Below are 263,786 nucleotides of genomic sequence, written 5' to 3' on the forward strand. Positions count from 1 at the left end.
GCCACAAACAAACAAAACCACTCACCCATCCAACTGTTGTGTTTCCATTAAAGTCCGGTGCGGTTTATTTGTGAAAAATAGACCATTTTATGACAGTGCGCCTTATAATCCAGAGCGCCCTATAGTATGGAAAATACGGTAATAAGCACACTGTCCAAAACCAAAATCAAAAATGAAAGAAATTTGACTTGACTCGGTATCGATAATGATACCACAGTGACGATATTTTTTATTTAGTTAGTTTTTACTTTTTTTTTTTTTTTTTACAAAATAATAGTACTTTCTTTACAGTATCATGAGATCTTATATACACATTCAAAATTACACTTTGTTAATGTGATTAATGTGATTAGTAGTTAGAGAGTTAGTGTCGAAGATTCAAGACAGTGAGCATAAATTTCCAGATTTCAGATAGTTAGTTGTAAAGAAGATGGCTATGTCAGATTCCAGATAGTTAGTAGGAGTAGAAGTAAAAGATAATTGAAGCCACGCGCGGCGATGGTGGCCCTCGCCCCGGGCGCGCACCGCCCCCCCACGCGACCTCCAGGGACTCGCGACCGCCCCGGCACGCCACCCTCTCTTCCCGACAGCTCCCGAGGCCGACAGCTCGTCCACCAGAAAAATTACACAGTGTACCTTTAAATGTTTCAGAGGAGTCATTGCGCCCCTACTGGCCAACCGTGAAAAATGCCCAATATCCATAATAGACTTTTTTGTTCACAATCATGCATAGAATTTAATCCCCGAGTTTGGTACAAATCCAACATTGTTGACATTTCATGTGTATGCTAGGGGGCGCTATAGTGTTCACATTTCATATGTTTTATAGTGTATTATACTCCGGTCGAAATCAGGCATGACTGATTCAAATTTCAGGACGATCGGACTAAGCCTAATTATTTTTTAACTATTTTTGGGGGGAGTCTTTGCGCCCCTGGTGGCCAACTGTGAAAAATACCCCAGGTCCGTAATGCACTTTTTTGCTTGTAATCATGCATAGAATTTAATTCCCGAATTTGGTCCAAATCCAATAATGTTGACATTTCATGTCTATGCTAGGGGGCGCTATAGAGTTCACTTTTCATATGTTTTGTAGTGTATTATATTCAGGCTCAGATCAGGCATTAGTGATTAAAATTTCAGCACGATCGGACAAAACCTGTTTGTGTAATACATTTTTAACTATTTTTTTGGGGATTCTTTGCGCCCCTACTGGCCAAGCGTGAAAAATGCACCATGTCCGTAATAGACTTTTTTGCTTGTCATCATGCATAGAATTTAATTTCCGAATTTGGTAAAAATCCGATAATGTTGACGTTTCATGTCTATGCTAGGGGGCGCTATAGAGTTCAGTTTTATTAAATTTCATATTTCATCACATTCAGGCCTGGATCACACAATTGTGATTTGAATTTGAGTTCTCTAGGACAATGCCTGTGGCCGTGACAGGCCTCCGAAAAAACAGGAAATGAAGGCGTTTATCGCCGGCGTGCTACGGGCGAACCGTAAGGAGTATCAAAAAAAAATTTGAAAATTTCTGTGAGTTTATGTCTCTAGATGTGACATGTCAAACTGAGCTCATTTGGACAAAACCCCGGAGACTTGAATCTTTTTGTAGACACCCAAGTCCAAACGGCGCCGAATTTTAGATCCAATATGGCCGACTTCCTGTTCGCCATAGGGGTGCACAATGATTGGCTTTTATGCTTGTCTCCATGAGTTCTATCACTGCTCCAAATTTTGTGACCCTACGCCAAAATATGCGTCTGAGCCTCCAATTCATTTCAGAATTTTGAAATTTCAAGGGGGCGCTGTTGAGTGGGGGGGCTTTGGACATTGTCGCGATGCCCATTTTATCAACTTTTTCACCAGACCGATCGATCTGATACCCGGTTTGGGGACTTTTCGTCCATGTTCAGGGGGTCAAAAATGAGATTCATGTGGGGAAATAGAATAATAAAAAAAAAGAAACCGAGCGAAAACAATACCCCTCGCCCCTAACTTTGTTAGTGGCGAGGGCCAATAATAATAATAATAAGAAGAAGAAACCGGTGAAGAACAATAGCAATTATGTCACAGATAGTAATCTCAAGACCCAAGTGTTTATCTTACTTTTGTGTGTATGTGATGGGGCTGAAGGAAATGTGTAATTGTTTTTAATCACATTTTTGTATGAAAAGCGCTCTATAAATAAAGTTTGATTTGATTTGATGTACAGTATCAATACCAGCTCAAATGAGTATCTAGTATCGATATTAGTTTTAGTATCGATTAGTATCTGATTTTCTATTCTTTTGACAATCTTACCCAGTTTACTAGCACAAGTGGACAGATGCGTGAGCTTGGGCACTATGGGCTTAATGTTTTGTTTAGGAAATGCTTCAATTAGAGTTTTGTTATCTTTAAACCATCAACTTTTCCTGTCGTTTGAATCAGGTTGTTTGCATCTGTTTAAAAATGGATGAAATGCAAATAAATCTAAAATACACAGCGTCAACTGCGATAATCAGCTTTTAGTCGACTGGAGGTGTCAGGATGAAGTACGGACACGTTTTGCTCGTCTTAGGTAAGTTACAAGACAGTTCAGTACTACCAGTCAAAAACTCTGGACGGACCTTCAAATTCAATGTTTTGGTTTGTTTTTTAATGTTTTTTTAATGCACTGATCTCAAAAAACAACAGGGATATTAAACAAGAAGTCTGGAATTACATAGCAAAGAGAGAAAATGCTGAATAACTCGGGATGTTGAGGGAGAAGTTTCAAAATTGTATCTCTAAATGTATTTTCTTTTCCTATTCACCTGTAGTACATCGCCTTAAATGGTCCCAGTTTTATATAGTGCTTTTCCACCTCATAGAGCTTTACAGCAACAAAAATACTCATCTGTTGGAGCTGGAATCTTGTCGTTAAACTGTGGGCTGGTGGATCTGATCTCTCAAGAGTATGTCGAGAGCGGGATTCGAATCACCAACCTTCAAATCAGGGGTTGAGCTACTCCTCAGATTTCGATTTTCTAGATCAAAACATTGTGTATTTTTAATTTATTCTTTACTTCAGACAAAGACATCTTTCGGTTCATAGTTAAAAGCAAAAACTAGATACAAAAAAAATATACAAGGCACCCAAATTTGTCTATAAATTCGAAATGAAAATAAAAATGTGGAGTTTCTGAACCCAGCGCTTTGTCAGAGAAGAGGTGTAACAGCATGAGCTCATTTGAGGATTGGTCAAAATCTTATGATGGTATTTTCAGACACCTCCAGACACCGCGTAAAACATTATAAACCATTGTTTCCCAAAGACCAAGTGGGTCACAAGAGATTTTTTTTGGTTTGCCTTGTCACAATGCATATAGGTCTGTGATATACAGTTCTGACACATGAGAGATCGAGTGACTCTTTTGTTCCAATATTGCTGATTCAGTTGAATGTCGAAAAGAAAAAGAAATGGGCTACATTTAATGCCCAAATAGGTGGGTCAGGTCTTTGAAATTTGGGAAATAATTTTTGTTCCATGTTTCATACATGGTCTGTTTAAAACGTATGGAACTTTAGAACCAAAAATGGTACAGAAAAAAGGTAAACAGTTTCATAAACTAGAGTACATATGTATCTGTTGAATACATTTTTATATCAGCTGCATTAACTTGAATTTTTGGCCTTGCTGTTTACTTCTGCTTGACTGGGCCCTCAAGTAAATGTAACTGAGTACTACCCACCTCTGCTTTCACTACGTAGAAGTTATAAACATATATAAAGACATTTTTGACTACTGTTGAAAATATAGTTTAAATACAAGTCTAGTCAAACTGTTTTTTTGTTTTTTTTTCCTTTTCTTTAGGTATACTAGTTGCTGTAGTTGGTGCTTTTCCTCCAGGTAAGAATACATGTGCTCCACTGTGTTTTTAAACTCCATACACCTTCACTAGAATCATTCAGACAGTCAGAATGCCTGTTTTTTTATATATAGATTTTTAAAATATATATTATAGGTATTTTTGAGCTATAAAACCACCTGTAATTGAATAAATGTAAGTTAGAACAGAGAAACAAGCTTGTGATGGACCCCTCAGTAAAAAAATTACACAGAATACATTTAAGTAACAAAATTTAATACTTCTTCCTCCACTGCGTATAACTTAAATTTTGTGTTTTTTTCTTTCTCTGGTTTTACAGGTTCTTGCGATGGATACACCAACATCAGTCAAGCTTGGAGAAACGCCAATTTCTTTATTTCACCGTATTTCGAGGCCAATCCCTATGACGACTCCTTCATGGTTTCCAATTGGTGGCGCTTTGTGGGGCCCGGTGGAGACATACTTTTGACTCTATGTAAGACGGGCGGTACGGGGAACGTGTACAGCATTGCAATTGACGCCCCCTTCATGCCCACGACCGAAAAGGACACCGCGACCCCAGTGACGGCGAACGCATTCGGGCCGTCGTGTTTTCCCAATACGTTTTACATAGATGTGGTCCTGTGCCCTGGAAACTTCTACATCTACAACCCACGGTCTCACCCTGCATCTTCAGGATACTCAACATGTAAGTCGAGATGCATTCAGTTGACTTTTTGGAGCTTTCTGCCATGTTATTTGTACAGCACAGTTCGTACACAAAGTAATTCAAAGTGCTTTACAGAATAAGAAATACATTAAAATCACAATATAAACAAATCAAAACATAAATAATCATCATAAAATAAAAAAGAGAGACACATTAATCACATAAATTAGAGAGAAGAGTGCGGAATGAAAACCTTTTCAGTCATATGCGCAGCTAAACAGAACCGTTTTGAGCCTGGATTTAAACAGCGTCAAAGTAGAGGTCCATCTCACATGTTCAAGAAGATTGTTCCAGGTTTTAGCTGCGTGAACCTGAAACGCTGAGTCCCCATGTTTAGTCCTGACTCTGGGCACCAGCAGGAGGCCGGTCCCTGAAGTCCTCAGAGTGTGAGATGGTTCATGTGGCACTAACATGTCACAGATGTACTTGGAGAGACTTTAAAGAGCCGTTTTAAAGTAAATTCTCTGAGGCACAGGAAGCCAGTGCAGAGACCTCAGCGTAGGACTTACGTACATGTACTTTCTCGTTCGAGTCAGGACCCGAGCTGCAGCGTTCTGGAAGTACTGCAGCGTCTCACAGCTCGTTTGGAGAGACCAGTGAGCAGAACATTACAGTAGTCTAACCTAAGGGACACAAACTCATGGATAAGTTTCTCCAAGTTTGCTTTAGACAGTAAACCTTTGATTTTTGCTGTGTTTTTTAGATGGTAAAAACTGCAGATGTTACTGATTTGATGTGGCTGTTAAAGTTCAAGTCTGAGTCCATAATTACCCTCAGATTTCTTGCCTGATTTGAAGGTTTTAGAGAGAGAGACTGGAGGTGACTGCTGACACTGTCTCTTCTTTTCTATGGGCCAAACACTGTGACTTCAGTCTTGTCTGAGTTTAGCTGGAGAAAGTTGTTTTGCATCCCTTGTTTCCCTCCTCAAAAACATGCCTGAAGTGGTTTTAGACGACATCCATGCATGTTTGAGTAATCTAGCGATCTCTCTCGAATCCTCCGTACCGTTAGCTGTAAGCATGCTTCTCGTCGTTGCTCCCAAACGACAATTCTCCATAAATATACAAAAGCATGATGTAAAACAATACACTACAGCTTCACAAACCTGATGTGACATACTCTGTGTAGTATATATATTTTTTGGGGGAGTACTTTTTACTTGTGCTTAAAGGTGCATTGTGTAACTTTTCTGTTAGAGGGTTCGTCAAATGCTTGGAGATGTTATTGTTTTGTCTGGAATTTTTCACAGTGTAGTATTAAACCTTTCTATCTTCATGGAGACCAAACCAGACCAAGTTACAGGTCAGGTCTGCGGAGAGGTACTTTTGAGCTTAAAACCACCTGTAATTGAATAAATCTAAGTTAGAGCGGTTTAATGTCATACTGTGGAACATTCCAGGCAGAGCAATGACATCTCCATAGAAGCCAAAATGCCAAAAAGTTAAATAGTGCACCTTTAAACAAGACTCTCTCAAATAATATTACAGTCACAAGCTAGACAACAGGATTTTTCCAGTCAGCTTTTTTTTTTTGTTGTTGTTGAAAATGAAATCAATTATTTTGTCTTGAGTTTTCAGAGAGAAGGAATACAAAATTGACATATCTGTAGAAAGAAGGTGTCAGACCCTCCACCAGAAAAGTTACACAGCGCACCTTTAATTACAGTTTTGGAAGTAGTACTTGTAATTTTGTACATTTCTATTTCTATTTCTGTCTCACAATACGATACTTATTGTGATATCGTGGGAAAGCTCACTTGGGGAGGCTCATGATTAGGTATGATATTAACAAGAGTCAGGAATAAACTAACTCTTGTTAATATCTAATTTTCATCCTATTTAACACGTCTTTTCCAACTCACCTATGTGCTTTTTACAGTACTGTTATCTAAGACAAAGCTGTCATCACTTATATTTGCATTTTCAGCACATCAGCTACTGGCCTTGAGCTTAAAGCGTACGTCTGTATTACTTCAAAGTGGTTATTTGGATAATACGTTTTTGGGCTTTTTTCTGTTTAAAAGAAAAACTTACGCTTTATTTGAACACTACACAAAATGTGACTCGTAGTAAAACTGGATGTTTTACTAATTGATAATATTATTGTCGCGGGGGCAACAGTCTGAGGAGGGCCTCCCAGACTTCCCTCTCCACACACACTTCCTCCAGCTCTTCCAGGGGGATCCCGAGACGTTCCCAGGCCAGCCGAGAGACATAGTCCCTCCAGCGTGTCCTGGGTCTTCCCCGGGGCCTCCTCCCAGTGGGACATGCCCAGAACACCTCCCGAGGGAGGCGCCCAGGAGGCATCCGAAACAGATGCCCGAGCCACCTCAACTGGCTCCTCTCAACGTGACGCGACCCGACCTTGGATAAGCGGAAGAAAATGGATGGATGGATGGATAATATTATTGTTATTATTATGAAGAGCAGTGCACAGTATTGAGAGTAGAGTAGAGTTTTAGTCATTTCGAATCATATATTTTGTGAAAAACGATCCAAATTAATAAATGGATAAAAATATCAGAAGATCTTATCACCATCGACTGCTCTGGATTCTTGAATATCGGTATCGACTAGGATACTATATCGTCACGGTATGAACCTTACAGTACGATATTTCTTGCGATATCATGGGAAAGCTCATGATATGGTGGGGAGGCTCATGATTAGGGATGTAACAATATCCAAATCTCTCAGTACGATATTTTCATGATATAAATCTCACGGTGTCATATTTATTGCGATATTTCGTGGAGGCGAACAAAATTGAATATGGTACTTTTTCCTCTTAAATGCCTTGACAAGACTCAATCCAAAGAACTAAGACTTAAAAGTGCTTAGAACTGTTTTTTCTTCTTGTAGTCTGCACTGAAATGGAGCAAAGGATCATGGTCTATGTAGTTCCCTCTGTCTTTTTTAGCTATTGCTGCACCATAACTCTTAATTAGACAAAGAGACTTAATAATAAGGTGATATATTGTGATGGTCCATGATATTATTGTGAGAATTTTGATACGATATTTTGGTTGTTACATCCCGAGTAACTGCACTTTTACTTGAGAACAAATTTGCAGTTTTCATTCAAATGGCTGAACTCTTTGTAAAGCTGTGGCTCAGTAGTTTTGGCCTCTGTCTGATCTCTCATTATGAGTCTGATTTACTCTCATTATAAGTGGGGACAAGCTGTGCACAGAGGAAACTCTCATTTGAAATCCTGCCTGGAGTTTTATTTTGTATTTTTTGGTACATATAAATAGGAGTAAAGCTGCTGTTGGGAGGTATGGATTTACAGACAGTAGATGAAGTATAATCCATGTATGATTTGTTCATTTGTTTTTCAAAATAAAACTATTTGCTTCATTATTTGTCTCCAAAACCAAAATGAAAAAACGGATAACAATTAGTTTTTTCAGTTTTCGATTTTGTGTTTAAATGATTAATGAAAAAAACAGATAATGGACGTTTCCTGTTGCTGTGTTTCTGATCCTGGTCTGGGCCCGGTCTCAGTCCCTGTTTGGGCCCGATCTGGTCCTGGTCTGGTCCTGATCTCAATCCCAGTCTAAGTCCCGGTTTCATTCCTGGCCTGGTCCTGGTTTGGTCCCGGTCTCAGTCCTGGTTTCAGTCCAGGTCTCAGTCCCAATCTGGTCTTGGTCTCAGTCCTGATCACCCAACAGTCTACGCGGGCGCACCTCTGGGCCTGTCCCGACACGCAGTCCTGGTTTAGTTCTGGTTTCATTCTGTTTTAATCCTGGTTTAGTCCTATTTAAGTCCTGGTTCAGTCCGTATGCGGCGCAAAAGTCCAGCATCGCAGTTTAAGTCACAGAAACGAGAAACGGCCGTCATCCGTTTTTTCCATTATTCATTTAAACACAAAATCTAAAATTGAAAAAACAAATCATCATCCATTTTTGTTTTGGAGACAAATAATGAAGAAAATAGTTGTTTTCTGTATTGGTTTTCTTATTTTTGGTTTTATTTTGAAAAACGCATGAACCAATGATACATGGATTAACTATCTGTTGGGTCTTGACAATTCCTTTTTCACAGCTGAAGCCAAAATCACTCAAAGTAAACTGAAGGACTTGAAATAAAGTTAAAAAGTCCAGGCCGAATGCATGTACAGAATTCATATAAAGTCTGAAAAAAGAGGGATGCAGGTTTCTTTTCATATTTCACATTCTTAGTGACAGTTTAATTTTGTCAGGTGGTTGACAAAATATGATAAAAAACGATTCCAAAAAGCCTAATATACAGTTTACCCAGTTCTAACTTGGCGAAAGATAAACAAGGGTCACTGTAAGAGGCCATGTTCACTGTTCACATCACTTCTAACCAATGATTGTCGTCTTCAGGGCACAGAGTGTGTCAGCCAGACTCCTGCGGACCAAATGCAGAGTGCTTTTATTTTTCGGGGTATGGCATGTGCAGGTGTCTGTCTGGATATAATATGGAACAAAACGTCTACCCTCCAGAGGATGTACTGTGCATAGGTAATCCACCACATACTAGTTCACTTCATGGGAACGTTGGGGGCAGCTCTGACTGTGTTTTTGTTCCAGATGTTGACGAATGCCTTTACGCAGACGTGTGTGGGCCTCTGGCTAACTGTACAAATGGGGACGGAACATACAACTGCACCTGTTTCCCTGGATACGCACCACCATATCCAACTCAGATTGCATCTCCCAATAATCCTTGCTCTGGTAATCTTACAAGCTTCTTCCCATACAGTTTAATATATTTCTATTAAATTATTAAGTGTTTATTGTTACCTCACTGGATCAAAAATGAACTGGAGATGACGAGAACACTTGTGGGTAAAAATGACAAAATATTTTATCGGAAGTGCCTTTCGTTTAGACCAGACATGTCAAACTCAGGCCCGGGGGCCAAATTTGGCCCACGATATAATTATATTTGGCCCACAAGATCATATCAAATATGTTTGAGAGCTGGCCTGGCAGCTAGATAGGCTCTAGAGACATTATTTATTTAAAATTTAGGTATTATTTTATATTATGCTTCTTCTGGATTCTATGTTTAAGCAAAAACTATTATTAAATATTTATTTAAAAAACAGTTAATATTACATATCTCGAAAGAAGAGAAACATGCAGATGCTGAAATTTTTCAGTAAATATTTATTTTGGCTATGACTTAGTCCCAGGTTTTAATTTTGGCCCTCTGGGAATTTGAGTTTGACACCTCTGGTTTAGATGGTGACGATGTTTTTGGGGCTTAAAAATGCAAAAATCTGAAACCACCCTCCAGAGTGCTCCGCCGTAGCGTTTCCGTCTACACTGCCCAAGATGCAAAATTCTGGTCAGATCTGCTCAGGTCGTGTATGCGTTTACACATACATACAGTACACAGAAACAGACATTGGATCATTTCCATGGTGAGACCTTCAAGCTCCTCTGGCAGCTCTAATAAACTTACAGGAGGCTCCCAAGAAATGTACAGAATATGCAGAGATACTATTAGTGAACAGAGAAAGATCTGCAATCACCTCTGTCAAATTTTGAATGCATTAGTTCGTCGCAGGCGAGCCAGACGGCATGCACACCCAGTCGAATTCCACACACTTTTGCAGCACCGTATGCATGCAAATTTCCTCCTGAAAACGCTTAGCTAAACGCGGAATAAAAAGCGAAGACGCGACGCCACTTTTGTGTCTTCTGTTCAGACCGTCATCATATAAATGTAGCCTAGATATGCAGGGTTTTTGTGTTAAAACGTGTGAATGAAACAAAACACAACTCCAGATCTGTTTGTGATGAGGAAACATTATAACATAAATCACAAAACAGTATAATATGAAACTCTAATTTGAAGATATTTTCAAATGATCCTCTAAATATTTCTTAAACTATTAAAGGCAATTAAGATATATCCCTCAAATAAATGCCAGTCCTTCCAACACCATTCCACAACCTCCAACACACTGACCGTCCACCATTCTCGACTCCAGGACCATGCCACAAAGAAGCACATAGTTGGACATGTTTCTGGCCACACCATGTCTGAAAAATTTTAAAGTGCATATTCTCGTTGCCAGACCCCTGTGTTGAAATGTCAACAGGTCTGAAAAGAGAAGTCAAATTCCAAATCCTTGTCCGCTTCTCTATTCATCCCAAGTCTACTCCACTTGTCCAAGAGCTTTTTAAACTTTTAATTCACAAAAGTGCCTTGGCCTCTTTTTTCATCTTCAGTTTTGATTATCTACTTCTTGGACTACAACTTCAAGAACATTTTGTCCTTTTCCTTTTTGAATAAAGCATGTTATTTCCAATTTGGCCAAGACGCTATTAAAAATTAAGGCAGCAGGACCACTCTAAAACTAGTACCTCTCTAAAGCAGTGTGGCAGGGCAAGTGGTACGACTAATATAGAATAATGAATAAAAGAAAAGAAAATACAAAGTTCAACTACGCCACCTGGGGATCCTTCAGGTTTCATCAACTCTTTTTTCAATTGACTTTACGTTTACGTTCCTATAATGCACGAAATTGAGCTTTAAGTCATGTTATAAAGTTGTTACCTCATCAAAAATATACCTGGAATGCTCTGTTCCACCATGAAGCAGTAGTTTTCAATTTGACGGCTACTTTTTACCTTTCGTTCAGTAGAGACTTGAAACTTCAGGGCTGAAACTGTCCAAATTATTCTAGTGAAGGTCTATGGAGTTTAAAAACACAGTGGAGCACTTCATGTAATACCACATGGCATCACAAGGTCGAACAGAGTGTTTTCTGTTTGAGAGAAGAACTCTGAACTCTAAATATGCAGGGCTTGTGTGTTAAACATGTCTGAATGAAACAAAACATAACTCCAAGTCTGTTTGTGATGAGGAAACATTACAACATAGATCAAAAACAGCACAATATGGCTCCTTTATATACTTCTTAGACTAAAATTTCATGAGGCAAAACAGGATGCATGAAGCCCCATAACATGAGAATTAAAATGTGTAAATATTTAGTCTGAGAAACCCTGTCTAACATACATCATGTAAGTATTAAAGGAAAACTACATTAGGGCCAGTTCAAATAAATTTAGTCAATAGTAAATTGTCAGGGTCAAGAAAAATAGATCTGAGGGCCACATTTAGTTCCCAGGCCAGGACTTTATATCCAGGTCTAATCTAACTTGGAACATACCAATTTTAAACCAAGACAGATTGAAACTAGGGATTATAGATTATATAACAAATAGTACTTCAAAATGTTGTGTGCAGATTTTGACGATGCTCTTTTCGAATGTTTTTTTTTTTTCTTTTCACAGACATCGATGAGTGTACGAACACATCAATTTGTACGGCCTATTCAGACTGTATCAACACCGATGGGAATTACACATGCGAGTGCTATACAGGCTTTTACTCTGACCCTCCAGTTTGCAAAGGTCAGCTCCTAGTTTCTGTTTCTTTAGTTTTTTTCTTTAATTGTCAATACTATTCCGTCACTTGTAACCCTTTCCTCTCCTCAGATATTGATGAGTGTTCCGATACGACGATATGTGGTTACAATGCTACTTGCAACAACACCCTTGGTTCGTACACCTGTGAATGTGACGTGGGCTACAGAGTCACTAACTCCCTCTATGAGCCCAGCCCAACAAATCTCTGTCTCGGTAAAGTATTACACATTAACTGAGTACCATATGATTTGAGAACTGTATTTTTTGGAATAGACTTTAAGTTGCACTTTTTGGAGGAAATTTATTTTATAAAATCAGAGACTAGGAAGCAACATCATCCCGAAAGGCAAGTTATAGTAATAAAAATAGAACAGAGAACAACAGACTGTTAACATACCATATACAAACACATACAAACAACAGAACAAGTTTACCAAACTCTCCATCTCACTCCAAATCACTAAATCCATTCAATTCTTCATCCTCTGTGTCACAAAACTTACCGTTTTTGGCTGAATATTTCACTACTTGCAGCAGAACAGAGGCTATTTTTGCAGGAGACATGCACAGTAGAGGAAGAAGTGACAGAGGTACAGAAATAATAGGAGTTGCGGATACTGACACACAAGCCTAGATAGCTCCCTTGAGGCTGTCAGTGTGAAAATTTGTATATATAAGTCATAGGAAACACCCAAACCATGAAAAAAAGTGTGACTTATAGTCCAAAAAAGACAGATACATAATAGTTTTGAGTGCATTTGCCATGCTCCTTTGTAGTCAACTAATCAATCAGCCGGACATATCTTAAGTTGACCGAAAAGTGCTTTAATTAACTACAGCCCTTGAATTCTTTTCACTTTTACATTTAAATTAATATATTATGCAATCATTACTTTGTTTTCTTATTGTATACACTCCCAGTCCACATTTTGAATGCTCTTTCTCAGTCAAAGTTTATTTTTTTCTTCATGTTTATTACTTTGTACATTTTATATACATACAGAAGACATGAAATATACGATGCAAGATATATGGACTTATGCAGTAAAGAACAAAGTGAAATCATATTTAATATTCAAATCCTCAAAGTATCCACCTTTTATTTTGTTGACAGCTCCAAACCCTTGGACTTCTCTCATTGAGCTTCTTAATGAAGTCTCCTGAAATGTTTTTTACCTCACAAGTGTACTGCATCAGGCACAAAAAATACTATTATACTATTACTAATACTATTTATTTATTTATTTATTTTATGTATTTTATTTATTTTATTTTTTTACTTACTTACATACTTACTTACTTGCTTACTTACTTTTTTAAAATGTTCTTACTTGCTTACATTCCATATGTGTAAATTCATAGTTTTGGTGCCTTCTGTGATTTGATCAATATAAGTAATCATGAAAATAAAGAAGCAAAATAGATGAAAAGGTGTGTCCAAACATTTAACTGGTAGTGTAATTCAGACTCTACCTGTATAGTTTACTAGAGTTGCTCTCCCTCTTTTGCTATTACGAAGGGGTGCAGACAGGGTTGTCCCTTAAGTCCTTTGCTGTTTGTCACACCAAACATTTTTTTATGCTGGATGGTAAAATAAAAGGAAATGCATTTTACAACATGTTCTTTCCTTATAGACATTGATGAGTGTTGGGAGACCCCTGCAATCTGTGGAAGAAACGGCAAGTGCACCAATACAGACGGCTCTTTCATGTGCACATGTTACCCGGGCTATCGGCTGGACCCTGCACTGATGGGTGTCTCTGATCCATGCGTTGGTCAGTATTATCTTATTTGACAAATCATTTCGTACATATTCTAAAAGTGGATAAATTGTAATATATATGTTATGTTCTTTTCAGACATTGATGAGTGCAGTGAAACACCCGACATATGTGGCCCTTTGTCTTTTTGTGTCAATAAACCAGGGACTTTTTTGTGTGCCTGTTCTGATAGACATTATTCTTCCACTGGAATCATATGGACGGATGATACTACCTGTGAAAGTGAGACATTTTGTTACATCTGAGAGCTATAATTTAGTTTACGTATGGAAGATAATTAGTTTCAACAGTTTTGATTTATGCATAGATTTTCAATATAGGTGCTATGTGTAGTTTTACACTCAAAAAAGACGTTATTTTTATTGATGAGTTGATTAACACTTTTACTCTCCAGTACTTTTACTACCCTTTTAACTCATTTAAATTTTGAGTAATTGGTTTTGAATTTCTGACGTAATGTGCGTTCAACACCTTCCCACCCCCCTTCCCCGCCATTTCCACTGCAAATCTTTGTACACACTTTCATAAAGGACTTCTAGAAAGTCTGAAATATTCAAAAGGTATACAGTACATCAGCGAACGTGTTTCAGAGTTAAAAAATCAGTGTGTGAAATTCAACGGCATTTAGAATAGTAAATCTGATGAATTTATCTTCCATATTTAGGTCTATGTGAGTGTTTTAACTTCTATTCTCTTACATTCGACAGGCATTCCAGACATTTTGAAGACATATGAAAATTCTAAGGTAATCAATGACAAAGTTGCGCTTATAGCTGTGTAGAGATTTCAGAGCTTGAATAATTGCTGCTACTGTTTATGCACATTAAAAATAAATAATAGTATTTTGATCAGGTTAAAGTTAAAAAAGCTGAGTACTGACGGCTTCAACTGTCAGGAGGACTGCCAATGACAATTTCGGTACATTTACACTCTCCCAGTGCAATCTAAACAAATAATCAAATTAAACTAGCAGTAGAAATGAGTGGCACAGTTATTAATAGTAAATCAATCATGTGCAATGTACACTCCCACAAATAGCTCGTGTAGTAGTTTTTTTGGTTTGCAGTCTATGGCTACATTTACATGATGACGGCCTGAACAGAAGACGCAAAAGTGGCTTGGCGTCTTCACTTTTTATTCCGCATTTAGACTAGTGTTTTTGAGAAAAAGTCTGCATGCATATGGTGACGTAAAAGTGTGTGGAATTCGATTGGGTATGCATGCCAGGCAGCTGACGCAGGGTGGTGGTGACTCGAGGTGGTGATGTATGTGACGGCAGTGTAGACGGAAACAGATTCAGATGTTTTTAAGCCCCAAAAATGCCGTCACCAATAATAAATATAATAGTAAATAATAAATATTAGCCGGGCTGGCACCACCTAGTGCCTCCACTCAATTTCATTTCTCTCCAGCGACTAGGTCAGGAATCGGAATACACTAGACGGTTCGCAAAAATCCTGTAAGTGTGAGTTCGGGCACCAGCCAATCAGCGAAGAGCCATATATACTGTGTTGGCAACGATTCCCAAGATCGAGGATTTAAAATCGGAACAAAGAGAATGTTTGGTTAAAGATGTTATTGCCCTTCTTCCTACGGGATTTGGGAAAAGCTTAATATATCAGTTATCCCCGTTAGCGGCGCATTACATATGTCATGACCAAATAGCAGCGATTGGTTAAATGATAAAAAGTACCCGCCTACCTTCGAGCAAATGAACTCTAACGCTGCGAGGATGAATATACCCCTAGGTGTACAATCCCACTCTGTACTGAGTCCTAGGTACTAAAAATAAATAATGCATCAACAACTGCTATAACACAGATACTATATTTACAGGGTATGACTAAAGAGAAGGCTTTTTTTGCCAACATGGACAAACAGTTGAAGATGACAAAGGGAAGTTCCTTAAATGATGCGGTCAGTGTAAATACCTCAACTACAGAAATTAACAGCTGAAACAGTAAATATTAACTCTTTATTGTTGATCTGATTTATCCTGCAGATTGTTACAAACTGTTTCTCAGCATCTATGGTAGGGGATAGTGTTTAACTATTTCTAAATCTAACATCTACAATACTTTTACAGACCAAATCTTTACTTTCACAGGAAGTTGCAGGTGTAGGCCCATTTGTAAACCCGCCTAAAGTGAGCAGTGCTGGAGATGGAGAGACTGGAAGTATCATCCTGGACATTGGTGAACGTTTAATTGATGGATTCATGGAAAATGGGAACACGGAATCGCCAGTGATGATAACAACTTCTACCCTTCGTAAGTCTGCAGCTCAACAGAATGCAGTGATTTATTCCTAAAATACATACACTGCCGGTCAAAAGTTTTAGAACACCACACTTTTTCCAGTTTTTTACTATTTACTGTCGACCAAAACGTATTTAAAACTTTTGATTCATGAAAGTGTCGTCCTTTGTCAGATATAACAGCTGAACACACTTATGGTTTGTTCTTTTTACAAGAGAAATCAAATATTCTTCAGAAAGTTCTTCCCAAGTCTGTTGCAGAATTTTCCATAAACGTGTGGCACTTGTAGGTTGCTTTACTCTTCTGTCCAGTTCATCCCAAACCAGCTCGAAGGGGTTTAAGTCTGGACAGTGTGCTGGACACTTCATGTTTTCAAGTTTTACCATCTTGTTCTTTTTTCCTGAGGTAGTTTTGGCAGAGCTTGGACTTGTGTTTTGTATCTTTTATCTTTTTTTTAACCTCTGGCTCTTCAGTTCTTACCTTTCTACCATTTCGAGCTCTTCATTGGACTTGCACGACTTAAATGGCAATAAATAACTGGAAAAATTAGGGTGTTCTAAAACTAGTGTAGGTATAGATAAATGAAGCTGAGTACAGACAAACCAACTGAGGGCTCCTACAGAAGAAACACTGGAGATCCTAATATGAGCCAAAAGCAGAACTAGATGATAAAATAGCATTAAGAACATAATATAAAAAAAATATATACATATAAAAGTTAAGCTAAAAAGGTGGGTCATGAGCCTGCTTTTAAAACCAAGACAATATCCCAAGGTGGCACAGAGTGTTTTCCGTTTGAGAGAGAGACAAAATATGCAGGGTTTGTGTGTTAAAGGGACAGTCTAGAATTTTGAACATAGGACCTCATTTCCTAGTGAGCCAGAGACACTTTTTAACATATCATCCATCCAGTCCTTGTATTTGCAGAGGTCGCTGGTGCTAGACTGGTGCATGTCAATGGCCATAGTTATCCTGCCACTAAAAACTTACCCACTCCACAAAACACCCGAAGCAAATCTATTATTACACCAAACTGTTGATGTGAATGTCTGTGTCGATAGAATCATTTTAAAAGTAAAACCAGCCTTGCATTTGAAGGATTTATGTCTGAGCAGCAGCAGTGAATTGTACTTCCTGGTAGAAAGCTCGGCAGTGGTGGACTGATATCATCTAGCACTTATCTTACCGGCAAAGTAAAATTCTGCCGCTGCTGAGAAAATAGTCCCTCAACATGCAACGATTCATTCATTATTTCAGACATTATTCTGTCAACACAGACATTTACATCGAGAGTCTGGTGTAATAATACATTTTCTTCGGGTGTTTTGTGGAGTGGGTAAGACTGTTTTTAGTGGCAGGATAACTATGGCCATTGACATGCACTAGCCTAGCACCAGCGACCTCTGCAAATACAAGGACTGGATGGAATATATAAAAAAGTGTCTCTACACGTCTCCAACACTCTGGCTCACTAGGAAATGAGGTCCTATGTCCAAAAAATCTAGACTGTCTCTATAAAAATGTGTGAATGAAACAAACTGTGTTTGTGACGAGAACACAACATTATAACATGTATCAGAAAATAGTGTAATATTGGCCCTTTAACCCATACATGAAATACATAATTAAGTAATTATTCTAATCATGTCATTAATTATATTTGAGTAGAAGTACAGCAGTAAAGTAAAAATACTCACCACTGTTAAAATCTTGTTTTTTTAACTGCCAGAGTTAAATGGGATGATGTTCAACCCTGGAGACTATAAACCAAAGAGCTTTACTCTGGGAGCCGGTCAAATCACCATGGCGATCAACATAGAGGACCTGGCCAAAAACAACAATGGTACGTACCATTTACACATTTACAGTCATGAGCTTTTCACATCTGAGAGAAAAAGTGAAACCTGTTATCTTTCATTCGTCCAGGCGCGATTGAGTGTAGAGAAGGTTTCAGTGGTGGTCATCTGGCCTCTGTTTTTGTGATCAAGACGTATCAGCTAGAGATTTACCGATATGTGTCTTTTTTTAGAATCCAGAGCAACCCATGTTTCATTGACTTATTTTTGAGCTCATACGTAGGGACTATTTTAATCATTTTACCCCAAAATATATTATTTGAAAGTAATACTAGCATAAATATTATCTATGCTTTGTATTGGTTTTCATATAGTTTAATTTTGGTCTAAAAATTATTTCTACAATCTCAGTATAAATAGTTTTTAGACATCCACAATCCTTTTTCTACTACCAACCTATAATGGAGCAATGTAATCTCATCTTGTGAATGCCGTCATCGAACTTAAGTGTTAAAATAAAGCTTTATGCAACAAATACTGAGCCCAAACAAAACACCAACCAAGGCAGGCGATTTAAGGCCAAGAGCCAATAAACAAAAAGTCCAAACATCAGCCTCGTATATTGGTAAATCAATATATCAGACTATCTCTAGGTTCCCATCCAGAAGGCATCTTCAATTAAATGAACCGGCTTAAAGCACTGGGAATTGATTCTACTCTAAGTACCAAAGACTGACCCAGAGGAAAGAGTTTTAGGGTGAAACTGCCCTGCTTTTGTCACAGTAAACAATTCCCAGTAGTTCCAGCCAGTTCAATCAGTTGAAAATGGATTTCTGGCTGGGAGCTGAAACATTTCGATCACAATAACAGAGTCCAGATGACCACTGATGAAACCTTCTCAACACTGGAGCAAAATATCATGAACATTAATATTTCTCTCTTGGTGTGGTACACGTAAAACTCTTTAACTCTTCTAACTGTTCAGAAGATTACTCATACTGATTACCTTGATTATTTTTATTTTTTTACGCAGATTACGGGGCAGTTGCTATAATGAAGCTCAACGGCTTGGACAGTCTCCTCAGTCATCAGTACTTTGAAACGGAAAACACCACTGAATTTGCTGCGGATGTTTTCTCTGCATATCTCCCCTACATGAATAATACCAACATAACAGACCCGATCAACTTCACCATTCCACATTCAAAGGTTCTGCACAACTCTTATGCTTTTCAAGACTTTTTAGGGTTTTTATCCATGTTATGACGGTATCTTCCATCTTATAATGAGTTGCAATTCGAGAGATTCACTTAAGTCGTGTCCTGTATTCAAATTATAAAGCGACGTTATTCTGAGCATCATCACAATAAGGCTCCAAGGCAATACCATCGGCCCATACCTCTCATAGAGCCGTGTCATAAGCCTTGTTTTCATTGGTTCACTTTGGAGCAGATCAGTACAGACTAAATATTTCCACTGTTTTAAGTGAACTGTACTGGCCCATTTGAGGGAGCTGTAGCTGTGAGGTGTGAGCTTTCACAGGAGTCCAGCCCTTTTCAGATCTGCTGAAGGCAGGGGTCTCCAACCTGAAGCTGTCCCCCCAAGAAGCTCACCAAAGGATTTCTGAATTATATGCATTGCGCTTAATAACTAAAATCTGATTTATTTCCACTGTAAATGTGCCATTTTGATGCCTGACTTGTGCACTAACAAATGGCTAATGGTTTATGTTTAATAAGCATCTAACTGTACCCCATTGAAAACTTGCCCTAGTTCTTTTTTTTTTCAGTTTTCAATAGCTTCTTTTTCAATTTCTTGCAACTGATAAAATGAGTAGCTCTTTTGCATTTTCGTGTCATAAAGGTAGCTCACCTTGGAGACCTCCGGTTTAATGGGAGCAGATACCAGTCAAAATGTAGCTATAGTGGCAACCAGCAATTATGTTTTTTTTAATATATGAAAAGTGCAATTGTTATGTGCCTTTTCAGAAGAAATAACAGATCCATAGATCGGCAGTAGGCTATTAAGCCAGAAGTCAGGATAGGTGACAACACAAAGTTCCATTAGCTTAGATCAGGGGTCTCCAACCTGTAGCTCATGAACGGCCAGTAGCTTGCCAAGGGATTCCAGAATTATACCACTGTGCTGAACAACAAAAAATGTGTTAATTACAAGCCTATTACCATTGTGCATGTATCATTTTGAAGCCCAACTTTGTGCACGAATAAATGGAAAATGGTTTATGTTTTATAGACATCTAAATGCACCCAAAGGTTTGCCCTCTTTCTTATAATCGTCTCTGCGGCTGCTAAAGTGAGCAGCTCTCTGGCATTTTTGTTTTGTAAAGGAGCTCACTGGAGGAAAAAGGTTGGAGACCCCTGGATTAGACAGTACTAGTCAGATCATAAATCTGAAATTTGTTCCACAATGAAATATGAATTGTGTCAAATAGACATCACACATTCATCAAAGCTCATCGTGGCAACTATGATTTTATGGATTAAGCTCCTCATTTCGCTTCAGGACAGACTGATGTATGAGGGACTATCTGAGTCTGACCCTGTTAGAGCGAGGCACACAGTACTAGCAGCACATACTCTGAGTTTAGAGTTCAGAACATGGATGGGGTCAAAGATGAAGTTCTAGGCCAGGTTCATGATGCTATTGTGGTGTGTGGCCTTAAACAGTCCACCCAGGGGTTGACCCACAACAGTTTTAATCAAATGTTTGAGTCCAGATTTTGCCATGACTGAGAGGCAGTTGCACCATACAGCACTAGAGCACTTTTTTAGTTTTAATAATAGGATAGAAGTATAGACTATCTGAAAAACTAATACAAAAATCACATTTCAGAACATGTTTGTACAGATCTAAACTACAAGGTTAGCTATTTTTTATCCAGAATAAGAGGATATTTTGTTGTGTATGGAGGAAATTATATTACTAAAAAATTGCAGCCTTTGTGAGTTGTTAATTGCGTCAAATTACACTTCGATTGTGACTGACCTTGCAGCTCATTTCTAAATACAACTCGTGAGCTAAAGATGAGAGAAAACCATTATACCATCGTCAAGTATATTTCCATTTTCGAGCTGGTGACAAGAAAACCTGCTTTATTTATTCTCAGATGTTTCCCAACGATTCTCTGCCGACATGTACGTATTGGGTGATAGAAAAAGCAGCTGAAGAAGAGAGTGAAGCAGCAGGAGGAGACACTGAGGACGGTGAAGAGCTCTCGGGTTTCACGGGTTACTGGTCGACGGAGGGCTGCTGGGTTTCCTACACCCACGAAAACTTCACTATATGCAGCTGCTTGCATCTCTCCACATTCGCCCTGATTATGCAAATGGGAGAGGTAGGAAAAATATCAATACAGAAGTTTGCTAAAATGGCTGTGCTAACTCCATTTCCCTTAATGTTTATTTTAGCCTCCACCAGAAAGTGACTTCCTGAACTGGCTCAACCGGATCTGCGTCGGTATCGGACTCTTCTTCTTCGCTCTTGCCATTCTCACCTTCCTCTTGTGCAGCTGGAACCCAAAAATCAACAACACCGCTCGCCTCCACCTGTGTCTCAATCTAGGCCTGTCCCATCTGCTTCTGTTGTTTAATGAGAATTTTTATGCTGATGAGGTAATGTACTTTTTTTTATATCTATAACGTTGTTGTCAATGTAATCCCTGATTCATCTAGGACGGGTTCATGGTGTCAGAGGTAGCCTGTCTCAGCCACCATTTGGATGCCATTCTTAAAACATTTCTATTAGAGGGTCTGCCACCTGTTTTGTCTCCTTGGAAATGTTTTTTCCACTGTATAGATTAAACCTATTTATTACGAGGGAGCAGAGTCCTGCACTGGGCCGGGTATCCACAAGTATAGTTGCTGAAACGGGCGGATTTTAACGTTCTGTAATTTTACGGATGGGTAGATGCATGGGCGGTCTAGGACTAAACCAGGACTAAACCAGGACTAAACCAGGACTAAACCAGGACTAAACCAGGACTAATCTTAAACTTGAGAGAGAGAACCCCGAGCCTGCGGAACAGGGTGCCCGCAAAGCTTGATCGGGCAATGGCTGCACTTAGGTCCGTGTGGTGTAGAACTCTGAACCGGTACTTTCGCCCGCGGTGACCCGACAGTCTATGCAGGCGCACCTCACCAATGTTAACGAGTCCGGGCGGGTGCGGGTTTGATATATTCACGGGTTAATGGACGAGTGTGGTGCTATACTGCGTGGATGCGGGCAGGTGCGGGTCTCCAAAAATGAACCCGTGCAGGACTCTGCAAGGGAGACAAGCAGGTGACAGCACTATGCTACATTACAATTCAGATCTGTGGAGAGTCACCTCTATTCACAGAAGAAATTATATTTCTGAGCAATAAAAACATGCCTAATCAATAAATGCTAGATGGAAATGTTTAATGTCATAACTTGGAACACTCCAGGCAAAGCAATAACACCTCCATGGCGACAAGTTCGTAGCAGAGAACCACTAGAAAAGTAACGCAGTGCAACTTTAACAGCAGAGAGAGAGGGGCAGTGGGAGAAAATAGAGCGGAGTGACCCAAAACTGTAAGAAAAGGAAAGAAAAGTTGGTGTCCATGTATTACAGTTAGTCACCTTTACAATGTCAAGACGTTTCAACAACCATCACGAAGCAGAATGGTTCAAAATTGAAAAAGAAAAGAAACATTATGGTCAGTGTAATTCTTCAATTATCAAGGAGTAGGGCATGATATCGAAGGTCGTCATCCAGACAGTGTTTTTAAACTCAAGACGTTTCAACAACCACTTGAAAGCCATTTTTAACAGCAGTGAGAAAGAGGATGGCAATGAACAATACAGCAGACTAAAGTAAAATAAAGAAAAGTGGTTGCCAATATAATCCCTCATTCATCTAAGAGTGGTTTATGGCGTCATCAGGACAATGTTTTGGAGCTCAAGATGTTTCAGCAACCATCAGAAAGTACTTCTTAACATCAGTGATAGGGCATCTGGCAGAGAATAACAATAGAGTTGTTGTCCATGTAATCGCTCGTTCATTTGGGAGTGGTTCATGGTGTCAAAGGTAATCATCTAGACAATGTTTTTAAATAAATCAAGACGTTTCAGCTATCACCCAGAAGCCTTTCTTAACAGCAGAGAGAGAAAGGGGATGGGGGAGAATAGAATAGAATGACCCAAAACTGTCAAAATAATAATAAAAAAAATAATGATGATGATAAAAATGTTGTCCATGTTTTACCTTTAGTCATCTGGACAATATTTTTTAGGTCAAAAAGTTTCAGCAACCAGCAGAAAGCAATTCTTAACATCGGTAAGAGGGCATCTGGCAGAGAATAATTCAGCAGAACGAAAAACTGAATAAAAAAAAAAGTTGTTGTTGATGTAATCCCTCATTCATTTAGCAGTGGTCTATGGAATTAAAGGTAGGACAAGGTTTTTAAGATCAAGATGTTTCAGCTATCACTCAAAAGCCATTCTTAACAGCAGAGAGAGACAGGGGATGGGTGAGGATAGAGCAGAATGGTCCGAAACTGTCAAAATAATAATAAAAAACAATAATGATGATGATAAAAATGTTGTCCATGTATTACATTTAGTCATCTGGACAATGTTTTATTGGTCAAGATGTTTCAGCAACCCTCAGAAACCAATTCTTAACAGCAGTGAGAGGACATCTGAGCAGAACGACTCAAAACTGAATAAAAGAAAAGTTGTTGTTGATGTAATCCCTCGTTCATTTAGCAGTGGTCCAAGGAATCAAGGGTAGGACAAGGTTTTTAAGATCAAGATGTTTCAGTAACCTGCAGGAAGCCATTCTTAAAAGGAAGGAATGAGCGAGGGGATGGGAAAGAAGAGATCAGAATGACCCAAAACTATCAAAAAGTTGTTCGTAGAGCAGTCAGATCTAGTCACCCACAGGTTATCGGTTTGCTTCGGCCGTAACGTCTGTGTCCACTGGTGTATGAATGTGTGAAACTGAACAACTGAATTATGTGTAGGTTAAAAACAAAAAAACAAAAAAAATCATCATGTTTTTCACACAGCTGGCTTGTAAGGCGATAGCAGGGATTCTCCACTTCTTGGTCGTGGCCAGTTTTGTGTGGATGCTGCTGGAGGCCGTGCAGCTCTACATGCTGGTCCACAGGCTCAACAAGGTCCAGGTGATCGAGAGAGACGGCCTCCCCAAGCTCGTCCTCTTCCTCATCGGCTACGGGGTCCCTCTGCTCATCGTGGGCGTCTCTGCTCTGGTCTATCACCCGGGATATGGAGCCACTGCTGGAAATGTGTAAGTACAAGTAAAACGTTTGTTCTAAATACAATGTTCAATCAATACAATCATTTTTTTTTAAAAGAAATTAAGAACTAAGAAAAAGTTATTATATTTCTCTTAGAGGGGTAAGTATATGGAACAACTTGAATGATGATTTTAAAGAAGTCCAATCCTGTAGAAGCTTTTGAAGAGGGGTTTAAAGCATTATGTTTTTCAGTTTTTTTTTGTTTTTTTACGTTTTCTCTTATTTATACAGTATGTCCTAAGTCAGACATGTCCAAACTATGGCCCGTGGGTCCAATGCGGCCCTCTGACAATTTTTTCTTGGTCCTCAGGCTTCCAGGAGAATTGGCCCAAATGACCTTTATTTATTGTTTTAATCTACCTTGATAAAGCCAATATTTAATATTTAGTGTGTGGTTTTGAGGATCTTAGCATGAATAAAGACAGATGGCTCATTCTAGTGTGTTAAACCTGCACATATTTAAATTATTTACTGTACTGAGCACCAGTTTACTGCCCTCGATCAGCCCTCAGCTTCATCTGTGTTTAAATATGTGGCCCTTGATGAAAAAAGTTTAGGCACTCCTGCCCTAAGTGAAACTGTAAATGCAAACTTGCTGTTCATACGCTGCTTTTCTTTCTTGGAAGTGCGTTGTTGTTTAACATGGTTAGGCTTTAGAAGTACTGCAAAATGACTGAATAAACTACAATACTACTACTAAATATTTGTATTATTATTTCAGCTGCTGGTTGTCCACAACCCGCAACTTCAACTGGGCTTTAACAGGACCCGTGGTCACTATTCTCATTGTAAGTTTAAAAATTATAATATATATATATGTATTTATAATTGCAACTGTATGTATATTTTACTGTCACATGAGTAAGCTGAATAACTTTGAGGTAGTACACAATAGTCATGAATGTTATTTATTTATTCATAGTGTAATTATAAAGCAAACAACAACAAAAATAAGTTCTATTTCTAAGAGGCAAAAGTGGCATCGCGTCTTCACTTTTCCACATTTAGACGAGCGTTTTCGGGAGGAAATCTAAGTGCATATGGTGACGCAAAAGTGTGTGGAATTTGATTGGGTATGCATGCCAGACAGGTAGGTGGTGCTGTGATACACTATCACATGTCCGCGTGCATGCGTAGAAGGTGGTAGAGGTGATTACAGATCCTTCTCTGTTCACTAATAGCATCTCTGCAGATTCTGTACATTTGTTGGGAGCCTCCTGTAAGTTTATTAGAGCTGCCAGAGCAGCTTGAAGGTCTGACATGTGTCTGTGTACTGTATGTATGTGACGTAAACGCATACGCGACGTGAGCAGATCTGACCAGAGTTTTGCGTCTTGGGCAGTGTAGACGGAAACACTATGGCAGAGCGTATTCAACTTTTCCACTCTGGAGCATAGTTTCAGATTTTTTGCATTTTTAAGACCAAAAAACACCATCACTGTCTAATCAAAAAGCACTTCTGATAAAATATTTTGTCATTTTTACCCGCATGCATTAAGTCTGGTTTGGTCTCCATGAAGATAGAAAGGTTTAATACCAAAACTGTGAAACATTCCAGACAAAGCAATAACATATCCATGGAGAAAAGCATTTGACAGACCCAAAAAAGTTACACAATTTTTTTTTTCAGCTTAACTTGATGCTGTTCTGTGCTACACTATGGAGCCTCAGAACCACCTTGGCCAGCATGAGGAGTGGAGCGTCTAACTCCAAAGATACCAGGTCAGCGCTTCTGTTGCATTTCTCTAAACACTGACCATTACAGTAGAGTGGACAATGGATGATAATTTCTCCGAATGATTTCCCAGGCTTGTGTTGTTCAAGATCGTGGCCCAGTTCGTGATTCTGGGCTGCACCTGGATCCTGGGCCTGTACCAGTCCAACCTTTTCTTCCAAATCCTCTTCATAGTTCTCAACTCACAGCAGGGGACCTTCCTCTACATAGTCCACTGTGTGCTCAACAAAGAGGTAACAGCACTCAGAACGATCAACAGACTCAGACTATTTATGGAGACCAACCGATTTTTCGTTTTTCTTCTGCACAGATTCGAGAAGAGTGCCTCAAATGCCTCACATGTTCTCACAGTAAAGAGAAGGACAAGGATAAAACGGTAAGTTGAAAAATATAATATTCAACCTACCACAGAAAATAATGTTGATTTTTTTTTTTTTTTTTTTAAGGTATCGACCACATATGACATAGATAAATAATAAGTCTTCGAAGATTACTGTAGCAGACATTACAATTACAAAATGGCAATTCATGTTTTTTTTTAATTATTATTACTTTAAAGGGCCTGTACCTGATTTCGGACATATTTTAGTTTCAACTTTAAGCCCTGTCCACTTAGTCCTTTCAGTTGTTTCCTTAAAATTCTCAAATCTCTGCAGACTATTTGCAATTTTGTCAGTCTTTAAAATGTCCGGGATAGTGTCGGAGAATTGGTTTCCTCTGATTCTTAGTAACAATGTGCCTGACTGGATGAAAAATGTTTGTATTAGTTATTATCCAAGAAAATACTTTGTAAAATAAACATGTATTACTTATTTACTCGTTTTTACTATAGGATGCATAATGTAAAGAGTTTATTTTGAAGAATAAATTCAAATCAGGTACTGGCCCTCTAAATGGAACTGTCAACAAAGTCTTATCATGTTTATTTCACAAAACCGGAAGACGTTTGGAAACATGTGGATGACGACTTCCTCTCCCTTTTGGTGATAGTAACTCTGACAAAATGACCTGGTTTTATTCATCTAGATCAGACATGTCAAACTCAGGCCTGGGGGCCAAATTTGGCCCGCGATATAATTATATTTGGCCCGCGAGATCATATCAAATATGTATTAGAGCTGCCCGCCGACTACAGATACGTAGACTATAGAGACATTATTTAAAATGTTATTCTTTTATATTCTGCTTGTTCTGGATTCAATCTTTAAACAAAACTATTATTAAACATTTATTTTAATCAGAAAAGGTTTAACATTACACATCTCGAAAGAAGAGAAAACATGCAGATATTGTTGAAATTTTTCAATAAATATTTACTTTAGCACGTGACTTAGTCCCAGTTTTTAATTTTGGCCCTCTGTGAATTTGAGTTTGACACCCCTGATATAGATGTCATTGCGTTTTCTTTTTTCATTTATAAATTGCCTATTAATTTGTGTATTATAATTTGTCTAACTTAAAAAATATACACACATAAAAAGATGTCATTGTAGCATTCCGTTACATTCGGCAGATCAACAGTTACGACCAGCTGTTCGTAAGTGACACTGAAACCGCTATTAGAGTCCCGTCCTCCATGGAAATCTTTGGCAGGTTGTGAAAACTGCCGCTGCTGAATCCATGGTTTTATCACATGCCCAGTGTCGGGAACTACACCAGAAGTTATCATTCGTATGTTTCCAAACGTTTTCCGGTAAGCGTGAATAGAGCCTATTAGTCTCTTTGTAAAAACTTTGTACAAAAAAGAAGTTGTGGTGCCATTCTACAGTTAATCAAAACTACCCTCTGCTCGGTGGTGGAAGTCTGTCTATGTCCTTTTTACCAACTGTGCTAGCATCATGATATCAATGTTATTCTAAGTTAAAAGTTACGGACTTGTCATTATTGTAATTTTTCCTAGCTTTTATTGTAGATTATTGGATGTGATTTATGTCATAGAGCCAAACTGATTGTATAGTACTTTCCCTTGAAATGTTTAAAAATCTACATGTAATCTGTATTATATGTCCTTCCCCTATCAAATCACATATATTTTAAATAAAGTCTGTTGTAAGATCTGGGACAAGCATCTGTGTTTTCATATTCTGTAGTTTCCTGTAAAGTAGGATGTTTTGAAAGATATAGAGCTCTGGAATGAATGAATTATACATAAAATTTTGTTAGTTTTAATTTATATTTTGTCTCTGTGTAAAGTAACTCGTAAGTGAAATTGTAACTGCAAACTTGCTGGTCTTATGATGATTTTCCTTCTTGAAATTCTGTCATCGTTTTATAGTGTGGTGTTATAAATACTTTTTACTTCAGCCTAAACCCTTTTGGTCATGATCTTGTTTTGTAGTGCTGCAAAATGACTGAATAAACTCCTACTAAAAAAAGGAAAGTACAATTTTACATTTGATAAACCACGTGTACTAATGGAATGGGTTTGTTTTATGTTGGAGTGCATAAAGGGTACTAAAAACGATTAGGTTTTATTATCAGAGCAGCTCAACTGGCTGATGTGATTGTCCAAAACTCCACTGAGAGTCCCTCCTCTTCTTCGCAAATGATTTCAATGGATGCTATACCACAGATATGTCAAACTCAGGCCCAGGGGCCAAATTTGGCCCACGATATAATTATATTTGGCCTGCGAGATCATATCAAATATGTATTAGAGCTGCCCGCCGGCTATAGAGACATTATTTAAAATGTTATTATTTTATGTTATGTTTGTTCTGGATTCAATGTTTAAACAAAACTATTAAACATTTATTTGAATAAGAAAAGGTTTAACATTATCTCGAAAGAAGAGAAAACATATTTTGTTTGACCCACGACTTAATCCCAGTTTTTCATTTTGGCCCTCTGTGAATTTGAGTTTGACACTCCTGCTATATCAGATCTAAATTACACAGCTTGTTTTTATTACTGATATATTTTACCGGGTTAGTTAAGATGCTAAAACTTCACCAGATATTTGTTACTTCATAAAAGGTTATGCAAGTGATAAACTCAGTAATTATTATAAGCTTTTTTCCATTAAAGGGCCTGTAGTAAATTTTTTTCATGTAATTAAGTTTTGCACCAGTACTGATATATTGTAAAAGAAACTCTTGGGGTGAAAATGAGACAAGTGTCTGAGGTCTGCATCTAATCTAATCATCTAATAATAAAGAGTTTTAATCTCTGCAAAACAGGAAGTACACTGTTAGCAAACTAATGTCATAGCAGAGTTTATCGGTTTCATGGTAAAGCTGTTTGAATGGCGCTGATAAACTCTGCTCTGGCCTCTGAGAGTTGTGAAAAAAGCTTATAAACTCATTGTGAAAAAAATAGGATGCTCAGAATGCATAAGGTAAATGAGGAATAACTCTGGACCACTGCAAAGGTTTTGGGTTAGACTCCAGGAAACAATGTGTTATTTTATTAGAAAACTTTAACAAATTCAAACTGATTCTTAATACTAGGGTAATGGTAGAACTAAAATGTCCACTTTATGTTTTATCTTCAGTCTTTGCTTCTGTGCTTCAGTCCATGGTTATTCTGTGAGATAAAAATGCATCTTGTCGTTGACGTTTTTGCGCTCGGGGTTGAGCCTCTTGAGGATCTGAGCTAACACGTTCACCGTCTGCTCGTTGCTCAGACCCGTGCGTTTGGTCTGGAACTTCTTGAGCAGGTCTTTGGTGGTCATGGGCTTCCGGATCAGGTACCTCCTCACGGCCTCCTCTGTCAGCTGGACGTCACTGTGGAGGAGACGGGACACAGGAAATCAGCGGTTTTAAAATGTCTCTGGGATTCTGTTGCAAAAAGGTCTTTGCATACTTATTTCAACACTGTACTACTGAACCTTACTTTTCAAGGTGACAAGAGCTTTAAGATGAATCGCAATAGAAGAGAAATTGCAACTTGAATTTTCGAAGTGACATAATTTCCTCCACAAAGAAGAAAAGATAAGACATAACATAATATTCTGTGTTACAGCTGCTAAGCCTATTACCAGTATTTTCCGGATGATTAGACGCGCTCTTTAGCCTCTAACCGCATCAAAAAATGGCCCCCGCAATCCAGAGCGCCCATACACGAATCCACTCGGGTGTCCCAGCACGACTTCAGTAAACTATAAAGCTGCACCATCCGCATCGCACGCAAACACACAAGGAGCAGACAGTGACCGCACAGCGAAACACACCCGCAGCCACACTCATCACTCCACACGGACGAGGAATGGAACGAAGGAACGAACCGAAAAAGCGAGTCCAATGTGCCACTCTGAGCCACAACTGAACAACTGAGTCACTGTGAACACGCCGACAATCCAGCGGTCCCAGACAGCACCCTCCCTACACGCCACAACTGAACAAAGCCCAGAGTCACCGTGAACACAACAAACAAAGTCCCACTGACCCATCCAACTGTTGTGTTTCGTTTAAAGTCCGGTGTGGTTTATTTGTGAAAAAAGTTTGAAAATAGACCATTTAATGACAGTGTGTCTCATAGTCCAGAGCGCCTAATAGCCCGTAAAATACGGTATTTAAGAAAAAAAAAAAATCACAAATCTAAGCTCCATGGCAATGCTTGTCACAATCACACTCTGATAGTGAGTGCCTTGTACCTTGAGCTCGGTGTAGATTTTCCAGAAGCAGGCTGAGGCGTGCTCTTCCCAGAGGGGGCGGGGCTCTGACTGTTGGGCTCCATCTTGAGCCTCTTGGCAGCAGGAGTGTCTGTGGCTGAGCCGCTCTGTCTTTTTCCTGTGGATGGGACAGTACACTTCAGTCAAGAACACTGTCATAGTGTAATGCACAATGAAATAAATAAAACAGCACATGCACACCTTGCTCGAGCTTGCTGGCAGCCGCCCGCAGAGTGCTGGAGGTGGAGCCAGAGTCGATGGAGGGAGTCCCAGGACGACTCCCGGTCCTGGAGCTGCCGGCGGAGCCACGTCCCCCTGCACGCTTTGGGGGAGTGCGCTTTTTCTAACAACATACACAACAAGTATAAGAACTCTTCACGAGAGGTGCTCAAATGAAAAGCTTTTTTACAACTAACTGATAGATGTCAAAATACACATTTTGGGTTGAGCAGAAATGGTACCAGTAGTCATGAAACAAGCAGAACTCTATTTCATTCCTACTTCAGTGCTTTCACATTCAGTGCTTTTAACATCACCCTCTGGCAGTCGTCCGGGATTCAGAGAACTGTAGTCACATCTGCAACTTTTATTTGGTGACAACCGTAACACCAAATTGAACCCATCCCAATGACAATATTTACTTTGAATGTCCCTTTACGTGGTTTATATGATGTAATACTGCTTCATAAAATCCCACTGTACATTTTGCTATTGACACACTTTTAGAACCAAGACCATTCTCACCATGAACAAAGCTGATGCCGTCTCTCCTTCGATGTCGCTGTCGTCTGAGCTTTCAGACTCACCACTGCTGTCTGCTGATGGAGAAAACACACATAATAAACACATTATTTCATCATGAAATACTCCACTCCAGGGCACAGTGGGTTGTTGTCGGATCTGCACCTTTCTTCTTCTTTTTCTCTGGTTGGACGGGGGTCTTCTTCCCATCGTCCTCTTCCTCCTCCTCTTTTGTTTCCTCCTCGTTCTGTTTCTCTTCTTCGCTCTCTTCTTCGCTCTCAGACATTTCATCAATCCCTTTTAATGATAACAACAACAAAAAAACATGATACAAGAGGTCAGGTAATTAAAATATCTTGCCAAAATGAGATCTTATTCTGTGTAAAAGCTGCTAAATCTAGAGCTTAGACTTCTACAAACATGTCCTGAAAAACATGGGATTCTTGGATTATCTTAGCAGTTCATATTTCAGTCTTCTCTTAAAATAATAATAAAAATAATACTAAATAATACTAAAAACCAGACCAACCTTTGGGGTGTTCCTCTGCTTTGACTGGCTTCCCCTTCTCTGGTTCCTCTTCTGAACTGGAATGAAAAAAAAAACACACACACATTAAATTTTAAGAAAAGTACTAAAAAAATTTGATAGAGGCTCTTTAAAATATTAAAATGCAATGTTCATAATTTCATAAGAAAAGAAATTGGAAGAAACTATGATTTTAAATTTCTATTGTAGAGGATAGTCAGTTTGCTTCTCCATTACACTATATTTCTCTTTTATGCTATTTTCAACCAAGACATGCAGGCAAATTTTAGAACATTCCTGGTGCATTGCTCAAATATCGTCTTGACATCATTCCTGAGATCTCATTATAATAAATGTTTGTCATTGTTGCTCACATCTATCTAAAATACACTGGTTGAGCGAAATAAATAACATTATGCCCCAGTTTCTTCCATTGCAAAGTTTTGAATGGATTTGTTTTTCAATTTTTAAAGCGTCTCTTGTATGAAATGTCCCGTACCTGCTTTCGTCAGACATGTAGTCCACCTCCAGTCCTTCGTAGTCTCCGTCGTCACTGTCCTCCAGAGCCTCGTGCTCATTGCCCTTTCTCTTCTTCTTCTTCCCTTTGCCCTTACCGGCGTCTTTTTTAGGCTTCGATTTGCTCTCACCGTCTAAAGGCGTCACAAAGAAAAACAGAATAATTTAGTTTTTTTTAATATATATACTGTAGCTGTTCATCTATTTTGTGTCAATTTTAGGTCAATAATTAAAGGTCTGTCTTGTTTATGTTAAGAAAATAATAAGTTGAATTGTTTATAAGAGACCAAATCAAATCCAACACAAAATTATTGTATGGTAATATTGAGACTAGACTAAAAGACTGGAATTTGTACACATAACTCAATACAAGTCCATGAAGAACTGAGACCGGGACAGAGACCAGGATTAAACTGGTCTGTTCCCGGTCTCTGTTCCCGGTCTCTGTTCCCGGTCTCTGTTCCCGGTCTCTGTTCCCGGTCTCTGTTCCCGGTCTCTGTTCCCGGTCTCTGTTCCCGGTCTCTGTTCCCGGTCTCTGTTCCCGGTCTCTGTTCCCGGTCTCTGTTCCCGGTCTCTGTTCCCGGTCTCTGTTCCCGGTCTCTGTTCCCGGTCTCTGTTCCCGGTCTCAGGCGCTGTCTTAGATGTCTTTAGATTTCAAAACTGGTGAATATTAGAGTAATGCTAACGATTCCTCTCACAATAATATGAACACAATTTGTATTCATTATCTCATGTATATACGCTGTGTCCTTACCCTCTCCTCCGCTGCTGTGGCTGTCGTCACTGCTCATCTCCAGGTCGTCCTCCAGGTCGTGTATGCGCAGGTCTCCTCCTCGCCCTCCGCCCTTCTTCTTCTTCTTTCCCCCTTTCTCTGCCTCGTCCTCTTCGTCCTCCCCGCGCTCCTGCTCCCTCAGACGCCTCTGGAGCATGATGCTGAAGTGGTTCACGACTTTGTTCCTCCTATAAAAACATGGAAGAATAACCCAATAACCCAGTCAGTTTTAATATATCAATATTTAAATTCATATTTTAATTAGCCTCTCTTAAACACAGGAGTTTTCTGTGTTATTCTGTGAATTGCCAATTGTCATTTTAATGTTCAAAACAAGTGGAAAGTCAGAAATCAGGGCAAAACGATTTGGAAAAAATATGCAGTTGTGATATTTCAAAATTTAATTCCACTTGAGATTTAGAGAGAGATTTAGTTTCATCTTTTAAAACACGTTCATAAGACCAAGGACAAAACAAGTGAAATGTGAACTGAAACTAACATGAGAATCTCATCCATTCAAATTGCAATTTCGATTAGATTTTAATTACTCTTGCCAGGAATCTCACATTTATTCAGAATTTGGTATGACACTGAGGCTAATAGATTATATTATAAAAGATTATAAAATAGAATAATAATCAACATACATCAATTTAAAGGTATAATATTATAAATGGACTGAAATAACCCTGTGCTAGGTCCAAGTCTCCCACCTGCCCCACTCCTCCTCGGCCTCCTCCGCTGTCAGTGTCCGGTGCTTGGCCACAGGCATGAAATTGTACCAGCCGTGCACTGGAAAGGCCTCGAACGCACCGTCAACACACTGTGTGAAGATGTAGTATGACGCGTTCTCTGTAACACCGCCCTTCTTTATTCCCTTAAACCTGGAAAGCACAAAATAAGTCATGCAAATTAATACAAATAACTACAGTAGCTAGGTTTTACTTGCAATAAAGTCATAAATAATATGTTTATTACATATAATTCTAACTTGCCAGTCCAAAAATATAACAGATAAGATATTATAAATGCTAAATGTCCAGATAATGTTTGCTTAATTGTACAATATGGCGAGGAGAAAAATCAGTTTGTTGACTAGACAAAAGTTAGTTTGGTTGAAGACGTTTCGCAGCTCATCCAAGCTGCTACTTCAGTTCTGGTCAGATGCTGGTGGACACTTCCTTATATCTGTCTACAGGAAGGAGCTAACTAACTACTCTGAAACTAACACACCTACTTGTTTACCGTTTCTGTTAGTTAGTTAAGCCTATTGACCTGTGCAGGGTGTGGGGTCTACTTAGCATAAAAATTCAGGGCCATAATGGGTGCTTCCTCACCTCTGACCTGACCTGGCTACACCTGTTGTTCTCTTGTTTGTTTTGATTTAGGTTTGAGGATGGAGTTGTAAATAGGAGATAGATGGTGTCTGTTTAGAGAAGGATATTCTTTCTTAACAAAAATAGCTTCTTTCACTTCCCTCTCAAACCAATTATTTTCTCTGGCTAAAATCTGTACCTCGCTGTCCTCAAATGAGTGGCCCGTGGCTTTTAAGTGGAGATGTACAGCAGACTGACGTCCTGTGTTGCTATCTCGTCTGTGTTGGTGCATCCTCTTGTGAAGTAGCTGTTTAGTTTCTCCAATGTAGCGCTCACTGCAGTCTTCACTACACTGAATGGAGTAGACCACATTGCTTTGTTTGTGGCTCGGTGTTTTGTCCTTTGGGTTGGACCAGTTTCTGTCTTAGAGTGTCTATTTCGTAGGTTTTGAAATAGACCGGGATCATGTTGTCTGAAAATCCTCTGTAGTTTTTCCGAAACACCAGCCATGTAAGGAATAGTTACTCCCTTTCTCCTGGGCTCTGATTCTCTGTTGTCCTGTTTTTTAGCTCTCTTGATTTTGTTGAAGGCCCATTTTAATTGTACAGTATGCAACTTTCCAGAGGTGCCATGTCACCTGAATGATTCCATAGAAATAGAAAGTTAAAACCACGCTTCAGAACATTCTCCATGCAGCTAGATATGCTTAAAGCAATAGTGTGGAAGATTATAGGCAATAAGAGTCAGGTTTGTGGAGATGCAAGCCCACCAACAATATCGAAACATGTTTTTCAGTGCGATACACACAACCAAAATGAAAAAACACAGGCTTTTATTTATTTAGCAATGTTTTTGGCTAATAATCACATACCGTGGCTTTGATTTATTGCTTAATGTAGCAAGTTTTGCCCTCTGCATTTAACTTTCCTGCTTATTAAACTTAGAGCTTGTAGGCAAATCTGTCAGCATGTTATTCAAGAATATGTAGCTGGAAGATTACAGAGCTTTTAGTAGTCTACTGTTTTAGGTTGGTGTGGTAAAAAACAACAACAAACAAACATGTAAACATCACCCCGCTCCAGAACTCTACCTTGGTTCAAAATGTATAAAGACTGTAAATGTTTACTTTCACTCACCTCTTGCCCGCTTTCCCGTTGACTTTGAGAATCCAGGGTTGGTCTTCTACTTTAAACTCTTTGGTGACGATCCCAAACTTCTTCCTCCTCGCCTCCTCCCTTTGCTTTTTCCCAAACTCACTCCCGGCTGCTCCCTCGGCCGCCTCCTCCTCGCCGTAAATGCGCCGCGCACTCATGTCACGTTCCATACGAGCCTGGAAAGAAGATTGGAAAAATATGTAATCGCATTTTTTTCTGACAAATATTGAAAATGTATATATATTTTTTTTTATCTGAATTTTTTCAGAGTGCACAATTTAATGATAGCCAAGGAGCATTTGAGAGTAGAGTGAAATATGAACTGCTAAACTAATACAAGAATTACATGGATTTCAGAAAATTTGAGATCTAAAGGTATTTTTTTCACTGCAGAATACTATCAGAATGAATTGTGCCTTTGCCATGTTCAAATAACTATTTCGATTTGCTGTCAGATAATCTCCCAGCCCCACTGGTTTAAATTCAGGAATTAATATTTCAAGATATTTGTCAATGGGGTGCACCGAAATGAAAATTTGTGGCCGAAACTGAAACAAAATTCAACGCTTGGCCGAATACCGAAACCAATTATCAAATGTGGTTATGTTTTTAACAATTTTTTTTTAATATTGCATAAAAAGCCTAGAATACATTTTTATACATATTTTTAAAAGAAAGTAAATGTTTATTTAATATTCTTTAAATATTCCAGTAGCCTTTCAAGTAAGTATATCTTAAGTTTTTCATTCATATTAGGCCTTCAAAAAAAAACAACAATACCAAAAAAACTTAAGTGCATTAAAGTGGATAAACCCACAATAAATGAATTATTGTTTTGGAACAAGTCTGCTTAGCCACTGTAAATAGGTTAATAATGTAAACAGAAGGCTCAAGTCAATGTCAATAAGTGTTTGTTTGTAACATCATACACTAAAATATTTCCACACTGCTGATATTTTAAAGAAGGTGCCAGATCACCGAGTCACTGCATGTTGTTTGATTGCATCATTGTGTCACACGCCACTATTCTCTTACACCACTATTTGGCCGTACTTTTAACTCACTCATATATTCAGTTGCAGAATATTCGATGCATCCCTGTTTGTCAGTATAAAAACACCTGTAACTGAAAATATGAACACCTCCATGGAAACGAGCAGGTGGCAAAAACATTATACAATACAGGACTGCATTTATACCATACTCCCTACAACTGTACAACAAATCAACTTTATGGAACAGATAATACTCCCTACAACTGTACAACAAATCAACTTTATGTAACAGATAATACTCCCTACAACTGTACAACAAATCAACTTTATGGTAACAGATAATACTCCCTACAACTGTACAACAAATCAACTTTATGTAACAGATAATACTCCCTACAACTGTACAACAACTCACCCTTATGTAACAGATAATACTCCCTACAACTGTACAACAAATCAACTTTATGGAACAGATAATACTCCCTACAACTGTACAACAAATCAACTTTATGGAACAGATAATACTCCCTACAACTTTACAACAAATCAACTTTATGGAACAGATAATACTCCCTACAACTTTACAACAAATCAACTTTATGGAACAGATAATACTCCCTACAACTGTACAACAACTCACCCTTATGCGACAGATAAGCCTGTGTTTATGTCAATCATCATATCATCTTTGCACTGTTTTCCTTACAACCTCTTGTGCATAATTGTGATAAACTGTATTTATTTTACTATATTTCTGTTTTTTATTTACTTGTACAAACGCATTTATATAATTATGCTGACTGACACCAGTCGCTTGCTTTTTACTGCCACTGATTTAGAAGTTTTATTACATTTTTAAAATATATTTTTACACTTTGTTATTGTAATATATTGTGATATATGAGCTACTGTCTCCAAGTAATTTCCCTTGTGGATCAATAAAGTCTAAGTCTATAACTAAATAAATTACAAAAACCAACCTGTGTCCATGTCGAACAAGCCACTTTGTCTCCAGCATTGAACGCCATAATATTGTACTTTTTCGTGGTATTTCTGAAAATAAAAATCACATATTAAAAAATAATTAGGCAAAAATGACATTACACACTTCAGGGATAAAAATGTTTAAAAAATAAAGCAAGCTACTCACTTGGGCACTCGCACTATGTACTCTGTCCCGGAAGAGCTGCTGCTTGACTGTGAGAAACATTCAAATATTAAACCTTTGATTTATTTAGTCTGTATTCTTTCTTGTTAAGTAATTCTACACTTTGTTGTACAGTCTATTTCACATATATATTATTATATTGTCTAATATCTGGATCAGCCAAAGAATATTGAGGTACCGAGTTTTGCAAATCACTTTAATCTGTAGGTCGCTGTACTTACTAGAGATGTCATGGTTGGTTTTTGTAGGCTTAACTTCTCTTTGCCAGAATCTCATCCAAAAACAAATGACTGGAGAAGAAAAAAACACAAATTAGAAAGTACTAATTTATGTAGAATGTATGTAAACCAGGAATAATAACAGGACTAAACAATCCACGAGTTAATCATCAATCAATCAAACATTATTTCTACAGTACCTTCCAACAACCAAAGCCAACCAAAGTGCTGTACAACATTAAAACAAGATAAAATCAATAAACATCATACAAATAGGTCAACAAAGCAAAATAAATAAAGTGTCACAGGGCCACTAAATGTTAAAAGCCATTCTAAATAAGTAGGTTTTAAGTTTGGCTTTGAACAAAGGCAGGTCAGGGATGGACCGTAACTCAATGGGCAAAGAGTTCCAGAGTTTTGGACCGGCCACTGCAAAAGAACGATCACCCCACTGTTTGCACCGGGACAGGGGGAACCTCCAGCAGATCGTAGAGCTCTGCTGGGTTGGTGAGGGGTAATCGTGTAACCATCAGAACTGAACCTAGACTCAAATCAGAACTAAAACAAGACTAAAAAGTACGGAAACAAGTCAGAACTAGTATTAAACCAGGTCCAAACTGGTAGCTTCATGAACAGGACTGGATCAGGACCAAAACAGAATTAGAACTAAACCAAGACTAAACAGAATTGAACCAAGACTAATCCAGCACTAAACAAAGACTGAATCAGTACTAAACCAGAACTGTGCCTAAACTAAACCAGGTCTAGACTAGGACCTCACCAGGACCAACCAATAGACCCAGGATAAACCAGGATTCTACCAGGCACACTGCACAAATCCAACTAGAACCAAGAACCAGGTCTAAACAGGGACTAAACTAATACTAAACCAGGTCTAAAATAGGTCTAATCCGGGACTATTTTACACATCAGCATGACAGACATCGGTATTCTTTAAAACATTCTGGTAATGACTTGAATACAACGTTAAATCTTACGTAAAAATAAAATAAAACGCGTTTATTATACACATGCATTGTGCGCACCATGCATCTCCACAACATTAGCTTCAATACATAGCCGACTATTTAGCAATTAGCTTCTCAAACGTTTTCGGGGCATTTTGGGAGTATTCTACAACTTTTACCATTCCTCTGCACAAATATAGATAGTGCAAATTTAACACAATAAGCAGAAAATTGCGTTCTGTACTTTAAATGGTGCATTACCCGGAAAAATTTGTGAAATGTTTGCACCGGAAGCGTCTCTGTTCGAACTCTTCTTCAGCGCTGCGTAATGTTCCTCTCGGTGCTGCCCTCTGTGGCGCGATGGTGTCATAATATGCGGAGGTTTATTGCAACAAGCCAGTATTTTTGTTTCTTCACAGTAATCAGAGGTGGGTAGTTCTCTCTTACATTTACTTGAGTAAGTTTTTAAATAAATGGTGCTTTTCAGAGTTCTAGTGGTATACTTTTACACCTACGTGTGTAAAAGTACTCTTACTTGAGTAAAAGTTTTGATTACTCTTCCCACTGTAAGTCTACAAAAGACAAAAGCTTTATGTTGACAATATAAAATGACTTGAACATTTGTGTTTCTTGCATCACTCCTTCAGACTTGATTTAGTTCTCAAATTCCTTTGCAGTATTTTGCACTATTTTTAGGACTTGAGACTTGACTTGATACAACTGATTAAGACTTGGGACTCGACATAGACTTGAAGGTCAGTGACTTGGAACTTGTCCCGGACTTGAGGACTGTGACTTGAGAAGCACTTTTTAAATCTGAATTCTTTCTATTCTGACTGTAATGATTCACACTAAGATCTTGTCAAGACATTTAAAAAGGAAAAATGAACAGTTCTACAACTCTTATATACTCATATATAAATATACTATGACTTTTTAAAGTACAATTTATTTTAAAATTCATACATTTAAAAATATAACTTTGGTTTAAAGACTTGAAATGACTTGAAGCTCAAAGCAGATGACTTGGACTTGAATTATGAGCCAGTGACTTGAGACTCGATTTGGACTTGCCGGTATATGACTTGGGACTTGACTTGGACTTGAGGTCAAAGACTTGAGACTAACTTGAGACTTGCAAAACAACAACTTGGTCCCACCTCTGCTCAAAACAAATAAACTTCAAATCCTAAATCAGATGTTACTCTTTAAATTACTTTTATCTGCATAGTTGTTTTCCCAAATACTTTTAACTCTGTAATTTCTTGGACCACTACTTTGTACTTCTACTTGAGTTATATTATTTTGAAATAAGCTTATCCTTACTTGAGTCTACTCTACCTACTTGATAGTAATTAATTTTAGACATGTATTTGGCAAACATAAAATTGGGTAGCATGTCATTGTACATATATATATATTTTTAATATATTTTTTATATAATATGTTATAATATTTGTACTATTATTTATGGACATTCTGTTATAAGTTATACATGTAAAAGACAGAATGGCATTAGGTAAATATGATAATTTACCAAATGTTTTTACTTTTGATTGTGATTAAAATATGCCAATTTATAATTCAATTTTCAACTCTATAATGTTACGGGGGAAGCTTACAAAACCATTAATAATGAAAATAGTGCATTAGCTTGACTAATGTGCATTGTAACAGCCTTTATTACAATTAAATACAATACAATAAATACATTTGAATGGAAAGTTTTAGCTCAATAACTGGTTAAATATAAGTAAATCTAGTCAGTAGCCCTGAGATGACAGTACATATTTCCTTTGCATTTGAATAACTGCAAAACTCAAGGTACTATACATATGCCCGGATGTAAAGCTTCAGCAATATAAACAAATATAAACAAATGTACACAGAGGACTATGGTCACACTACAAAAACACTACAGGAGTTACAGCGTTCAGTGACACTACAGAGATGTATGCATTTATATCTAATCATATTGGGGTTCACAGGTTTGATTTCATTGAGTTTATATTTCTTCTGCTTCTTATTTGGTCTTGTCCATGTCTTCGGACACAGACGGCACATCTTTCTATAAGACAAAATAGGACAAAAATGTTTAGGTCGGGTACATACAACACAGTTAAGAGTCAAACATCAGAATCAACATTTCGTTCACTCACCACCTCATCGTCCACCTCTTTGTTCTTGAATGAGCAGGTCAGCCATTTGATGTACTCTTCCCGGATCTAAAATACAATTCACAATTATGAAAAATTAAATAAAGACAAGATTGCAAATATTTTTTTTTTTTGAGCTTTAGGACTGTTTTTACAATATTTCAACTTTTATATGGAGATAAAGTAAAGGCAGAATCTTAGGAAGGATAACGTGGGATTGTTTTTAATCACTGTAAATCACTTTGTGTTACATTTTTTTGTATGAAAAGTGAAAAATGATAAATAAATTTTGACTGGAACTGTTGAAAGTTGAATAAACTTCCTTATATATAAAATACATGGCTGATTATTAGTCAGTTCTGTTACTTATTTGTTACAGCTCAGGTCTTTTAATCATACGGTAGATTTAAAAATAGGTTTACCAGGATCATTCTGATTTTGTCAGTGGCATAAAATAGTTTCATTATGAGTTGATCTCAATATTTCTCTGTAACGATATATCGTATTTCAACGTTTGTTATTGTAACAGGCCTAGCAACATTTCAGGCAAAGCGATGACATCCATGAAGACAAACAGGAAGCTCTATACATTTTGCATACAAGCAACTCATCAATGATAAATTCAAACATTTTTTCCCCAGAGCGGGGCATTTTATCAGTATTATTTTATTGGTCTATTTGAGGTTAAAGTCTAAATAAGATGGACAAATCATTCTAATTGTTCTAGCTGTTCTAATTTTCAGAATTTTGAATTGGTTATTAGACATGTATGAATTCATAATGCACCTGAATGACTTAAATGAGCGAAAAGAAACAACAACAAATGAATCAGAAGAAGTATTAACTTCATAGAAATAAAAAGGTCAGATTCACCTGTAGTGTTCTTCAGATCAGATCAACACAGAGACCTACCTCTTTATTGAGCACACAATGGACTATGTAGAGGAAAGTCCCCTGCTGAGAGTTCAGGATGATGAACATAACTTGGAAGAAAAGGTTGGACTGGTACAGACCCAGGATCCAGGTGCAGCCCAGGATCACAAACTGAGCCACGATCTTGAACAACACTAATCTGCAAAGTCAAAGACATGTCAAGTTTTTTTTTTAAAGGACAACATTGTAAGTTTCTTTTGGTATCAATAATTTGAGTTGAGGATGTGAGTGAGTTACATTATTGTATTGTAGATTTTTTTCAAAGACATAATGTTGTTTCCTCCTCAAAAACATACCAGGAGTTGTGTTTTGTTTCCTTCACACATGTCTGAGTAACACTGCATTATTAGTCGTTCTACTACTCCAAAGTTCAAAATGCTCTGTTCCACCTTGTGATGTCGTGACATCCCACACACCATGGTTAAATCCTGATTAAATCCTGGTGCTGACCTGGTTTAGACATGGTTTTAGTCCTGATTTTAGTTTTGGTTTAGTCCTGGTTTAGGCCTAGTTTAGTCCTGATTTAGTCCTAGTTTAGTCCTGGTTTACTCCTGGTTTAGACCTGGTTTTAAACCTGGTTTTAGTCCTGATTTTAGTGCTGGTTTAGACCTGGTTTAGTCCTGGTTTTAGTTCTGGTCTAGTTCTGGATTAGAGGCGAGCCTGCATTGCGCACAGGAGGAGGTGCGGAGCAGAGAGAAATAAAGTGTAATATGGGCCCTTTATTATGGCAAGATTGTGACAATGATAACACACCACGTTTGTAGATTTTCAGTTTTGGATATTTCCTTCACAAACAACGGAATGCCCATAGTTATATTTGCCCCTGCCCTCTACCATCTGAAATTATTACACTATTGCTTTACCTTGCATCTTTGGAATCCGAGGCTCCACTCTTCATGTTGGCCAAGGTGGTTCTCAGGCTCCACAGTGTAGCACAGAACAATGTACAGTTAAGCTGAAAAAAGATATAATTATGAATAGCTGACCTGCAGAACCAGTGAAGGCATCTTCCTTTAAAGACAAGACCAAGGACGGTGCATTGGATATTATAATAACACTGTATGAGGACCAGTGTTAAAGGGCCTATTGGTGGATTTTAGATTCTAGTTTTTTAGTTTTTTTAGTTTAATGCATTTATTTTGGGCAAGTAAAGATCCACATCCATGTACAATGGAACACATGACACAAGTGAAATCACAACAGAAATGAAAATAACAACAACTACTAATAACTGTTATTATTACTATTTTGCCCAAAAAGGAGTGGGAGTAGAGATAATGTCATACTCCCAAATGGGGGGCAAGAGCAAGTTTTTCCTATTCACATGCGCTTGAGAGTTATGATCGGTTATGATTGGGTTTTTTGAGTATCCTGGTTATGTGAGTGTCCAAGTAGATGCAGTATTCTGATTTCAGTATCGTGAATATGCCAGTATCCTGCTTATGAGAAACCAATAAACTCTCACTGAGGTTTTCGGAGAGTATTCAGGATTCTGTGACATGTAGATGCAGTATCCTGATTTCTCAAAACTGGTGCTGTGCTGTAGTCAGGCTGGTGCCACCTAGTGCCTCCGCTCAATTTCATATCTCTCCAGCGACTAGGTCAGGAATCGGAATACACTAGACGGTTTGCCAGTCAGTGAAGAGCTGTGAAGCCATGACGTCAAACTCAAGTGTCTGTCTGGGTCCCTTTTGTGGTACAGCACAAGACGAAGACAGACATTCTGTGTTGGCAACGATTCCCGAGATCGAGGAGGAGATCGGAACAAAGAATGTTTGGTGAATTTTATCAAGGGGAAAGATGTTGTTGCCCTTTTTCCTACGCGATTTGACGCATTACGTATGTCACAACCAAATAGCAGCGATTGATTAAATTAAAAAAGTACCCACCTACTGTCGAGCGAATGGATCCTAATTTCCACGAAGTGAAACTGGCTGATGAATGAGTCTAGTGATGTTGTATCATTATCAAAAATCAGCGTAGGAGACTCGGCAAACTTTCTTCATTTAATTATTTCACTTATGAGCAGATACAAGTGAAAGGGCTGCCGATCCTGACAGCAAGTACAAAGTCGTTTCAAAGCCTCCCAGAGATGATCTACTTTGTATCATATTTTAGTGGCAAAATATTTGGAGAAGTGAGCGTGGCAGAATAAAGTCAATAGTACTAAAGGAAACTCCAAGGTTATCAAGTACTTTGTTTAGTTTAAGTTATAGGTGTAACTTTTCTGGCATCAGTAAATGTTCGAAGTCCTCAGTGCTCCACAGTATGGCATTAATCTTACTTATGTACATAGAGACAAACTAATGATATCACCAGGAGGACTCACAGGTCAGTTCTGTGGAAAGGCGACCCCACTCAGACTAAAAAAGCATGTTTTTCAGAGTACATGTGAGCAATAATGCCTATTATTGAACACGTTTAATGCCATACATGGAATATTTCAAATAAAAATATATTGACACAAGCAGACAAATTACGTACTGCATCTTTAACTGAACCTTTACATTTTATCTTGGCACAACTTGAAAATACTGAATCAAATTTGGAATTATTTTTGCCCCCGTACAATGTCATTTTGTAGATTTTCAATCACTTACCGCAAGTATAGCAATCACAGGTCCTGTCAGAGCCCAGTTGAAGTTCCTAGTCCTTGACAACCAGCACCTACAACCAAGTAAAACACAGCAACAATAAATTATAGTGCAAAATACAAATACAATAAATAAAAGCATATACAACCTAACCAGTCACTGCAGTGGTGGATGAAATACTACATTTATCTTAAGTATAAGTACAGAAACTAAAGCAAAAAATAAATGAATACAGAATAAAAGCATTACATGAAAAAAATGTACTTAAGTAAAATGATTAAAGTACATGTCCAAGTACCTAAAATGTACTTAAAGAGTAGTATTTCATGTAGAATTTGAGATCTAATAAAGCTTCAAATGTTTTGCTGAATTTCGTTCAACAGAAATGATTTTTTTGTTCTTAAATTTTTGTTCAAATTATGAAAAATAAACCCTCAACCTTTTCAGCAGGTCTCAAACAATCATCAAAAATATGTTTATTTTTTTTAGTCCCGTTCAAAAAAACTAGTGGAGTAGAAAGAGGGTGACCAGATGTCCCTATTTACCCGGGACAGTCCCAGTTTTGAGCTCTGTCCCAGCAGATTTATCCAAAACCCTTCATTTTTCCTAGTTTTTGACAAAATTTGATGCTTGCCAACAGTAAAAAGAGGCATAAATTGTCATTTTTTAAAGTAAAATACAGGAAAAGTATACTTAAAAATGACCAAAACACAAATGTGACTATACTGACACATGTTAGTCATAAATGGGCCGAATGCAAAACAGTTCTCCTTAATTATGCACTGATTTCACAATTTAATTATTACCAACCACCTCAAACCAGGGATGTCCTAGTTTTTGATTTGGAAATCTATAGTCACCCTAAGTAGAAAATACAGATACATGTTCTTAGATCTAATGAGGTAGTGAAGTGAAGGTACCAGATATGTAAAAAAAACTTCATTATATTCCACAACGGCAATACGGTTATACTTACGCGCCTTCAGTCGCCCCATATCCGTCGGAATACACCAGCGCAGAAACCCCCACCACGACCAGAGGCACCCCGTAACCCACGATGTACAGCACGGGTTTGGGGAGGCCGTCTCTCTTGATGACCTGAACTTTGGTTAGTTTCCGCACTAACATGAAGAGCTGCGTCGCCTCCAGCAGCATCCACACGAAACTGGCCACTACGAGGAAGTGGAGGAGGCCGGCCATAACCGTGCAGGCCAACTGTGGAGGAATAAATTAAAAAAAACATAAAAACAGTGGCTTAGGGTTGATGAGGTGTAAAGTGAACGCAATCTGAGCATTAAAGGTCCTATATTACACAAAACTGACTCCTTTTTGAGCTTTTAGCCAAGTTAGAATGCTGTTTCCTCATCACAAACAGACCTGGAGTTGTGTTTTGTTTCTTTCTCAAAGCTTTTGTTTCACTATCCAAATCTCAAAATGCCCTGTTCAACCTTGTGATGTCATATAGCTGTAGTTTTCATGTTAACAACTACATTTTACATTTTGTTTTGTAGATATTGGCAATTACAGAGTTACTGAAATTATCCAAATGATTCTAGTGAAGGTGTATGGAGTTTAAAAACACAGTAGAGCTCTTCCTGTATTAGTTTGAGAGAAGAACTCAGCTTACAGCAGGGGTGGGCAATTATTTTATCCATAGAGCCACACGAGAAACAGAAAATATTGTGGAACTCCAAAATGCTTTACTAAATTTTGCATAATATTAATTGTATTTCTTTATAAAAAAAGCAGTAAATATCATTGTTTTGACGAGCTGGTACGACTGGTAAGAGTTTATGTCATGACTAAGCAATGAAAAAGTGATTTTGTTTGTGGGTTTATGTGGTTTTACTTTGGGCACTTGTGATTTAGTTTTGTTGTGTGTCTCTTAGTTTAATCACTCGTTTTTATACAGACTTGCGTGGCACGTTTTTTGGCGCAAAACTTGTTATATGTTAATCCTGTTATTTCTTGTTGTTTCTCAATTTGGATTATTTTCTGTACATATTTTAGCATGTTTTATTAATTTACCCTTTTATATTCCTGTTAATTAAACATTACTTAATTTATTCCATTCTCCACCTTGGATTTTTTTTATTACATTTCCAACCCTAGCGAGCTGGGTCGTTACAACTTACAAAAAATGTCACCTAAAAAAAACTCCTCTAACATTGTCTAAAAAAACACCTCTAACTTATCTAATTTTAGACAAGTAAGATCTTTTATGACTCTATATGCAGCACGAATGTTTTTACGCTCCATGATTCTGTCTCATATAGAGTATTACAGAACCACATCATCACTCGCTGTTGGCACAAAACTCAAACCCATCGAATCACCATAAAAATATTGGACAAGAAACCATTCTCATTTCACCACTGCACTATTTTATATTAAGTACAATCTGCTTAATTTTTATAATTTTGTTGATTTTAAATTTGGATGTTTTATCTATAAAGTTTTGCATGGACTTGCCCCTCCTCCGTTACAGGATTTTATTAAAGTAAAGACAGTGAGTGGGATGGGAACTACAGTAGGGCCACAGCCCGGGGGAACTGTGAGCTCCCACACAGACGCACCACATTCGGACAATGTGTTCTCTCAGTCAGAGGCACAACATTTTGGAACAGTCTGCTACCAGTAAAAGAAACTCCAACACTTGCCACTTTCATGTCCTACTTGAAACAGTGGCTAAAGGAAAACCAGACTTGTGGACACTTTTAATGTATAACTGTCACTTGTTTTTGTTTTTTTCTGTTAAATTTGTGGTGTTACCTGCCGAGGGACTACAGATGGAAATGAGCATTCTTGCTATAATCTGGCATATTTACACTGCAGTGTTGTAGATGCTCATTAAAATGCACTGTCCCTATTGAATAAATAAATAAATAAATACATAAATAAACAAACATAAAAGCAATTCAGCCAAATTAGCCTGAACGGACCTGTCAGAGTCAACTAAAAGGCCGTATGTTGCCCGGGAGCTGGACAATGCCCAGGTCTGGTCTACTGGGTTTGTGTTTTAAAAATGTATGAATGAAACAAAACACAACCCCAAATGTGTTTGTGATGAGGAAAGAACATTAAAACAGATCAGAAAATAGAGTAATATGGGCGATTCAAAGTGATCGGATTACGTTTTTTGGCCATGGGGAAAAGAAAAACAATGTTATCCGATAATAATTAAAGAACATGCCCTCATACAGTATTAACATAAGCATACAGTATTAATGAATGCGATTTGACATCCGAAATGCTTGGAACAACTCTGGCGGTCTGGTAAAACTGACCCTGGTTTCTACCTATGAGGCAACAATCCTAGGAAATTTCAAATCTAGTTTTTTTTGTGGTGGCTCAGGGCAGAAAGGACATTATACCACCACTTTTTTTTTATCAGAATATCGGTCCTTGAAGTGTTTTGGGTGTGTGAAAATGCTGCAAGCTCATAATGCATATTGTCATTGTGTCCTTGGGCAAGACACTTAACCTTAACTAACACAGTAGCTGAAGTAGAAACAGTGATTATTATAGTTATTTGTTCTCCCTCTCCTGAAAATGCTCCTTCATGGTTTTTAAAGTTCATACACCGTCACCAAATTTAGCTTTGTACCTCATCGTCTAGATAGCGGTCGTTCCAGAGCAGGAGCAGATGGGACAGGCCCAGATTGAGACACAGGTGGAGGCGAGCGGTGTTGTTGATTTTGGGATTCCAGCTGCACAAGAGGAAGGTGAGAACGGCCAGAGCGAAGAAGAAGAGTCCGATGATGACGCAGATCCGGTTGAGCCAGTCCAGGAAGTCGTTCTGAGGAGGAGGCTGGGGAATAATACGGAGAAGACACGTTGGATTTCAGGTTCATGTTTCAAACTCAGAAATAAGAAGAGCTCCGAGCCAACTTGAGTTGTAAGAGCACCAATTGGTATGGCGTTTTATATGTATACAGTTATATCACTAAATGCTAGGAGTGTAACGGTACACAACAATCACAGTTCGGTATGTACCTTGGCTTTGAGGTCACGGTTCAGTTCATTTTCAATACAGTATGGAAACAAAATGCAAAACACTTGTTGTTTATTTGTGTGTTTATTAAACCAAAAATTTGTTTTAACATTATACAAAAGAGAAAATAAAATAAATGCAAAGTGTTGCTTGGTAATACTAATAAGTTAAATAAAATATTCTCAAATAAGCAACAAATGTATGAAATATTATAAAAAATAAATTGCTTGTAAACAGTAAACAAAACTTTTCAAAAAGTAAAGAGCAGTACTAACGGTTCCAGCGTGAAGTTTTACTCAATCTTCATATTTTTGGTCAGAAAAAACAACTCGTCCACATCGTCTACAGTGAGCGCAGGTCTGCAGCCAGTTACTTTGTCCCTTTTGGCTGAAAATAAACTTTTGCTAGGGACAGAGTATGGAGGGGGAAGCGTGGGTGGAGATTCCATACCAGCCGAAAGACGAAAGTGAGGACCGGGACACAATGACCGTAGTTTTGTGAGGATTCATGTGGTTCGGAGGAATGTAGTCAAGGCGGGGGGCAATTGTTGTCAAGGCAGCTGCCCTAACTATAAAGCGCTGCGGGAAACACTGCCTTCCCAATCACGTTAAGAGTTCCCTCGTGAATATTAAAGAGCCGAGCCTTCCGTGTATCTGCACATGTAGTGGCGGAATGTAAACACATGCAATTTGCGTGAACTCACTCGTCCTCAGCCCTGCACCGACCCTAATGTGGCATACTGAAATGGTTGGGCATGAATACGTGTACCGTTACACCCCTACTAAATGCAGTGCTTGACGCTCTAAATATAATTCAGTTGTTTTTCTATGACAATGACAATAAAATCTTGAATCTTGACACAAAAAAAATACTATTTTTTTAACAAACTTAACAAATCAATACCAAAGTGTCGATATTTTGATACTTACATGGTCTTGAATACTTAAAGCTCCTCAAATCATTTTTTTTGTATATTTTAGATATTTGCCGTAGTCAGTGTTGGGGAGTAACGGATTACATGTACCAGAGTTACGTAATCAGAGTACAAATTATTAATAACTGTATTCAGTTACAGTTACTGTTTAAGTGAGTGAATTAGATTACAGTTACTTTGTTGAAATAAATGGATTACAATGTGGTATTTTCCTGTTTTCACATTTTGGGCTATATCCCTTTTTTTAATTTATTTTTTATTTTATTTTAGTAATTCCACTCATTGCCGGACACTAAACCAGGTCCAAACCAGGTCTAAACCAGGTCTAAACCAGGTCTAAACCAGGTCTAAAACCAGGTCTAAACTAGGTCTAAACTAGGTCCAAACCAGGACTAAAACCAGGTCTAAACTGGGTCCAAACCAGGTCTAAACCAGATCTAAACCAGATCTAAACCAGGACTAAACCAGGACTAAACCAGGACTAAACCAGGTCTAAACCATGTCTCAAACACTATTTAACAGGACCGTGTGGACCGTGCCTCCTCCTCCCCTATCAATACTATTTTTTAATTTGGTTAAGTAAAAACTGGGCTTTTTATTGTCTTTTAGCAGACAAAACATCTTATGTTATGATTTCCTAGTCTTTGCTTCTCTACAGCAAACGATGTAATCCAAAGTATTCAGATTACGTTACTCACTTTAAGTAATTTAATGGATTCCATTACAAACTACATTTTGGGGCATGTAATCTGTAATCTGTAGGGGAATACATTTTAAAAGTAACCTTCCCAACACTAGCCGTTGTATTGTATTAAAACAAAGATTTATATTATATTTCCTTATCATATTTTCTTAACTGAGTTCATTTCAGATCATATAATTTGGAGCAAAGAATCAAAAATCTAACCCGGCCCCAAAATATCTGCAAAGCTAATTGAACATTGGCTGTTCTGGATTCTTAATCATCGGTATTGACCATGAAATAAAATTATGTCAGTCCTATTTACTAACAATGCAATAAAGTCCTTACATCTGCAATCTGTAGAATCAAGGCGAACGTGGAGAGATGAGTACAGCTGCACACGGTGTAGTTCTCATTGGTGAAGGTCATGGTGCAGCCCTCTGTAGACCAGCCCATGGAGGTGACCAGGCCCGCATCGTCCTTCTCCACTTTCCAGTACACACAGGTTATCATGCCGGCTTCATTCTCCGACTAGAAAAAAAAGTGAATGAAATAGTCAATACATACATGCCTCCGATCCGCTTATCAGTTTTTGCCACTTGCCCCCATGTTTGTTATATTGTGTAATAGCCTGGGTAGCAACCTTACAGGAACAGAGTCGAGTTGAGACAATTTAAGTGCAAACCCAAAGTGCATTTATTCCATGACCAAGAAGAAAATCGAAAAAAATATTTATGAAGTTAAAAACAGGCATTGCATAAACCTGCGCACAAAGACAGCACCTTCTTCTCCACAAAAGTGAGGCTGGCTCCTTTTATAGACCACCTCTTTTAATTAAAATAAGTTTAGATAATTTCCCTTCAATATTTAAAAAGTTAATCATATCAAAACAGTGTCCTAAATATTCAATTAAATCTAAATACAAAAATATGTCTTTATTCAGGGTAGCTGCAGGGTCTTAAAAGTCTTGAAAAGGTCTTAAATTTCATGTTCCTAAATTAAGGCCTTAAAAAGTCTTAAATTATGTTGTCCAAGTCTTATTTTTTTCACAGATGTCTTAAATTTCATTAGCCTTTTTTTCTTTTCTTTTTTTAATTGGATGGGAGGAAAAAAAACAACAATGTGAAATTTAGAATGTCATAAATGTTTTTTTTTGGCCATTTTACAAGCAATGCATACAACTATAAATGAGTTCTGAATGAGATTTTATAATAAAAGTATTTTTTTGTTATTTAAAGTAGTGAGTAATGGTCATTATTAGAATTGGATCTTGTGTTTTTCGCCCACATAATGGGTGCGATGTTGGTCTTAATTTTCATTTAAGTGGTCTTAAAAAGGTCTTTAAAAAGTCTTAAATTTGGGGTAGTCAAACCTGGGGATACCCTGTTAATAAATTAGCAGTGTTTTATTATTAATTTTAAAATATAAGTAGAAAAGTTAAAATCTCTGTGCTCCCTTCCTCCTAACAAAATGGTTGCCTGCCCAGGAACCTTCTTAAGGTGCTCCGGCTGCCTGGGGACTCTTTTGGCCGGAACACCAAGAAGACAACACAAGAAGGTATGTAGTATTAATTTCAATCACAATTACTTAAATTAAATGCAGTTATTTCATTTACTTAGGTCACTTTATTGCAATGCAGCTTCAATCAATTATCAGTAAACATTTTAAAACTTTGCTTGTTTGTTTCTGTCCTTATCTCACCTGTCAGCCTATCCAGCCTAGGTACATTACACGTTTCTAACATAAACAAATGTAAGACACATAGCCAAATTAACAGTATTATTTTGAGCTCCTAGATAAAAGGCACCTGATAGTACATGAAAAACAGAACTAGTTCATTTAAACAGTTTGCAGCAATCCAAATTAGGGATGGGCATTCGGTGAAATTTTCTTAATCGATCGTCGGAAGAATTAACGATCGATGTTTTTATATTAAAATGATCATTATTATTACTATCTGCACTACTAATCTGCATAAATAAATTCAACTTTACGACATATAAACCGTAACCACTCTAGAGCCACATCAGCCCGTTTGACATTATAATGTGTTTAATTCAGTTTTGCGCAACTCTCACAGAAACGAAACTTAAAACCGCATCGCTAATTTGCATAAACTAAGCGAAGATAAAACTACAGCTCTTTTGTCGCTGATGCGGTTCAACTTCTGTCGGATTAAAAGACATGACTCAGTGGAATACAGGTTAGTGTGACCATATTTGCGTTTGTCAAAACCAGGACACCGTACGGGGGGAGGGAGGTGGGGACTCGTCATCGACATTGCGCGACTCTCACCTGGCAAAACTTTTTCCCACTGGACACCGAAACATATGTGCTGCTTTATACACTGTGCACATGGACTCACACTTGTCCCGAACGGAAAACGTGGACTTTCTTGTACAAGTCGTCGTTGCACATTGTTCGCATTTGCACTTCAGTACGCTGCAGGTGGACCAACTGTTTGTCTCCTTCTGAGTGCAGAGAGCTACATGTACGGACCCCTGTTTGGTCACGCTACGCACAGCAACCTACATTCGGTTTGTCGATTAAAATGAACGTAATCGATGAAATTCTTAATGATCAATTATCGATTAATCGACTAATCATGCCCATCCCTAATCCAAATGTTTTGCTAATTTATCAAATGTATTTCAAGCATTCAAATAATTCACCAAGATAAGTTCATGAGGAGAGCTGGGTACTGTTTTTTTTTTTTTTTACAATACTAGTATTTTAACAATACCTACTTTTCGATACCGTTTCCTGAATGGGTCTTTTTTCGGTGGCTGCATTTTTAACATGTAAATTATTGGTCGGTTTTATTAAGAAAAGGTCTTCATTTTAACGGGTTTGACGATCTACACCGGCAGTGTCATACGTGTATCCGACGGTCGTCATTACGCTAGAGTCCTGCACGGGTCAATTTTCAGAGACCCATTCCCGCCCGCGCACATGCAGTACAGCACCGCACCCGCCCGTTAAGCCGTGATTATATCAAAGTTAAACCTGCACACGCCCGGACCCGTTAACATTCACACGTAAATCGCACACAAATTAAAATCATTCTAGCTGAAGAATCCATCAGAATACGGATTGAAAAGTTACGACTTCAAGAATCACAATCACGAAATGAAACGAAACGGTTACGCTTTCTTCAGTACGAATACGAATTCATAGACGTGACTCGACTGTCATCACTTCACAGGCTTTATTTACTGAGTAGAAGAAACATTGATCGAGACGCTGGACTTTTGCGGGACATGCCACAGACTGCCACGAAATTGAACCAGGACTGAACCAGGACTGAACCAGGACTGAACCAAGACTGAACCAGGACTAAAACAGGACTAAACCAGGACTGAACCAAGACTAAAACAGAACTGAACCAGGACTAAAACAGGACTAAACCAGAACTGAACCAGGACTGAACCAAGACTAAAACAGAACTGAACCAGGACTAAAACAGGACTAAAACCAGAACTGAACCAGGACTAAACAGGACTGAACCAGGACTGAACCAGGACTGAACCAGGACTGAACCAGGACTGAACGAGGACTGAACCAGGACTAAAACAGGACTGAACCAGTACTGAACCCGGACTGAACCCGGACTGAACCCGGACTGAACCAGGACTAAAACAGAATTAAAACAGAACTAAAACAGGACTAGACCAGAACTGAACCAGGACTAAAACAGAACTGAACCAGGACTAAAACAGGACTAAAACAGAATTAAAACAGAACTAAACCAGGACTGAACCAGGCCTGAACCAGGACTCAACCAGGACTAAAACGGGACTAAACCAGACCTGAACCAGGACTAAAACAGGACTAAAACAGGACTGAACCAGGACTAAAATAGGACTAAAAAAGAACTGAACCAGGACTAAAACAGAACTGAACCAGGACTAAAACAGGACTAAAACAGAACTGAACCAGGACTAAAACAGGACTAAAAGAGGACTGAACCAGGATGAGTAAACCAGGACTGAACCAGGACTGAACCAGGACTGAACCAGGACTGAACCAGGACTGAACCAGGGCTGAACCAGGACTGAACCAGGACTAAAACAGGACTAAAACAGGACTAAACCAGAACTGAACCAGCATTGAACCAGGGCTTTGCAAACACCCTGCTCTGTGGGCTCGGGGTTCTCTCTCTCTCTTAAGTCCAAGATTAGTCCTGGTGTAATCCTGGTTTAGTCCTGATTTAGTCCTGACCCTCCTGTGTGTAGTTACTACCCGCCTGCATACTCGCCCATAAAATTCCAGAACGTTTCAGCAACCATTTGCCCGAACCCGTTGCGTCCGGTACGGGAAAATGGACTCTGCATTACACTACACGCTACTGAAAATTACAGTAGAATAGAGTTCTAATTTTTCAGCATCAACAGAGCGTCTCCAGGCTTTTTATCAGTTGGAAAGTTTACAGCCATGGAGGATAAATATAAAACACGAAATCAGACAGCAACTTTACAAGAACAACTTCTGAAGAAAAAGATGTGCGGTGCAGACAACTGGAGTTAAATGATGAGTGGCTTAATTGATGTGAGCGCCGCAGATACGTCTCATTATCGCTGCAAAGCATCATCTCTCTTGTTGTCAGCTTTTATATTGTGATTTAAAACACATAATTCATCCAACCAACAATGAATACTTAAGCGATGTAAAAAGTTTTGTGTTTAAATGTGAGAATATACAGAGGCTGGTGTCACTCTGCTGCCTCTGGTGTAAATTGTAAAAGTACATGCATATGCAGATTTTCCTACACTGCTTGCTGATGTCTTGTGCTGGATGGTGAAGTTGACAGGATCTGTGATGTTGGTGTTGTTCATGGTGGGGAGTACAGCACTGATCACATCTGAGAACATCTGGGTGCGGTTTTCTGTTTTCAGGTACTGGTGACTGAGCAGGCTCTCCATGCCATTCAGAGTGAAGAAAGCAGCCGCAGCGGAACCTGGAAAAGCCATGATAGTAGGTAAGGCCGTCCATCCAAGTGTGTTTGGGTTCAAGTCTAGTCAAAGGCCCTATTGTTATTTCACACACAAACTCTGCATATTTAGGCCCAATTCCTCTCTCAATCAGAAAATACTGTTCTATTACAGAATTTGTCCTTCTTTAACATTATCAGTTTCCTTGGTCAACTTATCAGTAGCAGTATGCTATGCTCTTCTCATTTCATCTCAGCCAGCTTGTCTCCAAGCTGTCATTCTTAGTTGCAGTGTTGAGTATTCAAGTCCTTAGGTCTTGGACTGAGGGCAAATAAACTTCTCCTGTCTCAGACATCCAGAGCCTTTGCATTCTCTAACACAGAAACATGCATTGCATGATCATTACTGACTAAACAGTTGATGGCAGCTGGAGTGGAGATGGCACGGGCTTAGAATCTGCTTAGAGTGGGGCTAGGCTTACAAACGGTAACATTTAGTTGCTTATGCTGTGAAAATAGAGGAGATTCTCTGATCTTTGTGAAAGCTGTAGGTCCCTGTAAGCCGAACACATCCAGTTTTAAGTCACAAAAAATACATTACCCATTCACTGATCTGTCTAATCACTCCTCTGGCAAAACATTGGACTGCAGTCTGCTGAAGTTATGTTTTACTACAGCTTTGCTCACTTAGAAGCAGGTTCTAAAAAGTCCAGACTCAAACTAAGATGTAAGAATGCAGGGTTAATTCTGAGGATGTCTGAGTGACAGTGTCTAATGTCTAATTATATTTATCCATTTTATTTTATGATAAAATGGATATCAAAGTCTTATTTGGCCAGTGGAATTTATCACACAACACATTCCTCTAAAGTCTGACCTCTGCTCAGAAGATTGGCTGTAGACTTTGTGATTAAAAACCCCAAGCCGGACAATGCATAATTTGAAAGGATTGTATCTCAACTTGAATAATATTTTATTAATTGCACAACTTTACTTACCATTATCACGAAACTGAATAAAAACAACTGGACCTACTAAGCTTTTGCAGCTGCTAACCAAGTAGCTTCTTCACAAAGCCCAGAAGAAGCTACTTGGTTAGAAGCGAAAACTTACTTACCGTTGTTATTTTCAGCCAGTTCATCCATGTTGATTTCCATGCTGTTCCCATTGGCTCCGAGGGGTGGCATTTTCATGTTGTTCCCCCGTATCCGTAAGTTTCGAGACTTAAATCTACGAAGGACATTACGATCACTTTAGATATATTTAAAGCTGCACTATGTAACTTTTCAAATGGGAGTCAGTCACCTGCTTTTTTATATGGAGATGTCATTGCTCTGCCTGGAATGTTCCACAGTATGACATTAAACATCTCTACCTTACATTTATTCAACTACAAGTGGTTTTATCTCTCAAAAATACCTAGAAAAACAAAAAAACAGGCATTCTGACTGTGAGCGGGGTTGCCTCTCCACAGATCTAACCTGTAACTTCATCTGGTTTGGTTTAAATGAAGATAGAAAGGTTTAATGCCACACTGTGAAACATTCCAGCAATTTGAAGGACTCTCCACCAGAAAAATTACACAGTGCATCTTTAACAAACAGTGACAAGACGATGTTTCTTACCCACTGCTGAATTCTTGACGTTAAGACTGGTCTGGTTAAAATCTTCCTGCACCAACGTGGCCACCAAGCGATCGGAAAGGTCCAGGATGACGCTGCCCACTTCACCGTTTCCGGAACTACTCACCCGGCTACTCCTGGCACGTGGTCCCACCCCGGCCACTTCCTACACGGGTAAACATTGCAGCACGGACAAGCGTTTTCAGTCATTGTTATATGTTACTAACTATGGGGTATTTGCTATTAACACATAACACATTCACCATGCTACCTTTTATTGTTTTGAAAATGCTATATTTGCTGAAAACGTATTATCATGAACTAACTACATTGAAACCGCAGTGGCTGTTTTGTTGCTTCAACAGAGACTCAGAACCTAGGAGAAAGGGTGTAACTATTCCTTGCATGGTCGGTGTTTCTAAAAAAAAAAAAACTATAGAGGATTTTCAGACAACATGAAATCCCAGTCTATTTCAAACCTACAAACAAAGGTTAAGATAGAAACTGGTCCACCCAAAGGACAAAACACTGAGTCACAAACAAGGAAATGTGGTCTACTCCATTCAGTGCAGTGAAGACTGCAGTGAGCGCTACACTGGAGAAACTAAACAGGTACTTCATAAGATGCACCAACACAGATGAGAGAGCAACACAGGACCTCAGTCTGCTGTACATCTCCACCTAAAAGCCAAGAGCCACTTTTTTGAGGACAGTGAGGGACAGATCTGAGCCAGAGAAAGAACTGGTTTTAGAGGGGAGCTAAAGAAGCTTTTTGTTAGAAGAGACAATCCATCTTTGAACAGAAATGGAGGACTTAGACATCATCTATCTCCTATTTACAACTCCATCCTCAAACCTAAACTAAAACAAAAAAAACAATGTGATAGCCGGGTCAGGTCCAGATGTGTGAACGCACCCATCATTGGCCTGAATGATTATGCCAATATGACTCAGGCACACTCTCCACTTAGTGGGGACTTACTTCAATAGACTTAGCTAACAAACAGTAACTGTAAACAAGTAGGTGTGTTAGTTTCACAGTGGTTTCAATGCAGTTAGCTTAGTTTAGGTAGATATAAGGCAGTGGCCACCAGCGTCTGACCAGAACTGAAGGAGCAGCTTGGATGAGCTGCGAAACATATTCGATCAAAAAAACTTTTGTGGATTTATCATATGCAAAATATAAAATTATGATCCAACTATAGTAATAAATATAGATGTTAATATATTATCTTTTAATCACATCATGGGCAGCTACATTTGAGCTAGAACCAAAAAACTGCAGGCATTTTATGATGATAATTTAATGTATAATTATTACCATACTTGCTGAAAAACTGTTGGCAATGGTCTGTGGGAAGAACAGAAACAAGCAAATATAACCATCAATTCCATTTTGAAAACACTGGATAAATATTAAGTGTGTGCCAAACTTACCGGTGCTGGTATTTCGGTGAGGTTATTCAGTTGTAGCTCAATTTTATCAAAGAAGACACTCTCTTTAGTTTTTCCCTGTAAACAAAGTCATTTGTGATTGACTGGTCATCTGGACACCGCTTTTGTATTCAAGATGTGGGACTGGAACAGTATCCCATGATTGACAGGTGGAATTCACCAATCAGAGACTCAGGGCACACATACTGAATCTGCATTTTCATCATTTTTCATCCCCTGGAAGCCTTGTCTCTACACCTCCCAGATGCTCAATCCACACCCCACCACAGACCACTCAAGGCTGAATTATAGTTCTGCGTCGACGCAGCGCACACTGCCGCCGTCACCGTCGTTTTTGATTTATGGATCTGCTTTGAGATCTATGTGGCGTGAAGTAATTCAGCTCCACACCGCTGGGGGGCTACGATTTTAAAATGGCATCCGTGTATACAAAATGAAGCGGGAAAGCGGATTACTGGAAATGTATGTAGAGCGGATGTAAAGAGGATCAGTCACAGCCCTTATTGTCTGTGTCGCTTTCCCGTGCTGTCTGCCTCCGTTCGTTACAAAATTTCTGAAGCGCACGTCTGCGGAGGGGGTTCAAGTCAAATTGTCTGCGGCACAATTTGACGCGCTGGGCTTCAGACGGTCATTCATTAGTCCATCAATTCTGCTCCCGCACCTACCCCCACGCCCACGGAGAAGCCCAGCCCAGTATCTTTGTCACCTGCCCAGGTAAGAAGGCAGCTGGAGAAAGTTCACCTAAACAAGACCAGGCCAAGTCAACCCCTGTGTGCTGAGGACATGTGCTGTACAACTCACAGAAATCCTGCACTTTCTCTTCAAACTGAGTCTGAAGCTTGAAAGGACACTGAGCTATGGGAGACCTGCTGCATTGTACCAGTGCACTCATTCTCCAACAGGCTCCAACAACTCCGCTCAAACAGTGAAAGATACAGGACTACATTCATAACATACTCCATACAACTGTACAACAACTCACCCTTATGTAACAGATAATACTCCCTACAACTGTAAAAATAACTCACACTTGTAACAGATAACCATATGTCCTGTCAGACATCAAATCATTTTTGCACTGTTTTTCTTATGACCTCTTGCACCTAAACAGGACTTCATGGTTATGTGAAAAATAACAATAATGGAAAAATAGTGTTACCGCTGCTGGTGTTATCTGGGTTAGCATAACTTGAACATCTGTCAGAGAAGAACAATACTGTTAATCCAGCTGTATTGCACGTTGACGGCAGTGGAAAGAGGAAAGAGCAAACTTACTTTCACAGAAGGTGATCCCTACTGTCCAGTACAAGCCCGTGTTAGGATAGAACCCCTCTGGACAGGAACAGTAGAACGTGCCGGGGTAATTTGTGCAAATAGTTTGGACACCACAGATACCAGGTGTTTCCAAGCACTCGTCAATATCTGTAGAGTCAAAAAATGTTGTCAGTAATGAAATACAGAGTTGTTGTACACTAAAACTACGTTCAGCCCTACGCATCAAAGCACCCAGGTTACATGCAAAGTCTATGTGGACGCGCATCTAGGGCATCCTCAGGCGTCAGCGCGGCAAGAATCTGGCACTGAAGCAGCACTTTTTGAGCACTGAGGTGTCTGGCGCCATGTCATCACTGGAGGACAAGTATAATATGCTTCAGCCACTGATTCAATCACTTCTCTTGATGGGTTTTATGTAATACAAACACTCAAGCCACTTTCTCGACTGGGAAAACGAGACACTCGCAGACCACAGAGGATGCCCCAGCCGTGCGTCAAGAATTTTTCTCTCATTCCTCCGTGATGTTCAAGACGTGCAAAGGGGCATCTGAATTCAAAATGCTCCAACAATTCAAAAGGCGTCCAGCTAGTTTTTCGACACCGCGACATGTGGTTATGAATGTATGTGTTTAGTCCCATGAAAGAAAATATATTATAAGAAATCATCAGTAATACAGAAATTACTAAATACATTAAAAACTGCAACAATACTTTAGTCTACTTTAGCGCTTTCCCACACATTCAAAGTTGTGTTTGGTGCATTCATCCATTTTGGTGTTTGTAAAACGTATGGACTGTTAGAGCTGGGATTTAACCAGGAGCTGGCATTGAACCGACAACCTTTGAGTATCTGGGGTAACTCTGTATCATGTAAGAAGTATAACCGATTAAGTGAATAAATATAGGGTAGAGCGAGTATGCATTTACCCAGGCAGGGATTGGTGCGGCTGGCGATCTTGCTTGGGTCGCCGAGGCGATAGCCATTGTAACAGGTGCAGTAATAGGAGCCAATGGTGTTGGTGCAGTTGCAGCTGGGCCCGCAGATGGTCTCCAAACGTTTTTTGATTGGATCCACCACTGTGGAAAATCTCTCGCACTCATCCATATCTGCGACAAACAGGTACAGTTAAATTCATAAAAAATAATGATTTGAAACATGATCTAACTCAAACTCAGCTTTAAAAAATGCAAAGCTTATCATCGTTTTCATCAGAATAAAACATACACAAAATTAAATCAAATAAAAAGCTACCACAAAAATTATTTTTTTTATTTGTTTTCATTCTGAGGAGATTATCGTATTTACACATTAGACTTATTTAAATGTACACTAAGGAACAATACAGGCGAGGGTCTGCCACCGCACTCCAAAAAATGTTTTAATTCAGTGAAAATACAGAAATTGATATGTGGAGCCACTGAACGGATTTCTACACATCAGTCTGGGATGGCTCTCACTGAAAGAGACCGTAACCAATGATCTGAACATTCAACAACTTCACACTGATTGGCTGAAGTGTCACAACAGCAGAACAAGACGAAAAATCAAACTTGAGGTAATTCCATTTGAGAGAAAAACACAGGCGTCCATATTTGTATTAAAATAGGCCGAAGTGCGTTTGTGTTTGCTTTTCTGCCCTGTGATTGGTCAGTTTCTGCACCACATGCAGAGCTGATTTTCAAGAGTTTGTGAACTCACAAAAATAACAAGAATTCATTTGGCTGTTGCTGCTTGGGAAACATTCAATGCAAAACAAAGACATCTCAGTGAAGACAAGCAGGGAGCAGACTTTATTTTTATTTTTGTTATAATTTTTTTTACATTTTACTCAACAGTGACCTTTCTGAACATTCATATTTTAATTGATACAAAGATAGAAGATACAAAAAACTAGACATACCTATGCAGACGTTGGTCTGGTCGGGCGGCAGGGTTTCGTCTGTTGGTATGTAGCCGATTTCACATTTACAGTTGTAGGATCCGACTGTGTTGGTGCAAATGCTGTTCTGACCGCATATTTTTTTGTCCAAACACTCATCGATGTCTGAGAAACACGAAGTAAGTCCTGTTAGCTCATCAACAAACTAAACAACTATATTCAAGGCAAGCCAGTATTAGGCTAATAATAATTCATCTTAGTTAAAATATATGCAGGAAGTAATTGTTAGTACAAGTGGGGATATGTCGAAAAACTGATAATATTGCAATTGATGTTTTAGCGTTTTGCAAATTTGGAATGTTGAGTATTTCATCCAAAATTAAAACAATTAAAAATAACTAGAAAAAGAAATAGTGTTTTTTGGTTTGTTATGTTGTTATGTTTGTTTTGTGCGAGTTTCAATCTCAAGACATGATCTACATGCACATTTTACCACATTTTTAACCCCTTATGAGCCCCCCCCACAGCCTTAGATCCTCAGGCAGGTCCCTGTTTTTTGTTCCAAAGTCGAGGCTCCAGACAAAGGGTGATTAAGCTTTTTCAGTCCGGGCGCCTCGGCTTTGGAATGACCTGCCCGAGGAGGTAAGTTTCTCACCATCAGTACCATCTTTTAAATCACTTCTTAAAACCCACTTTAATCATCAGGCCTTTTTAGAAAATGTCTCTATTTTATGTGTGTATCTTTTCTTTGTATTTCAATATCAACCACTCCTGATTAATAATTAGTATTTTTTATAATCTCAAACCTTGACATGGTGGCTTTCCCCTTGGAATAAGTTGAAATCCGACGTGGCAAACACATGTAAAACTTCCTACAGTGTTGGTACAGTCACCGTACGGTCCGCAAGCTGAATCCAAGCATTCGTCGATATCTGGAAGAAAGAAAATGTCAAATAGTATGTCATAAATCTGACCGACTAAAGCAATTACTGCACTTCTACTTGCATTATTAGGTCTTCTTGAGTTAACTGGAATTACATAAGAAGCTCACAGATAAAGAAACGCCCTCTACAGGCAATAATGGGGAGTAAAATGTTGAAAATGCAAAAAGCAGCACGTCTTACTGTAGCAATATGATGCATATGTATGCTTTTGTATCGCAAACAGTGGTCCAACAGTGGTCCAAAGTTATTCCTCACTAACCTTATGCATGTAGGATGATAACACACCCTTTCTGATTATTGAATGCTTTCTAATTAGAGGCAGTGGACTTATTTTGACCTCAAACCCAAAAAATCTGTGATGATCACAAGATGCCATAAGGTTGTACAGACATTAAGGAACTATAATATGTCTAGATTAAATTAAGGTGAACCTCACCGATACAAGGGTTGGTTGTTTTGGCCGGTGGCATTGACGTATTTGTTGCCTGAAATCCAGTCAGACAGAGACAGTGGAACGTGCCTGGATCGTTCACACACTGTGCATAGGAGCCACATATTGTTGTGTCCTCAGTGCAGTCATCGATGTCTGAACAACAGAAAACCAATGTTTATTATGAGTTTATCATGCAATATCTTGATACAGTTCTATACTCTCAATAGAAGGTCAACAGAGTTTGGTAGGAAAGTCAAAAAACACCTGTTACCATTGAAATCTGCCATGTTTCTTGTAGTAGTGCAAACTTACCGTAGTTGACATAAATTGTTTTAGAGGATTAACAAGAAACACTGGATAAGTACTATTGGTGAGTTTTTGTACTTACCTAAACAACCATAAGAACTGGCAGTGGGTTTAACAGCTGGATCCATTCTGTACCCAGGGACACAAACACAGCCTCCTCCAGTGGAGCACTGAGCGAGAGGCCCACACGAGCTCGCCGTGCACGTGTGATGATCTGAGGGAAAGACAAAGATTCGTCAACTGAGGCATTTCATGTGAAAAAAAAGGTTACCAATAAAACATTTTAAAAAGCCAAAAAAGTGTTTCGGATTTCTATTTTTTTTTTAAACTGTTGAAATTGTTAACTTCTTGTGGACAAGTTAACCTGATTAACCTGAGAAAAGAGGACGTTTCCCAAGCTTTAACCAACCCTTTTGTCATCATCTACTTTTTTTTTTTTTTTTTTTTTTTGTGCATGCTAGTGTTGTTTCGGTGATAAAAATTCTAACAAAATTTTGCTCCTGAAGAATAGACTTGATACTCAATACTGATTCTGACACCACAATGATAATAAAACACTTTACTGAATGTATTATTATTTTTAAATTGTGGTACTTTCTTTATTATATTACCATAGTGATGATACAGCTCAAGATTGTGAGATATCTGACTTTTAGTAGTTTTAAAAACCCTGTACGGCAGCATATATTCTTTTTTTCAGAACTGTGATCGATAAAATGTTATAAACTTACATGTTAAATAGCCCGAATATGTAGTTGGATGTGATGCAGGCTTGTAAATGAAGAATCCAGTAGGGCAATACTTCACTTCCATTGTAATAGGATAATAAGTACATGTTGAATAGTATGCATAAGCCGTCCCTGCTACTGTAGTTAGGTTGACGTTTGGATATGCGAAGGGCACATAGATGGGATAAGTAGTGCCACCATGGTTAACCGTATTTGTACAAGCAGTAATAATTCGGTCGCCTCCAATTCCCATAAAGCGGGTCCATTGACCCACTAAACCAGCGTCGCTGTTTGGGAAATCCTTGTAACCAGTTGAGGCGAAGGCAACGTTGCGCCAAGGATCAGTTAAAATGATGTGACTGTCACACGGGTCTGGTGGAACGGTGGTAGCTGTAAAGGAAACGGAAATGGTGAGTCAACAATGAAACATGAATCATTTAAAATAAACAGAGAATATTGCAAATACCTGAAGGTGCGGGAGCTACCACCAACTGGAACTGGAAGAATAAACCTATAAAAATATGGACAGGCAAAAACAATTTCAGATTTCTAACAGAATTTCCCCAACGTTCCCAACATTTCTGATACATTTGATGGAAACAAAATATCAATGAGGTGAGAAAAGTAATATTATAATAGTGTATTTTCTTTTAACCCAATATAAATTGACAAGAATACATAATAGTCTAGTATTGTGCGAGATAAGATACAAAATCTGAAACCAGTATCAGAAATGTTCATATTCACTGCCATATCTATATTTAAGTTACTAAAGCTACAATTTTTGCACTGTCAAAGAAATAACACATAAAATATTCACAATTTCTCTATATAAATGTAAATACATAAAAATACTATACGTTATCAGAAAAAACAATATGTGATAATAAATTAAGAACAAAATTGTAATAACTTGCCGAGCACTGAAAAGATGAGGCTGCACATTGTGGCCATTGCTGACTGACTGATGGATGACTGTAAGGTATTCTCGGTATATGTCTATTTTTGAAGTTTGCGTACTTTGCTTGTTTTTTCTGTGATTGGCACAGATGCAAAAGTGAATGCAAAGTCCCGGAGCAGGAGTCATGAGCGTGTCTTTGAGGAGGGATCAGTCTGGAGGACCATGAGTTATGCTGGTATAAGCTCACACTGTTTTTTCTATGTTATATTCATGTGTTCATTTTAGTTTTTTCCAGTTTGGTGAGATAATGATTTTGTGAAATATTTGTCATAGTTTTCAGCGACGTGGCAGTTTGTGAAGAAGAGTGGCAAAAAAGTTGAAAATTACAGAAAGTATGTCTGAGTTTTAAAAAGGAATCAGTTTCTTTATGTCGTGTCATTGCAGTTTTTACTCAAAATGCTTTGTTTTTTGACTGTTTAAACCAGGGCTGCTCAATACGTCGATCGTGATCTATCAGTCGATCGCCAAGGTCGTGTGGGTAGATCCCCGTGTCTTGTCTCGAACTCGCGTTTGGACTTGGTCTTGTCTCTCACTCAAGGTCTGACACTCAACAAGTGCGATCATATTTCATTATGGCCGCTGCTGTTGGTAATAAACTTGTAGCGGGGTGCAGGAGCGTGTGGGGCGTCTCAGTGCAGCCTCCGCGCTCATTTGAAACCCGCGGAGACTCTACGGCGCATCACAAACACACACGCTCCCTATGCACGGCTCGTCTGCAACAGCGTGTGCCCTCGTGTACCAGCGTGCATCACAGGGCAGGTTCAACTTCCTAAACATCCTACCTGTCCATCTGCCTCACGTCAGCACGCCGCCCCTCGCCTTTTCACGCTCTCGCTCCTTCCTGCGTACAGCGAACACAAGCCCCTCCCACAGTGCGGCTGATTAGAAGAGCAAGACGAAACGTGAAGCAAAAACGAGTCTAAATTTGTGTTAAAGTGTTTGCACAAAGCAGGTCTACAGCATAGAGCGGATCTACAGAACAGACCTACTGCCACATTTGGCTGAAGTTTGTCTAACAAAAGTGCAAAAATGCATCTGTGTTTGTCACGATGTGCGTTTGTAAACGTGCAGAGGCTGGTAAATATCACTGCAAAACCAGAAAAGAATGCAACTCCAGTTTGGAACTTTAAAAAACAGGTTTAAAAATCTTCCTTCACTTTTTCCACAGTTTTGTGTAAAGTGCCAGAGGAAGTTCACTTAAAGAAGGGGTTCTCAAACTGTGGGGGAGGGTCCAAAAAAAGAGTGTTTCAGTGCAGATTGCTTGGCTTTGCATTAGGTAGATCATTATGACTTGGTAATTTTGTAAGTAGCTCGCATGCTGAAAAAGTGTGAGCACCCCTGGTTTAAACTTTTGCCAGATAGACTACAAGTCAAAAGTTTAGACACAGGCCTTCACATTACTTTCTATGTTATAAATACATACTGAATACATCAAACGTATGAAGGAAGATATATGGAATTATGTAATAAGAAAACAATTATATATTTAATCTATTTTTAATATATTCAGTATTTATTCAGATTCCTCAGAGGAGCCACCCTTTGCTTTGTTGACAGTGCTGCAAACCCTTGACCTAGAATCCTGCAATCCCATGGACCCGACGCAAAACTGTGCGGTGCTGGACACATTTTGAAAGCTCACTGTGGGCGCAGGCGGGATTACACAATGTAGGAGTGAGCAGGCGGGATGATAAATTGCAGTCCCTCAAACTAAATATGAGTGTAAAGTAAAATATACAAATGATGAATGTAAGCATATCATGTATAATTTGCATGATATGCCCCCCCCGAGGCGTTCCCAGGCCAGCCGAGAGACCCTCCAGCGTGTCCTGGGTCTTCCCCGGGGCCTCCTCCCATTGGGACATGCCCAGAACACCTCCCGAGGGAGGCGCCCAGGAGGCATCCAGAACAGATGCCCGAGCCACCTCAACTGGCTCCTCTCGACGTGGAGGAGCAGCGGCTCTACTCCGAGCTCCTCCTGTGTGACTGAGCTCCTCACCCTATCTCTAAGGGAGCGCCCAGCCACCCTGCGGAGGAAACTCATTTCGCGATCTTGTCCTTTCGGTCATTACCCAGAGCTCAAGACCGTAGGTGAGAGTAGGAACGAAGACTGACCGGTAAATCGAGAGCTTTGCCTTTTGGCTCCCTCTTCACCACAATGGTCTGATACAGAGACCGCATCACTGCAGATGCTGCACCGATCCACCTGTCAATCTCACGCTCCGTCCTCCCCTCACTCATGAACAAGACCCCGAGATGCTTGAACTCCTCCACTTGAGGCAGGGACTCTCCACCCACCCGGAGAGGGCAAGCCACCTTTTTTCCGGTCGAGAATCATGGCCTCGGACTTGGAAGAGCTGATTCTCATCCCAGCTGCTTCACACTCGACAAAACTCTGAATATTCCACTTTTTCCTCTTAAAATGCCTTGACAAGACTTAATCCAAAGAACTAAGACTTAAAAGTGCTTAGAACTGTTATTTCTTTTTGTAGTCTACACTGAAATGGAGCAAAGGATCATGGTCTATGTAAGTCCCTGACAAAAGTCTTATCGCTTATCCATTTTGTAGAAACAAAAGCTTATAACCTGGCTTTAAATTAATCGATTGGTTTTAGAAATGTCTCATATGAAAGCTAAAACCCTCCCAAATTATGCTCAATATACTAAAATAAATTTGCTTCACTGAAGAAAGATTGATCACTTAACGAACACAGAAAGGTCAGATTTTGGCAAGACAAAAGTTTTGTCGCCTACAGAAAATTGAACAAATAATTTACTTTACTTTTTACAAAAATATGTTACATAACATCAGTGAATGAAGTAGTGGTGCTGTGAGATCCATATTTAATATCTTGTATCACTTCCATGAGCTTGAAGGACGCATCCATGTGGTTCGACAATGATTCATACAATTTGTTGATGAAGTCATCAGGAATAGCAAAGAAAGCGTCTTACATGCCTCCCAGAGTTCATCAAGATTCTTTGGTTTTGCCTTCCATGCTTCCTCTTTCATTCTACCCCAGACATGCTCAATGATGTTCATGTCTGGTGACTGGGCTGGCCAGTCCTGGAGCACCTTGATCTTCTTCGCCTTGAGAAACTTTGATGTAGAGATAGAAGTATGCGATGGAGCACCATCCTGCTGCAAAATTTGACCCATTTTATGGTTGGGAATGTAAGAGGAGCTAATACTTCTTGATATTTTAGGCTATTGATATTGCCTTCCACCCTGCAAATGTCTCGCCCCATACTGGATGGAACCCCAGACCAGGATTTTTCCTCCACCAAACTTAACTGTTTTCTGGGTGAATCTTGGATCCATGCGGCTCCAGTAGGTCTCCTGCAATATTTGCGGTGGCTGTGATGTAATTCAACCGAGGATTCATCTGAGAAATCCACCTTCTGCCACTTTTCCAGTGTCCATCCTTTTAACAGGCTGTGGGCCTTGGCAAATGCCACACGGTTTTTTAATTGCCTTTTGTTTAGTGCTGGTTTCTGTGCACTGATTTGACCATGGAGGCCATTTCGAGACAGAATTCTACAAACTGTTGTGGTTGACACAGGGACTTGAGGTGACCAGGCCTGGTGGAGTCTGCTGCAGTGGAAAAGGGGCTGGCCTTGGATTTTCGAATTAACAAACGGTCCTCCTGAGCAGTTGTCTTGCGGGATCTGCCGGACCTGGGCTTGTCAAAAACATCTCCAGTCATTTCAGATCTTTTTCTTATTCTTTGTACTTGACGCTGAGACACATTGAAGGTGTCACCACCTCAGCAGTGGATCTGGTCTTCAGCCTCTTGATGATTAACGCTTTGGTCTCAGGGTGGATCTTAGGCATGTTGTCAGAGGTCAAGTTGCAGTTGATGTGAAGGTCTGGTGTGCTGGGGTTCTTTTTATACACACCCACTAATTGACTGATCAGTAACTGATCACAGGTGAGGCTGTAATCTAGGATTGGGTGCATCATATGACAAGACGACAAGACTTTTGTCTTGCCAAAATCTGACCTTTCTGTGTTCATTAAATGATCAATCTTTTTTCAGTGAAGCAAATTTATTTTAGTATATTGAGCATAATTTGGGAGGGTTTTAGCTTTCATATGAGACATTTCTAAAACCAATCGATTAATTTAAAGTCAGGTTATAAGCTTTTGTTTCTACAAAATGGATAAGCGACAAGACTTTTGTCAGGGACTGTAGTTCCCGTTGTCTTTTTTTAATCTATTGCTGCACCATAACTCTTAATTTCATTTGTAATTCGATATATTGTGAGAACTTTGACGACACGATATCATGATATTTCAGTTATTGTTACATCCCTAGTATCGACCTTGGAAAAACACATATCAGTTCTCGTGAAACCCTCTCAGAAGGCCGTACCTTCTTGTTACGCAGAAGCCTGCACGTGCGGCATGTGACGAGAGCGTATTCTCTCCTACTGTATTTATTGAGAGGTTTTTATGGTTCAGTTTACGCAGTGAATGGTGCATCAAAAGCCGCAGATCAATCACAGCCTCATCCCAGACCTGTATCTCTCTTGTATCTGAGCCTCTGTTGCAGTGCGGCGCTGTTATGTCCTTGTCTTTGCCCCGTGTGCCTCATTTTCCGAGATGTGTGAATCCGCATACAACCAACAGCCTGTTATTCCAGCATGTGTACGTCAGCCGTTCCTGTTACTGTGCATGAAAATGTCTGTATTCTCCTGTGCTGCTGCTGAAGGTCGTGGGGGTGAGAGCAGAGTCCTCAGAGGCTGGACGCAGCTTAGCCACATTCTAACAGACCAGTGTCAGCCCTTAACCGTACCAGATGCCCCGTCTGGTCAGTGCTCAGTGCAACAAGCACAACTCTCTCTCTCTAATTCGGAAAGAGATAAAATACTGTCTATTCTTCTCGTTCAGTCATCTGTTAGCTCTGACACAGTTACAAAAGGTTTTAGATGAGTTTCTTTAAAATCATAGCCTGCTTTTTGTGCTTATTTTATTTGTGTTTTGGGCTTTCCACATGTTCCTTCTGCTGATTTTCACTTTGTTTATCTTTGATGAACAATAGACATTTGTTATATTTGTCATTTATTATGTTAAAATGGCATTTTGTTTAGTTTTTATGAGCAAAGTATCACAGTGAGTCAAGTTATGACAAAACAGTAGTTGGCAAACACATTTCCTCAAAACAGGCCCCAACAAAAAAAACAAACAGAAATGATGGGAAAAATGGTTGTTTATTTATGAGAAAGAACAAAAGTACTTCACTACACTCCAAAATATGAAATGTTGACCCTACATTAATATATTACGTGACCCATTTTCTGTATTTTTCTGTATTTATTTATATTAATAATTAATTTTTCATGTTAATACAATTCATTTAAATTGATATGTCACCATAACCATACTTCTTACATTCTTCATGGAGATATGTTTATGCCGAGTGGTCCAAAGTCTTATTCTCAGAAGAAAATACATTTTGCATGTTATTTGGAAAGGATAATCTCCTCCATGCCATGGCAAATTTGATGCAATAATTAATGCAAAAGGAGGTCCAACCAAGTATTGAGAGCCTAGAAATGAACATACTTTTCTTACATACTTTTTTATAATATGTTTTTTTATTGATCTTATGTAATTCTAGTTTTCTTAGACACTGACTAGACATGATCTGTAAGCCTTATTCATCAAAATTTCAAGAAATAAATGTTTGAAATATATATTAAATGTGTCATGAGTCTATAAAATATACAGATTTGACCTTCTTTTCCTTGGGGACTTGATCTAAACTTTGATTGACCCACTGAAGCGTTCATCTTCCTCTTTTTAAACACAACTCCAGCTCTGTTTGTGATGAGCAGTGTTGGGGAGTAACAGATTACATGTACCAGAGTTATGTAATCAGAGTACAAATTATGAGTAACTGTATTCAGTTACTGTTTCAGTGAGTGGTAATTGGATTACAGTTACTTTGTTGAAATAAATGGATTACACTGCAGTATTTTCCTGTTTTCACATTTTGGGCTTTATCCCTTTTTTCTTTTTTTTTTCTTTTTTTCTCAGTAATTCCACGCATTGCCGGACACTAAACCAGGTCTAAACCAAGTCCAAACCAGGTCCAAACCAGGTCCAAACCAGGTCTAAACCAGGTCTAAACCAGGTCTAAACCAGGTCCAAACCATGTCTAAGCCAGGCCTAAACCCAGGTCCAAACCAGGTCTAAACCTGGTCTAAACCAGGTCTAAAGGTCTAAACCAGGTCTAAACCAGGTCTAAACTAGGACTAAACCCAGGTCCAAACCAGGTCTAAACCAGGTCTAAACAGGTCTAAACCAGGTCTAAACCAGGTCTAAACCAGGTCTAAACCAGGTCTAAACCAGGTCTAAAACCAGGTCTAAACCAGGTAGGTCTAAACCAGGTCTAAACCAGGTCTAAACCAGGTCTAAACCAAAAGGTCTAAAACCAGGTCTAAAACCAGGTCTAAACTCTAAAACAGGATTTAACAGGACTAAACCATGCTGTGTGGACATGTCTTCTCCTTTTCTATCAATAATATTTTTAATTTGGTTGAGTAAAGTCTTGGGCTTTTTATTGTCGTTTAGCCGATAAAACTTCTTATGTGAAGATTTCCTCGTCTTTGCTTCTCTACAGCAAATCAAGTAATCCAAAATACTCAGATTACGTTACTAAACTACATTCTGGTGTATGTAATCTGTAATCTGTAGGGGAATACATTTTAAAAGTCACCTTCCCAACACTGGTGATGAGGAAACATTATCACATAGATCAGAAAACAGCATCACGTGGGACCTTTAATAAAAACTAAAAAGCGTCACAGGACTTTCTTAAATGCGTAAAGAAGAAAACTCTAGATGGTCTGTGATTACGAAATGCCCTGCCCTGCTGATTTGTCTGTGCGTCTCTCTCTCCACAAACACCTCGCGCTGTCAAAATAGTTTGTCCCAAAGTCAAATGAGCCTCCTTCAGTCAGGTTGCTCTGTTTATTTTTCATTTACATCTGCCCTCGTACTCTCAGGTGAGCAGCCTTTACAAGAAAAACAAGAAGTCTGAGAGAGCCACCACTTTGAACTTTAAAGGTGCGCTGTCTGGAATGTTCCACAGTGTGACATTAAACAGTTCTAACTTACATTTATTCAACTACATCTGGTTTTATAGCTCAAAAATCCCTCGAAAAACAACATTCTGACTGTGAGCGGGGTCGCCTCTCCACAGATCTGACCTGTAACTTGGTCTGGTTTGGTCTCAGTGGAGATAGAAAGGTTTAATGCCACACTGTGGAACATTCCAGACAAAGCGATAACATCTCCATGAACTAAAACCAGGAAGAAGACAAAACTAAATCAGGACTAAATCAAAACTAAACCAGGACTAAACCGGAACTAAACCAGGACTAAATAAGGATTAAACCAGAACTAAACCAGGACTAAACCAGGAATAAACAGGAACTAAACCAAGACTAAACTAGGTCTAAACAGGACTAAACCAGAACTAAATAAGGATTAAACCAGGACTAAACCAGGACTAAACTGGACTAAACCATGATTAACCAGAACTAAGCAAGACTAAACAAGAACTAAACAAGGACTAAACCAGGACTAAACCAGGATTAAATCAGGACTAAACAAGAACTAAACCAGGTCTAAACCAGGACTAAACAAGAACTAAACCAGGACTAAACCAGGACTAAACCAGGACTAAACCAGGACTAAACCAGGACTAAACCAGGATTAAATCAGGACTAAACAAGAACTAAACCAGGTCTAAACCAGGACTAAACCAGGACTAAACCAGGATTAAACCAGGACTAAACCAAGACTAAACCAGGTCTAAACCAGGTCTAAACCAGGTCTAAACCAGGACTAAACCAGGACTAAAATAGGTCTAAACCAGGACTAAACCAGCACTAACCCAAAACTAAACCAGGTCTAAACCAGGTCTAAACCAGGACTAAACCAGGACTAAACCAGGACTAAACCAGGATTAAACCAGGACTAAACCAGGATTTAACCAGGTCTAAACCGGGACTAAACCAGGACTAAACCAGAAGTAAGCAAGACTAAACTAGAGAACTAAACCGGAACTAAATGAGGATTAAACCAGGTCTAAACAATAACTACACAAAAACTAAACCAGGACTAAACCACTAAACATTATAACACGGCTTAAATCTCACAAGAAACATTTTTTTCAGTATTTCCTTTACTATGCACAAATAAAACTATAAAAAGAAAAGTATTTACATCAGGGAGTGTACAAACAAACTCGAGACAAAGTTAAAGGGAGATAGAATTTCGTAATTCAAATTTCAATATCGCTTTTACTATGTTGTCATTGACTCTCCAATCAGAAAGCAGAACGAGCCTCACGTGACGCTCTCATTTGGGTTGCCAGTTTCGGTGACTAAAACAGCTCAGAATCAGAATCTTGTGACCTCCTCAAAAACAGACCTGGAGTTGTGTTTTGTTTCATTCACATGTTCACAAATCTCATAAAAATGCAGTTCCTAAATATCTGCATCAGTCTGATATTTGGTACAAGTATTTGGAAAAATATACATACATACATTTTTACAAGATACATTAAACATTATATTACAAAAGTCAAAAGGTTGTGAAGCATTTTTACTTTGCTACACCTTCATTTTTTTGGGGGGCAACGCAAGGCAGGTTTTTATTTGTGTAGCACAGTTCGGACACAAAGTCATTTAAAGTGTTTCACAGAAAAAGAAATACAAACAAATACATAAGAAAAATAATTTGCATTAAAAGAAAAGAGTGTGGAATAATGAGGACTAAATCAGCACTAAAATAAAACTAAGACAGGACTGAACAAGAACTAAATCAGGATTAAACCAGGACTAAAGAAGAACTAAACAAGAACTAAACTAGGACTAAACCAGAAAAAGACCAAAACTAAACCAGGACTAAACAAAAACTAAACCAGAACTAAACCAGGACCAAACCAGGACTAAACCAGGATTAAAACAGGACTAAACCAGGACTGAATCTGAACTAAATCAGGGCTAAACCAGGACTAAACAGGAACTAAACAAGAACTAAACCAGAACTAAACTAGGACTAAACCAGAGCTAAACCAGGACCAAATCAGAACTAAACCAGAATTAAACCAGGACTAAACCAAAACTAAACCAGGATTAAACCAGGACTAAACCAGAACTAAACCAGGACTAAACAAGAACTAAACTAAGACTAAATTAGGACTAAACCAGAACTTATCCAGGACTAAACCAAATTAAACCAGGACTAAACCAAAACTAAACCAGGACTAAACAAGAACTAAACTAAGACTAAATTAGGACTAAACCAGAACTTATCCAGGACTAAACCAAATTAAACCAGGACTAAACCAAAACTAAACCAGGACTAAACAAGAACTAAACTAAGACTAAATTAGGACTAAACCAGAACTTATCCAGGACTAAACCAAACTAAACCAGGATAAAAACAGGACTAAACCAGGAATAAATCAGAACTAAATCAGTGCTAAACCAGGACTAAACAGGAACTAAACCAGAACTGAACCAGGACTTTTTGAGTGATTTATACTTTTTTTTTTTTTTTTTTTTTTTTTATATATAAATAGTCCTTCATAAGAAAGACATAATCACAAAAAGAGATTTGTGGAGAGACATGTTTCTGTTGGTTCCACTAAAACGAAGCACTTATAAACATTTCAAAACACATTTTTCTGAGAAGTATCAAGTCGTCTCAGTTCCAGCAGTGACTCAAGTCTGACTCGAGTCCAGGTCACGAATTGCAAGTCCAAACCTGTGTACAAGTCAGTAAAAAAAAACATTACAGTCCAATCTCTTCAAGTCATTATCATAATTAAATTTGGAAATATCCACAGTGTGTTTGCCCCTCAGACATTCCCCACAGACGTAATCACAATCACTGAAGAAGAAGAGGGTCTCACAGCTGTTGTTTCAGAGCAGCCAATGAACTAAAACAAAATGCTACAATAATAAACCAAGATCATTTTGCCTTAATGAAAGTTCAGCATCATAACTCCAGTCTTTTCCCGCTCTCGTTCGCAATAAAAAGTGCCTATTCAAACCTAAGTGAGCATACTGTCTGCTTCTCCAGAGCAGACCTTAAAACACTCTGCTGCACTGGGTCCTTGCGCCCTCTGCTGGTGTGGGTTTTCAGGATTATGGAAACTTTATACACAAAACAAGAACTACACATTGTATACGCATAAGTGTTATACAATATCTAACCTACAGCCTAAAGTAGACTAGTTACAAAAGCCTGGATTATGATGATTATGATTAATATAAGATTCTATTTTTATCTTAATTAATATATTTAATTAGGTCAACATCCAAAATATATTTATACAGGCAACACTGGTGCCCTGTGGTGGGTGGTCTATGGGGTCCGGGGCCTTTGTTCAGCTCTGTGTGGTCTCTGTATGACTGGAGCAGGAGTTGTGTTCATTCCCAGTGTATGTTGGACTCCGCCAGGGCTGCCCTTTGTCACCACTTCAGTTCATTGTTTTTATGAATTTCTAAGCACAGTCAGGGGCTGGAGGGGGACTGGTTTGGGGACCATATGATCTCATCTCTGCTGTTTGTAGATGATGTGGTCCTGATGGTTTCATCAAGCCAGGACCTGTAACTTGCTCTGGGGCAGTTTGGGCTGATTCCCTGAGTGTGAAGAGGCTGGGGTGAAAATCAGCTCCTCTAAGGGCCTGTTTACACGAGAACGCTTACGGGTAAAAATGACAAAATATTGCCTTTCGTTTAGATCAGGAGTGTCAAACATACGGCCCAGGTCCAAGACCTTTAATCTGGCTCTCGGCTGATTTTCTACTAAAATATTTTAATTATATTTTCTATTAAAATATTGGTAATTTTCTGCACTGCTTAGCATAGCAGCATCCCCAGCGCCTCTGTGCGTGGCCCCTCCCACCAGAGCAGCACAAATGAAGACTTGCCTCTTTCCAAACGCTCTTAAAGGACGATCGTTTTGACTGTTGACCGTGACCCTCATCAGAAAAATGTCCAAAATGTTAAAAGTGGAGCCAAGTGCAGGATTTTCCAAGAAAAATTGACTTATTCCTATTTGAATTCAAGTTCATGTTAAAACATTGTGTTGAAATTGCATTTTTTTTTTAAAGTTTGTGGTTATTCATAATATTATAAGATTTTGTAAAAGAAAGAGTTCATCAATTAAAGAGTTTCTCTGCACAAATATTTGAACTTATTGCAATTTTTGGGGTCTATATGACGTGAGTTTTCTGATCCGGCCCCTTTGGGATGAAAGTAGGTTGGATACAGGCCCCGAACCAAAATGAGTTTGACACCCCTGGTTTAGATGGTGATGGTGTTTTGGGGGCTAAAAAATGCAAAAATCTGAAACCACCTTCCAGAGTGGAAAAGTTGAATATTCTCTGTAGTAGCGTTTCCGTCTAGACTGCCCAAGACGCAAAACTCTGGTCAGATCTGCTCAGGTCCCGTACGTGTTTATGTCACATACATACAGTACACAGAAACAAACATGTCGAATGGCATGCATGCCCAGTCAAATTCCACACACTTTGGCCTCACCGTATGCACGCATAAACATGCAAAAAGTGAAGAAGCGACACTTTTGCGTCTTCTGTTCATCATGTAAATGTAGCCTTAATTTGAGACCGTGGTTCTCAGAAAAAGGTGGTGCTCTCTGGAGGTGGGTGGGGGGAAGAGGCTGAGCGTGTGTAGGAGGTTGAGAGGTACTATTAGATACAGCCTGGCTCCAGAACCCAACTCCCTGAGAGAGGATGGACCCTGCATTTCCCTGGCATTGCCCACGGGGAGAGCTCAGTGCCACTGTTAGATCCACAAGAGGATCACGTCAGTGCAGAGTACCCAGCCTTCTTCTTGTCCCTGGCAGGGGCACTGGACAATGACCAACCTCTAACTCTGACTGTGCAGCCGGGGGACTTCAGGATCCACGTGGGCAACACCAGTGACTCTGGAGAGGGCTGATCAGGCACCTACTTTCAACTTGTGCTGTCCTTCTGCTGAAATGATCCTCGTACAGTATGTGCTTACCCTCTCTCCTCTTCTCTTCTGTTCATTTGAATAAATGTAAATAAATACTCATATGTGTTGATTTTAATAACCATCTAAACTTCCTAAAACACATGCCAAAAACCTCCAAAACAGCTGAATTATTTAAACTTGGTGGCCAAAAAAAAATAAAAAATTCTTTCTTTCTTTTTTTAACCAACGTTCCACTCATTTTTAAATATTCTCTATTTAGAACCTTTTGCATTTTTGTTACTTTAATCTTGCCACAATGTACTCTCAATTTCAGTTTACAGCAGCAATAATCTTTTGTCTAGTCAACTACTAAAACTAAAACTCCCCTCATCAACAAACTGTAACACACACCATTGCCTTTAGGGGGCAGTGTTTCACCACAGTTCACACGTGACAGTGCAGGGGAAAACAAATGCTCTTTAATTATACTTGCAGCATGACAATTTTGCGGCACTTCAGTAAATAGTAGGCCTATTGTGCTCGAGTTACATAACTGCCAACTAAAAATAAGATAATAGGCTAAAACTAAAAAGACTGTTGCTTCAGACCTGATGAATTGCCAAAAGTTCAGGGTTTTGCAAGTTTCTCTACAAATGAACAAAAAAGAAATGCTGAATAAAATATAAAAATGCAATTACCATACATTTTTAAAATCACAGTTATTAAAAACTTGAACTGTGCTCATATTACACAATTTTCTGATCTATGTTAAAATGTTCCCTCATCACGAACAGACCTGGAGTTGTGTTTTGTTTCATTCGCACATTTAATTCACAAAGCAAAGAAAAAGTAAAAGGTAGAATCAGTGCTAGTGCAGCCTCTGCAGCTCAGGGAGGGAATTCTGGAGGTTCTGAGCTTTCACATGAAGTTCCATAAAGTCAGGATGAGACAAACTTGGATGTGTCTCTACCTGCAGGTGAAGGCTCTGGCAGTTGTGATTGTGATTCCTTAAAAAACAACAACAACTCTAAGGCTACGTTCAGACTGCAGGGCTTAACGCTCAATTTTTTTGTGAAATCCGATTTTTTTTTGCGATATCGTTCACATTTCCAATTAAATGCCACTTCTTTGTGATCTCCAGTGTGAACATTAATCGGCCCAAAAGTGTCCCGCATGTGCACTGGAGACACGACGACGTCAACTGCAGCGAGCGTGCTCTGTGTTTACGGAAGTTGTCCAAACATGGACGCGAGCATTGAGCACCTGGTGATTTTAAAGTTCCTCTCGTACCGGAGCCAGAACATGAACAACTTACTTGTTTTAAGGAGGAGATTGAGAAGGAGAAGGACGAGGTTTTTGTGGGACAGTGGCAGCAACATCCGTTTGTTGTCGCGTAGGTCGGATGAATGTGTTTTGGTCGTTCAGACTGAAGTCGCATGTCAAAAGATCAGACATGTATCGGTTTCAGGACCACATATCGAAGTGGCCTGGGTCGCATTTGAAAAAATCAGATCTGTGTCGTTCAGACTGTCATTAAAAGATCAGATACAGGTCACATAGGGGCCAAAAAATCTGATTTGGGTCACTTCAGGCTGCAGTCTGAACGCAGCCTTAGAGCACAGGCTGCATACTGTTTCTTTAATAATCTGGTCAAGGCAGTTATACTAAAGAAAGGTTTTAAGTAGATATTATCTTTTGTTGGTGGTGGTGAAGAGGAAGAGATGGAGAGACTGAGGAAGCTAATGGTTCTGCTGCTAAAGTTTCATGTTTTATTACGTGTATATTAGGCATGTAACAATAGATGAAATATCGTGATATCGTATCGTCAAATGTTTCACAATAATACCATCGAGCGTCACAATATATCGAATCACAAGTTCCTTTGCGTTGTTTTACAGCTGCAATTGTTAATAAACATTGGGCACTACATATCCCATGATTCATTTCAGCACAGACAACATGAAGAAATATGTTTTTTACTTGAATTCTTGGGATTATGGTGGTAATAACTCACACCAAATTCTCTTCGACGTATTTTAAAGCAAAAAAGCGTCCTATCTACAATTATATCAGCCTCTCTAAAATATCGCAATAAATATCATGATAAAATTGTGCATATCGTGATAATATTGTACTGAGAGATTTAGATATCATTACATCCCTAGTGTATATGTATTCAACACAATCATGTGGAATATATATACACAGGAAAACTCGATTAGTTGACATAGTACCGTATAACTTATGACATTTTAGAAAGTAATGCTACAATTTGTAACTTTGACATAGAGATGAAATGGCTTTGCCCGGAATCTTACATAGTATATCTAACTTATGGAGATGAGGCAGTGTCACCAAAATGCAAGATCTATGGAGAGGTGACCTAGTGCCTCCGCTCAATTTCATTTCTCTCCAGCGTTTAGGTCAAGAATCAGAATACACTAGAAGGTTTGCAAGAACACCAGAAGTTGTAAACCTCGCATCGACCAATCAGGGAAGAGCTGTGAAGCCACGACGTCAAACTCAAGCGCCTGTCTGCCTTTTGTGGTACAACATGAGAGTAAACAAAGTGGTCGAGATGGACGTAGACGAAGACACACATTCTGTGTTGGCAACGATTCCTGAGATTGAGGATTTAAAGCCGGAACAAAGAGAATGTTTAGTGAATTTTTATCAAAGGGAAAGACGTTATTGTTCTTCTTCCTACGGGATTTGGCACATTACATACGTCACAACCAAACAACAATGATTGGTTAAAAAAGTACTTGCCTCCCGTCAAGTGAACAAATTCTAATGTTGCGAGACTATTTCCACGAACTGAAACTGAGGCGACCACACTTACAGTAAGAATACATATTTTTAAAGTTGTATTTTTTAAGCAGCTGCATTTAAATAAACCCAAGAAAAGATATGTTTAATGCCGCACTGTGAAACATTTCAGGCACGAATAGCCTTTCAGTTGAGACAAGCAGTTGGTGCACTCTGTGTCAAAAAAGTTACACAATGCACATTTAAATCTAGAGGAAATAAGATTAAGGTTAAAGGTGCGCGTGTGTGTAGTTTTTCCACCACTTCGCTTCCACGTTGTTTTATGACTGAAATGTTCTACAGTATGGCATTTAATTCAACTGTCTCCATGGAGACAAGCAGGCCACATCACCAGGCCAAAGTTACAGGTCAGATCTGTGGAGAAGTGGGCCCACTCACAATAATAATCTATGTTTTTGTTGTAGTTTTGAGAAATAAAAACCTGTAATGACAAGATAAATTAGTTTAACGCCACAAAGCAATCACATCACCATGGAAACAAGCAGATGGCAGAAACTCCGCCAGAAAAGTTACACCATGCACCTTTAACTTTTAAATTTAGCCGTACATTTTGTTCGCTCTGGTCTTAAAGGGCCTCATTATATTGGTTTGGTCGGGTTATTAGTCTTCCTGAATCGACGTTCCACAGAAGACAATATTGTTTTACCGTTTTAAGACGCTTACAGCTTAGAGAGTCGCACAAATTGCTTGTATAAATCAATAGCATGCGAACAACTTTGGAAAATTAACGCTGCCTCTGTGGTCCCTTCTGAGGTCGGTAAAGTACGGAAGCCTGCGCGGAGAAGCTTGAACAAAAAAACCCACAAATGCCAAGGGTTAGAGAGAGAGACGATATATCTTTGTGTGTCGTTTGCAGCTTCCCTTTCTTCAATACTACACTCGGTTGCCATGGAAACACTTGCAGAACTTGCCGAGTCGTGAGGCCGGTCAGCTGAGATTCGGGGCTGTCTGGTAAACAGTCCCGGCGGAGAGTCGCAATATGCCGATGACATGTCAAGCTTCATCGGAAAAGGGGTCAATTACGGATCCAGGCGAAAGCGAGGAGGAAGGAAGTAGAGGTTGTTCAAGGGAAGCCGCTTCTGAAACTTAGATGCGACGTGTTAAAAAGTCTTAAAACTATTTCTTTTTAAAGTGTTTGCAGTGGTCCAAAGTTACTTCTCACTTACCTTACGCTTTCAGAGCATCCTAATTATTCACCGTGATGAGTTTTCTACAACTTACAAGCGCTTTCTACAACTTTCAGAGACCAGTGTGGAGTTTTGCAGTTTCGACGGTAAAGCTAACGTGCACTTCCTGATTATTGGTCAGTAAATAATTATGCTTCATAATTAGATGCAGACAGTACACAGCAGACTTATTTTTGACTTGAGGAGCTGCTTATACAATATATCTGTACTGGGGCAAGAGAAATTTTGCTCAAATACGTGGGAAAAGATTGTGGTAGCGCTACAGGGCATTTAAAGGTGCACTATGTAACTTTTTGGTTGGGGGTCCCTCACCTGCTTGTTTGCAATGTTCCATATTGTGACATTAAACAGATCTAACAGATCTACCTTACATTTATTCAATTATAGATGGTTTTATAGCTCAAAAATACCTAGAAACAAGCCCAGACCTGTAACTTGGTCTGGTTTGGTCTTCATGAAGATAGAAAGGTTTAACACCATAATGTATTATAAATATTCCAGACAAAGCAATAACATCTCCAAAGAGAAAAGCATTTGATGGACGCTTCACCAGAAATGTTAAATAATGTACCTTTAGATAAAAAAAAACAAATCAAAAAAACAAAAAAAACAAAAAAAAACATTAGCTTTAGGCAGGAGTGACAGTAGCTCAGTTGGTGTGTGGAGTGTTTGTCCACTGATCTAAAAGTTGGCAGTTCAAATCCCGCTCTTGACACATTCATTACTAGTTGAGGGGTTAGATCCACTGGTGTGTGAGTGTGTGTGTGAATGGGTGAGTGGTTCCTTGATCTAAAATGTTTTGAGTGCCTTGAAGGTGGAAAAGTGCTGTATAAAAATGTGACATTATGTGACATAAAAAACATGAGAATCATATAATACAGACATGTCAAACTAAGACCCGGGGGCCTAATTTGGCCCGCGAGATCAAGTCAGATATGTATTAGAGCTGACCCGCTGGCTATAGAGACATTATTTATTAAAAATGTTGTTATTTTATATTATGCTTGTTCTGGATTCAATGTATTAAAACTATTATTAAACATTTATTTTAAGAAGAAAAGGGTTAACATTACATATCTCAAAAAGAAGAGAAAACATGCAGATGTTGTTGAAATTTTTCAATAAATATTTAGTTTGGCCCATGACTTAGTCCCAGTTTTTAATTTTGGCCTCTGTGAATTTGAGTTTGACACTCCTGGTATAATTGTGCTCAGTGCTGCATGTTAAACATAGACATAGTATAAAAAAGTGGACTATGGGAGTGTGACATCACCCATAGTGTTCGGCTCCAGTCAAATGAAGCTCACCGAGGCTTGCTGTTATAGGAGTGAATTTGGAGCCAGGTCCAGGACAAAATAGCAAAATAAACCACACCAGGATCACGTAGAGCAGGTTAATAAGAACATTTTAAGACCAAAATAACGAGGCTCACTGTAGCTCGCTTTCTATTTGGAACTCAGCGGCTAAGTATTTTAGGCCATGTTAAGGTTAGTAAATAAAAAAAAAAAAAAAACAACAAAAAAACTGGGATCTTTTTTGTTGCTACGTTGACGGTGCCTCACTCTTTACTGTACATGTTTGACGATTGATTGGTTTGGATACATTCACCACGTCTTATATTCCAAAAGAAGAGAAGAAGAAGAAAACTTAAAATCCACTATGTCAGATCATTTTTGAGATTCACTCTTGGAATAAAAACTGTTTTACCGACAAATACTTGCTCAGAGGCCGTGAAATTATCCATCTAAACTGTTAATAAAAGTTAAAAAACAGAGCAGAGCGCAGTAAAGACTGACTTCAGAAGTAAAAAATATGACTGTTTTTGTTTCCATTTCTAGAAATAAAGTTAAAGATTAGTAGTACTTTGAGAGCAGTGGTCAGTCTGAAGTAAGGACATCTGATACCGAGATCGGAGACAGTCCTGGGGATGGCTCTCAGCTCGCAGCCCAAACACGTCAAGGTAAATACATCTCACTCGCGAAGGTGTCTGCTTGAAAAAAACTAAAACAAAATGACTCGATCGACTGTGGACAAAGACGAGGAAGAATATCACGCACTTTCTGACGAGGATACGACATTATAACAGATCGGAAAACAGCGTAATATGGGCCTTGGAAATTTAAACGTATAAAGAGACGCTCGAATCGCCCTAAATACGACGTCGAGGCGCTAAATGAGAAGGGGAAACCACTATAAAATGGTTAAAAGCTGACAGTCATTTTCGTATAATAGGTCCTCTTTAAAATGTCTTAGAGAAAATTCCACCTTGAGAAGTCTATAACGCTATCTTTTCAAAGTTACAGTACAATCGTTTAAAAAAAAATCACCCCTCGAAATTGACACCATTTAAAAAACTCCAGCTAAAAACGAGAAGGAGAAAATCGGCAGGTGCAGTTAAACGTTGCCAGTTAAAACATAAAGGCCTTGATACAGTCCCTCCCACTCCCATTGTCTCGTGTGCGTTGTCAGACACGTGAAAGCAGATAGCTATAATTATCCATATCGTCAAAGAACTGTCGCTGAAGCCCACCAGAGCCCACCGGAGACCCCCAATCTTCATCTCCTTCCTCTATACACGCCGTGATTAAGAGCTGGGATGAAGTAATGGTGTTAGTTAACAAAAGGACACAAAATCAGTCGTTTTATACAGTATATGGCTTATCAAGGAGGCATTTTATTCCGTACTTACATGCAGTTTTAAGTGATCTCTTTTATCATGAGTTGTTAAAGGCGATGTACTTGATTTTTACTGTTTTTAAAATGATCTAGTCTTTAAACGGTTTGAGAGAGAGACACTTGATCCTGAGAGAAATTCAAGTTTTCAGTCTCAGCCAAAGGTCTCGGGGCAGTTTAAGAGTAGGACTGGTCAGGTAAGGTCAGCGGATTTGTGTCAAGGCAGTTTGAGGAGAGGAAGAGCCAAAAGTGTCGCTCCTCTGTGTCCTGCAGCACAGAGTCCTGCACTGGGGCAAATAGTTGCTGAAATGGGCGGGTTTTAACGGGTATGCGGGCGGGTAGTGATTACACACAGGCGCGTCAGGTGAATTAAATGAACGATGAATGGGAAAAAAAATAATTGACACGCGTCCAGGGCGTCCATTGCCCTGTAAACAAGTCTCATTCCTGGTCTTTTCCCAGAACGATGGCAGAGCGGGTTGAGAGAGACATGAGAGAGTGTATTTATTACATAAAACCTTCAGCGGGGATGATTGGCTTGGCGGTTACACTCCTGGTTCAATCCTGGTTTAGTCCTGGTTCCTGGTTTTAGTCCTGGTTTAGTCCTGGTTTGGTCCTGGTTCAGGCCTGGTTAAGTCCTGGTTTAGTCCCGGTTCAGTCCCAGTTTAGTCCTAGTTTAGTCTTAGTTTAGTCCTGGTTCAGTCCTGGTTTAGTCCTGGTTTAGTCCTGGTTCAGTCCTGGTTTAGTCCTGGTTTAGTCCTGGTTTAGTCCTGGTTCAGTCCTGGTTTATACCTGGCTTAGTCCTGGTTTAGTTCTGGTTTAGTTCTGGTTTAGTCTTGGTTTAGTTCTGGTTTAGTCTTGGTTTAGTCTTGGTTTAGTCCTGGTTCAGTCCTAGTTTAGTTCTGGTTCAGTCCTGGTTTAGACCTGGTTTAGTCCTGGTTTAATCCTGGTTTAGTCCTGGTTCAGTCCTGGTTTAGACCTGGTTTAGTCCTAGGTTTGGTCCTGGTTCAGGCCTGGTTAAGTCTTGGTTTAGTCCCGTTTCAGTCCCAGTTTAGTCCTAGTTTAGTCTTAGTTTAGTCCTGGTTCAGTCCTGGCTTAGTCCTGGCTTAGTCCTGGTTTAGTCCTGGTTTAGTCCCGGTTTAGTCCTGGTTTAGGCCTGGTTCAGTCCTGGTTTAGACCTGGTTCAGTCCTGGTTTAGTCCTGGTTTAGTCCTGGTTTAGTTCTGGTTTAGTCCTGGTTTAGTCCTGGTTCAGTCCTGGTTCAGTCCTGATTCAGTCCTGGTTCAGTCCTGGTTTAGTCCTGGTTTAGTCTTGGTTTAGTCCTGGTTCAGTCCTTGGTTCAGTCCTGGTTTAGTCCTGGTTTAGTCCTGGTTTAGTCCTGGTTTAGTCCTGGTTTAGTCCTGGTTCAGTCCTGGTTTAGACCTGGTTTAGTCTTGATTCAGTCCTGGTTTAAACCTGGTTTAGTCCTGATTCAGTCCTGGTGCAGTCCTAGTTTAGACCTGGTTTAGTCCTGGTTCAGTCCTGGTTCAATCCTGGATTATTCCTGGTTTTAGACCTGATCCAGTCCTGGTGTAGTCCTGGCGATCGGCTCGGCGGTTGCGGCGTGTATATACTTATGCTAATGACACTGATTTAGTCCTGATATAGACCTGGTTCAGTCCTGGTTGGTTAACAGGTCCTGGCGGGTGCGGATTTAACTTTGATATAATCATGGGTTAACGGGCGGGTGTGGGTAGGTGGGGGTCTCTGAAATGGACCCGTGCAGGATTCTGCTGCAGCATCACAGTCCAGGTAGAGCCAGGTGAACACAACGGGAAAGGCCCCACTCTCTTGTTGTCTCGGTTGGTGATGAAATGGTTCATTCCCTAAGTGTTTCCTCTGGAAGGTCTTCAGCCACATTTGCTGCCACATATGGTGTAAAAAGTCTGTAGCGTCTCAAATGTCCAGAGCTAGGTCCTTGGTTACCCTTTTGCACGGTCTCCATGGATACAGGAAAAACAAACCGCTCATTTCACACAGTCCAACAGTCCCTTGTGTTTGCAGTGGTCCAAAGTTATTTCTCACTTTTCACAGCTTTCAGAGACCAGAGCTGTAATGCCGGTTTGTCTCATTGGAAAAGTGAATCTATCCGGAGACAATCAGAGGACGCCAACAAACCAAGTCACTGGTCAGATCTGTGGAGAGGCATTTACACCATAGAAGAACAGCACGCATTGTGGGAGCATGTCTGACATAGGCTCAAGGCAGCGGTCATCAAACTTTTTATCTGGAGGCCACATTATCGCTCCTGATTGTGATGGGAGCCGGGGTCGAGTCGGGCGAATAACAGAACTGTATAACTCTGACGACGCAGATTATACTCTTTGAAAACCACCACATTTTCTTTACATATCAGACGAACTGCACGCTCCTCACACTGAACAAAAAAAAAAAAAGTAATTGGTTGTCCTTTGTTCTTTGAAAACTCCGCACTCTGTCAACCTTTCATACTTTAACACTTGCTGTCCTTAACTGCACTACAGAACTCTGTGCGTGCTTTGACTGTCACCGTTTGACAAAAATTCAGTGGTAAATTCGGTGGCAAATGTAAATACGTCATATGATTATGTAAATATAAATATAAATACTTCATATAAATATTATTTTTTAAACTGAAAAAATCGTGGGGGCAGAGGGACTGGGAGGGCCGGAGTCAGTCTGTGGGCCTTAGTTTGATGACCCCTGGCTGAGCTTTGGACAGCATCGCACTGGTATTGAGTCCAATAACGGTATTATTGAACGAGTCGATCTGTTCTCTATTATTTCAGTTCCTTTATTTGCATTGTCATATAAAATAACAACAGACTTATGTTAGAGCATCATACAGACTGCATAGTATTTTAAAAGTGCATAATAGTGTAGAGCACCCGCTGCGTAAACCTTACACCCACTATGTAAACATTAGAATACACTACTAGTAATAATATCAGAGCGGCAGCAAAGAGGCGTATCAACAAATCACAACAAAAGAACCAAAAGAACTGGGACATCAAGGACAGGGGGCAACTAGTGTGTTTAAGGTTAGGTTTACACTGAAACATATCACCGTATTGGAAACAATTTGCGTCCAGACATGTCGTGTCTATGTCCGCAAGCCTTCCCTATCCACACAGCGTTACACATATTTGTTTACATTTTACAGAAACGAAACTTAAAACCACATGGCTAATTTGCATAAACTAAGAGCTGAAAAAACAGCTCACTCCTTGTGCTTTGATGTGGTTCAACTTCTATCGGACTTAAAAAGGACACAACACTGTGAAATGCGTGTGTTCTTTCTGTGACAGAGGGGTGTTCTGCTGATGGCGAGTCTGTTCTGTGCAAGTAGTTCTAGCTCTGCTGTTTACCGTTTGTCTCTGGTTTGTTTAAAACAGGGGTGCGCAACACGTCGATCCCAATCTACCAGTCGATCGCCAAGGTCGTGTGGGTAGATCGCCGTGTCTCGTCTCGGACTCACTTGCGTTTGGACTCGGTCTTGTCTCTCACTCAAGGTCTGACACTCAACAAGTGCGATCATATTTCATTACGGCCGCTGCTGTTGGTAATAAACTTATACCGGGGTGCAGGAGCGTGTGGGGCGTCTCAGTGCAGCCTGTGCGCTCATTTGAAACTTCCTAAACATCCTACGTTCTGCCTCACGTCAGCACGCTGCCCCTCGCCTTTTCACGCTCTCGCTCCTTCCTGCGTACAGCGAACACAAGCCCCTTCCACAGTGCGCGCTGATTAGAAGAGCAAGACGAAACGTGAAACAAAAACTAGTCTAAATTTGTGTTACAGTGTTGGCACAAAGCAGGTCTACAGCATAGAGCAGATCTACAGAACAGACCTACTGCCACATTTGGCTGAAATTTGCCTAACAAAAGTGCAAAAATGCATCTGTGTTTGTCACGATGTGCGTTTAGTTTGGTAAACGTGCAGAGGCTGGTAAATATCACTGCAAAACCAGAAAAGAATGTAACTCCAGTTTGGAAGTAAAAAAAAAAAAAAAAGTCTTTAAAAAATTTACCTACTTCCTTCACTTTTTTCATAGTTTTGTGTAAAGTGCCAGAGGAAGTTCTCTTAAAGAAGGGGTTCTCAAACTGTGGGTGAGGGTCCAAAAAAAGGGGCACAGAGTGTTTCAGTGCAGTTTGCTTGGCTTTGTATTAGGTAGATCATTTTCACTTGGTCATTTTGTAAGTAGCTCGCATGCTGAAAAAGTGTGAGCACCCCTGGTTTAAACTGTTTTCCTCAATAGTGTCACATGACCGATGTCACGAACCCAGCGAATCAGGAAGGCGTAAGTCACAGCGATGTGGTCCAATAAGGACGGCAACTAGAGCTCCTACGTCAGCGTATCAACGTTTTCAAGCGTCCACACAGATCCATGCTCGGATGAATTCGTGGGAGCTGCTGGCACCAGATCGTTCCGTCTCTGGAGCCGTTTTCCATCGGATTAGTGTGGACGAACGCTGCATCCACATCGAAAATGACTTGAATACGTACTAGTGTGGATGGGGGCTAAAATCACAGCTCCAGTTCGTAGTTTTTGCAGTGGGTGGATATAGTTTACTGACCGTAGGAGGGGAGAGAAAGGGGGGTGGAGCACTGTTCAGCGGCATCCCTGGCAAAGCAATCATAATGTACACAAGCAGTTAGAGAACCTTCCATCAAAAGGAACGTGTTACTTCTTGAAAATACTGAAATCCAATCACTACAAATACATTTGCAGAGAATAATCCCTTAAGCAAAATCAAAACAAAATATTCTCCACGTTAACATTTCACCTCATTGCGTTGCTTCCCACGCTTTTGATGACTCCCCGTATTAAAACATGGTCCAGGTCCGTCTTCGCCCCTGTTAAAGTCCCATCCACATTAGCCAGCGTCGTGCGCGGCTCTAGTGGGCCTATAAGACTCCTCATCCCAGCACATAAAGCTGCAGGGCCACATTCACAGCCTGCTTTATGATCTGCACAAAATGCACCGTCACTGCAAAGTACTGAACTCCTGCAAATTACAAAGATTTCATTATACCTTAAGCCATTCAACGCCGACTTTCTGAGCAAATTTCAGCAGTTATGTTAGAAACTAAAAGCTTCCACGTTCTTACATTTGTATCGCCAACAATTAGAAAGGTTCAATATGACACAAAATTGACTATTGTGAGGTTTTAGTTTTAATGTTGTTACCTCATCAAGTACAAACCCGGAGTTGTGTTTTGTTACTGTATTATTGTAAAGCGTTTTCGTTGTCTGATAATCAGGAAGTGCGCCGTAGCATGCTAGTCATTGTTAGCTTTTCTGAGACTGCAAAAAAGTCATGGTGGTCTATAATTAAGATGCTCAGAATGCGTAAGGTTAGTGAGGAATAACTTTGGATGAATGAAAACTGTTTTTAATGTTTTTAGGGTGCAGTCCATTAGATATTATGCATTCTTTTGGCTTTATTTCCCTTTGCAACATGCTTTTGGTTACTTTGGGATTAGTATTTCACATGTTTAAACTTAAAATAATGTCTGCGTTTTGGATATGAACATAAATGATTCAAATGAGGCGTCTAAGGTGTTGGAGCTCCCCCTGCTGTCAGCAACGGGGATTAATAATGAGAAATAAACATGTGAAGCTCTTTTCCCACATGAATGCTTTGCTAAAAGAGCCATTTGTTCATTGTGAGCACCATTTGACCGTAGAATGAGTCTGGGGAAGGTTTATGGGCTTAAAAACTGCACAGAAGAAATCCAGATTTTAACTGTGACATAACAATCCAGGCAAAATACAAACAGAGCATTTTTAAAGCTCAGAAAAGATGAATTTGGATTTATAGATTAATGAAACAAGTGTGAATGAAACTAAACACAACTCAGTGTGTTTTTGATTAAGGGACAACATTAAAACATGGTTAAAAGTGCAAAGAAGTAATTTTTGTTGTTAATTTAGTTGTTAATTCATAATAAACATGTTGCGTTTTTATGTTCTACACGTTTTTTACATATAATCCAATACTCAAACACATATGTTTAGTGTTGTAGTACTCGAGACCTGATCAGGCTGGAGCCACCTAGTGCCTCTGCTCAATTTAATTTTTCTCCAGCAACTAGGTCAGGAATCAAAATACACTAGGCGGTTTGCAAGAACCCCAGAAGTTGTAGACAGCACATCGACTAATCAGCGAAGAGCTGTGAAGCCATGACGTCAAACTCAAGCGTCTGTCTTGGTCCCTTTTGTGGTACAGCACAACAGTAAACAAAGCGGTCGAGATGGATGGAAGACAGACATTCTGTGTTGGCAACAATTCCCAAGATCAAGGCTTTAAAGCCAGAACAAAGAGAATGTTTGTTGAATTTTATCAAAGGAAAAGACGTTATTGCCCTTCTTCCTACGGGATTTGGTTCATTACATACATCACGACCAAATAGCAGAGACTGGTTAAATAAAAAAGTACCCGCCTACTGTCGAGCGAATGAATCCTAATCCTGCGAGGTCAGGCCACTTGAGACCGATTTTGGTCTTGTCTTGGACTCAACCGTGTTTGGACTCGGCCTTGTCTCGTCTCAAGGTCTGACACTCGACGAGTGATAAAATAGAGATTTGTAAAAACATTGATATATATGTGCCAAAATAACTGTAAAATACAAATAAATGTAAAACAATTACAAAGATGGTCTCGATTTGGTTTCAATGGGCCATGGTCTCAGTCTTGTTTTGGTCTTGCCCTTTAAAAGTCTTGGTCTTGGTCTTGTCTTGGTCACGACTCTCAGAAGTCTCAGTCTTGTCCCAGTCTTGGCCTTTAAAAGTTTTGGTCTTGTCTTAGTCTTGACTCTCAGACATCTCGGTCTTGTCTCGATCTCAGCCTTTAAAAGTCTTGGTCTTGTCTTGGTCACGACTCTCACAGGTCTCGGGCTTGCTTTTGGTCTTGACTCTCAGAGGTCTTGGTCTTGTCTTGGTCACGACTCTCAGAGGTCTCGGTCTTGCCTTGGTCACGACTCTCAGAGGTCTCGGTCTTGTCTTGGTCACGACTCTCAGAGGTCTCGGTCTTGTCTTGGTCACGACTCTCAGAGGTCTCGGTCTTGCCTTGGTCACGACTCTCAGAGGTCTCGGTCTTGTCTTGGTCACGACTCTCAGAGGTCTCGGTCTTACCTTGGTCAGGACTCTCAGAGGTCTCGGTCTTGTCTTGGTCACGACTCTCAGAGGTCTCGGTCTTGTCTTGGTCACGACTGTCAGAGGTCTCAGTCTTACCTTGGTCAGGACTCTCAGAGGTCTCGGTCTTGCCTTGGTCACGATTCTCAAAGGTCTCGGTCTTGCCTTGGTCATGACTTTCAGAGGTCTCGGTCTCGTCCCAGTCTTGGCCTTTAAAAGTCTTGATCTTGTCTTAGTCTCGACTCTCAGACATCTCGGTCTTGTCTTGGTCTTGGCCTTTAAAAGTCTTGGTCTTGTCTTGGTCATGGCTCTCAGAGGTCTCGGTCTTGTCTTGGTCACGACTCTCAGAAGTCTCGGTCTTGTCTCGGTCTTGGCCTTTAAAAGTCTTGGTCTTGTCTTGGTCTCAATTCTCAGAGGTCTCGGTCATGTCTCGGTCTTGGCCTTTAAAAGTCTCGGTCTTGTCTCGGTCCTGACCCTCAGAGGTCTCGGTCATGTCTCGGTCTTGGCCTTTAAAAGTCTCGGTCTTGTCTTGGTCTCAATTCTCAGAGGTCTCGGTCATGTCTCGGTCTTGGCCTTTAAAAGTCTCGGTCTTGTCTCGGTCTTGACCCTCAGAGGTCTCGGTCATGTCTCGGTCTTGGCCTTTAAAAGTCTCGGTCTTGTCTCGGTCTTGACCCTCAGAGGTCTCGGTCTTGTCTCGGTCTTGGCCTTTAAAAGTCTCGGTCTTGTCTCGGTCTTGACCCTCAGAGGTCTCGGTCTTGTCTCGATTAGTGCGGTTTTGACTTCAACACTACATTGTCAGTTGTCAGTCGACTAATTTTGAGTCATATTTTGGATTTTCAGTGCTGTTTTATATGAGTGTAAAATCTCTCAGTCGTCCAGCTAGAATCTTTGGCAAAAGGAGAAGTTCAATTTGGCAACTGAACAAAAATGTATTTGGTCGAATACATTTCCCAGCAGATCTGTAACCTGCTTGTCTCCATGGAGATAGGTTTACGTTGCCTAAAAAGTTCCACAGTATGGTGTTCGATGTATCTGTCTTGCGTTTATTCAGTTACAGGTGTTTTTTTTTTTTGCTAAATATACACACAAACTAGCCTGGTATCAAAGTTTAATGCCATAAAGTGGAACATTCTAGGCAAAGCAATAACATCGCCATGGAAACAAGCCGTGTAACCGGTTGTTTTGATCAGTACACTCTGGAGCATCCTCACCGGCAGCAGCAGACAAAAGACTTGTTTAAGTGAGAGAGAGAGAGAGAGAGAGAGAGAAAGAAAGTGAGAGGGAAGACTGGAAAGAAAACAGAGAACGAGAGAAAGAACAAGGAAGGAAGAAGGAAGTAGAAAGATAGACAAGAAAGAAGAGGAAAGAGACAGAGAGAGCAGAGGGAGGAAAGAAGATAGAGTGAAAAGAAGCATGGAGAGAGAGAAGGAGAGAAGAGTAGGTGGAGAGAAAGATAAAGAGGAATGGAGTGAGAGAGTGAAAGAGGGAGACAATGGAGATATAGACAAGGCATGGAGAGAGAGATGGAAGAGAGAGAATAAAAGTGTGAGAGAAAGGGAGAGAGGAAGGAGAGAGACAGAGAGAGAGAGTGAGAGAGAGAGAGTGAGACAATGGATATATATAGTTAAGGCATGAAGAGAGAGGAGAGAGAGCGAGAATAAAAGAGTAAGAGAAGTAAGTAAGAGAAACAGAGAGAGAGAAAGGAGAGAAGGGTAGAGAGAAAGGAAGGAGGGAGTGAGAGAGAAAGAGGGAGACAGTGGAGATATATAGGTAAGGCCTGAAGTGAGAGGGGAGAGAGAGAATAAACGAGTGAGAGAAACGGAGAAAGGAAAGACAGGCAGAGTGGCAGAGAGAGAGAAAGGAGAGAAGGCTAGAGAGAAAGGAAGGAGGGAGTGAGAGAAAGAGGGTGACACTGGAGATATAGGTAAGGCATGGAGATAGAGGAGATAGAGGGAATAAAAGAGTGAGAGAGGAAGGAGAGAGAGAGAGAGAGAGAGACAGGGAGAGAGAGAGAAACGAGAGAAGGGTAGAGAGGAAGGAAGGAAGGAAGGAGGGAGTGTGAGACAGGAGAGAAGAAAGAGGGAGACAGTGGAGATATGGGTAAGGCATGGAGAGAGAGGAGATAGAGGGAATAAAAGAGTGAGAGAGGAAGGAGAGAGAGAGAGAGACAGGAAGAGAGAGAGAAACGAGAGAAGGGTAGAGAGGAAGGAAGGAAGGAAGGAGTGTGAGAGAGGAGAGAAGAAAGAGGGAGACAATGGAGATATGGGTAAGGCATGGAGAGAGAGATGGGAGAGAGAGAGTTAAAGTGTGAGAGAAACAGAGTGGAAGGAGAGAGAGAGGGGTGACAAGGGTGGAGAGAAAGGAAGGAAGGAGGGAGAGAGAGGAGAGAAGACAGAGGGAGACAATGGAGATATAGATAAGGCATGGAGAGAGATATGGGCGAGAGAAAAGGGTATGTGGATAGAGAATAAGAGAGAAACAGAGGAAGGGATGGAGAGGGAGAGACGGGGGTAGAGAGAAAGGAAGAAAGGAGTGAGAGAGGAGAGGAGAGGAAGAATGAGGCATGGGGATATAGTTAAAGGTTGTATGGAGGATTTTTTTTTTGTTTGAAATTGTCATTGAAAGTTTAAAATACAATTACAGAGATGTAGCAGCCTTGTAATTATGATGATCAAAAAAAAAAAAAAAAGAAAATCTATCAACTGTGGACGTAGTGAGGCCAGATAAACATCAGCCAATAGATAACAGGGCTCCCTCATTTTCTATTGGCTGTTAGGTCGTCAGTCAAACTCTCTAGTGTAACTGACTCTCCGGCGCGTGGGGATTACGTGGTTTATGCGGCGGTTCTTAGAGACTTTTTCTAACTGTCGCTTCCTTGCAGTTCGCGCAAAGTTTGTTGCGATGGCGGACGAGAATCCACGACCGGTTCGCCGCAGAAGAAAGTCCGTTTTTGAGGTCGCTGAAAGACGAAGAGACGGGGAAAAGGAGCGAAGACAAACTGAGGTGATTCTTGGAGATTCTTTCCAGCGATGACGCGACCGAAGCAGACGAAGGGTTTAAAAACGGACGCGTCGGTCGCTAAATTACCTCTAGACGGGTCACTTCAACAGTAATTCTGAACGCGCACTGGATGTAAACAAGCGTGATTTCTAGAGTAAAGAGGCAGGAGGAGATGTTTCTACTGAGGGAGATGGTGTCACGCATGCACAACATTTGAAAAAGGACTGTCGGTGTATTTGTCTTCCCTTAAAAAATCCTCTATACAACCTTTAAGGCATGGAAAGACAGGAGCGAGAAAAAGAGAGAGGGAAGGAAAGGGAGAGACAGGGAGAGAGAGAGAAACCTAGAAAGAAAACGAGTTAGAGCGAGGAGAGAAGGTGTGAGAGAGACAGAGAGAGGGGGAAAGGAGGAGAGAGGCGAGGTAAAGAAAAAAAAAAAAAGAGAGCGAGATCCAGAGAGCGGGAGATGACAGGCAGGAGTGTTAATTGAGTAAGATCACGCTCGGAACATATTGTCTGAAATGAACGAGGCGTTAGGAAACGAGCCCCTCACACACACACACACACACACACACACACACACACACACACACACACACACACACACACACACACGGGGCTCTCCTCCAGGCTGCTGCATCACAAATAGATCAGGCATCCCCACTCCATATTTCAGCGTTCTCTCGGCTCGGAACGTCACCCGTGTTTGAATCCGCGTTACTCGCCAGGACTTAGGCCGACTGAACCCGTGTGTCATTCGCTCATTTGTTTTTCAAAATAAAACCAAATTTATAAGAAAATGAAAAAATCAACTATTTGCTTTATTATTTGTCTCCCAAACCAGTTTTTTCGATTTTGTGTTTAATTGAATAATGGAAAAAACAGATAAGGACCGTTTCCCGTTTATGTGACTTAAACTGCAATGCCGGACTGAAACCAGGATTAAAACAGGACTAAACCAGGACTAAACCAGGTCTAAACTAGGACTAAAACAGGACTAAACCAGGACTGAACCCGGAGTGAACCAAGAGTGTCGGGACAAGCCCAGAGTTGCGCCCGCGTAGACTGTCCCGTGATCAGGACTAAGACCAGGACCAGACCGGGACTAGGACCAGGACTGAGACCAGAACCGTACTGGGACAAGATCAGGTTTGAGACTAGGACTGAGACCGTTACTTTGATTGGGACCAAACCAGGACTGAGACAGGGACTATACTGGGACAAGATCAGGACTGAGACTAGGACTGAGACCGAGACCAGACCGGGACTGAGACCGGAACTTTGACTGGGACCAAACCAGGACTGAGACAGGGACTATACTGGGACAAGATCAGGACTGAGACTAGGACTGAGACCGAGACCAGACCGGGACTGAGACCGGAACTTTGACTGGGACCAAACCAGGACTGAGACTGGAACTATACTGGGACAAGATCAGGACTGAGACTGGGACTGAGATTAAGACTGACACCAGGACCAGACCAGGACTGAGACTGGGACTAGACTGGGTCCAGTACCAGTGCGAGACAGGGACTAAGACTGGGACTTAGACCGGGACCAGACCGGGACTGAGACCAGAACCATACTGGGACAAGATCAGGACTGGGACTGGGACTAGGACTGAGACCGGTACTTTGACTGAGACCGGACTGGGACTGAGACTGGAACTATACTGAGACAAGATCAGGACTGAGCCCAAGACTGAGAGTGGTTTAGTCCTGGTTCAGTCCCGATTCAGTCCGACTTCACAGTTTAAGTCACGGAAACAGGAAACGGTCGTTATTCGTTTTTTTCCATTATTCATTTAAACACAAAATCAAAAACTGAAAAAAAACTAATCATTATCTGTTTTTTCATTTTGGTTTTGGAGACAAATAATGAAGACCATATTTGTTTTTTCATTTCTTATTTTTCGTTTTATTTTGAAAAACAAATGAACGAACGAAACACGGACTCAACTGTGACTATTCTTGTACGAGATCCTTGAACCTTAATGGAAATTCATGCACAATATTGATTTTAAAGCTGACTTATTACGTAAACTCACTTTTCAGAGCTCTTTTCCCCTTCTCAGAGTTGTATTTGGAGTGACTGGTGCGTGTTTGAGTCATGTTTAATTGCTTATTTTCAAGACGCCATATTGACGATCATTAAAATGAAACGTAATGATCCACGGGTGTCATAGATTATAACGATGCAGCAGACACAAGGACAATATGTCTTCTTTAAATTCTATAAATATGACCCAACTGTGTGCGCAGATGTGAGGTAGACAGAATGATCTTGAGTTGTATCAGAACAAATATAAAAGCACACAGACTAGTATACGCCCATGGACCACTGAGGGATTACACAGATATAAGGCCACATGTCAACTGAATATTTTTTATATTTCATGCTCAAATCCTCAAAGTATTCGCCCTTTACTTTACTGACAGCGCCACAAACCCTCAGCCTTCTCACAACGAGGTTCACGATCAGTTCACATGAAATGGTTTTCACTTCACAGCTGTCGGACTGGGAACAAAATTCGGCCCTGGCATTTTTCCTCTGGACAGGCCCACCCCGCTCAATTTGAAATTGAGAACCGGGGAGGAGGGATACGGTTGGCGCGCTCAATTTTGGACGGTGGAAATTGAGGACTCAGGGGGGAGCACCGCACCGGTCCAAATGTGGTCTAAGGTGGGCAGTGCAGATTAAACAAGTTTGGAGAATCCATAAAGAAAGTACGTAAACAAATACGCTCAAAGCTGTGTGGATAGGGAAGGCTTGCGGACACAGAAACGACGTGTCTGGGTGCAAATCGTTTCCGATACGGTGACACGTGGATAGTCTATGTTTTGTTTTGTTTTGTTTTGTAGTGCTGCAAAATAACCGAATAAAACTACTACTACAAAGGACAAATTAATCTTGGGACCTCCTCGCACTGATGTGACATGTGAATATTTAATGTTTTATAATATTCAACTTCTCTTTGAACGTTATGAATTTGTTTGTTTTCTGAAAATAAGAAAGGAAGTAGAACTGACACAACCTCTTCCAGCAGAATCCTGGAGAGCGTCCAAATGGAGCAGGTGCCAACATGGTGACATTTGAAACAGGTACAAGATACAGTGCGCAAGATATTAACTGTTCAGCTCTCAGGACACGGGACCATTTTCATTTTGGGATTGCGATTATTGTGTTCATACTTTATCTGTAATGCTACACGGTACAACAACAAATGTATGTATCTCCATGGAGATGAGCAGTGCCACCCAGCCAAGTTACGAGTCAGATTTGTGGAAACTAAGGCTGCGTTCAGACTGCAGCCTGAAGTGACCCAAATCAACTTTTTTGGCCCCTATGTGCCCTGTATCTGATCTTTTAATGACAGTCTGAACGACACAGATCAGATTTTTTCAAATGTGACCCAGGACCACTTGGATATGTGGTCCTGAAACCGATACATATCTGATCTTCTGACATTCGACTTCAGTCTGAAAGGCCAAAGTGCATTCGTCCAACCTACACGTTATCAACAAGCCACAAACGTCACTATTCTGCGCTGAAGTAGGCGAAAATTGTTAATGAACTCTGTGTCACTGAAGTGAAGCACATCACCACTCACCACTCTTGACTACGTCTCCACATCCACATGTTTCTTTCAACAGACGTTGCTGCTGCTGTCCCACAAAACGCCACGGCCAAAAACCTCGGCCTTCTCCTTCTCAATCTCCTTCTTAAACAAGTAAGTTGTTCATGTTCTGGCTCCGGTACGAGAGGAACTTTAAAATCTCCAGGTGCTCAATGCTCGCGTCCATGTTTGGACAACTTCCGTAAACACAGAGCACGCTCGCTGCGGTTGACGTCGTTGTGTCCTCCATTGCGCATGCAGGACACTTTCGGGCCGTTTACTGTTCACACTGTAGATCACATACAAGTCGCATTTAATTGGAAATGTGAACGACCTCGCAAAAACATCGGATTTCACAAAAAAATCGGAATTGAGCGTTAAGCCCTGCAGTCTGAGCGTAGCCTAAGACTACGTTTATACTAAAACTAATCACCGTATCACCGTATCGGAAACAATGTGCGTCCAGACACGTCATTTCTGTCTCCGCAAGTCTTCCCTATCCACACAGCTTTGAGCATATTTGTTTATGTTTTATATAAACAAAACTTAAAACCGCATGGCTAATTTACATAAAGTTAGAGCTCAAAAAAACAGCTCGCTCCTTGTGCGCTGATGCGGTTCAGCTTCTGTCGAACTAAAGGACACGACTCAGTGGAATATGATGTGCTTCTTTCTGTGACAGAGGGGTGTTCTGCTGATGGTGAGTCTGTTCTGTGCTTCTGTCGTGTTGGAGATGGTTCATGTTGAACTTTTCAGAGATTATACGTCTGCAGGTCGTACACACAGACCGTATGTATGAATGGACATGTATTCTAGCCTCTAAGCGTTTTGGCGGTGAATTACTTCGCGGTGCATAGACCTACATTAGAGTATCAGTGTTTTCAGGCGTCCACACAGTGTGAGATCAGATCTGTACTCAGATGAATTCATGGGAGGTGGAGGCACCAGATTGTTCTGTCTCTGGAGTCATTTTCAGTCGGATTAGTGTGGACGAACACTGCATCCACAACCAAAACAACTCGAATACGTACTAGTGTGGACGAGACCTAAGAATATCTTTCAAGTTTTCGCGTCTAATACCATACTGTGCAACATTCTACAATCTTTAATATCACTGACAAAGCAACTGTCAAACTGTCCACCTCCACACTGTATAAAGAGGTGGACCAAGTGAGTGTGGCATTGCCCATAGTGCTCGAATTCAGGCAAATAAAGCTCATTGAGTTTGAAGTAGAGTTCCATATTAGGAATTGGAATTGATTTATGAAATAAAAACCCCAGAATCATATAGAGCGGGTTAATACGAACAATTTAAGACCGAAATGACGATTCACAGCAGCAGTTACAGAAAGAGGGGCGACGTTTTTCAATACAAAGCGAATTAGAGTCAGAGTCGATGGAGCCAGAAGCGTGTCCATGCTCGCTTTCTATTTTTAGTGGGTTAGCTGTGTCCATACAGTTTATGCCTCTACCAGAAAAGTTACATAATGCATCTCTTTCATGTGATTAAATAAGACTTCTTGCTTCTTTTTGCTTTTTGGATAAACCCAGTAACTACAGCAGAGAAATTATCCGTAAACTAGGTCAAAACATCTGCAATTTGAATCAGAAAACTACCAAAAACTTTACTCAAGTAAGAGTAGTGTTACTTCATAATAATATCACTCAAGTTGAAATACAAAGTAGTGGTCCGAGAAATGACTCAAATAGTGTAAAAACAGTGTAAAAGTATTCTGGAAAACTAATACTCAAGTAAGAGTAACTTGACTGTCCGATTTATAATTTAAAGTTAATACTGTTTCAAGAATTAAACCTGGTATCTTCTTGTAGTCTATTTTTACAAAGGACAGACATAAAAATATTTTTAAAACTACATTATTTCTGAAGGAGTGGCACTATAATTTCATTTTGTCAACATAAATAGGAATATTGGAACCTTTTATTCGAGTAAGCGTACAGTTACTTCAGTAAAAATATTACTACGTAGGAGTAAAAGTACTCTGAAAAGTATAACTGAATCAGCAATTCAAAACAAAAGCAAATCATCTGCAATTTGAATCAGCAAACCTAAACATCAGTGGTGAGTAAAGTAGCCACAAACTCTACTCAAGTAAGAGTACTTGAAATAGTATTACTCAAGTTGAAGTACAAAGTAGTGGTCCAAGAAATTCTGTACTCAAATAAAGTAAAAAAGGATTTGGGAAAACTACTATTCAAGTAAGAGTAACTTAACTGTCTGTTTGTTTTTAAATTTAAAGTTAATACAATTTGAAGAACTAAACCTGATATCTTCTGGTAATCTGGGATTTTCTGCGACCTGGTGCTATTATTTCATTTTATTGACATAAATAGGAATAAAGAAACCTTTTATTCAAGTAAACGTACAGTTACTTCAGTAAACATATCACTAACAGGAGTAAAAGTACACAGTGAGCAAGTACTCTGAAAAGTACAATTGATACGGCAAAATATCTTTGGATCAGCAAACTTAAATATCAGAGATGGGTAGAGTAGCCAAAAACTTTACTCAAGTAAAAGTAATGTTACTTCAGATAATAATACTCAAGTTGAAGTACAAAGTAGTGGTCCAAAAGCATTCAGGAAAACTACTACTCAAGTAAGAGCAACTTAACTGTCTGATTTAAAATTTAGTTAAATTAATACAATTTAACAACTAAATCTGGTATCTTCTGATAATCTGGGATTTTCAAGAGTTTTTTTTAAACTACATTATATCTGAAGGAGTGGTGCTATAATTTAATTTTGTCAACGTAAATAGAAATAATGCATACAGATACTTCAGTAAAATATTACGAATACAAGTAGATTTATAAGCCGGTTTCACTTTGTAGAAATCGTCTGACTTTCCAGTGTTAGTGTCGTTACAGTTGACAGTAGGCGAGTACTTTTTATCATTTAAACAATCGCTGCTATTTGGTAGTCACATATGCACCACTAACAGGACTAACTGGTGTATTAAGCCTTTCCAAAACCTCATAGGAAGAAGGACAATAACGTCTTTCCCCTTGATGAAATTCACCAAACATTCTCTTTGTTCCATCTTTAAATCCTCAATCTCGAGAACCATTGACAACACAGAATATATGTCTCTTCGCAGATTGGCTGGTGCCCAAACTCGCACTTTTGGGGTTCTTTCAAACCATCTAGTGTATTTTGATTCCTGATCTAGTCACTGGAGAAAATTTAAATTGAGTGGAGGCACTAGGTGGCGCCAGCCTGACTAGAAGTTCCTGCAAGAAGAGTACTCTGAAAAGTGCAATTGAAACAGCAAAACATCTGCAATTTCGATCAGCAAACCTAAATATCAGAAGTGGGCAGTGTTGGGAAGGTGACTTTTAAAATGTATTCCCCTACAGATTACAGATTACATACCCCAAAATGTAGTTTGTAACGTAATCCATTAAATTACTTAAAGTGAGTAACGTAATCTGAATACTTTGGATTACTTGATTTACTGTAGAGAAGCAAAGACGAGGAAATCTTCACATAAGATGTTTTGTCTGATAAAAGACAATAAAAAGCCCAGACTTTACTTCACCAAATTAAAATTATTATTGATAGAAGAGGAGGAGACATGGTCCACGCAGCATGGTTTAGTCCTGTTAAATCCTGTTTGAGACCTCGTTTAGTCCTGGTTTAGTCCTGGTTTGGACCTGGTTTAGACCTGGTTTTAGTCCTGGTTTAGTCCTGGTTTAGTCCTAGTTTAGACCTGTTTTAGACCTGGTTTGGACCTGGATTAGACCTGGTTTAGACCTAGTTTAGTGTCCGGCAATGAGTGGAATTACTGAAAAATAAAGGGATATAGCCCAAAATGTGAAAACAGGTAAATACCTCTGTGTAATCCATTTATTTCAACAAAGTAACTGTAATCCAATTACCACTCACTGAAACAGTAACTGTAACCGAAAACAGTTACTCATAATTTGTACTCTGATTACGTAACTCTGGTACATGTAATCTGTTACTCCCCAACACTGGAAGTGGGTAAGGTAGGCAGAAATTTACACAAATAAGCGTACTTCAAATAATATTACTCAAGTTGAAGTACAAAGTAGAGGTCCAATAGAGTAAAAAAGTATTTGAGAAAACTACTAGTCAAGTAAGAGCAACTTAACTGTCTGATTTATAATTTAAAGTGAATACAATGTGAAGAACTAAACCTGGTATCTCCTCGTAATCTGGTATTTTCTGGGATCTGGTGCTTCAATTTAATTTTGTTCACATAACAGAACCTTTTATTCAAGTAAGCGTACAGTTACTTCAGTCAAAATATTACTACGCCGCAAGAAAAGTAGTACAATTTCTTTAAAAAGATACTCGGGTAACTGCAACTGAGTAGTACCCACTTGTGCCAACAGTATCCTATAATTCTACGCTCCTCATCCTCAAATGGTCACCCCTTTAGATTATGATGACATCACGTGACCACCACCTATCCATCACTCATTCACGCTTTTCCCTCCGCTGCCGTCCGCGCGCTCTCTTTTGCCGTATTAGAGGCGTTCGCTGCTGCAACTATCCTCGGAGCTTCGCATCGCATTGCCCGCCTCTCCTCTCTTCTTCTCTCTTCTCTCCTCTTCTCTGCTCTCCTCTTCCTCTCCTCCACCCGCCCTCCCTCTCTCCTCTCTCGGCGCGAGTGTGTCAGTGCTCTCCCGCCGCGCTGCTGCTATACTGCCCGTGCGACGAGACCAGTGCACGGTGGGAAAAAAAAAATAAAATACATACCCAACCATCTATTTTTACGCACTACTTCTGGAACGAACGCACGAATTGACCCGCGCTCCAAAAAAAGGTAAGCAGTTTGGATGATTTTTATTTGTGTTTTGATAATTATGCCATGCCAGTGGAGAATCCGCACTCTCCATGCAACACCGTATGTTCTCAGTAGTTCAAACCGTCCCATATCGCGTTGGCATGCGCCGTTTCGGAAGTACGAGGGACGGAAAGAGGGAAAAATACGTTCAAATGTGTATGTTTTTGCGCGCTACGTTAAATTGTTATGTGTTGAATGCGGTATACGCGAGCCGAGACGTAGCCTGATGGCATTACGCGCCACGGAACAGATGTGACAGAGGGGATTTAGTGTCGAGGGAGAGATAAAAAAAAAACAGAAAAACAGAAAAAGAAGAGGAAAAAAAAAAAACGCGCGTTTAGCTCGTATTTGCAGATGCGACGCGTTTCGTGCCACGACACTTCACCTGCTGCAATCGCTAAAGACGCTTCGGTGTCGCGTCGCTTTTTCCGTGTACTTGGAACGGCCTGGGCGCACGCGTGAGGGCTTGAATCAACAGTGTCCAATTTTTTTTTTTTTTTTCTACGACAATTCTGTAACATTGCCTTCGTGTCGCTTTTGGTCGCACGCACGCATACGTCGCCGTGGCGGTGGTCAGGAGAGGGGTTATTGCGCAGTTTACTCGCATGGGTGGCCCGGGTTGGAGTAGGTTGGCTGGCTGCTTGGTTCGTTGGAATACCGTAGGCTGCAGGGAGAGAAAGAAAGAAAGAAAGAAAGAGAGCGAAAGAGAGAGAGAGAGAGGGAGAGAGAGAGGGAGCATAGCGAGAATGAACGGGACGACTGGCTTAAGCACCACGGACAGCGAATCGTGCTGATCAAGCGAAAATGGCTTCCCCAACATGTGAGAATAGCGTTTGGAATAGTGCTCCCACGCGTAATTCTGGTTTAAAACTTGCCAGATTGCTAAAAATGTGTTCATAGAGGCTTATTCATTTCGTTAATTAATAATAATGAATAGCATTATGTCATTTTTTTGTTCCCACGGAGGGCAGGGCACGGAATTACTCAGTTTGCCGAAGTAGACTTGTGTTTTCGTAAAGGAATTTTAAGCGATTTTTTACTGTATTGCATCATGAAACAGCTGTCACGCCGCTGGTATGGTTCTGATTTGCTTAAGGCGTTAAAGGAGCACTGTGTAACTTTTGCGGCGGGGGTCTGCTGCTCGTCTGCCGCCATGGAGATGTTATTGTTTGGCAAAGATTCGCGTACAGTACGTCGTTAAAGAAGGGGTGTCACGCTGACTTTTAGACTTTTTGGAGCTTTCTGCCATGTTATGACGTTGCCGGAAGAGGTTTTAGACGTCAGCCGTGCATGTTTGAGTAATCTAGTGATCTCTCCCGGGCGCTATTCGAGCCCTATAACAACAATTTGCTGTAAATGTACAAAAGCATGATACAAAAGTGTACACAACAACTTGACAAACCTGATGTGATGTGCAGTAGATTCATTCATTGTGTTGTGATAATGCTCTGAAGGGGGAGTGACTTAGTCCGGAGAGCAAAGGGAGCAAAGAACCATAACGTGAAAAATTTAAGTAAAATTTTCCGGTGAATATAGCATTTTTAAAACAATAAAAGGTAAAATTGTGATCTAAATATGTTATGTTTTCAATTGATTTATTACTAAAAACGTGCATTCTTATTGTCAGCGAGGTCGTATTTACATAGACCTAATCCGTAACTTGGCTTGGTATCTCCATAGGGATAGACGCTTTTACGTTTAATGCCACACTGCAGAACATTCAACAGCATTCAAAGCAGTGACATCTCCATGGAGACAAGCAGGCAATAGGTTCTTCAACAGCAAAAAAAAAAAAAAAAAAAGAACAAATTAAAAAGTTACACAGTGCAGTTTTAAACATTTTTTTTCATGTAAATAGACCTGGCAATTAATAATAATTATAATAAATTAAAACCAAAACTAAGAAAATGAACAAAAAAACAAAACAAAACAATTTTCTACATGATTTGTCTTCAAAACTGAACCAGGACTAAAACAGGACTGAACCAGGTCCAGAACCAGACCGTGATTGAGACCAGGACTGAGACCAGGACAGGACTGTGATTAAGACAGGATTGAGACCTGGACTGAGACCGGGACTAGATTGGGACCAGACCGGCACTGAGACTGGGACCAGACCAGGACCGGACTAGGACTGAGACCAAGACTGAGACCTAGTTTAGTCCTTGTTCAATTCTGGTTTAGTCCTGGTTTAGTCAGTCCGGCATTGCAGATTAAGTCACGGAAACGGGAAATGGTTGTTATAAAATTTTTTTCCATCATTGATTTAAACACAAAATCGAAAAATCAAAAAACAAATAGTTAATTTTGGTTTTGGAGACAAATAATGAAGAAAACTGTTGTTTTTTCATTTCTTTATTTTTGGTTTTATTTTGAAAAACAAATGAAAGAGCTTTGCAGGTCGTGACTTGGACTCGAGTCAGACTTGAGTCACTATTTTTAGGACTTGAAACTTGACTTGATAAAATAGACCAAGACTTGGGACTCGACTTGGACTTGAAGCTCAGTGACTTTGAGAAAGGTCTTGGACTTGAGCCGTGTGACTTGAGAAAACTTTCTATTCTGATTAATGATTTGCACTAAGATCTTGACAAGACATTTAAAAAGTCTTGCAAAAAATGAGCATTTCTACAACTCTTATATAAATACTCATATATAAATACAATATACCATAACTTTTTAAGCACAATTTATCTTAAAATTCATATAAATAACAAAAATCTAAGCTATATTTGGTATTTTGGTTTAAAGACTTGAAATAACTTGAAGCTCAAAGCAGATGAATTGGACTTGGCTTGGACTTCTGGACCAGTGACTCGAGACTCGACTTGGACTTACCTGTATTTGACTTGGGACTTGACTCGGACTTGAGTTCAAAGACTTGAGACTTGCAAAACAACGACTTGGTCCCACCTCTGCGCACGCTCGAAACCACGTCTTGCCACTAACGTAAATATACATATTTTTAGCGCGTTGTGTTTCTTGTTATGTAACTGCTGATTTCACACTTTCAAACTATTCCCACACCAGTTTGATTTATTTTATGGGCCAAAGTTGCTCGGAGATTTTAAAGTGGTTTTGCGTTTCATAACTAATGACTTGGTAATTAAAACGAAGGCATATTTTAATAGATAGCCTCCGCCTACACTCTGCAATTCAAACAGCATTGAGTTCTGAGGAAAAAAAAACAAAACAAAATCTTGCTCTATTATTACACAAACACTTTAGGATAGTGGAATCCTTTATCATTTTTATTCACTTCATTTTATTTTATTTGATTTATTTAACGGGCCCATATCACGTTGTTTTCTGATCTATGTTATAATGTCGTTTCTTTATCAAAAACAGACCTGGAGTTGTATTTGTTTTGTTTCTTTCACACATGTTTAACACACAAACCCTGCCCCACCTAAATGGAAAACACGCTGTTCCACCTTGTGATGTCATGTGTTGATACAGGAAGTGCTCCATGGTGTGTTTTTAAACTCCGTACGCCTTCACTAGAATCACAGAAGGGGATTTTAGTCGTGCAGTTGCCAGTCTCTACTGAACTAAAGCCAAAGGGTGTCTGTAAACTTGAAAACCACCACGATGTGACGTCACAAGGTGGAACAGAGCATTTTGAGCTTAGACTAAAAACAAAGGGTCGCTCAAGACATTTGTGAATGAAATAAAACACAACTCCAGGTATGTTTTTGAGGATTATACATGGTTTAAAGCTCACAAGAGTCAATGTTGTAAAATTTTCTGTAGGACTTTTAAGGGTGAACCACTACTCATTATTTTATAGTACATTTTTCAAATCGTACTTCAACCTTTTTTTTCTTCTTTTGAATGGACAAACTTTGGTGCCCGGAATCCATTACACATTGATGATGATGAAGAGGAGAAGATGGATAGGCTGAGGAGGCTATTGCTTCTGCATATGATGGTTTTATAGTGTCACTCTACCGACTCATTTTACATTTGACCCAATTCATTTGTACTGAAACTTGGGTTCAGATCCCACATGATGCAGAAACGTTTGGGTCGGGTACAGTTTATTGTTCATGTAAGAAAACAGGTATCGACATTTCAAACTCAGAGCAGTTAATCAGGGCAGTCTTGTGTTATGTCACATAGTACTTGAAACTGCAGAGGCCACTGAAGACAGTACACACTTTGACCTAGTTTACTTTGACTAGTTTTAGTGCTATCACGCGATAAAAAAAAAAAAAAAAATTGAGATTAATTAATTATGATCTGTAATTAATTAATCTAATTAATCTCTTTTTAAATCTCACCTAAAAATTGCTGAGAAAAGCTTCAACTTGAGGTATTTTCATTTGAATTCATTATTACATTATTTACATACTAACATTAATGTTTTTATATAAGTGTCATCATTATTACTATTACTAATCTGCATAAATAAACTCAACTTTACAACATAAAAACCATCACGACTCTAGAGCCTCATCAGCCCGTTTGACATTATAATGTGTTTAATTCAACTTTGCGCAAGTCTCACAGAAACAAAACTAAAAACTGAATGGCTAATTTGCATAAACTAAGCAGAGAGAAAAAAAAAAAAAAAACACTCTTGTGCACTGATGCGGTTCAGCTTCTACTAAAGGACATGTGTCGCGATGTTTTCAGAGATCAGACGTGTGCAGGTTTATCGCAAATGCAGGCGAGAACGGGAATGAAAATTAGGCTACAATTCTTTGCGGGAGCGAGCGGAGCAGGACTGCACAGTGCGGGACTGTGTCCTAACAACACATAAAAACAGATTTTATAATAAGGCAACTTGCATACAGAAACAGTAAAGTTAGAGATTAAAAATAAGATTAACGCGATTAAAAAACATAGCGCGATAAATATGACTGTAATGAATTAATCACAATTAACGCGATAATTTGACACCCCTAACTAGTTCACCTAGTTTACTCATAGACTGTTCATGAAGTGTTCATGGGCGCACTTCAGCCTCCATCGACTTTGCGTTGAGAAATTGTCGGCCCTCTCTCTGTAGTTGCTGCTGTGAGCCTCGTCATTTTGGTCTTAAAATGTTCGTATTTTCCTGCTGTTTTTATTTTACTGTTTTATCTGTGGATCAATTCCAATTCCTAATATAAAACCTGGCTTCAAATTCGGTCTCATAACTGCTTGAATTGTGAGCTGCATTTCATCGCCTTGCCTAAGCAGTTTCTGTGGGAAACGCTGATTACTGTTTTTCATTGTTTTAAACTTGAATAACGTATTCTTCAGACTATTAGGTGCACTTAAAATCCCTTAATTTTATTTTATTTTTTAAATCGACATTGCACCTTATGATCCAGTGCTCCTTACGTATTAATTCTGGTTGTGCTTACTGACCTCGAACCGATTTTCACACATATTCCACTTAGTCGTGTCATTTAGTCCAACAGAAGGTGAGCCACATCAGCGCACAAGGAGCAAGAGGTTTGGTGTTTTTTTTTATCGCTTATAGTTTATGCAAATGAGCCATGTGGTTTTAAGTTTAGTTTTTGTAAAACATAAACAAATGTGCCCAAAGCTGCATTAAGCACATTTTTACTCATACTATATTTGAGTCCTCCTCATAGGAAATAAAAAAGTCTCAAGTGTCGTCCATTTGTTTTGCGTAATGCGCCTTATAATCTAGTGCACCTTATAGTCCAAAAAATACGGTAATACTAATTGTTCAGAGAGACACGATCATTCAGTCAACAATAAAATATTCTCATTAATGTTCTATAATGGTCAAATCCACCTTTATTTTGTGATTTACGAATAATGTCTATTGACTTGGGTCGCAAAGGTTTGTGACTCTTAAATATGGGTCCCCAGAAAAATTTGGGGAAACACTGATGTATAGGATCCTGATGTTTTTATTTCCCCATTTTGTTCGTCAAGAAATTCCTATTCCTGATATTCCTGATATGGAACTCAGCTCCAATTGCGCTCTTACAACTGCAGCATCGTGAGCGTCATTTGACTGGAGCTGAACGCGTTATAAAAGTAACAAATTACTGTAATGCGTTGCTTTTTGCAGTAATATGGCATTACAGGGAAAGAAAATTGTAATATTTTACTTTGTACAAATGTCAGTAATGAAGTGGTGGGTTTTTTTGTTTTTCCTTCATTTAAATTCGCTAAAACCACCGCGATATCAGCACCGGTGAAACGCCATCGTTAAGGTTCTGAATGTCAGGACGGGCCTGGAGGTGCGCCCGTGTAGACCGTTGGGTGACTGAGGGCAAAAGGACCAGTGCAGAACTCCACGCCGCACGGGACTAATCGCAGCTGACGCTCGATCTCACTTTGTGAACGCCCTGCTCCACGGGCTCGGGGTTCTCTCAGGAGCGGTCCTAGATTCCAGGTTCTAGTCCAAGATTAGTTCTGGTTCAGTCCTGGTTTAGGCCATGTTTAGACCTGGTTTAGACCTGGTATAGACCTGGTTTAGTCCTGGTTTATTCCTTGTTTAGACCTGGTATAGACCTGGTTTAGTCCTGGTTTAGTCCTTCAGCATTAATCTTCGCTCGCTGTTTGTTATTTGACGATCAGCGACAGTTATTTTAGTGAGAGTAACCTAAAGTGCTGCAATAGTCATGTCATTTACATTTTAAACACAGTAATATTGTAATGTAACAAATTACTTTGAAATGACAGAAACGAGTCATAAATAACACATTACAGTTTTGAAGTAACTTGCCCAACAGTTTTGAACGCTATGGGCTCCCTTAGTCCACTTCTTTATATAGTCTGTGATTTTACGTTAAGGCTGCCAAAACATGAATAAGTAGATCATAGAATTAAAACACCATATACAAAGATAAGCAACAAAAAAAAGTTGATTTAGTGTTTATTCCACTTCATTACAATAAATAAAAATGACCCAGATCCCTCTGCGGTGCACGAGCTAACTGCCGTCAATACATACGGGTCTCAAACTAAAGACGGGAACGCCGATACGACATCGCTGTTTACCGCTGATCAATAGTTAATAAGAGGCTCATCAGTGGGAGCTCAGAATGCACAGGGTTTATAAGCTCCCCGCTAAGGAGATGGATTCCTGCTCGGCCACTGTTGTAAATTTCTCATGGCTTCAGTCGATAGGCACAACTCTCCTGGTGCGGCGCCGTACGTCGAGGAATCATAAATCTGCTCGACTACATGCTAATCTTGAGCTGACGCACATGTTGCCGTTCCAGTGTTTGGTGTTCCAAGAATTGCGATGGACAGAAGTTCCTGTGTGGACCATGGAGTGTATATATAATGTGGACTAGGTTTGGTCTCAGCTTTGGTGGGGACGAGGGATGGGCATGTTTAATCGATAATCGATCATTAAGAATTTCATCGATTACGTTAATTTTAATCGACAAACCGAATGTAGGTTGCTGTGCGTAGCGTGACCAAACAAGGGTCTGTACATGTGTCTCTCTGCACTCAGAAGGAGCGAGACACAAACATTTGGTCAGTCTGCAGCGTACCGAAGCACAAATGCGTATTTAACGATGATTTGTACAAGAAATTCCACGCTTTCCGTTGCGTTCGGGACAAGTGTGAGTCCATGTGCGACAGTGTACAAAGCAGCACATATGTTTCGGTGTCCAGTGGGAAAACGTTTTGCCAGGTGAGAGTCGCGCAATGTCGATGACGAGGACCCACCTCCCTCCCCCCGTACGGTGTCCTGGTTTTGACAAACGCAAATATGGTCACACTAACCTGTATTCCACTGAGTCATGTCTTTTAATCCGACAGAAGTTGACCGCATCAGCGACACAAGAGCTGTAGTTTTATCTTCGCTGAGTTTATGCAAATTAGCGATGGGGTTTTAAGTTTCGTTTCTGTGAGAGTTGCGCAAAACTGAATTAAACACATTATAATGTCAAACGGGCTGATGTGGCTCTAGAGTCGTTACGGTTTATATGTCGTAAAGTTGAATTTATTTATGCAGATTAGTAGTGCAGATAGTAATAATAATGATGATCATTTTAATATAAAAACGTTAATGATTAATCGATAATCGATCGTTAATTCTTCCGACGATCGATTAAGAAAATTTCATCGAATGCCCATCCCTAGTGGGGACATTATCAGCTAAACCACCCATGAAACCAACTGATAGTTTACTTGATTAACAGATTAAGTATATAATATTGTTTACTTTTAATATGATGCACACTGCAAAAACCAAACAGCACATCATTATAAGAAAGGGTAAAGTGGGGTAAGAAGTTGAAAATATGTTTTATGAATTCTTTCCAAAAACACACAGAGTCTGGGCAGGTCCAAAATAAGTGAGAGGTGGTTTCATTTTTCAGTTTGTGTCCATTGTCCTTCTAAGATGATTCTTTAGCGGATAACAGCGATGTAGAAGTTTGTAGCAGATTTCTCTTTGCTTGTTGGTGTTGAGATATTTGTGAGGTCATGTCCAGACATTTTTCCATGGAATATTGTCAGTAGAGACCGACTGCTCACAGTGCATGAGTTGGGCTCCGTTTGGGAGGTGCACTTGTGGTGATAGTTGCTCTTTTTCCACGACGACTCATTATAAGACAAGTTTAGTTGAAGATGAAGCCGAGTAAGTTCAAGTTCGGTGCAGCGTCTTCACTCACGCCTGCTCAAGACGACATCTTCAGGTGCTGGCCCTGTCCTGCTGCTTCCCCAGTTTAGGCTCCTGGCTCCACTCGGTTGCAGCCAATGAAACAGCGGCAGGAGTAACCCTGTCATCATATCACCAAATACATCTCATTAATATTTATTGTGATTTTAGCCAAACGTGATGGATGAATTTAACTAATTGTTTATGGAACAAACCATTCGGCATTGGAGCACCGTAACACTTTATTTTGTAATTGTGTTTTTATACGTGTTTTGTGGATGAATGAAATGTGAAATGTGGGGCCCGCCTCTCAAATCTGCAAAGTAAATTTACCTACGGGTACGAATAAAGTGACGTAACCTATCTCAGAACGTCTAATAAACAAAATGTGAACTAAAACGTGTTAAATTAATGCTATTGAGTTTGGAAAAAATATCGGAATAAATTTATATTTTTGTTTATTAAAATAAAATGGCAAATATTGGTCGGGACTATTTTGTCTTTCCCAAATATTGGTTGTGACATGTCCCCACCGTCCCTATGCAAACCTACGCCCTTGGAAGTGAGCGAGTAGCTTCTGGCTCCATCGGCAATTGACTTCACGTTGGAAAACTGTCACTCCTCTCTCTGTAGTTGCTGCTGCGAGCCTCGTCATTTTGGTCTTAAAATGTTTGTATTTTCCTGGTGCGTTTATTTCAATATTTTGTCCATGAACAAACTCCAATTCCTAATATAAAACCTGGCTCCAAATTCGTTCTCAGAGCTGCCAGAATCACGAACTGCATTTGACTGGAGTTGACCAAAGCCCATCGATCTGTTAGAACATTGTTTCCTCCTCACAAACAGACCTGGAGTTGTGTTTTGTTTCATTCACACATGTTTAACACACAAACCCTGCAATTTTAGGCTGAGCTCTTCTCCCAAACAGAAAACACTTTGTTCCACCTTTTGTTTTTACTCCATACACCTTCACTAGAATCATTTTTTATTTCCCAATCTTTTCTAAACAAAAGATAAAAGGTGGCTGTTAACGTGAAAACTACCACTACGTGAGCATTTTGAGCTTTGGAAATGTAGACAAACTAATAATAAAGAGTTACTCAAACATGTGTGAATGAAACAAAACACAACTCCAGGTATTTTTGACGTTGTTGAGGAGGTAAAAACATTCCAACATGTCTAAAAGCTCACAAGGAGTCAGTTTTGATTAACTTTAGAAGGTCAAACAAAACCCAAAACTAAAGTGTCAGCCAAAATCAGTTGCTAGATAACCGAATTTAGAAACTTTTGAGCTATTAAACGCGCTGTACTTGACCTTTATCGTCTTAAAAAATGTGAAAAACCAGATCAAAGTTTTATCCGAAAGTTATTCCTCACTTACCTTATGCATTCGAAGCATCCTAAATATTCACTGCTTTGATTTTGTAAGTGAGGAGCTTTGCCGTTACGTTAAAGCCAACAACTGGCATGCTAACAGTGCACTTCCTGATTACTGAACCCCCAAAAAAAAAAAGCTTTGTAATCAGATGAAAGCAGCACACAGCAGACTTATTTTGAACTCTTGACCTGCGCTACAAAATCAGAACGTCGTAACATCATGTTTGATCAAAAATTTTGTCATTTTGCTGATATTTGAGAGCTTCTTTATTGTGTGAATAAATACTGTGAGTCAATTTGATTGTTTTAATGAGAAAATAAAGGGCTATGACAACCGTAACATCCAAAACCATATGAAAAACCACGGCAGAACTGCTTATTTTTCTCAGTTTCACACTCTGGAGAGTTAAGGTCTTTTTGCTTTTGTAGGGCAGTATATATCTGTACTGGGCAAGACACTTTTATTTTTATTTTTTTTCAAATATATGGAAAAAAAGTCAGGTATCGGCCCTTTAAATTATCCTGATGGAATAATCGAGTTATTGATTTACACTATATCTAAGACCAAGAGAAAAAAAGCAGGACTGAAGCAGGTCTAGGCCAGTAAAACAAGTCTAAACCAGGACTAAACCAGGTCTAACCTACGTGTCAGCAAATATTTTGTGGTACAATTTCACAAACTGTTGCAAAAATTGTACTGAAGCAGAAGTAACACAGTACTTTTCGTGATTACGGTTCACCACGGCTGTTACTGCAGACTAGTCGTTGTGGAGAAAAGTGTATGTCATTTTGTAGATCTCTTGGAGCAGTTTGTGTTGTATTTTTGTCTCGATAAACTCCACTGTTCTGAAGGGTTATGGCTGTACTGAGTCTGTAAGTTCTGGACCAGTTGTGCTCAGTAGCGCCCCCTTTTGTACGACCCCAGTGGCATTTTACACAGGCTGATTTTGGTGCGTGAAGTGAAATACCGACTTATTTTTAAAGGTACATTGTGTAACTTTTCTGGTGAAGGGTCCCTCACTTGTTTGTTTCTAGGGAGATGTCACTGCTCTGCCTGGAATGTTCCACAGTATGGCATTAAACAGCTCTACTTTACATTTATTCAATCTGTGTAAATATGAAAATGGAAAAAACAACTATTTCCTGTTTCCGTGACTTAAACTGAGATGACTTTTGCCAAAACAAGGACTGAACCAAGACTGAAACAGGACTGAACCAGGACTCAAACAGGACTGAACCAGGACTGAACCAGGACTCAAGCAGGACTGAACCAGGACTGAGCCAGGACTGAACCAGGACTAAAACAGGACTCAAACTGGACTCAAACTGGACTCAAACAAGACTGAACCAGGACTAAACCAGGACTAAACCAGGACTTAACCAGGACTGAGCCAGGGCTGAATCAGGACTAAAACAAGTCTAAATCGGGACTGAGACCAGGACCAGGACCAGGACCGGGACTGAGTTCCGTTATCCATTTTTTCCATTATTCATTTAAACACAAAACTGAAAAAAACAAATCATTATCTGTTTTTTTTTTTTTTTTTTTTTTTTTCCATTTTGGTTATGGAGACAAATAATGAAGAAAATAGTTGTTTTTTAAATTTTCTTATTTTTGGTTTTATTTTGAAAAACGAATGAACGAACGATGCACAGATTTTATTCAATCACTGTTGATTTTAGCTCAAAAATACTTAGAAAAACAGACATTCTGACTGTGAGCGGGGTCGCCTCTCCACAGATCTGACCCGTAACTTGGTCTGATTTGGTCTCCATGGAGATAGAAAGGTTAAATGCCATACTGCGAAACATTCCAATGAAAGCAATAACATCTCCACGAGGAAAATGATTTGACGGACCCTCCACCAGAAAAGTTACACAATGCAGATATAAAAGTGCGTTATACCACACCTAGAAAGTTTCACAGTATGGCATTAAACCTTTCTATCTCCATGGAGACCAAACCAGACCAAGTTACAGGTCAGATCTGTGGTTAAGCGACCCCGCTCACAGTCTTTCTTGATTTTTGAACTATAAAACCTCCTGTAATTGACTACATGTAAGTTAGAGCTGCTTAATGTCACACTGCGGAACATTCCAGGCAGAACAATGGCATCTCCATGGTAACAAGCAGGTGACGAACCCCAAATTAAAAGTTACGCAATGCACCTTTTGACGGAGATCTGTTATGCAAAACTGTCTGAGCTTTTAATCGTGTTATAATGTTTTCTCCTCATCTTTTAGACACTTGAAGTTGTATTTAGAGTGATTCATGCGCGTCTGAGTAATCTTTATTCTTCTGCAATCAAGACACCATTTCTCTGTACTTACTTTGTTCTCGTTTTTTTTTTTTTTTTTTTTTTTTTTTTTTTTAATGTTGATACACCAAGAAATCAGCAGTGTTTACAAAAATAGCTACAAAAAAGAAGAAAATTCATTACTAGTGGAAGGGCCATCATCAATATTGTGATTCAAAATTAACACAAGGGAAACTGAAGAGCCCATGTTACACTATTTTTTGATCTGTTGTAATGTTTCCTCGTCACAAACAGACCTGGAGTTGTGTTTTGTTTTATTCACGCATGTTTAACACACCAATCCTGCGTATTTAGACTGTGTTCTTCTCTCAAACACTCTGTTCCACCTTGTGATGTCATGCGGTAACACAGGAAGTGCTCCATTGTACACCTTCAGTAGAATAATTTGGAGGATTTCAGCCCTGGAAATGCAAATCTTCACTGAGCAAAAGGTAAAAAGGAGCTGTTAACTTGAAAACTACCACTTCATGACATCACAAGGTGGAGCAAAGGGTTTTAAGATTTGGAGATGTCGACAGAATAATAATAATGTAGGATTACTCAAACATGTGTGAATGAAACAAAACACAATTCCAGGTATTTTTGCGGTTTTTGAGGAGGCAACAGCAGTATAACCAATGTTGGGAAGGTTACTTTTAAAATGTATTCCCCTACAGATTACAGATTACAGAACCCAAAATGTAGTTTGTAACGTAATCCATTATGTTACTTAAGGTGAGTAATGTAATCTGAATACTTTGGATTACTTGATTTGCTGTAGAGAAGCAAAGACGAGGAAATCTTCACATAAGATGTTTTATCTGCTAAAAGACAATAAAAAGGCCAGACTTTACTTAACCAAATTAAAAATAGTATTGATAGAAGATGAGGAGACATGGTCTGCACAGCATGGTTTAGTCCTGTTAAATCCTGTTTGAGACATAGTTTAGACCTGGTTTAGTCCTTGTTTAGTCCTAGTTTAGACCTGGTTTTAGACCTGGTTTTAACCTGGTTAGACCTGGTTTGGACCTGGTTTAGACCTGGTTTAGACCTGGTTTAGACCTGGTTTGGACCTGTTTTTAGACCTGGTTTAGACCTGGCTTAGACCTGTTTAGACCTGGTTTAGACCTGGCTTAGACCTGGTTTGGACCTGGTTTAGACCTGGTTTAGACCTGGTTTAGACCTGGTTTAGACCTGGCTTAGACCTGGTTAGACCTGGTACCTGGTTTGGACCTGGCTTTTAGACCTGTTTAGACCTGGTTTAGACCTGGTTAGACCTGGTTTAGACTGGGCTTAGACCTGGTTTGACTGGTTTAGACCTGGTTTAGACCTGGCTTAGACCTGGTTTAGACCTGGTTTAGACCTGGTTAGACCTGGTTTGGACCTGACCTGGTTTAGACCTGGTTTTAGACCTGGTTAGACCTGTTTAGACCTGTTAGACCTGGCTTAGACCTGGTTTGGACCTGGTTTAGACCTGGTTTAGACCTGGTACCTGTTAAGACCTGGTTTACCTGGCTTAGACCTGGTTTGGACCTGGTTTAGACCTGGCTTAGACCTGGTTTAGACCTGGTTTAGACCTGGCTTAGACCTGGTTTGGACCTGGTTTAGTGTCCGACAATGCGTGGAATTACCGAAAGAAAAAAAAAGGAAAAAAAAGGGATTAAGCCCAAAATGTGAAATTAGGAAAATACTGCAGTGTAATGCATTTATTTCAACCAAGTAACTGTAATCCAATTACCACTCACTGAAACAGTAACTGTAACCGAATACAGTTACAATTTGTACTCTGATTACATAACTCTGGTACATGTAATCTGATTATAACATGTCTAAAAGCTCACAGGAGTCAGTTTTGATTAACTTTAGAAGGTCAAACAAAACCCAAAACTAAAGTGTCAGCCAAAATCAGTTGCTAGATAACCAAATTTAGAAACTTTCGAACTATTAAACGCGCTGTACTTGACCTTTATCGTCTTAAAAATGTGAAAAACCAGAACAAGTTTGCAAAGTTTTATCCAAAGTTCTTCCTCACTTACCTTATGCATTCGAAGCATCCTAAATATTCACTGCTTTGAGTTTGTAAGTGAGGAGCTTTGCCGTCACGTTAAAGCCAACAACCAGCATGCTAACAGTGCACTTCCTGATTACTGGACCCTCCCCAAAAAAGGTTTGTATTTAGATGAAAACAGTACACAGCAGACTTATTTTGAACTCTTGACCTGCTCTACAAAGACAGAACGTCGTAACATCATGTTTGGGCAAAAATTTTGTTATTTTGGTGATATTTGAGAGCTCCTATATCGTGTGAATAAAGAGTGTTTTGAGGTTTGGAGATGCCGACAGACTAATAATGCAGGGTTACTCAAACGTGTGAATGAAACAAAACACAACTCCAGGTCCGTTCGTGATGAGGAAACAACATTTTAACGTAACTTAAAGCTCATAAGAAGCTATTTTGCGTAATATAGGACTTTAACGTGGCTTTATCAATATAATATAATGTACACAAACAGTAAACATGCACCATAATCCGAAGCAGCTGGCATTTTGTTTTTTACAGTCGTCTCCACCAAAACACACAGCAATCCATTCAACATTTTTCTCAACTTTTGCCTTGAACTGTAGCGATGACCTGCTGTATCCGAATCAATCGCAGCCACACATCTGAATTGACGTGTGCAAAAACAGAAACAAACAAAACAAATTTACCAGACGTTTTACCAGATTGCTTTTCATTACATTCTGTTTTATACATACGCGTTGTTTTATGTTTGCTTTTAAAGGTGCATTATTTAACTTTTTCGTTGGGGGTCCTTCACCTGTTTCTATGGAGATGTCATTGCTCTGCCTGGAATGTTCCGTAGTATGACATTAAACAGCTCTATCTTATATTTATTCAATTACAGGTGGTCTTACAGCTCAAAAATACCTAAAAACACACAGATCTGACCTGTAACTTGGTCTGGTTTGGTCTCAGTGAAGACAGAAAGGTCTAAACTAAAACATCAAAAAAGTTTTTAAGATGATCTGAAAACTTACCCTGATTCATCAGCCGGTTTCACTTTGTAGAAACCGTCTGACCTCGCAGCATTAGGTTTTGTTCGCTTGACGGTAGGTGGGTACTTTTTAAAATTTAACCAATCGCTGCTATTTGGTCGTGACGTATGTAAGGCAATGTAATGTAAAGCTTTTCCCAAATCCCGTAGGAAGAAGGACAATAATGGCTTTCCCCTTGATAAAATTCACCAAACATTCTCTTTGTTCCGGCTTTAAATCCTTGATATTGGGAATCATTGCCAACACAGAATGTATGGCTCTTCGCTGATTGGCTGGTGCCCGAACTCGCTCTTCCGGGGTTTTTGCAAAACGTCTAGTGTATTCCAATTCCTGACCTAGTCGCTGGAGAGAAATTAAATTGAGCGGAGGCACAAGGTGGCTAGGAATGTTCCACAGTATGACATTAAACAGCTCTATCTCACATGTATTTATTCAATTACAGCTGGTTTTATAGCTCAAGATAACCTCAAAACAAAACAAAACCAAAGAAACAGGCATTCTGACTGTGAGCGGGGTCGCCTCTCCACAGATCTGACCCGTAACTTGGTCTGATTTGATCTGGTCTCCATGAAGATAGAAAGGTTTAAAGCCATACTGTGTAACATTCCAGTCTAAACTACAATATCATCACGGAGAAAAGCATTTGATGGACCCTTCACGAGAAAAGTTACACAATGCAGCTTTTCTTGTGATGTTTTGTAGCACTTTGGTAAAACCGTGTTGTTTGGAGATGCTCTTGCTTTGCCTGAAATGTTCCACAGTATGACATTAACCTTGTATAAAATGCATTTATTCAATTATGGTGTTTTTATCGCTGTCTCCGAATCGATTGCAGTCACGGTATTGGCGCGAGAAAAAAAAGAAAAAGAAAAAGATGACAGACCCCCAACCAAAAAGTTAGAAAGGGCACCTTTAAAACCAGAAAACGCGACTAGGTTGAGATGTTGGCTTTTTATTTTTAATTTTTTTTTTTTATGAGATTCTGTTTTGTTTATGTCTTTTTTTTGGTAGTTTTTAAAAGGTGCACTATGTCACTTTTTGTTTGACGTTTTTTCACTGTCACCACGGGATCCGCATGGCATTAAACTTATATTCAATGCTCAAAAATGCTTTTAAAAACCCGCATTCTGCCTTGAACTGCTGGAATGACCCGCTGTCTCCGAATCAATTGCAATCACACATTAGTATTGGCGCGTAAAAAAAAAAAAAACAGCAGTGGAAATCAGTGTGCAAGGGAAGGGGGGCCCAAACCGCACGCTGGCTCCCCGGTCGCCATTTAATCAGCGCATCACGAGCCTATTGGACGGGAGCATGGCGGATGTTACCCATAATTCACTGCAGGCCCCGCGCGGAATGCCCGTTTGGCCGGCTCGCCGCACTTGATGGATGTCGCTGGCGGGAAAATACTAAACATGCAATTTTCAGCTGCGCCGGGGTTTTAACGTGATGCGAGGAGATGTGTGCGGAGTGAAATATTGACATAAGCACGAGCAAAGGACTGGAGATGAGATGATGGGGAATTTTAAATTATTTCGTAAATAAAAATTCTGTGTATTATTATTTTATTTTATTTTATTGAATTATACTGTAACTGGACTATAAAATTTAAAGATCACGTATTGTGCTTGAGCTTGTTGCATAGTTAAAATGTACGACACCAACGAATCATTATGTTTTTATTTACACATTTTAAACCGCGACGGTCATCTAAAGCAGGGGTCTTCAAACTAAGGCCCGGGGGCTGACTACGGCCCTCCACGCCCCTTTGACCAGTCTCCAGCCTCCCTGCCCCCCACCACCTATGAGGCAATCCTCAAAAGTTGTCATGGTCTATATCAGGGGCGTCAAACTCATTTTGGTCCGGGGGCCGTATCCAACCTACTTTGATCCCAAAGGGGCCGGATCAGAAAACTCATGGCATATAAACCCCAAAAATAACAATAAGTTCAAATATTTGTGCAGAGAAACACAAATCTATTACAGAAATCTTTTTTAATTGATGAACTCTTTCTTTTACAAAATATTATAATATTATGAACAACCTGAAACTTTAAGAAAAATACAATTTTAACACAAAGTTTTAACATTAACTTGTTTGCTAACAGGAATAAGTCAATTTTTCTTGGAAAATCCTGCACTCGGCGTCCGCTTTTCTCATTTTGGACATTTTGCTGATGAGGGTGTCACGGTCAACAGTCAAAACGATCGTCCTTTAAGAGCGTTTGGAAAGAGACAAGTCTTCATTTGTGCTGCTCTGGTGGGAGGGGCCACGTACAGAGACGCTGGAGACGCTGCTGTGATAAACACCACAGAAAATTACCAATATTTTAATAGAAAATATAATTCAAATATTTTAGTAGAAAATCAGCCGAGGGCCAGAATAAAGGTCTTGGAGGGCCGGATCTGGCCCCCGGGCCGCATGTTTGACACCTGTGGTCTATATTTTTTAAACTACTTTTTGGCAAATAATAACATGTCTGCATCTTGTATTTTGTGGATTTTTTCCAATTAAAAATGATATTTATATGAATATTTATATTTATATACAAATTATTATCACATATTTACATTTGCCGCCAAATTTGCAGCTGAATTTTCGTCACCTGACAAACTCGAGATCAAACAGTGACAGTCTGTAGTGCAGTTAAGAACAGCAAAATGACGAGTGTTAAAGTACGAAAAGTTGACAGAAAGTGCCGAGTTTTTAAAGAACAGACAGCAACCGATTATTTTTTTGTTCAGTGTGAGGACCGTGCAGTTTGTCTGATATGTAAAGAAAGTGTTGGTTTTCAAAGAATATAATCTGCGTCGTCTGGGTCGTACAATTCTGTTATTCGGCCGACCCGACCCCGGCCCCGTCACAGTCAGGAGCGATAATGTGGCCCCCAGAGAAAAAAGTTTGGTGACCCCTGATCTAAAGTGGTAAAACGAATTTATTAGGGGTGTTACGATATCCAAGTCTCACGATACGATATTGTCACGGTATGAACCTCACGGTAAGATATTTATTACGATATCGTGGGGAGGCTCACGATTAGGGATGTAACAATATCCAAATCTCTCGGTACAATATTTTCACAATATACATCTCACGGTGCGATATTTATTGCGATATTTTGTGGACAAAACTCTTAATATGCTACTTTTTCCTCTTAAAATGCCTTGACAAGACTTAATCTAAAGTACTAAGACTTAAAAGTGCTTAAAACTGTTTTTTCTTCTTGTAGTCTGCACTGAAATGGAGCAAAGGATCATGGTCTATGTAGTTCCCTCTGTCTATTTTTAGCTACTGTTGCACCATAACTCTTAATTTAAGCAAAGACACTTCGAATTCGATATATTGTGATGATCCACGATATTATTGTGAGAACTTTTACGATACGATATCACGATATTTCAGTTATTGTTACATCCCTAGTGTTTATACAAAATGTAGTGGAGTAACTGAAGTGTCCACATTAAGAAGTGTAAGAAAGTGTTGTACAAATAACAGAAGTAAACTAACGCTACTTGTGTATTTACTACTGATACCTGGTTTAGACCTGGTTTAGACCTGGTTTAGTTCTGGTTTAGTCCTAGTTTAGACCTGGTTTTAGACCTGGATTTAGACCAGGTTTAGACCTGGTTTAGACCTGGTTTTAGTCCTGGTTTAGTTCTGGTTTAGTCCTAGTTTAGACCTGGTTTTAGACCTGGTTTTAGACCTAGTTTTAGTCCTGGTTTGGTCCTAGTTTAGACCTGGTTTTAGTCCTGGTTTAGTTCTGATTTAGTCCTAGTTTAGACCTGGTTTTAGACCTGGTTTTAGTCCTGGTTTGGTTCTAGTTTAGACCTGGTTTTAGACCTGGTATGGACCTGGTTTTAGACCTGATTTAGTGTCCGGCAATGAGTGGAATCACAGAAAAAAAAAAAAAAGTAAAAACAGGAAAATACCTCTGTGTAATCCATTTATTTCAGCAGAGTAATTGTAATCCAATTACCACTCACTGAAACAGTAACTGTAACTGAATACAGTTACTCATAATTTGTACTCTGATTACGTAACTCTGGTACATGTAATCTGTTACTCCCCAACACAGATTATATTATATCATTACATCCTTAGTTTACCTCCACGATGTTTCAAATTCATCGTCAGCCCGGATAACCAGCCTATTTGCGTAGCTCCGTAGTGCGTCTCATTTCTCTTTTCCTCGCTTCCTTCTCCTTGATATCCTCCATTTTTCATCTGTCAATCAAATGTGTCATATTAAGCGGCGTCCCAAAGAAAACCCCGGGATGAGTAAACACGGGGGCGGCTTCGGGAGGCGGATATCAGATAAAATAATCAAACGCGATTGTTCTCGGTGAGGAGTTTATTTCCCCTCTTTCCTCGCTGCGTCTCCTCTGTGGGCGGGACTTCCTCACCCGCTTCCCGCCGAATCGAGGAGAGAAGGAAGCGAGCAGGAGAGAGAAATGAGACGCGGCCGTGGTAATTGAGCAGTTAATGATGGCCGCCATTAGAGCCCGTATCTCGTCCTGACCTCGTTCACTAAAGGCCACGACACTCAGGGCGCCGCCAAAGCAATTCATCGTGTCAGGACTTAGGCTAACTACGCTCTGTAACCTGCCGAGCTGCTAATCCGTCACTCTTGTGTATTGGTTTTCCTGGATGGCTTCATTTTGAGCAGAAAGCAAACTGACAAACTGATTTTTAATCACGCTATAACAATTTTCCCTCAACAAAAACATACTGGGAGTTGGATTTTGTTTTTTTACACACCGGTTTGAGTCATTTTCTGTATAAAATATGGAAAGAAAAGGGGGTAGATAACATAAGATGACTCTTCTTTCTGCTCCTTTTCATTCATTTCTTGTATGTTTAATGTTGTGAAACTGTTGATGTCTTTTTGTACTTTATGAATGAAATAAATAAACAAATTAATAAATAAATAATTGTTAATATATTGTTGTTAAATAATAAAAATAATTGTAACTGAAGTATACATTTCTAACATTTTTAAAAATTCAAACTAGGAAATTCAGCTTTTAAATCTTCAGCACCAATATTTTCAAGGCTCATATTCAACAGTCGAATTTCAGAGTCCAACTTTTTTTTCTTAAAACACTTTCATGAACTGAAATTCTGAATAAAAATAATTCTATGTGATGTTTTCAGAGTTAAAGAGAGAACTAAAAGTGAGAAAGTCAACAGCATTTAAAATTCAAAATCTGATCTTTCATACAAAGTCCTTCACCTCTGAGCATATTTGGTTTGAATTTTCCCAGGATTGTCGTGTTATAAGTAGAAACCCTGCAGTTTTTAAGTTCAGAAATCATCACCAGACTTTATGTTATTAGTTTCTTTTTACAGATCCAGAGTTTGTTTTTTATACCTGACAGTTTCGACTCCTCACTAGCGCTCTTCCTCAGAGTGGTCATGTGTTGCTGCTGTGACATGTCGCTTTGCTGATTCATACAGGTTTTGGCATTCCGGCCCAATGATGTTTGCTCCGTCCCAGTCCATAATGTGGTTCTCTCTTTTACAATGGTCAGAGATCACCAATTTGAATTGTTCCTGCACGTGCACGTCTTCGCTGTTTCCTTCTCGCATTCTGTTCTGTGTTCCTTTTTTTAGTGGACTGAATGTCCTCCCTGTTTCCCCGATGTATGTTTTATGGCAGGACATGCAGGGTATTTCATATATGACATTACATTTATGCAAAACCTGTATAAATCAGCTGACCGGACATGTCACAGCAACATCACGTGACCACTCTGAGGAAGACTGCAGGGAGCAGTCGAAACTGTCAGGTATGAAAAACAAACTCTTGGTCTGAAAAAAGAACCTAATAACATAAAATACAGGAAAACCGAATGAATCTCATTGGACCATCACCAGACTTGTTCAAAGTTTTTCTGCTGTCAACTCAAGTTCAATACTAATGCGCGCTCACATAAAAAAAATCTGGGCATGTCGGTTATACTCAACCATTATCAGCTAGTTTAATTGTTTTCAACATGGTCATTCCCTCTGCTGCCAGCAGATGGCGAGCTGCACCGCTTCCCAGTATGAGGAGCACTGAAGCTGTGAAATAATGTGCATTTCATTAATTACCCGTTATTTTAAGATGTAAAACCTGAAATAATAAATTTTCATAAATGTTGCATTTTATTATCATCTTTAGCACAATTTAATTCATAATTTTGCCAAATGTTAAAAATGTATGCAACAATGTAAAAAAAAAAAAAATCTGATTTGTATTTTTATTTTATAATTTTTTTTGTTTAAAATACATTTTGAAAAAAGTGAAGATTATTGCTAAATTTCTTCAGTATTTTTTGAAAACTGTAATAGTGATATTCCACCTCTTTATCCTTAATTTGAAGTGGGGCAAGGTAATGAATTCTACATAGTTTTGTGTGCAGCGAGCCGTTCTTTGATCAGTGAAGGCTTCGGGCTAGAACATATTTTCAAGAAGGGTTTTTACAGCGCTCCCTGTTGGGTTTAATTTCAGTTTCAGTGATGAACCTGTAGGTGGTTATTACATAGCGTCCATTTAATTAGCCTAATGCAGCCTCATAGAGAATTAAAGGGGCAGATAAACAAACTTTTTTCATAGCGCAATTTCTATATCAAAAAGTGTCTGGAGTTTTGTAGCGTTTCGGTTGTTTGTGGTCGAAGAATCTTGCACGTTAAGATCCTATGTTGTGCAAAATTTACTCTTGTGGGATTTAAGTCATGTTAGATGTTGTTACCTTCTCAAAAACAGACCTGGAGTTGTGTTTTGTTTCATTCGCACATGTTTGAGTAACACTTTTGTTATTAATCTGTCTGTCTCCAAAGCTCAAAACACTCTGTTCCACCTTTAACCTTTTGTTCAGTTGTGTAATGAGCAATTCCATGGCTGAAATGATCCAAATGATTCTAGTGAAGGCGTATGGAGTTATGACATCACAAGTTGGAACAGAGATTTTGCGGTTTGAGAGAAGAGCTCAGCCTAAATACGCAGTGTGAATGAAACAAAACACTACTCCAGATATGTTTTTGACAAAGAAACTTTATAATACAGATCAGAAAATGGTGTAGTATGGGTCCTTTAAGTCTGGTCCCAGCATTGTTCCAGTCTGGTCCCGGTCTCAGTCTCGGTTCCGGTAAATTAGTATCTAGTTTCGATACTTTTTAACAACCCTATTCAGTTGTGCACGGTTGATGAATCTTTACTTTCACCTGCTGATGTCATGATGTGGTGTTTTCCCACTCCAGGAAGTGCTCCACTATGTTTACCTCGTTAACATTTAGCAGCTATTGTTTTGAGCCTCATTTAAACTAGTTATATTCAAGTTTATACACTCTCTGGTGTGTTGTCACGATACAAAAATTTCAAACTTGACTTTCGATACTGAAGACTCAATACCCAATACTTTTTCGGATATCACGATAATGGTATCACGATCTTGCTTTAGACAATAGAATGTGATTTTCAACATTAAATCAAAGTACTTTCTTTTCTATTACCATGTGGTCTTACATCTGTGTAATCCCTCAGTGGTCCAGGTAGTGGTCCATGGGCGTATACTAGTCTATGTGCTCTTATACTGTATTTTTCGGACTATAAAGCGCACTTAAAATCCTCAAATTTTCTCAAAAATATACAGTGTGTCTTATGTATTAATTCTGGTTGTGCTTACTGACCTCGAACCAATTTTATGTGGTACACGGCGCTCAAAAATCTGTCAGAATGTTTTAGTATGACTTTGGTAAATTACGAAGCCGCACCGCTTGATGGACTGTCGGAGCATTATGGTTACTGTAGTCAGGAGCCTCATGGAATATAGTTCTGTGTCGACTCAACGCACACTGCCTCTGTTGCCTTGTCGCCTTTGTCACAGAAACATACAAATATTCCACTGAGTCGTGTCCTTTAGTCCGACAGAAGCTAAACCGCATCAGCGCACAAGAGCGAGTTGTTTTTTCAGCGCTTATAGTTTATACAAATGAGAAATGTGGTTTTAAGTTTTGTTTCTGTAAAATGTAAACAAATGCTGCATTAAACACATTATTACTCAGTGTATATTTGAGTCGTCCTCGTAGGAAAAAACAAAACAAAAACAAACTTAAATCACCCACTCACATTCACATTCATAATACACATTCACCAAGAGCAAATTACGCCACGATCTGCCAATGAGTCGTGGTTTCCTGGGCTAAGGGATCAGTCTCACGTGTTGTTTGTTTGTTTCGCTTAATGCATCTTATGTATGAAAAAACAGACGAGAGAATTCAACATTATTAATATTGCGCCTTATAATCCGGTGCGCCTTATAGTCCCAAAAATACGGTACATGTTCTGATACAGCTCGGGATCATTCTAAAACTATTCAGGAAAGCTTCATGTCGTGACTTTTTTTTAGTATCGATACCCGCTCAAATAAGTATCTTTCAGTACTAGTTTTAGTATCAATTATTATCTGATTTTGAACCCTATTCAGTTTTGCATGGTCGATGGTTAAATTTTAAGCCAGGTCCAAAATGCTTAGTTTCACCTGCTGATGTCATGACGTGGTGTCCTCCCACTCCAGGCAGTTCTTCTTATTAACATTTAGCAGCTATTGTTTTGAGCCTCATTTAAACGGCTTATTTTCAATCTATGTGTCCTCAGAAGTTATCTCCTGTAATTATTCACTCTATATGCGTATTACATTAAAGGGGCATTATGTAACTTTTCTTTCTGAACTTTTCTTATCTCCACGGAGCTGTAATTCGCTGCGCTTGGCAGTTCCACAGCGCGGCATTAAACTTATCTTATGATCTTAAAAAAAATTCCTGCCTTCTTACTTTGAGCGGGGTCGCCTCTCCACAGATCTGACCTGTAACTTGGCCCTGTCGTCTCCATGGAGATCAATAAGTAATGCCGTACAATCAATTAAACATCTAGAACGTATAGTATTTAGGAAGACAGTAAAGCTGCAGATCGGCCAGGCGAAATGTCTTACTGTGCGTTAATCAGGAAGTGCGCGTTAACATGCTAGTTGTCGTTCACTTTGGCACACGTGGAAGTTGTGAAAAGCGCTTATAAACTCATCGCGGTGAGAAATTAGGACACTGAGATTGCATAAGATAAGTAAGGAATAATTTTGGACCACTGCAAACCATTTTCAGGTTTTTTTTAAAGAATAAAAATCAGGAGCGGCGCCGTAAATGTTTCGAATTAAAAGTTTATATTATGCAAATGGTTGAATGAAAAGAAAGTAGCGATCTCAGAGGGGGACAGGCTTCGGAGAATTGTCAAGTCGGTCTGCGTTGCGTTCGGCGGTTCACTTTTTAATCCGCAATGAACTAATACAACAGATGGTAGAAAGTAAACATTGCTGCAGTACCGAGGGGCTCTGTATATTTGATGGTGTTTACAAGTCTGGAGAAAAGATCAACTTATTATGTTGTTTTAAAATACAGAAGGGAGATAGACAGAAGTAGGCGAGAGGGGATGAAGATTAAAGTGCGTATGTCGGGTTTTCGTGTTTTGCTATTTATGATTTGGTGGAAAGAATCTGTGGTGAATATTTATCGCAGTTTTACATCAGTTCAGTGGCAGTTTGTGAAGAAAAGTATCGCTGAGTTTTACTGAAAATTCCTAGTGCCTCCGCTCAGTTTAATTTCTCTCCAGCGACTAGGTCAGGAATCGGAATGCACTAGATGTTTGCAAGAACCTCGGAAGTTGAAGACCGCGCACCGGACAATGAGCGAAGAGTTGTGAAGTCCATGACGTCAAACTCAAGCGTCTGTCTGGGTCCATTTTGTGGAACAGCAGAACAGTAAACAAAGCGGTCGAGATGGATGTAGACGAAGACAGACGTTCTGTGTTGACGATTCCCGAGATCGAGGATTTAAAGTTGGGACAAAGAGAATGTTTGTTGAATTTTATCAAGGGGAAAGTCGTTATTCCCCTTCCACCTACAGAATTTGACGCATTATGTACGTCACGACCAAACAGCAGCGACTGGTTAAATAAAAAAAAAAAGTACTCACCTACCGTCGAACGAATCCTAACACTGCGAGGTCAGATGGTTTCTACAAAGTGAAACCGGCTGATGAATCAGGCTAGAAAACTCCACGCAGAATGCAGTGCAAAGTTCTTGTTTTGTCCCAGTTTAGTCCTAATTAATGTGAAGATACACTTTATTGTCCGGTGAAGTCCTGGTTTAGACCTGGTTTAGTCCTGGTTTAGTCCTGGTTTGGTCCTGGTTTAGTCCTGATTTAGTCAGTTTAGTCTTGGTTTAGTTCTGGTTAAGCCTTGGTTTAGTCCTGGTTAAGTTTTGGTTTAGTTCATGTTTAGTTCTGGTTTAGTCCTGGTTTAGTTCTGGTTTAGTCCTGGTTTAGTTCTGGTTAAGCCCAGGTTTAGTCCTGGTTTAGTTCTGGTTTAGTTCTGGTTTAGTCCTGGTTCAGTCCTAGTTTAGTTCTGGATTAGTCTTGATTTAGTCCTGGTTTAGTTCTGGTTTAGTCTTGATTTAGTCCCCATTTAGTCTTGGTTTAGTTCTGGTTTAGTCCTAGTTTAGTCCTGGTTTAGTCCTGGTTAATTTCTGGTTTAGTCGTGGTTAATTTCTTGTTAAGTTCTGGTTAAGTCCTGGTTTAGTTCTGCTTTAGTCTTGATTTAGTCCTGGTTTAGTCTTGATTTAGTCCCAATTTAGTCTTGATTTAGTGCTGGTTAAGTACTGGTTTAGTCCCGGTTTAGTTCTCGTTCAGTCCTGGTTAAATTCTGGTTTAGTTCTGGTTCAGTCCTGGTTAAATCCTGGGTTAGACTTGGTTTAGATCTAGTTTAGTCCTAGTTTAGCCCTGGTTTGGTCCTGGTTTATTCCTGATTTAGTCCCAATTTAGTATTGGTTTAGTTCTGGTTTAGTTTTAGTTTGGTCCTGGTTTAGCCCTGGTTTAGTCCTGGTTTAGCCCTGGTTTGGTCCTGGTTTACTCCTGATTTAGTCCCAGTTCAGTCTTGGTTTAGCTCTGGTTTAATTCTAGAAAGTTGTCAAGTATATTAGATTTTATAAAGTACCAGTCATTCTCACTTTCACTCTCGCTTTAATCCCACTTTAGTCCTGTTTTAATCTGTTTTGAGTCCCACTTTACCCCCCCTCCCTCCCTCCTTCGTCCTCAGTCCTTGGTCCCTGGTCCCCGCGCCTTGTGTTTGGTGTTGTCGTCTCGCCCGGGGCTGTAGTGGAGCTGGGAGCGATGGATGCAGGCGTCGTGTCTCACATCAGCCCTGAGTGGTGCGCTGTCAGGAGGCTGTGGGTGGTCCCCCTCGGGCGCAAAACCAGGCAAATACACCAGGCAATATTATGAAGCTCTGCCATTCATCTGACAGCAGGACTCCACACTCTGCACGCAGCAAAACAACAAGCAGCGCTACGGGGTTTACGGTCTAGACCTGGTTAAGTACTGGTTAAGATCTGGATTAGTTTAGACCTGGTTAAATACTGGTTTAATTCTTGTTAAGTTCTGATTTAGTTTTGATTTAGTCCTAGTTTAGCCCAGGTTTAGTTCTGGTTAAGACCTGGTTTAGTTGTGGTTTAGTTCTAGTTCAGTCCTGGTTTAGTTCTTGTTAAGTTCTGGTTAAGTCCTGGTTTAGTCTTGGTTTTTTAGTTCTTGTTTAGTCCTGGTTAAGTTCTGGTTTAGTCGTGGTTAATTTCTTGTTATGTTCTGGTTTAGTTCTGGTTTACTTCTGGTTTATTCCTGGTTAAGCCCTGGTTTAGTTCTCGTTTAGTTCTAGTTTGGTCCTAGTTTAGTCCTGGTTAAGTTCTGATTAAGCCCTGACTTAGTTCTGGTTTAGTTTTGGTTTAGTTCTGTTTTGGTCCTGGTTAAGTTCTGATTTGGTCCTGGTTTAGTCCTGGTTAAATTCTGGTTAAGCCCTGGTTTAGTCTTGGTTTAGTTCTGGTTTAGTCCTGGTTAAGATCTGGTTAAACCGTGGTTTAGTCTTTGTTTAGTTCTGATTTAGTCCAAATTGAGTTCTGGTTAAATCCTGATTTAGTCCTGGTTTAGTTCTGGTTTAATCCTGGTTAAATTCTGGTTAAGCCCTGGTTTAGTTTTGGTTTAGTCTTGGTTTAGTTCTGATTCAGTCCTGGATAAGATCTGGTTAAGCCCTGGTTTAATTCTTGTTAAGTCATGGTTTATTTATAGTTTAGTCCTTGATTAGTCCTGGTTTAGTCTTAGTTTAGTCCTTGGTTTAGTCCTGGTTTAGTCCTGGTTTGGTCCTGGTTTAGTCCTGGATAAATTCTTGTTAAGTTCTGTTTTAGCTCTGGTTTAGTCCTGGTTAAGTTCTGGTTTAGTCCTGGTTTAGTCCTGATTTAGTCCTGATTTAATTTTGGTTTAGTTCTGGTTTAGTCCTATTTAAATTCTGTTTAAGTCCTGTTTTAGTCCTGGTTAAGTTCTGGTTTAGTCCTGATTTAGTCCTGATTTAATCTTGGTTTAGTTCTGGTTTAGCTCTAGAATGTTGCCAAGTATATTTGATTTGATTCCTAGTTCAATCTTGGTTTAATCCTGGTTCAGCCCTGGTTTAGACCTGATTTAGACCTGGTTTAGTCCTGGTTCCTCCCTGGATAAGTCCTGGTTTAGTTCTAGCAGGTTGTGTAGTTTCTATCGATAAAGAGCAGACATTTACATCACAATATTACAAATACTTTTCCACTCATCTGACATCAAGTCTTCGATACAGCAATGAGGGAAATGCAATTACGCAGAGCTGCAATTTAGACCTCATTTAGTCCTGGTTGAGTCCTGGTTTAGTCCCGGTCGATTTTCTAGAGTACTTCTTTAGGTCTTCGAGTCTGTTGATGGTTCCCCCTGGGCAATTAAACGAACCATAAGACTCTACAACGTGATTAGAGATTTGTAATTTGAATTATTTACGTTGTACAAACATTCTCTGGTGCAGTGCGTAATAGGAAAAGGGATGTTTGGAATGAGTTTTTATCTTTTTAATAATCAGGAGCAGCGTGCACCACATACAAAAATCGCCCAACGACACAACGGCATTAAGGCCTGGTCTGATTTTGGGATCAAACCTCTTACCTTCAGGTTGGCGGGCGAATGCTGCGATCACTGAGCCAACGCCATTTCATATAAAACCACTTTTTGGCTAAGATCTTGTATCGTGAGGACGAATAAGTTCTGGTTTAGTCTTGGTTTAGTCCTTGGTTTAGTCTTTGTGTAGTCCTGGTTCAGTCCTTGTTTAATAATGATTTAGTCCTGGTTTAATCCTGCTTTAGTTCTTGGTTTAGTCCTGGGTTAGTCCTGATTTAGTCCTGGTTTAGTCCTGGTTCAGTCATGGTTTAATAATGGTTTAGTCCTGGTTTACTCCTGGTTTAGTTCTTGGTTTAGTTCTTGGTTTAGTTCTTGGTTTAGTCTTCGTTTAGTCCTGGGTTAGTCCTGATTTAGTCCTGGTTTAGTTTTGCCTTAGTCCTGGTTTACTCCTTGGTTTAGTCCTGGTTTAGTCCTGGTTTAGTCTTGGTTTAGTCCTGGTTTAGTCTTGGTTTAGTCCTGGTTTAGTCTTGGTTTAGTCTTGGTTTAGTCCTTGGTTTAGTCCTGGTTTAGTCCTGGTTTAGTCTTAGTTTAGTCCTTGGTTTAGTCTCCTTGGTTTAGTCTTGGTTTAGTCTTGGTTTAGTTCTTGGTTTTAGTCTTGGTTTAGTTTGTCCTGGTTTAGTCCTGGTTTAGTTCTGGTTTAGTTTAGTCCTGGTTTAGTTTTGCCTTTAGTCCTGGTTTACTCCTTGGTTTAGTCCTGGTTTAGTCTTGGTTTAGTCCTTGGTTTAGTCTTGGTTTAGTCTTGGTTTAGTCCTGGTTTAGTCTGGTTTAGTCTTGGTTTAGTCTTAGTTTAGTCCTTGGTTTAGTCCTTGTTTAGTCCTTGGTTTAGTCTTGGTTTAGTCTGGTTTAGTCCTGGTTTAGTCCTTTTTAAGTCCTTAGGTTTAGTCTTGGTTTAGTCTTAGTTTAGTCCTTGGTTTGTCTTGGTTTAGTCCTGGTTTAGTCCTGGTTTAGTCTTAGTTTAGTCGTGGTTTAGTCCTTGGTTTAGTCTTAGTTTAGTCTTAGTTTAGTCCTTGGTTTAGTCTTAGTTTAGTCTTGGTTTAGTCCTTGTCCTTAGTTAGTCCTGGTTTAGTCTTAGTTTAGTCCTGGTTTAGTCTTAGTTTAGTCCTTGGTTTAGTCCTGGTTTAGTTCTGGTTTAGTCTTGGTTTAGTCCTTGATTTAGTTCTGGTTTAGTCTTGGTTTAGTTCTGGTTTAGTCTTAGTTTAATCCTTGATTTAGTCCAGGTTTAGTCTTGGTTTGGTCCTGGTTCAGTCCTGGTTTAGTCCTGGTTTAGTCTTAGTTTCCATTCCATATAAAACACTTTTTGTCTACGATCTTGAACTGTGAGGGTGAAATTGAAAAGCTGCCGTCATTGTAATAATAAACAGACCCTTTAAAAGTTTCTACTCAACAACAGTTTAAATTCCGGGCTGGAGGCGAAAGTGAAAGGAACATAAAGCAATTTCAATCTAGAAAATTGGGATTAAACAGTGTCGGGGAGTTTCAATGGAGGCAAAGTCCTTTTTACGTTTTTATTGGACAGATGCTCGACTCCACAAGATGAGTTTCGTTTATCTACAGACAAAGAGTGACAGATGCAAAGGAACAGTGTAGACCTGGTTTAGTCCTGGTTTAGGCCTGGTTTAGTCAGTTTAGTCCTGGTTTACACCTGTTTGGTCCTGGTTTAGTCCTGGTTTAGTCTTGGCTTGATTGTGGTTTACTCCTGGTTTAGTTCTAGTTTAGTCCTGCTTTAGTCTTGGTTTAGTCCTGGTTTAGACCTGGTTTAGTCCTTGATTTGGTCCAGGTTTAGTCTTAGTTTAGACCTGGTTTTAGTCCTTGGTTTAGTCCTGGTTTAGTCCTTGATTTAGACCTTGGTTTGGGCCTGGTTTAGTCCTAGATTAGTCCTTGATTTAGTCCTTGGTTTGGGCCTGCTTTTGTCCTGGTTTAGTCCTGGTTTAGACCTGGTTTAGTCCTTGATTTGGTCCAGGTTTAGTCTTAGTTTAGACCTGCTTTTAGTCCTTGGTTTAGTCCTGGTTTAGTTCTTGATTTAGACCTTGGTTTGGGCCTGGTTTAGTCCTAGTTTAGTCCTTGATTTAGTCCTTGGTTTGGGCCTGCTTTTGTCCTGGTTTAGTCCTTGGTTTAGTCCTGGTTTAGTCCTTGATTTGGTCCAGGTTTAGTCTTAGTTTAGACCTGGTTTAGTCCTGGTTTAGTCCTGGTTTAGTCTTTGATTTAGACCTTGGTTTGGGCCTGGTTTAGTCCTAGTTTAGTCCTTGATTTAGTCCTTGGTTTGGGCCTGCTTTAGTCCTGGTTTAGTCCTTGGTTTAGTCCTGGTTTAGTCCTTGATTTGGTCCAGGTTTAGTCTTAGTTTAGACCTGGTTTAGTCTTAGTTTAGACCTGGTTTAGTCCTTGGTTTAGTCCTGGTTTAGTCTTGGTTTAGTCCTTGATTTAGTCCTGCTTTAATAATGGTTTGTTCCTGGTTTTGTCCTTGGTTTGGTCCTGATTTAATCCTGGTTTGTTCCTGGTTTTGTCCTTGCTTTGGTCCTGATTTAATCCTGGTTTAGTCTTGGTTTCGTCCTGGTTTAGACCTAGTGTAGTCCTTGATTTGGTCCAGGTTTAGTCTTAGTGTAGTCCTGGTTTAGTCCTTGGTTTAGTTTTGGTTTAGTTCTGGTTTAGTTCTATTTTAGTTCTGCTTAAGTCCTGGTTTATTCTTGGTTTGTTCCTGGTTTAGTCCTTGTTTTGGACCTGGTTTAATCCTGGTTTAGTTTTGGTTTAGTCCTGGTTTAGTCTTGGCTTTGTCATAGTTTAGTCTTGATTTAGTCCTTGGTTTAGATCTGGTTTAGTTTTGGTTTAGTCCTGGTTCAGCTCTTGTTTAGTCTGGTTTAGTCCTGGTTTAATCCTGGTTTAGTCCTGGGTTTAGACCTGGTTTAGTCCTGGTTTAGTTCCAGTTTAGTCCTGGTTTATCTCTAGTTTTAGTCTTGGATAAGTCGTGGTTTAGTTCTAGCAGGCTGTAAAGTACATTTTTAGTTTTCTGTTCTTTACTTTTTCACTTCACTTTTTTTCATTTTTTTCTGTGTCGTGTAGCTACTTTTTTTTTTTATTCCGTGAAGCTAAAATTCCCGATGTCGTGATGATACATTTTTTAATTTAGTAAAGCGACATTTTTCTTTTTTAGGCGGAGACAATAGGACTTTTCCATCCTGATTATTAGGAAAGAAAAGTGACATTTCTCTCCTGGAAACGGCCGCTCGTTCGGGTTATGAAGACTTAAATCCAGTCGCTGTTGGATCTGATTTCAGTTCGTCATTGAAACTCTATTATAGCCCGCTTCATTTTTCTTCCATTACAGAACTTTGAGCTTCCTGAAGACATTTTAACGAGGCTCTGTAAGCCTGGAATTATATAAAACAGGAAATAATGTCCCAGTGGTCCAGTGTGATGTAGTTTGAACGGTATGTACGTCATTTGTAAGGTTGAGGAGCTGCACAGGACATTGTTGTACTAAATCAGGTCTAAACCAGGTCTAAATCGGGTCTAAACCAGTCTAAACCAGGTTCTAAACCAAGTCTAAAAATGAGGTCTAAACCACATCGGTCTAAATAAACCAGGTCTAAACTAGGCCTAAAACAGGTCTAAACCAAGTCTAAAATGAGGTCTAAACCAGGTCAAAACTAAGGTCTAAACCAAGTCTAAATCAGGTCTAAATGAGGTCTAAACCAGGTCTAAATTAGGTCTAAAACCAGGTCTAAATGAGGTCTAAACCAGGTCTAAATCACGTCTAAACCAAGTCTAAATGAGGTCTAAACAAGTCTAAAAAGTCTAGGTCTCAAAGGTCTAAACCAGGTCTAAACAGGTCTAAACCAGGTCTAAACAAGGTCTAAAACCAGGTCTAAACCAGGTCTAAATCAGGTCTAAAACCAGGTCTAAATCAGGTCTAAACCAGGTCTTAAACCACTCTAAACCAAGTCTAAATGAGGTCTAAACCAAGGTCTAAACTAGGTCTAAACAGGTCTAAACCAGTTGTAAATGAGGTCTAAACCAGTCTAAAATGAGGTCTAAAACTAGGTCTAAAACAGGTCTAAAACCAGGTCTAAATGGTCTAAACCAGGTCTAAACCAGGTCTAATCAGTCTAAACAGGTCTAAACCAGGTCTAAACCAGGTCTAAACCAGGGTCTAACCAGTCTAAATGAAAGGTCTAAACAGGTCTAAATGAGGTCTAAACCAGGTCTAAATCTAATAAACCAGGTCTAAACAAGGTCTAAACCAGGTCTAAACCAGGTCTAAACCCTAAACGGTCTAAACTCTAAACCAGGTCTAAATGAGGTCTAAAAGGTCTAGTCTAAATCAGGTCTCAACCACAAACCAGGTCTAAAAGGGTCTAAATGAGGTCTAAACCAAGTCTAAAACAGGTCTCAAACAGGTCTAAACCAGTTCTAAATGAGGTGTAAACCAGGTCTAAATTAGGTCTAAACTAGGTCTAAACCAGGTCTAAACCAGGACTCATTTTGACCTTGAGAGAGAGAAATATCAACAAAAAAAAAAAAAAAGTGCTTCAGGTAGAATGCTTTTAGTTTATGTGTGGTGCGGTGCTGTACTGTGCGACTGGGTGCGGGTCTCCAAACATGGACCTGTGCAGGACTCTGGTGTGTTCTTCTTCAAGGCACGTCACTCATCTTGTCTTTACGTGTATCAAGTGTGTAAGAAAATGACCGATTGGTTGTGGGTTCAATCCCAACGCATATTGATTTCATTATCTTGTGTTATAGGCGTGAAGTGAACCAGACAACAGAGGCGTGGATAGAGATGTTTAAATTCAATAAAGTCAAACATGTAAAAATTGACTCTTGTGAGCTTTAAGCCGTGTTAGAAAGCTGCTACCTGTCCTGGTTCAGCTCTGGTTTAGTCCTAGTTTAGTCCTGGTTTAGTCCTGGTTCAGTCCTCAGTCCAGTCCTGGTTTAGACCTGGTTTACTCCTGGTTTAGTCCTAGTTTAGTCTTGGTTCAGCTCTGGTTTATTACTGGTTTAGACTTGGTTTAGACCTTTTTTAGATCTGGTTTAGTCCTGGTTTAGACTTGGTTTAGACCTGGTTTAGATCTGGTTTAGTCCTGGTTTAGACCTGGTTTAGACCTGGTTTAGTGCTGGTTTAGACAGACCTGTTTTAGTCCTGGTTTAGCCCTGGTTTAGACCTGGTTTAGTCCTCGGTTCAGTCCCTGGTTTAGTCCTGGTTTAGTCCTGGTTTAGACCTGGTTTAGTCCTCGGTTCAGTCCTGGTTTAGTCCTGGTTTAGACCTGGTTTAAGCCCTGGTTTAGACCCTAGTTTAGTCCTGGTTTAGCCCTGGTTTTATTCCTGTTTTAGCCCTGGTTTAGTCCTGGTTTAGACCTGGAGTTTTAGTCCTAGTTTAGTCCTGGTTCAGTCCTCGGTTCAGTCCTGCTTCAGTCCATATTACAGTTTTGAAGTAACTTGCCCAACAGTGATTGTAATTAATAATTTATTAATATAAAATTAATTAATTAATAAAATTAATGTAATGTAATCTAACTTAATGAAATGTGAAATGTAAATGGAATTAAAAAAAAAAATACTAATGTACTAGATCAATATTTAAGCGTTAAAGAAAATATCTGAGGTTCAGTTTGTGCCATTTTTAAGAACGTCTGATCGTTGAAAAGATATAATTTGTTTTTTTTTTTAGTTCTTTTGTTAATTACTATGACAACAGTCCCAACTTTATTACTGTGAAATCCATCAAAGAGTTTCCAGGTTCGTCAATAAAGACAATCGTAGACTTTTGTCGTACGAACGCTGCACGGGCGAAAAAGAGCCGTAAAAAAACGCCAATGGACTCGTCGATATTTGAACTGAAGAAAAAAAAAATAAAAATCTATGTTTAAAACGATAACGATCGATTTTAATTTGTTAGAGAAAGTGAAATATACGAGGTCTAGACGAAGTGAAAAATGAACTATTGAGGTTAAAAAAAAAAAAAAAACAAAAAAAAAACTTGGTGGTTGGTTTCATGTGTGTGTTGCCGTTGTGTCATTGGGCAAGACACTTCACCCACCTCGTCTGTAAGTGTATCAAATGTATGAGAGTAACTGATTGGCTGGTTGTGGGTTTGATACCATTCGGTGCATATTGTTGTTGTGTCATTGAGCAAGACACTTCAACCATCTTGTCCTCAAGTGTCTGAGTAAATGATCGACTGGTTGTGGGTTTGATCCCAACTCCAACTGGTGCTTAGGTGTCTTGAGTAAATCATCAATTGGTTGTGGGTTCAATCTCTGCTCCGATTGGTGTATGTTGTTGTTATGTCGTTGGGCAAGACACTTTTTCCACTTTGCCCTTGCATGTATTAGGTGTGTGAGTAAATTATTGGTTGGTTGTGAGTCCAATCCCCGCTCCAACGGATGAATATTGCTGCTGCGTCAGTGAGCAAGACACTTCAGCCAGCTTATCTTTACATGTATTAGGTGTGTGAGTAAATGAGCGACTAGTTGTGGTTGTGGGTTTGATCCCAACTTCAACTGGTGCTTATTGTCGTTATGTTGTTGAGCAAGACACTTCACCCACCTTGGCTTGACATGTATTAAATGTGTGAGTAAATTGTTGGTTGGTTCTGGGTTCAATCCCAGCTCTAATCAGTGTATGTTGTTCTTATGTCATTGGGCAAGACATTTCAACCACATTGCCCTTACATATATTAGATGTGTGAGTAAATGAGCGACTGTTTGTGGCTGTGGGTTTGATCCCAACTCCAACTGGTGCTTATTGTTGCTGTCCTTATGTTGTTGAGCAACAAACTTCATCCACCTTGCCCTTACATTTATCAGCTGTGTGAGAAAATTATCGATTGGTTGTGGGTTCAATCCCTGCTCCAACTGGTGCATATTGCAAATGTATCAATGAGCAATACACTATACCACACCCAGCTGTATTACGTGTGTGAGTAAGTGATCAACTGGTTGTGGGATTGATCCCAACTCTAACTGGTGTTAATTGTCGTTATGTTGTTGAGCAAGACACTTCACCCAGCTTGACTTTACATGTATTAGGTGTCTGAGGTGCATATTAGGGGCAAATGACTCATTGGCTGTGGGTTTGATACTTTCATACTATTATTGTGCTGTTGAGCAAGACACTTCACCAATTTTCCCTTTGCATGTACCCTGTGAGTAAATGATTGAGTTTGGTCAAAGAAGCTGTTGGCGCGATTGTTTTTGTACTTTTGAACTTCCAAATAAGGGTATAAAGCCGGAGTCATCAAACTAAGGCCTGCGGGCCAAATCTGGCCCTCCACGCCTCTTTGACGTGCCCCCCAGCCCATCTGCTGCCCACCACTTGAACTGGCGCTATGAGACGAGCATCAAAAGTTGTCATGGCCTATTTTTTATTACTTTTTGGCAAATAATAACAAATTTTTTTCAATTAAAAATGTATATTAATATTAAAATAATTATATGACATATTTACATTTGGCATTGAATTTTCGTCCCCTGACAAGCTTGAGATCAAACAGTGACAGTCGACGCACGCACAGAGTTCTGTAGTGCAGCTAAGGACAGAAAAATGGCTCGTGTTAAAGAAAAGTTGACAGAGAGTGCTGAGTTTTCACAGAACAGTGGACGACCAATTATTTTTTTGTTCAGTCTAAACCCATGCAGTTTGTCTGATATGTAAAGAAAGTGTGGCGGGTTTCTAAGAATATAATCTGCGTCATCAGGGTTATACAATTCTGTTATACGGCCGACCCGACCCTGAGCGATAATGTGGCCCCCAGAGAAAAAAAAAAAAAAGATGACCTTTGGTATAAAGTAATATTTTTTAAGATTTTGAAGTTAATTTGACCAGCTCTTCATTTGGACCTCAACCAAGACTTTTAACGACACTTTTTAGCACATCTCTGATACATTTCCATCACATTATCCGATTACAGCTGCCAGATTAATCCAAAAGTATCTTCAGATTTTCATTTTTGTCAATACCACCCACTCTCGAAGCCTTCAGATACATTCTATACTTTAGCGTGTGCATCCCTCCCTCGCACAGTGACTCATAACTGCATGTGTCCATTTCTTTTGACATCTCAACCTATACGTTTCCTCATATAATGGCCACGTCCAACCACATGACAGCCACTTTCTCACGCTGACCTTCCCTGTCTGTCCATCAAACCCCGGAGTGATACATCTCCACGCATCACCAACGCTTAGTCAGTCAACAGGAAACCCGGGCTGGTCCAATTTCGATTTAAAAAAGCTCATATTACGCAATTTTTCGGATCTCTGTTTTAATGTTTCCTAATCGCGAACAGACCTGGAGTTGTTGTTTTTTTTCATTCACACTCGTTTAGCGCACAAACCCTGCAGATTTAGGCTGAGTTCTTCTCTCAAACTGGAAATACTCTGTTCCAACTTGTGATTTTGATGAGCTCTACTGCGTTTTTAAACTCCGTACACCAGGGGTCTCCTATCTTTTTCCTCCAGTGTGTACAGTGTTGGGGAGTAACGGATTACATGTACCGGAGTTACATAATCAGAGTACAAATTATGAGTAACTGTAATCGGTTACAGTTACTGTTTCAGTGAGTGGTCATTGGATTACAGTTACTTTGTTGAAATAAATGGATTACACGGTGGTATTTTCCTATTTTCCTGTTTTCACATTATTTTTATTTTTAATTTATTATTATTATTTTTTTCAGTAATTCCACTCATTGCTGGAAACTAAACCAGGTCTAAACCAGGACTAAATCAGGACCAAAACCAGGTCTAAACTAGATCTAAACCAGGACTAAAATCAGATCTAAGATAGATATAAACAGGTCTAAACGAGATCTAAACCAGGACTAAACCAGGTCTAAACTAGATCTAAACTAGATCTAAACTAGATCTAAACTAGGTCTAAACCAGGTCTAAACCAGGCCTAAATCAGGACTAAAACCAGGACTAAAATCAGGTCTAAACTAAATCTAAACCAGGACTAAACCAGGATTTAACAGGACTAAATCATGCTGCGTGGGCCACTTTAAGTAATTTAATGGATTACGTTACAAACTACATTTTGGGATATGTAATCTGTAATTTGTAGGGGAATACATTTTAAAAGTCACCTTCCCAACACTGCCAGTGAGCTGCCTTTGCGAAACAAAACTACCAGAGAGCGACTAGTTTTAGGGGTCACAAGAAATTTAGTGTATAAAAGAGCCTCAGCAAGCCTTAGATGAAGTACAGTTAGATTTGGGTGACCACACGTCCCTATTTACCCGGGACAGTCCCAGTTTTGAGCCCTGAGTCTCCTGTCCCAGCAGATTTACCCAAAACCAGTGATTTGTCCCAGTTTTACACAAGAAATGCCCCAGGAGTCCCTATTTTTGACCAATCTGATCCCTGTCAACAGTAAAAAGAGGCATTAATTGTCATTTGTTTAAGTAAAATACCGAAAAGCTGTTGAAAAATGACCAAAACACAAAGAAAATGTGACTATACTGACTCATTTATTAGTCATGAATGGGCCGAGTGCAGAAATGTTTTCCTTAATTAGGCACTCGATTCACAATTTAATTATTACCAACCACCACAAACTGAGGGTGTCCCAGTTTTTTTTTTTTTTTTTTTTCTAAATTTTGAAAATCTGATCACACTAAGTTAGATACCTATTAAACATAAACCATTATCCATTTATTAGTGCACAAAGTTGGGCATGTACAATAGTAAAAAGCATTTAATTAATCAAATTTGACTTATTAAACACAATATGTATACTGTATTTTCCGCCCTATAGGGCGACTCTTACTCCAACCCCATCAAAAAACAACCGCATGGCCCCACAATCCAGAGCGCCCTATACATGAATCCACTCGTGTGTCCCAGCACGACTTCAGTAAACTACAAAGCCGCACCAGCTGCACACGCAAACACACACGAAGCAGACAGCGACCGCGCAGCGAAAAACACCCACAGCCACACTCATCACTCCACGCCGACGAGGAACGGAACAGAGGAACGAACAGAAAAAGCGAGTGCAATGTGCCACTTCTAGACACAACTGAACGACTGTGTTATTGCGTGGCCATACCAGCTTGTCAAAGCCTGATCCCATCAGATCTCAGAAGCTAAGCAGGCTGGGCCTGGGTAGTACTTGGATGGGAGACTGCTAGGAATTCCAGGTGCCACAGGGGGCGCCAGTGGCAAAAACTGTCATTGTGTCCTTAGGCAAGACACTTCACCCACATTGCCTAGTATGAAAGTGGTGTGTGCGTGAGTGATGGTGGTGGTCGGAGGGACTGATTGCGCATATTGGCAGCCTCGCTTCTGTCGGTCTGCCCCAGGGCAGCTGTGGCTACAGTAGTAGCTTACCACCACTGAGTGTGGAGTGACTGAATAATGAACTGTAAAGTGCTTTAGGTATCTTGAAAGGTGCTACATAAATGCAATGAATCAATCAATAAACTGAGTCACTGCAAACACACCAACAATCCGTTGGTCCCAGACAGCACCTCCCTACACGCCACAACTGAACAAAGCCCAGAGTCACCGTGAACGCCACAAACAAACAAAACCACTCACCCAGCCAACTGTTGTGTTTCGTTAAAGTCCGGTGAGGTTTATTTGTGCAAAAATTTTTAAAATAGAACATTCAATGACAGTGCGCTTTATAATCCAGAGCGCCCTATGGTGCAGAAAATACGGTAATTCAGAAATCCCTTGGCGAGCTAATTGGAAGGATGTGGAGAGCGACTGGTGGGAGACGTCTGCAGTACACCTAGAAACATTTGGATAATTTTAGCCCTGAAATTACCAATCTCTACTGAAAAGAGTCCATTTTGCGTAATATAGGACCTTTAAATCAATTATCAAAATGCAAAAACAAAAATTACAATCAAAGTGTCATGGTCTGAAAATTCCAGATCCTAATAACATATCTGGGTAAGTTTCATTACTACTCGGATACTCGTTTTATGTAAGAGAGCGATCCGATTACATAAAGCAGCAGACGTACAGACGGAGGCATTCATCTGCACGGGGTAAGAAACCGCCAGAAAAATATTAGACATGTGTTTGGATGTTTGCACAGTCATTTTAGATCAGCAGAGATGACAAAATGAGGCACCCCCACTGTGAACTAGCATATGCTGTTTTGTTTTGGTCTGCTACGCTTAAATCGGTCAGAAATATGCATTTATTCAATTCAACAAACTGAATTGAATAGGACTGAGTTCGTATTTAAAGATACATTTTGTAACTTTTCTAGGGAGAGATGTGGACTTTGCTTTGGAATGTTTTGCAGTGTGGTATTAAAACTTTATAATCTTCAACCAAACCAAGTTACAGGTCAGATCTGTGGAAAGACGAGCCCATTCACAGTCAGAATGCATGTTTTTCTAGGATTTTTTTGAGCTATAAAACCACCTGTAATTGATTAAATGTGAAATAGAGCTGTTTAAAGTCGTACTGTGGAACATTCTAGGCAGAGCAACGACATATCCAAAGAAACAAGAATGTGACGGACCCTCCACCTGAAAAGTTACATAGTGCAGCTTTGAGTTTTTGTCTCTGGACATGTTTAAAATGTGAACTCTGAACTGGATCCTGTTATTTAAAGATCTTATATTACACAAAATTGTCTCACACAAAAATAAAAATCAGAAGGAACTACATAGACCAGGAGTGGGCAAACTTTTTGACTCGTGGGCCACAAGGGGTTCTAAAATTTGACTGAAGGGCTGGACCAAGACCAGATGGATGGAGTTTTTTTTGGTAATCCACCTCATAAGAGAGAAAAAAAAGGGATATATAGAAAACATATCCTATGTTATTGAAATATCCCACAATTGACAATCATTACAAAGAATTAAAACACAAAAAATTAGTATTATTCAAGTTCCTCAAGCCGGACTAAAAAGATTAAAGGGCCGCATATGGTCCCCGGGCCGTAGTTTGCCCACCCCTGACATAGACCATAATCCTTTGCTTTCTGTTAAAGTGCAGACTAAATGAAGAAATAACTTTTATAAGCACTTTTAAAGGTTGTATAGAGGATTTTCCAAGGAACGAGAAATCCAGCGACTGTTTGTCCTTTTTCAAATGTTGCGCATGCGTGAAACCACCCCCCCTCCCCTACAGCTCCTACGTAGAAACGCCTCCTCCCGCCTCCTCTTTACGCCAGAAACAGGTTTGTTTACAGCCGGTGAGCTGCACATGACTTGTAAACAACTAACTACAGTGTTGGTTAGGCAAGACGGAGAAGTGAGGAGCGGGGGAGCGGGGTGCGCGGACATTTCGTTCGCGGACGAGAAGTGAGGAGCAGGGAGAGGAGAGAGGAGAGAGGAGAGGGGAGCGGTGCGCGGAGATTCCGTGCCCAGAGAAGTGAGGAGCAGGGGGAAGAGCGGATCGGGCAGCGGGGAGAGGAGCAGGAAAGGGGTGCAGAGAAGGTTGCGCGGAGATTCCGTGCGAATGAACTAGCTACAACACGCAGCAGCAAGCGGACTCTTTCTTTGCCTTGAAAATTACGTTTTCAGACATAGGATATCGCTTTCGTGTCCTGAAAAACGTTTGTCTAGCTCTTGGAAATAAAGTACGTTTTCATAATAAGCAGAAGTTTCCTGTCCAGGAGTAATTTGTGGACCAGTGCGTCAGTCTTTAGACCCTGCGTCTGCTTCAGTTGCGCCAGCCATCGCTGGAATGAATCTACAAGAATCACCTTAGTTTGGCTTCGCTGCTTTTCCCCTTGTCTTCTTCTTTCAGCGACCTCAAAAACGGACTTTCTTTTGCGGCGAACTGCTCCTGGATTCTTGTCGCCATTGCAACAAACTTTGTGCGAACTGCGAGGAAGATATAGGTCAAAAAAAAGCCGCTAAGAACTGTTGCGTTGGTGGAGTAAACAGCGTCTGTGCGTCTTGCGTCTGTGGACTGCGTGACAGGCGTACGTAAACCACGTACCGGCGGCGCAGGCAAGTCAGTTACGCTAGAAACGTAGGGAGATTGATTGACAGCCTGTCAGCTCAACAGATAACGAGGCAGTGTCGTTATCTATTGGCAAATGTTTAGCCCCACCACGTCCAGAGTTGATGAATTTTTATTCTCTTTTTTTTGGTCATCATAATTACAAGGCTACTGCACCTCTATAATGCTATCATTGACAATTTGAAACAAAAAAAAATCCTCCATACAACCTTTAAATCTTTGGATTAAGTCTCAAGGCATTTTAAAAGGATATAATTACATCCTTAAAAAGACTTAGGATCAGTATCAGAAAAGAAAAACATGGATCGTTGCATTTCTAATTTAATCACAATTGCAATGTTTGTCTGGAAAATTATCAATCAATTATTTGTGTTCTGGTTTTTTGGTTTTGAGCCCATTAGAGTTTGATGGTTCAGTTCTCCGAGCGTGAAAACCTCGTGAGCGTCGACTTACGTTATAACGACGTTTATTTCAATTAAAACCCAAAGCCCGGCTCCCCGAGGACAAATCCAGCACAAGTGAACGATGACAGGCTCCATGTAAACGAACGGTCCATAGGGAACAATAAAAAAAAAAAAAAAAAGAACAACCATCAGCCGCAGGATTGTTGTGCTGCGACGCAATCAGTGTAGAACGGTGATTGAAATGAAAACGAAATGGAACGCGATTGTTGAAATGATAAAAAAAAGAAAAAAAAAAGAAGAAGAGATAGAGATGGGGTGAGGGTAGAAGGGAGAAAGAGAGAAGTAGAGACATTGGATAGAGAGAGAGGGTGATGAGTGAAAGAGAGGAGAAGAGAGACTGAGCAAAGACAAGAGTGAGAGACGAGGGAAAAGAGATAGAGCATGAAAAAGAGAGTAAGAGAAAAACATAGAGAGAGAGGCAGAGAATAGGAGACAGAGGGAGGGAGAGAGAAAGATAGAGCAGGAGAACAAGAGAAAAACATGGTAAGAGAGAGGGAGGGGAAGGTAGAGAGACTCAGAGATGAGAGAGTAAAAGAGAGATGAAAGTCAGAGAGAGAAACAAAGACAGAGCAGAAGAAAAAGAAAAAAACATGGAGAGAGAGAGAGAGAAAGAAGTAGAGAGATACAGAGAAGGAGAGAGAGAGAGAGAGAGAAAGTGAGAGAAATGGGGGAGAGAGAGTAGGAGAATAAGAGAAAAACATGGTGAGAGAGAGAGAGAGGGGAAACAGAGAGACAAAAAGAGGTAGAGAGAGACATAGAATTGGAGAGGGACAGAGAGAGAGAGAGAGAGAGAGAAATAGAGAGAGATGGAGGGAGGGAGAGACAGGAGAAGAAAGCCAGAGAAACAAAGATAGAGCAGGAGAAGAAGAGAAAACCGTGGCGATAGAGGAGAGAGAGCGAGAGAGAGCGAGAGAGAGAGAAAGAGAGGGAGGGTGAAAGAGAGAGAGAGGAGGAGGGAGAAAGAGACAAGAGAAGAACTCCAGAGAGAGAAACAAAGATACAGCAGGAGAAGAAGAGAAAAACACGGAAAGAGAGATGGAAGAGAGACAGAGAAAGCGAGGGAGGGTTAAAGAGAGAGAGAGAGACAGGAGAAGAGAGAGAAACAAAGATAGAGCAGAAGAAGAAGAGAGACAAAGAAAGCGAGGGAGACAGAGACAAAGAAAGAGAGAGAGAGAGATCCATCAATTTACTTGATGGAAAAACAAATGCACAGAGAAAGAGAGAAACAACAGAGAGAAAGAGAGAGAGAGATGAAGGAGAGGAAGATGTAAACAGAAAGACATTAAAGAAAAAGAGAGACATAAACAGAGAGAGAGACAGAGAAAGCGAGGGATGGTGAAAGAGACAGAGAGACAGGATAAGAGAGAGAAACAGAGAGGGGGGGAGAGAGACAGAGAAAGAGAGGGAGAGTGAAAGATAGAGAAAGGAGGAGCGAGAAGGGGGGAAGAAGAAAGAAGAAGAAAACCAAAAAGAGAAACAAAGATAGAGCAGAAGAACAAGAGAAAAATACAAAGAGAGAGGAGAGTGAGAGACAGAGAAAGAGAGGGAGGATAAGAGAAAGAAACAATGAAAATGAACAGGAGAAAAACAGGGAGGGACAGAGAGTGAAAGAGAGAGAGAAGGAAAGTGAGATAGAGAGGAAGGGAGAGAGACAAAGAGTCGAAGGATCCAGTTACAGAATAAATGATGGATGTGAGAGAGAAAGAGAGACAAAAGCAAGAGAGAGACAAATGGAGACAGAAAAAGTGATAGACAGACATGGAGAGAGAAAGAACGAGAGAGAGATATGGGGAGAGAAGACAACAGGAAGACAGGACTGAGAGAGAAAAAAAAGTGAAAACAAGATGGAGAGAGAGAGACACAGAAAGAACCTGTAGAAAATAGAGAGAAAGAGTGAAAACGACAGAGAGACACACACAACTGTTTGCAATTTAGAGAAAGAGGGAAACAATGAGAGAAAGAGAGAGAGATGGAGAGGAAGACGTAAACAGAAAGACAAGTTCATAAAGAAAAAGAGAGAGATAAAGAGAGAGAGAAGAGGGTGGGAGAACAAAACAGACCATTAAAGAGAAAGACGGAGTGAAACCGAGCGAGAGAGAAAGAAAAGAGTTTGAGCAAAGCTGTTCCAACAACTGTTTGCAATTTGCATGATGGAAAGACAAATTCAAAGAGAATGAGAGACTTAAGGAGATAAAGAAACTGAGAGAAAGAGAGAGAGAGGAGGGAGGGAGGGAAAGATGGAGAAAGAAAGAGAAAGGAGTAAACAGAAAGTCAGCGTGAAACCAAGCGAGAGACATCGAAAGAGAATGAAAAAGGTTTGAGCGAGGGCATCACAATGAATGTTTGGAATTGGCATGATGGAAAAACAAGTCCAAACTGAGAGAGAAAGAAAAAGATTTTGACTTTAACAATCTGTGTATTATTTGTTCATTTGTTTTTCAGTATAAAACCAAAAAAACAACTATTTGCTTCATTATTTGTCTCCAAAACCAAAATTTTAAATTTTTTTTGTTTGTTTTTTTAATGAATGACGAAAAAAAAAAAAAAAAAAAGGTTAACAGCCGTTCCCGTTTCCGTGACTTAAACTGGGGACTGAACCAGGACTGAAACAGGTCTAAACCAGGACTGAAACCAGACGAAACAGGTCTAAACCAGGACCAGGTCTAAACCAGGACTGAAAGAAACAGGTAAACGAAAACAGGTCTAAACCAGGACTGAAACAGGTCTAAACCAGGACTGAAACAGGTCTAAACCAGGACTGAAACAGGTCTAAACCAGGACTAAACCAGGACTGAAACAGGTCTAAACCAGGACTAAACCAGGACTAAAACAGGTCTAAACCAGGACTAAACCAGGACTGAAAACAGGTCTAAACCAGGACTAAACCAGGTCTAAACCAGGACTAAACAGGTCTAAACCAGGACTAAACCAGGTCTAAAGGACTGAAAGGTCTAAACCAGGACTAAAACAGGTCTAAACCAGGACTAAACAGGTCTAAACCAGGACTGAAACTAAACAGGACTAAACAGGTCTAAACCAGGACTAAACAGGTCTAAACAGGACAAAAAACAGGTCTAAACCAGGACTAAACCAGGACTGAAACAGGTCTAAACCAGGACTGAAACAGGACTAAACCAGGACTGAAACAGGTCTAAACCAGGACTGAAACAGGTCTAAACCAGGACTGAAACAGGTCTAAACCAGGACTAAACCAGGACTGAAACAGGTCTAAACCAGGACTAAACCAGGTCTAAACCAGGACTGAAACAGGTCTAAACCAGGACTGAAACAGGTCTAAAACCAGGACTAAACCAGGAACTAAACAGAAACAGGTCTAAACAGGTCTAAACCAGGACTGAAACAGGTCAGGTCTAAACCAGGACTGAAACAGGTCTAAACCAGGACTAAACCAGGACTAAAACAGGTCTAAACAGGACTAAACCAGGTCTAAACCAGGACTAAACCAGGTCTAAACCAGGACTAAACTAAACCAGGACTAAAACAGGTCTAAACCAGGACTAAACCAGGTCTAAAACCAGGACTAAACAGGTCTAAACCAGGACTAAAACAGGTCTAAACCAGGACTAAACCAGGTCTAAACCAGGACTGAAACAGGTCTAAACCAGGACTAAACCAGGTCTAAACCAGGACTAAAACAGGACTAAACCAGGACTAAACAGGTCTAAACCAGGACTGAAACAGGTCTAAACCAGGACTAAACAGGACTGAAACAGGTCTAAACCAGGACTAAACCAGGACTAAAACAGGTCTAAACCAGGACTAAAACAGGTCTAAACCAGGACTAAAACCAGGTCTAAACCAGGACTAAAACAGGTCTAAACCAGGACTAAAACAGGTCTAAACCAGGACTAAAACAGGTCTAAACCAGGACTGAAACAGGTCTAAACCAGGACTAAAACAGGTCTAAACCAGGACTAAACCAGGTCTAAACCAGGACTAAAACAGGTATAAACCTAAACAGGACTAAACCAGGTCTAAACCAGGACTGAAACAGGTCTAAACCAGGACTGAAACAGGTCTAAACCAGGACTGAAACAGGTCTAAACCAGGACTAAAACAGGTCTAAACCAGGACTGAAACAGGTCTAAACCAGGATTGAAACAGGACTAAACCAGACAGAAAGAAAGAGACAGAAAGACAGAAAGAGAAAAACATAAACAAAAATCTAAAGAAATAACAGTTTGAACGAGACATTACAACAACTGTTTGCCATTTGCCTGATGGAAAGTTCATAGAGAATACATAAAAAGAGAGAGAGAACGAGAGATAGACTGGGAGAAAACGAAAGAAAGAAAGAAAGAAAATACAAGAGAAGAGTTTGAGTGAAGGCGTTACAACAACTGTTTGCGCATTGCATGATGGGAATTCATAAAGAAAAGAGATACTGTGAAAGACAGAGAGAGAGAGAGGGAGAAAAATAAAAAAATAAAATAAACAAAGCGAAAGAAACAAAAGCGTTTGAGCAAGGCCATTACAACAACTGTTTGTGATTTGCATGAGTCAAATTCATAAAGAGATAAACAGATGGAGGGAGAGAGAGAGAGAGACTGGGAGGGAAAGAATAAAAGAGAGAATAAAAGAGAAAGATTTAAAAGTGAAACCAAGTGAGAGAGAGGGAGAAAAGAGACAAAGAAAGAGAGAGACTGAGAGAGAAAAGAGGACGGTTTGCAATTAACTTGATGGAAAGACAATTTCAAAGAGTGTGAAAGACTTAAAAAAGAAACAGAGAAGAAAAAGAGAAAGAGAGGGAAGGGGGTGTGAAAGAGAAAGAAGTAAACAGAAAGTGAAATGAGAGAGAACGAAAGAGAATGAAAAGTTTGAGTGACGCCATAGTGAGAGAGAGATAGAGAGAACGAGATAGATAGATAGATAGAAAGAGAGATAGATAGAGAGAGAGAGACAGAAAGAAAGAGAGATAGAGAGATAGCTAGATAGATAGACAGATAGAGAGAGAGAGAGAAAGACTGGGAGAGAAAGCAAGGCCAATTACATCAACTCTTTGCACTTTTCATGATGGAAAGACATGAAGAAAAAGAGAAAAATAAAAAAATATGAAGAGATAGAGAGACAAACAGGGAGAGAGCAAGAGAAAAAGAGAGATAGACTGGGAGAGAAAAAAAAAACGAGATGGAACAAGGCCTTTACAACAACTGTTTACACTTTGCATGATGGAAAGACAAATTTATAAAGAAAGAGAGCGATTCAGAGAGAGAGAGACAGAAGGAGAGAGAGAGAGAGTGGTGGAGAAAGAGAAGTAAGAGAAAAAAAATCAAGAAAAAAAGAAAGTAACGAAAGAGTTTGAGTGAGGCCATTAAAACGACAAGACAAATTCATAAAGAAAGAGAGAGACTGTGAGAGAAAGAGACAGAGAGGGAGAGAGAGAGAGAGAGACTGGCAGAGAAAAAAAAAAAGAGAAGGAAGCGTGATGGAAAGGCACATTCATAGACAATTCATGAAGAGATAGAGAGACAGAAAAGAGATCGCACAAGGCCATGAAAGAAAATCAAATTCATGAAGAAAAGAGACTTAGAGAGATAAAAGAAACTTGAGAGAGAAAGAGAGAGACTGTGAGAGAAAGAATGAAAGAAAAGAGTTTGACAAATCTGACTGACGGAAAGTCAAATTCATAGACAATTCGTGAAGCGACGGAGATAGAAAGAAAACGACTCGGAGAGAAAGAACAAAAGGAAGAATAAAAGAGAAAGACGGAAGGGTGAAGAGCGAAACCAAGTGAGAGAAAGAGAGAGAAAAGAAACTGAGCAAGGCCATGAAGGAATGACAAATTTATAAAGAAAAGAGACTTAGAGAGATAAAGAAACTTAAGAGAGAGAAACAAATTTGCACGATGGAAAGTCAAGTTTATAGACAATTCATGAAGAGATAGAAAGAGAGAGAAAGACCAAAGAGAAAGAGAGAGAAGGAACAAAAGAAAGAATGAAAGAGAAAGACTGAAGAGTGAAGAGAGGGAGAGAGGGAGAAAGAGAAGGAAAAGAGATTCAATGATGGAAAGACAAATTCATAAAGAAGAGAGACTTAGAGAGATAAAGAAACTTAGAGAGAAAGAGAGAGACTATGAGAGAAAGAATGAAAGAAAAGAGCTTGAGTCAAATTCATAGACAATTCACAAAGAGATAGAAAGAGAGAATGAAAGTAGAATGAAGTGAGAGAGAGGGAGAAAGAGAAGGAAAAGAGATTCAGCGATGATGGAAAGTACGAATACATAGAGAAGAGAGACTTGGAGAGAGAAAGAGACTTGAGAGAGAGAGAAAGAACCAAAAATAAACAGAGACAGAAGTAAAAAACGATAAGAGTTTAAGCGAGGTCATTACGACGCCAACTTGCATGATGGAGAGATTGAACGGAAAGAGAGAAACAGAAAGCGAGCGACAGGGAGAGAAAGAACAAAAAAGAAAACAAAAGAGGAAGATTGAAAAGTGAAACCAAGTGAGAGCGTGAGCAAGAGGCCGAGAGAGAGAAAGAGAAAAGGAGACGGAGCGGGGCCGTTACGACAACTGTTTGCAATTTGCATGATGGAAAGACAAATTCAAAAGGAGAAGAGAGAGTCAGCGGAGGACAATTTGTGAGAAAACATGGGGCCTATTAAAACAGCGTGTTGTGTGGAGCCGAGTCCGGAGAGTCCAGGGTCAGCCATTAAAACGGAGAAATACAGCAAAGTAACGTGAAACCTGTTTACCTGGTCATTATACTGTGTTTTATTTTATGTTTTTTAATACGGATAAACACAGTGAGGGGATGATTATCATGACATCTGCAAACAAGGTTATCCACTCTGTTTAGATTTGACGACGGAAAATGTCAATGCAACATAATGAGATATGAAAGGGCGGGTATTTTACTGTCGGTAATGTTCAGACTGCAGCCTGAAGTGAACCAAATCTGATTTTTTTGGCCCCTATGTGACCTGTATCTGATCTTTTAATGACAGTCTGAACGACACAGATCTGATTTTTTCAAATGCGACCCAGGCCACTTGGATATGTGGTCCTAAAACCGATACATATCCGATCTTTTGACATGCGACTTAGTCTGAACAGCCAAAGAGCATTCATCCGACCTATACGTTATCAACAAGCCAGAAACGTCACTATTCTGCGCTGAAGTAGGTGAAAATTGTTAATGAACTCCGTGTCACTGAAGTGAAGCACATCACCACTCACCACTCTTGGCTACGTTTCCACATCCACACGTTCCTTTCAACGGACATTGCTGCTGCTGTCCCACAAAACACCACGGCCAAAAACCTCTCCTTCTCAATCTCCTCTTTAAAACAAGTAAGTTGTTCATGTTCTGGCTCCGGTACGAGAGGAACTTTAAAATCTCCAGATGCTCAATGCTCGTGACCATGTTTGGACAACTTCCGTAAACACAGAGCACGCTCGCTGCGGTTGATCATCGTGTCTCCAGTGCGCATGCGGGACACTTTCGGGCCGTTTACTGTTCACACTGGAGTCACATACAAGTCGTATTTAATTGGAAATGTGTTTTTTTCAAATGTGACCCAGCCCACTTGGATATGTGCTCCTAAAACCGATACATATCCAATCATTTGACATGCGACTTCAGTCTGAACGGTCAGGTCACATTCATCCCACCTACACATCAGGCTCGGAGTCTCGTCAATGGAGGTTAGCGAGTTTATTAATATTTGGAGGGATCGCTGTTTTCAGGACAAACTGGAGGGGTCTTAATAAGCAAAAGATGTTCATTTTGTCTTCTTATATACTTTAACTTCTTGGGTTCTTTTTAAAGACAATGCAGTAAAGTGTGTTTACCTTGTTGACATGTTTCGGCTGCTAGCTGCAAGCCGTCTTCAGAACTGTCACCGGTGCTGGTGGTGACGTGTCGTATATCCGCTGTTGTTACTTCCTGTAGGCGTGGTCAGCCTGATGGACCCGGCAGCCGAAACATGTCAACAAGGTAAACACACTTTACTGCATTGTCTTTAAAAAGAACCCAAGAAGTTAAAGTTGGAGGGGTCTTATCGGGCAGTTTTTTGAAATGATTGCCAAAAAAATGTCCGAGCGCTACAGGCCGTCGTGACTCCAATGTCAACAAAAAATAAAGAACCTGTGGACCAAATACAAGAAGGCTAAAGACTCAAACAAACAAAGCAGCCGCGAACGTGCAACTTGTCCTTTTTACGAAGAACTGGACCGTATTTTGGGAGAAAAGCCCAGCGTTTAGGCTACTGTGACGTCATCGTGTCGTGCTATGCGCAGGAGGGACACTTTTGGGGCGTTTACAGTTCACACGGGAGATCACGCACAAGTCGCATTTAATTGGAAATGTGAACGACCTCGCAAAAAAAAAATCTTATTTCACAAAAAAAATCCGAATTGAGCACTAAGCCTTGTAGTCTGAACGTAGCCTTCGATCACCACGTTTGCTTTTATCATATTGAAAATGCCATATTCGCCGAAAATCACATATTAGCATCTTTGATTAGTTTCACTTTTGTTTTTACGCTCTGGATCTACCCTCCCTTCACTTTGTCTGCGCTGTGACTTGACTGATTGCGCATTGTGTCGTATTACTATTGCAGTAGTAGTAGTAATAGCAGTAGTAGTGATTTGTCCCTCATTGTGCGATCAGGTACATTGTGTTGTAGTAGTAGTAGTAGTAGTAACAGTAGTCTTCCTCCCTTCAAATCCCTTCAAAGTGCTAGCACAACATAATCCATGTGCACACTGCTGATGAAACTACCGCACATCGCATCAAGGTTTGTGAAGTTGTTGTGCACAGTTTAGCGTCTTTTTTGGATATTTACGAAGAACTGTCGAGTGGGATCATGGGTGACGTCGGTTTGTCGGCGAAACACTTGACAAAATCTTGCGGCTAACAGTAAGGAAGGTTTGAATAGGGCCCAGAAGAGATTGCTAGATTACTCAAACATGTACGAATGGCATATAAAACCTCTTCAGGCATGTTTTCAATGACATGGTAGAAAACGAAACAAAAAAACTGGTTTGCATTTTAGACTCTCTTTTTACAAATGTTGATGATTTGTGCACACATTTAATAAGTATTTTAGTATGCAGTATATATAATGTTTTTTTTGTTTGCTTTTTTAATAATTGTGGGTGACAGTAGCTCAGTTGGTTGAGCGTTTGTCCACTGATCCGAAGCTTAGCGGTTCGAATCCCGCTCTCGACACAAACGTCATTGGTTGAGCGGTCACATCGATTGACCCACAAATTGCTGGTGTGATTCCAGCTCCCACAGACATGAATGCTGTCGTTGTGTCCTTGGGCAAGACGCTTGACTCACCTTTATGTAAGAGATAATACTCAATCAACATATCATTGCTGCACTGTTTTCCTGTTGAACTCTTGTATAAAGCTGTGATTTTATATTTTATAACTTATCTTTCTATTTTATTTTTACATTTACATTTATATAATTATGTCTTATTTGACACCTGTCTCTTGCTCTTTTTTGCTACTTATTTGGAATTTATTATTACCATTTATATTTTCGCTTTTTGTTATTATATTATATTGTGATGTGTGAGCTTCTGTGTCCAAATAATTTGTGGTTCCTTGATGTAAAACGCTTTAAGTGCCTTGAAGGTGAAAAATCGCTATAAAAATGTGCCTATTTACCATAATAGTGAGTAGCCTAAGTTGAAAGTTGAATTTTTGCCTCATGAATTTTATCGTATACTATAATTTCTTTGTGTTCCAAAAGTATAGTTGAACAGTTATTCACAGTAATAAGTCAATGATAGAAATGATTATATTTAATTGTATTGTTAAAAGATGCATAAAAAGGTAGTAAGCGTTTCTCACTGGGTTCTGAATATCCGCTCGTGAATCACCATCTGTTAATTTATGTTTCTGTGTGATCTTTTGGGCATAAATTAGCTCAAGTACAAATGTGAGACAATATAACTGCAAATGGGATATAATACTCCTACATAAAAACTTCTATGATAGAAATAGATACTGCAGTTTCTCAGCATCTTGTATAATTCAAAACATGGCAAAGTTTAAGAGAAATGAATCACGGCAATCAAAAGTTAAATAAATGTATTAACTTTGGTGCGTGACAGGTGGACACTTTATCACCTTGTTTATTTGTGACGGTCAAAGAAATGGTTCTGATACAACGTTTGATATGGAAAAGAGCGCAGTCTGTTTTTACGCTATTTACAAGTTATAATGTTGTTCTTCTTCATCCCAAAAATAGCTGGAGTTGTGTTTTGTTTCATTCGCACATGTTTAACACCTAAACTCTGCACATTCAGGCTGAGTTCTTCTCTAGAAACTGAAAATACTGATCCACCTTGTGATGTTATTGTTAATACAGGAAGTGCTCCACTGTGGTTTTAAACTCCACACACCTTTACTGGAATCATTTGGACAGTGGAATAGAGGCTTTGCACCGTCACATGACCCCTACGCCGCCATGACACCGGGCACGCTATGTCATTGATTTCAGCAGCATCGGAGAAACATGGGCAGGTTTTGTTGTGTATTTGGTTGTTCTAGATGCTCTGAATGAGATAAAATGAATCGTTTCTTCACTGTTCCTCTGGAAATTACTTATCAGGGAGCTCAAACAAGGGAATTATTGGGGAAAAAAAACGGGAATTATGGCTAGAGAACATAAACCGCAAAGAGATTTCCTATGGTACCATCAAGACACACTCACGTCCCTTTCGTCGAGGTATTTGCAATTTAAATTGTTTCATAGTTTATTTAATGAGAGAAGCACATTTACTGAACTAAAATTTTAAAAGAAAAGATTTGCAGTGTGAGTGGCAGTAGAAACTGTATCTTCCAACGCACAAATAAACATGTCACTCGTCGTAGGACCCATGTTTTCTTTATTGTCTTGCTTATCCGCAACTGTGTCTTCTAGAATTAATCATTTTTTGCGAGCGGATCTTTCTAACGTTCGCGAGGATCTTTTCATAGGCCGATTCTTTCGAGGTTCGGCTCACAGACTCTTCCACTCCTGCGCCATGTTGATCATAGGAGCCCAGTGTGGGTTTTCCTGGATAAATTAATGAAATTTGAGTTCAGTAAATGTGCTTCTTTCATTAAATAAGCTATGAAACTATTTAAATAGCAAATACCTTGATGGAACTTCGGGTGTCTTGATGGTACAATATGAAATCTCTTCGGGGTTTATTTTTGCTAGCTATAATCTGCGTCTTTTTTCCGATAATTCCCTTGTTTGAGCTCCTGATGAGTAATTTCCAGAGGAACAGTGAAGAAACGATTTGTTTTATCCTTTTCAGAGCGTCTAGAACAACCAAATACACAACTAAACCTGCCCATGTTTCTCCGATGCTGCTGAAGTCAATGACATAGCGTGGCCGGTGTCATGGCGGCGTAGGTACCGTTGCTACAGGGGTCACGTGATGGTGCAAAGCCTCTATTGTCAGTGTCTTCTGAACAAAAGGGAAAATGTAGCTGTTAACTGGAAAAATACCGCTTCATGACATCATAAGAGCATTTTCAGCTTTGGAGATGTAGGTTACGTTTAGTCGGGTATGTTGAGAAACGAATATTTCCCTCCCTCCGTTTTTCAAAATAACATTGTGCACACAGCATCGTTTTCGAAAAAGTTTTTTATTTAGATGAACCCGCATAAATACACCATCGAGCTCTGTCATAACTACACCAAGTCTCTGAGCGGCGCCTGGATTAAATTCACACCTGTCACATTTTATTTCATTACAGTTGTAAGTTTTACTCAAAAATACCTTGAAAAATGTGCATTACTGAGCGGGCTCGCCTCTCCACAGATCTGTTAAAGAATGGGTAAAATTGCTGAGCTCATTGGTCTCTGGTCGTGGATATGAAACATCAGCTGTGTGTGCAAATGCAAACACATGAAAAGTGTTTTCGACTGCTGCTCTGAATGCTCCATGATCATGTTTATCTCACTTTACACACAAAAGCCAAACCGCAGTTTTCCAGAATCTCCACTCTAGCCGGAGTTTTTCGAAAGATTCGTTTTCAGAAGCGAATTTGCCGTGTAAAAGATGGGGACAAACGAAGGGAAATGTCTCCGTTTTTAAAAATAACCATGTACGTGTAAATGGGGCCGTAGTCAAACTAATAAAGACTTTAGTCAGACTTGTGTGAATGAAACAAACCACAACTCCGGGTATGTTTTTTTGAGGAGGTAACAACATTATAACATGGCTTAAAGGTGTATTGTGTAACTTTTCTGGTGGAAAGTCTGTCAAACGCTTTTCTTCATGGAGATGTTATTGCTTTGTCTGGAATGTCTCACAGTATGGAATTAAACTTTTCTATTTTCATAAATTTCATGGTATTTTCAAACCGGACCAAGTTACAGGTCGGCTCCGTGGAAAGGCACTGCTGTTTTTTTATGTCTTTTTGAACAATAAAACCACCTGTAATTTAATAAAAGTAAGGTAGAGCTCTCTAATGTCATACTGTGGAACATTCCAGACAAAGCACCAACATCTCCATGAAGAAAAGCATTTGACGAACCCTTCAATAAAAAGTTACACAGTGCACCTTAAAGTTCTCAAGAGTCCATTTTGCATAATATAGGACCTTAAAGTAAAGCGATGACCTTAAAAAAGTGTTTGAAGCAGAAGTAGCATTTCAGAATTTCAATAAATGTCAAAAATATGCTAAAATTCTTCTACTTTGTTGAATAAATGACCATATAATGACGAAGCTCGATCCTGTCTGATACCGGAGACGGCTTTTTGTCTAATAAGCAGTGAAGTAGAGGAGCTGTCCATGACTCATAGGTTACACTTTGCAGCTGGTCGGTGGTGTATATTTCGGTCCCCATAATGCACGCACGGATACACAGTGTTTTATAGGCTTGTGTAATAGACGGCCTCAAGAAAAAGGATAATTTATGGTCAAAATAAACATGCTTATATAAGATGGAAAACCAAATAAAAAAGGCACCATAAAATGAGAATAACAGAGCCATTTTTGCTCCCGTTTGGTTAGAATATTAGTCCGTTGGGTTCGTATTATGCTATTTTCTGATTAACGTTGTTATTTTGTTTTCTCATCACAAACACACACATTTGTATATTTAGGCTGTGTTCTTCTCTCCAGCAGAAAACACGCTGTTCCACCTTGTGATGTCATGTGGTAATGCGGGAAGTGCTCCACTCTTCTGTTTTTAAACTCCGCACAGCTTCACTAGAGTCATTTGGATAATTTCAGCTCTGGAATTGCCAATCTCTACTGAACTAAAGGTAAAAGGAGCTGTTAACTTGAAAACTATCGCTTCGTGACATCACAAGGTGGAATGGAGCATTTTGAGGACAGACTAAGACAGACTAAGGCTGTGTTCAGACTGCAGGGCTTAATGCTCGATTCGAATTCAATTGTGAAATCCGATGTTTTTGCGAGGTCGTTCACATTTCCAATTAAATACGACTTGTATGTGACTCCAGTGTGAACTTTAAACGGCCCGAAAGTGTCCCGCATGCACACTGGAGACACGATGATCAACCGCAGCGAGCGTGCTCTGTGTTTACGGTAAGTTGTCCAAACATGGTCGCGAGCATTGAGCATCTGGAGATTTTAAAGTTCCTCTCGTACCGGAGCCAGAACATGAACAACTTACTTGTTTTAAAGAGGAGATTGAGAAGGAGAGGTTTTTGGCCGTGGTGTTTTGTGGGACAGCAGCAGCAATGTCCGTTGAAAGGAACGTGTGGATGTGGAGACGTAGCCAAGAGTGGTGAGTGGTGATGTGCTTCGCTTCAGTGACACGGAGTTCATTAACAATTTTCACCTACTTCAGCGCAGAATAGTGACGTTTCTGGCTTGTTGATAACGTGTAGGTCGGATGAATGCTCTTTGGCCGTTCAGACTGAAGTCGCATGTCAAAAGATCGAATATGTATCGGTTTTAGGAGCACATATCCAAGTGGCCTGGGTCGCATTTGAAAAAATCTGATCTGTGTCATTCAGACTGTCATTAAAAGATCAGATACAGGTCACAAGGAGGCCAAAAAATCGGATTTGGGTCACTTCAGGCTGCAGTCTGAACGCAGCCTTAGGCAACGGAGCACCTGGAAAAGATGCGCAATGCACCTTCAAAACTAAATAATATGGAAGATAATTTGTTTAATCAGATTTTGAATTTTAAATGCAGTTGAATTTCTTACTTTGAATTTCTTCACTCTGAAAAAAACATGCTTGATTTTTTTTTTTTTTTTATTCTGAATTTTAGTTGCTGCATATGTTTAAAATTCATAATAAACCATTTAGATATTCAACACAAATAATTTCAAGCCCTCAAATTTAACAATCAAAATTCAGAGTGTAAAATTTGCAGTGTAAAATTTCGCAGCAAAGGCAGAAGCAATCGATTATGTGTGAGCGAGGAGGACAGAGGCTGTTTCCTATTGGCCGTTCTCATCTGTGGGCGGAGTTTACACTTAACAAACAAAAAAAAAAAAGAGACTTTTAATGAGGCCAATTCTGACCAATCAGATCGCTTCACTGCACCATTTCCTTGATTGTTACTAATTTGACTAATTTTCCACTCTGAATTTTGACTGTTGAATTTGAGGGCTTGAAAATATTTGTGCTGAATATTTAAAAGGTCAAATTTTTATTCTGAATTTGAAACATATTGAAAAAGTGCACTTACAATTTCATCGACTGCCATTCAGAATAAAAATAATTAAAACATCTTTGTTTCAGAGTTAAAACATTCAAAGTAAGAAATTCAACAGCATTTCTAAACTACTAAACCCAAAACTAAACCACGTAAATACTGCTCTCGAAAAAAATAATCACGATCTGAAAACCAAATGAACCGCTCTCGACTCCCTTTATTACAATACCTCTTTATGTTTTATTAATGCTGCATGTAATAATGTATAGAATTAGTTAAGGTGCGGACATTTTGTTCTACATTTGTTAACACGCTATTAAATTATGTCTTAAGAGAGGAAAGTACAGCACCGTGAATCAAGGGCGTAGGTTTGGTCTCAGCTTTGATGGGGACATTATCAGCTAACCCAACTCCCCATGAAATCAACTGATAGTTTCCTTGATTAATAGATTAATTATATAATATTGTTTACTTTTGGTATGATGCACACTGCAAAAACCAAACAGCACATCTTTAGAAGAAAGGGTAAAATGGGAGAAGAAGTTGCGTATATGTTTTATGTCTGGGCAGGTCCAAAATAAGTGAGTGGTGGTTTCATTTTTCAGTTTGTGTCCATTGTCCTTCTAAGATGATTCTTTAGTGGATAACAGCGGTGAGGAAGTTTGTAGCAGATTTCCCTTTGCTTGTTGGTGATGAGATATTTGTGAGGTCATGTCCAAACATTTTTTTCCATGGAATATTGTCAGTCGAGTGCACGAGTAGGGCTCCGTTTGGGAGGTGCACTTGTGGTGATAGTTGCTCTTTTTCTGCGGCAACTCATTTTAAGACAAGTTTAATTGAAGATGTAAGTTCCTTTTGAAAAGATTGGTGTGCAGCGTCTTCACTCACGCCTGCTCAAGCCGACATCTTCAGGTGCGGCCCTGTCCTGCCGCTTCCACAATTTAGGCTCCTGGCTCCACTAATGACATCACTCTGTTGCTGCCAATGAAATAGCAGCAGGTGTAGCCCTGTCGTCATATCACTAAGTACATCTCAGAACGTCTAATAAACAATGTGAACTAAATTACCGTATTTTATTATTAGACTCGCTCTTAAGCCTCCAACCCCATCAAAAAACGACAGTGCTCCCCGCAATCCAGAGCGCCCTATACACAAATCCACTCACGACTTCAGTAAACTACAACTTCCGCACCACCCGCAGCGCACGCAAACACACACAGGGCAGACAGCGACCGTGCGGCTAAAAACACCCGCAGCCACACTCATCACTCCACACGGACGAGGAACGGAACGAAGGAACGAACCGAAAAGCGAGTGCAATGTGCCACTTCTAGACACGACTGAACAACTGAGTCACTGCGAACACGCCGACAATCCAGCAGTCACAGACAGCACCCTCCCTACACGCCACAACTGAACAAAGCCCAGAGTCACCGTGAACGCCACAAACAAAGTCCCACTGACCCATCCAACTGTTGTGTTTCGTTTAAAGTCCAGTGTGCTTTATTTGTGAAAAAAGTTCGAAAATAGACCATTTAATGACAGTGCGCCTTATAATCCAGAGCGGTAATAGGCGTTATTAAAAGCCCGCGTTGCATGCTGGGAAATATTTTGGTCGGAGGCAAGAAACACGATAGCGGTCAAACACAGTGCGTAACCTTGCGTATTTATCCCCGATAATGGTAAATTCCTGCTGCATTATCGGATGCACAAATAGAAGAACAGAAGAAGGAAAATGTCTTTTTCGTATTCTGAGTGAAAAGAACCGCTAACGGTGAATTAAACGGCTTTCAAACATTCGCAGAGCAAACGTAGAAGATCCTAGCAAACCTTGGACTCCAACAAGTTCAACAACACATCGAGACTCTTGGAGGCTTTCATCTTTTCTGCTGTGAATGGCCCAGGAGTTTCCACCAAGTAATTGTGGATATTTGTCCAGGTAGTTGGCGATTCTGACCAGAAATTTGGTTTGGTCCACCTTTTGTCGGGGTTGAAAAGGGTGATTTGGCTCCATCGATGCTTATGACCAATTTCTGGTCAAATCGTCTTCGGTCCTCTGCTGTTAGAGTGGATAAATAACTGGGATCAATACCGTTTACGTGCTTTCTTGCTCCGTCCGTCATGTTGAATTAGTATTTCTTGCTGCGGACCAAAATAATTCCCAGCATGCAACGCGCGCTTTTGTCAACAATGAAACTCGCCTATACTATTAAGTTTGGAAAAATATCAGAATTAATTTATATTTTTGTCTATTAAAATAAAATTGAAAATATTGGTAGGGACTATTTTGTCTTCCCCAAATATTGGTTGTGACATGTCCCCACCGTCCCTTTGCAAACCTACGCCCTTGCCGTTAATGCCCAGTCCATATAAAATGCTTAATGCCTCGTTTTATTGTTCTATTGCCCCATTTGCGTCTGCAGCCACTCTTCTGGACTCATATCAAATATTAAAACGATGAATATTCATTTGCACTTTTCGTATCCAAGTAAAAAATACACTTGCTAGACTAATATGTGGCTAACCTTGGCCCAGCAGGAGACTGAAGATGGAAATGAGCCTTGGCTACAATCCTGCATATTTACAAGTGTATGTTTTTGGCATTATCTTGTTTTTAATACGCACTGTCCCTTTAATATATGACTAAAAATATGAGTATGATCTCATGGAGTATCATATAAAGATAAAATAAAAAGACTCGGTGTAGTTAGACAGTGCATAAAGGCGATGTTAAGTGTTCTGTTGACAGCATTAGATATGAGTTGGATCTCAAATACAGAAAGGTTATTTTTTATATGAGAGGAGAAAGAAAAGAAGTTACCTGGAACTGGCAAATATAAAAGAGCTTTCATTTGAAAATGTTTTCCCAGAATCTCCAAGGTTGCATAATAAAACACTGGAGACAATTTGTAGATTTAAGAAGAGTTGTTTTGTCACTCATTATAAAGTTCCCGTGTTACGATATTTTCTGATCTACTGTGTGTTTTCATGTTGTTTCGCCGTTACAAACAGACCTGGAGTTCTGTTTTGTTTCATTCTCACAAACCCTGCATATTTATATTACTGAAACCGCTCTGTTCCACCTTGTGATGTCACGTGGTAATACATGAAGTGCTCCACTGCGTTTTGAAACTCCACACACCTTCACTAGAACCATTTGGATAATTTCAGACCTGGAATTGCCGATCTCTACTGAACTAAAGATAAAAAGGTAGCTGTTAACTTGAAAACTATCCCTTCAGGTAACACTTTATAATAACTACACCTTATTTAGCCTTAACAAAGCATGAACAAAGGCTTAATTAATAATGAACAAAGACTTAATAATGATTCACGCTTAGTAACTACTTAATTACTACCTTAATTTGCACTTGCACTTAATCTGCCTGTGCTGTAAATAGTTACTCATAATTATTTCATACTTAATTACTCATGAACTAACCATTTGAGCATTTATTAATCATTAGTAAAGCTATGAGAGAATGATTTACTAATAATACAATGCAATGATAATTCAGGCAGCTGTCTTTTTGAGAGCTTTTCTAAAGTGAAGACGAATTACGCTTTATTAAACATTTACTAAGCGTGAATCATTGTTAATTAAGTCTTTGTTCATTATTAATTAAGTCTTTATTCATGCTTTATTAAGGCTAAATAAGGTGTAGTGATTATAAAGTGTTACAGTGCATTTTGAGCTTTGGAGATGTAGAAAGACTAATAACGCAGAGTTACTCAAACATGTGTGAATGAAACAAAACACACGTCTGCAAAACTTTAGGGTGCAGGAGTGCTACTTGGATGTATAGAGATTGTGCTTAATTGTTCTTTTTGTGCTCTTCGGTGTTCGCCTGATTCATCAGCTGGTTTCACTTTGTGGAAACCGTCTGACCTCGCAGCATTAGGATTCATTCGCTTGACAGTAGGCGGGTACTTTATTTATGTAACCAATCGGTGCTATATGGTCGTGACGTGACGTATATAATGAGCCAAATCCCGTAGGAAGAAGGGTAATAACGTCTTTCTTCTTGATAAAATTCTCTTTTGATCTCGGGAATCGTCGCCAACACAGACTGTATGTCTTCGTCTACATCCATCTCGACCGCTTTGTTTACTGTTGTGCTGTTCCACAAAAAGGACCCAGACAGGTGCTTGAGTTTGACGTCATGGCTTCACAGCTCTTCACTGATTGGCCGGTGCGCGATCTACAACTTCCAGTGTTCTTCCAAATCGTCCAGCGTATTCCGATTCCTGCCCTAGTCGCTGGAGAGAAATGAACTTGAGTGGAGGCACTAGGAGGAACCAGCCTGGCCACTTCAGTTTAGGGACCAGTCTCAAATACAAAGTTGAAAAAGCTGAGGCACTCAAAAAGTAGAAAATAATTCAAACTGTTCGGTGTCATCCAGCCCTGATGAAGACCAGTTGATGAAGGCCACATGTCGGCCTTGGCCATTCAAATAAAGGCCTTTTAACTAGATTTTTCCTCGTGCGATGTGTTAACTTTTTCTACTTCTTTGGAGTGCCTGGAATCCGTTATGTTTGAGTTTTGATCCTTTTTCCAAGCACACCCTCTACTTGTTCCTACTGATTGGAACATCTGCAGCAAACAGCCACATTTTTTGTTCTTTCTCTTCAGTGTGTCCTGTAGAAGGTTGAAGATCCGAAATGCGCCGGAGTGATTTTAACTTTATTTGCCATGTGGTATTAAAGACTTATAATTATTTTGTGCTTTTTGAGTGCCTCAGCTTTTACAACTCCAGGTCTGTTTTTTGAGGAGGTAACAACATTATAACACGTCTTAAAGGTGCATTGTTTCGCTTTTTCGTTGAGGAGCCTTCACCTGCTCGTTTCTATGGCGATGTCATTCATTGCTCTGCCTGGAATGTTCCACAGTATGACATTAAACAGCTCTACCTTTCTTTTATTTATTCAATTACAGGAGGTTGGACAGCTCAAAAACACCTAGAAAAACAACATTCTGACTGTGAGCGGGGTCGCCTCTCCATAGATCTGACCTGTAACCAGTGTTGGGAAGGTTACTTTTAAAATGTATTCCCCTACAGAAACCAAAATGTGTTTGTAATGTAATCCAGTAAATTACTTAAAGTGAGTAACGTAATCTGAATACTTTGGATTACTTGACTTGTACTGTAGAGAAACAAAGACCAAGATACTTAACAGTATTAAAAATATTATTGATAAAGTAGGAGGAGACACGGCCCACGCAGCATGATTTAGTCCTATTAAATCCTGGTTTATTCCTTCCTGGTTTAGGTCTAGTTTAGACCTGGTTTTAGTCCTGGTTTAAACCTGGTCTAGACCTGGTTTTAGTCCTGGTTTAGTCCTGGTTTAGACCTGGTTTAGACCTGGTTTAGACCTAGTTTAGATCTAGTTTACACCTGGTTTTAGTCCTGCTTTAGATCTCGTTTAGACTTGGTTTTAGTCCTGCTTTAGATCTCGTTTAGACCTGGTTTAGACCTGGTTTTAGTCCTGCTTTAGATCTCGTTTAGACTTGGTTTTAGTCCTGGTTTAGATCTAGTTTAGACCTGGTTTTAGTCCTGCTTTAGATCTCGTTAGACCTGGTTTTAGTCCTGGTTTAGATCTAGTTTAGACCTGGTTTAGACCTGGTTTAGTTTACAGCAATGAGTGGAATTACCAAAAAAAAAAAAAATAATAATAATAAATTAAAAATAAAAATAACGTGAAAACAGGAAAATACCGCCGTGTAATCCATTTATTTCAACAAAGTAACTGTAATCCAATTACCACTCACTGAAACAGTAACTGTAACCGAATCCAGTTACTCATAATCTGTACTCTGATTACGTAACTCCGGTACATGTAATCTGTTACTCCCCAACACTGCCTGTAACTTGGTCCAGTTTAGTCTCCACAAAGATGTAAAGGTTTAATTCTGTACTGTGAAACTTTCGTCTCCACGGAGAAAAGCGTTTGACACACCCTCCGCTAGAAAAGCTACACGACTTTAAAGCTCAAGAGTCCATTCTGTGCAATATACGACCTTTAATATACACGTTTCTTAAAAGTGCGTTTATCTCAACTTTTTGTCTGAATTGCCGCTTTGTTCAACTGTTGATAATAAAAGAACAGATGGACGTCGAACATCTACTTTTTAAATGAAAACTCAGACTTGGATCTTTCTTCTGGCACACGCATTTACATTTTAGTGTAGCACAATTTCTTTTCTGCGGGATTACGAAGTTGTCGAAAATAAGCGAAAACTCTGGCAGGCTCGAGGTTACTTGTTTGAAAAGGATGCCGGTGAAAAAGTTAAAAGTGCACTGACAGGTTTTCATGTTTTTGTAATTACTGTTTGGTGGGATTGTACCTTTGGAAAATATCTGTCGTGAGTTTAAATCAGTTAACGGGAAGTTGGTGGGGGGAAAAAAGCTGAAATGAAAAGGACAAAAATAGTGGGATCGAGATTTAATACTTCTTCAATACTTTACAAAAATGTGAGTCTGGTCTCTGGTGAGTTTTCAGATGAATGTGATTGACAGGTGGATTAGCCAATCAGGGACTGGCATGGTCTGTCTGTATCGGGAAAAATCAAAGGGAAAAAATCACAGAGAATTAAAACACGTGGCGGATTTTTCCAGAATCAGTGAGCGAAACACTAAACTGTTAATATGAGGTGAGAGAAATGTGGTTTTATTTGTGATTGATATGTGACCAATGAGCTCCTTCGTTTCACACGTGTCACTGAAATAAACAAATTTGTTGGTTCTGGTTTAGTCCTGGATCAGTCCTGGTTTAGCCTTGGTTTAGAGTTGGTTTAGTCCTGTTTTAGTCCTGTTTTAGACCTGTTTTAGACCTGTTTTAGACCTGGTTTAATCTTGATTTAGTCCTGGTTTATTCTTATTTTAGTCCTGTTTTAGTCCTAGTTTAGTCCTGTTTTAATCCTGGTGTAGTCCTGCTTTAGTCCTGGTTAAGACCTGGTTTAGACCTGGTGTAGTCCTGTTTTAGTCTTGGCTTAGTCCAGATTTATACTTGGTTTAGTCCTGTTTTAGACCTTTTTTAGACCTAGTTTAGACCTGGTTCAGTCCTGGTTTAGACCTGGTTTAGACCTGGTTTAGACCTGGTGCAGTCCTGTTTTAATCTTGGTTTAGTCCAGGTTTATACCTGGTTTAGACCTGGTGTAGTCCTGGTTTAGTCTTGTTTTAGTCCTGTTTTAGACCTGGTTTAATCCTGGTGTAGTCCTGTTTTAGTCCTTGTTTAGTCCTGGTTTAGACCTGGTTTAGTCCAGGTTTAATCCAGGTTTAGTCCTCCCGGTTCAGTCCTGATTCAGTCCTGGTTTAGTCCTGATATAGTCCTGGTTCAGTCCTGGTTTAGTCCTCCTGGTTCAGTCCTGTTTTAGTCCTTGTTTAGTCCTGGATTAGACCTGGTTTAGTCCAGGTTTAATCCAGGTTTAGTCCTCCTGGTTCAGTCCTGGTTCAGTCCTGGTTTAGTCCTGGGTCAGTCCTGTTTTAGTCCTTGTTTAGTCCTGGATTAGACCTGGTTTAGTCCAGGTTTAATCCAGGTTTAGTCCTCCTGGTTCAGTCCTGGTTCAGTCCTGGTTCAGTCCTGGTTCAGTCCTGGTTCAGTCCTGGTTCAGTCCTGGTTTAGTCCTGGTTCAGTCCTGGTTCAGTCCTGATTCAGTCCTGGTTCAGTCCTGGTTCAGTCCTGGTTGAGTCCTGGTTCAGTCCTGGTTCAGTCCTTGTTTAGTCCTGGTTCATGTGTTATTCTTTATGTTCTGTAGGTGATTATAAACCGCGATAATGTTAATAACACGATTCCGCATCATTTTGAGTAAAAATGTCCTGGCGCCTTTATGTTTGTACTGAAAAGTGAGAGGATACGAATCGCGTACCCCCACTTTAAAAATCCCCACCACCCCACTGTGAGTGCGGTGAGTGATTGGTGATGGCGCAGATCGGCAGCCTCACTTCTGGCGGCAATAGTAGCTCACCCACTCTGATGTGAATGAATAAAGTCTACCAAAGAAAAGTAAATAAATAAGCATGACCTTAAATTAGCAGTAGAATCTTAAATACATTTTGATCGTGCGTAGTCTAACCTGCCGTACGCTCTTTATCCTCCCCCTCTCTCTGTGCCGACGTAGCGTTTTTCAGCTTTGCGTTTTGTTTACTTCACTGTTTACCGGTAAAGTCAGGACGCCATCTGGCATGTTCTTTAACTCTGTGCCAAATACTCCCCCGACCTCCCCTCCTACCCCCCTTCAAAACAGACATTAGGCCCTCCCCTCCTCCTCCTCCCCCCTGACCCCTCGTAACATCATCCCTCGCTCTGCCGTCTCTCACACAATCCTTCGAATGAGAGCGAGCGATTCTCTGCGGATAAAGATAGGCCACGGGAATGTGACTGGACTCAAAATGGAGCCATCAGTGTGTGAGATATGGGCATGGAAAAAAAAAAAAAAAAAAGCATGACGTTTTTCTTGCTACATTTGCATTTCTAGGTGAAGAGAAAATATACGCAGTTAAAGGTTGTATAGAGGATTTTTTTAAGGGAAGAGAAATACAGCGACAGTCCTTGTGCGCATTCAGAATTACTGTTGAAGTGACCTGTCTAGAAGTAATTCAGCGACCGACGCGTCAGTTTTTAGACCCTTCGTCTGCTTCGGTCGCGCCATCGCTGGACGAGATCTCCAAGAATCACCTCAGTTTGGCTTTGCTCCTTTTCCTCTTCTCTTCTTCTTTCAGCGACCTCAAAAACGGACTTTCTTTTGCGGCGAACCGGTCGTGGATTCTCGTCCGCCGTCGCGACAAACTTTGTGCGAAATGCGAGGAAGCGACAGTTCGAAAAAGCCTCTAAGAACCGCTGCGTAAACCACGTAATCCCCGCGCTCCGACGAGTCAGTTATACTAGGGAGTTTGATTGACAACCTAACAGCCAATAGAAAATGAGGGAGCCTTGTTTTCTATTGGCTGATGTTTATCTGGCCTCAACACGTCCACAGTTGATAGATTTTCGTTCTTTTTTTTTTTGGTCATCATAATTACAAAGCTGCTGCGTCTCTGTAATGGTATTTTAATCTTTCACTGACAGTTTGAAACAAAAAAAAAAATCCTCCATACAACCTTTAAGCTCGTGTAATTGGCAGAGGAGAGTTGCCAGAACATATACTTGAGCGAGAGTAACATTACTTCAAAATGATACTGCACAAGTAGAAGTGTCAAGTAGTGCTCCAAGAAATTACCTAAGTAAGAGTAAACAAGTATTTGGGAAAAGCAAAACTCAAGTAACTTCAAGAGTAACATCTAAAGGCAGTCCTCAAAAGTTGTTTTTAGATTACTTTTTGGCAAATAATAACACGCGGCATCTTGTATTTTGTTGATTTTTTTCATTTAAACATTATGTGTTCCTTCGTCGACCGACCCGACCCCGGCCTCCATCACAGTCAGGAGCGATAATGTGGCTCCCAGCGAAAAAAGTTTGGTGACCCCCCGATCAAATTTTTTATTTAAAGTTAATGTAATTTGAAGGACTAAACATTAAAGGTCCTGTTTTATGCAAAATTTACTCTTGTGAGGTTTAGGCCTGTTTATAGGAGGGTAAAACGACAAAATATTTTATCAGAAGTGACTTTTGTTTAGATGGTGATGGTGTTTTTGGGGCATAAAACGCAAACATTTGAAACCACCCTCCAGAGTGGAAAAGTTGAATAAGCTCCGGTTCTGTCTACACTGCCCAAGACGCAAAACTCTGGTCAGATCTGCTCACGTACGTCTTTACATCACATACATACAGTACATAGAAACCTGGCATGCAAACCCAGTCGAATTCCACACACTTTTGCATCACCATATGCACGTAGATTTCTTCCCATCCTCTTTCTTTTCTTCACTTGTCTAAATAAAAAGTGAAGACATGACGCCACTTTCGCGTCTTCTGTTCAGACCGTCATCATATAAACGTAGACTTAAGCCGTGTTGGAGTGTTGTTATTTCCTCAAAAAACACACCTGGAGTTGTGTTTTGTTTCATTCACACGTTTGAGTAATCCTTTATTATCTGTCTGTCTACATCTCCAAAACTTAAAATGCTTAAGTTTTTTTTCTATCCTTTTTTATTTGTAAGAACTCACAGCAGCAAAAGAAACAAAACACAACTCAAAACTATTGTATAAACGAGTTTCCTTCCAGTAAACAAGCCAGTGTTTCCCAAACTTTTAGGAAACATATTTTAAAAGTCACAAACCTTTGTGACCCAAGTCAATAGACATTAAACATAAATCACAAAATAAAGGTGGAGTTGACAATTACTGAACATTAATGAGAATTTTTTATTGTTGAATGAGTGATTGTGTCTCTGTGAACTATATTATCGTATGTTTTGGACTATAAGTCGCTCCGGAGTCTAAGTCGCACCAGCCAAAAAATGCGTAATGAAGAAGAAAAAAACATATAAGTGGCACCAGACTATAAGTCACACTTTTTGGGGGAAATTTATTTTATAAAATCAGAGACCAGGAACCAACATTTCATCTTGAAAGGCAAGTCCAGTAATAACAATAGAACAACAGACTGTTAACGTCACATATGAACAGTTCTTCAGATAAACTATAACATCAACAACAGAACAGAACAAGTTTACCAAACTCTCCATCTCACTCCAGATCACTAAATCCATTGAATTTTTCATCCTCGGTGTCACTTCTGAGCAACTCCGCGACCTCCGGAGGTAAACGGAGCGCCGCTTCCTCTTCTGTGTAGCTGTCATCAGACTCAGCATCAGTTCCAGTTAGAATTATTCTGGCCTTTCTGAATCCCGACAGGATGGTTTCAGTTGTCAGTGAAGTCCAGGCTTTGTCGATCCATCCAGTGACTTCCAGGAAAGGTTATATGGTGCACTCTTACCAGCTGCATATTTCACAACTTGCAGCAGGACAGAGGGTTTTTCTGCAGGAGACATGTGCAGTAGAGCAAAGTGACACTGGTACAGAAGTAATAGGAGCAGCAAATTCTGGCGCCCAAGACTAGAGCCTCTCAGGGCTTCAGTGTGAAAATTTCAATATATAAGTCGCACCGGAGTATAAGTCACAGGAAACACCCAAACCATGAAAAAAGTGCAACTTGTAGTCTGAAAAATACAGTACTCAGGCTTTAAACAATGAAAAACAGTAACTGAACCAGCATAAAAGTTATAATTAATTCACCTATTTGGACTATTTGGAACCTGCAATATTGGAACAAAATAGTCAACAAAATAATTACAAAAAGATTAGAAATTATACAAATGTGTCTTAACATTTCAACATTTCAATGAGATAAGTGGGCCTGTCTGAGTTTTTGGGAAACAATGGTATAAATAAACAAGTTTCCTTCCACTAAATAAGCAACAAAACCATAGTGCGATCACAAAAAATTGCTAAAAAATACAAAAAAATAGTCTTAAAACATCGTCAAAACAGCAGCCCACGATCACCAAATTTCAAAACACTAAATATCGGCATTCAGATAGATTTTGCACATTCCTAGTAAAAGTAAATGTGACTGAGAACTATCCACCTCTGATAATCACACAGTTGGCAGTGGATTTTAGAATAATACTTTTTTTTTTCCCTTTGCCCTAGATTGGTTGAGCATGTGTGGCGTTCGCTCATCCTCCCTGTCTCACTCGTTATTCCCTCCTCCCTCTGCGCATTTAAAGTGATACGTTCCCTCTTGCAAACGTGTACCTTTCCCTCGCCATCTCTCCATCTATCTCGAGGCACGGCTGGCTAAGATCCGCGTATAAATATTTCAAACCGCTTCGCCCGTTTTTACATTGGCGCTGAGGAGGAGACGTTAGCCCCTCCCCCTCTCGTGGTCGCCCGCTGTGAGTTGTGGTGATGCAGTATTTACCGGCTGTTTATTTGCCATTCCAATCTGTGCACGGCCTAAATAATTCAACTTTTAATATTTACTGTCAGCTCTAGAGAGAGTTTTAGATATTGTGTAGAGTTAAAGGTCCTATAATGCAAACAAAATGGACTCTTGTGAGCTTTTAGTCGTGTTAGAATACTACAGACCTGGAGTTGTATTTTGTTTCATTCAGACATGTTTGAGTAATCCTGCGTTATTAGTGTGTCTATGAACTCAAACATTTAGTCAGGATGTTACCACAAACATAAAAATAATCCTTCAAATCATACGACAAGTACTTTCAAATGTACTGAAGCAAAAGTAAAATTTTCAGATGCCTCAAAATTCTTCTTAAGTACAGTACTTAACTAATTGTACTTTATTACCTTCCACGACTTAATTGTGTCAGTGGCTCTTTAACCAAATGAAACAGAAAACACACACCAAGGTTCTTGTAGAGGTGCAAATTCAAGGAACAGTAAAATGAAAGTGAAAAAATGCATAGCGCACTCAGATGGCCGATGTTCCAAGCTTTTTTATTTTTAAATAACGTTTCGGCGAAAAAGCCTTCGTCAGATCATTTTTCGTGCTTTGGAACGCAGTCTACAAAATGGTTTCCAGCCCATTTCTCTCCAGTGACTAGGTCAAGAATCGGAATACACTAGATGGTTTGCAAGAACCCCGGAAGTTGTAGACCGCGCACCGGCCAATCAGCAAAGAGCTGTGATGTCAAACTCAAGCGTCTGTCTGGGTCCCTTTTGTGGTACAGCACAACAGTAAACAAAGCGGTCGAGATGGATGTCGACGAAGACAGACATTCTGTGATCCCGAGATCGAGGATTTAAAGCCAGAACAAAGAGAATGTTTGGTAAATTTTATCAAGGGGAAAGATGTTATTGCCCTTCTTCGTATGGGATTTGGGAAAAGCTTAATATAACAGTTTGCCCCATTAGCAAATAGCAGCGATTGGTTAAATTAAAAACTACCCACCTACTGTCAAGCGAACGAATCCTAATGCTGCGAGGTCAGACGGTTTCCACGAAGTGAAACCGGCTGATGAATCAGTCCAGGTGCTCATATGTGAACTAATGTGTAGGGCCCAAAGTGAAGTCCTCCAGTGAGTTCAGTCCACTCTACAACAAGAAAAAATTGATCGTATCACAAAAAGTATCTTAGGTCAAAGTCCACATTAAGTCCGTGAGGAGCAAGAGTCTTAAGTTGGTGAATCCAGAAGTGCTCTTTTTTTGGCAGGAGCATTTCCAGAGTCCCACCTGTAGAGGGCAGTTTTTAGCCAGGCTGGCACCACCTAGTGCCTCCACTCAATTTCATTTCTCTCCAGCGACTAGGTCAGGAATCAGAATACACCAGACGGTTTGCAAGGACCCCTGAAGCTGAACCAACCCGAGCTGTGATAGCAGACTGCATACGCTATACTCCTTTGGACTTCCTTTGTCAAATACAAACTTCACATTTTTTATTGCACCTTTAATTCGCAAGTTCATCTCGCGGAAACGACTCTCTGCTTTGTTTGCTGTTGTGCCGGAAATTACTTGGACTCCACTGAGCGTTCCTGCGCATTACATATGTCATGACCAAATAGCAGCGATTGGTAAAATAAAAAAAAAACCCGCCTACCATTGAGCGAACAAATCCTAATGCTGCGAGATCAAACAGTTTCATGTTGTGGAAACCGGCTGATGAATCAGACTAGGCAGTTTTGCCTGTTCAGTGCCAATATATCTTAAGGAAGAAATAAGATGATTGAAATCTGCAAAATGAGCCTCCACAGGATAGTTCATGTTTTTATATCTGACGGTTCTGCTGTGTTCTACAGTACGTGGTTTTAAAGCCCTGCTTGTTTTACCACAGAGACTTTACCACAGAGGCAGGTGATCATATAAATGACAGATTTAGTATCGCAGGGTATAACTCCTCTGAGGGGTATTTCTTTTACAGTCTGATCATGCTTGAAGCTGTGGCTCTTCAGCTGCCACCAAATCACAAACTCACATACAACACAGATCACTAGAGCCCAAGGGCACAACAATAATGTGCACCACTGAGATTGAACCTGCAAGATTCTGATTAGAAAATGAACCGTGTGCCTCGTCTTGTACTTTGGCGGTGTATTTTAGAAAATACTTGAGGAAGTTTAGACCTGATATGGTTTTTGTTTTGCTACTGTTTTGTCTTGCACTTTGGCACAACATCAACACATCAAAGAGGAGAACTAACAACCAAAAAACAATTATAACCTATTTTTGCATAAACTTGCCTTACATGATCACACGTTGCGGCAGTGTTTCAGTATTCCCGCATTACCTCATCGCTGTAGCAAAGTTAAACCCACAATCATCACATCCAAACAGCATCCGTCTAAAAATAAACTTGTGTAATTTCACTTCGCGTAAGAGGATCATTCTGAATTTGAACAAGTGCACCTCGGGTACAGGTTTACAAACTATAATGAGATCAAAAATACTGCTGCAACGCCTCGTGAATATTTGACAGGAGCTTTCACAGATTGCATCAACAACGTAAACATACAAATACTATGAAAGTGTATTCTCTTCTGTGGTTTTATTTTACAATGTGTCTTCATCGAGAAAATATAATGGAACTCAATTGTCCTATGTCAACAGTAGTCTTGTGTCCTGTGATGAAAACTAGGTCTAACAAATGTCCAAACGGAGCTCGCTCTGCCTTCAAGGGAATTCTGTCTCAGTGGGACTACATTACCCATGAGCCTTGGTGAAAAATACAGCTTCATTGGTCCCTATGGGAGTAATCCCTAGGCGATGGTGTCATCAAAGTGAAACGTGTTATGTAACGAGACATATTAAGGCTACGTGCCTTCATATTCTTGTATTGTTTGAAACTGGGTGATTAGAGCGTAACCCGAGAAGATATTGCGGGTAAAAGAGATTGGAAATCAGGGTCACAGTGGTTAGAGTGTTTGCCCATTAGCCAGAAGGTCGCTGGTTCCTTCTCAGCTCCAAACATACTGGAGAGATGATGCGTATTGTATTTATAACAATGTAGTTCAAAATGTTTCTGTTGGCACTTTGCAACGGGCTTGTCTCCTTGAAGATGTCATTGTGTTTCTATCTTGTATTTATTCAATTACAGGTGTGTTTTTTTTTTTTTTTCTTTTTTCTTCTTACTGTGAGCGGGAAATCCTTAGATCTGTAACATGGACTGTTCTTCCTCTCCTCATCTATAGGAAACACACTCACTAGAAAAGTTACATGGTCTTATCCAGGCTGGTGCCACCTTGTGCCTCCACTCAATTTCATTTCTCTCCAGCAACTAAGTCAGGAATCAGAATACACTAGACGGTTCACAAAAAAACCCGGAAGTGCGACTTCGGGCACCAGCCAATCAGCGAAGAGCCAGACATTCTGTGTTGGCAACGATTCCCGAGATTGAGGATTTAAAACGGGAACAAAGAGAATGTTTGGTGAATTTTATCAAGGGGAAAGACGTTATTGCCCTTCTTCCTACGGGATTTTGGAAAAGCGTAATATACCAGTTAGCGGCACATTACATACGTCACAACCAAATAGCAGCGACTGGTTAAATGAAAAAAAAGTAGCCACCTACCGTCGAGCGAACAAATCCATAAAGCCTGATGAATCAGACTAACATGGTCTACCTTTATTACCTAATAATAAAGATATGTTTTGTGGAAAAAAAACCCCCAAAAAACTACAATTTAGTTGTTTCGCATGTTTTAGGTTGATCATGAAACCTTCACAAACTCGTGAAAATCCATCTTGACAGACTTTTGTTGTAAAGTTTAAATTCATCTGCAGCGAACGGACCAATCACAGAGCAGCAGGTTTATGTGGAAGGCAAAACTGAAGCTCCCGAGTGAACCAAAACAAACAAGACGACACAGGCAGATGTACTTCAGACTATTTTAGCGTCAATACAGACTATTTAGTTTGTGAAAAACATGCAGAAGGTAAGAGCTTTATGTATTTGTGAACAGGGAAGACGTCTGTGCTTTTCTCTCAGTTTAACTTAAGATTATCTTAAGTTTGATTTTTCATCTTGTTCTGCTTTTGTGACACGGCGACCAATCAGATTCAAACCTTCCTCGTTATCCTCATCATTTTCCCGATGTCTTTCAGCGAGAGCCACTTCAGATTGTTAATGTGTTGAACTCGATTCAGACTGACACACATGCCAATTAAGAAACTTGCCTCCAGAATTGAAATTCACTCTGACAATGATGAAGAACAGGGCCTGAAAATCAAACCCAGGACCGTGTTCAGTGTTGGGGAGTAACAGATTACATGTACCAACGTTATGTAATCAGAGTACAAATGATGAGTAACTCTATTCGGTTACAGTTACTGTTTCAGTGAGTGGTAATTGGATTACAGTTACTTTGTTGAAATACATGGATTACACTGCGGTATTTTCCTGTTTTCACATTTCGGGCTATATCCCTTTTTTTTTTTTTTTTTCAGTAATTCCACTCATTGCCGGACACTAAACCAGGTCCAAACCAGGTCTAAAACCAGGTCTAATCCAGGTCTAAACGAGGTCTAAACTAGGTCTAAACTAGGACTAAACAAGGACTAAACCAGGTTGAAACCAGGTCTAAACCAGGACTAAAACCAGGTCCAAACCACGTTTAAATCAGGACTAAACCGGGTCTAAACCAGGACTAAACCAGGTCCAAACCAGGTCTAAAACCAGGTCTAAACCAGGTCTAAACAAAGACTAAACCAGGTCTAAATCAGGACTATACCAGGACTAAATCGGGACTAAAACCAGATCTTAACCAGGTCTAAACCAGGTCTAAATCAGGACTAAACCAGGTCTAAATCAGGACTAAACCAAGTCTAAACCAAGACTAAACCAGGTCTAAATCAGTACTAAACCCAGATCTAAACCAGGACTAAACGAGGTCTAAACCAGGACTAAAACCAGGTCTAAACCAGGTCTAAAACAGGATTTAATAGGACTAAACCATGCTGCATGGACTGTGTTTCCTCCTCTTCTATCAATAATATTTTAATACAACCGTATTAAAAACGTATTAAGTAAAGACTCGGCTTTTTTATTGTCTTTTAGCAGATAAAACTTCTTATGTTACGATATCCTCGTCTTTGCTTCTCTACAGCAAACCAAGTAATCCAAAATATTCCGATTACATTACTCACTTTAAGTAATTTAATGGATTACGTTGGGGTATGTAATCTGTAATCTGTAGGGGAGTACATTTTAAAAGTAACCTAACACTGTAAGTATCCCAACATTGACCGTGTTGTTATGAGGCAGGAATTCTAACCACTAAGCCTCAACCCTGACATACATTCCGCATAAACACAAGTGCTATTTACTCATTAATATTGCCAACGATACAATCCCAGCATTCCCCAACTGTGTATGAATATGCATAAGGCTCATTACACATGACATTAGCTGAAAGGCCAGCATTATTGACAGTCATTTTCACAAACAAACAACAAATACGAGAGGCTTTATCATCTCCAAATCTGGCTCCTCTCATTGAAGACGCGCGCCGGGTTAGTCTGAGAGCGCGTTCATTTTGGGACAATATTGTAAAAATCTGTTTCCAGAATTTGCACGTTTTAAGTTGAGAGTCTTTTTATGTTTTTGGTCTCCTCAATTATTCATTTCTCGGGTCTGTCGGCTTTGGTGATTTTAATTAGTAATAAAAAGTTAACAAAAAACGTGGTGAGAGATGAACGGAGATAAAAATAGATATAATGCGAAATTGTTCACTCAAAGATACCATTTTATTTAGGAATGCAAATGCGTAGCTGTGTATTTTATGACTGTATAGAGCTCCTGTACTGACCAAATTTGAGATAATATTCTTTTTGACGCTCACCCCATTTTGCTCTTTGTGATAAGTCATTCCCCTTCAGAGCGCTATCGCAACACAATCAGCGTGTGTCCCGCTAATGCAGTGCCTCTTAATTATTTTCTGTCACGCCCCATTTTGTGCCGCTCCACTCCACAGAACCACTACAAGACGTGGACAAATCGCACCATCGCCTTCAGTCGCCTACATAAGAGAGCAAACGTTTTATTCCCGTCTACAAAGCGAAAACGCAGCATGTGTCCGTCCGTATTCCGCGCTGTGCTCACCTGCGTCATGAGGCGGTCCGCTCCCGTGTCCTCCTCGTCTTTAAAGTCGATGTCCGTGTTATAGTTTGAGGCACTTGTGTCGTCCGACGTGACTGAAACCAGGTCTAAAGCTGCAGCAGTATCAGTGGGACCAAGTTATTGTTTTGCAAGTCTCAAGGAAGTCTCAAGTCTTTAACCTCAAGTCTGAGTCAAGTCCCAAGTCCAATACAGGCAAGTCCAAGTCGAGTCTCGAGTCACTGGTCCATAAGTTCAAGTCAAGTCCGAATCGTCTGCTTTGAGTCTTTAAAGTCTTTAAACCAAGCTATCAAATATAGTTTAGATTTTTGCAATTTATATGAATTTTGAGATAAATTGTACTTATAAAGTCATAGTATATTTATATATGAATGTTTATAGAGTATATAAGAGTTGTAGAAATGTAAATGTTTCCTTTTTAAATGTCTTGACAAGATCTTAGAGTGAATCATTACGGTCAGAATAGAAATAATTCAGATTTAAAAGTGCTTCTCAAAGTCACAGGCCTTAAATCTGAGTTAAGTCCCAAGTCACTGACCGTCAAGTCCAAGTCGAGTCCCAGGTCTTAGTCCATTTTATCAAGTCGAGTCTCAAGTCCTAAAAACAGTGACTCAAGTCTGACTCGAGTCCAAGTCACGAATTGCAAGTATCAGCTCCTCTGCTATTTGTTACGCCGCCTTATATGACGCTGCCAGTGCTCGTTGGTTTATCAAAGGAGCATTCACAAAGTGGGATGATTGTTGGCAATATTCGGCACGTTTTTGCTGAAAAAACTCAAGCGGGTTATCAGCGTGATTGTGGTGTAATGTCTATAAGCGACGCTGTAATTTATTTGGCTTCATGATGTCCGCTGCAAACATTTTTAGACACAGTAAACACAGCGGTCTTTCCTCGTTTCCCACCGTAGTCACAGTGAAGCCGAGCGCTACATACACTTAGATACGTACAGTTTGTTCTCTGCACTTCATATCTCCTTCTCTGTGCTGTGTGTGCGTTTACTCGGTGCAAAAAACCCGACACTGTTGCGCTAATACTCCCTGTGCACACTGCGACACTGCCAACTAGTGTAGTGGATGTGCAATTACACTTTATTCTAGTACGGCAAGAAAAAAAAAAAGCGTGTTCCCGGAGGTCATTGTCCCACTGCGCTAATGAAACTACTGCACATCACATCATTTTCGTCAAGTTGTTGTGAACAGTTTTGTATCATGTTTTTGTATATTTGTGAAGAATTGCCGCGTGGGAGCTTGGGTGACGTAGGCGTGTGAGCGGACCTTTGGACAGAATGATTATTGTTACATCCTTCGTAATCACAATAGCGAAACCTCTCCATTCATTCTTAAATTAAGGCCCGGTGCGCGTTTTGCTGTACATGTAATCCGATGCTGACTCACATGAAGCTCACCGTCGCCGAGTCTAAAATGCACAAATAAGCGCTTGTGTTGTGCGAATCAATAGTTAAACAAATACAACACCCCCCTTCGGTCAATAAGTACGTCCACTGTGGTACATCCTCTGTTAAGCTGAGCCACAGGCAGTCTGCCATTCCACTTTCACACTACATTTTGTGATTTCATTTAATGCTGATTTCGTACTGCGCTCCACTGCTGTTATGAGAATATCTATACTAATGCAAAATACAATATTGAATCATGCTGCGTGGTTAGCGGCTCACAGCAAGAAGGTTCCGGGTTCGATTCCTTGGTTAAGGTGGAGTTTTGTGTGTCTTGTTTCATTCACACATGTTTAACGCACAAATTCGGCATGTTTAGGAGTTCTTCTCTCGAACAGACAACGTGGTAAAACAGGAATTGCACCGCCGTGTTTTTAAATAAATGTCATACACCTTCACTAGAATGGTTTGGATGATTTCAGAGCCTATTTCATCAGCCCGTTTCACTTCGTGGAAACCGTCTGACCTCGCAGCATTAGAATTCGTTCGCTCGACGGTAGGCAGGTGCTTTTTTTATTTAACGAATCACTGCTATTTGGTCGTGATGTAATGTAATGCGTCGCTAACGGGGCGAACTGGTATATTAAGCTTTTCCCAAATCCCGTAGGAAGAAGGACAATAACGTCTTTCCCCTTGATAAAATTCACCAAACATTCTCTTTGCTCCATCTTTAACAATCACCGATCCGCTCGGTGATTGTGGCGCATGTATTTATTCTCCGCTAATGTCTGTGGCTCTCGCTCCGGTTCTCGGGTCTTTTTCTTTCTTCCTGATAATAACGTCTCTACGTCTGTGGATACTCGTCCCTGATTGGGTGACGTGGCGTGTCTGAAGCGAAAAGTTCAGCATTTGCCTTGGACGCGCATCTAGAGCGTTGACGCCAAAACGCTCAAGACGCACCGTGTCGACCCAGATTCGCGCCGCACCGACGCCCGAAAAACGCAGGACGCCCAAGACACGCATCCACATAGACTTTACATAGAAACTGGATGCTTTGACGCTCTGGTGTGAACCCCTCTTAATAAAAAAGGTTACTCAAACATGTGTGAATGAAACAAAACACAACTCCAGGTAATAACATTATAACTTAAAGCTCACAAGAGTCAATTTCATGTCATCTTTAATCACCTAATTCACTACAAACTATCTTGTAGCGTCATGTTGCCTTAAGTAAAAGCTAGGAACGACTAGAACCCGAACATGCACTTCCTGATTATTGGACAGTAAAATGCTTTATAATTACACTTAGACTTATTTACATAACATCTGTACTAAAGACTGTTTGAATAGGTTCAAGTAAGGATTGGTAAATTACTCAAATGCATGCATGACATTTAAAAGCTCTTCAGGCATGTTTTTGATAAGGAAATATTATTAAAAGTAAATCGAGTGCTTTATAATTATTCTTAGACTTATTTACATAATATCTGCACTAAGGACTGTTCGAATAGTCCACGTAGAGATCGCTAAACATGCACGGATGACATCTAAAACCGCTTCAGGCATGTTTTTGATTAGAGAACATCACTACAACATGGTAAAGCTCCAAAAAGTCAATAAATTGCTTCATAATTAGACGTATTTACATAATATGTGCACTGGGGCGAGTCAAATTTTGCTCAAACGTGCAGGAAATAACCAGGTAAGAGCAATTTAAATGATTATGTATTTACATCTTCCTATTGGCCATAATTGACATGTAAATCACATTACTAGTACATTCAGAAATACCCATTAGCATAACGTAACCATCTCCTCACTCCAAATATGAAAAAACATGGATGAGTGGTGCATTCAAAACCGCTCGGAAATCCGGTAAACACCCGCTGGAGTGTTATTGCGTGTGAAATTGCTAATTAAGCTTTTGAAAAATTTTATATTTCTCTCCGGGCAGGTGAAAAGAATGTATGCGGCGAATAAACACGGCAAAACAGACATTTCCCAGCGTCACTTGAAAGCACCACCGGCCGGGTTATGTAACGCTGTAAGTCGGAGTGTGGTTCGTCTAATGCTCACGGAAGGCCTCGGGGTATACTTAATTGAACTTGTACTGCAGATTTCCTCAGGCACAGACATTTACGAACAAATGTCAATAGGCAAAGTAATATAGATTTTATAGAAGTGTGTACGTCGGGGTTTTCGTGTTTTTCTAATTATGACTTGGTGTGGTGCGGTAGTCCCTGTGGTCAGTGTTTATCATAGTTTTACATCGTTTTTTTTTTTGAAGTAAAGTTGAGGAAGAAAAGCACAAAAATACAGAAAGTAGCGGTGAGTTCAGAGTTCAGAATGCAGACGCTATTTTCTTTACAAATCTGCATTTAACAAAGTAAACGTGTTATTTATTTTTATTTGTCTACTTTCTAAATCTTTCTTAACTACTGAGCATATTAAAACTTCACGAAAACGAGCAGAAAATGATGCAAAAATGTTAGTAAAATCCATCTGTAACTTTTCTAGTAGAGTTTTGGTTACTGCTTTAACTTCAGTATTCCAAAGTATGGCATTAAACTTTTCAGTCTCCATAGAAACAAGAAGGAGACACCACCAGGCCAAGTTACAGGTGAGATCTGTGAAAAGGTGATCCCACTCGCAGTAAGAATGCTTGTTTTAAAGGTATTTTTGAGCAGTGAAACACTCCATAATCAAATAAAAGTAGCTTACATAAGTTTGATACCATATTGTGGAAAGTTACGCAGTGCACCTTTAAACGTATCTATCTCCATGGAGGTCATAGACTGTCATATAAATGGACATAACTAATGCGCTAGATCCCAGCTTTTACTTAAGGCAACATGGAAGTTCGCATGTGGGTGCTTCCGGCTCCTATTGACCCTGGCTCCCAATGACGTCTGCCCGTGGCCGGAGCTCCCGCTCGGAGTCCACGGCTGGGCAGGAGCTCGGAGTCGAGGCTTGGAGCCCAGGGCAGGGCCAAAGTTCAGAGCCCACAACTCCACAGCCGTTTACTGTAAATTTTCTTATAAAGCGCCATTCCATTGACTACACACTATGTTTTATTTTCACGGTAATACGGAACAAAGTGTGTCGCTTTTCAGCTCAATACGGGCGTGTCTGAAGCGAAAAGTTCAGCATTTGCCTTGGACGCGCATCTAGAGCGTTGACGCCAAAACGCTCAAGACGCACCGTGTCGACCCAGATTTGTGCCGCACCGACGCCCGAAAAACGCAGGACGCCCAAGACGCGCATCCACATAGACTTTACATAGAAACTGGATGCTTTGACGCTCTGGTGTGAACCCCTCTTAATAAAAAAGGTTATAGACTGGATATAAATGGACATAACTAATGCGCTAGATCCCAGCTTTTACTTAAGGCAACATGGAAGTTCGCATGTGGGTGCTTCCGGCTCCTACTGACCCTGGCTCCCAATGACGTCTGCCCGCAGCCGGAGCTCCCGCTCAGTGTCCACAGCTGGGCAGGAGCTCGGAGTCGAGGCTTGGAGCCCAGGGCAGGACAAAAGCTCAGAGCCCAGGGCCCCACAGCCGTTTACTGTAAATTTTCTTATAAAGCGCCATTCCATTGACTACACACTATGTTTTATTTTCACGGTAATACGGAACAAAGTGTGTCGCTTTTCAGCTCAATACGGGACGTGTACTTTTGTTCCTGAATACGGGACGATTCTGTTTTTCAAAGGACAGTTGGCAGCCCTAGTTCTCCGGACATCCATTGTAAATACTAGGGCTGGGTATCATTAAGGAGTTGTCAATACGATACATACCTCGATACACAGGCCACGATACGATACATATCTCGATACAGTGCACTTTCAATTCGATATGATATATTTCAAATCGATTCGATATGGTTCAATAAAAAATTAAAGCTAATCTTTTAATGACAGTCTGAACGACACAGATCAGATTTTTTCAAATGTGACCCAGGTCACTTGGATATGTGCTCCTGAAACTGATACATATCTGATCTTTTGACATGCGACTTCAATCTGAACGGCCAAAGCACATTCATCTGACCTACACGTTATCAACAAGCCACAGACGTCACTATTCTGCGCTGAAGTAGGCGAAAATTGTTAATGAACTCCGTGTCACTGAAGCGAAGCACATCACCACTCACCACTCTTGGCTACGTCTCCACATCCACACGTTCCTTTCAACGACGTCGCTGCCACTGCCCCACAAAACACCACGGCCAAAAACCTCGTCCTTGTCCTTCTCAATCTCCTTAAAACAAGTAAGTTGTTCATGTTCTGGCTCCGGTACGAGAGAAACTTTAAAATCTCCAGTGCTCAATGTTGCGTCCATGTTTGGACAACTTCCGTAAACACAGAGCACGCTCGCTGCAGTTGACGTCATCGTGCCTCCAGTGCGCATGCGGGACACTTTTGGGCCGTTTACTGTTCACACTGGAGTCACATACAAGTCACATTTAATTGGAAATGTGGACGACCTCGCAAAAACATCGGATTTCACAAAAAAATCGGAATTGAGCGTTAAGCCCTGCAGTCTGAACGTAGCCTTAGAGATATAATTAGCAGACGCAGCTCACACGTTCAACTCACATGCTTCAACCACTTGACAAACACATTTATCGACTGAACAGAGCAGGTTCAGAGCTTTAACAAGAGGTTACAGCATGTCCGTACTGGTCAAAGTGTCACCGTGGTAACAGAAAGACGACGCTCACTGTTATGCTAAATGCTAATGTTATGCTAAAAGTGGCTTGTTAGCGGTTAGCACATAGCTCAGTTGGCAAAGACAAAACGGTAAATATTAAAACCAGGTGCTTAACTGAATAAAAGATACTGGAATTAAACCAAACTACAATGATTTCAATAAGAAAAAAAGTTGGCAATACTATTAAAAAAAATAAAAAAAAATCCTATACCACTATAATCAAACTCCTGTAAACAAACAAAAAATAAATAAATACTTGTTTTGGAAAAGTGGTATCCTATGCATTTTATATTTGTAGAGGTTATATTATATTTATACAGAATAGAACAGATTATTTTTTTCTTTGCTTATTTGCAGATTTTCGATTACAATAATAATATAGTAGAAAATAATAACAGTATATTTTAGAAAGCAATGCATTTTAAGATACAGTGAAACATAACACTGCCTTAACTATACATTTTATTCAGTGGTGTAGTGGAGATTTTTTAAGTGGACGTATGCGATTCGTGATCACCACAACTCACTTTCTGTACAAGCACAAAGGCGCCAGCACAGTAAAAAAAATTAAAAAAAAATTTGATGTTTTTTTACTCAAAACAGCGTTAATGTTAATAACATTAATGCCGTTCATAATCACTTACAGAACATAAAGCCTAGACTACAACACATGGACCAGGACTAAACCAGGACTAAAGCAGGACTAAACCAGAACTGAGCCAGGACTGAACCAGGTCTAAACCAGCAGAACTAAACTAGAACTGAACCAGGACTAAACCAGGTCTAAACCAGGACTACACCAGGACTACATCATGTCTAAACCAGAACTGAACCAGAAGTAAACCAGGACTAAACCAGAACTGAACCAGAACTAAACTAGAACCAGGACTAAACCAGGTCTAAACTAGGACTAAACCAGAACTGAACCAAGTCTAAAACAGGACTAAAACAGGACTAAACCGGGCCTAAACTAGGACTAAACCAGGACTAAAACAGGTCTAAAACAGGACTAAAACAGGACAAAAACAGGACTAAACCGGGCCTAAATCAGGACTGAACCAGGACTAAAACAGGTCTAAACTAGGACTAAAACAGGACTAAACCAGGTCTAAACCTGGCCTAAACCAGGACTGCATCATGTCTAAACCAGGACTGAACCAGGACTAAACCAGGACTAAACCAGGACCCAGGACTAAACCAGGTCTAAACCAAGTATAAACCAGGACTAAACCAGGACTGAACCAGGACTGAACCAGGACTAATCTTGAACTTGAGAGCGAGAGAGCAGGTGTCCAAAAAGTGCGATCATGAGCCTCTGCAGTTTGTTTTCACCGTTGCCAATCGCTCCAGTTTGACATTTAAGTTGCAGCTATTTTATATTTGTTAATTTTTTTATATCTCTCGTCTGTAGAAGTACCACGCCCACGACACCCCGGATTTTCCTGGCGATCCATCCTTGCACGCGCTAACATTCACTAATTGAACCCGCTTTTACACACAAATCCCACAAAGCACCTGCCGCACTCGGATACTGTCACCGCTCGCGTGAAACAGACAGGTGGGATTATCAAACGCACCTTTCCGACTAATCCACAAAGTTCCGCCGTCTCACCAGCGCACGAGCCCGAACGCTGACTCAGAACACGGGCTGGTTTCGCCGCTAAACTGGCACTCGCTCGCTCCATATGTGCAAGGAGTACAGGGATTTGTAGTACGGATTTGTAGTCCAACTGGAGGGTTTGGGCCAGGAATGCTCGCTTGTACTGAACAGAAGACAGTGGAGTTAGGGGGATTTAATGCTTTATTGTGGCATTTTTCTATTAATACTTCAAGAGTGTTGTCGCATCGCAAAAAAAAAATGTATATGTATTAATAAAAAGTACGCTATTTTTGGGATGCTGACTCTTACTTTTTATGAGAACACTGGCATATTTTTAATTGCAGGAAACCTCTTAGCAGTGTTGGGGAGTAACAGATTACATGTACCGGAGTTACGTAATCAGAGTACAAATTATGAGTAACTGTATTCGGTTACAGTTACTGTTTCAGTGAGTGGTAATTGGATTACAGTTACTTTGTTGAAATAAATGGATTACGCGGCGGGATTTTCCTGTTTTCACATTTTCGGCTAAACCAGAACTAAAACCAGGACTAAACCAGGTCTAAACCGGGACTAAAACCAGGACTAAACCAGGTCTAAACTAGGACTAAACCAGGACTAAACCAGGTCTAAACTAGGACTAAAACCAGGACTAAACCAGGTCTAAACTAGGACTAAACCAGGACTAAACCAGGTCTAAACTAGGACTAAAACCAGGACTAAACCAAGTCTAAACTAGGACTAAACCAGGACTAAACCAGGACTAAAACTAGGACTAAAACCAGGACTAAGCCATGTCTAAACTAGACTAAACCAGGACTAAACCAGGTCTAAACCAGGACTAAAACCAGGACTAAAACCAGGAGTAAACCAGGACTAAACCAGGTCTAAACTAGGACTAAAACCAGGACTAAAACCAGGACTAAGCCATGTCTAAACTAGGACTAAACCAGGACTAAACCAGGTCTAAACTAGGACTAAAACCAGGACTAAACCAGGACTAAGCCATGTCTAAACTAGGACTAAACCAGGACTAAACCAGGTCTAAACTAGGACTAAACTAGGACTAAACCAGGACTAAACAAGGTCTAAACTAGGACTAAACTAGGACTAAACCAGGACTAAACCAGGTCTAAACTAGGACTAAACTAGGACTAAACCAGGACTAAACCAGGACTAAAACCAGGACTAAACCAGGACTAAACCAGGACTAAACCAGGACTAAACCAGGTCTAAACTAAAACCAGGACTAAACCAGGTAAACCAGGACTAAACCAGGACTAAACCAGGTCTAAACTAGGACTAAACCAGGACTAAACCAGGTCTAAACTAGGACTAAACCAGGACTAAACCAGGACTAAAACCAGGACTAAACCAGGACTAAACCAGGTAAACTAGGACTAAACCAGGACTAAACCAAACCAGGTCTAAACCAGGACTAAACCAGGACTAAAACAGACTAAACCAGGACTAAACCAGGACTAAACCAGGACTAAAACCAGGACTAAACCAGGTCTAAACCAGGAAACCAGGTAAACCAGGACTAAACCAGGACTAAAACCAGGACTAAACCAGGACTAAACCAGGACTAAACCAGGACTAAACCAGGACTAAAACCAGGACTAAACCAGGACTAAACCAGGTCTAAACAATATGACACTAACAGTAGGTGGACATAATTTAAAGCAGCAGTGATCTCATCTCTCACCACTTGCAGCGCACGTAAACACACACGAGCAGATAGTGACCGTGCAGTGAAAAATACTTGTAGCCACATTTATTATTCCACGTGGACGAGGAATGAAGTGAAAAAGTGAGTGTTATTTTTAGTTATCACTGAACAGTTGAGTTATTGTGAATACGCTAACAATTTAGTGCTCTCAGACGGTATTTACACGTACATGAGTATTTTTAAAAAACTGAGACATTTCCCTTCGTTTGTGTCCATCTTTTACACACAAACGGTGAATTTGCGGTGAAGTTACACAATGCACCTTTAAGCCATGTTATAATGTTGTTACCTCCTTGAAAAACATCGGAGTTGTGGTTCCTTTCATTCACACAAGTCTGACTAAAATCTTTGTTATTAGTTTGACTACGGCCCCATTTACACGTACACGGTTATTTTTAAAAGAGACATTTCCCTTTGTGTGCCCCCATCTTTTACACGGTAAATTTGCCTCTGAAAACAAATCTTTCTAAAAACTCCAGCTAGAGTGGAGATTCTGGAAAACTACAGAGATAAAGTGAGATAAAAGGAGTTTTAGGAGCTGACGTGCCAAAAGTCCTACCAATGTTTCCCTTTTGCTCTGATGATGATGATGATGGAGCATTCAGAGGTGCAAACACTTTTCATGTGTTTGCATTTGCACACAGCTGATGATTCACATCCATGACCAGAGAGGAATGAGGCTCGGAGGTCAGCAATTTTATCACTTCTTTAACAGATCTGTGGAGAGGCGAGCCCGCTCAATAATGCACGTTTTTCAAGGTATTTTTGAGTAAAACTTACAACTGTAATGAAATAAACGCTACAGGTTTGAATCTAAAATACAGGAGCCGCTCAGAGACTTGGCGTAGTTATGACGGCGCTCAATGGCGTATTTATGCAGGTTCATGTAAACGAAAACTTTTTTGAAAACGATGCTGTATGCATGATGTTATTTTGGAAAACGGAGGGAGGGAAATATTAGTTTCTATATCCAGCTATGAGTAAACGTAGCCTCAGTCTTCTGTTTCTGCTCTGGTATCAGATGTTATCAAGTGTCGGCAGATATCTAACTCTAACACGACCTGTAGTATCAAAACTGGCAAAATAGCAAAGGAGAAATTCAGTTCTGTCAATTGGACAAAAGTTTTTGATCTCATCCAAGATGCTTCTTCAGTTCTGGTCACATGGGCTGCGTTCAGACTGCAGCCTGAAAGTGACCCAAATCTGATTTTTTGGCCCCTATGTGACCTGTATCTGATCTTTTAATGACAGTCTGAACGACACAGATCCGATTTTTTCAAATGTGACCCAGGACACTTGGATATGTGGTCCTGAAACCGATACATATCTGATCTTTTGACATGCGACTTCAGTCTGAACGGCCAAAGGGCATTCATTCGACCTACGCGTTATCAACAAGCCACAAACGTCACTATTCTGCGCTGAAGTAGGCGAAAATTGTTACTGAACTCCGTGTCACTGAAGTGAAGCACATCACCACTCACCACTCTTGGCTACGTCTCCACATCCACACGTTCCTTTCAACGGACGTCGCTGCCGCTGCCCCACAAAACACTACAGCCAAAAACCTCGTCCTTCTCCTTCTCAATCTCCTCCTTAAAACAAGTAAGTTGTTCATGTTCTGGCTCCGGTACGAGAGGAACTTTAAAATCTCCAGGTGCTCGATGCTCGCGTTCATGTTTGGAAAACTTCTGTAAACACAGAGTACGCTCGCTGCGGTTGACGTCGTCGTGTCTCCAGTGCGCACGCGGGACACTTTTGGGTCATTTAATGTTCACACTGGAGTCACATACAAGTCGCATTTAATTGGAAATGTGAACGACCTCGCAAAAACATCGGATTTCACAAAAAAATCGGAATTGAGCGTTAAGCCCTGCAGTCTGAACGTAGCCATGGACACTGGTAGACACTGCCTATATTAATATTTATTTAAATATATATCTATATAAAAAAAAAAAATTCAGAAGAAGCGCTTCCTGGACCTCCAGAGGATAATACACAGTAGATCCAAACCCAGTGGTGCTCTTTTAGAAGGGAAGTCAGTACAAAGATGCAGAAAACCCAAGGCACTCACTGGTTAAAATAGAATGCCTTTATTAGTTTACGGCATGTCTTAATGGACAACTTAGAAAGTCCTGACGTGTTTCAGCCTCAACAGAAATGAGAGCAAATCATGTGAATTAAATACAAAAAACATCTATATAAATTCAGGCGTTAAGAGGTTAAACAGCTCGTTCTTACATTTATTCAATTACAGGCGGTTTTAGAGCTCAAAAACACCTAGAAAAACAGGCATTTCTGGTCAGGTTGCATTGAATAAAACTCAAATTAAAGTCTAACAAACAGTTAACATCACACTCCCAGGGAATATTGGAATTGCGCATCTACACCCAGATTTTACAGAATAACTAAACCCATTTGAGCAGAAGCGCATCAAGATCATCCACGAGTTTTGGACGGTCGCCATGGCAATTAACAGCCCATAACAAAATATCCATATCTTTCGAACGGTCAGCGTCGGTCCTCAAAATGGCACCATCTCACAGGAAACCGAAACCCACGAATAGCTCCGTCAGATGCCCTCCCGCCCCCTCAGTTTCTCCGCTCCCTCGTTCTCAAGCTGTGCGGGCCCCAGCACATTCTGCCCGACCAGAAGGACAGACGAACGAAGGGGACGGAGAGGAGGAGAGAGGGAGAAAGGGACTAAAGAACGAGTGGGCAGATAACACAAAGGTTTTAATCTAACCACGGGCGTGTTGCCTTGTATCCGGACTGTTTTAATATCTATCACATGAGCTCCTACTGGTGCAAATAATGACAATATAATCACCATTCATTCTGGGGTGCCATTAGCTGTCATATACCGAGGACACGTTTCGGATTTAATGCAAGCTGGGTTTTGTCGTATAATCTGGCAACCCAAAGTGACAAACTCATTCGGCTTTCTGATTAGACAATGTGCGCAGCGGCAAGCCGGCAAGCTCACTGTGGGCACTCAAAACGGATGCTGGCTTGGATTAAAATGAATTAAAGTGGCCATATTACGCAATTTTCTCATCTGTTATAATGTTGTTTTCTCATCACAAACAAACCCGGAGTTGTGTTTTGTTTCGTTCGCACATGTTTAACACACAAATCCTGCGTATTTAGACTGATTTCTTCTCTCAAATGTGAAACACTCTGTTCCACCTTGTGCTCCACTGCATTTTTAACCTTTCGATCATCATGGAGACCAAATCAGACCAAGTTAGAGGTCAGATCTGTGGAGAGGCGACCTCGCTCAAAATTCCTGTTTTTCTAGACATTTTGATCTAAAATCACCTATAATTGAATAAACGTAAAGTAGAGCTCTTTAATGTCAGATTGTGGAACATTCCAGGCAAAGGAAACAAGCAGGTGATGGAACCCCAACCAAAAAGTTATATAGAGCAGCTTTAAATTATCCACCGTTTATATTGAACTCTTTTTTTTTTTTTTCAATTTTGGTATTTCTTGACCTTGACAAGACCCAGCGGACTTCATTATGAATCTGACTCAGAGAAGGACAAGAGTTTGGCGGTGCTAAGAGCATTTATGGTCACATTTAGAAGTAAAATTTTTAACAAAAGGTGAGCGTTTGCTTGTAATTTTATATATGAGAGACTTGTTTAAAAGTGCACTATGTGACTTTTGGTTAGGGGTCTGTCACCTGCTTGTTTCTATGGATATATCACTGCGTTTTTAACCTCCATACCAGGGATGGGCATGATTAGTCAATGAATCGATAATTGATCGTTAAGAATTTCGTTGATCACGTTCATTTTTAATCGACAAACCAAATGTAGGTTGCTGTGCGTAGCGCAAGGAGACGAGGCTGTGTCTGACACAAACACTGGAGTTGCGGTGTCACAGTCCCACCTTTGGGCTCTGGCACGTCCTCGCAGATCAATATATCCCTCAGTGAGTCTGTTTACGTGTACATCAGTGTTCCGGGTATGACCGGGTTTTTTGAGTATCCCGGTTTCGTCATGGTGCATGTTTACGCAGTGTCCTGGTTACTGCAACATAAAGGTTAATAATAATAAATAATAATAATACATCAGTTTTATGTACCACTTTTTTGGACACTCAAAGGGCATTATTTATTCACTCCCAACTTGGTGGTAAGCGACTATTCTAGCCACAGCTGCCCTGGGACACACTGATGGAAGCGAGGCTGAAAATCTGCGCCATCGGCCCCTCGCGTACACACCACTTTCATACTAGTTGAGTGTGCATGCGTCCAAAAGACAAACACTTTTCAGTCTTTTCGTCACAACAGTAGACAACATAAATAAAATGACTAAAATAAATAAAATGACCAAATAAAGTGAAATGATGTTAAACAGACTCACCACCATCATCATCATCATCATCATCAACATCCTTCTGTCACAGAAAGAACACTCATATTCCACTGAGTCGTGTCCTTTAGTCTGACAGAAACTGAACCGCATCAGCGCACAAGGAAAGAGCTGTTGTTTTTTTTTTTACACTGCTTATAGTTTATGCAAATGAGTCATGTGGTTTTAAGTTTCATTTCTATAAAACGTAAACAAACGTGTCAAAGCTGCAGTAAACACATTATAATGTCAAACGGGCTGATGTGGCTCTATAATGTTTATGGTTTATATGTTGTAAAATTGAGTTTGTTTATGCAGATTAGTAATAGCAATAATAATGATGAATGATTAATCGAAAATCAATCGTTAAATTTAAGAAAATCGAATCGAATGCCCATCCCTACTAACTTACACCTTCACTAGAATCTTTTGGACGATGTATCAGCTCTGGAATTGTCAATCTCTACTGAGCTAAATGTAAAAGGAGCTGTTATCTTGAAAACTACCACTTTATGACATCATAAAGTGGGAACAGAGCAGTTTGAGCTTCGGAGATGTGGACAGACTAATAATAAACGATTACTCAAACATGTGTGAATGAAACAAAACACAACTCCAGGTCTGTTTTTGAGGCCTAAACCTTTAAAGATTGTTTTTAGATGTAGATTACTTTAGTTTGCGATGTTATTTTAGTATTTGTCTTCCCTCAAAAGTAGAATTAGTGTTAACATTGAGACAGAAACACCTCTCTGTCTAAAAACAGAAGTGTCTTGGGCGAGGTGTTGGGAATGTCCTGGCTCGGATCAGGAAATCACCACCGAACCGTAGAAACAGAATCCAATCAGGACTTGCTTCTGGGAGTGGAACTGTGAGGTCTTGTCGCGTCCTGAGACCGGATTTTGGACGTCGTGTTTCAGAGACGGAGAGTTTCTGGCTATGACCTCACCCCCAGTGTTCTTCACGCTATCCCAGCATTTCCAAGCAAATCATGAAGGTGGAACTAGACGACAATAAGGGGATGGTGACTTTTTATGACGCAGGAGATGATACGCTCCTATATGCCTCTGCACGCACTTTCAAAGAGCCGCTGCTTCCATATTTTTACACTTAAAGCAGTCACCCTTTGAGGATAATGCCACAGAAGGCACTTGAGACGATGTTACGCCGCTGACCAATTTGTGTATTTTTATGCAACGTAAAATGCTTAATGTTACGCCCTGAGGTGGAGAAATGTACAATAAGGGAATGATGGTGTGTTTTTTATGTTAGTTGAAGGACAAACAAGCTTCAAGTCAGGAGTATGAGAATAATAAGTCTGTTAGTTCTTAAAATTACGTTAAAGAATGTTCATGGACCCCGAATAGACCATGTGTCGTTGCTAAAGTTAAGTTGTCACAGTACATTTTTATGACCACAGTTGCTGCCTGACCGTGTATTGATCACTTAGGCTGCGTTCAGACTGCAGCCTGAAGTGACCCAAATCCGATTTTTTGGCCCCTATGTGCCCTGTATCTGATCTTTTAATGACAGTCTGAACGACACAGATCCGATTTTTTTAAATGCGACCCAGGCTACTTCGATATGTGGTCCTAAAACTGATACATATCTGATCTTTTGACATGCGACTTAAGTTTGAACGGTCAAAGCGCATTCATTCGACCTACACGTTATCAACAAGCCACAAACGTCACTATTCTGCGCTGAAGTAGGTGAAAATTGTCAGTGAACTCCGTGTCACTGAAGTGAAGCACATCGCCACTCACCACTCTTGGCTACGTCTCCACATCCACACGTTCCTTTCAACAGACGTCGCTGCCGCTGCCCCACAAAACGCCACGGCCAAAAACCTCGTCCTTCTCCTTCTCAGTCTCCTCTTTAAAACAAGTAAGTTGTTCATGTTCTGGCTCCTGTAAGAGAGAAACTTTTAAATCTCCAGGTTCTCAATGCTCGCGTCCATGTTTGGACAGATGGTTTCTACAAAGTGAAACCGGCTGATGAATCAGGCTAGTCTGTCGCTGCGTGTAGGCAGTAGAACCAGAGCTGTGTGTTTGTATTAAATCTTCAGAAAACTCTTTTGTGGTCCTCACCTCTTTTCTTATACAGCAACCAGAAACTCACGATATCAGGGAGTGTCAGTTAGTTTTTACTGCGTTGTATTAAAAATTTTAAAAAGTGTGACCATCTGGGCTTATAACATGTTGTGGCCAAACCTCCTTGTCAAAGCCTCGTCAGATCGCAGAAGCTAAACAGGTCCGGGTCTGGTTAGTACTTGGATGGGAGACCACTGGGAAAATCAGGTGCCACAGGGGGACGCCACTCACAAAAACTGTCATTGTGTCCTTAGGCAAGACACTTCACCCACATTGCCTAGTATGAAAGTAGTGTGTGTAGAAGTGATGGTGGTGTTCGGAGGGGCTGATGGCGCAGATTGGCAGCCTTGCTTCCGTCAGCCTGTCCCAGGGCAGCTGTGTCTACAATAGTATCTTCAAAAGAAACAGAAAACGCACACCAACATTCTTATAGAGGTGCAAATGCAAGGAGCAGCCAGACAAAACAACGTTTTTTTGCTGAAACGCTATTTTGAAAATAAAAAAGCTTTTGGACATTGGCCATCTATGCATTTTTTCACTTTTACAATAGTATCTTACCATCACTGGGTATGGAGTGAATGAATAATGCTCTGTAAAGCATCTTTGAGTGTCCGATGCATTGTTAGTTATTATTATTATTAACATGCTTGAGCCTGTGGCCTGTAAACACTCATGAATGTTGTATGAACACAAAGCTTATAAAAGAATATATTTTTACTGTATATCAAATGCATTTATTCTCTGTATGAGACTACTCTACTGTATTTATGGATTTTAGTGCAAAAACTCCACAGAGATCGACTGGGACAGGGTGTAGTGACAGTGAGACAGCAGGCAGTCGCCTTGAGAACCAGGAAGACAGATGTAAACACAAATTTCTACACTGGGTAAAAAGTAGGGGTGTAACGGTACACAAAAATCACAGTTTGGTACATAGCTCGGTTTTGAGGTCACTGTTCGGTTCATTTTCAGTACAGTATGGAAATAAAATGCAAAACCATTTGTGTGTTTATTAAACCAACAATTTGTTTTAACATTATACAAACGGAAAAATAAAATAAATGCAAAGTGCTGCTTGGTAATACTAATAAGTTAAATAAAATATTCTCAAATAAGCAACAGATGTATGAAATATTATACAAATTATATTCCTTGTAAACAGTAAAAAAAAACTGTTCAAAAAGTAAATCGCAGCACTAACAGTTCCAGCATGAAGTTTTACTCAAACTTCATGTGGTTCTGAGGGATGTAGTCAAGGCGGGAGGCAATTGTTATCAAGGTGGCCGCTCTAACTATAAAGCGCTGTGGGAAACACTGCCACCCCAATCACGGACGAGTTCCTTTGTGAATATTAAATATGTATGTAGTGAAGGAATGTAAAGACACAAATTGCATGAACTCACTTGTACATAGCCCTGCACCGAACTGAACGTCCCATACCAAAGAGGAGAAAAATTCAGTTTGTCGACTGGACAAAAGTTAGTTTGGTTGAAGACGTTTCGCAGCTCATCCAAGTTGCTTCTTCAGTTCCGGTTAGACGCTGGTGGACACTTCCTTATATCTGCAGGGAGGAGCAAACTAACTGAAACTAACACTCCTACTTGTTTACAGTTTCTGTTAGTTAGTTAAACCTATTGACCTGTGCAGGGTGTGGGGTCTAATTAGCGTAACAATTAATGGCCATAATGGAGTTTCCTCACCTCTGACCTGACCTGGCTACACCTGTTGTTCTCTTGTTTGTTTTGATTTAGGTTTGAGGATGGCGTTGTAAATAGGAGATAGATGGTGTCTGTTTAGAGAAGGATATTCTTTCTTAACAAAAATAGCTTCTTTCACTTCCCTCTCAAACCAATTATTTTCTCTGGCTAAAATCTGTACCTCGCTGTCCTCAAATGAGTGGAGATGGACAGCAGACTGAGGTCCTGTGTTGCTCTCTCGTCTGTGTTAGTTTATCCAATGTAGCGCTCACTTCAGTTTCTCTGCACTGAATGGAGTAGACCACATTGCTTTGTTTGTGGCTTGGTGTTTTGTCCTTTGGGTTGGACCAGTTAGGTTTTGAAATAGACCGGGATCATGTTGTCTGAAAATCCTCTGTAGTTTTTCAGAAACACCAGCCATGTAAGGAACAGTTACTCCCTTTTTCCCGGGTTCTGATTCTCTGTTGTCCTGTTTTTTAGCTCTCTTGATTTAGTTGAAGGCCCATTTTGGATATCCGCGATCATTGGATACCCCATACCAAAACATACTCTTGTTTTCTGTCGTATTAAAGGTGCACTGCGTAACTTTTCCTCTACCCTCTTATCATCACCCATATATGGCATAAAATGTATCAAGATCTGTAAAGTCTGTCAGTAAAATGCATGTTTTTTTGCATTATAAACACCTCAAACAATTATAATTTTTTTCCTATACAGTAGAACACTGCAGCGAAAACCATAACACCTCCCTGCAGAGAAGTAAAGGTCACAAACCCCTGCCAGAAAAGTTACGCATTGCACCTTTAACATGATTTACAATATTACAAACATATTCTACTAAATTTAAACATTTCATCGTATTTAAAAACCAGCAATGTAGTTAAAGTAGTAGTAAAATCGTATCTTGTATCTTCGGGGAAAACACACATCGGCGTCTGCACTTGACCGTGATTGGTTGAGGGTTAAATAATTTCATCGTTTTTCTATGACAATGACCATCTTGAATCGTGAATGTCGACGCTCGGCGCGTCTCCATCTCCTTCAGAAGCAGTTAACACCGCTCAGAGTTAATGAATAAAACATGGGCATTGTTAAAGATCTCTTGACATACAACGGCGAATCTAAAATATTTGCATAATACGAGACGATGGCGGATTGAAGCGCGGGAAGCTGTTTTGACACCGGACCGGCGCCGCGCTCTAATGGTTATGATGGCGTCTTGAGGCCCTCGGTAACGGTTGCTAAGGTTGATAAATTCCTGTTTAAGAAAACGGCCTCGAGTGTCGAGTGTGAACACAAACAGAGAGATGGAGGCGGAGGGAGAGAGAGAGGATGGAGATGGAGATGAAGAGAGGGATGGAGATGGAGAGAGAGAGGGATGGAGATGAAGAGAGAGAGGGATGGAGATGGAGAGGAGAGAGAGAGAGGGATGGAGATGAGAGAGAGAGGGATGGAGATGGAGAGAGAGAGGGATGGAGATGGAGAGAGAGAGAGGAGAGAGATGGAGAGGAGAGAGGAGAGAGATGGAGATGGAGATGGAGAGAGAGAGGATGGAGATGGAGAGAGAGAGGGATGGAGAGAGATGGAGAGAGAGAGGATGGAGATGGAGAGAGAGAGGGATGGAGATGGAGAAGAGAGAGAGGGATGGAGATGGAGAGAGAGAGGGATGGAGATGGAGAGAGAGAGAGAGAGAGAGATGGAGAGAGAGAGAGAGATGGAGATGGAGAGAGAGAGGGATGGAGATGGAGAGAGAGAGGATGGAGAGAGAGAGAGAGGAGATGGAGAGAGAGAGAGAGAGAGAGATGGAGATGGAGAGAGAGAGAGAGGATGGAGATGGAGAGAGAGAGAGGAGAGAGATGGAGATGGAGATGGAGAGAGAGAGATGGAGATGGAGAGAGTGGAGAGAGAGAGAGGGATGGAGAGGAGAGAGAGAGAGAGAGGAGATGGAGATGAGAGAGAGAGGGATGGAGATGGAGAGAGAGAGAGGGATGGAGATGGAGAAAGAGAGAGGATGGAGATGGAGAGAGAGAGGGATGGAGATGGAGAGAGAGAGAGGGATGGAGATGGAGAGAGAGAGAGATGGAGATGGAGAGAGAGAGGGATGGAGATGAGAGAGAGAGAGAGAGAGAGAGAGAGAGATGGAGATGAGAGAGAGGGATGGAGATGGAGAGAGAGAGAGAAAAAAAGAAAGAAATACTCAATGTCCTAACCCCCCTACAGATGTAAAATCAAACTGCCCCTCCCTCACTACAAAAACGTAATTAACCTACAAAAACAAAACTAAGCAGAAATGCTACAAAAAAAATATAAACAATATGTCAAAAGAGAGAGACAGAGATGGAGAGAGAGTGTGGGAGTGAGAGAAAGAGATAGGGAGAGATATAGATAAAAGAAAGAGAGAAAGAGGGAGAGAGAGAGAGATGGAGAGAGAGTGAAAGCGAGCCAAAAATGAAGAGAGATAGAGACAGAGATGGAGAGAGAGAGAAAGAGAGAAGGAGAGATATAGATAAAATAAAGAGACAGATGGATAGAGAGACAGAGATGGAGAGAAATTGAGGGAGAGAGAGAGCGATGAGCGATGGAGACAGAGAGAGACATAGGTGGAGGGAGAGTAAAATAGAAAAGAAGAGATTGAGAGAGAGTTGGAGAGAGAGAGAGAGAGTGAGGGAGGTATAGAAAGACGGGGGGACGTATATGGAGCGAGAAAGAGATAGAGAGGCAGAGACAGAGCGACGGAAAGATAGACAGACAGAGAGAGAGAGAGAGAGAGAGAGAGAGAGGAAGAGAAATATTCCTGTTTAAAAATACAGCCTGGAGCGTTGCATTTTGAACACCCATTTTCTCATTTTCCGCGACGAAAATAGCTTCAGAATTTTTTACGGAGAGACTTAAAATTGGGAGTTTTTCGGAAAATACAGTTGCCCCGATGCAACACAAGTGAACGTATCGCTTTTATTGATATGCAACAACACTTCAGAGCCACGTTGTAAATTGCTATCGATCGACGCAGCCAATAATAAACCCTGAATGTAGTTTAATGTCTGAGGATTATTCAGATATAAAAATGGACCGGTCTGAGTAAATGTGGAAATTATTTTTGGTAAGTGAAAAACTGAAAATTGCTGTTGTAATAATGCATTCGTTTTAATTCTTGATCGATATTTTGGAGCTTTCTTGCCAAGTTATAAGCGGGCGAGTTACTTCAAAACTGTAATGTGTTATTTATTTTATGATTTGTTTCTGTCATTTCAGAGTGATTTGTTACTTTTGTTTTAATATTACTGTGTTTAAAATGTAAAATATTATTATACGGACGGCAGCACTTTAAGTTAGTCTCAACGAAATAACCATAGTTGATTCAGTCAAATAATAATCAGTGGGAGAAGATGACGGAGTTTTGCGACGTATATGGACTGAACCAGGACTGGACTGAACCAAGGACTGAACCAGAGCTGAACCAGGACTAAACTAGGACTGAATCAAGGACTGAACCAGGACTGAATCAGGATTAACCCAGGACTTAACCAAGGACTGAACCTAGGACTGAACCAGGACTGAACCGAGGACTGAACCGAGAACTAAACCAGGACTAAACCAGAACTGAACAAGGTCTAAACTAGGTCTAAACCAGTACTAAACCAGGACTAAATCAGGACTAAAGCAGGACTGAACCAGGTCTAAACCGAAGACTGAACCAGGACTAAACCAGGACTGAACCAGGACTGAACCAGGTCTAAACCGAAGACTGAACCAGGACTAAACCAGGACTGAACCAGGTCTAAACCAGGACTGAATCAAGACTAAACCAGGACTAAACCAGGACGGAACCAGGATTAAACCAGGACTAAACCAGGTCTAAACCAGGACTGAATCAAGACTAAACCAGGACTAAACCAGGACGGAACCAGGATTAAACCAGGACTAAACCAGAGCTGAACCAAAACTGAACCGAGGACTAAATCAGAACTGAACAAGAGCTTAACCAGGACTAAATCAGGACTAAACCAGGACTGAACCAGGATTGAACCAGGTCTAAACCAGGACTAAACCAGGACTAATCTTGGACTAGGACTTGTTGGAATCTAGGGCTGATATCGCAGTGATTTAAACAAATTTGTATGAAGAAAAACCCACCACTTCAATCCAGGTTAAAAAGCATGTGACGCGCGTTACTCACATTTACACCGAGTTAAATATTACAAGTTTTTTTTCTCCCTGTAATTACAGCGTTACAGCAAAAAACAGTACATCACAGCAATTAGTTACTTTTATAACACTCCCAACACTGGTTATAACATTGTTCTCTCATCAAAAACGTATCTGAAGAGGTTTTAGATGTCATCCACGCATGTTTGAGTAATCTAGCGATCTCTCCCGGGCCCTATTCACACCCTGATTAAAGTTAACTGTGAGATTCTTTCCAGCAATTCTCCATAAATATACAAAAACATGATACAAAACAACAGAGACTATTTTCAGAATTAAAAACTGGGACAGCTCATGTTTTGGGTATTTGGTCTTAAAAAGTGAAAAGAGTGAGTAATAATTAAAAGAACATTGTTTTACACTTGGTCGTGTCATGTTCAGGACTTAAGCTCCCGGTGAGTCAGTTTATAATCTGAAAGACGTCTGTTGGTGCAACTCAGAACATTTTTTTGGCCGGAGAAAGAGACGGACAGATCTCTCTCTCCCTCCAGCTCTTTCTTGATCTCTGTCTCTTCATTTCTGTCCATCACACTCTCTCTCTCTCTCTCTCCTCTTCATCTCTGTCCATCTCTGTCGCTCTGTCTTCCTCTTTCGCTCTCTTTCCATCTCTTTCTCTACCAAGTGTCTCTCTCTTTTCCATCTCTGTTTCTCTTGTCTTTCTCTCTTTCTTTCCATCTCTCTCTCTCTCTCTGTCTTCCTCTCCCTCTCTCTTTCCATTTCTGTCTCTCTCTCTTTCCCTCTCTCTCTCTGTATTCCTCTCTCCATCACTGTCCATCTCTGTCTCTCTTTTCATCACTGTCTCTCTCTGTCTTCCTCTTTCTCTCTTTCTCCATCTCTGTCTCTCTTTATGCATCTTTGTCTCTCTCTGTCTTTCTCTCTCTCTTCTCTTTTTCTCTCTTTACATCTCTCTCTCTCTCCCTTCCCCACTCTCTCCTTCTCTCTGTACATCTCTGTCTTCCTCTTTCTCTCTCTGTCTCTTTCTCTCTCTCTCTCTGTCTCCCTCTTTCTCTCTCTCTCTCTCCATCTCTGTCTCTCTCTGTCTTCTGCTTTCTCTCTTTCTCCACCTCTGTCTCTTTCTCTCTCCATCTCTGTCTCTCTCTCTCTGTCTCTCTCTGCATCTCTCTCTCTCCATCTCTGTCTCTCTCTCTCTCTGTGTCTTTCTCTCTCTGTTTCATGTGTGTCTTCCCTCTCTCTGTCTCCATCTCTGTCTCTCTCTGTCTTCTGCTTTCTCTCTTTCTCCACCTCTGTCTCTCTGTCTCTCCATTTTTGTCTCTCTCTCTCTGTCTCCCCCCCTCTCTGTCCATCTCTGTTTCTCTCTGTCTTCCTTTTTCTCTTTCTCCATCTGTCTCTCTTTATGCATCTTTGTCTCTCTCTGTTTCTCTCTTCTCTTTTTCTCTCTTTACATCTCTGTCTCTTTCTCTCCCTCTCTCTCTTCCTCTTTCTCTCTCTCTTTCCATCTCTGTCTCTCTCTGCATCTCTGTCTCTCTCTGTCTTCCTCTTTCGCTCTCTTTCCATCTCTTTCTCTACCAGTGTCTCTCTCTTTCCATCTCTGTTTCTGTTTGTCTTCCTCTTTCTCTCTTTCTCCATCTCTGTCTCTCTACTTTCCTCCTCTTTCTTTCCATCTCTGTCTCTCTTTCTGTTTTCCTCTTTCTCTCTCTCTTCATCTCTCTCTCTCTCTGTCTTCCTCTCCCTCTCTCTTTCCATTTCTGTCTCTCTCTCTTCCCCTCTCTCTCTCTCTGTCTTCCTCTCTCCCTCACTGTCCATCTCTGTCTCTCTTTTCATCATTGTCTCTCTCTGTCTTCCTCTTTCTCTCTTTCTCCATCTCTGTCTCTCTTTATGCATCTTTGTCTCTCTCTGTCTTTCTCTCTCTCTATATATCTCTCTCTCTTCTCTTTTTCTCTCTTTACATCTCTCTCTCTCTCCCTTCCCCACTCTCTCCTTCTCTCTGTACATCTCTGTCTTCCTCTTTCTCTCTCTGTCTCTTTCTTTCTCTCTTTCTGTCTCCCTGTTTCTCTCTCTCCATCTCTGTCTCTCTCTGTCTTCTGCTTTCTCTCTTTCTCCACCTCTGTCTCTTTCTCTCTCCATCTCTGTCTCTCTCTCTCTGTGTCTTCCTCTTTCTCTCCCTGTTTCATATGTGTCTCTCCCTCTCTCTCTGTCCATCTTCTGTCACTGTCTGTCTCTCCATCTCTCTGTCTTCTGCTTTCTCTCTTTCTCCACCTCTGTCTCTCTGTCTCTCCATTTTTGTCTCTCTCTCTCTGTCTCCCCCCTCTCTGTCCATCTCTGTTTCTCTCTGTCTTCCTTTTTCTCTTTCTCCATCTGTCTCTCTTTATGCATCTTTGTCTCTCTCTGTTTCTCTCTTCTCTTTTTCTCTCTTTACATCTCTGTCTCTCTCTCTCCCTCTCTGTCTTCCTCTTTCTCTCTCTCTTTCCATCTCTGTCTCTCTCTGCCTCTCTGTCTCTCTCTGTCTCTCTCTCTCTTTCTCTCCATCTCTGTCTCTCCCTGCATCTCTGTCTCTCTCTCTGTCTTCCTCTTTCTCTCTCTGTTTCATCTCTGTGTTTCTCTCCCTCTCTCTGTCCATCTTCTGTCACTGTCTGTCTCTCCATCTCTGTCTCTCTCTGTCTTCTGCTTTCTCTTTTTCTCCATCTGTTTCACTCTCTCTGTCTTCCTCTCTCTCTCTCTCTCTCTCTCTCCATCTCTGTCTCTCTCTGCATCTCTGTCTCTCTCTCTCTATGTCTTCCTCTTTCTCTCTCTGTTTCATCTCTGTCTCTCCCTCTCTCTTTGTCCATCTTCTGTCACTGTCTGTCTCTCCATCTCTGTCTCTCTCTCTCTCTGTGTCTTCCTCTTTCTCTCTCTTTCCATCTCTGTCTTTCTCTCTCTCTCTCTCTGTCTTCCTCTTTCTCTCTCTCTTCATCTCTGTCTCTCTCTCTGTGTCTTCCCCTTTCTCTCTCTGTCCATCTTCTGTCACTGTCTGTCTCTCCATCTCTGTCTCTTTCTGTCTTCTTCTGTCTTCTCTCTCTATTTCTCATTTCTCTGTCTCTTTCCATCTCTGTCTGTCCCTGTTTTCCTCTTTCTCCATCTCTGTCTCTCTCCCTTCCCCCCTCTCTCTGTCCATCTGTTTCTCTCTGTCGTCCTCTTTCTTTCTCTCCTTCTTTCTCTCAGTAACAGTATATTCTCCTCTGTCCCGTTGGCTCGTATCAAATTGGTCACAGTTTATTTTGGATAAATCTTCAGGGACAGAGGACACAGGACTCAAAACTGGAACTGTCCCGGCATCATTTTCCAGAGATAAATCACGTAACGGTGCGACGGTGATGAGTTTAATGCCATACCGTGGAATATTGCAGGCAAAGCATTAACTTCTCCATGGGGAAAAGTTACATAATCTGAAAACAACTTTAAGCCGCTATAACTGAATTTTGCAGTTTTAAAAAAATGTGAAAAACAAAACTAAATCATTTTAAACAGTTTGCGGTGTTCCAGTGTTATTCCTCACTTAGGATTCTAATTATTCACAAGTTTTAGAGAAAAGAGAAGAGTTTACTGTGACGGTAAAGTTTGCGGCAGTGAGCATGCTACCAGCGCACTTCCTGATTATCAGACATAATTCTGCTTTCTGATTGCACAACCGTCTTCACAATCAAAACACGAGAATAATAAATGGGACATATCCAGTGTTTTTCTAAGATTAAATCAGCATTGGAATTGGTCAGGACTTGTCTCTGAAACGTAATATTAAAATCTGAGCAGTGGATTTTTAAAGTTTGTACCGAATCCTACGTGTATCACTGATTAAGAAAGTGAAATCGAAGAACAGAGTACAGAGCTGTGGGCGTGTGTGGTGGAGGTGAAAATGGGAGTCGATCGGCAAAATTGCGTCTTGAAAATAAGCGATTAAAGATTATTGAAACACGCATGAATCACTCCAGATCCAACTTCAGGTGAGTAAATAGTGAGGGGAAAGTCCATTTTTCATTTTTTAATATTTATTTATTGGTTTATTTAACAGGGACAGTGTACATTAGTCAACATTTCTGTAAATGTACCAGAGTTAGCCACTATATACTTTGCTATACTGTCCAAAAAATTAAGTAATAATTTTATTATTACTATTATTTTATTATATTTCAACTTATACTTATGTACTTACTTATGTACTTATGTATGTAAAAATTTAATTTAATTTAATTTTTTTCTTCTAGCTTTCAAATGCTATGTTCAGACTGTGGTGTAAAAAAAAATTAAATCAATTACTACTACTACTACTACTACTACTACTACTACTACTACTACTACTACTACTACTACTACTACTACTACTACTACTACTACTACTACTACTACTAATAATAATAATACATTTATTGATTTAATATAAATAAATACAATGTAATAAATAAAATAAATAAATACAATGTAATAAATAAATAAAACAAATCAAATAATTACAAAAAATATAAACAAATAAAATAAATAAATACAATGTAATAAATAAATAAATAAATAAAAATAAATAAATAAAATAAATAAATACAATGTAATAAATAAATAAAACAAATCAAATAATTACAAAAAAAGATAAATAAATAAAATAAATAAATACAATGTAATAAATAAATAAAACAAATCAAATAATTACAAAAAAAAAGATAAATAAATAAAATAAATAAATACAATGTAAAGATAAATAAATAAATACATAAATAAATACATAAACACATGCAAATAAACAGACGCCGTTGACACTGTACAAAGTATATATAAAAATCATATTTAAAAAGTCCTCTAATTGTCTTGAGTAAACATAATATTTGATACATGTTTAGATCACTCAACATCACATCATAGTGTTTTTAATTCACCTCATATCTCAGGACACGTCTCTGAAACGTAATATTAAAATGTGTTGAATCTGCCTGAGCCAATCACATCTCCACGGCGCCGTTTGTGTCCGTCTTCATCGCCGTCTGCCCCAGGGCGGGTACGGCAGCTCCCTCGCGCTTTCACACGTCCACCTCGCTCTCCGCGCTCCCCTCGGGGTCCTATTTGAGGCCGAGCTAGTGTGCGGAGTTTGGGACAACACTTGGAGAAAATAGAACACAGTTTGAATGAAGAAATACCAGACGCTGATGGTGACTGACGGGCCAATCAGAAGAGGCGTTGCATTGAGGTGACGGTAGACTGTTTGGAGCCCGCGGGGAAATCTGCGGTCTGGATTTGATCATTAAAGAGTCTGGACCAGAGTTTTTCATGTATTTGAGGAAAACGTGTTTTGTCCCAGTACAGATATATTTTATAAGCAGCTCTACAGGTCAAAATAAGTCGGCTGTGTACCGTCTGGATCTCTTAATTATAAAGCGTTTCATTATCTGATAATCAGGAGGTGCACTGTTAGCATACTAGTTGTTGCTTTACTGTGACAGCAATTCTTCACTCTGGTCTCTGAAACTCATTTTTGTGAGTAACTAGAATGCTCAAATTTTTTTAAACACACTGAACAATTATGATTTGAATACATTTTAATGGAAGTCAGATCAAGGACTACTCATCTTTCAAGTATTTTCATTTTCATCATATGCAATATAAGAAACTGTAAAGCACCTGTAAATTACAATTGTATAGATATATATACCGTATTTTTTGGAGTGTAAGAAAATGTAAAAAGTGTAAAAAAATGCGTAATGAAGAAGAAAAAAACACATATAAGTCACACTTTTGAGGGGAAAATTATTTTATAAAATCAGAGACCAGGAACCGACATTTCATCTTAAAAGGCAAGTTCTAGTAAAAACAATAGAACAGAGAACAACAGACTGTTAACGTCACATATGAACAGTTCTTCAGATAAACTATAACATAAACAACAGAACAGAACAAGTTTACCAAACTCTCCATCTCACTCCAAATCACTAAATCCATTCAATTCTTCATTCTCTGTGTCACTTCTAAGCAACTCCAATTATTCCGGCCTTTCTGAATCCAGACAGGATGGTTTCAGTGTCACTGAAGTCCAAGGCTTTGTTGATCCATCCAGTGACTTCCAGGAAAGTTGCATGGTGCATCCTCCCGGTCTCACAAGTTTCTCATTCGCTCCAGACTTTCTTTCTGCTGCTCGATTACTGTTTTTGGCTGAATATTTCGCTACTTGGCACTTGTAATCTGCAAAATATGATTTTCTTTTTGAGGGCATTTGTGTTCAGTCTTCTCAGTCGTCTTTATAATGTTGTTTCAATTTTCAATTTTCAGTGATACAGACGTAATGATGCGATCGACTGACAGGACAGAGGCTCTTTCTGCAGGAGACATGTGCAGTAGAGCCAAGTGAGAGTGGCACAGGAGTAATAGGAGAAGCAGATACTGACACACAAGCCTAGAGTGCCCTGTCGAGTGTGAAATTATATGTAAGTCACACTGGAGTATAAGTCGCCTGGGGTATAAGTCGCAGGACCACTCAAACCATGAAATAAGTGACTTATAGTCTGAAAAATATGGTAACTGTAATTGCACAATAACCTGCTTTGTGAGTAAGAAAGTCAGTAAAGGAGCAAACTTGTTGTATAATAATCCTCTGTTGCGCAATATTGCAGTTTTTCTAAATCTTGTTTATTAAAACCTGAATCAACGGAATGAATTCAATGAACTGCAAACCATTTCAAATGAACCTCTTTTGTTTTTCAGGTTTTTATGACTTAAAAAGAAGAACTTTAATTCATGCATTCTTCTTATTTTCCTGATGCTGTCATTTCTGGTGATTGATAGCATAGATTTGTAGGAGTAGTTCTCCGCCTGCGTGTTCTCAGGTGACCCAGCACTCACACCTCCTCACCCACACGCTCTCCATCTCTCTCTTCATCCCTCTCTCCATCTCTCTCTCTCTCTCTCTCTCTGTCAGCGGGGGAAGTCTTTCATTTGTCAATACCAAACCCATTTACTTTGTGACCGCAGACGGCAGACACTCCGGGGAGGATAAAAGACGAGTGTGGATGTAAAAACACTTTACACATTCTCTTTCATAATGGGGCTAATTAGTGCTCTCTCCAGATGGCGGAGAGGTTGGGTCAGAGCAAACCATAGCATGAGGTCTATGTCCACTCTTCACCTATTTTACAGAAAAACACATACTGCACTTGAGTCTACTACAGAATATAGTGACGGAAACTCAAAACGGAAAGCTACAGATCACCATGAAGCTGTGGATTAAAAAAAAAAATGTAGTAGTACAGCATGCTGCCGAATCCTACGTGTATCACCGATTAAGAAAATTAAATCAAAGAGGAGGTGAAAATGGGAGCTGATCGGCAAAATGGCGACAAAATAAGTGATTAAAGATGACTGAAACATGCATGAATCACTCCAAATACAACTTCAGCGGAGTAAATCGTGAGGGGAAAGGCCATTTTGCAGAATAGGTTTGCTTTAATGCTTTGTTGTCCAATAAAACTAAGGGTTAAAAAATTAAATCATATTTTTTTCCACATAAAATTAACTAGCTTCTGCATGTATGTAAAAATGTAAATTTTTTTGGTATTTTTTTGGTGTTTTTTTTTCTCTTTTTTTTTTTTTTTCTCCAAGCTTTGAAATGCTGTGTTCAGACTGTCAAAAAATTAACTAAAATAATAAAAATAATAAAACAATAAAATGTATCATATTAATAGTAATATTATTATTAAAAGTAATATTAATCATCATCATCATTTCAAAATAAATAAATACAATTTTATTAAATAAATAAAACAAATAATAAAAAATAAATAAAATTTATACATTAATAAATACATAAAAAAATAAACAGACACCTTTGATACAGACATTTTGGCTATGTTCAGACTGCAGCCTGAAGTGACCCAAATCAGATTTTTTCGCCCCTGTGCTCCTGTATCTGACCTTTTAATGACAATCTGAACGACACAGATCTGATTTGGAGGCGTCTTATTGGATCAGCGGTTTTTAAAATGATTGTCAAAGAAATGTCCGAGCGCGGCTACAGACGGTCCTGGCTCCAATGTCAACGAAAAACAAAGAGCCTGCGAGCCAAATACAAGGAGGCTAAAGACTCAAACAAATGAAGCGCCCGTGGACGTGTAACCAGTCCATTTTACAAAGAACTGGACCGGATTTTGGGCGACTAAGCTTTACTTCTGTAAACGAGTCAACCAATGCACATGTGGAACATTTGTGGGGCGTTTAATGTTCACACTGGAGATCACATGCAAATCGCATTTAATTGGAAATGTGAACGACCTCGCAAAAAAATCAGATTTCACAAAAAATCTGAATTGAGCATTAAACCCTGCAGTCTGAACGTAGCCTTACACATCTATTTTAGTTTTAGTTTTTTTCTATTACTGCATGTATATATGTATAAAACAGGGCCGGGCTCGTTAACGCGTTAATTTTGCGTTAACTCATTAATTCATTATCGTCGACAATTATTTTAACACCATTAACGCAGTTTTTATTATTTATTTATTTATTTTTATTGTAAACGTCTATTGCTCACTGGCTTTTATTTTGAAAAACTGCACCGCGAGCGTTTCTTTAAGTTTGACGTCTTTTCTTTACACTTTTTTCACTTTTTTCTGACCACATGAGATGTGTCCGAGCCTCCGGTTCACGGGTCTTTCTCTTTCTTTTCCTTCTTCCAGACGCCCCTGAGGTGTCCAAATAGAGCTGTCCAGTGTGGTTTTCGTTGCTGCGGTCTTTTTTACATAATGCTATCACAGGGTATTCGTGAAGGCCTGGAAGATTTCGTGATATGATCCCACCCATAACTCAATGAAATGTGATTGGCTTAGACAACTGTCAATCTCAAACTTTGTTCCAACCACCGAAGGTCCTGCAGGTGTTTATTTAGTTCAATGTCTGCAGGGGGAGTCACTGATTTACCCAAATACCATTGGAAGAATGAGGGGAGGATGGAGCGTGAGATTGACAGGCGGATCGTTGCAGCGTCGGCAGTGATGCGGTCACTGTATTGGACCGTTGTGGTGAAGATTTACCGGTCAGTCTACGTTCCTACTCTCACCTATGGTCATGAGCTCTGGGTAGTGACCGAAAGGACGAGATCGCTGATACAAGCGCTCAAAATGAGTTTCCTCCGCAGGGTGGCTGGGCGCTCCCTTAGAGATAGAGTGAGGAGCTCAGTCACACAGGAGGAGCTCGGAGTAGAGCCGCTGCTCCTCCACGTTGAGAGGAGCCAGTTGAGGTGGCTCGGGCATCGGATGCCTCCTGGGCGCCTTCCTCGGGAGGTGTTCCGGGCATGTCCCACCGGGAGGAGGCCCCGGGAAAGACCCAGGACACGCTGGAGGGATTATGTCTCTCGGCTGACCTGGGAACGCCTCGGGGTCCCCCGGAGGAGCTGGAGGACGTGTCTGGGGTGAAGGAAGTCTGGGAGTCCCTGCTTAGACTGCTGCCCCTGCGACCCGGCCCCGGATAAGTGGAAGAAAATGGAAGGATGGATGGACCATTGGAAGAAAAATTGTGATTGGTCCATTTGCATTCCATTATATTAAGTTATAAAAGGTTATAAATAACCTTTGTTTCCCAAGAAATATCAGTCCAAGTTTATAACAATGATCTAGAAATTATTACTAGTAGTGTTTATTACTCACTGAATAAAAAATATTGAAAAAAATATATTAGTAGTAAAAAAAATTCATTCAATATTTTTTCTTGCGCCTTCACTGAATCCCTTGAAGGCTCTGATGGTTCCCCTCTGTTTGCACAACAAAGGAATGGCTCTTTCATTTACATTTCCAATAAAAGTGCAGCTATACGCTACTTTTTAATTCATTAATTGGTTTTGCGTATAACACTCGAACTCATGCGATTAATGTGATTAATTTTTTTATTTATTTATTTTTTGCCCAGCCCTAGTAAAAAATAAACATCTATAAATCATTTAAAACTGTTCTCTAATTATCTCGAGTAAACATATTATTTGAAAGTACATACTATTCATTGTTTAGATCACTCAACATCTCATCAGAGCGTTTTTTATTTCATGCGTGTGATGATATTACCCGCGCTTCCCCTATAGCACATGCTTATGGTGTAATGGCGTCTTCACGGCTAATCTCCTGAAGGTCGTGCAGTCACATGAAATCCATTTGTGAACGCGAATTATCTTAATGAGCCGTGCGCGGAGCCTCTTCTGTCACGGTTCTCCTCCTTCTCTGTGTATTCTGTGCATCATAAGCTGATTTTCATTAATCTGCTGTTAGCTAAAAACGTCTTTAGCGAAGTAAGCTAGCTGCGATCGCATTAGTTTGGTTGGTTTGTTTTGACGTTAGCTAATAAAGTTGATTTAAAATGTATTTAGGTTATCATTTATGGTTTTGGTATCCAATCAGAAAGCAGAATTATGTGCAGTAATCAGGAAATGCACTGCTAGCATGCTAATTCTGGCTAATTTCCTAACTAACTGTCAGAGTACATAAAAATGAACGACGAACGGGAGAAAAATACTTGAACCGTGTCCAAGACGTCTTTTACTTTGGAAACAAGTGCCATTTACCGATCTTTTCCCAGACCAGGTTGAGAGTGACTTACTTGTATTTATTATTACCTGGTTTAGTCCTGGTTTAGTCCTGGTCCATTTCTGGTCCAGTTCTGGTGACTGGATTGGTGGTTGGGGCGTGTATATATTTATGCTAATGACACTGGTTCAGTCCTGGTTTAGACCTGGTTCAGTCCTGGTTCAGTCCTGGTTTAGTTCTGGTTTAGACCTGGTTTATTCCTGGTTTAGTCCTGGTTTAGTCCTGGTTTAGACCTGGTTTAGACCTGGTTCAGTTCTGGTTTAGACCTGGTTTAGTCCTGGTTTAGTCCTGGTTCGGTCCTGGTTTAGACCTGGTTAAGTCCCAGTTCAGTCTTGGTTTAGACCTGGTTTAGACCTGGTTTAGTCCTGGTTTAGTCCTGGTTTAGACCTGGTTTAGACCTGGTTTAGACCTGGTTTAGTCCTGGTTTAGTCCTGGTTTAGACCTGGTTTAGACCTGGTTTAGACCTGGTTTAGACCTGGTTTAGTCCTGGTTTAGTCCTGGTTCGGTCCTGGTTTAGACCTGGTTAAGTCCCAGTTCAGTCTTGGTTTAGACCTGGTTTAGACCTGGTTCAGTCCTGGTTCAGTCCTGGTTTAGACCTGGTTTATTCCTGGTTTAGTCCTGGTTCGGTCCTGGTTTAGACCTGGTTAAGTCCCAGTTCAGTCCTGATTTAGACCTGGTTTAGACCTGATTCAGTCCTGGTTTAGACCTGGTTTAGACCTGGTTCTGTCCTAGTTTAGACCAGGTTAAGTCCCAGTTCAGTCCTGGTGTAGTCCTGATTCAGTCCCAGTTCAGTCCCGGTTTAGACCTGGTTCGTTCCTTGTTTAGACCAGGTTCAGTCCTGGTTTAGACCTGGTTAAGTCCCGGTTTAGACCTGGTTTGGTCCTGATTTAGACCAGGTTGAGTCCCAGTTCAGTCCCGGTTTAGACCTGGTTAACTCCCATTTCAGTCCTGAAATCATCCAAATGATTCTAGTGAAGGTTTATGGAGTTTAAAAACACAGCTGAGCACTTCCTGCATTACCACATGACATCACAAGGTGGAACAGGGCGTTTTCCGTTTTGTAGAAGCCTAAATACGCAAAGTTTGTGTGTTTTAAACATGTGTGAATAAAACAAAACACAACTCAAGGTCTGTTTGTGACGAGGAAACAACTTATAACATAGATCAGAAAACGGCATAACATGGGCCCTTTAACAACCCACATAAAGTTCTGAAATAGAAATAGAAATATCCATAGTCCTTTCATCAAAAAATCACCTGCTTTCTTCTTTTACTTCTTCTTCTTGAATATTTCCATTGTAGTTATCTCACAGTCGAAATCTGCAGCACCCGGGGACGCACATTAGGACGGACAGTTAGCCGGATCATACACCTGATAAAGCCCGACTAATTTAATTTAAGCGCAGATAAAATGTGAATGTAGTCCTGGGGTTAGCTCGCAAAGACGTGGACCTCAGCAGAATATTTAGAACGGGAGATGTTACTCTAACACGAGTCCAGAATACTGCCTCTGTACTTTTTATGTACACGGAAATGTATCTGTTCAAGCGTCGTAAATAACAAAATCAGACTTCGCTCGCCTCAGATTAAAGCGGAGGTGGAAGAAGAACTCAATTTTGATCCTTAGGCAAAAGTACAAATACTAGATCAAAAAATAAAATAAAAAAACTCAAGTAAAAGGAAAAGTATAGCATGAAAAATGTATCTAAGTAGAAGTATTAAAGTACCCGTTTAAGCTTGGATATGTCATTGGAATGTTCCACAGTATGACTTTAAACAGTCCTACCTCACATTTATTCAATTACAGGTGGTTTTATAGCTCAAAAATACCTAGAAAAACAACATTCTGAATGTGAGCGGGGACGCCTCTCCACAGATCTGACCTGTAACTTGGTCTGGTTTGGTCTCCGTGAAGATAGAAAGGTTTAATGCCATACTGTGAAACATTCCAGACAAAGCGATAACATCTCCATGGAGAAAACCATTTGACGGATCCTCTACCGGAAAAGTACACATTCAAATGTCTAAAAGAAAGAGTGTTTTTTTTTTTTTTTTTTTTCTTTTTAATTATCAACATGGTATTAGAATCTGTATTTCTTTTAAATTATCCCCACAGGGAATTTGTCCTCTGCATTTCAAACATCCTTTCAGGAGCAGTGGGCAGCACATGGGCGCTGGGGGACCTGTCTCTGTGATCTTGTTGCGAGGCTTAGTCAGGACGGCCTTAGCTGGAGGATTTTGCCTATGGTGCATGTTTTTGGGTTAACGGAGGAAACTCAATAGCCTCCACTGAATTAAATTTTTCTCCAGCGACTAGGTCAAGGATTAGAATACACTAGACGATTTGTAAGAACCCAAGTCGTAGACCACACACTGGCCAATCAGTGAAGAGTTATGAAGTCATGACGTCAAACTCAAGCGCCTGTCTGGGTCCCTTTTGTGATAGAGCACAACAGTAAACAAAACGGTCGAGGTGGATGTAGACGAAGACAGACGTTCTGTGTTGGCAACGATTCTCGAGATCGAGGATTTAAAGCCGGAACAAAGAGAAGAGTTTGGTGGATTTTATCAACGGGAAAGACGTTATTGCCCTTCTTCCTACGGGATTTGGGAAAAGCTTAATATACCAGTTAGCCCCGTTAGCGGCGCATTACATACGTCACGATCAAATAGCAGCGATTGGTTAAATATAAAAAGTACCCGACTACCGTCGAGCGAACGAATCCTAATGCTGCGAGGTCAGACGGTTTGCACGAAGTGAAACCGGCTGATGAATCAGGCTAGATCAGAGGTGTCAAACTCAAATTCACAGAGGGCCGAAATTAAAAACTGGGACTAAGTCGTGGGCCAAAATAAATATTTATTGAAAATTTTCAACATTATTTACATATTTTATTACATATTTTGATATGTAACGTTAAACCTTTTCTTATTAAAATACATGTTTAATAATGGTTTTGCTTAAACATTGAATCCAGAACAAGCAGAATATAAAATAATAACAACATTTTAAATAAATAATGTCTCTATATGTAGCCGGCGGCCAGCTCTAATACATATTTGATATGATCTCTTGGGCCAAATATAATTATATAGTTGGACAAATTTGGGAGTTTGACATGTCAAGGGTGAAACATGCAAACTCCACACAGAAATGCTCGGGAGACCGGGGGATCAAACCCAAAACCTTCTTGCTTTGAGGCGTAGGTACTAACCATGCAACCACCGTGACGCCAATTGGAATAAGTATTGGAATATCCAAGTCGTGTTTGAAATGTTAGTATTGTGACAACACTAAAAGCAGTCATTCCAATCAAAGCAATGACAAGCAGGTGATGAACCCCCAACCAAAAAGTTACACAATATGCACCTTTAAATGATAGTACTTTCTTTTATTTTCCCGTGTGGTCTTATATCTGTGTAATCCCTTAATGGTCCAGGCAGGTTCCATCGTGGTCCGTGGGCGTAAACTAGTGTACGTGCTCTTATATTTGTTCAAGATCATTCTAAAGCTTCAGGAAAGTTTCATTTCTGTCCTGCGAATCTGACTTTTTTAGTATCCATACCTGCTCAAATGTAGTTTCGATACTAGTTTAGATATCAGTTAGTATCTGATGTTTGATACTTTCGTCCTACTCCAGTCCTAGTTGCCACTGAACCGAGAAGAACAGAGCACAAAAGCTTTTAGTTATCCTAGTCCACAAAGGAGGCATGATTTGAAAGGTTAACATTTAAAAGGATCATAATTACAGGCTGCTCACGGTGTTAAAGAAAGGAAAAAGAACATGGAGTTTTATCAAGAAGTGTGGTGGCACGCGGAGGGCTGAATACAAAGGAGATTTAAAAGATGCAACGCGTGACTTTTCAGGTAACATCAGGTACGACGAAGCATCAATCCAGCAGGTTTTTGTTTTTATTTTTTTCTTGTTTTGGAGCGTCTGTCAAAAGCTTTTCTCCGTGAAGATGTGATCGCTTTGACTGGAATGTTTCACGTTTTGGCGCAAAATAAAAACGTGACCATTTACCGTTTTACCATTTAAGATCTGATTGACAAATACGCATTAATTACCTGTTGGAAAAAAATCATTAAAGACTTTTTTGAGCTTTCGTCCATGTTATAACGCTGTTCCCTCATCAAAAACACGCCTGAAGAGGTTTTAGACGTCATCCATGCATGTTTGAGTAATCTAGTGATCTCTCCCGGGTCACAATTCTCGTCAATTCTCGACAATTCGCCATAAAAATACAAAAAACTTGACACAAAACAATACACTGCAACTTCACAAACTTGTTGCGATGTGCAGTAGTTTCATTATTGTGTTGTTATAGCGCTCTGAGTCCAGCCTCTCTTTGCTCTCGGTGCTAAATCTCTCCCCTTTCAGAGCGCTATAACAACACAATAATGAAACTGCTGCACATCGCAACAGGTTTGAGTAATCTAGTGATCTCTACCGGGTCACAATTCTCGACAATTCTCCATAAAAATACAAAAAACTTGACGCAAAGCAATACACTACGACTTCACAAACTTGTTGCGACGTGCAGTAGTTTCGTTATTGTGTTGTTACAGCGCTCTGAAAGGGGAGAGATTTAGCACCGAGAGCAAAGAGAGGTGGGACTCAGAGCGAAAAAACAAAACAAAACTGAAACTTATAACTCGTTGTTTTTGGATAATACAGCATTTTCAAAACAATAAAAGATAAAATGGCGATCAAAATATGTTATGTGTTTCCAGTTAATACCCGTAGAAGTAAAGATTATTCTCCTGATTGTAAATCCAGTAGCTCTCCTCTGTGTTTTTAATGTCCATTTGGTCAATTAAGTGCTCAAATTTCCATTCTAACTGCAACGCTAGCGGCGAATTCAGTTAGTCTGATTAAACTGGTTGAAATTGCAGGATCCTCTCTAGCCAGGTACAGCTATAACGTAATGACTACCTGACAATCTGATTTAACAGCTAAAAGGCCTGCTGAATCAAATTAAAAGTGTGTTATTTCTCTACTGGGAGGTTACTGTATTACCGAGAATGTTCCGCAATATGGCATTAAACATATCCACCTTACAGCTTTTTCATTAAAGGTGTTTTTATTACCCAAACAAATCCCTCACTGGTCTTGGATATTGGCGACTAAATTGAACATTTTGTCGTTGTTTTGCAAGTCTCAAGTAAGTCTCAAGTCTTTGACCTTAAGTTCGAGTCAAGTCCCAAGTCAAATACAGGCAAGTCCAAGTCGAGTCTCGAGTCACTGGCTCATAAATCCAAGTCAAGTCCAAGTCGTCTGCTTTGAGCTTCAAGTCATTTCAAGTCTTTAAACCAAAGTATAGCTTAGATTTTTGCAATTTATGACTTTTAAGATAAATTGTACTTTGAAGATAAATTGTACTTTGTAAAATCATGGTATATTTATATATGAGCATTTATAGAGTATATAAGAGTTGTAGAAATGCATTTTTTTTCCTTTTTAAATGTCTTGACAAGACCTTAGTGTGAATCATTATGATCGGAATATAAAGAATTCAGATTTAAAAGTGCTTCTCAAGTCTCAGGCCTTAAGTCCAGAGTCATTGACCTTCAAGTCCAAGTCGAGTCCCAAGTCTTAGTCCATTTTATCAAGTCAAGTCTCAAGTCCTAAAAATAGTGACTCAAGTCTGACTTGAGTCCAAGTTGCGACTTACAAGTCCCCAACTCTGGTTGATACCCCATTTTGATCCATAAATTGTTGTAATAAGAAGATATACTGGACAATGTTGGACCAAAACACTTTAAAGAGCAGTTGCAAGGTGCATTGTGTAACTTTTCTGCACTGTTTAACCTGCTTGTTTCTATGGAGATGTCATTGCTCGTCCTGGAATGTTCCACAGTGTGACATTAAACAGCTCCACGTTATATTTATTCAATTTCAGGTGGTTTTATAGCTCAAAAATGCCTAGTAAAACAGACATTCTCACTGTGAGCGGGTTGTCTCTCCACAGATCTGACCTGTAACTTGGTCTCTGTGAAAATAGAAAGATTTAATACCGTACTGCGAAACATTCCAGACAAAAAAATAATAATTATAATAATAATAACATCTCCATTAAGGGTCTGTTTACACGAGAGCTTGCGGGTAAAAACGACAAAATATTTTATCGGAAGTATCTTTCGTTTACATGGCGACGGCGTTTTTGGGACCAACCTCCAGAGTGGAAAAGTTGAATACGCTTCGTCGTAGCGTTTCTGTCTACACTGCCCAAGACGCAAAACTCTGGTCAGATCTGCTCACGTCACATACACGTTTACATCACATACATACAGTACAGAGGAACAAACATCATGCACCAGTTCGTTGCAGGCGAGTCAGACGACAATGGACGAGACCTGAAAGAACCGGTCAGTGGTCGGACAACTTTGTGGAAGGAGTCGCTGACGTGAAAACTTCCGTACGTCCAAAGATGCCCTTGTTCCTTTAAGTACAAACATACACAATCGAATTCCACACACTTTCGCGTCACCGTATGCATGCAGATTTCCTAACAAAAACGTCTAAACGCAGAATAAAAAGTGAAGATGCGATGCCACTTTTGCGTCTTCTGTTCAGACCATCGTCATATAAACGTAGCCTCAGAAAAGAGTTTGACGGACCCTCCAGGAGAAAAGTTACACAATGCAGTTCCATGATAAGATTTTCCCGCAGCTCAATTGTTAACTAAAAATATCTTCTGAACAGCTCAACCTTTGCCATAACACTGCTTGTCTAACCACGGCGTATCTTAAGCGCATCTGAGGTGAAGAGGGTTGCCAGATAAGAGCATTTTCTCATTCTAGTTTGAGTTTGGAGGCCGGGCAGGGTCCACTTAAAAACACGTGTCGAGCCGAGGCTGAGTGACTGGGAATAGGAATGATTTATGGGAGCGGGGCGCGGGGGACATGTTTTATACAAGGACCCGATGACTGACAAGAAAAAACAATTGTACCATGTTCACTAACTCCATGATGTAACAGCTAGCTAATGTTGTGCACTGCGAAAAAACAAAATGACCTCACCGCAGAATTTCACTTTCAATATAAAATGCTGGATATCTGCCTTATACTTTAAAGGTGCAGTATTGTCTGGGACTGGCTTTTCTCTTTGGTGAAGTTATTACGGAAGCCGAGAGAGGTCACAGCAAATGTAAACGCCGCAACAAATACAAATGCGACAACACAAGAAAAAGCCACAGCACAACAAAAAAGCCACAACACACCAAAAAAAGCCACAACGGAAATGACAGCGGGACTCTATTTTAATGCAAATGCTGCAACAAATACAAACGCCACAACACAAATGCAAATGCCGCAACACATTAAAAAGCCACAACACATTAAAAAGTCACAACATATCAAAAAGCCACAACACACCAAAAAAAGCCACAACGGAAATGACAGCGGGACTCTATTTTAATACAAATGCCGCAACAAATACAAAAGCCACAACACAAATGCAAATGCCGCAACACATTAAAAAGCCACAACACATTAAAAAGTCACAACATATCAAAAAGCCACAACACATCAAAAAGCCACAACACATTAAAAAGCCACAACAAATTAAAAAAAAGCCACAACACATCAAAAAGCCACTACGGAAGTGACCGCGGGACTCTATTTTAATGCAAACGCCGCAACAATACAAACGCTACAACACAAACGCAAATGCCGCAACACATTAAAAAGCCACAACACATTAAAAAGTCACAACATATCAAAAAGCCACTACACACCAAAAAAAGCCACAACAGAAATGACAGCGGGACTCTATTTTAATGCAAATGCTGCAACAAATACAAACGCCACAACACAAATGCAAATGCCGCAACACATTAAAAAGTCACAACATATCAAAAAGCCACAACACACCAAAAAAAAGCCACAACAGAAACTACCGCGGGACTCTATTTTAATGCAAATGCCGCAACAAATACAAACGCCACAACACAAATGCAAATGCCGCAACACATTAAAAAGCCACAACACATTAAAAAGTCACAACATATCAAAAAGCCACAACACACCAAAAAAAGCCACAACGGAAATGACAGCGGGACACTATTTTAATGCAAATGCTGCAACAAATACAAACGCCACAACACAAATGCAAATGCCGCAACACATTAAAAAGCCACAACACATCAAAAGTAAAAACATATCAAAAAGCCACAACACATCAAAAAGCCACAACACATTAAAAAGCCACAACAAGCCAAAAAAAGCCACAACACATCAAAAAGCCACTACGGAAGTGACCGCGGGGCTCTATTTTAATGCAAACGCCGCAACAAATACAAACGCTACAACACAAACGCAAATGCCGCAACACATTAAAATGCCACAACACATTAAAAAGCCACAACGGAAGTGACCGCGGGACTCTATTTTCCGACGGACCGATCAAGCGGCAAGTGAAGAAGAAGAACTACAACGTGAAACGAATAATGGTAAAACAATAAATTACTTTTACTTACGTTTCAAACTTCTCCGTTCCTTTACTTTTCACGTTGTAGTTCTTCTTCTTCACTTGCTGCTTGATCGGTCCGTCGGAAAATAGAGTCCCGCGGTCACTTCCGTTGTGGCTTTTTAATGTGTTGTGGCATTTTAATGTATTGTGGCTTTTTGATGTGTTGTGGCATTTGCATTTGTGTTGCGGCGTTTGCGTTTGTATAGTGGCGTTTGTATTTGTTGCGGCGTTTGCATTAAAATAGATTCCCGCAGTCATTTCTGTTATGGCTTTTTTTTGGTGTGTTGTGGCTTTTTGTTGTGTGATCGTTCATGATCCTGTTTAGGAGTTTGATTTTCAACAAAAAGGTGACAGCCACTAAATAAAAAACTGTTCCTAGACTTATTTAACAGCACAAATCTGCTCACTTGTTGTCGTTCCAACTAAAGCATCTCTTTATGGTCAGATTGTCTAAAAAATATACTGTATATCTTGAGTAACAGAGCTTCAGACAGAGCAGATCATCCAGTTAACATCCCACACCCTGGAAATGTTGATCTCATCTGCTAAAGTATAAGTTGAAAATATATTTCATTGTTTTGTATATTTTTATCAATTCAAATGATTTCTCATAATTGAAGTGAGCATAACCGTGTGGAGGTTTGTAATCTAATTGGATTGTTTGAGATAAGATAAAAATCATTGAAACAAAACAGTTCAAATTGGCCCCATGAGTACGTGAAGCTGAGTCCAATAAGTCAAAAGTACTTATATTCTGAATTATATATGCTTATGTTTTGGAGTGTAAAGCAGAAAACACTAAATCTAAAATAACACATTTCATTTCAGTTAGTCTATGTTTTAAAGTTGTTTCCCTTGTGTTTTGTTTCATTCACACATGTTCAACACAGAAATCCTGCAAATTTAGGCAAACTTTAGACTTTTCGCAAATACCTTGTTCCACTTTGTGATGTCATGTGGTTATACAGTGTGTTTTTAAACTCCATACACGTTCACTAGAGTCATTTGGATAATTTCAGCCCAGGAATTTTTACTCTCTACTGAAATAAAGGTAAAAGGTCGCCTGATTCATCAGCCGGTTTCACTTCGTAGAAACTGTCTGACCTCGCAGCGTTAGAATTCGTTCGCTCGACAGTAGGCGGGTACTTTTTATAATTTAACCAATCCCGTAGGAAGAAGGGCAATAACGTCTTTCCCCTTGATAAAATTCAGCAAAATTCTCTTTGTTCCGGCTTTAAATCCTCGATCTCGGGAATCGTTTCCAACACAGAATGTACGGCTCTTCGCTGTTTTGGCTGATGCCCAAACTCGCACTTCTGGGGTTTTTGTGAACCATCTATTGCAGACATGTCAAACTCAGGCTCGAGGGCCAAATTTGGTTTGCGATATAATTATATTTAGCCCGTGAGATGATATCAAATATGTTTTAGAGCTGCCCGCCGGCTAAAGATAAACTATAGAGACATTATTTAAAATGTTGTTATTATTTTATATTCTGCTTGTTCTAGATTCAAGGTTTAAGCAAAACTATTATTAAACATTTATTTTAATAAGAAAAGATTAAACATTACATATCTCAAAAGAAAAGAAAACATGCAGATGTTGTTGAAATTTTTCAACAAATATTTACTGTAGTTTGGCTACGACTTAGTCCCAAGTTTTAATTTTGGCCCTGTGTGAATTTGAGTTTGACACTCCTGGTCTATTGTATTTTGATTCTTGACCTAGTTACTGGAGAGAAATTAAATTGGGCGGAGGCACTAAGTGGCACCAGCCTGGCTAGGCAAAAGGAGCTGTTAACTTGAAAAATATAGCTGGGTTCGGTCAAGCGGTAACGGAGGGAAACGGGCAGATTTTTTACATTCTCTTACATTCTCTACAGTCTCTTATTCTGAAACTAGAGGGACTATTGAAATAAGTAAAGTATCAGAATGTAGGAAAGAGTTACACTCCAACAGGGTAAAGTTAAACCTGTGATATTCTTTCAAGTTCAAGAGGGAATGAAATATGCAGCACTTTTTGGGCAATAAATACAAACAGTGATAACTCTTGGTTCTCACTTACATATCCTTAACAAACTGGTTTGAATATTTGCTTCATATAGTTTTCTACCATATGGTACAAGATTAGGCCGAAAAACCTCTTACTTTTTGAGTAATGAGATTTTTTATTAAGAAAGGTCATGGTAACGGAGGGAAAAGTAACGGAGGGAAAATTGTTCAAGCAAGTAGAAGGTGCATGATTTTACATAATTTTTTCTTCTGAATACTTTAATATTACTTCAAAATGAAAGGAAACTATTTCTATAAAATATGTCAGTCCTTCCAAGCAAATTTTTATCATTTTAAATACATTTTTTGGGGAAAAATCATGTACCTTCATCAACAGTTCAAAGATGGAATAACACAAGATATGATGAAATACATCCATTTATTTACATGATTTGCAGGTCTTTGAAATTTGGGAAATATTTTTTTGTTCCATGTTTCATACATGGTCTGTTTAAAACGTATGTAACTTTAGAACCAAAAATGGTACAGAAAAAAGGTAAACAGTTTCATAAACTAGAGTACATATGTATCTGTTGAATACATTTTTATATCAGATGCATTAACTTGAATTTTTGGCCTTGCTGTTTACTTCTGCTTGACCGGGCCCAGCTTCATGACATCATAAGTTGGTGATTTTTGAGCTTAGGAGACGTAAACAGACTAATAATAAAGGATTTTTCAACCATGTGTGAATGAATGAAACAAACACAACTCCAGCGATGTTTTATTATAGTTCACAAGAGTGTTGCCCTTTAAACAATTCGATAAAATCTGAACATCTTCTCTATATTTTTTTATCCCCCTATAGACTCCAAACAACACCATCTCCAGAACGTAATTATAAGCATATAGGTCCACAGCGTCGTACACGGGCAGGATGAACAGATCACGTCCCCGGAGTGACGCCTTTAGAGAGGCCAGAGAGCAGAGTGATCATGCGTGAAGCTCCACAACACGGGGCCCCATGACAGGTCCAGAGTGGCCCCGAGCAGACCGTGGACGAGAGGAGAGGAGAGGAGGAGAGGCGAGGCGGCCATTTTCAAACACTTATGTAAAAGAGCATATAGGGGTTTATAGGAGACGTGCGGTGGAGTGAGAAAGATGTGCCGCAGTCGTATAAGGCGCGATGTTGGTGTCAAGAATAAAGATGGAGCGCAGATTAATCATACTTGTCAACGATTATGTCGACAGTGTTCTACAGTACGGCATTAAATCTGTCTGTCTGTGATTATTTCGCTTGTTTGTCGTCATGAAGATTGAAAAGTTTAAAGTGAGACTAAATGATAAAGATGATGTTGTTGTCCTATATGGTGTTATGTTAGTGAGATCATATACTGTTGATATTGACAAATAGCTGAGATTACCTGGAATGTTCCACCGTATGGCATTAAACCTGTCTATCTGTGATTATTGTACAAAATGCAGCAAAAAATACATTCTTATTGTGAGTGGGGTTGCTTCTCCACTGATCCGATTTGTAACTTGGCCTCAGCGTCACTTGCTTGTCGTCATGAAAATAGAAAAGTTTAAAGTGGGACTACCTGAGGTGGTTTTGATTGCCTTGAATGTTCCACAGTATGGCATTAAACCTTTCTATCTGTGATTATTATTGCTCAAAATACTGCAAAAAATGTTTTCTTACTGTGAGTGGGGTTGCTTCTCCACAGATCTGATTTGGAGTCTTATATGGCGTTATGTTGGTGTCAAAAATTGAGAAAGAACACGTATTTATCATATATATATCAAGAATTAGCTGAGACTGTTTTGATTGCCTGGAATGTTCCACAGTATGGCATTAAACCTGTCTATCTGTGATGTTTGTACAAAATACTGTAGAAAATATGTTCTTACTGTGAGTGGGGTTGCTTCTCCACAGATCCGATTTGTATCTCAGCTTGTTTGTTGTCATGAAAATGGGACTAAATGGTCAAGATGTGTTGTAGTTTTATATGGTATTCTATCTATCATTCTATCTTCTTCTATCTGTGATTATTGTACAAAATACTGCAAAAATACATTCTTATCGTGAGTGGGGTTGCTTCTCCACAGATACGATTTGTAATTCAGCCTCAGTGTCACTTGTCGTCATGGAGATGGAAAAGTTTAAAGTGGGACTAAATGGTAAAGATATGTTGTAGTTCTATATGGCTTTATGTTAGTGCCAAAAACTGAGATCATATACTGTTTATATCGACAATTAGCTGAGGTGGTTTTGATTGCCTGGAATGTTCCACAGTATGGCATTAAACCTGTCAATCTGTGATTATTGTACAAAATACTGTAGAAAATACATTCTTACTGTGAGTGTGGTTGCTTCTCCACAGATCCGATTTGTAACTCGGCCTCAGCGTCACTTGCTCGTCGTCTTGAAAATAGAGTTTTAAAATAAAATCAAGTTTAAAGTGGCACTAAATGGTAAAAATGTGTTGTAGTTCTATATGGTGTTACGTTAGTGTCCAAAATTGTGATGGCATGCATATTTTTATTATTTTGATTGCCCGGAATGTTCCACAGTTTGGCATTAAACCTATTTATCTGTGATTATTGCCCAAAATACTGGGAAAAAAACAACAACAACAAAAACATTCTTACTGTGAATGGGGTTGCTTCTCCACAGATCCGATTTGTAACTCAGTCTCAGCGTCATTTGCTTGTCGTCATGAAGATTGAAAAGTTTAAAGTGGGACTAAATGGTAAAGATGTGTTGTAGTCATATATGTTGTTTTGTTAGTGTCAAAAATTGAGATAGAATACATATTTATCATATATTTTATTATGTTGATTGCCTGGAATGTTCCACAGTATGGCATTAAACCTGTCTATCTGTGATTATTGTACAAAAACACTGCAATGAAATGTATTCTTAGCGTGAGTCGGATTGCTTTTCCACAAATCCGATTTGCAACTTGGCCTCAGCGTCATTTGCTTGTCGTCATGAAGATGGAAATGTTTAAAGTGGTAAAATGTGTTGTAGTTCTATGTTGCGTTATGTTATCATCAAAAATCGAGATAGAAGACATATTTAGATTAAAACATTCACGACTACAGCCACAGCGAGCATCAGTCAGTCTTCACTTCAGCTGCATTTCAGACAATGGGTTATACATGAGTTATAATGGGTTATAATTAGCAAATCCATCCACGTCACGGTGACGTTAAACTTACCGGTAAATACTGTATATATACCAAGGTGTTGCCTGTAAACACGAACATTAATTGATGCTGGAAGCTGCATTAAACTGTAATGTGTAACATTTCATTGGCTGTGACGTCTGTAACCAGGACAGTTTGGTGTTTGGTGTAAACTGGGACATTTCAGCGTCCAGAGGAACTTTTGGTGGCATTTCATGCGAGAAATGCAGCTGAAGTGAAGACTGACTGATGCTCGCTGTGGCTGTAGCCGTGAATGTTTTAATCTAAACATACAGAGAACCTGATATTTGTTAATTAGCCCTGGAATAACGTTACGTCGGATGTTCGCCAACTGGCTCCACACTATGTTATTCTAACATATAGGTGCAATTTCCCGTTCAAAGGAGGTGTTTCTACACAATATTATACAGCAGCGTTCGGTTCCCGAATTCAAGACATTTTTAACAATAGATTTTAATTAACCCACTTGTTGGTCGCTGTTGTAGCTCCTTGTGCTATTACTCTGTTTTTTACCCTCTGCTACAAACTTGAGCTGCTGCACAGTCTTGATCTTGATCGATGTTTCTTCTGCTCGATGGATAATGTCTGTGAAGTGATGACGTATTTTTGACAGTAAAATTCCGTCTGTGAATTCGTATTCGTACTGATGAAAGCGTAATCGTAAATTTTCATTTCGTGATTGTAATTCTTGACGTCGTAACTTTTCAATTCGTATTCTGATGGATAAAATACACACAATATATTTTATGTACGACTGGACTCATTTGAGAGTTTACAAATATTTATTTTATGCGCAACTACAGCCAAATATGCACGGATTTCCCAAATACGCACGGATTTCTATTTTAGGCGCACAAATATTTTTGACAGCTTTCTTACTCCATATGGGAGCCTGAGAGTTCTGCGCAGTATTTTAACTGTTCACAGTACTGTACTTTTCTGGACTGACATGTCTGTTGTTTGTCCTGGTGTCTGCTGTAGCCACTCTTCCAGTTTGGGGGTTACGGCCCTGAGTGCTCCACTGATGCCTTCACTTTCCAGGCTCTCTCCAGCTCCTCCTTGAGCCCCTGGTATTTCTCTAGTTTCTCATTTCCTTTTTCCTGATATTACTTGGTATTGCGATGTCCACCACCACGGCTCTGCTCTGTTTCTTATCCACCACCTCTGTGTCTGGTTGGTTCGCCGTCACCATCCTGTCAGTCTGTATCTGGAAGTCCCACAGGATCTTGGCACAGTCATTCTCCACAACCTTTGGAGGTGTTTCCAGCCTTGACCTTGTGGTTTCCAGCCCGTACTCTGCACTCTTTCTGTACACTATGGTTATGTCGCTCCATGTATGCTTTCCTACCTGGGTGTTTTGTTTCATTCACACACGTTTAACACAGAAATCCTGCAAATTTAGGCAGAGTTTAGGCTTTTCACCAACAGAAAACACCTCGTTCCACCTCGTGATGCCATGTGGTAACACTGGAAGCACAAATACAAAATGATCCGTCTGTTTATAAATCTGTACCATTTTGAATAGGTGGGTTTCACGTGACGTCACAGGGCTACGTTTGTCAGCACGCAAAATCAGATGGAGGGCAGGAAGTGAACTGACTGGAGGAAAATGCTGATGTGTTGTGTAGTTTACGGCTGTGCCAACTGTTCTAACCGAGAGAAGGAAAAGCGATTTTTTTAGAGTACCGAAGATAGTCGTCCACAAAGGTCAGAAATGGGAAAAGCCGACAGAACAACGCCGTAAAAAGTGGATTACAAACCTGTTTGCGGTCGGGAGGAGCAGAATTCGCTAATGCTCGTGTCTGCAGTGACCACTTCGACAAAGGTTTGTTACAAAGCTAAATTGTTTTTTGTGGTTTACCTAAACATAAACGAATCATTAACGGCTGACGACGTTTGTTGATATTAAATAGTTCAGATAGAGGTTACTGCCGATACACTGCAGTTTTTCCCATAACAGTCTGTACACATAAAATAAGAGAAACACTCACCCCGTCGAAGACCAAACGATAACCATCATTTAGGCGTTTTGCACCAAGGTTGAGGACCCATCCACTGACAAAAAAAGTGATAAGCCTCCAAACTTTTGTACAAGTTTGCCTTCATCTGTTGTCTGGTGTAGAACGATGTCTGAAGAGCTATAATAGTTTGGTGATATCCTCTGCCTCGATTGTCGGCAAATCTTTTACTTCAGTCAAAAATTCTCTCATTTTCAATAAGATCGGGGTCACGCCCAATATATTTGTCGACTAACTGCTCGTACTTTTGCCTTGCTACTGGCTCTAAATCCTTACAATAAGAACTCTTCTCCGTATCTGTGTTCTCCAGAGCCGTGTTTGTTTGTCGTGTTTGTCTTCACTTCCTGCCCTCCACCTGAAATTCGCGCATCATCGTGATCACGTGACTGAAACCCTCCTATTCCGCTTTCATCTTCACGCTCGTTCCATCTGAACCTCGAATCGTCATTATTATTTGATGCGCCGTGCCTTTAAGAAGCCGTGCATTAATGTACATGTAAAAACCTCACATCAGCCGCCACTCGTGAGCTCCGTGTCCGGTCCTGCTCCCCCGCCGTGATCACAGACAAGGGACCGAGGTGAAAGAGACACGAGAGAGAGGGAGAAAAAAAAAGGGATGGAGGAGGTAGAGAAAGAACAGAAATGTAGGGAGGGAGAGAGCGGAAAGAGACGGGGAAAGAGGAAGAGAATGGTGAACGAGAGGGAGTACAAGAGGAGAGTGCAGAGAGAGAGGAAAAGAGAACTGTAAAAAAAAAAAAAAAAGGGAGGGGGGTGGAGAGAAAAGAGGATGCAGAAAACCGACAGAAGGAGAGAGTTAGGAGAGGAGAGAGAGAAGAGGAAAGGGTGTGAAGAAAATAGAAAAGAAGAAGATGAAAAGGAGAGAAAACAGAGTGAAAGAGAGGAAAAGAGAATTGTAAAAAAGTAGAGGGGGAGCAGGAGAGATGGGAAGGACAGAGAGAGGGGAAGAGGGGAGTCAGAGAGATATAAGAAAAAACATAAAAAAGGAGAGAAGGAGAAAGTTAGGAAAGGAGAGAAATGGGGAAGGGGGGTGAGGAGAATAGAGGAAAGAAGAAGAAGAAAAAAGATAAGAAGTAAAAAAGAGATGAAGACAGAGTGAAAAGAGAGGGATGGAGAGGGAGAACAGAGTGAGAGGTAAAGAAGGAGAGATGGGTGGAGCGAAACGAGTACAGAGAGAACACAGAAAAAAGAAAGCAGGAGAGAGTTAGGAAAGGAAAGAGAGGAGGAAAGGGTGTGAGAATAAAAGAGACGAAAAGAAAAAGAAAAGAAGATAAAAAAGGTGATAAAGAGAGAAGACAGAGTGAAAAGAGAGGGATGAGAGGTAGAACAAGAAGAGAGTGCAGAGAGAGAGGAAAAGAGAATTGTAAAAAAGTAGAGGAGGGGGAGAAGGACAGATTGGAAACAGAGAGAGGGGAAGAGGGGAGTCAGAGAGATATAAGCGAAAAACATTTAAAAAAAAAAGGAGAGAAGGAGAAAGTTAGGAAAGGAGAGAAATGGGGAAGGGGGGTGAGGAGAATAGAGAAGAAGAAGAGAGAAGAAAAGAAGATAGAGAAGTAAAAAGAGAGATGAGAGAGAGAGAGAAAAGAGAGAAGGTAAAGAAGGAGAGATGGTGGAGCGAAAGAGAGAAGACAGAGAGAAGAGAGAGTGAGAAAAGAAAAAGAGAAGGAGAGAGTTAGGAAAGGAAAGAGAGAGAGGAAAGGGTGTGAGAGAATAAAAGAGACGAAAAGAAAAGAAAAGAAGATAAAAAAGGCGATAAAGAGAGAAGAACAGAGTGAAATTAAGAGAGGGAGAGGAGTGCAGAGAGAGAGAGGAAAAGAGAATTGTAAAAAAAAAAAAGGAGACGGAGAGAAAGAGAGATGGGTGGAGAGAAAGGAGGAGAGATCAGAAACAGAGAGGGAAGAGAGGAGACATAAGAGAGAGAGAACACGGAAAAAGGAGAGAGTTAGGAAAGGAGAGAGAGGAGGAAAGGGGGTGAGGAGACGAGAAAAGAAGAAGAGAAACAGACAAGAAAAGGAGCAAAAAGAGAGTGATAGAGAGGGAGAGTGCAGAGAGAGAGGAAAGGAGAATTATAAAAAAGGAGAGGGAGAGTGCAGAGAGAGAGGGGGAAAGGAGGCGAGAGTTAGACAAAGTTAGAAGTGAGTTAGACAAACTTTTATTGAAATTATTTGAAGCTGAATTATTTGAAATTATATATTTGTGAGGAGAAGATAAAAGAAAGAAGGAGAAAAAAAAAGGAGAGAAAGAAGAGAAGACGTGAGAAGAGAGCAAAAGAGAGACCTCCTATTGTGAAAAACTATTCTATTTGTTTGCGTGCTGCTCTCCCAGTTCCGCCCTGTGCTGCAGTTGTGCCTATGGGCAAGACATTTCACTCATTGCAAGTCGGTCAGTGATCCGTGGATGTTGGACTCGGAATAGAACTATAGGTTAAGGTCAATGCACTTTACTGTCCCTGTAGGGAAATGTGTCCTTTACATTTGTCCCATTCTCCAATCCCTCTGGACGGACTTGAACTGGCCGTCTGTACCGGTTGACGTTTGGGCCGATGTGGGCTGGCCTTCAGATTTTGACCGGCCCAGAATGCACTAACAATCCACCCTGATGGACCTAGAACTACCCAAATCTCAACAGGCCCAACTCAACCCACCAAAAGTGTTTAGAATATAATATGATGCTAAGTGCGTGAGGACTTTGTATAAACAGATTCACTTGTATTTCAGCTGCGTTTATCACCATTCAAAAAGAAACAGTGCAGGTTTACGTCTCGATCACGTCTGCCTCACTCACGATCTGAACACACCTCCTGAAAATGACTCCACACTAGCCCCAAAGAACACCTTCCCATAAAGCACTGCTGCCAAGTGTATAGTTTATAGGTTTTAATTTTGTCAAGTATTATTAAAAAACAGAAAATAACCACATAATTTGTGCTAAAATAATCGAAATATGTTTTTTTTTTCTTTGATGAAAAAGTTGGTTATGTAGATGTTTGTGTGCATGTTCAGCAGACAGAGGCAGACAGATGAAGCCGCGGCTCTTCCGGCATCAGTTTGCGATGCATCCGCTGTGTTACAGACAAATAATCCGTCTATTTTATAAAGTGAGTCTGTGGTCCACTGGTAGTAATATTTGCAATCGATAGTAATATTTGCAAAGGAGCGTTTTACACACCTCTCCCCTAGAGAGCCCCTCACAACTTTTAGAGCAAGAGTGTCAAACATACGGCCCTTCAAGACCTTTAATCTGGCCCTCGGCTGATTTTCAAAATATTAGTAATTTTCTGCGGTGTTTATCATATCAGTGTGTCCAGCGTCTCTATACGTGGCCCCTCCCACCAGAGCAGCACAAATGAAGACTTGTCTCTTTCCAAACGCTCTTAAAGGACGATCGTTTTGACTGTTGACCGTGACACCCTCATCAACAAAATGTCAAAATTGTGAAAAGTGGAGCTGAGTGCAGGATTTTCCAAGAAAAATTGACTTATTCCTATTTACATACAAGTTAATGTTAAAACATTGTGTTGAAATTGCATTTTACTTAAAGTTTCAGGTTGTTCATAATATTATAATATTTTGTAAAAGAAAGAGTTCATCAATAAAAATAAAAAAAATTCTGTAATAGATTTGCATTTCTCTGCACAAATATTAAAGCTAATTGCTATTTTTGGGGTTTACATGCCATGAGTTTTCTGATTCAGCCCCTTTGGGATCAGAGATGGTTGGATACGGCCCCCGGACCAAAATGAGTTTGACATGTCTGTTCTAGACGCTCTGTTCACAAGACGTGTTTGCCGCTGCATTTGGTACATTTAGACATGCGGTCAGAAGAAGCAGGTGAGGGAGTTTAGCTCATTGTGATAAATCCCTCGTGTGTAATGTGGATCTTCTGGGTTCAAGACTCCAACATGTTATTTACACTTTTCCATTTTGTATGTAAACAACAAAATGTATTCAAACTCAGTGTTTTTATTAGTTAATGTGATTTTTGTTTGTTTGTAAAGAAAAGCAACTTCGAACACACATTTCTGAGCCTTTGTACGTAATATGGAGATACAGTACAAAAAAATGTCAGGGCCAAAAATCTGTCCTGCTTTGAAGGACATACAAACTCCACACTGATAGGTCCAGGCGACATGAGAGTGGAACCCAGAACCTTCTCACTGCGAAATGTGAAACTGAACCACTCAGCCACCCCAACCGTTTTCAAGTTGTTTCTTTTTTCACCTGAATCTGAAGTAAAAACAAAAAAAAAATCTTCATATGAATAATATTTTTAAAATTCATTGAACCCAGCCACAAATAGGCCTGTCACGATAACAAATTTTAAGCAATATTATGATAAACCATATTACTGAAGCTACTTTATGCCAATGACGCAATAAAAAATAAAGCTGTATAATCCAAGTAAACCATTTTAAAATAGCGTCTCATTAAAAAGCAGGAGCTACAACAAATAAATAACAAATAATTTTCCCCCTTACTGCTCAAATCTTACCATATTACATAAAAAATAGCAGAAATTTCCCCACTATTGCAACAAAATATGAAGTCCCAGCTTTTATAAATTGAATAATAGTTCAATATAGTAATTATCGTGACGAATGGTCCGAAAGCAGATTCCCAACAAAACCCACCGAGTCTCAGTCTGAACCTAAATCATCACCAGTGTTGGGAAGGTGACTTTTAAAATGTATTTCCCTACAGATTACAGATTACATACCCCAAAATGTAGTTTGCAAAGTAATCCAGTAAATTACTTAAAGTGAGTAATGTAATCTGAATACTTTGGATTACTTGATTTGCTGTAGAGAAGCAAAGACTCGGATATCGTAACATAAGAAGTTTTATTTGCTAAAAGAAAATAAAAAGCCCAGACTTTACTTAACCGTATTAAAAATATTATTGATAGTTTAATCCTGTTAAAACCTGGTTTAGACCTGGTTTTAGTCCTGGTTAAGTCGTGGTTTAGTCCTGGTTTAGACCTGGTTTAGATCTAGTTTAGATCTAGTTTAGACCTGGTTTTAGTCCTGGTTAAGTCGTGGTTTAGTCCTGGTTTAGACCTGGTTTAGATCTAGTTTAGACCTGGTTTTAGTCCTGGTTTAGTCCTGGTTTAAACCTGTTTTAGTCCTGTTTTAGTCCTGGTTTAGTCCTGGTTTAGACCTGGTTTAGTCCTGGTTTAGACCTGGTTTAGATCTAGTTTAGATCTAGTTTAGACCTGGTTTTAGTCCTGGTTTAGTCCTGGTTTAAACCTGTTTTAGTCCTGGTTTAGTCCTGGTTTAGTCCTGGTTTAGACCTGGTTTAGTCCTGGTTTAGACCTGGTTTAGTCCTGGTTTAGACCTGGATTAGATCTAATTTAGATCTAGTTTAGACCTGGTTTTAGTCCTGGTTTAGTCCTGGTTTAAACCTGTTTTAGTCCTGGTTTAGTCCTGGTTTAGTCCTGGTTTAGACCTGGTTTAGACCTGGTTTTAGATCTGTTTGAGACCTGGTTTAGTCCTGGTTTAGACCTGGTTTAGTTTTCGGCAATGAGTGGAATTACTGAGAAAAAAAAAAAAAAGGGGATATAGCCCAAAATGTGAAAACAGTAAAACACCGCCCTGTAATCCATTTATTTCAACAAAGTAACTGTAATCCAATTACCACTCACTAAAACAGTAACTGTAACCGAATACAGTTACTCATAATTTGTACTCTGATTACTCCAGTACATGTAATCCGTTACTCCCCAACACTGATCATTACTCAGGGATATGGAGTAAACACAAGTCATTTCCAGTCGGCCTTTCTGTTTTTGCCGCTTGAGCAGAGACAGTAAGAAGGGAGCTGCCTGTCTCCTGCTCTGACACTCCTCCACACAGAAGACTCCCTGATGGCGGCTGGTGTTTGCTGCTGCAGAGCTCTGAGCTGTTGTGGCAGGTGTCCGTGGCTCTGAGTGAAACATGGAGCTCTCATTATGTGCAGGTGTATGGTTCGTCGTATACGGCACGTGCGGCGAGCCACAGTGTGAGTCTGTGCGAGTCTGTGAGGGGAGTGTTACGCCTTCTGTTGTTAAGGTGTTAAAGTATAACACCAGATCTACTTGGCAAACCTTTTATTTGTGAGTTGAAAAGGTGCACTATGTAACCTTTTTTTGTTGGAGGTCTGTCACCTGCTTGTTTTTATGGATATGTCATTGCTCTGTCTGGAATGTTCCACAGAATGATTTTTAAAAGTCAGGGCCGCTGAGAGCCACTTGGATGCCTTCAGCACACCACCCCTAACCAGGCGGGTGCCAACTAGTGCCTCCGCTCAATTTCATTTCTCTCCAGTGACTAGGTCAGGAATCAGAATACACTAGATGCTTCGCAAAAACCCCGAAAGTGCGAGTTCGGGCACCAGCCAATCAGTGAAGAGTCATACATTCTGTGTTGGCAATGATTCCCAAGATCGAGGCTTTAAAGCCGGAACAAAGAGAATGTTTGGTGAATTTTAGTAAGGGAAAAGACATTATTGTCCTTCTTCCTACGGGATTTGGGAAAAGCTTAATATACCAGTTAGCCCTGTTAGCGGCGCATTACATACACCTCGACCAAATAGCAGCAATTGGTTAAATGATAAAAAGTACCTGTCTACTGTCAAGCGAAGTGAAACCGGCTGATGAATCAGGCTACACCACCCCATCCCACCCAGAATCCAATCCACTTTATTTCTATAGCACATTTTATAAACATGACCAAAGTGCTGCACAGACAAATTAATATGATATGACAGTAAATCATGAATTAAAACAATAAATAAAAACTGTTAAAATGCTTAAAGCTAAAAATAATAAAATACAATAAATTATTATTATTATTATTATTATTATTATATTATTATTATTATTATTATAATATAATATTATTATTAAATAAAAGACACAGAGGACCATACAACTCATGCACTGTTAAAAGTAAGAACAGTAAGAACTTCGCACATCAGTTACTTGAGATGCGTGTGTTGGAAGAAAGGGAGCAGCCCAGAAACACAGAGGAAAAATAGAAAAATCCCGCACACCGTTTTACTTGTAAATTGTGAGATTTTTTAGGACAAACCGTGTAACATTTTGGCACTAGGCTGACAGGCAAACAGGACAAGGCCTCGTGCCGAAACGTTGCACGGTTTGTCCTAATAAACCTCACAATTTGCAAGTCAGACGGTGTGCGGGGTTTTTCTATTTTTCTCTAAAAGCCAGAAAGTAAAAGGGATGTGGGGGCTGTTTGGACGTGGAGGGGGGCAGAGCATTCCAGAGTTTGAGGTCGGACACAGAGAAGGTCCTGTCCCTGCTGGTTTTAAGTCTCATTTTGGGCAACATGAGCTGGAGTTGGCCCTCGGATCTCAGAGGTGTAAATCTGGATGAGGTCCAAGATGTACTGTGGGGCCAGTCCATTCAAAGCTTTAAAAACAAACAATAAAATGTAAAATGAATGAACAATAATTCAGAATTTATTAGTATAATTTCCTTTATTCCCAAAACAAATACACCAAACATGAAAGTTAAAATAATAATGTATTTTAAAAAAGATTAATACATAAATACCACCACCATTATTATAAACAAAGATTTGTACTGAACATTGTAAACACAGAACAAGTACTGCATATAAATTTCTTTGGAAAATAATGACCATAAGTACAAATAACTGCACAAGAGAATTTACTCAATCAAGGAACTTTAAATAAGAATCTGAAAGTGAACATTTCTCAACGAAGACTCCAGACACCGATGGAGAGAGAGAGAAAGTGAGATTACGGGGGGATTCTGTTCGCGCTGGCCCAACTTCTCACCTCTCTCCACTTCACTTCGGACGGTTTTGCGAGGATTCACAAGCCTGATTTTTTGGTGGTGCCCTTGGTGCCGTACACGCTCCCCGTAATGTGCGTGAGCAGAGCGACAGCACTGCAAACAGCTTTCCAATTACAGACGGTTTTATAGCTCAAAAATACGAAGAAAAACAACATTCTGATTGTGAGCGGGGTCGCCTCTCCACAGATCTAGTTTGGTCTCCGTGAATACTGCGAATCATTCCAGACAAAGCGATAATCTATCCATGGAGAAAAGCATTTGACGGACTCTCCACCTCAAAAGTTACACAGTTTTATTTTAAAAAGTTACTCAAGAGTACTACCCAAGTCTGACCGCTCTACAGACGATAAATCGATCACTAGAAAATGAAAATAGACACTTCATTTCACGGTACAAAGTGCAAGGCTAGAAGTTAGTGCTCATATGTCACAGCAAGAAGGTTCGTGGTTCAACTCCCAGGTTGCTTAAAGGTTGTATAGAGGATTTTTTTAAGGGAAGAGAAATACAGTGACAGTCCTTGTGCGCATTTAGAATTAGTGTTGAAGTGACCTGTCTAGAAGTAATTCAGCGACCGACGCGTCAGTTTTTAGACCCTTCGTCTGCTTCGGTCGCGCCATCGCTGGACGAGATCTCCAAGAATCACCTCAGTTTGGCTTTGCTCCTTTTCCACTTCTCTTCTTCTTTCAGCGACCTCAAAAACTGACTTTCTTTTGCGGCGAACCGATCGTGGATTCTCGTCCGCCGTCGCGACAAACTTTGTGTAAAATGCGAGGAAGCGACAGTTCGAAAAAGCCTCTAAGAACCTCTGCATAAACCACGTAATCCCCGCGCTCCGACGAGTCAGTTATACTAGGGAGTTTGATTGACAACCTAACAGCCAATAGAAAATGAGGGAGCCTCGTTTTCTATTGGCTGATGTTTATCTGGCCTCAACACGTCCACAGTTGATAGATTTTCGTTCTTTTTTTTTTTGGTCATCATAATTACAAAGCTGCTACGTCTCTGTAATGGTATTTTAATCTTTGACTGACAGTTTGAAACAAAAAAAAAATCCTCCATACAACCTTTAAGCGTTTCTCTCTGTTGAGTTTGCATGTTCTCCTTGTGTCTGGGTACTGCATCCACCCAAAACACGTACAATAGGTCAAATCCTCCAGCTAAGGTAGTCCTGACCAAGCCTGACTCATCAGCCGGTTTCACTTCGTAGAAACCGTATGACCTCGTAGCATTAGGATTCGTTTGCTCGACGGTAGGCTGGTACTTTTTTATTTTCCCAAATCCCGTAGGATGAAGGACAATAACGTCTTTCCACTTGATAAAATTCACCAAACATTCTCTTTGTTCTGGCTTTAAAGTGATCTCGAGAATCATTGCCAACACAGAATGTATGGCTCTTCACTGATTGGCTGGTGCACAAACTCGCAATTCCGGGGTTTTTGTGAACCAGCAAATAAGCCATAAACCTTCGTGACATTAGACATTATTATATTATATACAGACATTATTCATAAATCACAAAATAAAGATGGATTTGACTGATTCATCATCTGGTTTCACTTTGTGGAAACTGTCTGACCTCGGAGCAATAGGATTCATTTGCTCAACGGTAGGCGGGTACTTTTTTATTTAATCAGTTGTTGATATTTGGTTGTGACGTATGTAATGTAACGGGGCTAACTAATATATTAAGCTTTTCCCAAATCCCGTAGGAAGAAGGGCAATAACGTCTTTCCCCTTGATAAAATTCACCAAACATTCTCTTTGTTCCAGCTTCAAATCCTCGATCTCGGGAATCGTTGCCAACACAGAATGTATGGCTCTTCGCTGTTTGGCTGGTGTCCAAACTCGCACTTCTGGGGTTTTTGCGAACCGTCTACTGTATTCCGATTCCTGACCTAATTGCTGGAGAGAAATGAAATTGAGCGGAGGCACTAGGTGGCGCCAACCTGGCTAGTCCAGACCAAGACGAGCTCAAGATCTGGAGATGGGTCCCGCTGCTTTTAACATTTGCCCCAGCGGATGAAGTTGTTAAAGGTTGTATAGAGGATTTTCCAAGGAACGAGAAATCCAGCGACTGTTTGTCCTTTTTCAAATGTTGCGCATGCGTGAAACCACCTCCCCTCCCCTACAGCTCCTACGTAGAAACACCTCCTCCCTCCTCCTCCTTACGCCAGAAACAGGTTTGTTTACAGCCGGTGCGCTGCACATGACTTGTAAACAACTAACTACAGTGTTGGTTAGGCAAGACGGAGAAGTGAGGAGCGGGGGGAGGGGGGCGGCGGACATTTCGTGCGCGGAGGAGAAGTGAGGAGCAGGGAGAAGAGCGGAGCAGGGAGAGAGGAGAGGAGAGAGGAGAGGAGAGAGGAGAGGAGAGAGGAGAGGAGAGAGGAGAGGGAGGGGACAGGAGCAGGAAAGGGTGCAGAGAAGAGTGCGCGGAGATTCAGTGCGAATGAACTAGCTACAACACGCAGCAGCAAGCGGACTCTTTCTTTGCCTTGAAAATTACGTTTTCAGACATAGGATATCGCTTTCGTGTCCTGAAAAACGTTTGTCTAGCTCTTGGAAATAAAGTACGTTTTCATAATAAGCAGAAGTTTCCTGTCCAGGAGTAATTTGGCGACCAGTGCGTCAGTCTTTAGACCCTGCGTCTGCTTCAGTCGCGCCATCGCTGGAATGAATCTTCAAGAATCACCTTAGTTTGGCTTCGCTGCTTTTCCCCTTGTCTTCTTCTTTCAGCGACCTCAAAAACGGACTTTCTTTTGCGGCTAACTGCTCCTGGATTCTTGTCGCCATTGCAACAAACTTTGTGTTAACTGCGAGGAAGATATAGGTAAAAAAAAGCCGCTAAGAACTGTTACGTTGGTGGAGTAAACAGCGTCTGTGCGGCTTGCGTCTGTGGACTGTGTGACAGGCGTACGTAAACCACGTACCGGCGGCGCGCAGGCAAGTCAGTTACGCTAGAAACGTAGGGAGATTGATTGACAGCCTATCAGCTCACAGATAACGAGGCAGTGTCGTTATCTATTGGCAAATGTTTAGCCCCACCACGTCCAGAGTTGATGAATTTTTATTCTCTTTTTTTTGGTCATCATAATTACAAGGCTACTGCATCTCTATAATCTATCATTGACAATTTGAAACAAAATAATAATAAAAAATCCTCCATACAACCTTTAAGGAAGGAAATTGTTAAACAGTGTAAATAATAATAATAAAAGTGACAAAGCAATGGTGAAAAGCAGTAGGTGGAAGCAAAAGTCTTATTATTAGATCCTCCTCCTTTCACATGTCACATTTGCTCTAACAGCTGTTTGTTAGTACACATCCATTTCATCTCATTCAATTACCACAGGGGCTCTGGAGCACGCAGATGGAAGAGTGGCTGCCGGTCTGTGCCATAGCCTCTCCTCCTCTCACCACCAAAAACACACTCGAACGCAGTCATACGTAAGAGAAGCACGATATCTTTGCACAAGGAAATATTGTGATAAATGATACAGTTTTAAATACGCTCCATTCACGATTACGTCACGAACCAGGAAGACGTTAGTAAGTTTGACAAAATCTTGGAAAAATGAGAAAATGTCCCAGTTTTCTTCGTTGTAGCGTTGTAGCGTTCCGTTATGTTCGGCTCATCGACAGTTCCAGCCATACCTCAGTTTTCATCATTTCCCCACTGACGCACAACTCCGAGTGCACCGGGTACACGCGATTAGAAGAGATGATTCCAAACAGCACATACGTATGCAGTTTTCATTTTACTGCTGATCACATGTACCTCAGTGGGTTTGATCACAGTCTGTCGGCGAGCCAAGTGTCGGGAACTACACATAAAGTTGTAATCGCGTGTTTCCAAGCGTCTTCCTGGTTTGTGACATAAGTGTGAATAGATCGTATCATTAAAAAGCAAAGCGTACAACAATAATTTGCCATATCTTCTTTATCTGTTTACATTTTTGCTATTTATGCTATTTAATTTATGGAAGTTATTATTACGAAGTATATTTTTGCTCTTGGTAAATGGTCACACATCTTTGTTATTATGTGATACGATATTATAGTTCATAGTACTCGAGACCAGTCTTGGTCTTTAGACCTGCCCCGAGACTGCTTTTTTATGGTCTTGGTCTTGTCTCAGACTCAAGCGCATTTGGACTCTTGTCTCGGTCTTGAAGGCGCTTGTCTCAGTCTTGTCTCGGTCTTGTAGGTGCCTGTCTTGGTCTTGTCTTGGTCTTGTCTCGGTCTTGTCTTGGTCTTGGTCTCGAAGGTGCTTGTCTCGGTCTTGTCTTGGTCTTGTCTTGGTCTCGAAGGTGCTTGTCTCGGTCTTGTCTTGGTCTTGTCTCAGTTTTGAAAGCACTTGTCTTGGTCTTGTCTCGGTCTTGAAGGCGCTTGTCTCGGTCTTGTCTCAGTCTTGTCTTGGTCTTGTCTTGGTCTCGAAGGTGCTTGTCTCGGTCTTGTCTTGGTCTTGTCTCAGTTTTGAAAGCACTTGTCTTGGTCTTGTCTCGGTCTTGAAGGTGCTTGTCTCGGTCTTGTCTTGGTCTTGTCTCAGTTTTGAAAGCACTTGTCTTGGTCTTGTCTCGGTCTTGAAGGCGCTTGTCTCGGTCTTGTCTCGATCTTGTCTCAGTCTTGTCTCAGTCTTGTCTCTGTTTTGTCTTGGTCTTGAAGGCGCTTGTCTCAGTCTTGTCTCGATCTTGTCTCGGTCTTGAAGGCGCTCTCAGTCTTGTCTCGGTCTTGAAGGCGCTTGTCTCTGTTTTGTCTCGGTCTTGAAGGTGTTTGTCTTGGTCTTGTCTTGGTCTTGTCTCAGTTTTGAAAGCACTTGTCTTGGTCTTGTCTCGGTCTTGAAGGCGCTTGTCTCGGTCTTGTCTCAGTTTTGAAAGCACTTGTCTTGGTCTTGTCTTGGTCTCGAAGGTGCTTGTCTCGGTCTTGTCTTGGTCTTGTCTCAGTTTTGAAAGCACTTGTCTCGGTCTTGTCTTGGTCTTGTCTCAGTTTTGAAAGCACTTGTCTTGGTCTTGTCTCGGTCTTGAAGGTGCTTGTCTCGGTCTTGTCTTGGTCTTGTCTCAGTTTTGAAAGCACTTGTCTTGGTCTTGTCTCGGTCTTGAAGGCGCTTGTCTCGGTCTTGTCTCGATCTTGTCTCAGTCTTGTCTCAGTCTTGTCTCTGTTTTGTCTTGGTCTTGAAGGCGCTTGTCTCAGTCTTGTCTCGATCTTGTCTCGGTCTTGAAGGCGCTTGTCTCAGTCTTGTCTCGGTCTTGAAGGCGCTTGTCTCTGTTTTGTCTCGGTCTTGAAGGTGTTTGTCTTGGTCTTGTCTTGGTCTTGTCTCAGTTTTGAAAGCACTTGTCTTGGTCTTGTCTCGGTCTTGAAGGCGCTTGTCTCGGTCTTGTCTCAGTTTTGAAAGCACTTGTCTTGGTCTTGTCTTGGTCTCGAAGGTGCTTGTCTCGGTCTTGTCTTGGTCTTGTCTCAGTTTTGAAAGCACTTGTCTCGGTCTTGTCTTGGTCTTGTCTCAGTTTTGAAAGCACTTGTCTTGGTCTTGTCTCGGTCTTGAAGGTGCTTGTCTCGGTCTTGTCTTGGTCTTGTCTCAGTTTTGAAAGCACTTGTCTTGGTCTTGTCTCGGTCTTGAAGGCGCTTGTCTCGGTCTTGTCTCGATCTTGTCTCAGTCTTGTCAGTCTTGTCTCTGTTTTGTCTTGGTCTTGAAGGCGCTTGTCTCAGTCTTGTCTCGATCTTGTCTCGGTCTTGAAGGCGCTTGTCTCAGTCTTGTCTCGTCTTGAAGGCGCTTGTCTCTGTTTTGTCTCGGTCTTGAAGGTGTTTGTCTTGGTCTTGTCTTGGTCTTGTCTCAGTTTTGAAAGCACTTGTCTTGGTCTTGTCTCGGTCTTGAAGGCGCTTGTCTCGGTCTTGTCTCAGTTTTGAAAGCACTTGTCTTGGTCTTGTCTTGGTCTCGAAGTGCTTGTCTCGGTCTTGTCTTGGTCTTGTCTCAGTTTTGAAAGCTTGTCTCGGTCTGTCTTGGTCTTGTCTCAGTTTTTGAAAGCACTTGTCTTGGTCTTGTCTCGGTCTTGAAGGTGCTTGTCTCGGTCTTCTTGGTCTTGTCTCAGTTTGAAAGCACTTGTCTTGGTCTTGTCTCGGTCTTGAAGGCGCTTGTCTCAGTCTTGTCTCGATCTTGTCTCAGTCTTGTCTCAGTCTTGTCTCGATCTTGTCTCGGTCTTGAAGGCGCTTGTCTCAGTCTTGTCTCGGTCTTGAAGGCGCTTGTCTCTGTTTTGTCTCGGTCTTGAACGTGTTTGTCTTGGTCTTGTCTCGGTCTTGTCTCAGTTTTGAAAGCACTTGTCTCGGTCTTGTCGGCGCTTGTCTTGGTCTTGTCTTGGTCTTGTCTCGGTTTTGTCTCGGTCTTGAAGGCGCTTGTCTCGGTCTTGTCTCGGTCTTGTCTCGGTCTTGTCTCGGTCTTGTCTTGTTCTTGAAAAGCTTGTCTCGGTCTGTGATCATATTTCATTACGGCCGGTAAATGTGCAGAGGCTAAATATCACAGCAAAACCAGTGAGATAATGTAACTGTAAATGTTGTTTTCTTTTATAAAGTGGAATTAATATAGGTGTTTTCAAACTGTGGGTCAAGGTCCAAAAAAGGGGAAAAAAGGAAGTGTTTAAGTGCAGAACAGTTTGCTTGGCTTATGAACATTAACCAGATAAAATGGAGATAGATTTATAAAAACATTGACATATATGTGCCAAAATAACTGTAAAATACAAGTAAAATAAAAGTTGAAAATGACAAAGATGGTCTCGATTTGGTCTTGATGGGCCGTGGTCTTGGTCTTGTCGCGGTCTCGACCTATAAAAGCCTCGGTCTCGACTTTCAGAGGTCTTGGTCTTGTGGTCTTGGACTGGTCTTGGTCTCGATTAGTGCCGTCTTGACTACAACATTATATTATATTGTGACAAGTGAGCTACTTTGTCCAAATTACTTATCCACAAATGAAATAAAGTTTGTCTATGTCTAAACATAGGTCTAAAATTGGCAAAAATGTTGCAAAGAAATTGTACACGCGATAAATATTGAACCCCAAAATACTTTTTCTTACTCCAGCTTTCATATATTGAACAATAAGTCGTATAGCTGGAACTGAACCACCAACTTTTGAGTCTGAAGTCAAAACTTTATAACATCAGCGGTATAAAAACCAAACAAAAGCATTATCTCTAAACTTATCTCCTCTCTCTTCTTCTTCTTCTTCTTTTCCTGTTGCAGATCGTGAGTCTCGGGGGTTGTGGTCTGGCCCGGTCTGGACTCGTCTGAGGTCTTCACGATAAAAGCCGGTCTGACCCGTGTGGACTTCTGAAGGAGGGAGTCTGACCGTCACATCGCAGGTACAGAGGCGCTTCAACTTCTTAAAGCGTTTGATATTACGCTGAGGAGAATGTCAGTGTGAGTGTGTATTATCTACTCTACTGGCAAAAACAAGCTCTCAATACGAGGAAGGGCATTCTTGCTTTTCACAATTATGGTCCTTATAACAGTTCCTTAACCCTTACATACTAGTCGCTTTAAATTTGACCCGTTTTGACATTCAAGAGCAGAAAAAATACCCTAAGCATCATTCTTTTTTCCTGAAATTTGATGATTTTTCCTAAATTTTGTCAAAATACACACACAAAAAATACTTGAAATGTTATAGTTTTGAACAGGTGCTACATATTTTGGGACATTGAGGCTGGTTCGGGTCTAACCTTATTGAGATGGATTTTAGCTCCGTCAGTGCAAATCAAATGAAGGAAAATGGAAGTTTTAGGGAATCTTGAAACTGTGAAACTGTACAGACCTTGTTTGTGTGTGTTTTTTTATGGGACAGTGGTGACAGAGTTCGAGAGTTCACTGTTCTGTGATTCCTCCATGCCCCAGGTTCCCAGAATTAGACACGTGTTGTTTTTTGACGGGGCCAGTGTTGGGAAGGTTACTTTTAAAATGTATTCCCCTACAGATTACAGATTACATACCCCAAAATGTAGTTTGTAACGTAATCCATTAAATTACTTAAAGTGAGTAACGTAATCTGAATACTTTGGATTACTTGATTTGCTGTAGAGAAGCAAAGATGAGGATATCGTAACATAAGATGTTTTGTCTGATAAAAGAAAATCAAAAAGCCCAGACTTTACTTAACCAAATTAAAAATATTATTGATAGAAGAGGAGGAGACACGGTCCACGCAGCATGAGTTAGTCCCGTTAAATCCTGTTTGAGACATGGTTTAGTCCTGGTTTGAGTCCTGGTTTAGTCCTGGTTTAGTCTTGGTTTAGTCCTAGTTTGGACCTGGTTTAGACCTGGTTTAGTCCTGGTTTCGACCTGGTTTTAGACCTGGTTTAGACCTGGTTTAGACCTGGTTTAGACCTGGTTTTAGACTAGGTTTAGACCTGGTTTGGACCTGGTTTAGACCTGGTTTTAAACCTGGTTTGGACCTGGTTTAGTGTCTGGCAATGAGTGGAATTACTGAAAAAAAAAAAAAGGGATATAGCCCTAAACCGGGACTAAACCAAGTCCAAACCAGGTCTAAAACCAGGTCTAAATCAGGTCTAAACCAGGTCTAAATCAGGAAACTAAAAACCAGGACTAAACCAGGTCTAAACCAGGTCTAAATCAGGACTAAACCAGGTCTAAACCGGGACTAAACCAAGACTAAACCAGGTCTAAGCCAGGTCTAAAACTAGGTCTAAAACTAGGTCCAAAACCAGGTCTAAAACAGGATTTAATAGGACTAACTCATGCCGCATGGACCATGTTTCCTCCTCTTCTATCAATAATATTTTTAATACGGTTAAGTAAAGACTCGGCTTTTTTTATTGTCTTTCATCAGACAAAACATCTTATGTTACGATTTCCTCGTCTTTGCTTCTCTACAGCAAATCAAGTAATCCAAAGTATTCAGATTACGTTACTCACTTTAAGTAATTTAATGGATTACGTTACAAACTACATTTTGGTGTATGTAATCTGTAATCTGTAGGGGATTACATTTTAAAAGTCACCTTCCCAACACTGGTAACAGTTTACAATGCAAAAATACCAACACTGAAGCTTTGAGAAAATGTTTACCTTCAGTCTGACTAAGCGAGCGCTGGAGGGGACGTCTTCTCAATACTATCGAGCAAAATTGATTTAATATTGAGTTGTGGTCTCGACCTACGGACCTATCAACCGCAGAAAAAGTCCATGTGGCATTTAAGGCTTTTCTCGCAAATATTTTCATCGCAAAACTGTAGCTTTGAGGTGTTTGACTTTTTGAACTGGTCAATAATTTTAAATTGAAGTGGAAGTGAGGCAAGAATTTGATTGAGTTTTTGCTGATTATGTGTTGTGGTGTGGTTGGATGAATATAGCAGAATAATGGAGCTTACAGCCGGGGTTAGGAAACTATTAATCAAACCAGCAAAAAATGTACTTCGAGAAATGACACTAGAGAAACATTTACAATATAGATTTGAATGGAAAAAAACTGTAAAGAAGAAGAAATCTCACGTGTGAACGCAAAATGAGTGTGGTGAAATGTCGGGGTTTGCGATGCCATAGTAGAGAATGTTTGGAAGAGGATGGAGAAGCTGAGGTGGCTGTAATGTAACCCTTATTCCGACATAACGCCACTCCGACGGACCCCCACCCCGACATTCCATCGTTCCGACAACCCTCCATTCCGACACTTTTTGATGCCGCCGTTCTCACAAATTTTATGTCGCTATTCTGACAACCTACCTGCATCACCTTTTTGTACACATTGCGTGGATCGTGTCTTCTAAACCAGAACTAAAACCAGGACTAAACCAGGACTTAACCATGAATAAACCAGGACTAAACCAGGACTAAAATAAAGACTAAAAAGACTTAAGATTAGACTTAAAAAGGTCTAAACCAGCACCGCAACTCCTTCCGTGCGCCGCGCTTTCTTGCGTCACCGCGTCTCCTACACTGCAAGTCCATGAAAATATTGTCCTGAAAAAAAAAAAAAAAGCTAAAGTGAAAAAAAAGCTAAAGTGAAAAAAAAGCTAAAGTGCCGCCACTCCGACCAAGGAAAAAAAAAGTTGTCGGAGAGCAGGGCCGTTTGATAAAAAAATTAACAATTAGGCTACGTTCAGTCCTATTTTAGGAGCATATGTGCTCCTAAAACCGATACATATACGATCTTTTGGCATGTGACTTCAGTCTGAAAGGCCAAAGCGCATTCATCCGACCTACACGTTATCAACAAGCCACAAACGTCACTATTCTGCGCTGAAGTAGGCGAAAATTGTTAATGAACTCCTTGTGACTGAAGCGAAGCACATCACCACTCACCACTCTTGGCCAAAAACCTCGTCCTTCTCCTTCTCAATCTCCTCCTTAAAACAAATAAGTTGTCCATGTTCTGGCTCCGGTACGAGAGGAACTTTAAAATCTCCAGGTGCTCAATGCTGCGTCCATGTTTGGAAAACTTCCGTAAACACAGAGCACGCTCGCTGTGGTTGACCTCATCGTGTCCTCCAATGCGCATGTGGGACACTTTCGGGTCGTTTAATGTTCACACGGGGATCACATACGAGTCGCATTTAATTGGAAATGTGAACGACCTCGCAAAAACATTGGATTTCACAAAAAAATCGGAAATGAGCGCTGAGCCCTGCAGTCTGAACGTAGCCTTAGATGTCAAGGTCAGAATGGCGGTATGTTGGAATGGCAGCATGTAACCGCGTTCATGTGGTCCTGTGTTTTGAAAAATGCAACTGGAAAATGCACAAAAACAACACGGGAACTCAGCTGACGTCACCCGATGTGTGAAAATGGACCAAAAAAAAAAGATGTTTGACCTCTTTAACAGAACATGATTATAAAAGTAAAAAGTAAAAGTGCTTTGAGTGACTTGAAGGTTGAAAAGCGCTCTACAAAAATGTGACGTTGGGGTTTACAATGGATTCGCGTAAAGATCGACAACTGTATAAATAAATGCAGATGTAAGGTTAACCAAAGATGCTGAATTCAAACAAAAGCATTAACGTTAAGCTTTAATTTTACTGGGTTAGCTCTATTAAAAGCTGCTAATGAGCATCCTCAATGATTTTATTATTGGTGACATCAAAATTCAGACTTTCCCGAGATAAAAGAATCTCCCGAGTTCCAGAGGAGCACATGAACGCAGCGTGAGTTCTGCTGCTGCGGTAGAGATGAAGAAAGAGGTGTGGCGTGGAGCTTAAATAGAATCAAGAATGAGGGGAGAGAGTGCGTTTATGTGAATAACTTCATTAGTATTTTTTAGATGTATTACTTCGCTTAAAGGTCCCGCTATTATCACGAGAACGAACTTGGTTAGAGAAATGTTCGCTGTAAAAGTTCGAGTTGTTTTGATTCAGTTTTGTGATAGTATCTTATTCCTGGACGCATCAAGAACTGCTTCTATTAAAGGTCCACTATGTAACTTTCCTGTTGGAGCGTCTTGCCACCTGCTAGTCTCCATGGAGCTGCCATAGCTTTTCCTGGAATGTTCCACACTATGACATTCAGTGTATCTATCTCCATGGAGATAGATGCGTCATGTTACATGTCAAAATCTTTGGAGAGGCAATCCCACTCACTGTAAAGATGTGTTCAAGTTAAAAAATACCAGTGAAATAAATGCAAGACATGATTAATTGTATATTTTTGATGAGGTAACATTCTGGGTGTTTGTATACTATGTCTATATGTATCCATATATTCTTCTTACTTTTCTAAAATTATTCTATGATCGTTATATGATGATTTCATTATTATTATTTGTATTATTATGACACTATATGTTGACTGTCTTTGTTTTTTGAATTATGGGGTTTTGTGTGCACTGTTTCTTTATGACCTGTCACCTTTGGGTGCTTGCCACACCCTATTTAAGATGGCCACCTGAGCTCTCATTCTGTTTGCCTGACGAAGGCCTAGTGCCGAAACGTTGCACGGTTTGTCCTAATAAATTTCACAGTTTGCAAGTAAGACGGTGTGCGGGATTTTTCTGTATGTTCTGGTGCTGCTCCCTCTCCTCCAACGCACCCGTCTCTAGTAGTTGATGTGCGAGGCTCTTACTCTCTCATGAGGTAACATTCTAACATGGCTTAAAGTTCACAAGAGTCCATTTTGCGTAATCTAGGACTTTTAAGGTGCACTCACACTAGGAATTTAAGGCAAGGCAAGTTTATTTGTATAGCACAATTCGTACACAAAGTAATTCAAAGTGCTTTACAGAATAAGAAATATATTAAAATCATAATAAAAACAAATCAAAACATAAATAATCATGAAGATTAAAATTAAAAAGAGAGACATAAATTGCAGAGAGGAGTGCAGATTGAAAACCTTTCAGTCATATGCACAGTTAAACAGAAATGTTTTGAGCCTGGATTTAAACAGCGTCACAGAAGAGTCTGTCTCACATGTTCAGGAAGACTGTTCCAGGTTTTAGCTGCATGAACCTGAAACTCTGACTCCCCTTGTTTAGTCCTGACTCTGGGCACCAGCAGGAGGCCGGTCCCTGAGGTCCTCAGAGTGCGAGATGGTTCATATGACACTAACATGTCACAGATGTACTTTGGTGCTCGGCCATGGAGAGACTTGTACACAAGCAGAGCTGCTTTAAAGTCTATTCTCTGAGGCACAGGAAGCCAGTGCAGAGACCTGAGCACAGGACTTATGTGCTCGTACTTCCTAGTTCGAGTAAGGACCCGAGCTGCAGTGTTCTGGATGTTCTGCAGCGTCTCACAGCTCGTTTGGAGAGACCAGTGAGCAGAACATTTAGAACCGTACCAGAGCACAGATCGTCCCTAATGCACAGTACGTTTGTCCAGTGTGAGTGCAATCGAACTGTGCTCAGGCGCAGCACGGATGGGACTTTGACCTGACTGAAAATTCTGTCCCGCGCAGACCTCTGCTATAAGGCGCAATATCAGTAATGTTGAATTCCCTCGTCTATTTTCATACATAAGGTGCACCGGATTATAAGGCGCATTGAGTGAAACAACCGGAAGACACTTGAGACTGATCCCTCAGCCCAGGCTTCCACCATCCATCAGCAAATCTTGGCATAATTCTTGTTGGTCGCTGTTGTAGCTTCTTGTGCTATTACTCTGTTTTTACCCTCTGCTACAAACTTAAACATGCGTCTTGATCTTGATCGATGTTTCTTCTGCTCAATAAATAATGTCTGTGAAGTGATGACGTATTTTTGACAGTAAAATTCCGTCTGTGAATTCGTATTCATACTGATGAAAGTGTAATCGTAAATTTTCATTTCGTGATTGTAATTCTTGACGTCGTAACTTTTCAATTCGTATTCTGATGGATAAAATACACACAATATATTTTATGTACGACTGGATTTTGAGAGTTTACAAATATTTATTTTATGCATAACTACAGCCAAATACGCACGGATTTCTATTCTATGCGCACAAATATTTTTGAAAGCTTTCTTACTCCATAGCCGTGTACCACATAAAATTGTTTCGAGGTCAGTAAGAACAACTAGAATTAATACATAAGGCGCACCGGTTATAAGGGGCACTGTTGATTTTTGAGAAAATAAAGGGATTTTAAGTGCTCCTTAGAGTGCGAAAAATACGGTATTTGGGTCATTTCAATGAAAGGTAAAAAGAGCCGTTAATTTAAGAACTACCACTTCATGACATGACATGAGCTTTGAGTTTGGAGACACCCCAGTAATTCACAGACACTCCAACATGTGTGAATGAAACAAAACACAACTCCAGGTCTGTTTGTGATAACGTAACAAAATCATAACATAGCTTCAACCTCACAAGAATCCATTTTGCGTAATAGAAGACCATAATAAAGATATTACCACAAAAAAATCCAGAAATCTACTTTCATTTATGAGGGGTCAGCCTTATGATCAGAAGACCCTCTAGTCCATGTTCAGGTAGTGTTACAAATGAAATTGTATTTCAAGTTTTAAATATTTTAAAAAGTAAATATTAAAAGTAATAAATATATTAAACCCTTAAAATACAGCAAAAAAGTTTGAGGAAATAATGATTTGGGTTGAAATGTCTGTCTTAAGTGTAACAGGGTTAATAATTGTCTGATTTTCAGGCAACAACTTGCAAAATGTTCAGTAATTTCAGCTCTACAACCTTCATTTCAATTTTATTTCCTCCGCCAAGGAGGTTATGTTTTTGCCGGCGTTTGTCTGTTTGTTTGTTTGTTTATTTGTTTGTTTGTCTGTTAGCAACATAACTCAAAAAGTTATGGACCGATTTTGATGAAATTTTCAGGATTTGTTGGAAATGTGAAAAGGAAGAACTGATTTCATTTTGGGGGTGATCCGGAAGAAATCCTGGATTCTGGATCACTTTGAAATTTTAGTTAACATTGTGGTAAATGGGCCAAAAATTTTGTTTCTCAATATCTCGGTTAATTATTGACCAAACCCCATGAAATTTGACTCAGGGATGGACAATGGGATCCTCTTTCATATTCCAAAGGCTGATCCGGATCTGATCCAGAAGACTGATTTTATCGCAATTTATATAAAAAATGGGGGTAGTCCTTGGCGGAGGTCTGCGCTCTCTGAGTGCTTTTCTAGTTTTAAATCTTTTTCTTTTAATATAGCATTGGTGGTTTGTAAACCAACAAATTAAGTAATGCTGGCCTTAGCTAATGCTGTTATGCATGATCATGCGTTTTCCTGTCAATATCTCTAAAAATGTTGATGTTTCAGTCATTTTTAATTGGTAAACATCCAAAAGTTTACTAATTCTTCCCTGATATCCAGAGATTATTCCCTGTTGCTTTCATCAAATATACATTCAGTTGTTCAAGAGAATATGTTGCTGACAAACCAATAGAAGAGGGAATGATTTTCTGACTAGTGGGTCTTCTGACTAGTGGGCTTTCTGACTAGTGGGCTTTCTGACTAGTGGGCTTTCTGACTAGTGGGCTTTCTGACTAGGGGACCTTCTGATGAACCATTAAGCACATCGTGACACAGAGAGTTTTTGAGTGAATTCAAAAATAGTATAATGATATAATAATAATAATAATAGCATAATTTTCAGTAGAAGAACTAATTTATAAGCAATCAACTGGAACTTCCCTTTTCAAATCATCCAAAAAAAAAAAAAAAAAGGAAAGAAAAAAAATCAACCTAATATTTCAAATGCTATTCTTCAAGACATTAAAAAGCCCAAATAGAAAGAAACAATTTTAGCACGCAGACCGAACAATACCTTCTTTTATTCCCCGCAGCCCTCTCCGCTTTTAAAATCACTAGCTAGCATGACGCCGCTTATCTACAATGCCATCTTTACCGCACGGATCACGCTAATTTCCGCGGGGCACGTTGTCATTAGCGCCGACAGTGCTTCTCGCTAACACCGCCATTACGCTGAACCGGCGCGCGTCCCTTATGCTAGCCTGCTCCGCGTGTCAGCTACAGATAAATGCAAAAAACGGAGTAATTGTTGTAATTATGTTGTCTTAGCTAACGCCCACCGCGCTTCACATAAGAAAGGCTCTTTTCTTAAACGGGAAGACCAAAGGGAGCCGGAGCGTATCCACCTTGGCGCGAGAGAACACAATGTAGCTAAGATACTGCGCGCGGTTAGGCTAATTACGGTTGTCAGGTTGAATGCTATGTACCAAGAGCATGTCTTCACACAATGCACAAAAGTCAATAGGGAAATGACTATATAGAGCGGGTTCAGAGCGGTTTGAAGTCACTGAATATAATGGTGTGTGGACCGCCTCCGAGCCAAGGTAAAGAAAGTGTGTTTTGAAGTGACTGCGCTGGATCGTTGGAAGTTTTTTTTTTTTTTTTGGAAAATGGGCATAAACCAGGTCTAAACCAGGACTAAACCAGGATTTAACAAGACTAAACTAGGACTAAACCAGGACTAAACCAGGACTAAAACAGGATTTAACAAGACTAAACTAGGACTAAACCAGGACTAAACCAGGTGTAAACCACAACTAAACCAGGACTAAACCAAGACTAAACCAGGTCTAAAACAGGACTAAACCAGGTCTAAAACAGGACTAAACCAGGACTAAACCAGGTCTAAAACAGGACTAAACCAGGACTAAACCAAGACTAAACCAGGTCTAAAACAGGACTAAACCAGGACTAAACCAGGTGTAAACCACAACTAAACCAGGACTAAACCAAGACTAAACCAGGTCTAAAACAGGACTAAACCAGGTAAAAAACCAGGACTAAACCAGGACTAAACCAGGTCTAAAACAGGACTAAACAGGACTAAACCAAGACTAAACCAGGTCTAAAACAGGACTAAACCAGGACTAAACCAGGACTAAAACAGGATTTAACAGGACTAAACCAGGACTAAACCAGGTCTAAACCAGGTGTAAACCACAACTAAACCAGGACTAAACCAGGTCTAAAACAGGACTAAACCAGGTCTAAACCAGGTGTAAACCACAACTAAACCAGGACTAAACCAGGACTAAACCAGGTGTAAACCAGGACTAAACCAGGTGTAAACCAGGACTAAACCAGGTGTAAACCAGGACTAAACCAGGTCTAAAACAGGACTAAACCAGGTCTAAAACAGGACTAAACCAGGTCTAAACCAGGTGTAAAGCACAACTAAACCAGGACTAAACCAAGACTAAACCAGGTCTAAAACAGGGACTAAACCAGGACTAAACCAGGACTAAAACAGGACTAAAACAGGATTTAACAGGACTAAACCATGCTGCGTGGACCATGTCTCCTCCTCTTCTATCAATAATATTTTTAATTTGGTTCAGTAAAGTCTGGGCTTTTTATTGTCTTTTAGCAGACGAAACATCTTATGTGAAGATTTCCTCGTCTTTGCTTCTCTGCAACAAATCAACTAATCCAAAGTATTCAGATTACATTACTCACTTTAAGTAATTTAATGGATTACATTACAAACTACATTTTGGTGTATGTAATCTGTAGGGGAATACATTTTAAAAGTAACCTTCCCAACACTGATTACTAATAATTTACTTCTACTTTCTTACTTTCTTATGTATTCAGAGCGTCCTAATTATTCACCACAATGTGTTTAAAAGACAGAAAAAAGTGGAGTTTCGCATCCAATCCAACTTTATTTGTATAGGACATTTTACCCGCACAAGGTCTCCAAAGTTCTGCACAAAGTAGGCACGGTATAAAATAACACATTAAATGAAATAAAGCATAAAATGACTAAATAAGCAAGTCATTAAAAAAACATAAAAAAAATAAATTAATTAAGCGAATAAAATCAATAAAAGACAGTCAGAGGACCACGCATTTCTTACTCCAGGTTAAAAGCCAGCGAGTAAAAGTGTTTTTAAATGAGAATCGTCTGAAGGGGGCACTCTTAAAGGTTGTATAGAGGATTTTTTTAAGGGAAGAGAAATACAGCGACAGTCCTTGTGCGCATTTAGAATTAGTGTTGAAGTTTCCTGTCTAGAAGTAATTCAGCGACCGACGCGTCAGTTTTTAGACCCTTCGCCTGCTTCGGTCGCGCCATCACTGGACGAGATCTCCAAGAATCACCTCAGTTTGGCTTTGCTCCTTTTCCACTTCTCTTCTTCTTTCAGCGACCTCAAAAACGGACTTTCTTTTGCGGCGAACCGATCGTGGATTCTCGTCCGCCGTCGCGACAAACTTTGTGTAAAATGCGAGGAAGCGACAGTTCGAAAAAGCCTCTAAGAACCGCTGCGTAAACCACGTAATCCCCGCGCTCCGACGAATCAGTTATACTAGGGAGTTTGATTGACAACCTAACAGCCAATAGAAAATGAGGGAGCCTCGTTTTCTATTGGCTGATGTTTATCTGGCCTCAACACGTCCACAGTTGATAGATTTTCGTTCTTTTTTTTTTTGGTCATCATAATTACAAAGCTGCTGCGTCTCTGTAATGGTATTTTAATCTTTGACTGACAGTTTGAAACAAAAAAAAAAATCCTCCATACAACCTTTAATGTGTAGAGAAAGAGCGTTGGAAGTTTTTCTGTTGGAAAATGGGCATTTCAGATCTAAACTACGTTATTTACTACTACTAATATACTTCTACTTTTTCAAAAATGTGCAAAACAGAACTAGTTCATTTGAAACAGTTTGCAGTGGTCCAAAGTTATTCTTCACTTACCTTATGCATTCAGAGCGTCCTAATTATTCACCACAATGTGTTTAGAAGACAGACCAAAGTGGAGTTTTGCATCCAATCCAGCTTTATTTGTATAGCACATTTTACCCACACAAGGTCTCTAAAGTGCTGCAGAGAGAAGGCACGATATAAAATAACACATTAAAGAATTTAAAGCATAAAATGAATAAATAACCAAGTCAGTAAAAGACATTAAACTGAAATTTGATCTAAACACTGAAAGCATCGTCAAAAGAGGGCAGCGAAGAATGTATCTGCTGAGAAAACTGAACTCTTTTAATGTTAACAAAATGATTCTCAACTATTTTTATTGTTCTTTTATCAAAAGTCTGCGTACTTTTTTCTTTTATTTGCTGGTTTCAATCCTTGTCGTCTTTAAAGGATAAAAATAAACTGCAGAATATTGTTAAAACCTGCTCAAAAATCACAGGGGTCAAACTGAAGGAGCTGCGTTCTTTGTGGGAGGAGCGAGTGCTGAGTAAAGCCGAGTGTCTCCTGGCTCAGCCCCTCCATCCTCTTGCTCCTGATTTTATCCCTGATGCCTTCAGGGTGTCGGTTTTATGCTCCGGTACGAAAGACTAACCTGTTCTCAAAGGCTGCGTTCAGACTGCAGCCTGAAGTGACCCAAATAAAATTTTTTGGCCCCTATGTGACCTGTATCTGATCTTTTAATGACAGTCTGAACGACACAGATCCGATTTTTTCAAATGTGACCCAGGCCACTTCGATATGTGGTCCTGAAATTGATACATATCCGATCTTTTGACATGCGACTTTAGTCTGAACGGCCAAAGCGCATTCATCCGACCTACACGTTATCAACAAGCCACAAACGTCACTATTCTGCGCTGAAGTAGGTGAAAATTGTTAATGAACTCCGTGTCACTGAAGCGAAGCACATCACCACTCACCACTCTTGACTACGTCTCCACATCCACACGTTCCTTTCAACAGACCCACAAAACACCACGGCCAAAAACCTCGTCCTTCTTCTTCTCAATCTCCTTAAAACAAGTAAGTTGTTCATGTTCTGGCTCTGGTACGAGAGGAACTTTAAAATCGCCGGGTGCTCAATGCTCGCGTCCATGTTTGGACAACTTCCGTAAACACACGTTGATGTTGTCATGTCCTCCAGTGCACATGCGGGACACTTTCAGGCCGTTTACTGTTCACACTGGAGATCACATACAAGTCACATTTAATTGGAAATGTGAACGACCCTGCAAAAACATCGGATTTCACAAAAAAATCTGAATTGAGCGTTAAGCCCTGCAGTCTGAGTGTAGCCAAAGTCTTTTGTGCCGTCTGCTATTAAATTGCTAAATTCTAAGGGTACAGGTTTTTGAATGTTGTGCACTGTAATTTGTAAATTGCCACTGAGTTCCACTTGTGGACTGTAATGTGAGAAGTGAGAACTGCTCTGAGATGCTGCTAATGAACTGCCCTATGGGAACAATAAAGTTTTCTGAATCTGAAGCTGAATTTAAAAAAAAAAATCTAAAATTTGCAAATAAAATCCATAAAAGACAGTCAAAGGACCACACAATTCTCACACCGTCTTAAAAGCCAGAGAGGTAAAGTGTTTCTAAATGAGAATTGACTGAAGGGGCCCTCTTAATGTGAGGAGAAAGCACGTTTCAAAGTTTGAAGCCGACCACAGAAAAGGCTCGGTCTTCCCGGGTTTTGAGTCTCGTTTTTGGGACGACAAATTGGAGCTGGCCCCCAAACCTCAGAGGGCGAAGGAGTGTAGGGAACAATGAGGTCTGAAATGTACTTTGGGGCCAGTCCATGAAGTGCTTTAAAAACAAACAATAAAATAAAGAAGCTATAAAAAAGCCGCAGGTGATAAAAACTGGATTTAACCACTGCATTTATCTGCTCGTCAAACTTAAAAACTTCATCAATAATGACGCCGAGGTTGGTAGTTGTAGGTTTAGTATATTGTTGAAAAGAGCCCATGTCATACTGAAAATAAGTAGACAGCATGACAGTAAAGCTAACAACAACTAACATACTAACACACACTTCCTGATTATTGGACTGTAAAATGCTTTCCAATTAAGCTTAAAGCCAAGTTAAAATGTTTTCAGTTATGTTCCTGGAGTTGTGTTTTGTTTCAGTCATACATTTGAGTAATCTTTTATTATCAGCCTATCTTAATCTCCAAATTTCAAAATGCTCTGTTCCACTTTATGATGTCACGATGCGGTTGTTTTCAAGTTAATATCTGCAGTACCTTTTGCCTTCAGTTCAGTCGAGATTGGCAATTCCAGCGCTGAAATTATCCAGAAAAACAAAAAATGAATCTAGTCAAGTTAAGATGACTTGAATTGATTTGAGTAAATTTCACTTGACAAGTAAAATAATCTGATTCTGATTCATCAGCCGGTTTTATTTTGTAGAAACCGTCTGACCTCACAGTGTTAGAATTCGTTCGCTTGATGGTAGGTGGGTACTTTTTATCATTTAACCAATCACTGCTATTTAATCGTGAAATATGTAATGCGCCAAATCCCGTAAGGAAGGACAATAACGTCTTTCCGATTGATAAAATTCACCAAACATTCTCTTTGTTACGGCTTTAAATCCTCGATCTCGGGAATCGTTGACCACGCAGAATATATGGCTCTTCGCTGATTGGCTGGTGCCCGAAGTCGCACTTCTGGGATTTTTGCGAACCGTTGATTGTATTCTGATTCCTGACCTAGTCGCTGGAGAGAAGTGAAATCGAGCGGAGACACAAGGCGGCACCAGCCAGTGGAATAAGACTTTTCATACTTAAAGGGATAGTTCGGATTTTTTGACATGAATCTGTGTGGCCTCCCCGTGAGCAGTGTCGTGCATCCACACTGACTTACCCCCGACAGCGTCCGGTGAGCCGAGATACTGGCCGTTTTCGGTGCTGACGAAAGTAGTCCGGCTGTTCGCTGGGGACAGTAAAATAAAGCGTTTTTCTTCTCAGAACAATCTGTGTTCAAAAGAGTGATACATTTGCATCACAAAACCATCGTCGCCTAAAAAGTCAGACCTCATTATCACTTGGCACTATTTTCTCTCCGTTCGTATCACTGCGCGCTGCCGCCAGGTGACAGCCGCGCCTGGTTCGCTTTGTTTGTTAACACCGACAATAAACACATTGCCTTTACCACAAAGCCAAGGGGAGATCTTTATGAACCTGAATATATTGATGCCGTATTTCGCCAGATGGAGTTAGAACGGGCAGAGAGAGAAAAGAGACAGAGAAGTGGTACAAGTTGAAGCTGGAGCCACAGCTGGAGCCGTGAGAGACCGAGTGAGCGACAGTCACCCATCACGTCATTTAGAACGGGTAAGTCAGTGTGGATGCACGACACTGCTCACGGGGAGGCCATACAGATTCATGTCAAAAAATCCAAACTATCCCTTTAAAACATGAAAATACATCTTTCTAGACTTAAAATGAGAAAAATAACAACTTTTTGCACTTAAAATGAGAAATAAAATCAATTAATTAAGAAAAATACACTTATTCCATTGGTAGATCATTTGACTTGTCAAGTTGAATCGACTCAAATAAAGTAAATGTTCTTAATTAAAGTCATTTTAACTTACCTAGATATTGTTTTTCTTTCAGTGACATGATTCTAGGGAAGGTGTAATATGGGCCCTTTAAAGTACAGTATATACATCTCTATCACACATCTAACCTAATCACATTTTTGAATAATATACAGCGCACGAGAAAAAGAAACCAAATATTGAATTTCGCAACGGATATGTCAGCTGTGTGTATGCTTTTATTACATTTGTGTTTTTCTCTCACTATAGGGAAAAACAACCTCGCTGTAGCTGTAAATAGCCTCCATTTGATCACACTCCGAACCTCCCCGGGCACCTCTCAAGTGTCCTTATGTGCACCAGTCACTGTGAGCTAACCTTTGCTTTTAGCCGCGAGCGCTCTTTCACACATCCAGGTCACTCGCCCCACAACCACAACCAGAGCCACGGCCAAGTTCTAATCTCGCTTTATGTGTGCACATTTGGCACAGTTATAGAAAAGCTTTTTGAAGGTATAAATCTCACAGTTTTAACATAGTCTGGATGTTACACTGGCCCGTGCACTAAAAGCAACATGAACATAAAAGGAACTGCAAGCAACGTAAATTAGGACACAGCGTGGAAATTAAAGGGTTTATGTTACACAAAATGGACTCTTTAAGCTTTTAAGTCATGTTAGAATGTTGTTAACTCATCAAAAACGGACCTGGAGTTGTGTTTGTTTCATTCACACACGTTTGAGTAACTCTCTTCAAAGCTCAAAATGGTCTGTTCCACCTTGTGATGTCATGTGGTGATACAGGAAGTGCTCCACTGTGTTTTTAAACTCCATACACCTTCATATACCATAATAATTTGGATAATTTCAGCTCTGAAATTGCCAACTTCTACAAGGGGTGTAAGAAAAAATCTATTCAGTGATATATCGTGATACTACATTGCACAAATCATCCATTGCAGAGTTACATTTACTGTTCTCATGATTTAAAAATAAATAAATTCATGTAATACAATTTTGTGCTTGTGAAGTTGTACATGACTGTATTATTTGAAGTAATTATTAAGTAAGTAAGTAAGTCTTTATTTATATAGTGCTTTTAACAGACATTTTTTGTCACAAAGACGCTTTACAGAGCATTATTCAGCATTATTCATTCAATCTATACCTGGTGGTGGTAAGCTACTATTGTTGGCATCGACAGTCGGTTCCTCCGAACACCACCATCACTCACTCACTCACCATCATTGCCTAAGGACACACAATGATTGAATTGATTGTATTTTAACTGACCTTGACTATCAACTGTTCATGGAGACCTGGAGCATGTTTTGGGTTGATGGGGGAAACCGGAGCACCCAGAGGAAACCCATCCAGACACGGGGAGAAACATGCAAACTCCACACAGAAACACAAACTCCACCATTACGTGCCGCCGTAATTATTGATAAATCGCAATATATTGTCCTTTTAGGTATTGGGATATAGTGTGACATATCGTATCGTGACATGCATAACGTAAAAAGGTAGCCACTTCATGACATCACAAGGTGGAAAAGAGCATTTTCAGCTTTGGAGATGTAGACAGACTAATAATGAAGGATTTCTGAAACATGTGCGAATGAAACAAAACACGACTCCTGGTTTATTTTTGAGGAGATAACACCATTATAACATGGTGTAAAACTCACAAGAGTCCATTTTGTGTAATATAGAACCTTTAAATAAACTCTTAAAGTATCTGCTAGTAAGTTTCTTGAATGAAAAATATGTTAAAATTACCTTGAAAAAAATGCAAATAAACTAGTCTCACATAAACACATATTAAACTGCAAAAAAAAAACCCATCATATTTATAGTCGTTGTAACATACATTTTTGTATTTTTTTTCTGTTTGTTTGTTTTGCATTTAAATTATGCATAGACAGCACTTAATACATTTCAATTTATCAATTTTTACATTCTACTCTCCCATATTTCCTTAAGCCTTGTTAGAATGTTCATATAACGCCATGAAAAACGTACCTGGAGCTGTTATTAGTTATTAGTCTGTCTACATCTCCTAAGTTCAAAATGCTCTGCTCTGTTCCACCTTGTGATGTCATAAAGTGTTAGTCTTCATGTTCCCAGCCCCTTTAATTCAGAGATTGGCAATTCCAGCTCTGAAATCATCCGAAAGATTCCAGCGACGGTGCGTGGAGTTTTGCGTTTAAATTATGCATAAACGGCACTTAATACATTTCACTTCTTTCACTTTACATTCTTCTCTCCCATATTTCCTGTATTTCCTCTCCGCCTTCCCCAGCTGATTCTCCCCTGCTTCGCCACACTGCTGACACTTGCCCCGGGTGAGAATTGCCAATGAAGACAACATTGTTACGGCTAGCGCCCTCGAGCCAGGAGTGTACCACGCACTGCAAAACTTCCATATTTATTCTTATCTGCGTAGCCCAGAGTAGAGTGGTCAACCAGATAGGGCCTTGGAGGTTCGGCGCATGTTTTTAAGGGCACCTTGGCTCCCCATTGAGACTGTCAGATACGTGTTTATCTTTTGCGCGGAGATTAGCCTTTGTGCGTGGCTCTGGCCTTCTAAGCTAGTGCTGCTTCTGCTGTAGAGATGCAAGGGAAGAGATACGGGAGTAAAAGTGTCATGGTTACACAGGGTGGTAGCCGGGGTCTGCGTGGTGTTTGCTTGGTAGAGGTAAGGATTTTTGCTGGCATAGTTTTGCGGGGACAATAGCTGCTTGCGAGTATTTGAGTGCCTGGACCACGGGTGGGCAATTATTTTTTCCATGGGGCCACATGAGAAACAGAAAGTATTGTGGAGGGTCTTTTGACAAGCTGGTAAGACTGGAAAGAGTACCATATTTTTCTGACTATAAGGCACGCTTAAAATCCTTTCATTTTCTCAAAAATCAACACTAATTCTCTACTAATTCTGGTTGTAATGACTGACCTAGAAACAATTTTATATGGTACACGGCGCTCAAAAAAACTGTCAAAATGTTTTAGTACGACTTTGGTAAGTAATGAAGCCACACCACTTGATGGATTGTCATAGCAAATTAGCCATGTGGTTTTAAGTTTTGTTTCTGTAAGATGTAAACAAATGTGCGCATAGCTATATTAAATTAATTATTACTCAATGTATATTTGAGTTCTCCTCATAGGAAATAAAACAACAAACTTGTATCTGTACTGTATCTGATCAAAATGCCTGGGCTAAGAGATCAGCCAGTGTCATCCGTTTGTTTCGCTTAATGCGCCTTATAATCCGGTGCACCTTATGTATGAAAACAGATGAGAGAATTCAACATTACTGATATTGCGTCTTATAGTCCAGTATGCCTTATAGTCCAGAAAATACGGTAAATGTTGATGAACATAGGAAATGAAAAAGTTAGGTCACCATACAAAAAATGTTGTTAAAAAAAACTAAACAAAAAAACTCCAAAATAAAAGCAATGCAGCTTTAGTCCATGCATGAGGGGCACTTCCAGCTTCATTGTGAGCTTCATTTCACTGGAGCTAAATGCTATAGGGTGACGTCACGCTCCCTTAGGCCACATCTTTATACAGTCTATAGTTGAGTGGCCTTGTCAGAATTTTGTAAAGGGAATAGTCAAGATATCCTGTCAGTTGTGCTGCGTTAGAATGACTGTACATAATCTCTGACATTTTAAAATGACTTAATCGTTTTTTGCCAACACCATCCAGTTCAGTCAGTGCAGATTCCAAATGGATATCTGGGCAGTCGGTGCCACATTTGATGTGTCAAAATGTTTTTCTATGTTTTTTCACAGACTTTAATGGGAAAGTCAAACCAATATGGCAGCAGGTGGCAAAAAAAATATTTTAAATGTTAACTTTACAATCCTGATGCGTTCGCAAGTTTTCAATTCTTAACCCCTATTACTTTCTAAGCTCTAAGTGAACTTAAGTCAACACAACTAGCATGCTACCAGTGCATCAGTGCTACTTGTTTGTAGTTGATACATGTTTACATATAGAATTGGTGTTTTTCAGATTCTAGGGATGATACTGTCATTCTTTCAGATGAAGGGCGTCCATATTAACAACGTAAACTCACAAATTCTACCCTTTCTATTAGTGACTAGAACCTAGAACCAGCTATATTAACAAAAATAAGCATTTCAGCAATATTTAGTTTTAGCTGCACCCCATCTATATTAAATGTTTTTGACCCGTGGAACATTCAGGAGTCATCTAAAATAGAATCACGGGGCAAACATTGGCAAAGAGTAATGGTGGCGATGAAGAGGATAACGGTATTTGCTGCTACGGTAAGAACGATACAGAGGTGGCCTGACAACCAAAATAATAGAATGACGGAGGGGAGAGAGAGTGCATTTCCATATATATATTTACACATCCGAGCTCCTATTAACCCTAACCAACTTAACACACCTCATATCGGATAGGCTTACTTTACACCCCGGTATTACTCACGTCATTAAACCATCAATCTTGCAAATCCTTACTTAATTATCAGCCTCGGTTCATTCTCTCTCTCGTTCCTTCTCCTCCTTCGTTCTTCTCCCTCCCTCCTCGCGCCGTCCCTCCGTCCAAACTCCGCAAATAAAAGCGCTTTCTCGACTATAATGGGGTTATTGATTGAGGAGTGTGCTTGGTGCGTATGGAAGACTTGCGAGGTGATGAATGGGTAGACATTTTGTGTGTCATAGAAAGATAGGGAACAACTTGTCTTCTCTCTCTCTCTCTCTTTCTCCTTCTTTCTTTCCATCATTCTATCACGCTCTCCCTCTCTCCCAGAGCGGTGAAGGAATGAAGCATTAAATTGGCTCACAGTCGGAGCTCTCATCAACTATGTGACATGTTTTACTGATGAGGTTGAGTTTATTTTGACTGATTTTGCACCAAGACTTCCATTACGCGCGATCCTCCAGTTATTGTCTTCTCGGCGCAAATTGTCCTTGTCTCTTAAGCGGGCCGAAGCAAAGGGGAGGAGGGCTGGTTGCCATGACACTTTGCAACAAAACGACGATAATTAAAATTCTTTGAAATGCGACCCCCTCCGTATTCACATTTATACAGTGTGTTTTTTTTCTCAGATGATCACGTATTCAAGCCAGTTCGTCAAGTCCTTCGATTAGCCGGGAAGGATGAGTCAAGCAAAAAGAGTGTATACAAACTGAGTGAATGCTTGATTGGAGTGATAAAAAAGATAAGTAGACAGAGTTGGTTTGACGAAGAGGAGGGAGAAAGGCTGAAGTGGTTGATGATTGTGCTGCTGGGGATGAGGGTTGCGTTTGAAAAAGCAGGATGAAGGAGAAAGTGCAGTCATAATGAATAGTTTGAGAGATGATTTTTGAAAATGATTCTGTTTATTTAACCTTTATTCAATCAGGAAAAATCCCATTGAGAACAAAAAAACTCCTTTTCAAGGGAGTCCTGGCCAAAAGACAGTAATTACAGCATAAATACGTACAAAAAACAATAAAATGACTCACAGATAAAGATAAAAAGTGCACATTCTCGAGGCTGTCTCTGATGATTGAAAGGCAAAGGCAGAGCGGGCTGTGATTTTCTGACAAGAGACAGGCAGGTACAGGCTTAGAATTATAGAGCTATATCTGTGCTCTTGATAGTTCTGAAATGTTGAAGTATAAAGTTCTGAGCACTGGACAATGGAAAGGTGAAATGGGTACCAAAGTCTACAAAATCTTGATGAAGTATATAGGAACAAGAATATATGAATACCGTATTTTTCTGTAAGAAGATTAGAATAAGATTTTTTTCATGCTTTGGATGGTCATGCGATTTATACATAAAATTTTTGACACTGACAGTTGAGAGAGGCTCTAGACTTGTGTGTCAGTATCTGCTACTCCTGTTACTCCTGTGCCACTGTCACTTGGCTGTATCTGTATCATGTCAGTCGATCGCACCATTACTTCTGTACCACTGAAAATGTTAAATTCAAACAAACTTATAAAGACAACTAATAAAACTAAAAGTATCGAAATATGCAGTGGAAAACAATAATCGAGCAACAGAAAGAAAGTTTGGAGTGAGTGAGAAACTTATGACAACCAGGAGGGTGCACCATGCAACTTTCCTGGAAGTCACTGGATGGATTGACAAAATCTGGACTTCAGTGACAACCCAAACCATCCTGTCGGGATTCAGAAAGGTCAGAATAATTTTAACTGGAACTGATGCTGAGTCTGATGACAGCGACACAGAAGAGGAAGCAGCGCTCTCTTTACCTCCTGAGGTCTCGGAGTTGCTCAGAAATGACACCAAAGCTGAAGAATTCAGTGGATTTATTGATTTTGAGTGAGATGGAGAGTTTGGTAAACTTGTTCTGTTGTTTATGCTATAGTTATCTGAATAACTGTTCACATGTGATGTTAACAGCCTGTTGTTCTCTGTTCTATTGCTTATACTATAACTTGTCTTTCAAGATCAAAAGTCGGTTCCTGGTCTCTGATTTTATAAAAATTAATTTCCCATAAAAAGAGTGACTTATAGCCTGGCGTGACTTTTATGTGTGTTTTTCTTTTTTTTCTTCTTCATTACACATTTTTTCATACTCTGGAACGGCCACTAAATTTCAACAAAACCCCCAAAAAGGACCTACAATTCTATGGGGATGACAGAAAGTAGGGTTGTCAAAAATATCAAAAATATCAAAAATACGATACTAGCTGATACTTAAATTAGTACTGAAACCAAATACTCATTTGAGCAGATATCAATACTAAAAAAGTCACATTCATAGGGCAGACATGAAGCTTTTCTGAATAGCTTGAGAATGACCTTGAGCTCTATCAGAACAAGTATAAGAGCACATAGACTAATATACAACCATGCACTATCGAGTCAACTCCTCAGTATCGAAATTAAGTATAAATATTTCATGACAATACTAAAGCAAAAAACCTAGATTTCCATGGAGGACAAGGTCAACTTTGCTACAAATTGTGTATTAAATCTAGTTTCGAGTACTTAACTGCAAGGACCTAAACAGCTTGGATTTGAATAATTGATGTCGCTTGATAGCTTTCTGTAACCAAGCTGCAATTTCAGATAAAAAAAAAAAAAAAGTCTGATAGAACAGAAATCGTACCACTGCAATTGCATCACTAAATACTTCTACTGATACTGCACTACTTGTCTTAATTCTCTTAGAACTATCTACCGCTACTTTTTCTGATCAGTCCCACCTTTGCATACGGCTCTGAGAAGAAAAACAACATTGATCAAAAATCGTAGAACCCGATGTTGTAAGTTTGAACATCCCTGCGCTTCAAAGACTGTTTCTTTGCTGCGTATTTTCGTACAATTTTTCGATTTGTTTATTGATCTGTTTCTGAAACTGAAAACTAAAACTGGATTTCTCAATAGCTGATTTGCGCTGTGATGTTTTTTTTTATAGCATTGTCAACCTGAGTCTAAGTCTAAGCACCAAGGTTGTTGTTGTTGTTTATCTGAATGCTAAACTGCGGTAATGCTTTTAGCTCGACTGTATAGCTGCCAGTGAAAATGGTGATGTATTCAAAATCAAAACATTTTTTATTATTTTGTATATTCACTTGCAGATATTAACTAGTTTTCATGATTCTGTTGTTATTTAAAGCTTAACCTACAAGGTTTAAGCACTAACATTTATCTATTCTAAAGAAATTCATATTCAATTATTCACAAACAAAAGGTAAATAAAAATGATTAAAACACTTTTTATATATTACATCATAGCAGTAGTCAATATGAACTTGCTGCTGACTTTCTTATTATTTGAAGGTCTAAAATTACACACAATTTTACTTCCAGGGTTGAAATGATCCAAATGGTTCTAATGAAGGTGTGTGGAGTTTAAAAACACAGTGGCGCACTTCCTGTATTACCACATGACATCACAAAGTTAGTGTCAAACGTGCAAATGAAACAAAAATCCAGGTATATTTTTGACAAAGAGACAACATTATAACAGAGAATAGCTTTAAAGTATTTTATATTAAACGCCAACATGATTTATATAATAATAATAATAATAATAATAATAATAATAATAATAATAATAATAATAATAATAATAAAATAAATAAATAAATAATAAATCTCTCCTTCAATTGTTTTACTGAAACTATAATAAATAAAAATTTAAAAAACACATGCATTAATTAAAAAATATTATATACATTGTTTAATAAAAAATAAAGAGGAAAAAATAAATCTTTGCAGTATTTTCACTTGCATTCCTGCACAGCTCACCCACTCTCTGTCAACATGCGGTTATTTATAGCTTGATTACTTTCCGGGGAAAAAAAAAAAAAAAAAAAAAAAAAGTGGCTGCCCCATAAATCCAGCTTAGACGAGAGCGCTGGCATGGTCCATATTTACCTCAGCGTGAGGTTATGTGCTCCATCTGTGTCTGTACAGCCTGTACATTAGAGCACATGTAATCCCCAGACCTGCGCGCTCCAGGATTACTATGGTGTCGCTAGCATGCTATTTCCCCATGTAAAAAAAAAAAAAAAAAATCGTAATAATAACATGGTAGAAGGTGGCAGTGGTGTAGTGTGTTAAGCATTTGTCTGCGAACTGTAGAGTGTAAAGAGTGGTTTAATTTGTCTGGAACATGGTGGTCCGGGATTACCATTGTGTCACTAGCATGCAATTTACACACAAAAAAAAAAAAAAAGAATTAAATGAAATAACATGGGATAAGATAGTAGTGGTGGATTGGGTTAAGCATTTGCCTGAACTGGAGACTAGCTGGTTTGAATCTTATGGGTTGTGTCCTTTGGGATTTAGCATGGTGCATGCAATAAAAAAAAACAAAAAACGATTACAATTAAAAATGCTATAAAAAAAATAAAAAAAAGAAGAAGAAGATAATATAGAATGAGGTGGTAGTGCTGTAGTCGGTTAAGCACTTGTCTGTGAACTAGAGGGTATCTGGTTTCATTTGTGTGGTCTAGGATTAGTATGGTGTCTTTAGCATGCTTTTTCCCAATGTAAAAAAAATAAAAAAAATAAATAAAAACAAAAAAATCATAATAATAACATGGTATATGGTTGTAGTGGTGTAGTGGGTTGAGCATTTGTCTTTGAACGAGAGGGTATCTGGTTTCATTTGTGTGGTCCAGGATTAGTATGGTGTCGCTAAGATGCTTTTCCCAATGTAAAAAATAAAATAAATAAATAAAAAATCATAATAATAACATGGTATAAGGTTGTAGTGGTGTAATGGGTTGAGCATTTGTCTTTGAACTGGAGAGTGACTGGTTTGAATCTCGACATTTGTGCTCTCGGATTAGCATGCAATTGTAAAAGAAAAAAAAAAAACATGAAAATAATAATAATAGCAATCTAATTTAATCTAATGGAACAGTATCTTGGGTCTGTGAGATCTGTGCAGCGTCGGCAGTGATGCGGTCGCTGTATCGGACCGTTGTGGTGAAGAGGGAGCTGAGTCGAAAGGCAAAGCTCTTGATTTACTGTCAATCTACGTTCATACCCTCACCTATGGTCATGAGCTCTGGGTAATGACCAAAAGGACGAGATCGCTGCTACAAGCGCTCGAAATGAGTTTCCTCCGCAGGGTGGCTGGGTGCTCCCTTAGAGACAGGGTGAGGAGCTCAGTCACACGGGAGGAGCTCGGAGTAGAGCCGCTGCTCCAACTAAGCTGGCTCGGGCATCTTTTCTGGATGCCTATTGAGCGTCTCGCTGGAGAGGTGTTCCGGGCATGTCCCACTGAAAGGAGGCCCCGGGGAAGACCTGGGACACACTGGAGGGACCATGTCTCTCGGCTGGCCTGGGAACGCCTCGGGATGCCCCCTGGAGGAGATGGAGGAAGTGTGTGTGGAGGGAAGTCTGGGAGACCCTGCTTAGACTACTGCCCCTGTGACCCGGCCCCGGATAAGTGGA

The 263,786-nt window shown here is 39.9% G+C and overlaps 3 protein-coding genes and 1 pseudogene across 6 annotated transcripts; 2 read left to right on the forward strand and 2 right to left on the reverse strand.

Moving 5' to 3' along the window:
• The first annotated feature begins 2,535 nt into the window (after positions 1–2,535).
• LOC110156589 (adhesion G protein-coupled receptor E1-like) lies at positions 2,536–26,620 on the forward strand. The gene is made up of 18 exons (XM_055153095.1): positions 2,536–2,566; positions 3,842–3,877; positions 4,177–4,545; positions 8,918–9,055; positions 9,125–9,268; positions 11,849–11,968; positions 12,053–12,196; positions 13,618–13,758; positions 17,752–17,865; positions 18,852–19,027; positions 20,946–21,173; positions 21,247–21,450; positions 23,869–24,110; positions 24,842–24,908; positions 25,751–25,842; positions 25,929–26,088; positions 26,166–26,231; positions 26,302–26,620. The coding sequence occupies exons 1-18, from the start codon at positions 2,536–2,538 to the stop codon at positions 26,329–26,331; spliced, it is 2,502 nt and encodes an 833-aa protein (XP_055009070.1). The 3' UTR covers positions 26,332–26,620.
• Positions 26,621–29,226: 2,606 nt separating this feature from the next.
• gtf2f1 (general transcription factor IIF, polypeptide 1) lies at positions 29,227–39,182 on the reverse strand. Of its 4 annotated transcripts, XM_055152954.1 has the most exons (15): positions 39,103–39,118; positions 38,074–38,101; positions 37,877–37,945; positions 37,638–37,684; positions 37,468–37,540; positions 35,475–35,668; positions 33,736–33,906; positions 33,005–33,210; positions 32,234–32,384; positions 31,738–31,793; positions 31,374–31,505; positions 31,212–31,285; positions 30,669–30,810; positions 30,450–30,585; positions 29,227–29,580 (listed from the first exon to the last, which is right to left on the reverse strand). In XM_055152954.1, the coding sequence occupies exons 3-15, from the start codon at positions 37,886–37,888 to the stop codon at positions 29,376–29,378; spliced, it is 1,599 nt and encodes a 532-aa protein (XP_055008929.1). In that variant the 5' UTR covers positions 37,889–37,945; positions 38,074–38,101; positions 39,103–39,118; the 3' UTR covers positions 29,227–29,375. The 4 variants fall into 4 exon arrangements, with proteins under 4 accessions (XP_055008929.1, XP_020776441.1, XP_020776439.1 ...); XM_020920782.2 differs by lacking the exon at positions 38,074–38,101 and having other exon boundaries at positions 31,212–31,282; positions 39,103–39,182; XM_020920780.2 differs by lacking the exon at positions 38,074–38,101 and having other exon boundaries at positions 39,103–39,182.
• Positions 39,183–40,685: 1,503 nt separating this feature from the next.
• LOC110156588 (adhesion G protein-coupled receptor E2-like) lies at positions 40,686–181,329 on the reverse strand. The gene is made up of 25 exons (XM_055153097.1): positions 181,167–181,329; positions 180,624–180,755; positions 176,246–176,434; positions 64,174–64,218; positions 63,711–64,097; positions 63,062–63,193; positions 62,677–62,826; positions 62,103–62,228; positions 61,318–61,461; positions 60,344–60,523; positions 59,417–59,563; positions 59,301–59,338; positions 58,124–58,198; positions 58,008–58,037; positions 56,694–56,852; positions 56,182–56,287; positions 54,904–55,091; positions 50,483–50,659; positions 48,132–48,335; positions 45,501–45,739; positions 44,531–44,597; positions 42,794–42,885; positions 41,910–42,069; positions 41,004–41,066; positions 40,686–40,909 (listed from the first exon to the last, which is right to left on the reverse strand). Exons 1-25 carry the CDS (start codon positions 181,327–181,329, stop codon positions 40,865–40,867), a joined length of 3,438 nt encoding a protein of 1,145 aa, XP_055009072.1. The 3' UTR covers positions 40,686–40,864.
• On the forward strand, positions 140,343–140,459 carry LOC129408770 (5S ribosomal RNA; annotated as a pseudogene).
• Positions 181,330–263,786: the final 82,457 nt, after the last annotated feature.

The sequence above is a fragment of the Boleophthalmus pectinirostris genome, unplaced genomic scaffold (genome assembly GCF_026225935.1).
Source record: "Boleophthalmus pectinirostris isolate CB_2022bp ecotype Guang Dong unplaced genomic scaffold, ASM2622593v1 HiC_scaffold_17, whole genome shotgun sequence".
In the NCBI taxonomy this organism is placed as follows: Eukaryota; Metazoa; Chordata; class Actinopteri; order Gobiiformes; family Gobiidae; genus Boleophthalmus; species Boleophthalmus pectinirostris.

Excerpts from the sequence above, each read along its gene's own strand:
- LOC110156588 (XM_055153097.1), bottom strand. The coding sequence starts at position 181,329 with ATGGAATGGCGCTTTATAAGAAAATTTACAGTAAACGGCTGTGGGGCC. Across the intron at positions 180,756-181,166 it reads AGACGTCATTGGGAGCCAGG|TAAACGGCTGTGGAGTTGTG; the intron begins GTCAGTAGGAGC and ends GAAAATTTACAG. Across the intron at positions 64,098-64,173 it reads GGTAGCTCCCGCACCTTCAG|CTACCACCGTTCCACCAGAC; the intron begins GTATTTGCAATA and ends TTTCCTTTACAG.
- LOC110156589 (XM_055153095.1), top strand. The coding sequence starts at position 2,536 with ATGAAGTACGGACACGTTTTGCTCGTCTTAG. Across the intron at positions 21,451-23,868 it reads AGAATTTTTATGCTGATGAG|CTGGCTTGTAAGGCGATAGC; the intron begins GTAATGTACTTT and ends TTTTTCACACAG. Across the intron at positions 25,843-25,928 it reads TCTAACTCCAAAGATACCAG|GCTTGTGTTGTTCAAGATCG; the intron begins GTCAGCGCTTCT and ends ATGATTTCCCAG.
- gtf2f1 (XM_020920780.2), bottom strand. Across the intron at positions 35,669-37,467 it reads CTTGTTCGACATGGACACAG|GCTCGTATGGAACGTGACAT; the intron begins GTTGGTTTTTGT and ends TCTTCTTTCCAG. Across the intron at positions 33,907-35,474 it reads AACGGGAAAGCGGGCAAGAG|GTTTAAGGGAATAAAGAAGG; the intron begins GTGAGTGAAAGT and ends TGTGCTTTCCAG.